This window comes from Pteronotus mesoamericanus, unplaced genomic scaffold (genome assembly GCF_021234165.1).
Source record: "Pteronotus mesoamericanus isolate MK-2021 breed Mesoamerican mustached bat unplaced genomic scaffold, CSHL_Meso_final scaffold_705, whole genome shotgun sequence".
Taxonomy (NCBI): domain Eukaryota; kingdom Metazoa; phylum Chordata; class Mammalia; order Chiroptera; family Mormoopidae; genus Pteronotus; species Pteronotus mesoamericanus.
Window position 1 is genome coordinate 16,409,613 of NW_026555326.1, and position 286,896 is coordinate 16,696,508.

The 286,896-nt window shown below is 43.8% G+C and overlaps 10 protein-coding genes, 1 non-coding gene and 1 pseudogene across 12 annotated transcripts; 2 read left to right on the top strand and 10 right to left on the bottom strand.

The window, feature by feature from the left end:
• Nucleotides 1-11,251: 11,251 nt before the first annotated feature.
• Nucleotides 11,252-15,664, bottom strand: MRPL9 (mitochondrial ribosomal protein L9). The gene is made up of 7 exons (XM_054563230.1): nt 15,482-15,664; nt 15,152-15,308; nt 14,554-14,678; nt 14,235-14,285; nt 13,095-13,196; nt 12,489-12,572; nt 11,252-12,360 (listed from the first exon to the last, which is right to left on the bottom strand). The coding sequence occupies exons 1-7, from the start codon at nt 15,629-15,631 to the stop codon at nt 12,226-12,228; spliced, it is 804 nt and encodes a 267-aa protein (XP_054419205.1). The 5' UTR covers nt 15,632-15,664; the 3' UTR covers nt 11,252-12,225.
• On the top strand, nt 15,298-21,115 carry OAZ3 (ornithine decarboxylase antizyme 3). The gene is given in 6 exon segments (XM_054563231.1): nt 15,298-15,325; nt 18,704-18,765; nt 18,767-18,841; nt 19,543-19,718; nt 20,188-20,273; nt 20,973-21,115. Coding segments are annotated over 6 exon segments (570 nt in total).
• A 1,997-nt stretch (nt 21,116-23,112) lies between these two features.
• On the bottom strand, nt 23,113-39,145 carry TDRKH (tudor and KH domain containing). Its single transcript, XM_054563232.1, has 14 exons — nt 39,098-39,145; nt 29,893-30,041; nt 29,024-29,130; nt 28,220-28,409; nt 27,359-27,498; nt 26,925-27,246; nt 25,923-26,083; nt 25,565-25,737; nt 25,036-25,100; nt 24,607-24,758; nt 24,061-24,162; nt 23,715-23,811; nt 23,438-23,527; nt 23,113-23,251 (listed from the first exon to the last, which is right to left on the bottom strand). Exons 2-13 carry the CDS (start codon nt 30,014-30,016, stop codon nt 23,475-23,477), a joined length of 1,686 nt encoding a protein of 561 aa, XP_054419207.1. The 5' UTR covers nt 30,017-30,041; nt 39,098-39,145; the 3' UTR covers nt 23,113-23,251; nt 23,438-23,474.
• Nucleotides 39,146-48,241: 9,096 nt separating this feature from the next.
• Nucleotides 48,242-53,414, bottom strand: LINGO4 (leucine rich repeat and Ig domain containing 4). The gene is made up of 2 exons (XM_054563227.1): nt 53,261-53,414; nt 48,242-50,806 (listed from the first exon to the last, which is right to left on the bottom strand). The coding sequence occupies exon 2, from the start codon at nt 50,717-50,719 to the stop codon at nt 48,935-48,937; it is 1,785 nt and encodes a 594-aa protein (XP_054419202.1). The 5' UTR covers nt 50,720-50,806; nt 53,261-53,414; the 3' UTR covers nt 48,242-48,934.
• A 1,753-nt stretch (nt 53,415-55,167) lies between these two features.
• On the bottom strand, nt 55,168-76,867 carry RORC (RAR related orphan receptor C). The gene is made up of 11 exons (XM_054563228.1): nt 76,767-76,867; nt 74,576-74,605; nt 63,727-63,812; nt 63,298-63,439; nt 61,578-62,090; nt 61,229-61,350; nt 60,180-60,312; nt 59,907-60,014; nt 59,635-59,745; nt 58,358-58,467; nt 55,168-55,477 (listed from the first exon to the last, which is right to left on the bottom strand). The coding sequence occupies exons 1-11, from the start codon at nt 76,804-76,806 to the stop codon at nt 55,316-55,318; spliced, it is 1,557 nt and encodes a 518-aa protein (XP_054419203.1). The 5' UTR covers nt 76,807-76,867; the 3' UTR covers nt 55,168-55,315.
• Nucleotides 76,868-81,901: 5,034 nt separating this feature from the next.
• On the bottom strand, nt 81,902-83,008 carry C2CD4D (C2 calcium dependent domain containing 4D). Its single transcript, XM_054563086.1, has one exon. It carries the CDS (start codon nt 83,006-83,008, stop codon nt 81,950-81,952), a length of 1,059 nt encoding a protein of 352 aa, XP_054419061.1. The 3' UTR covers nt 81,902-81,949.
• A 7,324-nt stretch (nt 83,009-90,332) lies between these two features.
• On the bottom strand, nt 90,333-97,757 carry THEM5 (thioesterase superfamily member 5). The gene is made up of 6 exons (XM_054562884.1): nt 97,535-97,757; nt 96,239-96,440; nt 95,021-95,159; nt 91,210-91,320; nt 90,825-90,949; nt 90,333-90,508 (listed from the first exon to the last, which is right to left on the bottom strand). The coding sequence occupies exons 1-6, from the start codon at nt 97,655-97,657 to the stop codon at nt 90,474-90,476; spliced, it is 735 nt and encodes a 244-aa protein (XP_054418859.1). The 5' UTR covers nt 97,658-97,757; the 3' UTR covers nt 90,333-90,473.
• Nucleotides 97,758-112,919: 15,162 nt separating this feature from the next.
• On the bottom strand, nt 112,920-157,490 carry THEM4 (thioesterase superfamily member 4). 2 transcript variants are annotated; one of them, XM_054563251.1, is made up of 6 exons: nt 157,203-157,490; nt 129,946-130,126; nt 123,362-123,536; nt 122,706-122,816; nt 115,520-115,644; nt 112,920-113,381 (listed from the first exon to the last, which is right to left on the bottom strand). In XM_054563251.1, exons 1-6 carry the CDS (start codon nt 157,299-157,301, stop codon nt 113,344-113,346), a joined length of 729 nt encoding a protein of 242 aa, XP_054419226.1. In that variant the 5' UTR covers nt 157,302-157,490; the 3' UTR covers nt 112,920-113,343. The 2 variants fall into 2 exon arrangements, with proteins under 2 accessions (XP_054419226.1, XP_054419227.1); XM_054563252.1 differs by lacking the exons at nt 112,920-113,381; nt 115,520-115,644 and adding an exon at nt 118,434-118,851.
• LOC129062046 (peroxiredoxin-1-like) lies at nt 139,812-140,918 on the top strand (annotated as a pseudogene).
• Nucleotides 157,491-221,260: 63,770 nt separating the features above from the next.
• S100A10 (S100 calcium binding protein A10) lies at nt 221,261-231,109 on the bottom strand. The gene is made up of 3 exons (XM_054563085.1): nt 231,024-231,109; nt 224,548-224,690; nt 221,261-221,669 (listed from the first exon to the last, which is right to left on the bottom strand). Exons 2-3 carry the CDS (start codon nt 224,677-224,679, stop codon nt 221,508-221,510), a joined length of 294 nt encoding a protein of 97 aa, XP_054419060.1. The 5' UTR covers nt 224,680-224,690; nt 231,024-231,109; the 3' UTR covers nt 221,261-221,507.
• A 22,865-nt stretch (nt 231,110-253,974) lies between these two features.
• S100A11 (S100 calcium binding protein A11) lies at nt 253,975-259,256 on the bottom strand. Its single transcript, XM_054563438.1, has 3 exons — nt 259,187-259,256; nt 255,782-255,934; nt 253,975-254,287 (listed from the first exon to the last, which is right to left on the bottom strand). The coding sequence occupies exons 1-3, from the start codon at nt 259,187-259,189 to the stop codon at nt 254,135-254,137; spliced, it is 309 nt and encodes a 102-aa protein (XP_054419413.1). The 5' UTR covers nt 259,190-259,256; the 3' UTR covers nt 253,975-254,134.
• Nucleotides 259,257-285,479: 26,223 nt separating this feature from the next.
• Nucleotides 285,480-285,643, bottom strand: LOC129062475 (U1 spliceosomal RNA). The gene has a single exon (XR_008528271.1). It is a non-coding gene; the product is annotated as a U1 spliceosomal RNA (small nuclear RNA).
• Between the last annotated feature and the right edge of the window lie 1,253 nt (nt 285,644-286,896).

Consider the following 286,896-nt stretch of genomic DNA (forward strand, 5'->3'; position numbering starts at 1 on the left):
TTAGCCATTCTTTGAGAGTATGTCTACCTGTGACAATTTTTAGTTTTTCTTTGTCTGACAGTGTCTTATTTTCCCCTTCATTCCTGAAGGATATTTTTTTCTGGGTATAGGATTCTGGGGATGATAATTCCTTTCTTCCAGCGCTTGAAAATAGTCCACCACTTCCTTCTTGCCTCCATGGTTTCTAATGAGAAATCTATTATTATTTGAATATTTTTCCCCTTAGAGGTGTCATTTTTCTCTAGCTGCTTTCAGGGTTTTTTGTCTTTAAATTTTAAAAGTGTAATTATGATGTATCTTGGTATGAGTTTCTTTGGGTTTATCTTGTTTGGGTTTGCTTAGTTTCTTGAATCAGTATGTTTATGTTGCAACAAATTTAGGAAGTTTACAACTATTTTCCCTTTGTGTGACTTTTCAGCCCTGCCTTATTTCTCCTCTCCTGGGATACTGACGACAGGAATGTTAGATCTTTTTTTTTTACTTTCTTACAGGTCCCTGAGGCCCCATTTATCTTTTTTTTTTTTTTTTTCAGGCTATTTTCTCTTTGTTCAGATTGGGTGATTTCAAGTTCAGCTTCTTGATTCTTTTCTCTGTCCTCTTCATTCTGTTTCTGAGTCCATCCCCTGAACTTTTCACTTTGGTTATTGTATTTTATAGTTCTAACATTTCCATTTGGTTCTCCTTTATATCTTCTATATCTTTGTTGAGACTTTCCATTTCTTTGCTAAAACTATTTTTTAAAAATATTTTATGTATTTATTTTTAGGCAGATGAGAAGGGAGGGAGATAGAGAGGAAGAGAAACATCAATGTGTGGTTGACTCTTGTATGCCCCCAACTGAGGATCTGGCCCACAACGCAGGCATGTGTCCTGACCATGAACCAGATCAGCAACCTTTTGGTTCACAGGCAGATGCTCGATCCACTGAGCCACACCAGCCAGTGCTGAAATTTTCTACTTTTTTCCATTTGTCTCAAGCATGTTCATAATTGCTTGATGAAGCATTTTTATCATGGCTACTTTAAAATCTCTGTCAGATAGTTCTAATATCCTCATCATCTCAGTATTTGCATCTATTGTCTTTTAAAAATTCATTTTGAGGCCCTCCCAGTTCTTGGTATAATATTGTAAAAAAGTGGGACATGAACATTTTTGTATTATGTTTGAGACTAAGTCTTAATTTAAAACTTCTGTTTTAACTAATTTTCTTGGACACTGCTTTGGCATGGGAGCGGAAGGGAACTTCATTGCTGCCAAGATGAAAGTGGAACTTCAGATGTTCTACTTCACCTCTACTGACACCTAAGGTAAGTTGAGCTCCTCTTTCCTGCTGGTGGGGCATGAATTCCTGCTCCCCCTGTGTCTCCACTAATACTACACTGGATATGACCTCATTATTGCTGGGTAATGGTGAAAGTCCTAACTCTACACTAGGTCTCCTCTGATACTTCCTGGTGGAAAGGCAGATAGGAGTAGATGCCCAGGTTCCCCACTGACACCATAGTCTTTAAGTGATACCATGGAAAGGAAGGAGGGCTCATTACTGGCTAGGGGGAGGGAATGAAAATCATAGTTCCCTACTTTGTGTTCTGTGACTCCAACTCTGGCAGGGATGTTGGGGTGATTTCTTATAACCTTATGAGGGTGGAAGTCTAGGTTCTACATTTAGACTGGGCATGGATGGGGGTTAGGGCCACAGTATTGTCTGTAATTTTTGGTGAGAGTAGAATAATTGCCTAGAAATTTTCTGTCTCACTGGGCTGCCCTTTTCCTTTGGCTACTAGGTGTAAACTTCTGTTGGGGTTTTGTTTTGGTCTGTGCCCCACTGGCACATCCAGGTTGCTGGTTTCTTCAGCTCTAAGTCTGGGATAAATGAGGCAAAACAAAACAAACAAAACACAAACACAGGAAACAGTCTAACAGTGTTACTCCTTGGCTCCTGAGATTCCTAGCCAGCCTTTCTTCTTTCCACCTTTCAAAGTCTTTTATTTGTTTTACATGATTTCCTGTGTTTGGAGTTGTCCCAGGAACGGTAAAAGTACACCTACTCCATCTTCCCAAAACCAGAAGTTCTATCAGTGTACTTTTTGTTTAGTACAGAGTGGGCAAAAGTATGTTTACAGTTGTAAGCAAAACACAGAGTTTATTCTTGTATTATTATTGATAATTGTATTATTCTCATATGAACAATTGTAAACCTACTTTTGCCCCACCCTGTATTTGTATTTTCCATCTCTAGCTATTCCATTTCGATCTTTCGTATGTTCCACTTCTCTTGTTGTATTTTTGTTGACTTTACATTCTTTTTAAACATATTTTATTGATTATGCTATTACAGTAGTCCCAATTTTTCCCCTTGCCCCCATCCACCGAGCACCCCTCATTCCTTCAGGCAACTACCACACCACTGTCCATGTCCTTAGGTCATACATATAGAAGTTCTTTGGCTACTCCATTTCTTATACTGTACTACATCCCCATGGCTTTCCTGTAACTACCTTTTTGTACTTCTTAGTTCCCTTGCTTCTTCACCCATTCCCGCCACAGCCCTTCTCATCTGGCAACCATCAAAGTGTTCTCTGTATCCATGATTCTGTCTCTATTCTTGTTTGCTTAGTTTGTTTTTTAGATTCAATTGTTGATAGATATGTATTTATTGCCATTTTATTAATAGTTTTGATCTTTTTCTTAAATAAGTCCCTTTAGCATTTCGTATCATAATGGTCTGGTAATGATGAACTTCTTTAGTTTCTTCTTTTCTGGGAAGCTCTTTATCTGCCTTTTGATTCTAAATGATAGCTTTGCTGGGTGACCAATCCTGGCTGTAGGTCCAGGCTTTTCATCACTTTGAATATTTCTTGCCAATCCCTTCTAGCCTGCAAAGTTTCTTTTGAGCAATCAGCTGACAGTCTTATGGGAACTCCCTTGTAGGTAACTAACTGCTTTTCCTTCACTGCTTTTAAGATTCCATCTTTATCTTTAACCTTTGGCATTTTAATTATAATGTGTCTTGGAGAGGGTCTCTTTGGGTCTGTCTTGTTTGGGACTCTCTGTGCTTCCTGGACTTGCATGTCTATTTCCTTCACCAAATTAGGGAATTTTACTTTCATTATTTTTTCAAATAGATTTCTGATTTTTTGCTCTTTCTTTTTTCCTTTTGGCACCCCTATGATGTGAATGTTGGAACCTGAAGTTGTCCCAGAGGCTGCTTATACTATCCTCATTTATTTTTATTTTTTCTCTTCTGTTGTCCTGATTGGTTGTTCCTTGCTTCCTTATGTTCCGAATCATTGATTTGAGTCTCAGCTTCATCCACTATACTGTTGTTTCCATGTAAATTGTTCTTTATTTTAGTGTATCTTTTATTTCTGACTGGGTCTTTTTTATACTGTTGAGGTTATCACTAAGTTTCTTGAGCCTCTCTATAACCAGTGTTTTGAAGTCTGCATCCAATAGATTGCTTATTTCCATTTTGCTTAGTTTTGTTCCTGAAGTTTTGACCTGTTCTTTCATTTGGGCCATGTTTCTTTGTCTCCTCATTTTGGCAGGCTCCCTGTGTTTGTTCCTATGCATTAGGCAGAGCTGCTATGACTCACTGTCTTGACAGTGTGTCCTAATGTAGTAGGTGTCCTGTAGGGTCCAATGGCACAGCCTCCCCTATCACCAAAGCTGGGAACTTGAGGTGCGCTCTTCATGTGGGCTGAGTACACCCTCTTTTTGTAGTTGACCCTCGACTGCTGTTTGCAGGTCATTGAGAGATTACCCAGGCCAGTCAGCTGTGAGGACTGGCTGTGTCCACTGACCACCAACCTCCACCCTCTGTGGAGGATCAGCTGTGCAGGGGCAGGGTAGTGGTTCTCCAACATGGTCTGCAGCTATCCCCCCAGGTGTGCAGGCTCTGGGGTTTCCCGGGTGGTGTGGGCCAAGGTCAGCCCTGACCTGTGTTCTATCCAGGGGCACCCAGCATGAGCTGTAAAGCAATCTGAGATGGTTGCTACTTGTGCTGGGCTTGGAGATTCTCAGACATAGCCAAGCTGTGAACCTGGCTGGCTGCTGCTAGTGCTGGGCCTGGGCCCACTTTGCAAGAGGTACAAGGGCTGGGGGCTCTCTGAGGCCAACTGTTGCTTGTTTGATAGAATTTAGGAAGTTGTGAAGCATGAGCCAAGACCAGCCATTCATATGGAAAAGTCACGTTTTACAGCTCGAGTGGGCCTGTAAGTTGGGTGGGACAGAGTTTCAGGTTACTTCCAAGGTGGGACAAACAGTGTTAGCCAGGTTGATGGAGTCTCACAGATAACACCAGACTGCCAGCTCTGTGGGCTCAGAAAAGGGACAATAGCTTCTACCTTTCTGTTTGGGAGAAAGCTGTCCCCAGCTTTCATCTTGATGTCAGACACTTTAGTTCCTTCCTGTATGCCATTGGTGCCTTTCAAGTTGTAACCCCAATGTTGGAGCTCAGAGGGAGTGAATCTGAGCAAGTGTGAGTGGGGGTTCTTTAAGAGGAACTGCTTGCAACTCCAGAGGTTTCTTCCACTGACTCAATTCCCACTGGACTCTAGAAGTTTCTTCCACTGACTCAACTGCCCAGCCCACGGTGTTTTGCAGAACCTGCAGAACCCTGGACTGGGCAGCCTGGTATGGGGCTGCAATTCCTCATTGCCCAGATATCCCTCCCGTTTCCATCCACACATTTGGATGTGACACCAGCCCATTCTGTGTCTCCGCCCATCCTACGTGTGGATGGATGTGGTTTCTTTAATTCTGTAGTTTTCCAACTTCCATTCAACTTGATTTCTGATGGTTCTGAGTGATGGTTCCATTGTTTAGTTGTAATTTGATGTGGTTGTAGGAGGCAAGCAGTGTTTACCTATGTTGCTTTCTTGACTGGAAATCTACATTTTTTTTTTTAAAGGCAGAATCGTATGGTTTTATGAACACAAATACAGTGTGTACACAATCTGTTTATTAAATCTTTTTCTCTGTACGGCCTGGCATTGGGGTTGATGACTCTGATGGCCAGCTGGGCTGCCCTGTCCACAATGGTTTTGTGGTTCTTTGAGGAGACATTGTGAGCAATCTCAGCTCAGTAAGATTTGTTGCACATTAGCAACACTTTAAGCTCCTTGACAATGTGGACCAGGAACTTCTCAAAGTCACTGGGCAGCATGTGCTTTGCTTTCTTGTTGTTCCCATAACCAATGTTGGGTTATTAAGATGTGGACCTTGAATCTTCTACTTACCCTATTGTAGATGCCACTGGGTTTCTGCCTGTTCCACTTAATTTTGACATATTGGTCTGACTGGTGCTGGATGAACTTCTTTTCTTGGTCGTCTTTTTGACAATTTCACGAGGGGTCTGAGGGCAGCCATGGTTCTGAGTAGGAGATGGCTGCCATTTCTGAAGGCAGCACTGAAAAAGAGCTGCCTTTATATTCTTAAGTATATTGAGTGTATTTATAGCTCTTTTGATGTCCTGTCTACTAATTATACCACTGATATCATTTCTGGGACTGTTTCTCTTGGTTTTAGTTAATATTTTCCTTAATTTTTTTTTTTGTATATTTGATTGGCTATCAGACATTAGGAATTTTATGTTGTTCAGTGATGGATTTTGTTATATTTCTTTAATGAATGTTGGACTTGGTTCTGGCATACTTGGTATCAGTTAGATCCTTTTGAGACTTGCTTTAAAGCTTTGCACAATGGGTCCACAGTAGCCTGTATTCTAATGTCCACTACTACTGAGTTCTTTTGAGGACTCTACCTGATACTCCATGTATTATAAGATCTATCCACACTGGCTGTCAGTAAAACAAACAAAACATTCCCAATATTCTTGTGTGAGCTGTGGGAATTGTTTGGTCCACCGCTTTCTGCTGGTTTTATCCCTGCTAGTGTCATGGAGTTTCATCTCATGCATATAAAGATCAGTATTCAGCCAAAGATTTGAGGGGACCTCTCTTCAGATCTTCGAAGCTCTTTCTACTGTTGTACTTTCAATTTCTAGCCAATTTACCCTCCACAAACTCTAATCTCTGTCTTCTCCACACATTGAGACTGCTGGCTTTATTTGGGTTTCCTCCTATGCACTGCTCCCTACTGCACAGTGCAGGAAACTACAAGGCAGTAAACTGAGGCAATCATATAGCTCACCACATTTCCCTTTTCTCAGTTAATAAAGTTCTGCACTTCCTGCTTTCGAACATCTGTAACATCCCTTTTACAATTTTGTCTGATTTTTATAGTTGTTTATAGTAAGAGTAATTGATTATATCACAATATAATCTGTAGCTGTGATTCATTAGGTGGAAGCGGAAGTCTTCTCTAACCAGATTTTTTTTTTTAAGCTAGAAACAACAGAGGAGGAGGGTTAGGTCTGAAGGACAAAGGATCCTGATACCATGACAAGTGTATAGGTAGTAATTCCCCAGTCCTATTCAATGGGGACTTATGATAATTAATTTGCATAATATACATTGCAGAAAGAATAATATTCTCCCTGACTGGCATGGCTCAGTGGATTGAGCACCAGCCTGTGATCTCAAGTCACCAGTCTGATTCCCAATCAGGACACATGCCTGGGTTGTGGGCCAGCTGGGGCCATGCAAGAGGCAACCAGTTGATGGATCTCTCACACATCGATGTTTCTCTCTTTTTCTCCTCCCCTTCTCTAAAACATAAATGAAATCATATATTTGGAAGAACCCAAAATACTAATTCAAAAGAACATAAGCACCCCTATGTTCACTGCAGCATTGTTTACAATCACCAAGATATGGAAGCAGCCCAAGCGTCCCTAAGGAGATGAGTGGATAAAACAACTATGGGACATTTACACAATGGAATACTACTTGGCCATTAAAAAAAGAAAAAGAATGTTTTACCCTTTTCAACAGTATGATGGACCTGGAGAACATTATGCTAAGTGAAATCAGCCAGTCGGAGAAAGACAAATACCATATGATTTCACTCGTATGTGCAATCTAATGAACAGACTGTACTAACAAACAAAACAGAGACAGACCCATAGATGGAGAGCAGATGACAGCTAAGAGGGGGCAGGGGGTGGAGGGACTGAGCAAAAAGGATAAAGGACTCGTGGACATGGACAACAGTGTGGTGATTGTGGGGGGTATGGGCATAAACGGAACTAAATGGTAATGAAAAAAATACCATTAAAATTTTTTTAAAAAACAAAAAATAAATAAAATCTTAAGAAAAAAGTAATATTCAACCATTTCAAGAACTGTTGGATACAGGGTCTTATATGACATTAATGCTCACTGATCTGAAGCATCATCGTGGCCCCCTGTTAGAGTGGCAGTGTATGGGGGCTAGGTAACACATGTATTCTAGGCCCAGATGTGGCTCTCAATGGGTCTGCTGGGTTCACAGATCCACATAGTGGTCATTTCACTGGGTACTTAATGGGTAATTGAAATGGACATATTTGATATTTGGCAGAACTACATTAACCACGATAGGTTAAGAGATATCATACTGAGGAAGGCCAACATGATGCTCTTGAAACTGCCTCCACCATCTCATGCTAAGATAATAAATAAAAATATGAAATTAGTGGCCCTTTGAAACCTAAAGGATACAGAGATGGTGGTCCCCACCATAGCACCATTTAAGTCACCACTGGCCTCTACAAAAATCAGACAGTTCCTGGAAAATGACAGCGGATTATGGCAATCTCAATCAACATGTAGTTTCAATTGTATCTGCTGTGCCAACTGTGGTATCTTCGCTAGAGCAGATTAATGAAGCCTCAGTTACATAGTCAGCAGCCACTAATCTGAGCACTATAGAAAGAATCATAAAAAATTTGCTTTCACTATTGAGATAAACAATAATATATATTTACAGTCTTGTGCCTGGACCATGTAAACTCTCCCACCCTCTATCACAATATAATCTGAAGCAACTTGGATCATCTGGACTTCACATAAAATATCCCATTACTATATTAATAAAATCATTCTAATGGCACAGGATGAGCAAGAATGAAAAGTACATTGGAGGCCTTGGCAGGATAGACATTTTTCAAATGACAGTACATAAACTCTGCAAATATTTAGTGAAGTTTTTAGAGGTCCAATGGTCTGGACTATGCCATGGCATTTCCTCCAAAGTAAAGAGGAAATTTCATATCTCATTACTAAGGGAAGACAATGCTTGGTAAACCTCTTTGGGGTCTGTAAATATACAGATAGCATATTCCACACTTGGGAATACACATATATTGGGGACACAAAAGACTGCCAACTTTGAGTGGGACCCAAACCAAGTAAAGGCTCTGCAGCAGGTCCAGATTGTGGTACAAATGGCACACCTACTCTGTCAAGGTGTCAGTAATGGAAAGTATGCCACATGCTGTTTATGACAAGCATTAATAGGAAGTCACACTTAGACCCCAATGGTTCTAGAACTAGGCCATGCCACCTGAAAGAGTATTCTACATTTCAAAAGATTGCAGATGTCATGCTACTTTGCCCTAGTTGAGACAAAGTGCTTGCCTATGGGACATAAAGTGATCAGGTAGCCAGAAATGCCTATTATAACCTGGGTTTTGTCAGACCCACAGGTCATAAGCTTGGACGGATGGGTCCCTCGGCAGTCCTTCATAAGATGAAAATGATACATATAGAATTGGGCACAAGCAGAGCTGGAAGACAAAAGCAAGGTGCACAAGCAGGTGGCCAGACCACCCCCACCCCACTCCCCCGTCACCCACCACTCTTGCCCCAATGCTTCTTCAGTTCACCTCTATCTCCACATGGAGCAGAGGGAATCCCTTATCAGATGACAAGAAGGAAAAAGGAAAGGCTGGGCTTGGTTAATGCTGTGGATTCTCATAAAGTAGAAGTAAGCTGAAAATAGACTGTGGAGGTACTATGGCCCCACTTTGAAGTGGCCCTGAAATAGTGAGAGGAAATCTTCCCAATGAGTAGAGCTTCAGGCAGCACACCTGCCTGAAGAAAGAATACAGACTCGGGGGCAATGGTGAATGGCTTTGCTAGTTGTTCAGGAGCCTGTTGGAAGAAAAACTGGGAGGCTCAAGACAAGGAAGTTTGAGGAAAAGGTATTTATCTAGGGATGGGTACAAAGTGTGATGATCTTTATACTGCATGTTAATGCCCACCAGAGAACATCTACCACAGAAGACACCAACTATCAAGTACACTGAATGACTTAACGAGTTGATATTAGCCAGTCTCTGTCATTAGCGCCTGAAAGACGGGAAAACAGGTGTATGAATGGAGGAGCCCTGGTGAAAGCCATGCGTGAGCCTGGCATGAAGGATTCAGTAAGGTTGACCTAGCTGCAGCTGCTGTTAATGTCCAACTTGCCAGCAATAGAGACAAACACTAAGCCCCCGATGTCACTACTTCCTCAAAGAAACCATCTAGCCACTTGGTGGTTGATTATATTGAACCCCTGCCACCCTGGAAGAGGCAGTGTTCCATCTTAACTGGAAGTGATGTATATTAGGGGTATGAGTTGGCCTTTGCTGTCTGCCAAGGGCTTACAGAATATTTGATCCATTAGCATGAGATCTTGTATAACATTGCATTGGACCACAAGACCCACATTATGTCAAGGAGGTACGGCACTGGGTACATAACCATGGGATCCACTGGTAGAGTGATGAACAGCCAGTTGAAGCCACAGCTGAGGTACCACCTTGATGATACCCTGTAAAGATGAGGAGCCATGCTCCTGGATGCAGTATATGCCCTGGATCAACAGCCATCCTAAAGTGCTATGTTCCTAAGCAAAATATACGGGTCTGCGAGACAAGTGGACGTAAGTGTAGTCCCCCATTACCACCAGTCCAAGTGACCCAGTTGAGGAAACTGCCTCCTATCCCAAGTCTGGGGTCTGAGGATTTAGAAGTCCTAACTCCCAGGTGGGAAATATCTCCACCAATAGACACACCCAGATTCTCACTACACTTTAAGCTATGGCTGCCACCTGATTACTTCAGATCACTACCAAGACAACAAGGAGGTAAAGAAAGAAATGACTATCTTGGCAGAACTGACCATAAAAATCAGGAGGTAGAGCTGCTGTTATACAATGCGGACAGGGAAGGATAATATTTGAGATCCACACCATCCACACAGGCATGTATTGCTTCTCCTTTGCCTAACTTTGATGATAAATGGACAAGTATAGTCATATCCTGAGAAAGGTCTGATGACTGGCTACCTTATCAGGTAACCCATTTGGACCAGCAGAAGTACAAGCTGAGGGGTTGTGGGTAGGAATCTGGAATGGGTAGTTTAGGAGGGAGAGAAGTACCAATTGTAGACTTAAGCTACAACAGAGGAGACTGTCTGTGGTGTGTCTCAGACCTTTGTCTTTTAAGTTTTTCCAGAAAATGAGGCCAATCAGAATCCTTAAGGGATCATTCTAGAACTTATAAAGCAAATAGATCTGAATAGTGCAAGATGTGAACTGAGGTGGAGACTATGGTGTGCTGCCCAGAAACCTCCCTTCAGGACTGGAGCAGTCATTTCCCAAGCTGCTGAAAATACTGACAGTTCTCATCTGACGTCCCCTCTGGGAAATGCCTTTGCCTGAAGTCAGTCTCCTCACGCTGTCATGCCCCTTTCCTAGTCAATGTGGGGTATATTGGTCTGGCCCCTTCTTTCGACAGGATACACATTTCTGCAGAGCCACTCTAGTTTGACCTTGTGGGACTGACTGAAATCTTTGTTGAGACTGTATCAGCTCACCTTTTCCCTCTACCGAATCCTGCTTCCTTCATTCCCACACAGGTGCTGATCCAGAAAATTCCCAGTAAACTTCCTGTATGCAAATCTCCAACTCAAGTCTATTTCACCAGGAACTCTCCATATGGCAAATATTTAAGTACTCTGAGATTAGTTGTGTGGAATGTTGTGCCTGTTGCTCAATTTCAGAGAGCTTCATGATGGTGATGGTGGTGGTGTGGAAAGATGCTGTTAAATGGGCTTTCCATTTCAATGACAGTAGGGACGGGGAACATAGAAATGGCAAATTTCATACAATACCAGTGCCAGACTTGAATTAAGGAATGCTGGCAAGTATGAGGCTGGGTATATTTATCAGTGCAACTACTGATGACAGACCTCTCATCAGCCAGGATGGTCTCATATGGATGAAAGTGAATGAAAGTGCTTAACTGTCTGGGAGTGGTAGTTTAACTCAAATAGTTTGACAAAAACCAAGCTCTTTAGGCTCTGATAAGGACAGCAAGAGTCAATGTCCCAACTTTATCCTTCCTGAATTACATGACCCCTCATTTCTTTGGAGGGACTCTAGCATGTTCATTTGTCAACATTTGGGTATTTTTCCCACTAGTGGACCTCAAACTTATGCAGAACCACTTCCCTCATCTCTTATCAAGGTGTCTATTCCATAATTACCTGATAACCAGCCCCCATCTTAACTTTGGTCTGGAAACCAAGGTTATTTTCTTTTACAAAATCTTACTAGCTGGTTCAAGAAAACAAAACAGAAGTTTCAAGTTTTTTTCATCCCAGCTTCATTTTCCCCAGCAATTACTGTTTGGCCTTAATTCCGATTGCCTTAGAAAAGTAGAATCCATTGTGCTTACTCACATTGATGACTTTATCAATATACCTAATGAGAGCAAGTTTTAAGAGCAAAGACATTATAGCTTGTTGAGTAATTTGCCCATAACAACTTGGGATGTAACCTGCAAATGTATTCTCTTCTTCCTTCCTTTTTAGCAGCAAACTCCAGCGGCTCAAGAGGACATCTCATGTGGATGCCCTGTTCCCAGTCTACTCAAGCACAGTAAACACCTAAAAAGAACACAACCTCTTTATTTCTTCTTGAGACATAAATGTTCGTTCAGTTTGGATGATGAGGATGAGCCAAGTACTAAAGATAATAGCTGGCTCTTCCATTTGTTTCAGTGAATTCCAATGGAGAAAGAAGAAATAGAATCTAGACTGTTTTGGTCTATTAATATTCAGCTTATCAAATCTATGGCTTGGTACTTCTTGAGCAGGACTACGCCAACAAGGCTGGATGTGATAACAGTCGAAGATTAAGATGGCAAGATGAAGAATTTAACACGAATACACAGTTTTGTCCAATGTCCCCATCTGCCCTCTAAAATTCAGTATTTGGTCAGAGCTGGCCCTCTTTGCTCCATTGTGCCTCAGATTCTGCTTTGCTGCTTTTGAGGAAGAGTAGGTAGGTTCATATCGTCTGGGAGCTGGTGGAAGCCATTCCGTTAGCAGCTTGCTGGGCTAACCAGTGCTTATATCTCTTGGTCTTGGGCCTCTCAAAGTTCACCACAGACATTGGAACCCTGACAGTGTCAAGCCCATTTACCTGTACATAAAAGAACATGAAGGCCCAGAGATCAGCTGGGCAGATAGGAGCTAACAGCACCCAATCCCAGCTTTTCACCCTGCTTTTTTCACCCAGCCAGAAAAAAGGGGTAGTATGTGAACACTGACCGTCACCTCGCACCAGTACTCGCCCCACCGTGTGATGGGTTCTTCTGGTAACTTTAATGCATGTGGCGCTACCACAACACCAAGCTGGAAAATAAATCATAGAAAAAGGAGCTGTTTATATGTCTGCCACTCTAGGCAACCTCATAAAGAGGGTTCTAGAATTTCCTGTACAGAGATGAATAAAACTGAAGAGTCTATCCTGGCCGATCCCACAGGAGTTTCTCTGCCACAGATAGTGGAGAGACCTCCACAGAGAGTGGCAGAGTATCTGTGGCAGAGAAACTCAGCCCTAATTTCTCAGAAAGGGAGGTGGATTCACAATGAGAAAAAGGGTTAGAGACCAAAATTACTTCATTCACAAAAGAAAAATTCTCCAGTGAGCCATATTTCCTCAGGTTTTCCCTAGCTGGAGAGGAAATAAATGATACCATGTTTTCTTATTTTTCTTTCTATGTGACCACCCTTAGTTCTTAGCCATCCCCCGCCCCACACCCCTGCAAACCAACCAAGAACACGTTCCCTAACTCCAGCTGGACTCACACCTGTTCCTAACAAAGGGAGGTAGCTTCCACCTTCAGGAATACAGTACTATATGGGAATACTCACATTTTTGAGAAAGTGGCGGGCAACTATTTCAGGGTTTAGCTCCCACTTGACATTGTTCTTCATCCCCACCTCCAGGTGACAGCTTCTCAGAAATTTCACTGTCTGAATTATGAACAGTGGATATGTTAAGAGTTGGAATCATGTTAGCAAGAGGCACAAGGTCTGAGAGCTCAGGAAAAGGGCACAATTTCTGCCTCACAGCCAAGACAGGTGGGAAAATGCATGGAAAAGAGAGAGGACATTCTTATTTCAAGGCTGATATTGTGAAAAAATATTTTCGTAACACTTTGGAGGAGAATGTCCCCTATATTAAGATGTTGCTAAGTCAAGGAGAAACAGGCCATGTTTCCACGTCAATGGGGGCCACTGGTATATCTCAGAATGGAATGGCTTTCGTAGGCTGTTTTAACCCAATACTTTTGGCCTTTTAATTCTACCCCTACCCTGTTAATGATTCTTCCATGCTTACAGAATGAGGTATAAATTGACTAGCTGAGGATTCAAGATGTTTTGTAAATCCTGCCCCAATCCCCTTTCCAGCCATACATTCCCTATTATACTATACAAGGTCTTTGCTTTAGCTAGACTAGTCTACTTTCTACGTTAAAGCATGCTTTAACTATCTTCTTATACTTTTTTCCCCCTTAAGAATACCTTTTACACCCTTCTGGCCTAACCAAACCCTACTAACCCCACAAGGTCTAATTCAAGCCCATCTGGGAAAAAGCCCTCTCTAAATCACCCTGGAAAAAAGCCCTCTCTAAATCACCCTAATCCATTCTGGTCCATGTCACTCTTATAATTTACCATCTTGAGTTTATTAATCACTTTTACATGTGTTTACATTCTTTCCAACTTGTCTGTAAATATTCCTGAGGCAGAGCCTTCATCTCACACTCTTTCATGGGTCCCCTGGTGCCCAGGCTGGGACCTCACACAGTAAGCTAGGGCACTTCACGCAACTGGTCAGGATTTCCCAGGAGGTTTCAATACTAGTCATGGTGGCCACAACTCTTCCCCTTTTCTCTACCCTTGTGCCTGCAATCAAGAGACTTCAGGGAAATCAAAGAACCTCTCAGGAAGAGGTTGGACACTCCTGTAGATATCCAATAAATAAAGACTTTCTATGTTTGTACTCACCGCCTCACCTGCCTTTGTCTGGATGTTTTCTAATTTTCCTTCTTGTCTTAGCTAGAAAAGAAAGTTAAGGATGGAAACAAAAAACAAAAAAAAAAAAAAAAGAAAGAAAGAAAGAAAAGAAAAAAAGAGAAAGAACAAAAGGAAAAAAAGGTGAGTCCATACTAAATAATAATAAACTATTAATATGCTAGGCATAGATCGGTTTTCTAAATTCCTGTTCTAGTTCCCACTTCATTTTCAAATTAAATATAAAAAGGACTGAAGTTGCTAGAGGAAATCTTAAGGTTTTATTCCTCCCTCTGCTTTTCTTTGAGCTCACCAATTTCTCCTCTTCAAACAACTTCTTGTTTTCAGGGGATGCATATACAGCCAGACCTTGAGGAAGCAGTCGATTACGGCCCACAGATTTCGTCACTGAAACCAGGTCACCCCGAACTCCAAGCTCTGCCAAAGTGAACAGAGACACTGGGTCAGAACTAGCTAAGAGTCACTGATTAAGGAGAAGATGATCAAAGATAGCGGCTCCTCTCATTCTCTCAGTTCGTATTCTTCCTAGAAGAAATGTTGATATTCACTAGGAACAACGTTTAAGAGACTTCTAATTAGTTTCTTGAGGGCATGACTTAGACACTTAATATTCCCGGTACCAAGTGAAGCGTTGTCCTATCACAGGATTTCAGTATCTGTGGCACGTAGTCCTCTCCGGCACACGCACTTAATGATGTTCCTGCACTCCTAATTTTCCATGCAGGAGGCCAATATCACAATCACAGTACTTTGTATGGCTTTCTCTTCTCAAATACAGAGCTAATCTTTTCCACAAAGTAGGAAAGGGCAACAAACAGCTGAGGGGGCAGGAAAGAGTTGATGCTAAGCAGAACCAGCCTGAGATAGAAGTACCTGTGCCCGGGCCTTACCCTCCACCGACTGCGTGAGGATGAGTTCCAGGTTCTCTTTGGGCCGGTGTTTCGTGTCCTCCACCAGCTTGTAGACGCGATGTCGCCGGTGCAGACGCGGCTTTCGTCCCTCCCCGGCCAGCGGCACCTTCCACCAGCGCTCCACGATGACCGTGCTCTGGCGGCCGGAGAGCGAGGGTGAGCGAGTCTTCACGCAGAGGCCCTTGACCCCCCACCGTCCGCCCCTCCAGGAGAGCCCGCTACGTCTAAGCACGCCCCCAGAAACGAGACTCAGGGCGTAAAGGGCCCCAACTAGAGTCAAGGTTTCCGGCACCCAGACCTGGCCCTCACCCGACAGTGAGAGAGGGTGAAGCTGCGCTCCAGGCCGGGGGTCCCCACTTCGAGTAGCGGCCGGAGCAGCACCCGGACTCCTCCTCGCACAAGTCGCTCAGCGGCCGCCCGCAGGAGAGCCCGGCCCGGGACTGCAATAGGGGCCGCCATGTTCCCGGGCGTGGAGGGGACCTGATTGCGGCCGGCGCCGGCGCAGGGAAGGCCCCCGCCAGGTGCCCGCGGCGCGCCTGAGGCGGCGCAGCCGCGTCCTGGCGGAGCCGAAGGGAAGGCGCAGCGTGGTTGGGTTGCGGCTTCTCTACCTCCCCGGGGACGGGAGGCCAGAGATCCGAGTTGATGCTCCGCGATTCAGCGTTTTTCTCCCTTCTGTTTCTTTTCGGGGGAGGGACGCCCGTTGCACTGACACATAATGGAATGATGTTAGGTGGACTGACACGGAGAAGATATTGCCTCCCTGTTGTCTTTGCCCTGTGTAGTTCTCTGAAGTCGCTTCCAATTCTGACAGTTGATAAACTGGATATCAAGAGAAGAGGGCTGCTGCTCTTACATTTTCTTACTTCATATCTATCTAAGGTGGTGAAAGGATGAATTCCTCTTGAAAACTATGACAACCCATGAATCATCTCTTAATCTTTACAACTGCGGTATTTAAGATAATATTTAAATCTAAGTCAGGGAGAGAAGCCATAGAAAAAGGAAACTATGGAGGGGCTCAGTACTAGAGAGAAAATCCGATAAATGGAATCAATGGGGTCTGTTTGGCAGAGGAAATTATGGAAAGATGCTCTGTGCATCATATTATTTGACCCATAAATGGCCTTTGACCCGTTGTCCCTCCTCAATATACTTTCTTTACTTCCCTTCCGGGACACCAGTTTTATTTTTGTTTTCTTTCTACTAAACCAGCTTTCTCCAGTCACCTTTGCTGATTTCACCTTTTCTCCCTTAGAATGCCCCCAGGACTCAGTGTTTGGATCTTTACTCTTCTCATTATATACACTCCTGACAATCTCGTTCAGCTTCATGGGTTAAAGTACTATTAATCTGCCAATGACTTCCAAATTTCTATCTTGATCCTAGACTTCTAAACTCCGGACTCGAATATCCAACTGCTTATTTGTCCTCTTGCCCCTACGTGTCTAATGGACTATTCAAAGTTAACATGCTCCAAACTAAACCAATTTCTATCTCCAGACCCCAAACTCCCTGGAGACTTTCCCATCTCAGTTGATGGAAGCTGTTCTTTCAGTTCTTGGGCTTAACTTCTTTCATACGCCAGGAAATCCTGTGGGTTCTGCTTTTAAACTGTTTAGTGTCTTACCACTTCCCATCACCTTTAATGCTTCACCCTGGAATAAGATACTAACTACCCTTTGCCTGGATTACTGCAATTGTCTTCCTGACAATTCTCCCTTTAATGCTCTACAGTTTCTATCAGTCAGAATCTTTTTAAGAATGAGACAGATGATGTCGCTCTTCCAGCCAAAACTTTGGAAAGACATCCTCCTTTACTTAAACAAGTCCATATGATGGTCTGTAAGGCCATATATGATCTGGTCTGATAGCTCTCTGACCTCACCTCCCTCTCCTCTCCTACAGCTCACGCTGCTCTGCCGACAGTGGTCTTGCTGTTTCTTGAAAACAAGTTACATTTCCTCCTTAGGGTTTTTGCGCTGGTTGTTGTGTAGACATGGATGGAATGCTCTTATGCCTTCCTCACCTCCTTCAACTCTGATTGTCGCCTTTTCAGTGAGGCCTACTTGGATCACTCAGTTGCAGTACTTGGATTACTGCAACTTGCCCCATCCCATTTACACTCCTGATTCTCCTTTATCCTGCTCTATTTTTCTTCATAGAATAATATCTTCTAACATATTATTTTCTTACCCTTATCATTTAGGTTTGTTTTCTCACTGTTAGAAGTTACGTTCCATGGGGCAGGGATCTTTGTTTACTGATGTAACCCAGGCACCTAGAAGAGTGCCTGACTCATAGCAGGCCCTCAATATTTGTTGACTGGATGAAGGAATATGCACAGGTCTCAAACTGGTGGCCCCAGAACCAAGTTTTACTCACAATATTACTTAAAAAAAAATCTTTTGAGTTTTTTAACTCAACTTTAAAAATTGGGGAAATTTACCACAAAAATCTTTCCAGTTTCTGTAGAAAAATCATACACTCTGGTACCACACAGTCTGCATTCCTGCATGGCAACTGGATGGATGGAACTGAGTTGTGTTGGCTTGAGAAAGGGTGTAAGCTTTCCATTTGGCTACAGCCCTACCCAGCGGCTCCACTAATTTCCTTTAGCTGGCAGGACCCCTGGAGAGAGTTTGAAATTCCTACTCTACAAGGCAATTAGAAAATTTAAATATGTGTTGCACCCTTGGGTTGTTAAAGGTAGGAGTGATAATGAAAATACTGAATGGATAGGAGCCAGGAACCAACCAATCAGGTCAGACCCTGGACACTAACCTGTTGGTTGCAGAAATTTAGGGGAAGTGGTGCTTGTGTGTGTGTGTTGTGGGGAGGCTGCGTGGGCACAACAAATGCTCAGGCAGGGCTGTTCACCACTGGCCCAGTTATGAAGTGCATACTTGGCTAAAGGGGAAGGGCCAGTTAGGGGAGCAGCTGAGTCCTGAGATGACATCAGGGCTGATTCCTTGTCTATGTCATAGTGCCCACCAGGTCACAATGGCACCAGGTTGCCTAAACCTTTGTCACCCATCTCTGAACCTCACTTTGCCACAGGGGGCACTGAACTGAGAAACTGCCTTCTAACAGGTGCCGCCCCTCTTTCTACTCCCTTTCTTATATCAAGAGGGGAAAAACACGGAACTACCTCTATCCAATCTGGTCACCATACGCCTATTATCTCTACTGTTACAAGTACCGGATCACCCTCCGGGAGAAAATGCTGCCTTGTTACAAAAGGTACTTGTTTTCATCTCTACTTGTAGTTGCTTATGTAGACTGTAAGGAAAAATAAGAGATTTTGAAATAACTTCTCAAGTGGCAAGAGATGATAATAGCAAAATAGGGTGAAAGGCTGGCATGGGAATTAAGAATTTTTCCCACTGGCTGGCTTGGGAAAATGGAAACAGACTGGTCTAGGGAAGATAAAGAAGATAATGCCAGAGCCTGGTCCTGTGTTCCTGGAAGTTCTGACCCTTTTTCTATCTCAGACTTAGAGATAAACTAATTTGGACCTCTTTTTCCCAACCAGCATCATTTATAAGGAACGGGAGGACTTGACACTCCGGCCCCGTTCCTGTCTTCAGTGCTCCTGAGTCCCCAGTAGGCCCCCAGATGGGCAGAAGCACCGACCAGGGTGACCTTGACCAGCTTAAAGAATTGTATTCAGTAAGTGCCTGGCAGTCCCATGCCTGCTGTAATGATACCTTGTACACTAGCTAGTTGGAAAAATAAAGCATAGAAAGAGCAAGATGAGACGTCAAAGCTCATGTGTAAAAGCTACTTGCTTTACAGATAAGGATAGCAGAAATGGGAACAAAGAACAGACTGTAATAAAAGACTTTTAGGACATAAGGCTGTTCAGATGCTAACTTGGACTAGAACCCAAAACTCCTGCACTTGCCTTTGTATCATTTTGCAGTAACATGCTTGTGTGTGACCTTTGCATTTTAGATGAGAAATGGGAGAATTGAGAGTAAACTCATATGATAGAAAAAAGTGGAAGAGTATTATTGAGACAGTAAACAGATGGCACAGTTTTATCTAAATAAGCTCTCTGATGTAAATGTCAGTTTCTAAAGGGATAGTGCACCCTGAGGTGAGGTTAGCAGGCAGTAATCTTGCATTGGCCTCTGAATCCAGATTTCAGATGTTTGCTACTGAGAACTCCATGACAGAGAGGGAGTTCGGTCCTAGGGCTAAGGGATATATATTGTTGAATAAGACCTTGGCTTCAATTCTCCCAGGCTCTCCATCAGCCTCCTCTCCTTGCTTCCCAAGATACCCAGATAGGTCTGAGATCTGGTACGTGAGCACTAGCTGCACATAAAAGCAGGAGACTGTTGCTCTCATTTGTACTCCTTTTCCAGGCTGGGAACTTGACGGTGCTGGCTACTGACCCCCTGCCCCACCAGGACCCTGTGCAGTTAGACTTCCATTTCCGCCTCACCCCTCAGACCTCTGCCCATTGGCACGGCCTTCTCTGTGACCATCGACTCTTCCTGGATATCCCATATCGGGCCTTGGATCAAGGGAACCAGGAAAGGTGACAGCCTGCATGGGAGAGTGGTGAGGGAAGAGTTGGGGTTTCACTCTTTTATCGTATCATCAGGTACTGGGTATGCTGCTAAGGGCTGATTCAGGAGGGGGATAGCATCAAACCACTGAACTGGCATGCAGACAGGCCTGTGAGCCAGCCTGGATTTGGGGCTCAAGGGGTAATAGCCCATAGAGGGTTGCTAAATTCAGAGTCAGAAACAGAGAAGTGAGGATCCATAAACAGTTGAATAGGACATAGTTTCCAGTTGTTGACTTTACAGAGTGGTCCCTTCTCCCCAGATGCCATCCAGTCTCATAGTATGCAACCCCTCTGGTTTCAGAGAAAAACCTATCAAAACTAGTTTAGCAACTTTCATTTCATGGCTTGGGTAGCAAAAACTGATGAATAAGATTTCTTTCAGATTCTGAGTTTGCTAAACATTTCATTAACCAAGATTTTTCTCCCTGGCTCCTAGTTTGACTGCCACACTGGAGTACGTGGAGGAAAAAACCAATGTGGATTCCGTGTTTGTAAACTTCCAAAACAACCGGAATGACAGGGGTGAGGATCTGCTGTCCTTGGCCCTGCGTGCTGAAGCAGCTAATAGTGACTTTTGCTTTTTAAAAAATCCTCTTCTCCCAAACTCTTTAAAAAAAAGCATGCTTCAAACATTTCAGGTTACCCCTGTTCAAGTTACAACTGGACAAGTTACATTAGGAAGTCCCTGCAGCTAGATTTCAGAAGCCAGACTAAAATAGCACTAGTGAAATTACAGAATCCATTCAAGGGATTTGGCTGGTAGGACAGAAAGGATATCATGTATTAAACACCAAGAGTATGAAAGTGTTGGGCATAATGCCCATAAGGCCAGGACAGGAATATATTTAACTATATGCTTGGAGCACATGCTACAATCTCGTCCCTCAAGGACTTGATACCCTGTTGGATGTAAGACAAAGGATAGTGAAGAGTGTACACCACCATCATTGTTAGGCACTTCATAAACATCTTAATTTTAAATTCTATGAAGGTTCTATAGTCCCCATTTTACAAATGGGAAGAAGTTCAGAAGGATTAATTCATAGGATGTCATAAAGCAAAGCAAACATTAAAGCCAAGGTTAGTCTTATCCCAATGCCTGCACTACACTGCTCTCCCCACAGCAATTCCCTAATGGAAAAACCGAATCAGGGGGTGGGGGAGTGGGGGAGAATAGTGGTATGAGTTTCTGAATGTCTAATTTGTTCTCTTCTTTCACAGGTGCTCTACTACGGGCCTTCAGCTACATGGGCTTTGAGTTGGTCAGACCAGGTCACCCTGCCCTCCCTCCCTGGGACAATGCCATCTTTATGGTGTATCCCCTTGAAAGGGACTTGGACCACCTACCCAGTGACCCTCCCTGAACATGCTTATTCCTACTCTGTGAGGGGCTGGGGGCCTTGATAAATGGGACCCAGGATGTGATTTGGGACACCTTCTTCTATCCTAGGAATAAAGGGTAGTGCAATCCTCGTGTTCACTGTTTCTTGGGGGGAAGGTAGGATCGACTGCAGTGGAACATGGGCCCACCGTAGGAGAAACGTTTAATGGCTGATCTTTTCCATTGGTAAAGGAACCCAAGGATTTTAGGCTCCTTTTACTTTTCCCTCACCCCAAACTCATTTCCCCATTTATTCTAACCATTTACTGAGCACCTGCCAGGAGCAAGAACCAAGCCTATTGGGAGACTTTCATTTATGTTTTTCAGTTCAAATTGGAGACAAGTGCTAATTCCTTCTCTTTGGATGTGGAGATCAGAGAAGGCACATGGGTCCCCCAGGTTTGACTCAGGGGTTTCAACAGAGAAAATAACAAGTAGGAAGCATAGAGGAGGGCATTCCAGACAGCAGGAAACATACAAGGTTGTGTTGGAAGAATAAGGAACCCATCAGAATGGGATATAAACAGACAAGATTTAAAGGCCACATTAAAGGAACAAACTTTTATACATAGTAGTAGCAAACTGCAGCTAGGAATGAGACACCACTCCTTTTCCACAGCAAGAAGCCTTATGAACGATTTACAATAGTGGTTCTTCTCTACTTAACAGTAAAAGCTCAGGAGCTGAGGAAAGTGGAGGTTAAGTGACCTCAAGACCTTGCTGTAGAGTGGCTCCAACTGCAGGGCCAAGCCATGAAAGGTCAATGGCAGCTCTTCACTGATTTTTTTTCTAAAACTGCTCATCAGAGCTGCTCCTTCATGGGAACATGTCTGCTAACAGGCACTGAGATTTTTCTGAGAAAATAAATTTTAAAAATTGTCGCAATGGGAATGTAGAGTTGCCATGTATATGGATAGACCTAGATCACTCATTCCTACATTTTTAGAAAAGGTATTTTTACGTGCTAATTTCACGTTTTCCAGTTTACTTTGCTGATCCTTTAAAAAAAAAAAGTTCACTTACCATTATTCTACTACCCATACTACATTTATATTTACTTTGAAACACCTCTACAGTTTTCACTGGATCCTCACAATACTGTTAGGAGTGGAGAGAGGCTGTTGAGAAATAGGCTCCCTAAATTTCAGAGGTCTATTTCTAGACCTAGGTTTCTACAATCCTAATCCAGGCCTTTTCTTCCAAACTTAGGTGGGGTCTTGTTTACACAACCCAAACCTAAGTTGTTCCTGGTAACTTTAGGGAAATACCTGGGAGGAGCACTTGTTCACAAATGGGTCCCTCTATGTGAGGTGTTCACAATTTACACCAGATTTAGGTTCAGAAGACACCCATAGGCCTGCTTCCACCTTGTGATTCAACCTCTATTTAGTTTTAGAGAATTTTTTGAGAACTTTATTCAGCAAAGAATCTCTCAAATGCTTTAAACAACTATACAAGTGCTCTCTCTTTGGTGGGGGGCGGGGAGTATGTGTATATTTTATAGATGTTATACTAGCAATTTAGAATATTTCCTGAGATGCCTCTTCCCTTGCTTATATTTTAACCAAAGTGTACAGGAAAATAGATGGAACACTGTTTTCAAAAAACCCTTCTCCAATAGCATCAGCAATTAAGGATGAGAGACAGCATTCTCTTCCCTACTTTCTGAGGCTTTTTAATAAAAATATGCTGATTTTTGCCTTTGTTTCCTGACTCAACTGCAGTCTTTGAGTTCATCACTCAAAAACTTTCCTTAACCAGCATCACCTGAGAAGGTGAGTCAAAAGTGTGCAGAATCATCACTTCCGATGACCAAATCCTGGCTGCTTCCCAGCCTCAAAAAGGACAAAGCCTAGCAGGAGTATGCATTCAGACTGGCTGAGGGGAACAAGCCAGATGTTGAGCAGCCTGGACATAATGCAGCAGTATTCAAACACTGGAAGAGACGTTGGTGTGGGACGGAGTTGGAACATGTGTCTGTCTCCCTCTACCCCACACTCTTTCTGATCATCCCATGGAAGGAGAAAATGCATTTAGTCCACAGCAAGCCCGATTGTGAAATAAAGGAAGAACTGCACAGATCTCTTTATCATAGGCTCCTCTCTCCAGGCACCAAATCCTGTCAAAAAAAAAGGACACAAAAAGCTTGAAAGGGCTCAATCTGAGAGCAAGTTAAGCTACAGAAAAGCAGCTGCAGAAAAGTACTATTTAGATAGTCTATGGGGGAAGAAAGAGTATAGCAAGGCCCCTATTGTCACCCTCATTCCTTTCCCAGTTGCTACAGGCAGATGATAGTTCCACTCACACAGCAAAGCAGATGGCTGAGGCAGCTGCAGCAGCCTTCAGATTAGGTAGTCATCTTCAAGATTATCATCACCAGACATAGAGGCAGCTTCTACACAGCAGAAATGAGGAGAGAGTTAGACATTGCCCTAATCTATCAGGCGTTGCCACTGAAGCTCAGGGATGCTCAATGACCACCTTGGTTAAGAGGCAAGCCTTAACAAGCTCCCTAGTTTGGAGAGATTGATCGAGAAATGGTAATTTCCAAAGATGCTTTAGGGAAGAAAGGCTGTTTGTACCTGATAAGCTGAGGCAAGACAGGGTATTTGCCATCTCTCCAGAGCTTTTCTTGGTCTCAGTGAGCAGGCTGCTGAGAGAAACATCTGTTTCTGTGGCCTGAGAGGATGTAAACAAGAGAAAAAGAAATGTATTGGCTGGTGGGAAGGAAAAAGCCACTCTGTCATTTTGCTCCCAGGATCTGGTTTAGGCAGTTGAGTTTGGTTGCTGAGAGGGACACAGTGCCTCCTTTTATACGCCAGAAAAGCTCTCTACAAAATGTCAGGCATGTCTAGAAGCTCTCATGTTTCTTAAGGTCTGAGATTTGCCCCAAAGAGACACTCTCAGTAACTGCAATAGCTCACTCACCGCATCATGCAACACGTCTTGGACAGTTCTGTTTTCTTCCATGTCTTCAGGAAGCTCAACTGCATATCCTTTACGAACTAATTCTAACCCAATATCAAGTTTCTGAGGAGAAAAATGAAAAGGGAATGATCTCTCTGTAAGGAAGGGCATATCTGAGGAAACAGGGCGGAAGAGCGAGGATTGATATTTGAAAGACATTCCTTTGGTGAGATGGTAAGCAGGATCTTACGAATTAGGAGTATCATCAGATAGAGTTTCTGGGAAAGAAAAAGTAAACGAGCCCTGGCTGGTGTGGCTCAGTGGATTGAGTCTCAGCCTGCGAACCAAAGGGTCACTGGTTCGATTCCCAGTCAGGGCACATGCCTGGGTTGCGGGCCAGGTCCCCAGTAAGGGGTGCTCAAGAGGCAACCACACATTGATCTTTCTCTCTCTCTACCTTCCTTTCCCTCTCTAAAAATAAATAAAATCTAAAAAGAAAAGAAAAAGTAAATGAGGCTATAAATACACTAAAGAGCCAGTAAGCAATGAGTTGAACCTCAATCTTACCTTCCCATTGCTAGTATCATATAAATAGATCTTGGGCCAAGTTGAGATACCAGTCTGGACATAGCTAGAGATCTTGGCCACCAGAGGCTTCCAGTCAGCACAGTGAGTAAGTCTGTCAAACTCATCCAAAGCTTCCTCTTCCCATTGTTCACCTGGCAAAAGATTGTTGGGAGAGCCTAAGAAGGGGACAGTGCTGATGGGGGTGGGATTATACCCTAGAGTGAATCAAACTACCTCTTTCCATTCCAGAAGGCACCTATGTCTGACTGCTAGGCAAGTTTCTGGCTGTTGATTCCTGGTGCTGGTGAGGAAAAGACAACTGAGCCCCTTGAACTCAAAAAGCCTTGGAAATGTGAGAACTCCTCCCATGTGTTGTATTAAAGTTATTCTATTTGGAGACAAGGTTAATAGGTGTTGTGACCAATTTACCTGAGGGGGCGATCCGTGCCAGACTACACTCTATTGCTTGAAATGGAAGGCTTAGAAAGTCACTCCTAAAGTGAAAGAAATTGAAATTAGACTCCTAGTGCCAGAAGGGCCTTCTTATACTCCTTGCTTCCAGATAGCACTAACTCAGTGGGGGAAGATAATCTGCTGTGTAAATAGGTTCTCCCAAATTCCCCTAGTGATGAGTACAAACAGCTAGCTCAACACCCTGTGGCCAGGGTTGAGTCAACAGTTGGCACTTCTGCCCCAGCCAGTGTGGCTCAGATGGCTGGGCATTGTCTCATGAACCAAAAGGTCGCCAGTTCAATTCCTGGTCAGGGCACACACCTGGATTGCAGGTTCAGTCCCCTGGCGTGTGTATGGAAGGCAAGTGATTGGTGTTTCTCTCTCACAATGATGTTTCTCACTCTCTCTTTCTCCCTCCCTACCCCTCTCTCTAAAATCAAAAATAAAATATATTTTTTAAAAAGTTGGCACTCCAGCCTGATTTTACCCTGGCCCCAACACTGACCTGAGTGCCCTGAGGTCCCTCAGTGGGCAATCCCCATTATCTCCAAAATCAACAAAGTAGAGGTCCAAGTTCCCATTCTCTAAGGTGCCAAGGACCCGGGCTCGATACCAGGAACCATTTGTAGATAAAGGTGCTGCTACGATGTCTCCTATATGCACAGTCAAGTCTTCGGGCTACACATGAGGATAAGGGGTCAGGAGGGGGTAGAATTAGAAAGGGGTAGGCTAAAAAATAAACAGGCAATATCAGAAAGAAGAACGAACGAGTAGTTGATCCACAGGAAAGGAAGAGAATATACCACAATGAAAAGGATATGCCCCTTTTCATCACATCCAGCCCTGTCCCTGTGGCACCTCACCAGACTATTCTCATAGTGCTGGGTCATTTCATTGACAAGCTTATCCAACTGCAGGCTTCGAGAGCCAATGATTTGAATCCAGAAGTGGTTAGGATGTTCAGAAGCAGAGACATAGACTTCCAGGAACTCATCAGCATGGAAACTGAAGTCAGGACTGGGGACTAAACACAGGGAAAAGCAAGTTAAGCTGCAAAATTATCACCATATAATATGGTAACCATATCAGAATCATCCCTGGTTGGAATAAGGGGACTGCATCAGGGGGTGAGAGGTACAAATACTAAGTGGCTATTACCATTTTAAAAGTGGCTGGAGGAACGACTGGATGAACCACACTGAAGAAAGGCACTGTATGTTCTGTACCTTCCTATGTAATTGAGTAATAAGAGAGTTTACATTCTTAGTCATCTGCCACATATTCAAATCAGTAACCAAATACAGTGACGGTAAATCCTCCATGTGCTAGCTGCAGCATGGACCAGTGAAGACATGTGGACTTATATGGGCTTGTCCAGATTTCATTCTTCCACACTGATTGATTTTGTGACCCTGGACAAGTCTGTGAACCTCTCAGGGGCCCTGGTTTCCCCTGTGCATCCCATACCTATGTATGAAAAAAAAAAAAGCTCACAGCCTTTTAATTCTTTGTGAATGGTGATGACTTTTAAAAACAATGAGACATACAAAAAAAATTGGGCTGTTTAATAAGTATGTTAGGAGAAAGAATATAATGTAAATTAATTATTTGATATTATTACTCATAGTCTAGTTTCCTGTGAACTAGCATAGTTCCATATTGTTCTCCATCATTAGCAGGTTTGTATTCAGGAAAATATTATCTTTAGTACTAATCGAAGTAAAATATTACCAGAAAGGTGTGTCTGTGATGAAAACTTACTAGTCGAGAAAATAGAAATTATTTTTTATTGCTTCCTGTTTGGGTTATCTAAGCTAGTATTTCTATCTTTCATTTAGCTACAGGTTCCCCTCTGTGTTACGTACTTTCAAACACGGACATCTCTGGACTGCTCTGGGTTCCAGACTTCTGAAAGCTGTCACCATTAGGTTTCTCCCAGGAACCTTCTTCTGGCTCTACAGCAACCATGTCACCACCTCCTTTGCAGGGAGCAACTGCCAGTGGTGAAGCCTGTTCCATGCTAGTACCAAAGTTTTTCCATAAAGCTGGCTCTCCAGCTGCACCTGACTCTCTCACTTCCTCTCTTCTTACACTGATTGGCTGCTTGCGTGGGACTCTGGTTTCTGCAGAATGAGTAATTCTCTTCCGAAGTTCTTCATCTTCTGAAACTTTCTCTAGTATCAGATGCTGTGGAAAATAAGAAAAGGGATGATAGCTATGTGGCCAGATATTTTGACCCAGGATGGAATAAAGGGTTCTTTTCACTCTTAGATATGATGCAAGTCTATCAGCTACTTGCCTTGGCTGCTGCCACTTCCTTCTGTGTTCCTGAGATTTTTATAAGTCTTGATAGTAGTAATGTCCCCTCTGATTCTTTGTCACAGGTAATTTTGGCTCCAGAAGCCTTGCAGATAGAACGAATCGTCTCTCCACCTCTCCCTACATTGAACAATACATAAAATCCTGTCCTTCCATCCTAGCCAACTTTAACTGCTAGAGAAATCACTATTTCGTATAATGCTAGAAGAGAGTCAGTTCCCATTTTCAAACTGAACAGAATGCAAAATATTGAATGGAAAGCAGGAGCTACTGAAATCCCTACTGTAAGAAGGGTAATTCTGGATGATTTGCTCTATCCATTTTATTTAAGCTCTAACATTAGCTAGGCCGACTTCTTCATATCATTTCCATTTTCTGACCACTCAGCATACTTTACATCCCCTTCATTAGAAGAGATCCTACAAGGTGTGGTATGTGAACCATTGACCCAAGAACAGGACATTTCTCTGTCTCTAACAGCAGCGTAAGGAATGCTCTAGGGAAAAGCACGGCAGGTGCTCTCTAGAGCACTATCTTGAAAGATTTGGGAAAACATGAGTATCCTCAGAGTCCCTTTAAAAATCTATTATGAGGTCAGTACCTTTACTTGAACCCTTTTGGAACCTATTTGTAAAGTTCAGATCATACAACTTAAAGCAATGGGTTTGCTTCACCAACAGCTCTGTAAAAACTTAAAGCTCTGGTCTCCATGCCTCTTTTTTTTTTTTTCCCTTCAGCAAGGTGAAGGGGAAGTAGGCCAGGAAAAACCCTTGTGAAGGTGTGAAAGGAAGGGAAAGGTAAGGAAAAAAAAGAAACAGCAGAGGAAGCTGTCCAGTGGTACCTATGATTCTGCCCACAGATCTCTGGGGAACTGAGAGCTGCTCAGACACTGGAGCATTCTCTGTCAGGATCTGATGGATTGCTGCTTTGGCTTTGCACACCTGAACAGGAAAACCACTGATAAGCAGCACCCGCTCATCGCCTACATCCTCCGTGTCCACATCAATCCGAGCACCTGTCTGTTTCCGCAGCTGCAGAAAAAAGGATATATAGCAATATGCTCTGGAAGAGCTCCCTTTTAGCTAAGGACACCCTAAACCTAACCGTGGAGGTAGATGGAATTGGACACAATTATCAGCAAAATCAGGATGTTATAAGCAGTCTCATGAGTACTTATGGAAGGAGATTAGTGACAAAGGTAATCCCTAATTGCAGTTAATTTAAAATAGTTTCTCTTTGTGTTTAGAATCCTCTTTCTTCCTAATTTTATTTGGATTGGAGAATCAAGTATTTTGTTTTCTTGACACCCCACCTGAACAACAGAAGATGGTAAGAAGAATCAGGCAGCAATTCAATATTTAATGTCAATTAATGAGAATTTGTTAATTCCATAGCAGAAAGGAATGGTTCAAGCTATACCAAATTAAGGTGCATGTGATCAAAAAATCCCCATTTCAAGCTAAGTCATCTATTCTCTAGGGAGCAGAAGTACGCATTTCTAGAACATAAAAAGCATATTAGTTAAAAAGTTCCTATATATTTTTTTTAAATATACATAGTGTAGGTGGGTTTTATGGGATTGGGGACAGAGAATGAAAAGTAGAACCAATTTCTGAGAAAGCAGATTGCTGGCTTACGCACTTACCTGTTTAATATTGGCTCCTTGCCGCCCAATGATCAGCTTCACAGCCTCCTGGGGCACTCGCATCTCTATCTCAATGTCATCCTCCCCAACAAACGTCAGCCGCTCTTCTGCACAGATCATGGCTCATCAAATTAGACTTAGGTAACATGTAAAGCTAATACCAGCCCTCCCCTGAATCTAGCGGTCACAGAGACACTGATCCAAGAGATAAACTGAGGATCTAACCACAATAACTAGGAGAAGTAGCATCTGAGTGGGAATTAGATCCCCAAAGACCAGAAAATGAGCATTCTTTGTGGGATACTGTTTCAGATGCTAAAGTGGGAAAAGCATTTGGCTCTGCAACCAAGTGGTGTTGGATTTTAGGCAAACTATTTCTCTTGGAGAAGAATGAAAGGCTAGAAGCTGCTTGAAGCAGTCCATTAGGCTCAGAACTTGTCCTGTTTATATGTAAATCATTTCTTTAGGTCCTCCACTCTAGGTTCAGCCTCTGGGGAAAATCAAACCCAGCAGTTGGCCTTCTCCTAACAACTAAATAGGAGGAGCATAAAAAAAGATACGAATAGCATGGATATTTTAAAAAAGAAAAGGAACCCATTGCGGTGCGCATGCTGCTGAAGGAAATGGAGCAACAGAACTATAAAATGAATTCTTCATTTCATAGAAATGATAGTTTCATATAAATAATGATAGCTTCACATTAAGAATATAGAGAAGAAGAAACTAGTTTCCATCAAAGAACCCTCACAGAAAGCAAGTTACATCCCAACAAATGATCCCTGGTCTGGCAAGACAGTTTTCATTTCAGTTTAACAAAGCTGGAACATAGTCTGAACATTTCCATATGTGCCGCTGTGGGATTCACATACCTCTGCTTTCCCTGTATCTGCGGTATAGGATATAGGCAACCATTGCACTGGCTGGGATCCCGAGGCCCAGTGCTATTTTCTGAATAGTGGACAAATTTGTCCAAGAAGTCCGTTCAGTGGACATTTTCTGTTGTACTCTGACTTACATCCTGAAATAAGCAAATGAGGAAAAGAAGGAATTTTCATTCAATTCCTTTATGACTGGCAGAGAGACATGGGGACATATTACATTATTATTAAATAGAATACTACTGCCTACTTTCCCATTTTAAGAGTTTGATCAGTCTCAAAATCTGTATCATGTAAAAGGTCTCAGGGTATTTTTTTTAAAAATTAGCTAAGGGACACATACACATACAGTTAAATAGAGGCATACTTCATTACCCCGCCCCCCAAGTAGAACTGCACATTGATCAGTTTTCAAAGGCAAAGAAACAAAACACTATTAAATGAATATTTTAAAATATATATTTAGGTTTTTAATATAACCTAATGTGTTATATATATAACCTTATATATAACCTTTGTGAACCCTTTGGTTCACAAGCTGGCACTCAATCCACTGAGCTGCACCAGCCAGAGCACACCTATTTTTTACTTCTTAATACCCTCACCTCTTCACCCGTCCCTCCACACCTCCCTCCGATCTGGCAACCACCAATATGCTCTCTGTATCCATGAGTCTGTCTCTGTTCTGCTTATTTGCTTAGTTTATTTTTTTAGATTCAATTGTTGATAGATATGTATTTATTGCCATTTTGATGTTCAGAGTTTTGATCTTTTTCTTAAATAAGTCCCTTTAACATGTCATATAATAATGGTTTGGTGGTGATGAATTCCTTTAGTTTTTCCTTGTCTGGGAAGCTCTTTATCTACCCTTCTATTCTAAACGATATCTTTGCTGGGTAGAGCAATCTTGGTTGTAGGTCCCTGCTTTTCATGACTTGGAACAGTTCTTGCCAGTCCTCTAGCCTGCAAAGTTTCTTTTGACAAATTGGCTGAAAGTCTTATTGGAACCTCCCCGTTGGTAACTAACTGCTTTTCTCTTGCTGCTTTTAAGATTCTCTCTTTACCTTTAACCTCTGGCATTTTAATTATGATGTGTTTCAGAGTGGGCCTCTTTGGGTCCATCTTGTTTGGGACCCTCTTGTGCTTCCTGGAGTTGCGTGCCTGTTTCCTTCACCAAATTAGGGAAGTTTTCTTTCATTCTTTTTTCAAATGAGTTTTCAATTTCTTGCTCTTTCTCTTCTCCTCCTGGCATCCCTATGATGAGTGTTGGATGCTTGAAGTTGTCCTAGAGGCTGCCTACACTATCCTCGTTTTGTTTTGTTTTATTCGTTTTACCTCTTGCTGTTCTGATCGAATGTTTTTTTCTTCCTTATATTCTGAATCATTAACTTGATTCTTGGCTCCATCCACTCCACTGTTGGGTCCCTGTAAGTTGTTCTTTATTTCAATTAATGTATCCTTCATTTCTGACTGGACCTTTTCTATGCTCTTGAGCTCCTCACTAAGTTCCCTGAGCATCGTTATAGCCAGCGTTTTGAAGTCTGCATCTGACAGAATGCTTATCTCTCTTTCATTTAGCTCTCTTTAAGGAGTTTTAATCTGTTCTTTCATTTGGGCCATGTTTCTTTGTCTCATCATTTTGAGGGTCTCCAGTGTTTGTTTCTATGTATTAGGTAGAGCTGCTATGACTCCCTGTCTTGGTATTGTGGCCTAATGTGGTAGGTGTCCTATAGGGTCCGCTGGCACAGCCTCCCCTATCATCCAAGCTGGGCACTCAAGGTGCACCCTTTGTGTGGGCTGAGTACACGCTCCTCTTGTAGTTGAGCCTTAATTGCTGTTGGCAGATCAATGGGAAAGATTTACCCCGATCAGTCAGCTGCAAGGACTGGCTGTGTCCACTCACCACCAACCAATCTCCACCACCATGATCAGCAGTGCAGGGGCAGGGTGGTGGTGCTCTGACATGGTCTGTAGCTCTCCATTGGGTGCGCACACTCTGGGGTTTCCTGGGTGGTGAAGGTCAAGGTCAGCCCCCACCTCTGTTTTGCCCTGGGCCACCCTGCCTGAGCTATAAAGCAACCTGAGATCGCTGCTACTTGTGCTGGCCTTGGAGATTCTTAGGCAAAGCCAAGCTATGAATCTAGGCTGGTTGCTGCTACTGCCAGGCCTGGGGCCACTTACCAAGAGCTACAAAGGGTGGAGGGCTCACTGAATGCGGCTGTTACTTGTTTGATAAGATTTAGGAAGTTGTGAAGCATGAGCCAAGACCACCAGTCAAATGGAATAGTCAGGTTACATTTTGGGTGGGCCTTTAAGTCAGGTGGGATTGAGTCTCAGGGGATTTCCAGGGTGGAGCAAACAGTATTAGCCAGATTGATGGAGTCTCAGATATGACACCATCCTGTTGGCTCTGTGACTCTCTAGGGGGAGGGCCCATAAAAAGGACGCTGGCCTCTCCTCACCTTTTTGTCTGGGGGAAAGCTGTCCTCCAGCTCCTGCCTTGATTCTAGACACTTCAGTTCCTCCCTATATGCCACCCGTGCCTTTCAAGCTGCTACCCCAGCGCCGGAGCTGGGAGAGAGTAAGTCCATGTATGGATTTTTTTTTTTGGAATGAGAATTCATGAGTTTATTGAGTAGGGATGGAGAATAAAGGTTAGAGTCCAAAATCCTTCCCCAATGGGACCTTGGACACTTCATGAGTTTGAGATTCTGGAAGAGGATGAAGTGGTTAGCAATCATAGGTAATGTGCATTTTATCTTTGGAAACTGGATAGTACTTGGGGCTCCTGGAGATACCAGTATTCTCTCTTCTGTACCCCAAATAACAACTTCTTCTACTTTTTCAGTAATAGAATTATCCCGGGTCATTAGGTGTCCAACTGTTGGAAGAACTCTTGACTTTTCCCTTTCCTCATACCACCCAACTTCACAGTGTTTCTTGTTAGTTTCTTTCTTTCCATTCCCATTAAGACCATTTGACCTGGTGTATTAGTCGAGTTTCTTCTCTTGTGAGTTAAAGAAATTCAACTTCAGTTAGTTTAAAAGCAAAAACCAGGAATGTATTGAATCATGTATCTGAGAAGTCGGTGGAAGCAGTTAGCTTCAGACATGTCTAAATCCAGGGGTCAGATGATTGTTCAGGATGCCACCTCTCTTGCCATCTTCCTAATTTTAAAACAGACCACAGCTCCGACCTCTGATTCACAGCTCCTTGTAGCACCAGAGAAGACTATCATTGCACACATGTGACCTCCTGTATCAGTCCCTGTTGGGGGAGGAATACAAGACTCTGACAGGCCTGGACTAGGTAGCATGCTTATTTTTGTGGCCATCATATAGGCAGGTGATATAATCACAGAAAAAAACTCCACAAGGAGAGGAGGATGTATTACCAGGATGAGATGAGGAAGTGGTGCTAGATAATAACAATAGAAAGGTTTCCTGCCATTGCCTCCTTCCTCCCTGGGCCAGGTGCAGTGGCAGGCCCTTTACCTACATGAGGCAGGACATACAGGGGAAATAAGAATGTGTTGTGGGATCAGATTGTTTTGGTTTGAATCATGTATGGATTCTTTAAGGGGAACTGCTTGGGACTCCAGAACTTTTTTCCACTGATTCAATTCCCACTGGTTTTTGCAACCAGGAGTTATGAGGACTTATCTTCCTGGCACTGGAACCCTGGGCTGGCATGCCTGGTGTGGTTTGGGACTCCTCGCTCCTGAGGTATACCTCCCGAAATTTTATCTACCACATGTGGATGTGGGACCAGTCCACTCCATGTCTCTGCTCCTTCTGGCAGTCTGGATGGATGTGGTCTCTTCAATTCTGTAGTTGTCAGACTTCCGTTTAGCTTGATTTCTGACAGTTCTGAGTGATGGTTGTCTTATATTTTAATTGTAATTGTGATGTGGTTGTTCATGTTTACCTATGCTGCCATCTTGATCAGGAGTCCTCCATTCAGTTTATTTTCAACATAACATTAAAAAATGAATGTCAAATAACATTATTCATCTGCTCAAAACCTTCCAGTGGCTTCCCACTCACTATGATTAGAAGCCAAGGTCATGATAATGACTGGCGAGGTCTTCATTTTGATTATCTCCCCATTAGGAGGTAAACCCCACAGGGGCAGGAGTAGGTTGTTTGTTTGTTTTTTCTTTCTTTTTCTCCTCCTTCCTTAGTGCTTAGCAATCAGTAGCCACTCAACCATTTGCTGAGCTCTGACTGGGTTGGTGAGTGTAATTTGATACACCAAGGTTGTGGGTCCAATGGCACATACAAGAATCAACCAATGGATGCATAAATAAGTGAAACAACAAATTGATGTTTCTCGCTCTCAAATCAATCAATAAAACTAAAAAATAAATTTGTGTTGAATGAATAAATGTCCTCTTCTTTAGCAACTTTGTTGCCTGCATATAGTCTCATTAATGGGATAAAAGTTCTCTGTAATCAGATCTCTGCCTACCATTATATTCTAATTCCATCTGTACTAGAGGAATATCATGTGCTCTCTTATGTATCCTTGCTCTGTACATGTGTCACTTCTGTCTTCCTAATCTTACTCCATAGCCCATCTGGTACCCCTGGCAAAATCCTATTCCTTCTTTAAGTCTCAGCTCTACCACTACCACTTCTTCTGCAGTTTCTGGGGTTTCCCTTAGCTAATGTCAGGTAAGTTTCTCCTTAGCTCAATGGTTTATCTGTTGTCTCTAGACCACTGGCTTTGCCAGTGCAGTTCGACCACATTTATTAAGTATATGTGCTAGATGCTACTGTGACACTTAAGTTCACAAAGATGAAAATACATATATGTATTGAGTAGATACTATGCCACCAGGCATTTCACATATATTACTTTATTCGATCTTCACACAATCCTGTAAAATAGGAAGTGTTAATTCCAGTTTTGCAGAAGAGTACACATGATTAAAGAGCTCACCTGACCTCCTATCCAGAGTCTGGGTTATTATTTCCATATTAAAAACCTTTTAAAGTGACTCTGGAAGCATCTCCATCCCTCCTTTTAAACTATAAGTGAAACAGTTCCTGGTATCTTTATTTCTTAATTTTGGTCAATGTATTCAATTAAAAATAAATAAATACTTTTGGAAAACACTGTAGGTGGTAAAAAACCCCCAACAAAACACTAAATTAAAGACAGTGTCTATTTCTGGATATTACAATTGAGTAGGAAAAAAACACAGTGTGGCTTTTAACAAGATTTGATTTAAAATGAGAGAGAAAATGTAACTGATGCTACAATTTGCTTCCAGGTACAAAAATTCAATCCACATAATTATGATTTCCAAGAAAAAAAAAAGGTTGTATCCTAATAAGTCCAAAAACATATTCATTAATAAAGGACCTACTTAGGAATAAAACTTTGTTTCTATATGGACCTTTCCTTAAAGTCTCCCAGAAAGAGTGATGAGAAAAAGGAGACATCCTAGCACAGAAATCTCATTCTGAGGAGCACATAAAAATCACATAAGGAGGCCGCAGGTCAATTACTTACTACTGTCAGTCAGAGGACCCAGTTTTGCATTTGGCCTCAGAGAGCTTTACTGACCAGCAGAAATGAATTAAAGTTGTCAGAAGACTACCAGAAGTTTCCCAAATCTATTTTTTCTAGTCAATAGTTTTAACCAAATTTAACCCACTCTCCTGCCCAACTCATGGTGTAACAAGAAAAACAAAACCTCCTTTTATCACCTTGGTGAGGGACTCTTTTCAAGTGTCTTGTTATTCTAGGCAATCAGTTTACTTGGTCAGTAGATCCAGTATACTATATCATTTTTAGAGGCTGAAATCTACCTGAGAAAATGTGGCTGCTCTGCCTCCTCTCCTGCCACCTTTTAGTGGGTAGGAAGAAAAAGGTTGAGCTATTTGTTTGAGATATGAGGTTTCTTCCCTACTTGGATAAAAATCAATTACCATACTCTTTCCTCCCCTCCCCCAACTATGCTGCAAATAAAACCTTTCAACACTTTCTATGAAAGTTTGGGTGGTATCACGTAAACATCTTTTTATATATTGGGTTGGCTAAAAAGTCTGTATGGTTTTTCCATAAAATAAAAGACACATTTTTCATTTTCACCAATAATTTTATTAATTTGCATATTTTGAGTATGTTGGCTATCTCTCACTATTGGCTTCTAGTGGATAGAAGCCAGGGGTGCTGATAAACATCTTCCAATGAATGCATAAGAGAGTCCCACGGAAAATAAGTATTTGGCCAAAATGTCAAGAGTACCAAGAAACTTCGCAAACCACTTTTGACATGTTCGATCATTTCCATATACTGCACAAACCTTTTTTTTGCATTTCAGTTGTATTTTTACCATTCTTGAATAAAGCATAATACACAGAAAATGTTGTGTATTTTCTTCCATCTTCAGTATTAAAACGGCTGCACAAAAATTCACCAATTTTGATAATTTTTTAAAAATGCCCACTGGTATGAGAGCTGTCACAATACAATCTAACAAAATTGTTTTGAATTAAGTTAAAAAGAACTAAGCAGTACTAAAGCCATTGTATGGAAAAAACTAAACAAACTTTTTGGCCAACGCAATACCAAAGGAAACAAGCTCAGTTTCATAAAGGAGATTTTTTGCTTAAATAATTCTTCAGCCAAAAGAATTGCTAGTTTCCTATATTAAAAGATGGCTTATTCTGGGTCTCCAGAAAAAATTTTAGTTCTTTTATCTACTGGTTACTTCATATATTTTCTCATATGGTCCCTAAAGTACAAAGCTTGTCTTCACTATTAATGTGCCCCAGTTAAACAGTGTTATTAGCTCTCAGTTGTGGGCTGAGCATGCTGGGGACAGAGAGAGGAATAAGAACTGCCCTGAAATACTCAGCCTAGTATGAAAGATCAACACCAAAACAACTAATTACATGGTAATGCAAAGACTATAAATTTTTGGTTAAGCAACAACTGTTGGTTAATGCAACAGCTGGGAGGAGCTAGAACTTAAAAGGTTTATTTCTTAGATGGTAGATAGGTAACAACCACCCCATTAAAATGCAAGTCATTTATCTTGTGCATTCAAACCAGTAAATATATGGTGTCCATTGTGTGCTTGGCCCTGGGGATACAACAGCTCAGAGAGACTTGGTAGCTAGCTGCCTTTATTAAGCTTCCTGTCAAGCAGGGAAGGTCTTATCTTGACAGCAATAGACTGTAGATGTCAAAAGTTTGAGTAAACTGAAAGAAATCTAGCACTGGAAACAAGAGCAGTAACTCATCTGAACTCTGGTGGTGTCTGTCTTTAACACCACCTTTCCGGCCATTATTCATGCTTATAGGACACACAAATCATAGTATTTCAGAACTGAAAGGGACCACTGAGATGATATGATTTCACTAATAATGGTGCAACTGGGGAAACTGAAGGCCAAGGAAATCGAGAAATTTCCCTTAGGATATACGGCTAATCAGTCATTTCCACACAACGTGGTGTGCAATGTAGTTTGAAGACCAGTCTCTAATGGCACCTCTTTAAGGAGACTCATGGAACTAAAAGCATTGTGTTTTTTTCCCCCCAGTTCAGAAACTATCAGGATCAAGACAAAATGATATCTGATATTCCTCTGGCTCTGCCTCAGTTCTGACACTTATACTACATTAGGTGTCATTGTTATGGGTTTCCATAGTACTCCAAATATCCCTTCAGAACACGTGCATTGCTTGAAATTTTTGATTAAGGGCTGTGTCTATAGTGAAAAATGAACTGAAGGCAGCAACAATGGGGGTAAGAGACTAATTCAGAAGCTAGTGCAGGTGTCAGTGACACAGATGGAGAAAAGTAGATGGATTAAGCAAGTTTTAATAGGTAGAATACATAAGACTTAGCAATTGATTTATGGGAATGTTACAGCATGAGCCAAGAAGCTGGCTACCAGTTTCCGATTTGAACACCTAGTAGATGGTGGCATTTGAGGGAGAGAATATTGATGATTTTGGTGGTAGTGGGGGGGGTATGTGTTAGAAAGATGAATATCTGTGACAAGAATACATTTTTTGGGTGACTTCTATTTGAACCAAAAGCTAAATTTTATCAACTCTTTTTTGGATATTACAAGTAAAGTTTTTGCTAATTAAGTTATCAGCTGATGTCTCAAAGAATGAGTATCTACTTGATTGATCTACTTGATTTGCAGATAAAAGAAACAAAAGTGGGAGATAATGTGATGGAAATAGGGATAACTGTACAACTGTATAACTATGCTGGCTTGTATTTGATTTTATTACTTGAAATTGAATACGAAGAGCAGATCAGAATTTAAGACCATAGTTCCTAGGGGAAGCTGGGTAAAGAGGAGACATGTGGATCATCTCAAGGGGAGACATGTAGCTAGATGATGGTTTTTAATAAAGGCTACCTTCAAAGTTTCCTGACATTTATATTAAACAGCTGCTAACAACTCTCTGATATGAATATCTAAGGCTTACTTTCATATTATCATTTCAAAAACATAAAAGTCAAGTCACATTGTGAGTTTCAGTGCTCTCATTCCAGTTTACTTCCTAATCACCAGAACCCACAAAGTACCTAAAACGTGGCAACAGGCTTGTTGAATTGAAGTACCTCATTCAATCTCCTCACCCTCGCTACCTCTACTTTTAAAACGGTAAGTGAAAAAGCCTCTATCCATTTCTCTCAAGCTGAGAAAAGAACCCATAAAAATGTAACTTTGGCCAAGAGTCTTCAGCCAAACCCACTATGATATCTGCATTAAGGAGCAAGGAGGGAAACTGGAGAAATAAATACTCCACGCTGCCCGCCCCCTGCCATTATTATTCTGACTGCAGTCATTCTATTTGAGATAATCAAAGAAAAAGCTGGGCATAATAAAAAGCAAGTTGATAAACTGATGGTGGATCTCAAAAAGGGCCAATCCATGGAAAAGCCCGAACTGGCAAACCCTCTTGTACCGGGTCGCTGTAGCTTACCCCTGGGTCAGAGCATCTCCTCTGGATCCAGTTACGTCTCCAGGGGATAAAGCTGTCCCCGGCAGCGCCTCACCACCCGGCGCTCTCTCGGCATGGCCGCCCCTCTTTCGGGGCCCTCGGAGACCTCCCTTCCTCAGTTCTACATACATTTTCAGCTCCTTGTTGCCAGGGACGCCCCAAGCCAGGCTCTTCCATACCCGAAACGTCCGCTCCCGCTACCCGACCTTACCGGTCCTCGAGTCGTCCGTCGCGCCGTCCGCCTCACACCTCAACCCAGCTGCCGTCACCTCCTCCCACTCACACGCCAGCTCGCAGCCCCGCGGACTTCGCTTCAGCCGCCACTTCCCCGCCTCCGCGGCCCGCCCGCACCAATCAACGCCCGGCTGGCAGCCCGACCAATCGCATTCCCCGCCACAATCAATCCCTCCGCGAGCGGCCCCTGTGGACGGGAGGCTGAGTGCTGATACCCAATCACCCTGATGGATTCAAAGCCGGCCCACCAGATCAGCCAATGGAGCCCAGCGAAAGCAGATTGTGTTAATCGAAGAGTGCACCTGCTGAGAATTAAACAGCCAATTAGAGGCTTCATGGAGTTCTCCCTGCCCACCTCTAAACCAATTACCGTGGAGACTTCCATCTCTTAAACCTTGGGGAAAACTCTGCGGGTCGGTGCTGTGATGGAGGTGCGAGAGAGGGGCTTGAACCACTCGTGCGTGTCAAAATTAGTACGTTTGTACAAAGCCAGTGTCACCCCACAACCCAGTGACCATTGGGAAAAAAGTCTGTTGGGCCGTGTTCCACTACTTGTTTGATCTGCTTTTGTTTTGCCTCGATCGGTCCCCATACCGTGACAGAGGATCAGGAGATATGAAAAACTTTTGGGGGGGATGAGGGTGGGGGCGGTAAAATAAGCTTCATAGCGATGAAGAGAAGGTCAAGGTGAAGGAGCTGCGCAGCAGAGAGCCAGGGCCTGCTATTCCTCGGCCTAGGAAGGAATAGACGATAAGGACGGTGACCACAGGAAAGGACCCGAGTTCTGAGCGCCCCGTGGTAAGGGAGCCGCGGGCCTGCCCTTCCCTGAGCATAAAGAGAAACGGGTCCGGCGACAGGCGCCGGGGGCCGCTTCTGTAGGGGAAGAGAAAGGGGGTTGTTTTCTGAAAGCGGCGGTTTGCTTTGGAAGGGTGCGTTCCAGACGCCGTCTGTCCTGGAACGTTAGGGACGGTTGGGCCTGGCCTCGGCCTCGGCGCAGCGGGTAGTACAGCGAGCGGGCCCCGGCCCCCTCCCCGACCCCGTGCGCTGCGCTGCGCTAAGGGCTCAGCCTGGGGACCAGGGATTGGGTGCTCCCACCAGCTTCTATCACAATTCTGGCGCATGATAAACAGTGAACGTTGAATGAATGCACGATTCTATCTTTAGTCAGCTAGATAGATGACTTTTGTACTCAGTTTTTCGTTTTGTATTAATTTAAAATATGTGTGTGTGTGTTTTGAAGAACACGTGCACATTCTACAAAATTCAAAAGGGAAAAATTGCTTATTACACAGAATGTCTTATTTCCCTCAGAAGTAACCAATATTATCAGATTTTTGTGACTTTTCACAAGATATTCTATAGTAAACATGCATATATATTTTTAAGCAGTTGATAATAAACTTTTCTACAGTTTCTTTTCTTATATAGTTCAGATGTCTTGCCAGAACAGTGCATATATATCTGCCTCATAGTAAGTTTCACAGTAAGCCTTAGGGATATACTGATATATTTAGCCACACTTTTCCATTATATTGATACCCAAGTATATTTCATACGGATATGACTCTTGCATATCCGTATAATAAGTACTTAGGACTGCAAATACCAGGTCAGAGCATTGTGTGTGTTCTTGCTGTTGTTTTTTATTTGGATACATGCAATTTTGCAAATTCCCTCTTCCTACAATGATTTTTCTCATTTTCATTCCCCCAGCAGTGTTTGAAAGGATTTTGGTAAGTATAGATGGTATTGCCAAATTGCCTTCCATGGAAGTTTTACTAATTTTCTCTCCCATCAACGTGCTTATACAGTGTGTTATCAAACTTTCTGATTTTTGACAATCTGATAGTGTAAATGGTATCTCATCGTAATTTTAATTTCTCTTATTATAAAAGTTGAGCATCTTTTAATATGTATAAGTGGCAATTGTATTTTATTTTTCTGTAAATTCTGTTCATATACTTTATTCATATGTTAGTATTTTATCTTTGCATAAGTTACAAATATATTTTTCTTTTCCCAGTTTGTCCTATGTGTTTTTACTTTGTTTATGGTGACTTTTTGCTATGCAATTTTTTTTATTTTTATGTAGTTGAATTTGTCATCATTTTCTTTGATAACTGCTGGGTTTCATATCCTATTTAGAAAAGCCTCCTATTACCTAAGATTATTTTAATATTATTCTATGTTTTCTTCATAAATACTTTCATAGTGTCTTTTTGTTTAAAATTGTTTTCTTCATAAATACTTTCACAGTGTCTTTTTAAAATTGTTTTCTTCATAAATACTTTCATAGTGTCTTTTTGTATGTCTTAATATTAGATTCACCTGGAATTTATTTTGGTGTAAAGGTGTGAGATAGAAAAATCTAACTTTATTTAGTTTTACTTGACCCTGCTTCTTGAATGACCCATAGTTCCTCCATTGTTTTTGAATGCTACTTTTATAAAACGCAAATAGCCATATGTATTTTGGTCTATTTTGGGGTTTTTCATGTCCATTGATCTCTTCATCCATATTCTATACAGTCAAACCTTGGTTCTCCAATGTCTTGGTTCTCAAACAATTTGGCTCCCAGACAATTCAGTTCTCCACCAAGTTGTTCACCAAAAAAAAAAAAAAAAAAAAAAAAAAAGGTATCGATTACCTGACAGCCCTTTCATGCTGATACCTGTATAATTAATCATGCATCTGTCCGGCAACAAAGGAGATTCGGTTTTCGAGCAAATAGCTTCTTGAACTGTTTTGTGGAACGAATTAAGTTTGAGAACCGAGGTTCCACTGTATCGTACTGTTTTAAAAAGTTGATATATATTAGGTATTATTTACCATAACTTAAAAATTCATACACAATATACATATAGAAAAGTGCATAAATTAAAAATGTACATCTCGATGAATTTTCAAAGATGGAATACATTTGTGTAACCAATGCCCAGATTAAGAAACAGAACATTACAGCATGCCTGAAGTCACCCTTGTGTCCCTTCCCAGTTACTACTATTCCTCTCAAGGGTAGCCACTCTACTGACTCCTAATAGCAGAAACTAGTTTTTCCTCTTTTTGTTTTTTTTATATGAAGAGAATCATATATTATGTATTCTTTGTGTTTGGCTCCTTTTGTGCAACATTATTTGTATGCGATTCAGCCATATTGTTGTGTGTAGTTTTAGTCCATTCATTCTCATTACTCTGTAGTAGTATATTGTGGGAATATAATACAATTTATGTTTCAGTGTACTGTTAACGCTATTTTGATTAGAACACAAATTTGTAGATTACCTAAGGGAGAACTATCGTATAGAATATTCCTATATACATGTTTAAGTTATTGATGTCCCATCATTAGTGTCTTAAAGTTTTTGTCATATAGAATTTACATATTTCTTAAGATTTTTCCTAAGTTCTTGAGTGCCTTAATTGCTCTAGCTATTTTTCTCTTTAAAAAAGTAAAAGAGTAGTTCAGACCCAAGGAAGAATGTCTACTGTTGCTATAAAAAGTACAGACCTACTTTATGGGCCTATCATCTTCCAGCTCCAATGGGAGGTGGTAGGCAGTAAAGAGGAAATGAAATGGAAGTCCAAAAAGAGGGATTAAAAATTAAACCCTCTTTTTAAAGAGGGTTTTCCTTAAAGAGGAGGAATTTCTTAATCAGAGTAGTATAAAGCAGGTATAATCAGTTTTCCTGGGAATTTTTTGAAGGAAGGTTAACTTCTAATAATTGGTTGTGTAGGGAAGTTGGGGAGTAAGAGGGATAACTTTAGGTAAGATGATTCCAAACTTTCAGTCTCTGTGTATTTGGGCTTTGTCATCTAATTCCCCCTCTAAGAGCCCAAATCAGGATTGAAAGATTGAGCTGTGAAAGGCTGGCATTGGGTGAATTATAATTTTTAAATATTCATCTCCAGTGTCGAAGAGTCCACTCTCTTCCCTTGAAGGGTTTTTTGAACAGAGTACAGGAGACAGGAGGTGAAACTAGTTAACAACGTCTGGCTTGCCTAGAGAGTTCAGTGGACAGGTGTTTCCACTCAACAAGCCAAACTGTGAAAGCACACTTTAGCTAGAGGGCTGGGCAGTGAGGAGTTCTCAAAACACAGTAGCCTGGTTCCAGAGCCTTGACTGATCAGAGTTTCCTTCTTGGACAACATGCAAACAGTCTGTTCAAGTGATAATCAGTTGTCTGAGTTTTTGGAAAACAGAACACTCCCTTTGCCCATTATAACCATCACCCTTTTCTGCCCCCTTATTCAAGGCTCTTCACCAGAAACCAGCAACTGGAAGAGTGGGCCATAGCATCAGAAATTATGCTGGTGCTACTCTTCAGTCTTTAGATCAGATTGATGAGTTGTGGCAAGTGTCCTAGGAGAGAGACACTCTCCTCAGCCTTTCCAGCCACCACCATCCAGCTGTCTTCCTACTTAATTCCCCTTACAGAGGAGTCTGGAAGAGCAGGACTCAGCAATCCTTGATCTCAGTGCTCTCCAGCCTGAATCACCACCACAGTCACTTCTTCTTCTTCTTTTTTTTCTTAATCCTCATCTGAGGACATTTTTTCCTTGCTTTTTTAGAGAGAGAGGAAGGGAGAGAAAGAAACATTGGTGTGAGAGAGAAGCATTGGTTTGTTGCCAGGACTAGGAATCATACATGCCCCGACTGGGGACTGGACCCACAACCTAGGTATGTGCTCTGACTGCGAATCAAATTTGCACCTTTCAGTTTACTAGATGATGCTCCCACCAACTGAGCCACACGAGCCAGAGCCACACTCCTTTTTAGAGCATAAGTTCCACCCAAAGTTGTCTGCCTCTCTCTGAAAGATGAGTGCTGGTGGGAGAAGGGGGACAGGGGGGTGAGAAGCTGGAGGGAACAGTGTTTTCTTACAGGGTCCATCCTACCATATGCTCTTACCTGTGCTAGTATTTCCTTCACACCGTAGTCCTCCCCAGCCTTTTCTCCTTGCATCTAATGGATCTTGGGGAGCACAGGCAGCCTAAGACCTCAGCTTTTCCCCTGCTACCTGAGGCTTCTCACAGCAGAGGCTCTTTACCTGCATTCTGTGGGATCTGTGATGGCTTCAGGATGACTGTGGACAATGTATAAACATTTTTGTTCATAGCTTGCACTAGGTATTCTCAGAGGGGTCCCTGATTCGAAAAAAGTTGACAGTCATTACCTTTCAGGCTTCTCATCCCTTGAATCAGGGACCCACACAGCAAAGGAAATTGAGAAATGAAAATATGTCAGGGATCAGCATGGGGAGTGCTGAAATGCTGTCAGAGTATCTTTGGATCCCAACTTCTCTCAGCTTAGCTGACACCATGTCTGAAAGGGAAGGGGGAGGGTTGATGGAGGGTGGATGGAATGACCTCAGGAAGTTTCGGTCCAGCAAGGGTAGGCAGAAGATGGGCAGAGTCAAATTCCCCTCAAATCTGAAATAGCTCACATTGTTCACCATATGAGAAATTCCTGAGCAGTCTCTGAGTAACCTAAGAGGTTGCTGAGGTTAGAACCCAGAAAAGGACCTAGGAAATCTGAAACCTCTGGGGTTTTTTGGTGTTTTTGTTTTTGTTTTTAATCCTTACCTGAGGACATTTTTTTCCATTGCTTTTTAGTGAGAGAGGAAAGGGAAAGGGAGAGAGAGAAACATCAATTGGTTGCCCCCACACACCTGGCTGGACAGGGGATCCAACCCCCTGGACCAGGGATCTAACCCGCAACCTAGGTATGTGCCCCCACCAGGAATTGAACTCACAACCTTTCAGTTACAGGTTGATGCTCCAACCAACTGAGCCACACTGGCCAGGCCTGAAACCTGTGTTTTTAATTATGAGAGCCTCTGCTAGCAGCCAGGCATTTCAGTTCAGTCCATCTGATCCCTGAAATGTCTGCTTCCTGCTGGTCCCTGGGACAGAGGCAGCAAGGACATTGTGTGAGAGGGAACTGAGAAAGAGTAAAAACCAACCAACACTCAGCTTCCTCAATCAGTTACGTTAGAGTTACTGAAGGAAGGTGAGGATTAACAACTGACTCCAGTCTCCCTAAAATAGTTGTTCTGGGCTAGTGGGGTAGGAGGTGACCCCTGGATTTTATGTTGCTCACAGGTCGGGTCCTGCACCTGAGAGGCCATGGGGAAGGGGTTATAGGAACATGCAATGACAAAACAGTATTCCAGTATGGCAGAGGCTTTTGACTTTTTAGGCAGCCTTGAGTTCAAATGCAGCTCCCTTACTAACTAGCCCTGTGTACTCCAGCAAGGTACTTAATTTATTTGACTGTTAGTTCTATCAGCCAGGATGCCCTATTTTATAGGATTGATGTGAGGGTTAAGGAAGAAAATAAAGATAAAGCTGCTGACATAGAATAGGCCCTCAATAAGTGTTATTTTTCTCCGGTTTCCATCCCTGTCTCACCCCTGGGAGAGCTCCATTGCCCCAAAGATGCAGACCATAACATCCCTGCACGTGCACACAGCCACACCTGTCCCTGGTTGAATTCACGCACTTGATACACACACACCAGCCTGGACAGTTGCACCTGAGCTAAGAGCAGCCTTCCCAGACAGGTGCCATGAGGACTAGCTTGCTGATTGTACAAGCTGTGGAAGTGCTCATCTGAGTAATGTTGCTTCATTAACCATCTCTGGAGAAGCTGTGTAAGGGGAATAAGGGGTGGCAGTGCGGCGTAACTCCACAGGCATTTTCCCTGGCTTGAATGTGCTTCTTGAGGGATAGTTTGCCCATCTGCACCAAGGAGGTCCTAGTCTATGCCCAGAGTTGTGTCTGGAGCTGTGCTGTCCAATACAGTAACCACTGGCCAGTCACATGTGGCTATTGAGCACTTGAAAGATGGCTAGTACAGCTGAGGAGTGGACTTTTAAATTTTTCATTATAATTAATGTAAATGTGAAAACCAATCCTTGATTTAGTTATTGGAAAACTAAATCAGGAGGGTGGTCCGCCTAAGCAAGATGGAGACTGCAGAAAGGAGGGGTGAGTCAGCACCGGATCCCCGCCGGCCGGTGCCGCATTCTCAGTCCTCTCCCCGGAGCCTCCTTCCCCAGTCTCTCAGGTGGCTCCAGCCCACTCTGCCCCAGCCTCCACCAGAGCCCAAGGTTATGGAACACAAGAAGTTGTAAAAGAATGCCCTGGCTGGTGTGACTCAGTGATTGAGCTCAGACCTGCAAACCAAAGGGTTTCATTCCCAGTTTCATTCCCAGTATAGGGCACAGGCCTGGGTGGCAGACCAGGTCCCGAGCAGGAACTCGCGAAATGCAACCACACATTGCTATCTCTCCCTCTCTTTTTCCCTCTCACCCCTTCTCTAAAAATAAATAAATAAAATCTTAAAGAAAAAAAAGAAAACTTTTAATATATTTCGAACAGCTTGAATGTGTGAATCAAGTCTTTCAGCAGTGAATTAGGAAACCTAAATACCAATCAGATATTTTCTGGTGAAAATTTAGTGGGCAAATTGGAACGTGCTGTAAGTGTAAAAATGCACAGTAAATTTCAAAGACCTAATACGACAAAACAATGTAAAATATTTCATTACTAATTTTTATATTGCTATGTTAAAATGATAATAGTGTGGGTACATTGGGTTAAATTAAATAAAACATATAGTAATAAAATTAATTATACCTGTTCCTTTTTGCCTTTTTAATGTGATATTAGAAAATTTGAACTTACAGATGTGACTTGCATTCTATTTGTATTGGGCAGCGCTGCCCTGGAGACTCTGGGGCTCAGGCGGCAGCATCTCCTGCTCCAGACACACACCATCTGTGTCATCTGTTCCCTGCCGCCTCAGGGGGCTTCTCAGAGATTTCTCTGAACAGCAGTGCAGCTTCCGCCCTTTTCTGCATTGCAGAGTAGACAACTAGAGTGAGAAACACTAGCACCCCCAAGTCCCAACCTTATAAGCTGCTGGTGGAGAATTTGGAAAGGAAAGAGAGGGCTGTGCCCCCACCAGGGAAGCCTTTCTGATGTCTCATAAACTGGAGAGGGAGGTGGCTGGGATACTAAGAATTGTCTGTGCCTGGTGTGGGGAGGGTTGGACGCTCGGGGATATTAATTTCCCAAGATTATTGACACTCCAGCCTCAATCTTTAAACCCAGGGTTCTCACATTCACCTCTGCCCTACTGAGAAGCTAGCCTGGTGGTTAAGTCCCGCTGTGACCTCCTGGTGCCGGCTCCTCTCACTTGTTAGGGACAGTAATGAATAGTCTCTTCAGAGCAAGTAGAGCAGCAGGAATTAGTTAGGAGGTCATGATGCTTGCAGATTGTTGGTTAAGGATGGGCGGGGGCTTTCGAGGGTGGGCCTGCAGAGAAGATCTCCGGGGCTGTGCAGCTCTCCACTGTGCCCCTCCTCCACCCTCCTTTCCTTCCCCTTCACTCCTCCCCTTCTGATGATGCCGAGGCTGCTATCCCTTGAGTTTTCGGCATCTCTACTTTTTCTGGCTCTGCTTTGTCCTCTATTTGAAGCGTACTCGGAGGCAGTCAGCCTCCCCTCTTCCCACCCCGCCTCTGCATCAGAGGTCTCCATCAGACAGTGACCTCTCTCCAGAGAGAGCTTCCTGCTGGGGCTGCATTAAACAAGGGAGCTGGGGGAAGGGTAGTGGAAGTGAACTAGGAGGCATTCCCGCTGCCATCTCTTGCTTCTAATTTTCACTAAAGCTCTCAGTGCCCCTCCTCCCCTTTTCCTCCAAGCCAAGTCCTGCTGTGTTCTGGGTCTCTCTCCTCTGACAAGGGCAGATTCTTGCTTTTGTTAGTCATTTTCTATGAGTTTTCCTCTTGCCTTCCCTCAAGGGCAGTAGGGATCTGTGACATGGGAATGATAGGGCGATCCCAACAAGAATGAGAAAGGAGGGATGGAGCTGGGTGTCCTGGGTTGGAATTTCTGCAGAGGAATCCCTTGGGAGGTGGACTATTGCTCCTCCAACCCTAGAGACTGAGAGTATGGGAAAGGGGTGGAACCTGAAATGGGCCAGGTGTGCTGCTCTCTGCAGACCTGGCTCATCAACTTTTGCATAAACCCGTATTCCTGGATTCAGGCAAGGCTATTGGGATACATGCTCAATGGGCAGGCAGAAAGGGTAGGAAGGGGGAGATCTGACAACAATAAGGGGCATGAAAAGTCTGAAGTAAAGAAAAACTCCAGAAATCCATGTAGTTTGGGCTGCTACGGTCATGGCCTTTGGGCAGCAGGTTTAATGATACAACAGAGGCAGGTGGTAGAGGCTCATGCGGACACAGTGCCAGTGTGTAGTCTGTCTGCCCCCATTCCACATTCATACCCTCTTCTCCTGAGCCTGAGGTCCTCGACCCTAGTTCCTTGTGCCTAGAGAAGGGGACAGAGCAGGAAGAGAGGGACACTACCTGACTGAAGAGCAAAGATTCCAAGAAGCAAGTGGCACTTCCCTCTGAAATAATCTTATAGCTGTGGTTGGCAGTTGGTATTCGTTATTAAAGCGTATAAGTGTGTGTAAAGGAAGCCTGGTGGTTAGACTAGCAGGCTGGAGCCTTGGTTATATTTTCTGCTTTGTGTATGGTGGGGTGAAGGCTGGGCTGACTATAAGGTCTCTATCTCCAGCTCCCTGGGACCCTCAGGGAAGAGGTAACCATGTTATCCTCAAACTGCAAATGCATGAGGCAGACCCTATCAGGAGGTGTCATAGCTGTGAGCACAGTGCAGGTAGGAGGTGTGGGAGGCCTATGCTGCTTGGGATGGGGTTCCCAACCAAGTGACCTTGGTTCCCTTCTTTTTTGGTATCTGAAGCTGGCTTGGCTGGGTCCCCAGTATGAAAGTCAAGGTCAGAAGAGCTTGGCTGTGACCCGGTTACCCCCAGAGTTCTTATCCCCAGAGGGCCGGGGTGCCACAAAGTCAAAGGTCACGTGATGCTTGACCCGTCCTTTGCCCTTGCTCCAGAGGGCAATGAGCCCAAAGCAGAGGGTCACAGAGGTGAGGAAGGGGAGGAAGCCAACCGCCAGCACCATAGCTACACCTCTGCTGTCCAGGAAGAAAGGCCCTGGGACCCCTGGCATGGTGATGTTGTGGTCAAAGAGAGTGCCATTTGGGGCCTCAACTTGGATTACTTCCAGCCAGGTCCTCAGGGAGTCATTCCCAGCAACATTGCTGACCACACAGACATAGGCCCCCCTATCCCGTAGCTGCACTGAACGGATCTCCAACGTCCCATCCTCTAGCACCCTTACTCTCCCAGCTCTTCCCAGCCACGCTCCCGGAGGCCTCATCCAAGAGACAGTGGGGGCTGGGTCTCCATCCCCAGAGCAGGAGAAAACAGCACGTCCCCCCTCCTCTGCGATGACCCATCGTGGCCCAGACTTTTGGATTAGGGCTGGTTGGCAAGTGAAGTGCCCTGGAGGTAGGATGTCTGAGAAGTCCCTCAGGCTCTTGCCTCGGACATGCTGAGGGCCAGCACAGGCAGGGGGGGACGTGCCGAAGTCCAGGTGGCGGCGGAGCCGCAGCAGCCACAGGAGGCGGCAGTCACAGGTCAGGGGGTTTCCAGACAGCCTCAGGGTGACCAATTTATCTGGAGAAGGGAAGGCCGTTTCCTCGAGTGTCTGAAGGGCGTTGTCCGCCACATCTAGGAGGTGGAAGGCAGTCAAGCCATGGAAGGCATGGGCAGCAATGGAGGTGAGGCAGGCACCTGACAGCCGAAGCTCCTGGAGTCGCACCAGGGGACTGAGCCTTCGGGCTGGAATGGCCGAGATGGGGTTCTGAGATAGATCCAGGACCCTGAGGAAGCTCAGATGGTGCAGTGCCTGGAAAGGCACGGAGCTCAGATTGCAGCGAGTGATGGCCAGGCTGCTAAGATTGAGTCCAGCCAGGCTCCCAGGCTCCAGGGCCTCCAGAGCTGGCCAGTGATGGATCTCCAGCTCCTTTAGCTGCCCCAACCCCCGGAGTGCCCCCGCCGGCAGCCTCCCAATATCTAGTTCTCGAAGCCTTAGGGCCACTAGTTCTGGGAGCCGGGCCAGGGCCAGGCCAGGCACTGTGCTGAGGTTGCAACGCTCCAGGGTGAGGGTGCTCAGCTTGGCCAGTCCTGCAAAGGCCCCTGGAGCCACAAACACCAGGTGGTTGTCCCCAACCTCCAGCTGCTGGAGGCTGCCCAGCTCCCCAAATGCTCCGTCAAGGAAGAGGACAATCTGGTTAAGGCGGAGGTCCAGCAAGGTAAGAGAAGACAGGCCTGAGAAGACCCCAGGCCCCATGATTCGCAGCCGATTGCCCTGCAGTCTGAGGGTGACGAGGCTTTGTAGGCCATGGAAGGCCCCCGGCTCCAGGGTGGACAGCTGGTTGTAGCTGAGGTCCAGTTCCTGGAGCAGGCTCAGGCGGGAGAGCATCCCCTGCTGAAGCGCCCACAGGCGGTTCCCACTCAGGTCCAGGAGCTCAGTGTCCAGCGGGAGTCCCCCAGGCACAGCCTCCAGCCTCCGGTGGGCACAGAGCACTGCCCGGGGCTGAGACGTACAGTCACAGACAGTAGGGCAGCCGCCACTGCTCCCTCCGGGCAGGAGGAGCAAGAAAAGGAGAGGGGGCCATGGGGGCCAGGCTTGCTTTGGAGCTACTGTGGCTGCAGCCATTCCCTCTTCAGTCCTGGAACAGATGATGACATGGACCTTTTTGGCAAGTGGCTTCAGATGATGGTGACCATGGACTCCCCTGGGCCTCTTTAGAGCAGAGAGAGAGAGAGAGAGAGAGAAGGAGAGAGATAAAGAGAGAGCGAGAGAGAGCGAGCGAGCTACCCATCTCAGCACTGCTGGGAAGTAGAGCACAGACCAGGAGGAATTCTGGTGTGTACCTCCCTGGGGCCTCCTGGGGCTTTTCTTTGGGGAATCTCTACTTTCCTTTCCTCTGGGCTCTGGGTGCCTGTAGGTCAAATGATACTAGCTCATAGAACTGCAGTCAAGCCTGATTTCTGCGAGGAGGCTTTGTGGGCCTGGGACCAGGATGGGAAGCCACAGGACATAACTTTGAGTCTCCCTGTAATGGGTTTTCTCCTGTATCTGTGAGATCCAGAAATGCTTCGGGTCCCTTCTCCCAGATACCTGCTTTCCTCTCTCCTCTCATGTTATCAACCTGTACCTTTGTCAAAGGCTCAGGGGGATCATAGCCTTGGATCCTGAATGGAGAGGAGCCTCATCTTGAGTCAGTCTCCCAAGGCTGGGAACCCTGCAGGCCTCAGCCCCTCCATCCCCTCTTACTGCTTCTCTGCCTCCTCCGGTCTGGCACAGATCCCAAGGCCCTAGACTAGCAAGATCCAATCTCCCCAGGATGCCTGTGTGGATGACAGCCAAGTGGCACATGAGCTGTGGCCCAGGACACAGGGGCCATTTGAACCCCTCACAAGAACCTCAAGGGCAACCCCTCCTCCCCGACAGATGATGTTGGGGGATGTGAGGGACCCGAGAGATGCTCAAGTTTGGAGCTTTGTCACTTGGTCCTCAGACTTAAACTTCTCTTATGTCTCTCCTTTGTGGTGTTTCATTCAAGTCCAGTGTGTGAATGAATGTGAGGGAAGTCTCTTGTCCCTTTTGGCATTGGCTGCCTGAGCAATGTACAAGAGACAGATTGTGAGCTAGGGAGGCACAGACAAGTACGGAGAGACAGCACATGATCGGACATGGTGGGTGGGGAGCCAGGCAGCCCTTGGCTGGCACAGCAAATCTCTGGACACAGGCTGTGTGCACAGCCTGTTCACTTAAAGTGGGTTTCTGGGTGCCGGGGGCCTGGACAAAATCAGGAAGACTGACTACAATGACCACTGGACACTGACTGAGGTGACAGAGGAGAAAGAAGGTGGTGAGACCCCATGACTCATCCTGTTCAGTGCCAACAGGGACCCCCAGGGAGGGGAGGGTTTGAAATTGGCAAGGGATGGCCAAATGGAGGCAGGATGCCCGGGTTTCTTTCTAGCCGCAGATCCCAATCCCCTTTGGGCTTTCAGGCTTCAGGCTTTCTGGGCCCTAGCAGGGTCAGCTTTCTACTACATGCCACATTTTCTTCCACATGGAACTTAGGTGGGGCAGTTTAAGAGATGGCATTTCTTCTCATTTCCTTCCTACTCTATGTCCTTCCCTAGGGTTGTTGTGGCGGCTATCCTATAGCTACTTCAGAGGCTGTAGGAATTGGGAAACTGAAGAAAGAGGCCAAAACAGCAGAGGGATGGAGGACACTATTCTGAGGCTTGAGAGAGAAAGGCATGGGGCAGGCAAAGGCTGCTGGCCGGCCTCCTCTCGTCCCTATCCCAACCTAACAGGTACCTCTGGCAGGCTAAAAGTTCTCTGGGGAGACAAATGCCCCCGCCTCCCTCATTCTCCCTGTGCCTGTTCTGGGAAGTCCACCTGACAGCTAGCCCTTTATCACCACTGTTGCAGTTCCTGTTCATCCTTTTTGCTCTGCATTCAACAAAAGTGCAGTGAAGCATGTAGCCCAGCTTCCCTCCTTCCCACTGCTGCGACTTCCCTCTTAGCTCCTAAAGCCTGCTGGGCCAGGGGCTGGGGGATCTGGGGCCAACCCCTTTTCTTTATATATAAGGTGGCTAATTTAATCACAAACTTCCCTTGCCAGTCTCCATGGCTACAGGACTGGCTTCCGGCCACTTTGCAGGAAGAAATAGGTGTCAGAATCACTTCTCTCTCTCTCTCTCTCTCCCCTTAAATGGGCTGGGGTCTGGGGCACCATCCCCTCAAGGAATAGGGTGCTTTTTTGGTCTATGTTGCAGTGCAGCGACTCATTTGAACCTGGATATCCTCTTTAAAGCAGACCTGATTGAGGCATGGGGACCTGTGTGGGGAGGGGGCTCTTGGAGGAAAGATTTCTGGAATATTCACACTGATTTTTGGGCCAGAAGACCCTTCTCAGAGTTAGAGGGAGCACTGGGGAGACAAAGAGAGGTCTCCTCGGAGTCCGTACCCCTGGCGGGTGGGGGGCGGGGGCACTTGGGACATCTTAGTTTTCCCATCAAAGTCCCGTGGAGCCAAGATCAATGGTTGGCTGGGGGTGGGGTGGGGGTGGGGCCACAAATTCTCTAGCCTTGACAGGCACACAGGTCTGGTCTTTTCCCGGAGAATGTTAGGAAGAAGGGCAATTACAGCACTGGGACCGGAGGTGGGGGCACTTACCGGCGAGGCTGGAGGGCTGCATCAAGTTGGGCGCTGCATCTGTCCAGGGCTGGGGGCCGTCCCGTTCGAGCTGCACCTTGGCCCACACCGCCCCAGGAGCTCACTCCACTGCCCCCTGCCCGCCTGCCCTGCCCGCCCGCTGCTTCTGTTGCTGCTGCATCCGCTGCTGCCAAGATCGAGGTAGAAAAAGAGCCAGAAAGCGTTTCTCCTTTTTTTCCTCTCTCTCTTTTTAAACCAGGCGAGAATGAGTCTGCAGCAACCCTGTTGGTGCAAAATAAATAAATAAAGCAACCAGGGAGGGCTGCAGCAAGCACCACTGGAGGATGGCGAGTGAGGGGGTGAGGGCACCGAGGCCGGCTCTGGAGCCCCCAGGGGTTGGGGTCGGGCAGTAGAGGCAGCTGGGCAGCTCCAAAGGGTCCCTTGGACATCCTGACTGCCTTCTGGGGAGCTCCGGGGCCAAGCACCTTAGGGCTGTCTTTCAGTCTCCCAGATGCAGGGTGATTCTGTGCAACCTCTCAATGTAAATGTCCCTTGTGGGTACCGCTTGTGGGGAAAGTCTTCGGCCCAGAACATCCCCTGTGGAGATGAGTTTGTGGCTCCTTCCGTGGGGGTTCTGAGAACCTGCTCCCAAGCTTCAGTGAGGGATGATGAAGTAGGGGCTCGAGTCCTTATGGACATTAGTGGGTGTCTGGGCTGAAACTGGGTCCCCACATAGCAACAAGACTGCAGAGCAGTGTGTAGGTAATCGTATTTAAGGTTCCCCTGACATACACACCTCTTGCCTTTAAAATTATTTTATAAAGAATGGCACAAGTTGGGGTTTATGTTTACCCAACTCACCCCTCCCCTGCCAGGAAAACCCCTTCCCAGGACCTGCTGTTAACCCCTCAGCGGAGGTCTCACAGCTCTTTTTAAAGCCAAAAGGAGGGCTTCCTCCTCCCTGCTGGTGTGGTGGTTCCCAACGCTGAATGGCAGAGCTGCATCTGCTTCCCTTCTCCTTAAGCAGAGCAGGGCCCACACAGGCCTCCGGGGTTCTGTCCTTGGCCTTCCAACCGATCAGTTTCCAGCCACCTCTGCTTCTCTTGGACTTTCTTGTGACAAGAGACAGCTGGGCTGGGATAGAGTTTGGAGCACCCCAGGTCTCGGGCTGTTGGGTGGGGCACCATGGAAATGTTCTAGGGGTTGGCACTCTTCCTGAAACTCCTCTGAGTCGTGACCTCGAGGAAGAGATGGTGTCTGATCAAATGTGTCTATAGAGCTGCATGAGTGCAGGTTGAGTGTGTGTGTCACCTGTATGTGGGTATATGTCACTGATCAGATCTGTGCTAACCCCTAATGTCTATTTTTAAAGTGCACATAAGAGGTTTGAGTTCTAACCCTCTCTGTCTGTGATGCTCTCGGCCTTCATTGTACACTATCCTGTACCCAAACCCCTTTAAAAAATAACCCCAGCCCCTCACTGTCCATGTACGCAGGTTTTTTTTTTTAAGACCCCAGGAAAAGGGCAGTGTGCCCAACCATTTCCTTGCTGAGCTGGGAGGAAGGGGAAAGGCAGAAAATCTAAAGATCCAGATTCAAGTTCCCTACAGGTCCTTCTGGGCTCCGGCCACCAGTCTCTGAGCTTGATGCCTCTCCCTCCGCTGAAGCGCACAGGAAAATGCAATGAGGTATTTCAAAGGCCTATTCTTGGCTTCTGAGCCCAGAGTTGAGTTTCATTCCTTCAGGGTGTCCTGGATCCCCTGTTGTCCTGAGGACACCTTGGTCCTCCTAGAGGTCCTGTTCCACCCGCCTCCAGAAGCTGGGGTGAGGGGCATGGGAGAGAGGACACAACGAAGCTGAGGATGGAGATGCTGTTTCTCCATCCCTGCCCTCTGGTTCTGGCCCACTGCCAGGCAGGCCCCTGGGCAGAAAACCAGTCTCAGCACTTGCTCAGTCCCACAGAACAGACAGGGCCACCCTCCAGGGGGCACAGGAAAGTAAAAGGTTGAGGGTGGGAAGGGATCAAGAGAGGTGGTCCAGCAGGCTCTAGGGAAGGGAAAGGAGTCCCCTTCCAGGTCACTCGGGCAGCCCCTCAGGTGAGTCGATTTCAGTGCTGAAGAGTTCCTTGTAGAGTGGGGGGAAAGCAGCTTGGACCACGACGGGGTGGAGATGCTGGAAGTTTTGCAGCTTTTCCATATGCTGGCTGCACAGGCTCCGAAGCTTCCCCTTGGGTGGCAGCTGGAGATGGGTTAATGGGGAAGGAGAGTCAGTACTTCAGGGCTTGCCCCATAGCAACAAAGTCCTCTCATCCTTTCTGGCCTAGAGTAACCCTCCTTGCTTTCTCTCTATGCACTTGGCACTTGTGGAACACCCAGACCCCGACCCCACTGGTAAGGGTAGGTATGTGTTCAGGAAAGTGGAGGCAAGGATATGCTCATGTGGGCCAGGTTCGTGTTTTATCGGTGAAACCCCCAATTATATTCCTGCTACTCTTAAAAGAAACCCTTTTAAAGCCTTTAATTCACAATTTATGCTCTTATAATAGTGAAATTCTGTGACTCTCTGGTTTACATATTGTCACATGACTCTTTGCCTTTGTTGATGCCATTCCCTTCACCTGGAATGCCTTTCTAATTCTTTGCTTGACTAATTCTTACTTTCAATTGTTATCTCCTATGGGAATGTTTCTCTAACTAGCCCCTCATCCCCCCAGGTTAAAGGTCCTTCTCTGTATAGCACGTAAATCCCATTTTAGAAAAATGATCCAATTTATCTGTCTTCTTACCCCAGGTTTAAGGTCCTTGGGTAGGGTCTTTCTCTCTCTCTCTCTCTCTCTCTCTCTCTCTCTCTCTACTCCCTCTCCTGACTCCACCTCCCTTTCCAAAAATGCTCAATAACTTTGAACCAAATAGTTTCTAAGCAGGTACCCAGTACTGCCAGGACCCAGTGGGAGGGGGAATGAAAAATATCCAGAGACCCATGAGGAGACAGAGAGGGAGACCTCGCTGGAGAAAGGCTGAGAAAGACATTGATCTACTGCAGTTTCCTCTGTAAGCAAGTGAGGCTTAAAAATACCTCTCACAGCTACCACCACCCCTTCTACCCATCTTAGTTTCCCAGGAAAGGGGCAGCCAAGGAAGAGTTTGAGTTCATCGTCTTTTCATTTATGCTGCTTTACATTGAGTTTGTCTGGGCTTTTGCAATAGCTTCATTCATTCATTCATTCATTCAGTTAGTCAGTCAACACATAGTTGTTAAGAACTTATTTAGGCACTGGGAAGGGCAGCAGTGATACATCAGTGAATAAAATAAAATATCTACCTTTATTAAATGTATATTCTAGTGAAGGATCCAGAAAATGAACAAGTATATAATGTATCAGAGAATGTCTTTAAAGAACAATAAAGCAGAATGAGGGGCTTTTTGTAAGAGGTGGTCTGGGAAAACCTTTCAGGATGAAGAGATGGAGCAAGCCATTTAGAAAACTCAGAGAAGAACCTGCCAGCAGCTGGAACAGCAGGTGCAAAATCCCCGATATACAACTGTGTGTGATGTGTTCCGGGAATAGCAAGGAGGCCAGTGGACTGGGCAGTTGAGAGGGCAGTGGAAGGAAATGAGGTGGGGAGAGAAGTCCGGAGTCCTATCATGAGGCCAGTAGGCCATGACACAGACCCTAGATTTGATTCCCGGCGGGATGGGCACCTTAGGAGGACTGAGAACAGTGCTGTGTGGCTGGCATAGGACAGACAAGGGTGGAGCAGGGGCCCAGTTAGGAGGTCTCACTAATAGTCTAAGTGAAAACTGATAGCTGGGACGGGGGGAGGGGGCATGTGTGTGGTGACAGTGGGAGGTGATTATTCTGAAGGTGGATCTAAGCAGGTTTCCTTCTCAACTGCTCTCCCAAGTTCCAGCCTTTCCCCCTCCTAATCTGCCCTCCCAGACCTGAATTCTTTAGGGCAGAGACTGTTGTTCAAGTCATTGCTGTATCCTCAGCACCGGGCACTGTGCCTGGCACATAGCAAGTGCTCGTAGCTTGAATACTTACATAAGTGGTTCCTTTACACTGGTTTCAAATTAAATTGCCTAAATAATAGCTCTGATGATATCATCCCTCTAGCCCTTGGGGCTCGCCATTGCCTAGAAATAAAGCCTTTACTCTTTAATATGTCATTTAAAGTCCTTTCTGATTTGCTCCCTGACCTAATTTTCAAGCTTGTCTTCTGCTACTTTCCTGCCTCCTTCAATCTATTCTGATCTTACACTTTAGTCAAAATGTACCATGAACTATATTCTCCATACAGGCATTATTTTGTCTCCTTTTTTTTTTTGTTCATATTGTTCTCTAAACTTGAAATACCTGCCCTACTCCCATGAATGTCTGTTAAAATCTTACCTTTTTCATGGCCTAGTTTAAATGCCACCTTCTCCAGGAAGCATTTATGGTTGACTTCTTTTACTCCCAAATTATTTTTAATCCTGTTCTGTGCTCTTTTAACATTTCTCCAATATTTCTCATCAAAGTACTGTATCGGGGGTATAGAGATATGGTAGAAACAGCACGGAGATTAAATCTTATGTTTACCACTTACCAATCGTGTGAACTTGGATAAGTCATTTAAGTTTCCTTTACCCTACAGGAGGATATTAATACCTGCCCTATTGACCGAGCTGCCCTGAGGATGAGGATGCACATTTGCAACAGCACTTTGTTAATTGCATTATTATTATATCACACATTAGCTTCTACTCTATGTTAGAGCTCTAGGTGCATGAGCCTTTTCTTCACAGCAGATAGAAAACTTGTGGTGGGGATAAGGACACATCTCTGTATCTTTCCATTCCACAGTGCCTTGTACAAGCAGGTGCTGGGTAAGTGTTGGCTATATTAAACCGAATTGCTCCCTGGAGGTCCCTTCCAATTCCAGGCTCTCTAACTTTCCAGCTTTACGCAGCACATAGAAGTGACTGCCTGTTCCCTTATTTCCTGTGCTAGTACAATCTCTCTAATGCGTTATGGCAGACGCTCCTCTGTACCCTCCGACCCTAGGCTGCACAAGGCCTGATGTCACAGCTCTGGCGCTGGGCCTGGCCTCTTCTACCCCCAGGGACTGGTCCTACCTCTGCCAGGATGCCTTGGCGATGAGTCTTGCAGAGATGATGGTGAAAGGCCAGCTCCAGATTGGATTGAAGCTGTTCTACTTTCCTTTTCTCTTGGAGCCCTGGCCGACCTGAAAGAGGGGATGGGACCATAGTGAGAACAAGAAAAACCATGGACATTAGCTTCCACCAAGAGTGCACCATTTTGGACATCTGTGCTAGATAAGGTCTTTCAGCTGAGTGTCTATGCGTGTGTGTGTGTTGACTTGATGACGGTTAGCTCCGGGGCCTTGGGCTTGGCTAGCTGTCCACAAGGAACACTGCGGAGAGGGATGAAAGGGATGAGAACATCCAATCTGCCCCTTCCAAGCTGTCTTCTCTGGTCCCTGGATACTTCACGTAGTCCATCCAATGCTAGCCACTAGGATTCTGCCATGGGGGAAAAAAGATTGGAAGAGAGCCCCCTGTCCCCTGGCCAAGGATGACGTCAGATAGATGATGGCCTTCGTGAAGCCACCTAGGCCAGCATGAGGACTGCCGCATCAGTCTGTGGTTAACTCAACAGACAAACTACCTTTTGCCCTGGGTCTGTAAAAGAGCCAGAAGTCATTTTTTAAATTTATATTTCCAGTTTAAGGAATATTTTTAGGTCTCTACTCATTGACAGAGCCAGAGGACTGATAACTCTGGTCTGCAAACTCAGGATAGTTGCTCAACCCACTTCCCCAGGTTCTCTGAACACTTAACATGCCGCCAGCCAGCCCACTCCCTTCTAGCGGAGTGGGTGTCCTGAGTCCTGCCATGGCGGCGTACAGACTTAAAGTTAGTCCACACAGAGCAGTGATTCTCAAGTTTGGTGGCACAGTATGGTCACCTGTGGGAGGCTGTTAAAAATGTGGGTGCTCTGACTGCACCCCAGATTAATAACCTTGGAATCTCCGGGAGGTGGAGCCAGGCAGCAATGCTTTTTAAAGCTCCCCAGGTGAACCCGACGTGCGCCACAGTGGCATGACTGGCTTGGATGCGCACACAGACTCATTTCTCTTGGGGAAGTGGCTCACTTCCCCTCATCCTCACACCACTCCACTTCTCCAGCTCTGCCTGTGCTGCCCTTTCTCCTCTCAGGCGCCTCTGAATCTTCATTTTAACTCATTTGACAGCAATTTTGGCCTTTAATGGCCTCACATGCTCCTTAAAGCCTTTTCCCTGATTTAACCATATCCAAAGGTCCAGGCTCTTCAATAATTGTCACACCCCTACTAGCTGAATGTCCCTTACCCTAGCCCTGCGACACTCACCAGCATTGATGAGGACCAGGGCTGTGTAGAGGGCAATCTCATCCTCAGAAAAGCGCAAGGCACTCAGGGAGCGCGAGAAGTCAAAGATGGAGCTGATGAGCTCACTGCAGCCTGAGAGGAAATGAAAGAGTGAGCAAGCTGGGTGAGACCGTGGTGCCCAAGGACGCCCACCCTCTTGGTGTTTGGAGCAGAGGGGCCAATCTGCCCAGAAAAGAGGGTGCCTTTGAAGCTTTGGACCCATCCGACTCCTCTCATTTCCATCCGACTCTCACCCAAGGCTCGGAAGAGCTCCACGCCACCGTATTTGCCTTCGAAAAACACCGTGTGGTTGTCGGCGTTGTAGGCCCGGCACATCCTCACCAGCACCACTTCCATTGCTCCTGCGAGTGGGGAGGAAAGGCGCAGGTGCAGCGTCACAAGAAGTCAGGCATCCATCTCTGTTGCCCTCAGTGTCCTGGTTCCTTAACCACCTCCCTCCGCTCAGCCCGGCCCCATTCCATACTCTGTGCCCCTTCCCTCCAGGCCTGCCCACCCTCCCTGGGCACCTGCTTTGAGTAGCACAATCTGGTCATTCTGGCAGAGCTCCATAAAGCCCGAGAGCCTCTTGGCGAACTCCACCACGTACTGAATGGCCTCGGTGAGACGGTGGGCACAGCGTTCCCACATCTCCCACATGGACTGCAGGGAAGGAGGAGGTCCCACTGTAGCCCTCTTTCTGACCCGGTGACTGCTCCAAGCCCCTGGGAGCCCAGACTGACAAATTACAGGGGGAAGGTTTTGAACTCTCTCATTCCCTGACATGGCTGGCCATTTTAGCCTATCGTTAGCACAGACGCACACTCAGGGGCAATTCTCATCATTAGGTCACACTTACTAAGCACCCACCAGCCGCTGGCACTGAGTGAGCGGTTGCGGGAGAATAAAAAAAAAAAGTCTAAGATACGGTTTTCCCTCAATTTGCATCTTATTGAAACAAAAAGAACAAACTGACCCCCTCCCCCAAAGGACACACCTAAAGACTTTAATAACCTAGAGAAGTAACAGTTCAGTGCCAAGGGAGTGTTTTTAGAGCAGGTGGTATTGTCAGAGTGCGATAGAGAGACAATGTAAGCTTTGGAGCCCACGGATCTGAAATTGCCTTTGGCTCCACCACTTTGTGACCTGGAATGACCCTGTTAACCAGTCCGAGCTCAGTTTCCCAGTCTGTTAAAATTAGAAACACATGCCAGCCTCATAGGTTGGTTGTCATAAGGGTCAAGGATAATGTAAAAAAGCATTTAGCCCAGTACCCGGCGAAGAAGGGGTGTTCATTCAACAAATGGTAATCAGGGCTCTGACCGTTGGTTGACAGAGGAAGAAGGAGAGTGCACCAAGCTGGGGTGATGGAGACCAAGTAAAATATTACTAGGCAGGGACTCAGGGAAAGCTCTCATCTACCTGCTTGGGTGTACGCAGCCCCCCACTTTGAAGTGTGCGCACGTTTGTGTCTATCTGTGATACCCAGGCTCGCTCCAGCCCACAGAGTGTGCAGGTGGCCATCTCTGGACTCCTCAGTGGTTGGATGTCCTCCCTCCAGGAAAGTGCCTGGCCTCACCTTCCTTTGATAGCCAGCCACTTCCTCCCGGGAGAAGAGGTTGGAGCGCTGCTGTAGCAGGTCCTCCAGCCGCAGCTGACACGTCTCTCGGTAGGACTTGCACACATTCTGCACCAAGTGCTCTGGGGCCAGAGGAGAAGACATGCTCCATCTCAGCCAGCTCCTACCCTACGCATGTTAAAGGCACCCCTCTGCCTGACCTGCCCTTGCTTTGCCTCCTCCCAGTCCCTTCTCCAAGACCCCTCAACTCCCTTGGCTCATGTTTGGTTTACATGGGGTGCCTACTAGGCCCTGTCTCTTGGAAGCCCCCCTCATCTTCCCCACCCCTGCTGCCTCCTCAGCTGCTCACCAATCTCTGTCAGGGACGCATACGGCGCCTCTGGGGTGCTGTGGAAACTGGGACTGTAGTAGCTGTCCGGGCCATGTCCTGGTTCCCCCAGCCCAGGATGCCTGGGGTCCTCAAAATGAAGGCCATATCTGTCAGAGGTCAGCTGGCTGCCTGTGCTATAGAAGCTCTCTCTGCCCTCAGCCTTGCCCCGCTCAGGGCTGTATTCGAGATGGTACGAGGCCCCGTTGAGCCTGGCCTTGGCCAAACTGTTGGAGTAGGAAGGCCTGGGGCCTGGAGCTCTCAGGAGGCCTGGGGGGCAGGCAGAGGCCTCCGGCAGGTCAGGTGAGGAGCCCAGGGGCAGCTGCCCATCTGGGAGCCCCAAGGTGCAGGAGAGGGGGTCTGCCCCTCGGCCCCCTGCAGGAGGGGTCCTGGCCACTTGCTCCCGTTGTTGCTGTTGCTGCTGCTGTAGTTGTTTCTGCACCTCAGCGTGTAGGCTGTCCCTTTGCTTCTTGGACATGCGGCCAAACTTGACAGCTGAAAGAGGTTGGGGATCAGGAGTCTTTCAGGCAGGAGGACAGGTACTGGGCAGAGTCAACAGGTGTTTTGATTATTGCGGGATTAACCTGCTGCTCCCTGAATAGCTGACCCTGAGCAGAACTTTTCAGGTCTTGCCTGAGAACTTCCCTTCAGGGGACTTTTGTTCAAGAACCACCGCCCCCCTCCTGTTTGCTTCAGGGCTCCATCCAACCCAGACATTTTGGTCTCCTGAGCAAACTCTCCTAGCTTGAAACCAGCTTCTGAATGTGGCAGAATTTAAGCAATGAGTCTAGACTTAGAATTCTGGCCTCCTCATATTGGGGCTGGGGGTGGTCGAGTAGGGGGCCTCAAGCTGTATTGGGGTCACCTCGCCTTTCTAGGAGGGTCGGAGGAAGAGGAGAGCTGAGAACACAGGTCTCCCTGTGGTCAGGTCTGCAGGCTCCCTGGTGACCTAGATACTCACCACAGCCCAACCCAGGCTCCGCGGCTTGTTTCTGAACATCCTCTTCTGCTCTCTCTTTCCTGCCTTTTCACTCCCCCCCACCCCTCCCAGGTGTGGGGGCACAGCCCCTCGCCCCGCCTGCCCCTTGCACCCCTGTGTGTTTCCTTTCACTTTGTTATTTTGGGCGCTGAAAAGTGCTGACAGACTCCTTCTGGCTCCTCATCACCTCATGCCTCCCCCAGCCCCGCCTTGGGTTCCCTCTGTGGTGGGGGTGGGGGTGGGGTGGGGGTGGGGGCCTGAGGAGGCGGTGGGTGAGAGAGGGGGAGAACGGCACCAGGAACAGCAAGCCTCCCCGTCCTCACGGCTGCTGGGTTCTCAGGCTGCCACTGCTCTCAGCGCTGTGTTCAAGGATGGGGTGTGGGGCTAAGGAGGAAGATGGGCTAGAGCGATGGGCCAGGAGGGAAAGAGGTAGAACCTGGATTGTTCTGGACCAGGGGGGAGTGGAGTGAGGCGAATCCATCCCAAGGAGGGGAAAATGAGGACTTGGGGACCTTGGGGAAAGGAGGGTTGTTTGAGAAGAGCCTAAAGTTGGGGATTGTGAAGAGCTTTGATGAGGGTGGCCTGCCCACCCCCATGTTGGCCAGTGGAAGAGACGGCCTGTCAGGGAGAGACAAAGAGTAGACCTCCAGAAGGCGTTTGTACAGGCCAGGCTGCCCCCCAAGGCTGCAGGGAAAGTTCAGGGGGCTGCCCGCTTGGCCTCACCATCTCGGGACATGCCCAGTGCGAGGCATTTCTTCAGGCGGCAGTGCTGGCATCGGTTTCGACTAGTGCGATCGATGGGGCAGTTCTGCTGCCGGGTGCAGGAGTAGGTCACGTTACAATGCTGGCTCCGGCGGAAGAAACCCTGGGGAAGGCAGGTGGACACCCAGCTGCTGATGCTGGCCAGGCCCAGCTCACAAGCTCTGGCCCTGGCTTTACCAGATCCTACGATCAGTTTTCTCTCCTCCCTTTTCTTAGCATGATTGCAATTTGCCCTGCAATCACTTCCCCAACTTAAGACCAGGCCCCACTGTATTCAGTCCCTTCCAGGCAAGGTGCCACCCTAGCTGCCTCAGCAGCCCATCCCTGGAGTCAAGGGCTGCCAACCCCCTCTCCTCATCTCTGGGAGGCTGTGTACAGATGTGTGCTCACCTTGCACCCCTCACAGGTAATAACCCCGTAATGGATCCCAGATGACTTGTCCCCACAGATTTTGCAAGGAATCACTTCAATTTGTGCTGAAAAAGAAAGAGCAGGAGGTTAGCTCAGGAGACTTTTCTAGACCCTGCCCCACGTTCCTGGGCTGTTGATACAGGGGCATGGTGTTTCCCTAACCCACCCAGCTCCAGCTTGCCGTTCCCCTCTTGCGACATGGAAGAAGCAAAGGGTCTGTGGAGGCTGTTTTTTGTTTTGTGGGGAGGCTGGGAGTTGTACCAGCTCTGGAGGGGCAAAGAAAGCAGGTGCAGAGAGGCCACCTGCTCCGCCCTTCAAGTTGAAAAGCTCCAGTTGCCTCCCTCCCGCCTGGAGACCTAGGAGTCCTTACTGCTTCGAAACACCTGCTTCCCGCCCAGGGGGCTTCCTCTGTGCCACCCTCCCCCACTGGGGCTGGGCTCCCATGGGCAGAGTGTGGGCCATGGCGGGAAGATGCAGTCAACCAGGCAGGGGCCCCCAGGGGTCAGGTAGAGAGGCCAGCCATCCTCAGCCGGGCAGCGGAGGCTCAGGGAGGGACAGGGTCCACAGGGTGGCGCCTCCAGAGGGTAGGGAGAAGACCGGGTGGAGTGGGGCTAAACAAGCCAGCTCTGCTAGATGCTCAAGAGCCAGGGAAAGAATCAAATGGGGCTCCGAGGCTCCTGGCCCTCTGAGCAGAGAAAGGGTGGCCCTGTGTGTACTGGCACATTAGAGTACGTATACTTATGTGCGCATGAGGACCTCTGTGTCCAACTATACACACAGAAATCATGAATGTGTGTATGTTAACCACTACCTGGGACTTGAGACCATCTCTTTCAACCTTTACCATGTTCACACAGCTAGTTTGCCCCAGAGCTGGGTCTACGCCCCAATTTCCCTGAGCTTTCCATTATGCTGTTCTGTGTACATGGTTTTTGGGGTGCACATATCACCAGGCATGTTTGACTGTGTGTGCGTACATGTGAAAGGTACATGTGCTTTGTGAGCTAATGGGCAAGTCTGCTAGAGCCAACCTGCACGTGTTTGTATTCGTGTGTTAGTGTTTCTTCACTGGGCAATAGGCCCCCCTCCTGCCCACTGAGCTCATTGTAAGCCGTGCCTGCCCTGCTCCCTTCACTGGCGTTTGCCTCTAGTTCGCCCTGTCCCTGTCAATGCCTGCAGCTCTCTTCTGAGTTTCAGCGACCAGCAGCTGGCCTTCTTCCAGCCCATCTTTGAAGGAGAGCAGCACAGATGTGGGACTCCTGCTACTTCAGGTGTTTTTGTCACTCCTAAGGGCATCTGGGTCTCTTCTCTGCCATCGCTGACCTGCTGCCTCCCCTCTGAGGGGGAGGCCTGGGGCAGAGCAGGCCAGAAAAGTGATCTAGAACCAAGGCCTCTTCTCATGTCTGACATGTCTCCCACTCATCTTCCCCCCGAGGTTCAGAGGAAGAGGCAGCTTGCCTGTGGGGCAAATCCACCTTCCTGTGAGCTCCCTTCTGGCCCAGACCTAGACCCTGACCACATGCAGGGCCTCCTGCATGAGGTGGGAGGGTGGCCATGGCTTGCCCACCACTCCCTGAAATATTGTTTCCATCATCCTCAAACCCTCATCCCCTCAGGCCAGCCCTCAGGTGAGTCAGAGTAAGCGGCCGCCGCTGCAAGGGGAACAGGGCAGATGGGTGTCTGAAACCCTCCATTAGGACTCGATTCCCCAGCCCCCCAGCCCAGCCTGCCTGCCTAACACCCACACAGAAAGCCCTGATCATCCAGGACGACCGGAAGTGAGCTTTTCAGGTTCTTTCCAGTAAATTAAAAGCAGACTGGAGTGCACGGAGGGGAAGAGAGAACATTCGAGTACTTGAAAAGGGGCAGAAAATGTAGGGGCACCTGCACATCCAGTCGCTTAGATTCTCTAGGCCTCAGTTCCCTTGTTGGTAAAATCAGGATAAAAATACCATTGCCTGTCCATGGGGTGACTGCAGGTAGTACAGTTAAATGATACCTCCTGCAGAAAGCAATGTGCGTGCCAGTTACCGCTGAGCTGCGCTGAGGGTGAAGAAAGCCTGGGAGCTTCTGAGATGGTGGACATTGTCGCACCCCATCCAGTCTGCCCTTCCTCCACACCTCCCCCCAGCACTGTGGTATCTCTCTCCTCAGTGGACCTAAGCCGAGAGAGGGGAGAAACCAACGTGGGTCACCCAAAAAAGTAAGCGGGAGGGAGATTAGGCCAAGCCACAGTGGGAACTCGGGCTCCAGCCCAGCCGTCAACCACAGGCCTCCCTGCCTGTTCCCTTCTCCCAGAGCCACATCCGTGTGCGTGTGTGTGCTGACCACATGGGTGACCCAGACACATGTCCCTGCCCCACGCCTGACCTGCTGCTGGTCCTGGTCCTAGGAACCTAACAACAGTGTCAACAAGACCTCGCCCTTCTCATGGGACGATGTGGTCAGACACAGGCCCCCTTCACAATACCGCGCTGGGGGGATTTTGGAGTTTGGACCCTGGCCACCAGGCCAGCCACTCCCCCATGCCCTCAACTGTAGTCCAAGGCAGAGGTGCCCAGTGAGACAGGCACAGAGTCAGAGGGTCCAAGCTAGAGGGTCAGGTTAATTGAGACTTAGACCCAGAGATGGAGAGATGGCCAAAGAAACACAGAAAACCCACTCACGTCCTGGCCCTGTCAGCACTATCAGGCCCTTTTGTCCTTCTTCTCCCTCCTTCTCCTGCCACTGGTGTCCCCTTTGAGGCCATGCACCCAAAACCTCAAAGAGAAAGTCCCAGTGTGCATGAGTGTGACCGTGGAGGAGGGGAGGGCAGAGAATGGGAAGGGGGCTGGCAGAGGGGGCAGTGCGGGCAGCAGGAATCGAAAAACATCTCGGATACCTCACCTTCTGAACCTGCCCCTGAGCCACTGCCCTGAAGCAGCAGGTGCTGGGAACTCAGATTGGGGAGGGGGAGCTGAGTAATCACAGGATTACTCAAACTGTTGCCCGGGAGCCTGGCCTGCCAGGAACTTGCCATCTAAATGCTTGACAGTGCCAGGAACTAGAATCAAGCAAAGGTCAGGAACCTCTAGGCCAGCCCTGCACCTCGACTCCCACAGCAGCCCTCCCCTGTCTGTGCCCTGCCCGCACTGCTGCTTTGGGAAGGTCTGTGTGCCTCCCTGTCATTCTCTTCCAGGGCCCATCAAAGGAACCCCTTCCGTTCCAAGGAGAGAGAAATGCCCATACGTGCACGTTATCTCCTAAAATCATCTAGCGACTGGATGACTCCAGCCGTTTTTGTCTCAAGCAAGATTGCCTAGGGATCTTGTTAAAATGCGGGTCCTGACTCGGGAGGCTTTGGGGGTGGAGGGGGCGCCTAGATTCTGCGTTGGAACAAGCTCCCGGTTGGTACCCAAGCTTGCTGGGCGTTAGCCTACACTTTTGAGTAGCAAGAGTTTCCTCCCTCTTCCTGGTATTGTGCAAGGCTGCTCCCACCAGGAGATGAGGGTGGTAATGGTGGTCTCTTCCCCAGCTCATGCTGGTATCTCCTCCATCATCCAGTGTGACCTCTAACAACTACGAAAATAAAATGCAATCTCTTGGATTGCTTCAGACACTGAAGGATCAACAGGGAGCTTCCTACGGGCACCTCCTCTGTGGGGAAATACCAGTAGAGACAAAGTACTCTGTGCTCCCCTCCCTCCAACCTCCTCTAATCTCACCCTTTTCACAGCTGCGAGATTCATTGATAACGCTCTTTGAATACATCCAGAGCTGGTCCTGCGCCACCCTGTGAAGCCAGCCCTGGGCCCCGTCCAGGTGCCCGATACCACAGAGAGGAAGTGGTAGGCGCAAAGAGGGGGCTGCAACCCTGAGGGATCTCTCCCCTCAAACCCCGGAACCACCCCCAGGCCTGGTGGAGAATGGATACAGAGGAACCTGGGGTCCTCATCTCCTCTTCGTGCCCTGTCCCTCTGGGCTTTCCCTGTCTCCTTTTCTCCAATGGAGGTTGATTAAGGAGAAGAAATAACAACAGGCATGAGTGTTGGCTGAATTCTAGCTCTGTGCCAGGTTTGTACACATATTTCATTTAATGATCACAACAATCCTGTAAAGTAGGTACTACTTGTATTGTCCCCATTTTACAGATGAGATAACAGTCCAGGAGTGATTAAATGGCTTGATGTAGCCAGAAGTGGCAGATCTGGCATTTGAAGTCAGGTCTCTCTAACTTGAGAGCCAGTGTCCGCAACAGTGTAGCTATATACCTTACAAGGATGAGCTGCCCAAATGCACTGAGGAGAATGGGACAGTGAGGGGTAGGGGGTGGGTGACATACTGGCTGCAGGGGAAAGTGCAAAGTGAGGGAAGGGTCTAGGAACAGAATTCAGGGAGGACACCCATGGAACTAAGGCCAGGACTTATGTCTAGTGTAAAGATCCAGAGAGAAAATATTCCCTCTGTCCCAGCTCTTCCTCTGTGGTGTCAGCCTCCTTCCGCCTTTACCCATTTCTCAGGGGCAGGCTTCTAAGGTCCAGGTGGAACAGTTCGCCCATTCCAGCAGGGCTCCTGATCTGGGACTCCTCTGAAGACCACAGCTCCTTTGGGGTGTGGACTGGCTTTCACACATCTCAGTAGACCTCTCTGCAGAAATGAATGAACGTGTCTCTTTTCTTAGCTTAGGCGCCCACCCTTCTCCCTGAGGCCCAGACTCGCAGTCCCTTTCCCCACGGAGACCACAGCTGGTCCACTGTGTGCCCCAGCCTGTCGCCAGCCTCCCTCCTTTCTCAGCTCTCAGTTCCCGCAGCTTCTGCAAAGCTGGAAACCACGGGTGGTGGGTACCACCACAGGGGAGAAGGAGGGGGAGGGGTGGGTGTGGGTCAGGAGAAAAGCAGTTCTACCTGGTGAGCACGCCTCCCAGCCCATGGCGAGAACTTTCTGCTGATACACCCAGATCCCGGGGCTGAGAAAGTAACAAAGCTAAAACTCAGGTGGGCGAGGGAGAGTCTGGGGTTTTGAAAAGCCACGAAAGACAACCAGCCACCTGAAACCCCCTCCTTGTGCCCCCGCCACCCCCGCAGTCTGGGACAGGAGAAAAGAGGGGAAACAAAAGAATAGAGTGAAAACAACCAGTGAATGGGGGGAGGGCATGAATCACCAGGAGGAAGGGCTGAGGAGTGGGAGCCCAGACAGTCTCACTCAGCCCCTTTCCCTGCCTCCAGGGCTGCGGCTCCTTTCCAGAGGCCTCAGCTGCTTCACGAGGCCTTGGGGACTCAAAAGACCCTGGCTCCGGCCCTGAGGCCCTGCCTGGGTACCATCCGTCTCCCAAAATACATCTCCGTCCTTTCTGAGCCCAAAGCCCCGGGAAGGGGCAGTGTCGCAGCAGCAGAAGGAACAGACTAGCCATGGAGGACAGGAGGAGCCTGGTGCGGACTGGCTTTCCAGGGCCGCCTTTCTTGGAGAGCTCTGCAGCAGGGGAAAGTCCCTGTTCCCTGTTTGAGTCAGGGGCGCAGAGGCAGGGCAGGGGGAGGGAGCAGCCGGGAGGGGTGGCCATGCCAAACACCCACATCTCATTGTGATGGGATAGGCTGGGGAGCCCTGGGCTGGCCGTGGGGTGATGGGGAATGTTTGGGAGCCTTCTTAGGAATGGGAGAGAGAAAAAGGGGAAGGTGCAGGAGTGATGCAAGAAAGGAGGGGCCCTTCATAAAGTCCTCAGCTGGTCCTGGTGCTCAGGGTGACATCTGTGGCACCCTGGGAAGTGGATGTCTTTTTGGCCCATGCTCCTCATTAGTATGACCAGACCTGGGAAAGATCAGGTACAGCGGAGACAGGCAGGCACCTGTACCCCTCATCCGCCCACCTCCCATCCAGGCTTCAGGCCAGGGCCTATGCCTATTGGCTCCACACTGGCCATGGCTTGAGTGAGATGACTGGGCCACCCTCCTGGCTGGCTGGGGACTTTCTGACTCATGGACATTTCCTGTCAACTTGGGAGCAGGGAGCCTGTATCATCCTTCCAAAAACTCTGTAAAATCCGGGCCTCCTACTTTTCACCTTCCTAGACCCCATCGGTCCTCAGCCTCTCCCCTCTCCAGCCAGAATGCTGCCTGCCGCCTCTCGCCCTGAGTCTGTGCGCCTTGTCTTCTGCACTCCAGTTTTTTTCTGGGCTTCACACCGCAGTGTTTTGGCTCTCCTGGTTTTTCTCCATTTAGATCTCCATCAGGACTTCGCTCTCTCCCATGTGTTATATTAATCTCTGTCCTTTGAGTTGGGCCTCTGTATATCTATTTCTCAGACTGTTTCTGCTCCTTGGTCTTCGGGTGTATCACAATCCCAGGTTCCCAGTGCCCCAACTTGCCCCAGCGGTCGTCTGAGGGCATGGTGGTGCTGGCACTCAAGGGGGGACAGTCAGATAAGATGGGGCTGTGAGATACCCAGAGACATCTAAGTGAGAAGGACCAGTGGCACAGAGACCAGCTGTGTGGGGGGATATCACGTAGAGGTGCCCCGGTGTCTCCCCCACCCAGTCCTGGGGACTCCTGCTCTCTTGCCAGACACTAAAGCACACCCAGTCATCGGTTCCTAGGGCGGATTTGCTGATTTGAGACTATTTCTGGGAAGATAGGTCTGCTAACCTTTGCTGGTAATGGGAATGGTCTAGAAAGGAAACTGACACTCCCAGGCGCCCTTCTTCCTGTGAAAGTTTTTGGCTCTTCTCACCCCTCCTGGCCCACCCCACTCATACACCTGCCCTGGAGTCTCCATCCCAAGCGTGTAAGTGGGGCTCTCCTCTTTGCTTTCCTCCTCTCTGTCTGCTCTCTGGGAAAGCCGAGTGTCCTTCACTACCCTTGGGGTGCCTAACTTGGGAACCAGGGCTCTCTCCTTGGTCCTGGCCCCTCAGAACCGGGAGCCTCTCCAAAATTAGTTTTGGTTTTAAACTCAGCTTCCTTATCTTGCAGATGAGGAGACTGTGGCCCAATGACTTGCCTAAGACTACATGGCTAGTCGGTGACAGAGGTGGCATCAGAACCTGGTCTTTAGACTCTCGGCCCATGGGTCTCTCCAGGTCCCAAGATGGCCTCTCTTCTGTGCCTTGTGGGAAGACCCCAGATTGAGGCTGGGGCTGCCTCAGGGTTTAGTCCACAGGGGCACGGGGCTTTCCTTCTTCTCCTTCACCCAGTGCCCTGAGAGGCTCTCTGACTGCTCATACCTGAACATGGGGGCTGGCAGATCGACCCACCCTTGCTCTGCTAGAAGGCACAGGGACCCCAGGTATCTGCCCACCAGCTGTTGCCCATGGCTCCAAGCCAGGAAGGGAGTGAAGCTGAAAGCTCTCAGCTTCCACCTCCACTGTCTGATCCCTCTCATCAGATACGTGATTGAACCTGGGGACACACACTCTCACGGCACCCTGGCTGGATTCCACTTTGTCCTCATGTCCCTGGGCTGGGCAGAAAGCATGGTGGCTTTGAGGTCTGGATGCTGGGCTTCTGACCCCTTCTGCCAACTCACCTCACCTGACGCTCACCGTCCTGCTGCTCCAGGGCACAGCAACTCCTCTGGCCTCCTTTCCACCCCACTCACGGCTCATAGGCAGGTTGAAGGCACAAAGGGCAACACCGCAGTGGGAGCCGGGAGAGTGCGTTCAGGGAGCCTGCTAATCATCAGCCTCCATCTACTACAGCTGTGTGATCTGGAGTGAAGCACTTGGCCTCTCTGGGTCTCAGTCTCTCTCTAAAGTGAGGGGGGCAGGGCACCTCAGGTACTCTTGAAGATCCTTTCCAGCGCTCATGACAAAGAAGTCCCTTTACTGTCGCTGCCCTAAGAGAACTAACTGCCTGGGGAGCCAGACTCCCCAACTACTCCACCAATCTCCCAACAGACCTTGGCCTTGGCCGGGACACACCCTGCCCGGGGAGAGCACTCAGCTTTGCTCACTTTGTTCCCAAGACACCCCTCCTTTCCAGAAGGCCTGGGGATGACTATGGGATCCAGGCTTCCCCCGCTCCCAGGGAGCCCCATTCACTTACTTCTCATGGCTGAACTGCGGCCTTTGCCACCTGGGCTCACTGTCCTTCTCAGCAGGGGGTGGTCCAGAGATGGGGCGCAGCTGGCAGCAGGGTTGGGGGGCGAGGCCTCTCAGCAGAGCCTCAGCTTGTAGCTCTGCACCCAGCTCTCCCCCTATGCTTCTGGGCAGGGGGGTTTAAGCTAGCACCACACAGGTGGCCAAGTGACAACCCCCCCAACCCTGCCACCCCCCACCCCTCCCTGGGGTGCAGCGGGTAGGATGACAGGCGCCCCATGTGGCCAATCTGGGCCTGGAGCAGGGTGTGAGGGGCGGGGCAGCCAATCACAGGGGGCGTTGGAAAATTCCAAAACCACATGCGACAGCCACACGCGGTAAAAGCTGTTTCCACCTGACAGGGTAGCTCTGGCTGGGGAGCCAGAATGGAGCCCACACGAGCCTGGGGCCAGTTTTCTACTCCCCCTCCCTTTGAGGACCCCCAATCCTGACCCTCTTTGCCAGGTGACTCCAGGGACAGGGATGTTTCTAGAGGTAAGTCACAGGATGACTGCCTGGGGTAGTGGCGTGTCCCACCTGAGACCCTGTGGCCTGCCAACAGCCGTGCCCACTGAGGCGCAGCCTGGGAGGCTGCCCCCCACTCACCATGCTCGCACCCTCCCTACAGACATGATGTGTGCCCAGGGCTGGGGAATACATTTTAACAGTAGCAGTGATAATCAGATGAATGCCCGCTCTCTGCAGGAGGGGTTAGTCCCTGAGAAACTTCCTCAGGAGCAAAACTGTTGAAATGAGAATGATGATAATGATAACGATGATACTTACTATGTGCCAGAAATGATTTTTAATGTTTTATGTGGATTATATAATCCTCATAAAATACTTTATGAGGTAAGTACTATTATTCCCAGATAATAAAAGATGAGGAAAGTGAGACATAGAGAGGGTAAGTAACTTGCCCCAGGTCACACAGCTAGTAAGTGGTAAAGTCAGGATTCAAATTCAGGCAGTTTGGCCCCAGATCCCACTTGAGAAATGGGATGGTGTCTCTGGTTCAATTCTGCTCTTGCGGGTGTCTCAGCTTGGGAGGGCTCCTTGTGTGGGAGTCTCTGCATAGAGTGTTTTGGCCTGGGGTTTTTCTGAGGGGCCAATCAACTTTAGAGGCCCTCTCAGCCTCATATCTGCTATATGGGGTGCTTCAGCCCGGGGGGTTCCCTCCTCAGGGCTCCTCAGTGATCTGGCGGCCCCTTCTGGGTTTCTCCCTTCTTGGGGTTGTCTCAATTTGGAGCCCATTTTTCAGGGAGTCTCCGCCTGGAGGAGGTGTCAACTTTTCCTGGCTTCTCTCCATCAAATCCCCTAAGAGGTCTCTGATATCGCCAAAACTCCAGTAGCCCCTCAGCCTGGTACAGGCCTTTCCCTGCTGGCCTTCCTCTGCTTTCAGGACCTGGCGGTGGATCTGGTGAAGGGCTGCCAGCCTGGGTGTTCGGGGGGATACTCATGGGGTGAGGGTTGCACGGGGCCAGTGGGTAGGGAAGACCAGAAGGGGGTGTGGCCCTGGCCGAGGTTTCTGTGGTAAGGGGTAAAGGGTAGGAATGGAGTTTAGCCTCTTCCAGTTCTAACTGCTCCAAAACTCCCCCTTCACCCCCCACCCACATATGGTCCCTAGCTCCCCTCCCCCGAGCTCACACGTCACTCCTTGACCCGTTTTCCTCCCAGGGCCCTGCTCAGCATTTCCGTGGGGCCCTGTGGCTAGGGGCAGGCGAGGCACTGATCAGGATTGTGCTGAGCAAAGCAAGCCCCCACCCAGGAGGATGTAGCATCCTGGACGGCCCCAGCCCCTGTCTGTCCAGCCCAGGCAGAGTGCGACGCTGCTGCCCTCCGTGGTTCTTCTGCCTGGAACAGGGAAGTTCTAGGCAGTTTGGCAGCAGAAGGGGCGGGAGCGAGCCCTCAGGAGAAACTGGTAGGCCATTCAAGGGAGGGCCAGGGAGGTAGTGTCTCCTGCCCCAGAGTTGTCCTCATCAAGTCAGGGACCCCTGCTCATGGAGGCTTTCCCCTGAGTGTCCTCCAGCTGTTAAGGGTGCGCATGGCTCTGATGGGATATAAGCTATGGGACTGAGGTAGAAGTGGGTACATTTTCCAGGGGAGCAGCTTCTCCCACAAACCAGGAGGATAGATCTGATGTGTTGAGAGGTCCCCAGAGAGGATGCTTACTCTCAGGTATCCATTGGGAAGTCCTTCCTGAGCTCTAGCCCCTTCTCACATGCTGTTGCCTCAGTCTTCCAGGGCCCAGGGTGTCCCTTTCGGTTCCGTTTTCTACCGAGAGGAAGGCTTTCCTGCTCTCCAGCCCTGCACAGCCTGGCTCCAGGTTTGTTCACACCTCAGTATGCGTTAACCACAGAGATGAACACCAAACCTGGCTCCGCTGCCTCAAAGCCTGGTGCAGCCACCCTGCCTCCCTGCCCTAACCCCCTCCCTCTCCTGTGTCTCTGTCCAGCATCTCTCCCGCCTTTTCCCACAGCTCCCTTTTAATTGGTCTCCTCGTTTCTTTGCCATGTTCCCTCTCTTCAGGCTTCTTCCTTATCTCCTCCCATTGCCCTGATCCTGAGGTTCCTTTACCCTTCCCCCTCCTTTCCTCATCTCCCCATCTCCCCATCTCCCCTGCTTTTGCGGGCCCCACCTCTCTTCAGGCTGGGCCACCCCTGCATGGCTCCTCCAACTCTGCGTCGTCTGCATACCTTTATGAGAACCTCCCACAGCCCTTGCTGGATTCTGTGCCATCTCTCCACACCCCAACACCAGTCCTTTCCCCAGTCGTCTACTCACAGGTGTGGGTCTTCCTTGCAGCCAGCAGCTCTGTGAAGAGAAGAGAGGGGTCAGGGCCAGCAGTTTCAGACCACAGGAACCGAGAGGCACTCCCCCCACTCACAGGCCCCCGTGCCCACCCCACTCCTTCCCAGTGGAACCTGGCGTCTGACGAGAAGGTGAGACCATCCTGCACAGCACTTCCTCTTCTTCCCTCTCTGCCTTCCAGTCATACCGGCCCCCTCCCAGGTCCCCAGGAGTACCGACTCTGGGACTGCCCAAGCTGGTCCTTCTGTCCGGAATGCCTTTCCCTCACACCCCTCAGTCTAGCCAGCTCCCCCTCAGCCCTCACGTCTCCCACTCCATCTCCTCCGTGGAGGAGCTGTGCATGCCCCTCTCCCTGCCCTGGTGCGTACACACTCAGCACCTTGCGGTTGATTTCCTGGCACTTGCTGCATCACCTAACTGATAGAATTGTGTCATTACCCGTGAACTGGGGCTTTTCTGCTAGACGGTAAGCCCTATGGGGAGGCAGGGATTGTGTTCACCCTGTTCTTCCCAGAGCCTTCCACAGGCCTGGAGGGTTAGAGGTACATAGTCAGTATTCTGCAGCCAGTGGTAAATCTCTGTGGGCATTAAACCTCGCAGTTGTTTATTTGTGCCTGAAAGCACCTGGGAATCCCAGAGGTGTGGGGGTTGAGAGTAGCTTGGCGAAGACGTTTGGAGGAAGAGGACCGGAGAGCTGCAAGGACAGAGCCCACTCTGCCTTCCACAGGCCCTGGCTCCTCCACACGCCAGGCTGCGCAGGAAGGACTCCCTTCCCACCCGCTGTGCGGCATCTGTCCGGGCGCGCCGGAAGCAGGGAGCGCAGCCAGGTTGATTTGGGGTGAGCAGGGAGGCAGAGACCTCCAGAGGGCCTGCTGCTGAGGGGAAAGCCTTAGCTAGAGCATCACTGAGGGTGTCCACTCACTGGGTTAGCACTTATTAAATACCTACCAAAGGAGCCTCTGAAGGTGCTTCCCCTCCAGGCCTGGCCCGTTTCCTGCATCCACACAGCAGCCCCTCACAGGGTACTGGCCAGTCTTTTGTCCCAGAAAACCCTGCAGCCCTTCCTTAGGCGCCCTATAGTTTCCCTAACCTCTAAATGTGCTCTTCTGTTATTTTCCTCCTTCTGCTGTCCAATCCTGGACACCGCCCTCCCCCAGGCCCCCCACGGTCCCTCTGGCAGGCTTCCCCCGCTGGGTCGAGTGGACTCGAAGGCCTGGCCTCTGCTGGGGTGGGGGTGGGAGCGGTCCCATCCGGCCCCTCCCGCCTACCCCGCTGATCCTGCCTAGCCCCACCCAGCTTCCTCTCTGACGTGGCGCCTTGGCACTGCTCTCTGGCCTCCAGTCTTGCACCTCAGAGCGGTCCTGGGGTGGGGGTGCCACCCTGCATGCCTGGCAGTGGCGTTCTTCCTCCACCAGGGGGCCCGGGAGCTGGGCAGCCTGGCACAGGGTTTCTCCCCAGTGCTCATAGCTGACCAAGCATGTGGCGGAGGGATCTGCTCTAAGAGGGTCTCTGAGACCGCTGGAGCGGCCAAGGACTACCTGACTGTGTCCCGCACCTCTCTGGGCTAGATACCCCACACTCTCTGCAGAAATGAAACCCCGCGCCCCCACACCAGTGGGCATGGGCAACGTTCTTCCTCCCCCCAGCCATGCCTGTCATCCTCATAGGCGGGACAGGTTTCTTCACTGGTGAATGAGCAGAACTGCAGTGGCCACCTTTCCAGCCGTTGCTCCCCGGTCCTAGACAGCGGAGCCAGTACAGCAGTGTCCCAACTGCTCCCAGGGGGGCGCTGACACTTGGGGGGCCTGCCCACACTCTAATCCTACTTTCCATCTAGCTTCCCTGCCTATGCCCCTGTCTCCTCTGCACACCCTACTTGTCTCCTCCTTCCCCACGTCTCCCTTTCTTTTCCCTCCATGTATTTCCCATCCCCCCTCCCCGTTTCTCATTTCTCCTCCTCTGTCACGTCCCCAGCCCTTCCTTCCGCTTCTATCAAGACTTGTCCTGTCTTACCTGTCTGCGTTCCCCTGACAATCCATTTCACTTCTTCTCTCTTCTCTTGTTCCTCCTCCCTTCCTCACTTCTTGACCAGTCCCATCTCTCCCTCCCCTCTAAACCTCCCAGCAGCCCCTTGCACCTGCCTGCAGGGTGTAGGGCCTCTTACCCCTCGTGGCTCGGTGGTGTCTCTGTGGGGCCCTGTCCATGGGGCAACTCCCTGGGTGCCGTCCTTGCTGCCCTGGCTGCCCAGGAGGGCAGGGAGCAGGGCCCAAGGGAGGGGGAGGGCGGAGGCAGGGAGCACCTGGCCCGTCAGCAGGCAGGGGAAAGGAGTGGCTGGCAGAGCGACCTGGCACCAGGAGGGGACAAGGGGAGGGACCAAAGGAATAGACTTTGGAGCCTCGAGGAACAACAGGACAGGTGAAGGGAAGGGAAGGGGACTAGCATTTACTGATTACCTACTGTGTGCTAGGCCCTTTGCCATGCACTTTATGTAAATGCATGATTTTCTTCAATCCTCACAACACCCACCAAGAGGCAAACATAATTATTCCAGATTTACCCATAAGCTAAGTGATGCTCAAAGGTATTAACGACTTACACACTTGCAAAAGGACAATGAGTGGTTGAGCCCCATTTTGAACTCAGGTCTTTATGAGTTCAAAATCACATGCTTTCTCCCTGATAGATGACAGGAGATAGGAATATGGGAGGGAAAGGTGAGTGTATCTGGGAGGGATTGTGCCTCTTCTCCAGGATGAGATCAGACATCCCAGTGGTCCCTTGGTTCCTTGAGGCCTCTGCCAGCTTAGCCCCATTCCCTCACTGCCCTTCCTTAGAATTCCCTGACTCCTTGATGCCTCTGCGTTCTCCTGGACTGTTGGGGCCTGGGGCCAGCCTGGGGGAGTGTGTGCAGGCAGAGGAACGAGGGCAGGGGAGTGGAGAAGAGAGGTGCTGCACTTCACTGGATGGGGGGAGAAGATTCCCCCAGGCTGAGCGGGCCCACACTGGGGCCTGCACCGAAGAAGGACCTGTGGAGGGGGAGGGCGCAGGATGAGGCCACGGCAACTCCCGAGTGCCACTGCTCTCCTGCACAGCCTTGGCCCAGAGTTTGATTAGCTGGGCCTGGCTCTCCTCCTCACCCACCGGGCCAGCTGGCTGGGGGCCAGCCTGCAGTGGGGAGGCTCCCTGGCACCTCCTCCTGCTTTCCCTCCCAGCCGGTAAACAGCAGAGCAAGAGCCGGCCACGCCACAGCCTCGTGACCTTCCCACTCCCCCCGACCTGGTGCACGTGGCACCTGGCATGGAGAGGGCAGGCAGCTGTCCCTTCCCTCTGGGCCCTCCCATCTTGCCACCATCTACTCCTGCCCGGCCCTGGAGCTTCACACGCTGCTGCCATCAGCAGCTCTGTTCCTGGGTAGCTCCCGGAGTCTCCCAATGGCTGCACATTGAGGGACAAAGGTTAGAAGTAGAGGAGGACTTTCCAGCGGCCCAAATGGTTGACAAAGGAGATGGGGAGTGAGGAAGAGTGGGGTGGAAACTTTTGGGGACCGTCTCATATGGAGACTCTGAGGGTGTGTGTTTGTACGTCTGAGCTTCTGACTATCCTCGTGTCCTTTTGGTAAATGTGTGGCCCACGCATCTGTGCGCACTTCTCTGCACAGAACAGGATGTTGGTCTGTTTTGGGGCTCTGTCCTTGGGCAGGCTTGAAATAAGAAGCAAAGCTCTCCAAAATACCACCCCACCCAGCACCCTCTGACAGAGGAGTAGAGCTAGCAGAAGGCAGGGGGACAGGGTGCTGGGCCATGCCGACCTGCTCTCCCTTCCCTTTGGGGACTGGATTTGCTTCCACTCAGTATTCTCTGTCTCTCTCTGCAGCCTTTCCCCATCTATGGCTCTTCTGTTTTCTGTGCTCTCCAACTCTTCTTTCTCTTTTCCTCTTTAAGCCCCTCTTCCTCTGTGACTCTGGGTCCTAGGCCCTTCCTGACCTCCCAGTCATGGACACAGAGTGAGACCATGCAGGGTGCCTGGGGATGGGCACTGGGCTGTGGCACCGTGCCAAGGGAGCCCTGCCTGCCCCAGATACCACAGGTATGGCGGCCTCTCCCAGCTGTGCCACTTCGTACCACTGTGTGGGATGGGGAGGAAGTGAGGGGGTGGGGCAGGGGGTTGGAAGACAGGGTCCCAGCCTCTAGGCCTAGGTGAGTCACATGCTTCTTAGATATTCTCCTGTCTACCCCTTTTCTTCCCTAAGCATGGATGACTCAGGCTCTTTCTCCCCAGGGCAAGAAGGCACCTTGGTCATCCTTTTGGGAAGTTCCCCCTCATGCCTAACCTTCCTCTGTTCTGCTCCAATCACAGCCCCTTTTCTGCATGAATCAGTCCTTTCAAAGCAGGGTGTTTCCTTTTCAAATACATTTTTGTATTCTTATGCAAGGAGGAGGCTGATAGGGATCGAGAGAATCATTTTACCCCCCACGTGCCCAAGTTCCTTTATCAGCCTGGGGCATCTCAAAGCAGGGGGCAGGCAGCCGGGAGGGGGTGGAGGGTGGTGGTGGTGGCTTGGAACTGGGGAGCAGTCACCAACTTGTCTTTCCCTTCCTCCCCACCCCCTAAACCACAGAAACCACTTAGAGTTCAGTGCAAGCCTGTCCTTCTAGGGAGGGCCTGGGGCTGTGAAGGGGAAACATATGTGGGTCCTGGACAGCCTGCGTGCCATATTGCCCCAGTGTCATCCTTGGAGGGCCACCCCCTCTGGGAAGCCTCATCCTGTGATTAGGGACCAGCTTTCTTTGGGTCCTCTCTGGGAGGTCCATGCCTGGGGAGACCTCAACCTGCTGGAGTGACTCAAGGAGGGGGCAGTACCCTCTTCCCCCTCATCCATTAGAAAAGGACAACTCTCTCTCCATGAACATCTATAGATCTACAGCTTCCACTCCTCCCCCTTCCTGTCACAAAGGCCACTGTGGGTGGAGGGAACACCTGGAGTTTGACCCTGTCTCCTGGCCCTGAACCTCAAGAAGGGTTGAAAAGCAGGAGCTCTAATTTGGGAGCCAAAAGGCTTGGATAAGAATGTGTCCTGCCACTTACCACTTACTAGTCTTCAATTACAAAAGGGGTCTGACTGATGTTTGTGAAAGTGCTTGTACTTGGAGGCCAGCACATTCTATGCACAGGAGGTGTTCTAAGGACCTTATCGGCCCCAGGCGTTATCTGTGGCGTCAGCTAGCCAGGAAGTTCCTCCAGGAACACTGTGGCCCCCATCACAGGGGGCAGTTCACAGCTGTGAATACTGAGTGAAGTGCTCCTTAACGGGGCGGACTGGAGTTCTACCTCACAGCCTCCTCTGGGTGGCGGGGGTGAGGGGTTGGGTGGGGTCTGGGGTGGAGCTACTGTCCTCAATCTTCCCTGCAGCCAGGCTGATCCCTGGGTAGGTTTACGGCCCCTCTCCGATTTAGCTCCTCAGTAAAATGGGTATACACCTACCTCACATAGTGTGTGTGGCAATTAGCTGGGGTAACACAGGTGAAATACAGGACCTGACACAAAGTACTTGGTCCCTTCTCCCCCCTATTCCTATAATCTTCCCTTCATCTCTTTATCTGACTCCCCTTTCCTATGCTTTTTTTCCCTTCATTTTTCTCTATAACATATCACCTAGTCACGTTGCTTTTACATCTAACTTATTTATTTTGTATCTTGTCTGATCCCCACATCTGATTGGATCACTGCTGTATCCCATGCCTGCTATTTTGTAGGCCCTCCTTAAGTATTTGTTGGAGAAATGCACGAACAAAGGATAAATGACTTCAACATTTCTTTCCAGCTATTTTCAAATGCTTGTTACAGAAAGATTTGGGCCTGAAGTAGAGGGAAGTACCAGAGATAGAGTTAGACTGAGGGGTGGCCTTCATAGACTGAAATGGTTGGAAGGAGGGGACCACTTTCAGAGTGACCAGGTGGGGAGGCAGCAGCTGGCACTGAGGGATAGTATAGTAAAGTGACCAAGAGCACAGACTCTGGAGTCAGACTCCAGACTCCGGGCTGGAATCCTAATTCTACTCCTCACTAGCTAAGTCCAAGGTCACATTGAACCCAGTAGCACTTAGCCCTCATGCCGGTTGCTGGGAGGAATAAATGACAAGTTGTTAAAGCAGTAGTTCTTTGCCTAGTGATAATCTTGTTGGTCAATGCTACCACCTGGTGGACACTTGGAGCAAGCCCTGTCCCTGGCCTAGTGGCCTAGTGGCCTAGGGCTAGGGTGCAAGAACATAATCACAGGAAGTAGAAGGAACTACGGGGCTGTTTGAATGGAGAGGTGTGTACCTTGTATTGGCATTACACACGCTGAGGTTTATCACGATCCAGCAGGCTCAGCCCAAATTCAGGGCCCTGTGGAAAATGAGAACGGGCCCAAGGGAGAGGGCCAAAGAAGCTGGGTTGGCCCGGTGCCTCCCTCCTTCCCTTCTACCCTCCTCCAAGCCTGGACTGAGCCAAGAGGAACCAGATCCAAGGAAGGTAGAAAGACAGAAGGTCACTGCTGACGTCAGAGACATCCAGGTGGGAGGTAAACACAACCTGACCTGCATTCGTTCATCCATCTTGCACACCCTCGGCTGGGGCGCCCTTTTCTGGCCATCCCCCAGCTCTTGCACTCCCATAGGATCCCCTCCGCTCCCAAGATCTCAGTTCCTGGGCCGTCATATCTTGGTCATTCAGCACCCAAGTGCTGCTCTGGCTCTGGCTTTGTTCCCCAAGGTGGCACAGGTGTGGCAGGGACAGAAAAGAGACAGGACACCTAAAGGCGCTCCCAAGACACAGACAGTTTCATCTTTCTTCAGGACAGATGTGGCTTGTGTAGGGAGGTGGATGGCTGAGAGGGCATTGATGTCCCCTGTGTGGCCCTGGGGAGCCCTCCTGGGAAAGTGGCTTAGGTTGGTTTTAGTCACAGAACTTTTTCTGGAGTGACTCAGTGATCCGAGGGCCTCCTGAAAGGGTGGGGGCCTTGTTGGACAGGGCTCTAGGTCCTCTCCAGCTGAGATCTACTGAAAGTAGTGTCAGGGTCTCTTGGGGAATGGAGCCCAGGACTCTGCATGTTTAACAAGCTACCTCAGGGTTTCTGATGTCTGGTTATTCGGATGCCTATTCAGGCCATCTGAATGAGCTCCTTCCATACCTGTATGGCCACAGGCAGAGGGAGGAGAATGGGATGCAGACTTGAGAGTTTGTAGGGAGCAAAAAGTGGAGACATCTCACTAGAGACAAACAGAACTATATTAGCAAAATATAAATATGTGCCAGGCAGATGTAAGGAATGGGAACTGCAGAGCCTGAGGAAGAGACAGTCTCGGTCTACAGGCTGAAATGCGCAGGTGCCAGGGAGGCCCCTGGACCTAGCCCCCCACCCAAGGGGGGCAGCAGGGCAATAAGGGGCGTCTCACACTCCCCCAGGAGCACATCCCTGCGCAACCCTGCGCCCCTTTCCAGCACCTTGGCCCTCAGACTGCGGGCGGCCAGGTCTGGCGGGCCGAGCCCGTCGAAGAAGAAGTCCTCGTTGAAGATGGGGTTGGTGCTGCATCTGACCACGCGGCTCCGCTGGCCCCGCGGCCGGACGCGCGGCCGCAGCCCTAGCACCACGAAGCAGCCGCCGCCGCTCCCGGGGCCGGCCCGCGAGCGGGGCAGACCCTCGGCGCTGACAAGGCGCAGCCGCAGTTGACCGGGCCCGGCCTGGTACTCGGCGGAGAGCCGCAGCTGCCCGCCGCGGGGCCCGAGGCGCAGCACGCTCTCCTTGGTCGGCCGCAGCTGGCAGCACAAGAAGTCCAGGTGGAAGAGCGGCGGCGGGGGTGGTTCCGCGCGGCGCGGCGTGTACGGGCTGGTGTCGGCCGAGCTCGCCTCCTCCGGGGACAGCGAGTGAGGCCTGGGCAGCCGGGCCTGGCCGGGGCCAGGCCGCGGAGAGCCGAAGGGCGACGATTCCGCCGACGAGGCCGTGTCGCTGTCGGGGGCCCAGCAGAGGCGCAGGTCCGGGGCGGAGACGTGCAGCCGGTCCCGCGCCGGGAGAAGGCTCTCAGCGGAGGCGGGCTGCGGCGAGTGGAACAGGGACTCGCGCCGGCGCGTGTGCGGGCTTTCCGGCAGGAAGGCCCAGCCTTCGCGCCCTGCCAGGTGAGGCAGCGAGCAGGCCACCCGGAGGCCGCGCCCGCCCGCCTCGCGCCCAGGTTGGGGTTCGGCGCCGCCGGAGTCCGGGAGCCGAGGTGGGATGAAGAATTGCGGGATGCGATCGGGGGTGAGGACGTTGGGGCAAGGGCGTGCGGTCGGGCCCGGGACGCGGCGTTTACGGAACAGGCTGCAGGGCGCCCACCGGGCCCCGGACTCCGCGGTCCCCACCCTGTAGCCAGCTTTCTCCAACAGCCACATGCGGTGGATGGTGGTGATGAAAGTGCGAACTCCGAGAGGCCGGAAGGTTCCCAATGCAGGATCTCAGTGGAGGTCAGGGGAGTTGGCTGGGCGAGGAGAGGAGTCCGAGGTGGGTGGGTGGATGATGCTGGAAAGTGCAGCTGGCCGTCCGCCGCCACGACCTCTCCCGGGGCCCACGGGGCGCACGGGCTCCTATTTGAACAGGAAAATCCAAGGGCGGCCAAGTCTGGGGGCTCGGGGAGAAATGGAGGGAGCCGGGGTCTAGACACATTTTCAGATGCAGGCCTCGGGACTTCGGAGTACACACTCTGTCACTGGTACTAAAGATGTCACCCACTTTAGGGTTAGAAAGCCCAACACACTCGCTAGAGTTCTAGATTCCAGTTAGGAGACTAGAGTAACACCTGCTTATCAAAAGTATGTCGTCACAAACAGGGACCCAGGTCCTGAACCCCGTTCATATACACATTCACCCTGAAGAGATACGGAGGCCCTTGGTCGGCTCACCCACCTCTCCCCCGCCCATTCCTTAGATTCGGGGTTTCCTCCAAGGTCTACTCTGGAGCCCCTTGGACCCTTCCCCCTGTCTCCCCTGCTCCCCTGGCCCTGGCTGGTATTCCCTGTCCCTCCGCCAGCTTCTCCAGGCTGAGCCATCCTTCAGCCGCAGCACCCCCCCCCCCACCCCCCAATCTGCCTCCTCCTCCTCCTCCCTCGCCTTCCCGAGTCGCTCCAGGCCAGGAGGAGACTCGCTGCACACTTAGTTGCTCCCCTGTTGCTGCCTTAGTTGCTGTGCACCCAGGGCATCCAGGGCCCATCCAAGGAGACACACCCTCCAGGGACACAATCCTACCTGCCCTGAGCCCTGAAGGTGCCGCTGCCGGCCTCTTAGCCCCACGGCAACCAGAGTCTGCGGGGCTGGACCGGCAGCCAGGCCGACCCTCCCACTCTCCACTCCTTTCTCCCTAGAAAACCACCGAGCACAAAGGCAGCATTGATTCTCTGCCACCCCCAACGGGCTCCGAGAGGCTACTGCTACCTTGAGCTCGCCTCACCGCCCCCCTCCCCCCACCCCGCGCCGCACCCCTGCGTGCCCGCTGTGCCGGCAGTCTGCCCGGGAGTCTGAGTCCACGCGGGCTCGGTCGGGCTCCCAGAGTGCAGGCCTCACCTTTGGGCCGCCGCTGGGTCTTGGCCTGTGGTCCGGAGGCGTTCAGAGCACGAGGGAGCAGCTTCCTCTCTAGCCTGCTCCCCTAGGCCAGTCTTTCTGGGAGGAGCTGGCAGGGGCCTCCGCTGCCTACGTACGACCTCTTTTCCTGGATAAACACCGCTCTGTCTCTGTGGCCATCAGCCCGGCCTTCTTAACTCCTTCCTCCAGCCAGGTTTCTAGCCAGGTTTCTAGCAGCATGCCAGCCCTGTGCTCCCGCCTCCTCTGCTGGGCCCGGCCTCCTCGGGAGCTGGAAAGAGGGCTTCAGTGAAGAGGGAGGTGGCCATCAATGTGCAGTGGCCTCCAACTCTCTCTGCTGCGCTGGCCCCACCCAGCCCTCCTAGGTGAAGCCCACAGCCATGGCCACACAAATCACATCTTCTGCAAAACTCTCCTTGCTGGAATCCCACCTTGGCCCCCATTGTCCAGTTCTGGAGCCATCTCAATAGCTTGCAGACAGAGTGACTTGCAGCGGCTAGTTCTCTGAATTACACTGGCCTAAGGAAAAGTGACCAGGCTGATGATTTCTGGACATAGAGACACTAAAGAAAGAGCTGGTTCTGTCAGTAGTCTGGGTAAAGCTTGTCTACAACATGCGCCCTCCGCTTCTTTTAGCACGAGGACGTTAAACTGTAAACATGGAAGATGTCCCCCCTTCTTTCCCCTCCCCTCCCCAAAGGCAGAGCCTAGGAAGTGCAGGCCACTGCTGACAATGAGACAGACCATCCACTGCGGGCCAGGCATACCCACCGTCCTGTAGTCTCTCAAAGGCTTCAAGCTCATTTCCTCTTTAGGACCCTTGCATAGGCTCTCTCCTCTTCTCAGACCCCTACCCCTTTGTCCTTTAGACCTGGAGGCCCTCTCTGACTCCCTGCCATCTAAATTAGGAGCTGCTGTCATAGTTTCACAGCACCCCATACTGTCCCTTTATGGCATCGATCACATTTTTTCCTGTGATTTATGTATGTGATTATTTAATATCTTACTAGACTGTAAGCATCACGAGGACAGTGCTTAGAACAAGGCAGTGTTCAGTTAGGATTTGTTGACTGAATTAATGATATTAAGTAGATTTGTACTTGAACCACTCCTTTCCTCCATTCATTGTGCTAGGTGCTGGGGATAGATAGAATGGAGAAGAGTCTACGGGAAGAGACAGTAAATGTGCAAACAACAAAGATTGTGAAATGCAGGAAATAAATAAGATCATTATTTTGACTTGTGATACTTGAGGGTTTTGAGGGAGCAAGTATTGCTTTTGTGGAGATTCATGGTGACCCTCCAGGCCCTCCATTCCTGTGGCTACTGTCTCAGCTTGGCCCTGGTGTCATGTTGGGGGCTGGCGGTCTTTGTGCAGTGCTGCAGCCAAGAACTGATGGCTTTGGCATTAGTCAGACAGGCTGAGCACCTGGGCTCTGTGACAAACTAGCTGTGCTATGTGACCTCTGGTAGGTAACTTCATCTCTCTGGGATCCACCTCACCCACCTGGAAAATGGAGAAAATATACCTGACTCTCAGAGCTGGCATGAGGATTGCATGAGATCACACGGGCATCAGTTAGGCTGACTTCCGGTTAAGTACAAGAACACAGAAACCCCAACTCAGTCTGACCTGACAATAAGGACGTTTTTGACTTCTATAATAAATCTAGAGGTAGGGTAGGATTCAGGGGAGTTTACTTCTGTGCGATCATTCATCCATTCATTCATCCATAGGTCTTTACTACCTTCTACATGCCAGGCACTATGCTGGACTCTGGAGACATGGCAGTGAGAAAACAGATAAATCTCATGGCCAGGTGAGTTTATACTTTCATGGGGGAAAGAAAGACAACAGACAAAAATCATTTATTGGGGAGAAATCAGTGTTGCTGAGAAAATTAAAGTAGAGAAGCCTCATAGGGTCAGGAGAGTACACAGTTTTCAATAGAGTGGTCAGGGCGGCCATCTTGTGAATACAACGTTTCAGTAGTGAAAAGAAGGAAGCAAGGAGGAGAATTGAGGGTAAAGCATCCTATGCAGAAAAGTTGCAAATGCAAAGGCCCTGAGGCAGAAGCAGGCCTGGAGTGTTGGAGGAGGCAAAGAGGCCAGCGTAGGTGGAATAGAATGAGTGAGGGGAAGAAGAGGTCAGACTCTGTTGGAGCTTGTAACCACTGTAACAATTTCAGCTTTTATCTGCGGTGAGCTGAGGTGTGAAGTGACGATGTGTGTTAGAAGCATTGCTCTGGTGGCTGTGTTGAGAATAGAATGAAGGGGGAGAAGGAGGTAAGTAAGGAGATCAGATAGACTTTTGAAATCTTATTTGCATGAGATGACTGGGGCATAGATAGGGTTGTAGTAGTTAGTTTCTGGATAGAGTCTAAAGATTAAGTCAATAGGATTTCCTTATCCCTATCTAAAGAGAAAGAATGATCCAAGGATTTTGGCCTGAGCAACTGGAAGCATGGAGTCGCCATTTACTGATATGGGGAAGTATTAAGAGCTCAGTTTTGGATTTATTAAATTTGAGATGCCTGTTAGACATCTAACTAGAGATGTTGAGTATACAGTTGGATATACAAATCTGGAGCTCAGAGGAAAGATCCAGACTGGAAGTATAAATGTGGGTACAAAGAGAAATGTAGATGGAATTTAAAGCCATGAAACTTGAAGTATAGGTAGCAAAGAGAAAGGATCCAGGCTGAACCCTGGGTGCTCCAACATTTAGAGGTGGAGAGGATGAGGAACCAGCTGTGTGAGATGCTGTGGCAAGTCTGGTAAGATGAGGCCTGAGAACTGACCATAGGATTTAGCAATGTAAAGTCATTGGTGACTTTGACAGGAGCAGTTTCGGTGGAGTGGTAGAGGCAAAAGGCAGGTATGAGCAAGGGAGAGACCAACGACCCTGCTCCTGAGCAAGAGTGGCCCTGAGCAAGAGTATGAGCAAGGGAGAGAGCAACGACCACTCTCTTGAAGAGTCTGCTGAAAGAGAAGAGAGAATTAGGGTAGTGACCAGAGGGGGAAGTACAGTCAAGGGAGAATTTTTTGAATGACAGAAATAATGGTATGTTTGTTATGCAGATGGGAAAGACCAAATCAAAAGGGAGAAGCTGATAATGCAGAAGAGAGAAAGGAGAATTTTGGGAGCACTATTCCTGAGCAGGAAAGAAGAAATATGTGTCACGCATAAGACACAGATCTTGCCTGCTGTGTGAACAGTTCACCGACAGTTACAAGAGAGAAGGTAGAATAAATGGGTGGAGATTGTAGGTAGAGAGATACAGTGATGGAAGCATGTTTTCTCTGGATGCTTCTAATTTCTCAGTGAAACCGGAAGCAAGGTCATCAGCGGAGAGAAGGTGGTGCTAGGGGTTTGAGGAGAGAGGACCAGGAATAAAACAACCACCTAGTAGAGCAGGATGTGAGTGGTGTAGGGAACTGCAGGATGCCTGCTGGCCAGTATCTCAGTCCCACTTGAGGATGGTGATCATGACTTTAAAGTGAGGCTGGACAGCGTGGTAGTGTTTTTCTCCAGCTGGGTTCAGCTGCACAAGCGTACAGGGGGAAATGGGCAGAGATTTGGATTTAGCCAAGACTGTGCTCGATCTCTGACAGTTTACTTTCCTGCTCCCTCTTTCCTTTCAGTTCTTTCTCTTGGTGGATATTAACTTAATTAAATTAAGGGTGCATACGAGAGTGCTCACCCCCTGGGCTGTACAGCAATGGGATTGAGAACCGGCCAGAGATAGTGCGCAGCCTGGCTGTATTAGTCAGGGTCCAATCAGGAATTTAGCACTTGCCAGGGGGCTCGACAGAGGGAGTTTAACACAGGGAACTTGTTACAGAGGTGTTAGAAGAGCTAAAAAAAAAAAAAAAACACACAAAAAAACAAATAGAATAGTGAGGGCTGATTAGCAGGATCTGTAACCATGGAGACACAGCCACTACCTGAGTTGCCTCCAAAAGCAAAGAGGAGAGATATCTCGACTTCTCCCTACTTCCCACCTTCCAATCTCTGGTAAAACTACTCTAGGCCTTGACATCTTCCTGGATATCACCTCTACCTACTGGCTTTGATGGAATCCTGTCTGTCCTTGGGGAAGATGCTGTTTCCCACCCCTGTCCTCCACAGGCACCACTGTTTTCACGGACTTATTCACCATGCCCCTCTCGCCAGCTGGCTCACGCCTTCCTTTTGCCCTAGCCTGATGCCACCCCGGTACCCGTTTTCCACCAGCAGCTGAGCCTTCAGCGTGCTCGCCCACATGCGCTTTGTCAATTTGCTTTCCTGATCCTCACAGTGACTTACTCAATTCATTGTCCTTCGTCTATAACTTTCCCCTCTTTGATGGTCTTGCCTCCTATTTCACTGAGGAAGTCCAGGCACTCTTGGATGAATCCCCTCAACTTCCCAAACTGTTCTGCCCCCCTCCCCTGCCCACTCCTTCCTTTTTGCCTTAGAATCATGCTCATGCTCTCCCATGAGACTCCTGTCTCCAAAGTGCTCTTGCTCCATCTCTAAGACCAGATGGCTGTTCTGTTGGACGACACCTCTCTCTCCCCTAGAGTTTCAGCCTCTCTCCACTGGCTCCTCCCAAAGCAATTTATAAATATACCCAAACCTTTTCCTTTAAATAACATTTCAACAACAAAATTCCTAGAAAGAATAATCTAGTTTCCCTTTGTCATTCCCACTCATTTTTTTAATCCACTGTAATCTCGATTTTGCTTCTACTTCCTAGCAAAGGATACTACCACCTTCTTCATGGCTGAATCCCAAGGCCTCTTTTTACCTTTCATCTGCTTGCCTTCTCTTAGCATTTGACACGGCTGAGCTCACCCTTGTAAGGACTGTCACTCCTGTTCTGTTTTGGTTTCCTTAGTGGGTCTTTGGTCCTCTGCCCCAACCTTAAGCCTTAGTGTGACCAGTGGTTCTATCTCTGACCCTTTCACCGTCCTTCCTTCCTCTCTCCTCTTCTCACTGTCTCTCCCCTCTCGTCCTCCTCACTTTCACTCTGCATAATCCACTCCCAGGAGTTCCATGTCAGTTTTCATACTGATGACTTACAAATGAAATTAGTCACTTAACGATGTTGAGCTCCAAATCACAATTTCCAGGTTCCTGCTGGTGCTCGTCACGTGATGAAAGGTCCATGGACACTTCAAGCTCAATGCATGTGAAACTGAACTCATTACTTCCGCTCACCTCAAACCTGCTCCTTTATATTCCCAATATGCCACCTGGAACCACCAGGCCAGAAACTGGGAGTCACTCTTGAAGGCTCCCCTTCACAGATCCACTGTCTACAAGTAGTGGTGAAGTCCTGCACTCTATTGTTTGTAACACTTTCTGTATCTTTCATCTTCATGGCTCTGGGCCCCACCAGGTCCTTACTCTCTAGTTTGGAGCCCTGCAGGGATCTCCTAACAAGAGCCCCCACCCTTAGTCTTGCTGACCTCTTACTGCCACCAGGGTCATCTTTCTAAAAAAACAAAACAAAATACCAAAACTTTATGTCATTCTCTAGTTCAAACTCTGTTAAGGCTCCCTGTTGTCTATAAGATAAAGTTCAAACACCACAGCAGGGCTTATGAAACATTTCGTGACCTGCCTCTGTCCCTGCCCCTGTCCCCTGCCCCCTTCCCCTTACGTAAATTCCTGTCCCACTCAACCCCTTGCTATTTTCCAAGATCACTGTGCTCTTTCACTCTTCTGTGCCTTTGCTCTTACTATTCCCTCTTCCTGGAGTATCCCCGGTCCGCTGCCTTCCTAGAGAACACCGCTTAACTTTTGAGACTCAGTTTAAGAATAGCTTCCTCTAGAAAGCCATTTTTGATCACTTTCATGGAGTAAAATTGACCTCTTTTCCTCGTGTCTGCACTGCACCCATGATAGGAGCCAGGGTGGAGGGGGGAACTGATGGGGCATCCTGTGCACTCAGCTCCTGGCCCACAGTTGTGTATCCCAAGACCAGGGGGCCTCTCTTTTCATTGCTGTGAGCTCAGTGCCTCACTTCGCGCCTGTGCCTGGCAGGGGCTCAGTGACTCTCTTCCGTTGGCGCTGCCTGGGAAGGTGGGTGTGTGGGAGGCCCTGGAAGGACTTTGATTTCCAACCACAGAAGGGTCTTGGGCTGAGAATGGGGCTGTGAAACTTTATTTGCTCATAGGAAAGGGCCCCCTCCCTCACCTCCTCAGTGGCTTCCCTGGGGAGCCCTCCCTGTCCTGCAGTGGGTCCCAGGCAGGCAGCACAGTCAGGGGTAGGCTCTTCTGAAGGCAGAGTGTCTGTTACTCCTGTTCCAGCTGCAGCTGAAGGAAAACACCTGCAAGAAAAGGGCAACACCGGGCGGCGGGGATGAGGACAGAGATGGCAGGAGGTTGGTGTGGCACCCTGAGCATTCGCATTCAGTTCCCCAGCACCTGGATCCTGTCCTGTGGTACAAGTTGGGCAACTCACACATAGGAAAAAAAAAATCCTAGTTGATCTTTCCTCTCACTTTGCCCTTTCTACAGCAGGCACCCAATCCCGGGTTGAAAAGCTGGACCCCAGCTCGGGACTGGATCTTTAGTATTCTGTCCTCCATTTGTTCTGGGGCTGGTGGTGGCAGGACAGGGCCTGGGGCTGAAGGACCTCTTTACCTGAGGACTTGGCATAGATTGTCTTCTGGTCTCTGCTCTGGGTGATGCAAGACATGTAAAGCTTCTGGTCCTCAATCTTTTCCACGTCAATGTTTAGTACAGCCAGAGAGCCCACGGGGATCAAGCTGAGGGAGGAGGTGGCTTAGCGCATCCTTTACATGAAGCCCTGGCCCTCATCCCTTCTCCCCATTCGTCCCCCATCATTCTCCTCATGCCATACTCCCTCAAGGACTTAAGTGGCTCTGGGCACAGAGCCTGCCTGCCAGCTTCCAGAACTGGGGAAGAGAGACAGGCAGGGCTCCTGTACCCCAACTGCCCGGGACAGCTAGCCCCCATGATGAAAAGGGCCATGACTTTGGCCAACACCATGAGGATCTGTACTTACTTTTTGAACCTGATGTTGAGGCTTAGTGTGAACAGCCCTTCTCCAGCCAGGTAGGCAGTTTTAGAAAAGGTCTCGTCCATCATGGCTGCCAGGGACCCTCCGTGGGCAAACCTGGGGTAGGGGCAGGGAGCAAGGCCAGCCTGCAGTGCTGGGCAGACGGGGTTCCCTGGGCCCCCCGCACCCCCCGCCCACCCTGAGGTAGAACCACCCTGCCTCTGCCTTTCCCAGGACAAGAAAGGAAACAGAGCTGGATCCCATCTAATCAAATCAGTCAAAATCAACTGTTGCTTCAGCATGTGTTAGTGACCAGTGGTATAATTATTTTATTTCACCAGGAAAAAAGTTTTTTTTCCCCTGATAGAGTTAATAGGAACACATTTTTCTGATTCATCACCTAATTGCTGGCATCCATTGCCAGAATTTGAGAGGTGCACTTACACAATGGATGGAAAAGCCCCTAGACTTTTTTGGCTTAGTGTCTGAGGAATGGGCCAGCCCCACCTTCCCAGCCACTAGGGCCAGTGCTGAGCCCACATTTAAAAAGTATGTATGTATGTATGTATGTATGTATGTATTAATTTATTTTTTAGAGACAGGGGAAGGGAGAGAGAAAAGAGGGAGAGAAACATCCATGTGAGAGAGAAACATCAAAACATCGATCCGATTGGTTGCCTCTCTTACATGCCCCCAAATTGGACCAGTGACCTTTTGATTGTTGGGAAGATGCCAAATCAACTGAGCCATGCTGGCCAGGGCCTGAGCCCATGTTTTCAAGACAGGTAACTGTGAAAGCTAGCTTATGACCCAAACTTACGACATAGAGTGCCGATAAGACGGACTCCTGAGCAGCGCTGCCTGGGGAAGCCCAGGGCCCCCTCAGCAGGACGCGGCCCCCATCTGCTTTATTTAAAGTGTGGAAAGCTCTCGTTCTCTGTGGAAGCCGGCCTTTATGCCAGTGCTACTTCATTGTTGGTTACGTTGGGGAACACGGAAAGGCACCCGACTTTAGAATGCAGGTAACACAAAACAGATTTGAGTTTCTGATGTTCGAAAGCACAATTCCAATTTTCCAATGACTGGGTCACCTGTTCTGGCTGTACCACATGGGTTACCCGTCTGCTCCCCTCAGCAGCAGCCTTGCCATGGAGCCACACCCACCTGGTGTGACTCCTGTTTGATCTGGAGCAAGTTGCTAAACCTTTCTGAGCCCTAGTTTTCCACTATGAATTGTAGGAAAAAAAATTTTATTAGAATAGTTGAGATAATGTTTTCAAACCTCATATGCACTTCTAGTCACTTCCCTCCCCACACTGCTTGAAAGGGGAAGAAAGGAGTTCGTGTCAAAGAGCATAAACCTGCTGCTCTTCCCTCGCTGTCCTCACTGGCCAGGAGGGACCATCAGCAAGTGCCTCGATTCTGTGGGATAACTCTTGGCCGGCCAGTAACCTCCCTCTCCTCATTGCCTATGGGCTGGGTGAGTACTTGTGAGACAATAGAAAACTTATAGATTGGTCTCTGCCCCAGTTCCTGGCACAGAGCTCCTGAAACCCATGTAATTTCCAGGTGGATAGGAATCTCTTGTTAGACAGGTGGCTCCTGGATGGAGCCGGCCACCAGAAAGATCAAGCCATGATTAGAAGCTTGGAATTTTCTGCCCTGCCCCCACCCTAATTTTCTTGAGAAGGGAGAAGGACTGGAAATGGAGTTAATGATGAATCATGTCTACATGATGAAGCCTCCACAGACTCCCGAAAGTACGGAGTTCAGAGGGATTCCAGGTTGGCAAACACATTCACCCCAATTCCACCAAGACAGAAGCTCCTGTGCTCAGGACCCTCTCAGACCTTACCCCACACATCTCTTCATTTGGATGTTCACCCGTATCCTTATCAAATCCTTTAATAAACTGGTAAGCGTGTTTCCCTGAGTTCTCTCAGTCACTCTAGCAAATCACTTGAACCCGAGGAAGGGTTGTGGTAACTTCAGATTTGTAGCCAAATCAGAAGTTGTGAGTAACCTGGGGACCTACTACTTGTGATTGGCGCCTGAAGGGAGGGCTGTCTTTTGGGACTGAGGCCTTAACCTGCGGGATATGACACTCTTTCCAGGTAGATGGTATTGGAATTGAATTAAATTGTAGGACACCTTGCTGGTGTCCCAGAGTATTGCTTGGTGTGGGGAAAAACCTCCACATATTTGGTGACTAGAAGTGTTATAAGTGGAGTGTTCTGTGTGAGTAGCACAGGAGACGCACAGGAAAGAAAGACATAGCAGGGAAGAACTGGGCTTTTCCCTGCGCAGGAGGTAGATTGAACTGGGTTTTTCTAATTCAGTAGTAACCTTGTCTCTGGACCCCCTCAGTACACTGACCTCAGCGTGGGATGGTCCTCCTCTGCTTCTCCTGCCCCACCTCCACGAGCTTCTACATAAAAGCCAGCCACACGTCACCCCGACCCCTCCTCGTTGAGGTTTTCCTCTTCAGAAGGGAGGGGATCCCGGACCTGGGCAGGGCTCTGACTTCGTGCTGTGGGGTCTGCATGTGCTAGTGTGGAAATCAGTGTCTCCATGGGAGGTGCCTTTGGGACGCCGTGGTGACCAAGGGCTGCAGTCTGAATCCGCCAGCTGTGGAGGGCTGACATCTACTAAACTCTCTGAATTCTTTTTAACTACAGTTGGGTCCTTCTCAGGCCATGGGACCCTGAAGCTCCTTCTTATCCCCTCCTTTCTCTCTCTCTCCCTTGCAGGAATTCCATCACCCCCAACAACCTCCAGTGACTGTCCAAAGCAGGATCAGGGATGGAGGAGAATATAGAAAATTACGGACTGGGTAGTTCACTGGCAAGAGGCTCAGGGACAGCCTGGTTTAAAAAATATGTATGTATATTTTAAATCCTTACCCAAGAATATGTTTATTGATTTGAGAGAGAGAGAGACAGAGATAGAGAGAGACATCGATGTGAGAGTGAAACATCAACCCATAGCCTCCTGTACAAACCCTGACCAAGGGCTGAACATGCAAACCTGATACGTGCCCTGACCGGGAATTGAATCCAGAACCTTTTGGTACATGAAACAATGCTCCAACCGAGCCACTCGGCCAAGGTCAGCCTGATTATCCTTGTGGATGTATTTATGTCCAGAGTGAGTTCTTCCCTGGCTCTCCTCCAAGTTTGGAGGCAGCAGAGTACAGTAGAGAAAGCAGTGGACCTGGAGCCCCACTTCCTGGACTAGAGTCCTGAATCTGACCTTGATTGCATTGTGCTACCTTGGGCAAGTTACCTTACCTCTGTGTGCCTCAGTTTTCCCGTGGGTAAAACATGAAGTGTGGATAGATGGTGCGTGATAACTCTATTGTGCTTTATGGTTGATGAGCACGTAGGCCCATGCTATACCTATCAGCCACTCTGGTAGGTAGGTATTATTGCCCCAGGTTTTAGGTTAGGAGAGACTGAAAGCCAGAGGTTATATTGCTTGCTTGGGGTTACAAAGCCAGCAGCTGCAGAGCAGGACTGGGGGGCCTGGCCCCTCATTCCAGATCTTGTCCTCTTCGAAGTTCACCATACCCCTCTCAAAGTGGCCTCTAAAACCCCTTCTTACTGGAAAATCCCCACACTTGGTATGGAGGCTCTCCCTTATCTGCACAATGGGACTGGACTAAATGACGCGAATGTCCTTCCAGTCCAGCGTGCCCCCCACCCAGCTCCTTAGGGAGAGGTACGGTCCCCAGGGCCTGGTGTGCGCCTGACCCGCCTGCGGAGCCGAGCCTAGGAGCAGCCAAGGACGTCCACCTCGGCCCTGTCTGTAGTCTTACCCTGGAGCCCCCTCCAAGTAGGGGCCTGGTTGGAAAAGACAGACGGACTTCTTCTCTGATGGGTGAAAAAAGATGACATACTCGTAGCCTTGTCCTTCCACCAGGATGCACCTGGTGAAGATGCGCCAGTCGCTTTTGTCTGGGGAGAGAGAGGCAGTGTAGCAGCTGGAGAAGGGAGTGCATAAGGGCAAGGGGCTGGCGCAAGATGGAGTGACATGGGGTTGAGGCCTGAGGTCCCAAGGCCTGAGTCATTCAGCACCATGGGGTTGAGGCCTGAGTCAGGTACAGGGTCAAGGAGAGAGCCAGAGGACACTCAGGCTCCACACTCAGGAGTCTTCAAGCAGAGACCAGAGGCGCAGCCATGTCCCCAGGGAGCCCTTGGTCTGGAGGGAGAAACACTCGGGAAGTTCCCTGGCTAGGGGTGGGCATAGGGTCAGGGTCAGGTCAAGACTTTAACAGGCTCTAAACACTGAAAATTAAAAATGCAACTCATGTAATTCATGTATAATAATTCAAAATAACAACAATACTAAACAGCAAAATAAGTGCAGGAAAGGTCACCAAAATTCTGATTTTTTCCCCAAGACAACTATAACTATATCCTTTTTGGATCGATACCAACTTGTTTTTAAAATTATTTTGGTGCCCCTGCTTTGTTTGTGCCATAAATCTAAGGGTAGTCTGTGTACTGTACCATCCATTCATTACTGGGCAAGAAAGACATAAACATGAATGAGAAAGACAAGAAAACATGCACGCACCCAGGCACATGCACAGGTACAAGCAGAAAGATGGAGGTGGAAAGCTCTGTCAGTCAGATCGGGGCGTATTTCAGGAGAGCCGGTCTGGGCCCAGCAGAGCATGGATCGTGGGCCAGGCCTGCGGCGGACACGGGGCCAGAGCCTGTGGGTTAGGGGAGAAGGATCTGGTATGAGGCCGTAGGGCAGAGGGCTGAGCTGGCAGCTCTCCTGTGCGGCCCCTAGGGCGAGCTCTTTTCAGATGGGAGGAGGGGACCCAGAGAACCAGAGAATCCTCTTATGCACCTGGCGGGGGCTGCAGCGTGAGGGGTGGAGTTAGCCAAAAGAACTTCTGGTTGAGAGATGGGAGCTTGTGAGTTTCCTTCCCCAGCGTCTTTGAACACAGGGAAAGGGGCTGGCTGAACTGGTCCTGGTGGGCTGGGGCAGCTGTGCTGGTGAACCCTCTCAGGCCAGGCCTTACCCGAGGTAACTGCTAACCCGGATGGGAGCTTGAGCCCCTGGATGTGATCTCTGTTGGACTTGAAGGAGGGCAGTTTGATCCAGCCATCAGCCTTAGTCTTCTCCAGATATTCCTGGTACAGGCTCAGCATGTCCGGACACCAGCTGGCATTGGGAAGGGCATAATCTTTGAAATCTGTCTTCTCTGGGCAGAATCTTGAGACCTGGGTAAGAAAAATCAGGGAGATTAGACTAGTGTGCTCTTGCATTCTTGGGTTCCTTAATTCTGTCCACTAGTGTTCACCTGAGGGAAATGACCCACCTTCCTTGCAGAGGGTTTGCATAACTGGGCAAGGAGACCCTAAAGCAAGGGAAGGGAAGAAGTAAACAAAGTAAGGAAAGAAAAGGAATTGGGGTTGACAATTAGGGGCATGCTGCTTGTGGTTTATCCTGTTTTAAAACCCGTGAGCTGCCCTAGCTAGTGTGGCTCAGTGGATTGAGCGCTGGCCTGTGAACCAAAGGGTTGCTGGTTCGATTCCCGATGTTGGACACATGCCTGGGGTTGCAGACCATGTCCTCAGTAGGTGCAAGATGCAACCACACATTGATGTTTCTCTTCCTCTCTCCCTCCGTTCTCTATTAAAAAAACAAAAAACCCTGTGAGCTGTTAAAGAACCTGTGAGCTGCTCTTTGAGGCTGTGAATTGCCAGTATTAGCTCCACTGTAGAGATAGGGAAACTGAGGAAGTGTGTGAGAGCTGATGGTCAGACTAGAGCCCTTTCTGAGAGACTCTCTTCCTTAAGGGGCTGACCACAGCTGGTGAGGACCATGGTTACCACGTCTCACCCCAGAACTACCCCAGCTCTGTCCGGAGCTGTGGGCCTGCTCCGCCAGAGTGGCTCCTTTGAAATATGTTTTGAGTGTCTAGGTGGCGTGGTACAACCTGTGGGACGAGGGGGTTCCCTATGGCACCAAATGCTTATGCACCAATCACAGCTGTGGGCAGCGAGCCAGGGGCCTGCCAAGATCCGCACAGGGTCCTCCCTCGGGGATGCCGCAGCTCAGCTGCAGCAGGAGGAGAGCGATTCACTGGGTGGCTACACAGAATTCAGACCAGGAAGACAGTGTTCTTGTGGTCTTAGTTTTGGCTCTAGGATACTTGGTATCCCAAGAGCATCTTCCCTTTGCCAAATCAAATAGCTCCCCAACACCTGTCCACCTGCCCTGGCCACAGTCTAGGGAGAGAAGACTTGGGGCGCTCCTTATGCCCTAGGCCCCCAGGAGAAGGGCTGTCCATCGCGCTGAGCTGGGAACTCACCAGGGAGTCTGTGGAGGATCCAAATGCTGAGGCAGGGCTGAGTCTGGGCAGGATGGGGGCGGCACCAGGAAGGGCTCTGTGGTGGCTCAGTCTTGCTGCCCCTTGGAGTCCTCTTCTTATCATGGCTGAGCACTAGGATCCGGTCAGCAGGGCTGCTGGCTGACTCTTGAGGAAGGAGCAGGTGAGAGCCCTTTTCAGCTGCACCGTGGGGCCGTTGCAGCCAGCTCCCAGACAGGCCTCTCTCCTTTCTGTCACAAAGCTTTCATCAGCAACCTTTTACTGCAGGTGATCAGACAAGACCAGATTGGTTTGAGAAACACCCATAGGTGCTTGGAGCCTTAGCCCCACCCAGGGCTTGGGGAGGGGCAGATGCTGCTTGGGCATGAACGCATACCAGGGCTGGCTCGAGTCCAGAAAGAAGTATTTGTTAAAGACGCAAAAAAATGTACAGAGAAATAGTATAGGGTACATGGAGGCTTGGAGAGTTGCCCTGGAGTTTTGGGGGGAGAGCCCAAGAGAATTCACAGAAAGATAAAGGAGGGCTGACTCTTGACTGTAGGGTGTCAGTGGCGTGTCTGTGTATGTTAGTGTGTGCTCTGAAACCTTTGTCATCATTCTGGGACTTGGAAAACCAACACAGAGCCCTTAGGCACCCCCTTCTTTTATCCCAGGCAAGGGGTAGCACAGGGAAGCCCCTACCTGCTGGTCCCCAGCAGGGGTAGGTGGGGAGGGGAAGGACTTGGAGGGGAGGACAGAAAATCCTGTGGGAAAAAGCAGCTTAGCAAGGGCATGCTGGCGCTTCGGGAGCTCTGGGGTGGGCGCGGGGCCGGGGGAGGGGATGCTGGTGGCAGAAAGTGCTGGGGGTGGGTGGGGAGCGGGGAGATGGGCAGTGGAAACCTTGTCACGGCTAAGCCTGGAAAACAGGTGGGTTTGAGTTGGGAGGCAGGCAGTGCTCAGCCAGCGTCTGCTTGGTTGTGGACATTTTTGGTGGTGTTTATTCTTTGGAGTTAAAGCTGCCAGTTTTCAATTAGAAGTCCCAGTTTCTAGTTCACTAGAATAAAGCATATTCTAAAGGTCAGAACTGTGTGAATGTTGAATTATAAGAATAATTATAATTATTGTGAAATAATACAAAATATACTAGTCTTTGCCCCTCGTTCATGGCATAGAACTCCTAAATCGCTTAGAATTTCCTGGGTAATAGGAGTGTCTTTTGTTCTAATGAGAGGACTCTGGGTTGGGAGGGGCTCCTGGATGAAGCTGGTCGCCACAAAGACCAAGCCATGATCAGAAACTCGGAATTTCTAGTTTCACTTCCTGGGCTTCAGGAAGGGGAGAGGGACTGAAGACTGAGTTAATGATTGGTCATGTCTCTGTGATGAAGCCTCCACAAAATCCCAAAAGTATGGGGTTTGCAGAGCTTCCAGGTACGCAAACCGCAGCTTCTTGGAGACAGAAGCACCTGTGCTCGGGAACCTCCCACAGCACAGCCTAGGTACCTCTTCACCTGGATGTCCATCTGTATCCTTTATTGTAACCTTTATTATATAATAAACTGGTAAACAGGTGTGTTTCCCTGAGTTCTGGGAGCTGTTCTAGCAAATGACTGGATCCAAGGAGGGGGATGGGAGGAACCTCTGCTTTGTAGCCAAGTCAGACAGATGACGGAGAATCACTTGGTGTGGGGGAATAACCCCACATCTGCTGTCAGAAGTGTTGTGTGGAGAGTGAAGAAGAAACACAGAGAATTTTTCTTATAGATGCCCTCCCACTTCAGTTGTTTCACAATTTTTGGAAAATCAACTTTCAAATATTTACATCATCATAATTATGTACATTTTGCCTTGGGCCTTAGCGCATGTTATAGTTATATTTCCTTTCTTGTGTAACTCTTATTTTCTTTGAGTTGATAATTACCAAGGTGTGGCTGGATACTGTGGCCTGGGAAAATACAGGGGAATTGAAGGAGTTGACCGGTGGTTGAGACAATCAATCAACCATCATCTCCCAGGTTGGGAGGGAAGACAGTCTAAGAGAGAGAAAGGAAAAGAAATGAAGATCTGGCCAGATGTGTGATATTTAAGAGTGGACATAATGTGTCCAAGAGTATGGCCAATTGAAGGTAATTAAAAAAGATATCTGAGGAGAACATTGATAGTGTTGGCAAAACCATGGTGAGGCCCTGAGTTTGGGGGGCTGGAGTAGAATGGAAGAGGCTGGCTAGGGCCATCTTGAAAAAGAAACACTAGAACTGTGGAGAAAGCACTCCTTTTCCCCTTTCTGATTCTTTTCCCACGGTTTCACAGATCTTGTGGATTATTCCTGCAACAGTGTGCCATTTCTAGATGTGGACTGGGAGGCCCGGTGTCCAGAAAGGTGGGAAAGTGCTGGCTAGTGCCTTGAGTGGCTTCTGTGGCATGAGCTTTGGCCCCAGCCTTTCTTATTCTGTGAATTCAGCTTAGAGAGATCAAAGACAACCAGGTCGGAGAAAAGAAAGTGTCTCCCCAGATCTGGACTCTCTGGAAAAACATTTAGAAAAGCGGGGGCGGGGCAAAGGGGGGCAGCCTTGTTGCCTGCCTGGTCCATTTCCAGTTTGGGATCCGTGGGGCAATGTTGAGTTTGGGGGCTTCTCTTACTGAGATATTACTTATCTCCAGAATCACATCCTGGATCTGACCTGCCAGGTGGTGCACAGGAGAACCAGCAGTGATGTGCTGGTAAATGACTAACAACCAACTCTTGGCAGGGCGGAAGCTCTAGTTGGTAGCATTTGACAATTTCTGCAGTGTAAACATTCCCAGAGTGGCTGATTTCAAGCTACCAATATGAAGCCACTGACCCTCACTGTGAAGTTGGGAAGAGATGTGCACAATTGGCTGCTGCAAGCTGGTAGGAACCTGCTCTGGCACATTACTGAACTAGAAATGTCTTTGGCATGGAGAGAAGCAACAGGAGTAACCAAGGCCTTGGTAGGTTCGGCAACACTTCTTGGTCCCAGGCCCTTTCTTCCTTTTATCAGGCTCCCAAATCTGAAGTCATGCCCGCTTCTTTCCTTAGAGTTTCCTTTCCTCACGAGGCTGAATATGCTGTAGCACTTGGTCTTCTCAGATTGTTCTGGACATGTGGTGGAGCTCCCCTGAGGTGGGCTGGCCTCCCTGCTGTGGTGGTGGGATTCCCAGCACTTCAAGGTGGTTCTGCTGGGATGGTCCCCGTCTGGAAGGAGATTCCACAGTGGCCCTCCCTAGATGTTACTGTTATTTTGTCCTCTCTGAACTCGATCCCTCTGGAAAGCTGGCCCTGGGGGCTCACCCAGGTGATTGCTGGAGGGCTCCCTGGCTGCCCATTTGCCTCTCAGTCCATGGCTGACCACTAGACTCTGCTCAGGCTGGGCCTGCCCTCAGGGAAACTTGGTTTCTTGATATTGTGAGCTAAGGTCAGTGGTCGGCTGGGCAGGGGCAGAGTGTGAGGGGCAAACTGGGGGCATGCAGAGCTGGCGGCCCTGGCTCGGTCTCACTCAGGAGCTGCCACGATGGAGGGTAGGCCCAGTGCCAGCTTCTCTAATTTTTCAAGAAAAGCCAGCACAAATCCAGACTTCTATGTGAACATTCTAACTTTTAGATGTTGCAACAGCTCTATAAAAAATATCACATGAACAAAGCAAACATCTCCGACTGGAGCTTGTCCTGCAGGCTGCTGATTGTGCCACGCGGTTCTAAGCTCATTCCTGGACCTGCCCTCCCATCACTCTTCCTGAGTCTGTTGCTTGTCTGCCCAGATCTAGTCTCTCTGCTCCCAGATCAGCTGTCTTTTCCTGGTTCCCTCTGGGAGGGACCTTCCTGAGATTCAATTTATAAACTCAATGCCCACAGTGGGCCCTTTGGAAAGGAATGTAACTCTCACGTGTTGAAGCCGATGAATCAGTCGGCCCTATGCCGCCTCAGGGTTTTGCTTCATCCAGTTTCTAAGGTTTTGGGTCTTGCTCGCATATGGGAAGTATTGATGGGGATGCTCGGGAAGGGCAGACACTGAGCCTCAGACTGTTACCAACAGGGGAAAAGGCTGTCTTCACCAAGCCTGGGGCACAGCGTGGAGGTAAAAAGTGTGGTCGCTAAGTGGTCTGCTCAGACGGGCCCTGGGTGGCTGGACTGGCGGCACGCCCGGCTGTGAGGGCAGGGCTGTGGCGGAGGACCGTATGTGGAGGGAGCTGGGAGCTGATGAGCAGATGCTGGCTCCAGGTGCCACTGCCAGGTGTGATCACTGGGCTGATGCACAGGGACAGAGAATGTGCCAGGAGCGAGGGGAACCTGAGATGCTCCCGGACATGGGAGAGCCGCTACCACAGCTCAGCTGGAACTGAGTTCTTATTTGTGAACCCCCAAGGGGCAGAGGCAGGACCTCTAAGCTCAGAAAGTGACAAATCCTGAATGGTGTGTGTGCGCACACTCAGGGTGGGGCTCATAGGCCCTGGCCAGGCCTGAAATCCCCTTTTCCTCAAACCCAGACAATCGTTTAAGAGGTGGTTTTTCCAAACCAGTGGGAAGGCCACATGATGCCACTGGCACATCTGCTTTACCAGTGTTGGGTACAAAGTAAGGTCGCATTCCTTTAAAAAGCATATTGAATGACTAATACCTGCCCCATGATATCCTGAGCCTCTTTTCCCCTGGAAACTCTGAAATGGGGGTGTCACTAACTGTTAAATCACCTTGGGGACAAAGCTTACCAACCCTCCAAGTAGGGTGATGGAGACCCAGCTGCTGCTGGGTGCCCGGAGCCCCTGTCCCCTTTCCTCAGGGCCAGGGGCATCCTGGGGGTGGAGTGTGTGTCCACACAGGATAATCAGATGGTACAGAGCCAAGTTCTGTGGCCCTGATGGGGCATCACCACTCCTGCAGGTGAGTTACAGGAGGGGCTCTGGCGCGGTGAGGGCCTGTGACGGCAAGTCCTCCTCAGGCTGAAGGAGGCGCCACCAGGCCTTGAGAGCAGGTGGAGGAAGATGCTCTTTTGGTGATTCACCTCACAAGTGGCTCCTTGGAGGAGCCTGAACCCTGTCCCTCCTGGAGGAGCCACCCAGGGCTCTCCCACCTTCAGCCCCCAAGCTAGGAGCCCTCTCCTTTTTGGGGCAATTTCTCGCTGTAGCTACCCTTCTCTACCTCCTGTCTCCCCAGCCAGTCCTCAGACCTCCACTTAGTGGCGTGGGGGAGGCCACTTTACTTCTCCAAATTCTTCTCATCTTTTCCAAGAGTTACCAGAGCCCCAAACGCAGGCCAGAAAGGTTAGCATCTGAAAAACCGGTTCTTCCTCCCCTGGGGCTGGTAGGGCTCTATCGTCATACCTCTGGGGGATGTGGGGGCAACATTCCATTCTTCCAGGGCCCTGGCAAGATCAAGGTTGGGAGAGGCAACCGATTGATGTTTCTCTCTCTCTCGCATCAATGTTTCTCTCCCTCTTTTTTCATCCCTTCCCCTCTCTCTAAAAATAAATAAAACCTTTAAAGAAGTTTCATGTTAAACTGCCTGACCATGGATTCCTTCCTGGAAGCTGAGCTGTTCAGGAGTGTCTGGCTCTGGGGCTCTGCCTTGGGCTCTGTGAGGACAGAGAAAGAATCCATTGGGAAGGCCCTTCTTCCCTGAGGCTGTGGCTCCTGGCCTTCAGCAGGGAGGGGAGTTTGGGAGATGTGCTCTCCTTTGAGGGGAAGGCCTGTCCATGGCTGGGCACTGGGCACATGGCATTGCCACTGTGCCTTGGTGGCCTTGTCAGCAAAGAACAGCACTGTAGCTCCTCTGGTGCAGAGTTTGTTGGTGCAGAGAAAGTCTGGCTCCCTCCATGGTATCCTCTGTTAGTCTGAGCTGGCCTGGCCCCTGGACACTGTGGACCCTAGTGTTGGGTGTTTGTTTTGTTTTTTTTTTTGAATATTTTATTTATTTTTTAGAGAGAGAGGAAGGGAGGAAGAAAGAGAGGGAGAGAAACATTGATCAGGTGCCTTTTGCATGGAACCTGGCCTGCAACCCAGGGCATGTGCTTTGACCAGGAATTGAAATGGGGACCTTTCAGCTGGTACCCCACTGAGCCACACCAGCCAGAGCTTCAGTGCCTTTTTTTTAAAGAAAAACTTTTATTAAAAAAATTTTTTTTTTTTAATTTACTGATTTTAGAGACAGACATTGATTTTTTTTGTTGCATGGATGGTTATTGTATGTGCCCTGAGAAGGGATCAAACCTGCAACCTTGGTGGTCAGGGCAACGCTCTAATCAAGAGTCACCCGGCCAGGGCTGACCCCAGTGCTTTACTCCCTGCCCCCACCTCAGCCAGCTGCGGCTCCAGAGTTACCTGGCTCTTTTAATGCATGCACAGGTGCATGTGTGCACACACAATGTACAAGGCATGCATTCACAAACATGCTACTCATGGCCACACAGTCATATTTGCATGTGCACACACATGCCACACAGACAAATGCTATACTCATACCCAGATGTGGGTATACACACTCAGAAACACACACATGCATATATACAACACACACATGCATGAATACTCATATATATGTATATACAGTGTAAACACAGGTGCACTCACATACTCTCATAAACATATACAGATATGGGCACACACACAAATACATACAGAGACACAGATGGATATGCTCATACAGGCATGGCATAAGTACACTATTCACACATATACATGCTTACACCAAATCACGTAAATACCACACATGCACACACAGGTTTACATATCATGATACTGAGAGTTATTATTAAGCATTACTCATCATAGTTTAAGGTGTTGCTTCTCTTTAAGTATTCCCTCAAAGTGTCACAATGTAAGCAGTTATTTGTTACTTTTTAGGCAAAGTAGGAACTTGAAAGTAGGCTTTGATAAGAACAGGGACAACCTTGCGTCTGAGAGGATGGAAGTGAAATTTCCCTGGATGCGCACTTTTGCCAGGTACCCTCTCCCTGAAAGGGCATAGCTGGACCACTCTGATTTCTCCATAGGTGAAGCCCCACAGAACTCTCAGACTGAGTCTGGAGGTGGCTCCAGGGGTCTTTGGTCCAAGTTCTTCATTTTATAGAGAAGGAAACTCAAGTTCAGTCAAGGCTCATTAGTAATATTTATAAAATATACCTCAATCTGTTCACTTCCCTCACCTCTCATCCACATGCAAAATCCCAGGGAAAGACTCTACTTAGGTATGTGCCCCCTCCTTGGACCAGTGCCTGTGGTCAACAGGATGAGGAGCTATGATTGACTAAGGCTGGTCCAGTGCCTGCCTTGGGGCCGGGGGTGTGACTGGCAGTCCCCCTCCCCCACTAGAATCACGGGAAACCTGAAAGGGCTGCCAGCATAGTTCTGTTACCAGAAGACGGGAGGAAGGGACCGTGCACAGACAAAAACAACTGATGTCCATGACTGTATCGTAGCAATAGCCCAGCGGTGTCTGTTCCAGAGATGAGACAAAGAGGTCAGTCATAAGGGGGAGGGGCGGCTGAGGAGGCAGGTTCCAGTGAGATCATGTTCTGGGAGAGAAGGGATGAAATGGAGGCAAAATAAAAGAAAAGAGGAGTAAAAGTGGCATTCTCTGCCTCATGTCTTTGTTTATTTTTAGAGAGAGGGAAAGGGAAGGAGGAAGAGAGGGAGAGAAACATCAATGTGTGGTTCCCTCTCACGTGCCCCCTACTGGGGACCTGACCCGCAACCCAGGCACGTGCGCTAACTGGGAATTGAACCAGCGACCCTTTGATTTGCAGGCCGGCACTCAATCCACTGAGCCACGCCAGCCAAGGCTGCTATACATCTTTGAAGCACTACAGTTCACAGTTGTTTGTCCAGAGTTCTTCAGAAACTTGGGGAAGTTTGTGGGCATGTGACTAATGGACTGAGACTTGGGTGACTTTATGGAAGCATTTTTTTCTCCATATTTTAAATTTGGGCAGGGTGGATATTATTCCTGAATCTTGTTGCCAGTACTTTGCCTTTTGTCACATTTATCCATACCTGCAGGGTGAATTTATTTTCTTAAGAACAGTAAGTTACTTCAGAGGGAATCAACAGCCCCAGTATTGTCTCCTTACTTAGAAAATTTGTTACATTTGTATTCCTGACATAGCTGATGTATAATCAGAGACAATTAGCTACAGCTCTATTACATGCACCTATGCCCTTTAGTAAGGCAAATATGTTTACACAATGCCTGGAAAATTGTAATTTTAAGTAATAGCTATTACTTTTTCATAATACTTGTACTGCAGTAGGTATGAACCGCTCTAGAGAAGGCTTATGGGTGAATTCAGCTTCATTTCACTCATAAAAGGATACAGCCTCATCATAACCAGCATCTGCATGTCATCTCTAATACTGCTTCTCCTCTGAGGCAACTGAAGACACCACTTGCTGAGGCGTGCTTTCAAATCCATCACCCACCTGTTCACTAAGAAGATTCTTTAAGGTCAGTGCAGATCACTGCCTCCTGGAGGTTGACAGTCCTCAGCTCTCGGCCCTCTTCTTCCCTCTCCCCTTCCGCACTTGGCCAGATGGCCATGTTCTGGAAGCGCAAGGCTGGGGGCATGGAAGGGCTTTAGGAGGTGGTGAGTGAGCTGCCACAGCTCAGGGCTGGCCACATGTTCCCAGGGGTATTGCTGGTACAAGGTCCATGTGCCCTACTCTGCAAAGACCAATATTCAAATCGTCAGAGTTTGGCATAAGAGAAGGTTTATTGATCAAGCAGTCACCACCTTGAGAAGATGGGGGACCTTTGGGCTTCCTCAAACCCATCTTAAGAGAGCTCAGAATTCAGGCCTGTTTTAGGTCAAGGGAAGAGAGAATGGGCAAGGCAAGAGGTATGTGACATCTAGGCGCCAACAGGGATCCAGGGAAGAGCTCAAAATCTCTAAATCTCTTTGTTCCCTGGTCTGTTGATCCCTGCTGATCTGAGACTGGTCTTCAGGCTCCTGCAAAACTTGGATAAACAATCATTATTTTGTACAATTGCCCCACCCCCTAGGGAGAAGTACCCCCTGGCAAGGGCTGTTCTTGCAAAAACTCAAGCCTCAAGCAGAATTCCTCTAATAATTAGCATATTTATGTCAGGAGCTACATTAGCATGAAGGCAAGGGAAAAACTGCAGGCTAGAATTAAGATAGAGTCAGAGAGAGTGAGCCTTTCACTGTTACAGGGGAAGTCCTCTGGGGACACTCATTTTCACTAATGTCATCTGTCATTGTGCACAGAGCATTCAGAGTGTGAATACTAGTCTAAAGAACATGTCCCAACTGTGACAGGTGAGCTGCAAAAGCCAACCCCGGCTAGGCAGGTGAGTCATATCTTATCCGGCCCCAGGGTTGCTGCTCCTCCTGTCCTTCAGGAAGTCCAAGCAGCCAGGAGCCACCCAGGACTCCGAGGGCACTCCCCATTCCCAACGTGGAAAACACCAAGGCGGGGGACGCTGAGGGACCCTGTCACTGTGGCTGGTGATCTGCTATCTGCAGAGGACCCTTAGTTCACTGTGGCAACTAAGACATGTTCCCCACTGACCCTGCCTTTCTTCCAGTTACTATGGCCACACAGGCACACCCTTGGTTCCATGATGAAAGCCACCATTACTTTCTGGTGGATGCGGACGAGAAGAGGAAGCTCCTTTCCCAAGAGTGAGGCTCACCTCTGGGGGCTCCTGCGAGGTGGGCCGGGGCTCCCACTGCCATGGTGCTCAACAGACGCAGTTCTTCAGCTGTGGTCACACACACGGCCACCCTGGGCATGCAGATTCCATCACCCAAAAGTTTGAAAGGGGCCAATTTTGGAGTCTGGCCAACTTATGGCCCCGACTCCACAAAGCCCTCCCCCTTCCTACTCTTGCCCACTGTTCCCGTCTCTGTCTGCCCTCCTCCTTCCCACTGCACCTCCACTGTGCTACCTGGGGACTTCCAGACAAGGTTCTAAAACTTTGATTCATAGAATGACCCCAGGATCCTATGCAAATAATCACCCTCCTCACTGACTCTCTTAGGTCCCACAAATCGGTATCTGAGGGGGGCGGTTGTATGAAGGGGTGGAAAAAGGGTGATTTAGTTCTACCTGTCCCTCTGCAGGTCTGACAAGATTCCACTGCTAGAGACAGCAAGGTGGGCAATACATAAACCAGAACTGGCTACTTTTCTTGGAAAAACGCTTTCCTGTAATAACTAACCTGACACTTCTCTGTTGATTCTATGTCGAGCTCATCTCCTATTGGCTTATGAGTTCCTTGACTATAGTGCTGTTTATTTAATATATAGGCTCCACACACTTAACACATTGCTGTAACTTGTAGGCTCAAAAGTGTGCCAATATGGCTCCCGACCAATGTGGGCAAAGAGAAGAGTGACAATTATAGAAAACATGCATTTTACATTCATTGACTCACATAACCCCCATGGCAGTCCTAGGAAATAAGGGCTAATATTACCTCCATTTCACAAATGAGGAAATGGGGGCACTCAGAGGCTACCTAACTTGCCCAGAGTCAGAACATGGACAGGAGCTGAACACAGGGCATCTAGCTCCGAAACACAGGCTCTGACTTCCTTTCACTGAGACAAACCATGGGCTGTCAGAGGACTGCCCCCTTCAGGCAGCCTGGGCAGATGAGGAGTTACCAGAGGAAGGACCTATAGCTACCAAGCTCTTCTATCAGTCCGACACTATAATCATGAATTAAGTGTTTCCTTAGATGAGTACACAGCCCAGTCCTGGTCAACAGAAGGCAAGTTTCAGAGAGTTTTGTCTTCTCAATTAGGGCAAGGGTGTCCTAGTCAGATCACTTCTCTCCCTGGGGATATGTCACATACGGACTGTACACCTCATCTGCGCTGTACCAAGTGCTGTATGTGGGCTTCCTCTTTTATGCACCACATCCCCATGAAGTATTCACTATTTTAAAAAATTCAGTTTTGCCCTGACCGGTGTGGTTCAGTAGGTTGGGTGTCATCCCGCAAACCAAAAGGTCGCTTCAATTCTCCATCATGGCACATGCCTGAGTTGCGGGCCAGCCCTCGACTGGGGGGTATGTGAGAGGCAACTGATGTTTTTCTCCCACACTGATGTTTCTCTCCCTTTCTCTCTCTCTAAAAAAATACATACATACATAACCAAAAAAAAAAAAAAAAAAAAAAAAGGATCCCTTGACTGTAATAGTTGTGATCCAAGAACATTTAAAATATATTTTTTATTCTATCAAAGTAATTTCCTGCACAGAATTTAGAATCAAGCCTTGTGGAAGCAAAATTTATTATAAAAAACAGTGTATACCCTCTACCCTACTCCATTTCCACTTCTACAGACTCGCCACTTTGAATAGCTGTTTCATTTTAAAAACTTAAAAGTACTTTTTGATTTTTCAGTGTTAGGTTTGTACTTGACAAAGTACTTTGGTTTCATTTTCCATACTAACATTTGCATATTTTATTTTGAATTAGAACCTATGAAACTTCAAGATATGCATATGCTATATTTTTAATAGGAGCTTTGTAAGATATTGTGTTTTAGTGATTAAGTGTTGGGATTTCTATTACATTAAATTTTCTCTTAAGAAACAAAATTAAAAAAAACTCAGTACTGGCATTGGGAGCCACAATCCTGGTTTATTTTTTAAAAATCATGAGTCCTTGGTCTTCCATGCTATGATTTATTTGTTGCCAGTTTTTTAACCCCTGAAGGCTTTGTTTCAACAGTACTCTCAGGCTTTTATCGCAAATAAATACACTGTACACTGAGGAAAATTCATTCACTCCTAGTATCAGTCTAATAATTAGGCTTGCGAGCCTATTACATAAAAATCATCAAGTACTACCTCTGTCCCCTCTCCCCGCACTGTAGCATTATGTAGTTTGGGGTCATCCCGGCTACTCTCACTTACACTACTTAATCCCCTTCATTAGTTATTTATTCCTGCATTACCTCAAATTTTAGCAACACCATTTCTGAGGGTCAAGAATCTTGGAGTATGTTAATTGGGTGTTTTTGGTTCAGGGTTTCCCAGGAAATTGCAGTCCAACTGGTGGCCAGGGTTGCTTTCTCTGAAGGCTAAACTGGGGCTGGAAACTTCAGTTCCTCAACACATGGGCCTCTCCATAGGGATGCTCTTCACATGGGTTTCTTCAAATTGGATGATGAGGTGGAGGAAAAGAGATGAGAGAAGAAAGAAGTCTTGTATCTTGAAACTTTGCTGAATTAGTTTATTAGCTCGTTTTTCTGATGGATTCTTTGGGGTTATCTATATGCAGAATCATGTTATCTGCAAATACTTCTTCCATTCCAATTTGGATGTCTTTCTTTTTCTTGCTCAATTTCTGTCTAGGACTTCTAGTATTACGCTGAAAAGCAGTAGTAAAAGTGAATGTTTTTTTCCTGATTTCAGGGGGATGGCTTTTAGTTTTTTACCTTTGAGTGTGATATTGGCTTTGGGTTTTCTAGATGCCTTTTATTATGTCAAGAAAGTTCTTATTCTTATTTTAAGTGTTTCTGTCATGAAAGAGTATTGGATTTTGTCAGTGCCTTTTCTGCACCCATTCAGATGATTATATGGTTTTCTTTCTTTGCTCTATTAATGCAGTGTATTATATTGATTAATTTCCTTATGTCAAACTACTCTTGTATTTCTGGAATAAATCCCACCTGGCCACAATGTGTAATCTTTTAAATGTGCTGTTTGATTCAGTTTGCTAGTATCTTGTTGAGGATTTTTGGTCTTTAGTTTTTTTCCTTCCTTGTGGTATCTTTGTCTGCAGCCCACTTAATTTTAAATCCATAGTTAAGATGAGGAATAAGCTAATCCTGTAATCCTGAGCTTGTAATAGTAGTGCCAGACCAAAAAAGACTATTTTCTTTTTTAAAAATATTTTATTTATTTGGGGGGGGGGGCGAGGAGAGAGGGAGAGAAATATCAACTGGTTGTATCTTGCAGACCAGGAACTGAATTAGTGACCTTTTGGTTCATGGGCTGACATTTAATCCACTGAGCCATACTAGCCAAGGCACAAATTTTCAACCTTCCAGAGACATAAAATGCATGACTTACTTTTGGTGACTTAAATTTGAAAGAGACTGCCTTATTTTCTCTACCATAGAGAATGTTGTATACTTGGCACTGAAAAATATATATTTGGCTAGGGTTCTATGATGGCTGGTTATTAGGTAGAACAGTAACTTGGCTGCTGGGATAGAGAAAAGGTCAGGATCCCAAGAAGGTAATGGGTTGGGAAATATAGGAAGATGAGGGACACAAGCTTCCTTAATACAGGACAAATGTTTTCTTGACTTTTTTTTTGGTTTCATTCTGCTTTCCCATTAGAGAGAAAAGATAATCTTATTTTTCATTATTTTTTAAATTCCTCCAACAACGTATTTCTACATGACTATCTTCTTATTATGCTTCTTAGAAATTTAGAAACCTGAGGTTAAGACAAAAACTCACTGCCTAGTTTGTACTGATAGTTCAAAGATACTTTAACACTGAATAATATCAATTTCTAATCTTTTTTAAAAAAAGATTTTTAGTTTTTAGAGGGGATGGGAGGGAGAAAGCTGTTGCCTCTTGTATGTGCCCCGTCCGGAGACATGTACCCTGACTGGGAATTGAACCAGTGACCTTTTAGCTTTGTGGGACAATGCTCAGCCAACTGAGCTGCACCGGTCAGGGCAATTCCTGACCTTCATTGAAAATGTTACTTACCACTCTTAAAGAGGAGATAATGGGTAATGAGGAATAGCTCTATGGTTTTCAGAGCAAACTAGTGACAGTGTGGAGCAGGCAACAATTCTGATTGCACCTCCTGCCTTCTTTCTGATGCTTTAGCCACCTTTTGCCAAATTTACTTATCAAAATACAATCTGATGAAGGCAAGAATGCAAGGGCTTGATGAAGCTTAAGAACAGTATGCTGCAAAGCGGAGAAACCATTTGACCTTACTAGAAACTCCTGCTTTTCTCTCAGTTGGGCTTGTGCAGTCTCATTCATATGCTGCAATGTACCCTGGACATGATCAAACCAGTGTGGGAATTAAAACTAGAAGTGGATATAAAGGGAGGTGTGAGCACACTCAATAGAAAGAAAAACTAACTGGTCATTTGGCAGTCTTTCAGTTAGGTTCTTCCGTCTTGAATGTAGCTCTGATGTGCTTTAGTTGTTTTGTAAACCTGTTCAGATTCACTAAATGATTAAAGTACCTTCACTGTCTAAATTCCTACTTGTTAGGTGAAACTAGATAGCAATGCTGGGCTCACTACTTAGGCTCCACATATTTAAACATGCCTAGTGTCCATGAAAAGCAAGCTGTTAAGAGTTGTCATAGGAGCACACTATCTCTGTAATTTCAGGATTAAATAGAAGGAAGACAGGGAAGAAAGGGTGGTTGTTGCTGTGAGCGCAGGCAGCTCCCTAGCACTTCCCCAAGCTCTATCAGGATCTCAGGAAGAGGAAACTGCCAACCTCCCCTCTGTAGTGGCTGGTCTGCTGGGGCCTTTCTTCTTTTCTTTCTTTCTTTTTTATAAGCAAAAGTTTATTTAGAAAGTCACAGAGGTAGAAGAAGTGAGCCACAGAAGACATGGATTTAGGAAACAAGTTACAGCAAAAGAAGGGCTCTTGGAGCTTAGGAGAAAGAGCAATATGTGCCTCGCAAGATGAAAAAGGAAGGAGAGGTTAGGGTGTACTGGGGATGGGGGGAGGGGGAAGGGAGAAACACAATGTGAGAGAGAAACACTGATTGGTTGCTTTTGGTATGAACCTGACTAGGGACTGAACCTGCAACATAGGTATGTGCCCTGATCGGAAATTGAACTGCAACCTTTTGATTCATGGGATGTGCTCCAACCAAATGAGCCACCCAGCCAGGGCTCCCCCACAAATCCTTATATTGAAACCCTAATGTCTAATGTGATGGTATGAACACATGGGGCCTTTGGGAGATGCTTAAGTAATGAGGATGAAGCCCTCATGAATGGGATTAGTGCCTTTTAAAAGAGGATCCAGAGAGATCCCTAGCCTCTTCCCCAATGTGAGGACACAGTGAGAAGGCGCCCACTACGAACCTGAAAGCAAGCCCTCACCAAGGTGACCATATTGGTGTTTTGATCTTGGACTTTCCAGCCTCCAGAGCCATGAGCAATAAATTTCTGTTGTTTATAAACTACTCAGCCTGTGGTATTTTGTTTTGGCAGCTTGAATAGATTAAGATACATAGGAAACAATCCAGCTCCTTCCAATGACGATAAACTACGCTGTTGGGAAGACACAACTGCATAGCCTATGTTAAAAATAGCAGAGTGGTTTAACCCCTCGAATCTGAGAAATGAACTGAGGTATCAATTCCTATAGGCTAGTTGTGTTTCCTACTGCAGTCAAAAAGATTTGTCAGGATAAAGTTAGCTTTATAATTTATTAATCATGAATGCATACGTGTACACATCACACACACATGCATATACACAGCCACATATTTGTTCTTTCCTTTGGTTTTCTGGCATGTCCAAGTTTGCAGATAACACCTTAGGGAGCCCATTCAAATTTCAGGAAAATGACTTATCTTGAGGACACACAAAGAATTGCTGATACTCTCACAGGAAGTGTCCCTATGTTACAAACTTTACAAGGTAGAAATAGAGTTCCTGGAGTTGTATTCAGAAGACTGTTCAGGAAGGCAGTAATAGCAGGTTTCACCCTACGGGGGGAGGCTCAACAACAGGCGAGTAGAGCAGGACTGGGGCCACATCTTCTTCTGGAGGAACGACAGCCTTATGCAGGCGAGTGAAAATCACCAGAGGCTCTTTCATCTCAAGGATCTTTTTTAGGATCCAGCTTTATAAATAAGCCTAAATGAACAAGAAAAACAAAAAAACCTGAAGGTAAGTCAACTGACTTCAACCTGATGGGACTTCTCTAAATAGAAATATATGTTCTAAGAAAGGCACTTAAATTCATATTTGTAACTTCTTTCATTTTTCAGCCAAATTGAGAATCAACTTTTGACTGTCTCAATACTGTATTATCTTCCCTAGGTAACCAGATCTTCTACTACTTGGTCATTTCATGGTTCATTACCATTTCCATTAGAGATAGTCAGGGAAGTGAAAGTAAGTAAAATTACAACTGAGCCATCTGGCTCCCTTTATGATACTGAAAGGTTTGGTGAGATAGGAAGTATAAACCAGAGCCTGGAATGGAGTTTTTAAATTTATGTATTCCTATTATTCATAATATTTTTCCTGCTTATTTCATCTATTATTCCAGCAAACAGCTGGTACTTAGGGGGAAAAATGAATTTCTTAAACAAGACACAAAAAGCATTAACTGTAAAGGAAAAATTTAATTAATGTGACTATATTAACATTAAAAACTTTTGTTCATAAAAAAGATACTTCTTAAAGAAAATAAAAGACAACTCATACACTAAAAGAAGATATGTGCAGTTTATGTATCCAACAAAAAGATTAGTTTAATATAAAATAATAATAAACCAACCTACCTGGTTCCCTTCCCAGTGGAAGCCAATATTAATGTGTGTGACTTTCCTAAAATAGTCTGTGCAATACAAATATATACAGATATTTCTGTTCCCTCCCCCCCATTTCTTTCCTTTTCATTTGGAAATAATTTCAAGCTTACAGAAAAACTGTGAGACTAGTACAAAGAACCACTGGAGAGTAACTTGCCAAAATTTGTACAAAGTGACAATATACAAAATTCCTCAATACAACATTATTTGCAAAAGCAAAAGACTGGGAAAACACACATGTCCACCATCTCCAATGCCAGCCCACGCCACAGGGTTCATTCTCATTTTTTCTCTTCCCATACCTGGAACCTGCTTCCCCATCATGACTGCCAACTCATACTGATGCCACCCTCTCCCCCTGGGCTCGACACCCATGCCACACTCTGTGAGGAAGTCTTGCTTACCCTACTTGGGCTCTGACACCCTTCACTGGGCCACTTCCTGTGTGGACACCCTCGGTGCTCCACTCAGGCTCTAACATATCATGCCATTGCAGCCACCTCTCCCTTTGGCCGCCCCCTCACACTAAGCCTACCACGCCTGACTCTACATGACTTTTGAATAAATTATTCAGGAAGGAAGGAAGGAAGGAAGGGGTGAAAGGGAAAGAGGAAGAAAAGGGGAAGAGAATTAGAACTTCTTTTTCTACACTAATGATAACAACTGTATATTGTATTTTTCATTCAATATACAGGGTCTAGCAGAAGTAACGCCTGCTTGAGTGTGGTTGGGAGGGTAACAATATGGGTGTAATAGTTTTAATTTGAACATTTCATCTAAAATCTCGTATGGTGTGCTTGAGTGTAACATTGTCATGTTACAGAGTTACATGCTTATGATTCTGTAATAAAACAGGGGCGTTATTTGTGCTGGACCCTATATATTAATGAGAGCTCCATATCATGCATGAAGAGTTTCCTTATTCTTATTTATGGCACCACAACATTCCACAGTACTGTTTACGGCCTGCATAACATAGTCTATGGACAAACTAGTCTTTTTAACCCATCTCCTATATATGGATACATGTGTTTTGCCAATCTTTTGTTATTCTAAGTAATCGTTGCATGAGTAACACCATTACTGGGACCCTCGAGTAACCACATATGCTATAATTCTGTACGCATTATTACACTTGTGGGATTAAGTCCTGGAAATGGGTCAACGGGTCCATGACTTGGTAATTTTGATAAATACTGTCAAATAGCTCCCTACCAGCATGTATAAGGAATACCTTTAATTTATTCTTTAAATGACAGAGAATTAAACATTTCTGGGCACGTGTGACTTATAAAACCAAAGCAAAACAAATAAACAAAAAACACCACTACCATCACAACAAAAGACCTGGAAAAACACAAACAAAATAACAAAATCTCAACAAATCCCCCAAAGCAAAAGAAAACACAAACCAATCTAAACCAAACCAAAATAAGGGGAGTGGCGGCTTCTTACTTGTTGCCTCTGTGTACAGGGTATTCTCATCAATACTTCGAACATCACAGGAAATAAACAGTTTCCTTCCTTCAACCTTATCAAGTTGGCTATTTATCACAACAACAGAACAAAGTGGCACAGGTCTGCAGAAGGAAAAAAAGGAATAAATCAGTTTTTATCAGATTTACGTAACATTGAGAGATGATCAAGTGCATGACAAGGGGTAGCAACTTATGATACTTGGGTTCAGAAGGTGCTAACTGTCATAAATAAAAGGGTGACACCAGCAGCCACTCACACTCCCTTCCTCCCAAGCACCACTACTTTCAGGTGTCTCTTGGGCATCCAGCCGCTGAATGCCCTGCTGGGTTAGGTTCAAAGGATCCCCAGGGATTCCAGCTTTGTGATGGCACAGGCTGTCCCAGCTGCTGATCTGGAGCAAAGTCTGAAGGGGGCTAAAATCCTTTAAAGAAATGAAAACAGGACCATGGGATGGTCCCAGTTAGCTTCTCTCATTTCCCCTGTCATAATCAAAATTTCTCACCCAATCCCTTTAAAGTAACTTTCACTAGAAAGGCACCTAATGACAACAAATTGTTGGTAACAGCTTAATGTGCTAAGCTAGTGCTGTCCAACAGAACTTTATATGATGACAGAAATGTTCTATATCTAAGCTGTCCAATATAGTAGCCACAGGTGACTGAACATTCGAAATGTGACTATTGTGAATAAGGAACAGAATCTTTAATTTATTTAATTTTAATTAATTTATATTTAAATTTAAATAGCTGTATGTGACTGGTAGCTACAGTCACCTTTGTGAATCCTCAAGATATAGTACCATAAAGAAAAAGACATTCCTGCCCTGGCCAGGTAGCTCAGTTGGTTAGAGCGCTGTGTATCAAGATTGCAGGTTTGGTCCCTGGTCAGGGCGTATATTAAGTATCAACCAATAAATGCATAAATAAGTGGAACAACACAATGATGTTTCTCTCTCTCTTTCTTAAATCAATAAATTAAAAAAAAGATATTCCTTTAAAGGTGAAATACAGTCAGCAGAACAACATAGACCAGGGAGATGTGTTTTGTGTTCCTACAGTACCGCTATGTGGATGAAGGAGCTACTCCAGGTGGAAAGGAAGTTGTCACTGTGATTACCCCTTTGTTCACTCTTCCCTACCATTTGCTTTTCCTGAACCTCTTGATGGAACAACCTGGCTTTATTCTTTTCTTGGGCCAGTTAAAGATTTACTAAGACTCCCAGGGACGTTAGGTGTTCTTGTCTGCCCAAATCTCCCTTTTCTACTAACATTACTTCCTTCCTTTTTCCATGTCTTACCCCTCACCTCATTCTGCCATTCATACACACTGATAATCTCTGTTCTTTGGGGAATCACCCCCATTCTTAACTCATGGAGATTGACTAGAGTTGCCGGCTGAATCCCATCATCCCCGTACACAGTGAATGGTTATGGGGGGTAGACACAGGCCAAAACGGCCCATCCTGGAACTTGCACTGGAGCCCTTGTGACTGGGTTCTTTATCTGCTGAGGCTTGGTAGATACAAGCCTGACTGGTGGCCATTATGGCACTATATTAGGAAAGGTACTTGGGGATAAAGCAGACCCAGAGGAAAGTGTGACTGAGACACTAATGGCATCACTGAACACCTGCACACAGCCACACCTGTCTTCTCAACCACACAAGCCAACAGGTTCTTTCCTGTACTTACGCTAGTGTGGGTTAAGAGTTCTATCTCTTGCATTGGAAAGAGTCCGTGATTAATGCAAGACTAAGAGAAAGGATCTCAGAAAATACAAAACAATATAACCACTATATTCATAAAGTATAATTTTGTAAATGCAAGTAATATTTAGGCCCAAATGAGTTTGGATGGCATAGGAAACAGGCTTCAAATAATTTTCCTTCATTCAATTTTGCTACATAACTTACTAAGGCAGTATTAGAGGCAGGAAAGAGATAAGAGAGATAAAAGCAAAATTTAAAAATAAAAGGGAAAACACACATATACAATAGACAGGCTTAACAAATCCAAAAGATGGCTCTTTGAAAAGACTAATAATCCCTGGCAAGATAAATCAAGAAAAACGAGAGAGCAGAAATAAATACCATTAAGACCAAAAGGTCACAACTACAGATTTAGCTAAGATCACAAAATGAGAATACCGTGAATAATTTCATGTCAATGCATTTTAAAACTTAGATGAAATGAAAAAATGTGCAGAAATATATGATATCAAAATTGGGAAAAAAAAGATTAGGAAGACTGAATAGTTGAATAAAGAAGATACTAAGGCCCTAAAAGAATAGGGAAAGATCCCTGGTCTGTGAATCATTTCAGGGTTAAGTCTCTCACTGACCAGAATACCACCCAAGATTGAATGTAAACAAAAAGAGTCTACTGACTTAAGTAAGTAAAATGTTGGGATTGTAACAGTAGCTAGTGTTTCTTAACAAATTTACTACAGATTTTTTTGTAAACAAATTCCCTTAGTTTTGACTTCTAATTTAATGTAGCCCTAGAATTTAGTCTGTAAGATTCCAATTCTTTAAAATTTATTGAGATTTGATTTATGGACCACTACATGATCAATTTTTGTAAATGCTCCATGTGTGCTTGGGAAGAAAGTATATTCTCCAATTACTGGATATAGGGTCCTATATTTGTCCAATAAATTATACTTGTTATCTCATGGTGTTTAAATTTTCTCTTTTAAAAATTTTTTTTGGTCTACTTTTCTATCACTGAGAACAGTGTGTTGAGATCTTCCACTATGAAAGTGAATTAGTCAATTTCCCCCTGGATTCTACTAGTTTTGTTTATATACTTTGAAGTTATTTTACTAGGTACATACTGATTTAGAATTGTTATTATCTGCTATTGAATGGAATCTTTTATTATGAAGTAGCCTTCTCTATATCCCTAATATAACTTTTTAAAACAATTTATTATATTTTTCTGATATCCCAGCCCTTTTCTTGTTCACTTTTTCCTGATATATTTTTCTTCCCTTTTGTCTCATATAACTATAAACTATATAAATATATAATAAACTATATGTTTATAAACTATTTAAACTGTTTATAGCTTTTCATATTTTATCTTTTTTTGAAATAAATTTTATAATCTCTTTCTTTGAATTAACAGTTTGGTTCATTTATTATGTTTAGTGCAATTACTGATTTATTTAGACTTTTTTCTTATTTTTGCATTCCATTTGACTTTTTTCTCTTTCTTGCATCTTTAAAAATGGAATTTTATTTTATTTACCTTCTTTTTACTTTTCTACTGGTTTAGGCTTTAGTTATTCATTCATTCATCCTCTCCACTGAAAAATACAAAGATGTTCAACATTAGTTATGTTCACCTCCTCTCAAACAACATGCTATTTTTGTCCAGTACTTTATCTGTCCTTTTTTAACTTCCAAGAATTTAGAAATTATTATTACTTATATGTAGACTGTTTAGAGTTGTGTTATCTACTTGTTTACTGATGTATTTGCTCACTATTCTGTCTTTTCATCCTTCTGCCTGATAGAATTACTCTCCTTCTTTCTACAGTAAGGAAATTGAAAATTTCCTTTCTTTAAAAAAATATTTTTTTCAGAGAGAGGGGAAGGGAGGGAGAAAGAGAAGGGAAGAAACATCAATGTGTGGTTGCCTCTCACGTGTCCCCTACCGGGGACCTGGCCCACAACCCAGGCATGTGCCCTGACTGGGAATCAAACCCTTTGGTTCGTAAGCTGGTGCTCAATCCACTGAGCCATACCAGCCAGGGTTTCTGTGGAACATTCTTTAGAAATTCTCTAGGTATTGTTCTGTTGTTTGTAAGCTTTCTCCATTTTGTTGAAATAAAAATGCCTTTATTTTGCCCATAGTTTTAAACTTTAGTTTTGCTGAAAGCATGATTCTGAGGCAGGATAGTAAGAAGCTAGGCAAATTCTAATGGGGAAACTGAGACAAGATAATTAAACAAGGCCAAACAATTTGAACAATTTACAGTCAACTAGTGAATCATGAGACCTTATCTTCCCTAACCAAGGACACTTGAGAGCAAATAGTTTATACCTCTCCTCTCTAACCAGACAATAAATAGCTTAAATCATCCTGGTTGGGGAGATAGAGAGCAGAGACTCAATTAATGTCATTTATGCCAGCCAAACCCAAGGATGAATGAAATCAGAGGAACAAATAACAAGAACCTGATTAGAGCCAGAATAATCCAACATAAAAGTGAAACAGTAAAGCAGACCAAAGAATAACCCCAAACTTGCCTGTATGTTCATTTAGATGCATCAGCATATTAAAAATGCCAGGGCCAGTGTGGCTCACTTGTTTGGAACATCATCCCATAACCAAAAGGTTGCTGGTTCGATTCCTGGTCAGGGCACATATGATCCCCAGCCCAGGCACGTATTGGAGGCAACCAATTAATGTTTCTCTCTTAAATCAGTGAAAAAATGTCCTCCAATGAGGATAAGCAAAACAAAGCAAAGCAAAACAAAAAAAACGGCACCTGGAAAGTTGATGAATATTGTGCTGAAACCCTGCCCTAAGATTCTCTCCCACAGAAGAGAGATTAAACCCTGAAGACAGACTACCAGCATGGGCGTGCTCTTGAGCACACCCATGCCCTTTCCTGGGCATGAACTTTTTACTTCCTCCTAAACTCTATGGGTCCCCATGAGACCTGCAATCAGGGGAGCAGTGGGCAGTGGCAGCTTGTCCCAGGCTTACCCCTTGATCCTGTCTCCAAGGTCTCACTTTTCTTTGGCTTTCCAGTGAGCTAAAAGCAGACCTGCTTCGGCTCTCTTCTTTCCTATAGTGTTTCTAGCAAGACAAAACTGGGCACTGCCTAAGCTCTATCCTGTTTCTTTTTCTACCCTAAGTCCTTCCTTTGTTTCACTGTCCTCAGCTTTAATAAGCATACTCTCAAAATCACTTACTTAGATTTGTATTGTGAAATTTTTCTTGCATGAAGTCAGGAACCCATACACTACAGGCCAGCCTGAGGCAGACCCAATCCAGGCCAGGTCCCTGTCTGGTGACATTTCTAGGTTACATGTGTCTTTCAGGACTCTTAAGATATGTAATTATCTTCTGGCTTCCACTATTGCTATTGAGAGGCTTGCTGCCCAGGTGATAGTTCCCTCTTGTTTCTAAGAAACAAGACTGCTCTGTTACAAGTACCCTTTTATCTCTGACTATTTTTAAGATCTCTTTGTCTTCAGTATTCCTTAATTTCTCTGTAATACATCTAGGTATGAATTTATTTTGATTTATCTTGGCTTGATTATGTTGTGCTTCCTGTATCTGTGGACTCATGTTTTTCTTGGGTTCAAGAATATGCTCATCCATTCTCTCTCCAAATACTGGATATCACTTCCACGCTCTCCACTATCTTCTAGGACTCTGAATAGAGCACATTTGAACTTCTCATTTGTCCTCTGGAGCTAAACTTCTATTTTATATTTTTCATCTCTTTATTTTGTGCTGGATTCAGGGTAATTTCTTCAGTTCTCTATTTCTGTTCATTTTCAGCTGTGTTTAAGTAGCCCTATCCACTGAGGGGTGCTTGTTTTTAAAAAATTGCATTTTCACTTCTAGAAGTTTTAGGTTCTGTGGCAAATCTGCTTAATAATTTTTTTATATTTTCTTATTGCTTTCTCTTTTTGTGATTTCATCTTTTCTTTTATATTGTATATCTGATTATCATGCTATTTTAAGTCCCTGAGGATCTGTTATTCATGGTTTCTGCTGATTCTCACTTATAAGTGGTTTATTTCCTTGTGAATTTGGCACAGGGTTTAGTTGTTATGAAAGGGGAATGTCCTCTGGAATTTCTTCTCTGGCCATGTTGCATGAAGAAGTCTAATCCAGAGCTTCCCAACCAATATGCCATGGGTTATAGAAATGCTGAGATATTGATTTTTCATCTGGCTAGCTACCACTAATCATTAGCTGATTTGTTTATTTATCTTAATGTGCCAAGTACAAAGATATAAATCAATATACTAAAGTCAATGTATGAAAAGCCCACAGCCAACATCACCACACTCATGGGAGAATGAAATCTTTTCCTCTAAGATGAGGAACACGGCAAGTATGCCCACTTTTGCTTCTTCTATTCAACTTATTACTGTAAGTCCTAGCTAGAGCCATTAGGCAAGAAAAAAAAGAAATGCATCCAAATTGAAAAGGAAGAAGTACATTACTTCTGTTCACAGGTGACATGGTCTTATATGTAGAAAACCCCAAATCTGCCACAAAAAGCTATTGGAACTAGTAAATGAATTCAACAAAGTTGCAGGATATAAAATCAACACATAAAAATTAGCTGCACTCCTATACACTAATAACAAACAATCCAAAAAGGAAATTAAAAAATGATTTCACTTATAATAGCATCAAAAATACCTAGGAATAAACAACCAAGGAGGCCCAAAACTTATACATTGAAAACCACAAAACATTGCTGAAAGAAATTAAAGAAGATACAGATAAGAGGAAAGACATCCTGTGTTTATGAATTAAAAGTTAATATTGTTAAGATGTCAACATTAACCAAAGTGATCTATAGCAGTCAGGTCATCCTGCCTACCATGAGAACACACGTGTAACAATCTAATATTTTTCTGATCATTAGCATTATTCTCTATTAATAGGAATCAAGGATCTTTGTTGCTATTCCTTGAGTTAGCACAGATGTGCCTTGTTGTTGCTAGAAGTAAAAGTAATGATAACAACAAGAATAATAAGCTGCCAACACTTACTGAGTACTTGTTATGTGGCCAGATACTGTCTCAGGTGTTTACATGGATTGATTCATTTACTGCTCACAATGAGAAGTACCTGGAAATTTATGGTATCTAAGATAGGATTTTCCTAAGACTTATCCTATGACTAATGTGTGAGAGATATAAAGTCTCTCTCCAGCTCCCTTGCTGGTGGTAAGGGCAATTCTGAGGCATAAGTTTCATTTTAGACTTCCATGTATGATCAGGCTGAAGCTCCCCTTTGCAGGACTCTGAAAGCTCAATCTTGGTTGGCTTCTTCCCCTGCTCTGCTAGTTTCCTCTAGGAGCTTCCTTAATAATTACTTGCACACAAATCTTTGTCTCAGAGTCTGTTGCTAGGGAACCTGACCTGATACCTAAGAAGGAAAGAATACTCATGAATTTACCTTTTAAAATTGATGCTGAGATTGGCAGTCATGACAACTCCTTCAGCAATTATCGCAGACATACCAACAGTAGCGTCAATCATGGTTGCAATAGCACCTCCGTGAATGAATCTAGTTACAATAGGAGGGAAAGAGAAATGTTTTCGAGACATGTGAAAAGAGAGAAAAATTATCCAAGCATCTCCATATACTGTAATTTGCTATGTCTATGTTCAGTGTACTAAATGTCAAATATCCATGCCCCCAACTTTAATAGTATAGTATTTGTAGTAAAACAGAACTTAATGGTAATCAGATCACAAGCAAAAAGCTAAAATATCATTTACAAAATTTATATTTTTAGTAAACTAACTATACACATCATTGCTTAAAAATTAGGAAATGCAGATAAACAGAAGGAAAAGAAAAGTAAATGAAAAAAAAATAAGGCCATCTAGTGACAAACCACTGTTAACACGTCAATGATATTCACCCAAATTATGCTCTATTGCCTTGTGTCCTATGCTTTTTTGACAATAATTTACTATAAACACCTTTCCAGGTCAATAAATACACCTACATTACCATTTTAATGCTTTCAATCTATTCTATCAATACATGGGGATACTGCAAGATAACAATCTTTCAGACCCACGTTTCCAGGCTATCATTCTTACCCAGGAATTCCTTGCAGGTAAGGGCCTCCTTCAAACAAGCAAACTGTTCTTTTCTCAGCATTGTTATAGAACATCACATATTCGAAGCCCAGTCCATCCTCAAAGCTTTCTGTGAAGACCTGGGCCTGTGACAGTTTTTCTTTGTCTATAAACTTTGAGGCTTTAGGGAGATAACCTGGGTGGGCATATGAGAAACAGGTATGAGAAAGATGTCATGACAGAGTTAAATATCTGTGTCCCGCTAGAATAACAGGTCAATAGATGACTGAGTATAATGTCAACCAAGTATAAAACTGAAGGGAGCCCTGACCAGCGTGGCTCAGTTGGTTGGGCATCACCCAACAAGGAAAAGGTTCCTGGTTCGATTCCTGGTCAGGGCACATTGCCTGTGTTGCAGGTTTGGTTCCCCATTTGGGGTGTAGAGAAGGCAACTGATCCATGTTTCTCACATTGATGTTTCTCTCCTTCTCTTTCTCCCTCCCCTTTTCCCCATCTCTAAAAATAAATAAATAAAATCTTAAAAAAACAACTGAAGGGGATGGGGGGGGGCTTCAAAGAAACAGAATGTAAGATCTTTGCCCATATGGAATTAACAGCCTAACTGGGGACAAAGTAAACATAAATGCAATAAAAACAAAGAACTTACTCACACATGGCAATTAGGAAATACAGTACATAAATGCAAAGGATATACTGAATAAAATACTAAGGTGTACACAGAAGTCCTTCATGGAATAAATGTGGTTTAAATGAGATTTAAAAATGAATAATGTAACAGTAGGGAGGTTTTCCTTGCAGAAATGAGTTTAGTTTGAGCAGAAGTTATCCTAGTGGATCAGAAACCAGTTTAGTTCAGCCTCCTATTCCATGTGATTATGACTCTAAGTTCCCAAACTTGGGGTTAGAACCATTAGGGTTCATCAAATCAAATTACTGAGTCATAATCAGGCTTTAAAAAGAAACGTAATGCTTCACGTATATCCTGGGGAAGGACTAGTACACTTGTTTGTATGTAATTTTTCAATTAGACAACTGTGCACAAGTTGTTATGTATTAGGTTATGAGTCAAAATGCAGGTCATTTCAAAATAAAGACTGAAAACTACTGCTGTAAATAAAGGGCATATTCGTCCTTTCATCTCTATTTCAAGATTTAACTCCTAAAAATCTTAGCTTTCTTTAATAGCTCATTATGATTTGCCATGCATAACATTATCTAAGTTTCTTTCATTGCTACTGAACTGACATTTACTGACTTGGAAAAAAATGAGATGAGAGGATCTGGGAGAAGTGCGGAAAAGGTCAAGAAGGGTGACTTTTATTTAGGTCACGAGCATCCTGTGCAGTAGACACCCCATCTTTTAGAATTTATATGCTCAACAACGGGAATAAATATATATTCTATGTTCCCTAACAGTTGTTGAGAAGGTTAATGATTTAGAGATTCAATGAAACTTAAAACTGAGACTCAGTATCATCGTATAGTAAAAAGAACCTTGTCCTGGGAGTTGGACCTAGAACTTGCTTGTTTCTTCATACTTTATCCACACAGTAAGGAAATAAACCTAAATGACTTCTAAGATCTCTTCTAACTCTGACATCCCAGAATTTTAGGATAAGATAAGCACTGGACCTTTCTAAGGAGTTCGAAAATTCTGGTACAGATTACTGAACCTTGGGGTTATCTCATAAAAATGAGAAAAATAAAGCTGGTGGGGTAAGTTTGTAAGAAACGCAGACTCTTAGGCTCTACCCTGACCTACTGAAGCACAACTTGAATTTTAACAAGGTTCCCAGGTGCTTCAAGTTTGTTTTAAAATCTGAGAGGCATTGGTATTTTAAGACATGGGATAACACTGAAGGTAGCAGAGGAGTAACATGATTAGATTTGCATTTTGGCTTACTCTGTCAATTGGATGAAAGGAGGGATTTGGCGGGGCATAGAAAGATGAATGAGAAGACCACTGAAACACTATAAAATCACAGTCACCAAAGTTATCTGCTAGCTGGGGTCATTTTCTCCAGCAATGCTCAGCTACATGAGGACCTGTGCAAAAGAGATGGCAGATAGTTACATTCACCCAGGGCCCCAGGGCTGGGGTTTTCCTAGAAAAGTAGACTAGAGAGGTTAAGATAGAAGAGGGTTATGGGAACAATGAGAAAGTAGAGGACTCAGTGAACTGAAGGTTTTAACGAGGTCAAAGAATTGTTTCTGTGGTGCTCTTCAACAAATAAGGTAGAAGGAAAAAGGTGTGGTCAGAAAACAGGATGTCTAAATGTGTGGATTTGGAGATTGTGCACTTTCTGAAGATGACAAGGCTCAAGATGTCCTTAGGAGTGTGTAGCTGGGGTTGGGTGAAAACATTCATAGTTGATGGGGAAACAAATGAACTGCAAAGCCATGGTGTAGATGCTGGAGTTGCTGGGGATGGCGAATGGAATTGGAGGAGAGAAAAATGGTTAGCCAGTTGCTGAAATACTCGACATACGAGGGAGAGGTTGGTAGACGACAGCAAGGAGGGGAAGAAGAGGATGATAAAGTCAGATGGAATGAAACTCAAAGAAATGGGGCTTTTCTCAAAGTGGAAGTAGTGGTTTGAAAGCAAGTGTGGGGAGCAAAGGGGACCTCAATCTCTTCCCTGTTATGAAAAGGTCAAGTTTCAGGCCTGAGAGGCTGAGTAGGTTGGATGAGTTGTTGAGCTGAAGAAACATGTGGGAACAAAACCCTGGGAATCACTGACATTTAGGGAGCAGGTAGAGAGAAAGAGGTAAGACTGGTCAGAGAGGTTATGAAAGCCAAGAGAAAAAGTTTCAAGGAGAATGAAATCAACAGCTAGGGCTGAATAATGTCCACCAAACTTGGCACTTAGGTCACTAGTGGCTTCACTGAAGACATTTCTGTAGAGCTGTTAGGGTGGAAGCCAGACTGCCCTAGGCTAAGGACATTTAAGTAATGATATGGTAAATAGTTAGAATGGAATTGTAATATAGATTATTATTTTTTTCTGCTTCATTTGTAAAATAGAGTAATTTTTATTTTTCTCCACTGGAGGGTCTACTTGTATAAAGAAACAAACTCCACCATTTTTTCTTGGCTAAGGTAGTTTTGTTTTATTTTTAAAGATTTTACTTATTTATTTTTAGAGACAGGGGAATGGAGGGAGAAAGAGAGGGAAGAGAAACACTGATGAGAGAGAGAAACATCGTATGCACCCCAACCAGGACCAAACCTGTAACCCAAGAATGTGCCTGACCAGGAATTGAACTAGCAACCTTTCACTTTTTGGAACAAAGCTCAACCAACTGAGCTACACTGGTCAGTAGTTTGGTTAAGGTAGTTTTATTTTTGTTTCATTTATTCCTTCAGCAAATATTCAAGTACTGTACCATGAAGAAACAAAGGCAAGTAATGGTAAAATAACTTGTCCAGGATCACAAAGCTTTAAATTATGGAACCAGAATTTGAACCCACACACTAAATCTCAACCATTAAATTAGGAAGTTGCCAGCTTTTGGATGGCCTTTAATGACATGAGAATGAATGAGATTACCAATGGAGTATGGAGAAAGAGGACTAAGGCCTGAGACACAGGGTACCCTAATATTAACAGTGTGAGGATAAGGAGGAATCAGCCAAAGAAGCTGAAAAGGAGGGACCAGTGAAATAGGAGAATGCAGTGTCCTGGAGGCCAAGTTCAAGGAGAAGGGAGTCATCAACTTTGCCAAAAGTTGAGAGGTCACTGATTAGCAACATAGAAGGTCACCGGTACCCTCAGCAAGAGTAGTTTTTTTCATTTTTAAAATTTATTTATTTATAGAGAGAGGGGAAGGGAGAAAGAGTGGGAGAGAAACACCAATGTGTGGTTGCCTCTTGCGCACCCCCTACTGGGGACCTGGCCTGCAACCCAGGTGTGTGCCCTGACTAGGAATCAAACTGGCAACCCTTTGGTTTGCAGGCTGGTGCTCAATCCACTGAGCCACATCAGCCATGGCAGCAAGAGTAGTTTTGATGAAGTGGTAAGAGAGAGTCTGATTGGAGTGGGTTCAAGAGAGACTGGGAAAAGAGAAATGCATTTGTGGCACATCTGTATGTTGATAAGAGATATCTATCAGAAAGGGACATCCTTAAGTAGGCCAAAGGTAGGAATACAGTGCACAATTGTATGCTTAGCCTCTCTTAAGAGTATGGACAGTTCATTCAAAACAGGAAAAAGCACAGCATCAGGACATCTGCAGAGAGGAGGATTAAATAAGGCAATGGAAGACTGGGAGTTCTATTCTTTTATTTTTTCTCTTACTGAAACAGAAGGCAAGATCAGCTCAGAATGAGGCTTCACGAAAAGGTAAGAAATAGTCAGCTAGGAGAGCAGGAGAGGAAATAGATGAGAGAAAAATGAAATGATTGTCAGGTATCATTAAGGGCCTACTTGAGTTCATTTTTTATAAAACCATCACAATTCCTAAACTACTTCTTAAAGATATGTTTGGATTTAAAGGTAATGAGTAACTTAAGAAATACCTGTATAAACTTCATGAGGTCCGAGACCCTATTTGTGTAACTCAGGTCAGTTTCAGGAATACAATGCTTGGCATAGCACAGATGCTCAACAGACAGTTGTGCTAAATCAATAAATACTAGATGTTGCAAATAAGTAATCTAAAAGGTCTTTACAAGCTGAGTCTAAAATGAAGAGATAGGCCTGACTGGTGTGGCTCAGTGGGTTGGGCATTTTCCTGCAAAATGAAAGGTCGCTGGCTCGACTACCAGCCAGGGCACAGTCTAGGTTGCAGTCCGAGACTCTGACTGGGGATGTGTGAGAGGCAACTGATTGATGTTTATCTCATGCATTGATGTTTCTCTCCCTTTCTCTGTCCTTCCCCATTCTCTAAAAATAAAATCTTTAAAAAATATAAAATTATATATATTCATTCTTCTCTATTTGTAAGGATGTCTCCCTTCCAGTACCAGAAAGAGAAGGATAACTCTAAATAAGAAGAACCTTATCAATGGAGAAAACACCTATTTAAATCTGCCTAACAAACCTTACCCTTGTTTCCCTGCTTTTCCTGCTAACCTCCCCACAACGACCCCTCCCCATACCTTTCTTTTGTCATTAGCTCAAGGGGGTATTTAAACTGATGTCTTAGGCAACCTTGGGGAGTTACTATTCCCTGGGTATTTTCCCAAGCACATATAAAGTATACACGTTAAACTTCTGAGTTTTGTTGTTGGTGTTGTTCTTGTTTGTTTTAGCAAAACAATGGGAGGAAGGAAGGTGGTTCACTATTCCTCTCAATTTCTATCCCAAGGATCTGGCACCATATTTTAGAGACTAAAAAGTTCTTCTTAAAAAAAAAAAAAAAAAAAATTAGGTGCATTTATTTTTCCACAGCAGCCATCTGACATGCTTTGTGTTTTACTTATTTAATGGTTTGTCTCCGAACACTAGAATATCTTCTCCATGAGGGCAGTTTATTTAGGTAAGGAAAAGAGCCTCCTACACAGGTATCCTGGTATGTTTCTTCCCTTCCTTTTTCTCTCTTCTTTCTACAAATATTTATAAGGCACTTCCTATGTTCTGCGTACTGTTCTAAGCACTGGAGATACAGTAAAAATAAAACATGGACCTTACTCCCTAGCGGTGAGAGACAAATCATTAAAGAAAACGCAAATGCACCTTAATGACTGCATGTTACTAGGTGAAAGAAAACAATCTGAAAATGATTCCAACTATAAGGCATTCTGGAAAAGGTAAAACTATGGAGACAAAAAGATCAATGGTTTTCAAGGGTTCAGAGGGAAGGAGGGAGGAATGAACAAGAGAAGCACAGAGCATTTTTAGGGCAGTGATACTATTCAGTATGGTACTTTTATGGTAGGTATATGTCATCATACATTTGTCAAAACCCACAGAAGTACAACTTAAAGAGTGAACCCTAATGTAAAGTATGAACTTCAGTTAATAATAATAAATCAATACTGGCTCATCAATAACAAATGTATTACACTAATGCAAGGTGTTAATAATAGGGAAAGCTAGGGTAGAACTCTGTATTTTCTGTTCATTATTCTGTATACCTGAAACTGCTAAAAAAAAAAGTCTTAATTAAAAAGATAACACATAAAGAAGAACAGGAAGTATAATGTGTGTGCACTGGAGGTACAGTAGGTTGCCTTGGGAGTCAGGAGTCTGGGTGATGGGGCGGTGACCTAAGTGTCCTAAACTTCTTAGGGTGGCAGAGCTATACATTGAGGTAAATGGTAAAACGAGATTACTGATGACAGCCTTAAGACAGAGAAGCGATGGGGCTGTGGGGGGTGTGGAGGCTCTCTGGAGTTTTGTTAACTCCTGCTAATGGTGATGAGGATGCCTCAGTGGGAGGCAGTCTTATTCTCAGCAAAAAGCTTTATATGTCCCCACAATACACAAAATTCATTGAGATTTCTGGCTTATAAAACTAGAGAATACAGAAACCCCTGCACTATACTCTTTCCTTTTTTCAAGTGGTAACTAGTGCTTCAATCTGTTCTTGGTTTTATATTTGATATTTAAATATTCTTTATGGGAGAGTCACTGTTCCTACCACAAAAAAAGGTTGTGAGGTCATGACTACTTTGAGCTGCTTTATAGAGAGGCAAAGGTATCCAGGAGCCATCTTCACATTTCTTCTTGAACTGGGCAAAGAGGCGTCTCATGTCCTTGCTCCAGCAGGATTTGGGGAGAGAATGTTCCTCAGAAAAGAGTTCCTCAAAAGACATTGAGCTCTAAAAGACAGAGAGGAAAAAAAGCAGAGTAAGGGGAGGTGCATCCTTTATCACAACATATTCTATTTTTTCAGACTATTTTGCTGCTTTTCCTCTACCCAGAAACTTGTCATTTTGGAATGGAAGCAAAATTCAAGGATTATCTGCTCCAACCAACCTCCTTGGGAAAAACAGGAGACTGAGAGTGTGAAATGATTTGCTCAATGTCACCCAACTAGCTATTAGCAGCGTTAGCATTAAGCCCAGGTCTGGTGGACTCTCCTTGCCCCGCAAACTTAATCAAGCGCAGGTGAGCCAGGCACTGGAGACAGAGTGATAAAGGATAGACATTTTCCTCCATGTAAAAAGTGCTACCAGTGGCGTATGCACAGGAAGTCAGAGCACAGGGGAGAGGCATCCATCTCAGACTGGGGTTCAGGTAGGGTTTCTCTGATTTGAATCTTGATTAAACAAGGGGAAATTAGGCAGCTAGAAAGAGCATTGTAGGCAAATAAACAGTGTGCAAAAACAAGAAGGCATGAAACAGTTTTGACAGCTGTATTACAGCTTTATGAAATTAAATACTAATTATTATCTCCATTTTACAAATGATGAAACTAAGGCCCGCAAGAAGCTCAGTGTTGTTTTGCTGCAGAGGGAGGAACAGATAGCTGCAGAGATGTAGGCTAGGGCCTGTGAGAAGCCTTCTCGCTAAGCTAACTAGTGTGAATTGCGTCTGAAGTACTCTGAAGAATTTTAGACAAGGAGAGACATGATCACATCTGGCCATGATATGAGTCAGTAGGAGTGACCAAGACTAGATTGGAGGGCCATGTTTGGAGGCTTTGGGGTAGCCCAGGTAAAAAATTACAAGTGCACAAAGCAGAACTAGATGACTATTTACATAAAAAGAGTGAGGGAAGAAGAAAAACACAAGAGCCAATCCCAGGTTTCTGAAATGTGCAATAGAGTGAGTGACAGGGCCAAATACTGAGAAAGAATATGAAGAGGAACAGGAGGTCAGGAGGACAAGTGCTTGGTCACAGTAACAGCAGGTTCCACCCATCCAATTTCTCTACCACACTGAGCATAGCTACCACTGCCATGCCCTGGCAGCAGGGAACAGTTCAAGGGCCCTGGAGGAGCAGGGCGAAGTGAGTGCCCAAAGGCACCACAAAGGAAAATAGGTCCTTTTGACTTCTGCAGAAATTTTCAGACATTTCTGATCACAGAAGCTATCAACTTCGTAGTGTTCTATTTCCAGCTGTAACAGTGCAGCTAGGCCCCCACAAAGAGGATTTGTAAAGGGGCCCAGAGCTTGGGGAGTCCAAGGAAGATATAAGATATGCTCCCACCCCACCCACAGTGGGCTGCCATGGGGGATGGGAGGCAGGGAGCAGGGCCAGTGAGTTACTTTGTGTATCAGTAACAGGCCAGCTTCAAACCTGACATGGAGCAGGGCCATTAAGTTATTTTGCATGTCAGTAACAGCAGGATAGCTTCAAACCTCATATGCAAAGATGTTTATTTTGCAAATCAACAAGGCTAACCAGGAAGGTTTGTGTAACTTAAACCCAGAAAGTAACTGGGCAGGTGGTTCCTCTGGTTACAGCACATGTGCAGGAGAGCTCAGAGATGGTTTGCTCCACGCTTGGAGGGAACAATGGGAAGACCATGCGGGAAGGAAAGGGGAGAAAGGACTCATGCTAGTGGGCCATGAGAAGGTGCCACGTGGTTCTGAATTAAGAACTGGGGATCGCAGCAATGCAGTGGATGGTGCTGGAAACAGCGAGAGGCCTGCCTAGCTGATCTCTGGACTTCTGTTTTTTTTCTTCTTCAGGATGGTACCCCTGACTGGCCTGGCCGGTCAAGAAGGGGAAGGCAGGACTGTGTGCTGGTAGGTGTTTTAAAGGGATTTTGAGATTTAACAGTGACATTTAGCCATTATTAAAAACCTGTATAACTTTTGAATAAATCTTTTCTTTTCACCAAACTCTGCCATTGAAAGTCATAATTTTTAAGGGCGGCAGAGAAAAGACCTAGAACAGAGGGACCCCAGGAAAGGGGGGTGTTGTTCTGGTAACGGCATCTGGGGCTCCCCTCTCAATGGTCCACATTTGGTAACAAAGCCCCCCTTATCAATTCATTCAGATTCAAGGTACCTACAACACTTGGAATGCACCCTGAAGTCCTAACATGGAGATGTGCTTACTGTGATAGGTTACCAGCTATTCAGACTTCTGCTGACACTTCAGATAGTTACAATCCTGACTCGGTGGGAGCCTGTCTCAAGAACCCTATGGAAATAGAAACTTCCTGACTGAACAAAAGAAAGTCTTAACTTGGTGAGGGAAAATGTGAGTAAGGCAGAGAACAGGCTACTTTCCTATAGCCCAGGACTTGTACCTTTATTTTTTCCTTATGGTTTTGTATTGGCTCATCCCTTTAGAACTCAACTCAGAAAATTTGGAAGAGAAAAAACAACAACAAAAAACTAACCCATTATCTCTCCGTCTTACTATACCAATAGTAAAATTTTGATATATTTCCTCCAAGTTTTTTGAAATGTAATTTTTCTTAAATACTTTTAATCTCTAAGAAATATAATTTTTCTTTTTGCTTCACCACTTAAAATTATTTAGTATTCTCTTTTTCATGTTCCTCTCAATTATGGTCATTTTCAACATCAGAAATATAGTCCTTTAACTTAATGTACTATAATTTATTTAACCATTTAGTTGGACATTTGCTTCCAATATTTTGCTGCTTTAAATAAAAATGTTCATCAAAATATTTAAATATGGCTTTTTCTCTATTTTGGATTATTTCCTTAGATTCAGGTTTCATTTTGCAACTTTTTAAGTACATGATTTCTGGAAGTAATTTAACAGACATGGTTAGTCACAAAATAATATGTATTGACCAATCCTAGTCAAATGAGAGGCTTTGGAGTTAAGAATTTGGGTCATCTCCTCCACAGGTCTCATCTTAGACAACTCTAGGATCGATCAGTTCTAGTATCATTTATGGACCACTGCAACAGAAATAATTGAAGACTTTTAGGAATTAGAATTACTTCTTTGACTGTGGGCTCTCCTACCTGATTTTAACGTTGAATGTCTGGTATTCAGCTAAATGCAACAAATGTTTTTTAGCTCTACTATGTGCCCTGGTTCTGTGCCAGGAACAGGTAACACAAAGGGAGAAGACTTAGGCCCCCGCTTCAAGTGCTTGTAGCCTTTGAGTGTGAAAAATGCTAAAACAGAAGTAGATATAGGCACAGAAAGAGTGACCTTCAGGAAAAACTTCAAAATGAGCAGTGATTTCTAAAGGATACTATATTTTGTGGTGTATATAATATGCACTTTTTGCCCAAGATTTTTTAGTGTAAAACAAGGGTGCGCAATTATACATAATAGTACTAATTCTGTATCTATATAACTGTTTTAACATATAAGCATAAATAAAAAACCTAAAAAGTATAACTCTGGAAAGCAATAATGATATCCATATGCAAAATAATACCCTGGAATATGATAATTGGTTTTGTTTATCAATATAAATAAATTAAAAATTGGATTAAAAAATTAAAACAAAAGATTTTTCTCCTGAAAGTTTGGGCCAAAAACATGAGTGCGCACTATACAAGGGAGCACATTATACACAGCAAAATACTGTAAAAAGTTCACTAAGGAGAGAATGAAATGACTACTCCAAGCACATACATAGAAAGATGAAATAACCAAATGACATGTTGGGGAACTGCTAGGATTTCAATTTCAGGAAGTAAGGTGCAGAGAGAATAGCAGCCAGATGTGGATGGGGAAAGAAGGAGCATCACACTGCAAAGGCTCTCTGGCATTAACCAAGGGCTTAGATTTCATTTTCTAGGTCAATGTCTCCAAAGGTCAATATGAAAGATGATTTTAGCACAAGGATGATATACGTATTTTAAAATGTTTATTATAAAAGGATGTAAATAATGTATCGCACTTGTGATTTCACAAATGTTGTCACTTAGGATGAAGCTAATTAAAGAAAGGGAGTTTTTAAAGAATCATGAAGGTGGAACTTGAGTGATAAAATAGTTTTTTCCCATTATATGGAGACTTAAGGAGTATTACGCAAAGCAGTACCATAAACTTGTAATTGCAGCTCAAAATGATCCTATCATATTGAACAAGATTCTGAATTGCTTTACTGAGAGAAAGACCAAAACTGCAAGTCATGCAGCCAAAGCATGGGCAGAGGAGAAAACTTTGACCTCCAGCTACACCTGGAACCAAAGTTTTGCTCCCCACCCTGCCACAGAACTGAAGAACAAGGATATAATGAAAATCTGAACACTTGGAACCCTTTTAGAAGCAAGGGGTCCATTGTCCAGAAAGATCCAGGGTTGATGCCCCTTTACCATAAATGGTCAAGTTTCAAGGTCCTCCAATTAAAACTTGTCCCACCTGCACTTCTACATACCTATTCCCCTACCCCTTAAAAACCCTAAACCTAGTCCAGTGAGCAAGATGGATGTGAGGCACTATTAGGTCTCCTATCTTCTCGGTTGGCACCTTTGCAATCTATAAACCTTTCCTTACTCCAAACTCTGACACTTTAATTTTGGCCTTTTAAACTGTGGGGCACACTTGGGTTTGCTAACAATCTGGCAAGTCAGCCACAAGCTGATGCCCATGGCAGGCCAGCCCAGCCCGGCTGGGGTTCCCCTCTGTGAGTCCTGAGCTGGGGCCAAAGGCCGACAACTTGTTTAGAATGAGGAAATGTCTTTGGACTTTAATCTACAGTTTGTTTTATTTCTGGGGCAGGTTGCTCTGGTGTGAGCAGTTGGTAATCCTTCCTCTCTAGCTGGGCTCTCTTTCCCTTCGGACAAAGCCACCTGCATTTCGAATTTAGTAGGGGGTCTCTGTCTGAGGGTAGGATCAAGATTGTTGTACTCTACCCACTTATCTCTTTGTTTTTGGTAGACCATGTTAAGTGTGTTTGTTGTGCCTCTAAATCTATGTCTATATTTTGAAAATTTGAGTTTATAACTAAGAGAGTAAGAAATTCCAGTTCGGTTCCTTGGGATAGCCCATTGAGATGAATCCTTTAGAAATGGACTGCCATTAGGACATGATTTACAAGCAATGTGAGGTCATGGTGCAGCTAGGAGGAATCTAAGAAGGGGCCAGTGTTGCCAGAATCTAAGCAAAATAGGGAAAGAGAACATGATATGTTATTAACTCAAACTATCTCTCCCCTGCACCACCACTGCCTCCTTATGAGGAGATGGATGGTCTCTTGGCTGCCTGCCCAAGAAGAGTGTGAACGCTAGCAGCTGACCCTGAGTAGCCACTGAGACCGGTTTTTATTTAGGTTCAGCTGCTGGGAGCCTCCTTCTCCTGATAGTGCTCCAGGCTCCCTTGACACCAATTTTTTTTTTTTTTTTTTTACTTTTAAGAGAAGAAACAGCCTCTGGTTACCTGAGGTTTGGATAGGAGAGCACTCAATATTTTGTCTTGTTTGTGTGTTATTTGTGTGTTAATCTTATTTTGTGTGTACTTTGTTTATTAGCTTGGAAGTAAGAAGTAAATGGCACCTGAGAGTTCTTTCCCTCCCCCATCTTCTTCATCTCCAGATCTGTGGCAGCCACCATCCTTTGTGCATTCTCCCTCCCAGCACCATCTTCCTCTAGGAAAATCTGCCACTTTAAATTCAGGTGTTCTGAGGCTGATCTTTTTATTTTCTGAATTTTTCACCTTTATTGTGCACACTTGTTTTCCATTTTCTGTTGTTTGTGTTTGTCAACAGTTCACATTAAGGGGCACCCTTGAAATAGAGGATATCAGGCCTTTCAAATACAATGTAATACATTCTTTGATTAATCATAATTAACTTTAAAAGGGGTTTAAAGGAATTCTTACAGCATGCAAACCTTTGGTCATCTAAGCAAAATCTTAGTCGATCTTACCAGAAACATACTTTGGTTCCAGTTTTTCCTCTGAGTTTGGCATTGTACCTAGGTCACAAAAGCTAGTATTTTAAAATGAAAGCTATGTAATCTATATGCTTATCTGTGCATTTATGTATGTCTATATATTCTAGATATAGCATATTTCTACTGCTGAATGGTACTGCTAATTTGTAATGTTAAACTGGCTTCAACAAACAAGCACTTACATGATAATTCTCAAAAATATAATAGAAACTAACCCAAATGCTTTTCAGAATCACTGGATTTGAGAAAATATTCTACATTTAAGCAGGTTTTGGGTTTGGTTTGATTAAATAAGTATATCTTTAGAATCATCAGCATTATGAAATATTTTTATTCCATCTGGGTTTATTAGTCAAATAAGTTCATATTACCTGTTGCAAAACTTGTTACCAAGAAAAATAACTTCGCATGATAAAAATTTTCATAAGTAATCTGCCCGGGCTGGTCTGGCTCAGTGGACTGAGTCTTAGCCTGAGAACTGAGGGTTCGCCAATTTGATTCCAAGTCAAGGTGCACGCCTGGGTTGTGGGGCTAGATACCCCACTGGGGCCATGCAGGAGGCAACCGATCGATGTGTCTCTCAGATATCGGTGTTTCTCTCCCTCTTTTTCTCCCTCCCTTCCCTGCTCTCTAAAAATAAATAAAATCTTTAAAAAAATTATAAAAATTTTTCGTGAGTAATCTAAACTTAATTGCTAGGAGCAAGTAAATTAAATGTAAGTAGTACAAGATGTTTCTTTTTGGTTAACTCTTTAGCAATAATTGTATTGTATATGTGTACTTAAAAATGGTTTTCTAAATCTCTTTGGTAACTAGAAACTTTCAAGTTTGTTAGCTAAATTAGATGATGGATATTCATGGAATATCTAAGTCATTACCAAATAAGAATGCTGATTGCTTACTTTTTAGCCGTAGTTAGAAACTCAAGTTTCTAAGGGTTAAGAATTTCAATTAATATGGATAAAATATCTTTTCAGTAAAGAAGATATAAGTGTGAAGGTACACTTATTTTTTGAGGGAAAGTAATTTTGTCCTGAAGTAAGGCTGGTTTTCACAAAATGGGAAAGAAAGAGGGAAATCAGAACAAAACCTAAATGTAAAAAGGAAAATTTCCACAAAGGGAGGTTTGTGGAAAAGAAATCCTAAGAATGTAAATTTTACATGAGGCCAAGGTGAATAAGATTGAAATAAATTTAATCAAGTAAATTTAAATATCTAAAGTAAGCTGATACAAAATTAGAATTAGGTTTTCTCTCTCTGCTAAAAAAAGACTATTGGTCTGCTACTGACACTGTAAAAAAGTTTTCTGCCTAGAAAGCAGATTCTGTGTTTTATCAAAATAATTTTGTTTTATAGTGTCTTAATCAGGTACTTGATTACATAAGAAAACTGAATATCAATAGTAGGAACTAAATTTTGCTAAAAATTATATAAACTTCTGTTTTGTCTTTAAAATATTTTGTCACTTTGATTAAATGGATAATTAAATATTACTTCATAACAACTTATGATCTTATTTAGTCAAGTGTTCAAAACTTTGGGTATTTTTTGACAAACTTCCCAGGGTTCAGGTTTTAAAAGGAGACATTTCTTACCTGGAAATGGCTTTGGGTTATCCCAGTGGGCCCCTGGAATGCCTCAAAGATTTGTTCTCTCTTTATAAAATAAACTTTAAACTAAGTAGGCCTATGTAATATATTAAAATTACATGGGAAACTTTGTAAAAGAAAATATGTTGTATTTGTATGCATATATTTATTACATTATTTTTTCCATTACCATTTATCCCCCTATACCCTCTTTCATCTCCACCCACCCCCTCCTTCCTGTATATGCATATATTCTTATTAGTAAGATGAGTTTCTGGAGATTAAAATCTCCAGGAGTCTAAAATGTCCTAATATACTATTTTCATTTGTAGTATCTCTTTGGTATCTTAAAATGTTATGTTACAGAGAAAAGCAAATTTCTTTATCAATTGCATTACAATAAGATCTATAACCATGCCATTTGCCGTTTTTTGTCATTTACAGACAGTCGTTATTTTACACTGAAACTTTTGCAAATATGTTTCATCTTCAGAAAGATCCATGAAGAGGACTCTAACATTCTAAAATACTGGTCTCTGAGAATAAACTTTCAGATCATACCTTTAAAATGGATAAAGAATTACAGAACTCTAAAAAGTAATAGCATTCATGAAATCCTGGCAAGTAATCAAAATAAACAATAATTTATTATACAGGACTCAGTGAACTGAGGATAATTATAATACTTATGACTTTTTATTTAAAATATTGTTGATTTAAAAAACTCTTTTCACTGGGTTCAAGATGGCAGCAGAGTAGGTAGAAGCTACATTAACCTCCTCCTAAGGACCAAACTGGAGTTACAACTAAATTATAGAAATCATCCTGAATAACCAACTGAACACTAGCTGGAAAGAAGCCTTATAACCAATGACTTCTGGAAGAAACCACATCACCACAATGCAATTGGTAGGATGTGTGAAGGCACAAAAGGGCTGGCTGGGCTTCCACAGGTGGCAGCCAAAGTTCTGGAAGGACAGTTCAGTGGATGGGGAGGGTTCCTCCTGAGAAGTGTGGGGTCTAAACCCCAAGCTGGGCTCCCCAGCTTAGAGCACTAAAACTGGGAAAGTAACCCATATAACACCTGGCTGTGAAAACCAGCAGGATTTCTATCTGCCAGAAAGAGATGGCTAGAGACACAGAGGGCCCCTTAAGAAGCAAACACACAAAATTTCATTTGCAGCAACTTACCCTGGGCCCAGCAGAGGGAGGGCAGAAAAGACTAGTGCCATATGAGGAGAGTCTGGGGTTGGTGGCTCTGGAAACGGAGCTGAAGGGTCAGCGTAGGATCCCTGTCCTCAGTCATTTCCCATACTGCAGAAGCTGTCTTTCTCGGGCAGAGCACTTCCCTCCATACAGTATGAACCTGGGGGGAAGCAACAGCCCCACCCAAAGGAATCCCTCTCACCCCATCTAGTGGAGCTTCCAGTTGCTGAGGAGTACAGCTGGAGGCACTTTCAGGGATTAAGCCTAACAGAAAGCCTGAAGGTGAAGACAGATCTCTGAAAGCTTTGAGGCTTTAGCTGACCCTCCCCTGGGCCTGGGTACTGGTAAAAGCCAGCCTTGGTGCACAGGTTGGTTCTTTCTGCACACACCCAGGCCCAGCAGAGGGAGCCACAAGCTGTGGATCACCGATAGCTACAATCAGGTTGCCCAGGGCCAGTCACAGGCAACATCTGACATAGGTCTGACCCAGGGTCTTTGCATATCTACCTAATACAGAGAAACAAACACAAATATGCAGCTAAAATGGGATGACAAAGAAACAGACCTGAAATGAAAGAACAAGAGTATTCTCCAGAAGAAGAGCAAATGAAATGGTGGCAAGCAATTTATCAGATATAGAGTTCAAAGTAATGATTATAAGGATGCTCAACAGCATGACAAAAGTCATAGAAACCATAAAAAAGAACCAGTCAGAAATAAAGAATGCAATAGATGAAATAATATAATACACTGGAAAGAATAAACAGTAGGTTAGATGAACCAGAGGACTGAATTAGCGATTTGGAAGACAAGGTAAACAAAAAACAAAAAACAAAAAAACAAACAAAAACACCCAGGCAGAGCAGCAAAAAGAAAAAAGAATTTAAAAAATTAGGAGAGTTTAAGGGACCTTTGGGGCAACATGAAGCATAACAACGCCAGCATTATGGGATACTGGAAGGAGAAGGGAGTAAGCAAGGGCTTGAGAACCTATTTGAAGAAATAATGACCAAAAACTTCCCTAACGTGGTAAAGGAGAAAGACGTAAGTCCAGGAAGCACAGACAAGATGGACCCAAATGGGCCCACACCTAGACACATCATAGGATTAAAATGGCAAAGCTTAAAGACAGCACATCTTAAAAGCTGCAAGAGAAAGCAGTTTGTTACCTATGATGGAGCTCCCATAAGACTGTCACACAATTTCTGAACATAAGCATTTCAGGCCAGAAGGGATTGGTATGAAATATTCAAGATGATGAAAAGCAAGGACCTACAACCTAGCCTACTATCCCCAACAAGGCTATCATTTAAAATTGAAGGAGAAATAAAGAGCTTCTCAGACAAGAAAAAGCTAAAGGAATTTGTTACCACCAAACCAATATTGCAACAAATGTTAAAGGGCTTACTTTAAGAATAAGTTTGTGAGTCTTCAGGAAATGTTAAAATTGGGCACCATGCCCCTAACTTCAAAGCTACAGCTGTTATGCCAGATGGTCAGTTCAAACATATCAGCCTATCTGACTAGAGGAAAATATGTGGTAGTGTTCTTTTTATCCTCTTGACTTTATCTTTGTGTGCCCCAAGGAGATCACTGCTTTCAGTGATAGTGTGGAAGAATTTATGAAACTCAACTGCCAAGCGATTGGTGCTTCTGTGGACTCTCACTTGTCACCTGCATAGATTAACGCACCCTGGAAACAAGGAGGACTGGGATCCTTGAACGTTCACTTCGTGTTAGACCCCAGGTGCACCACTGCTCAGGACTATGGGATCTTAAAGGCTGATGAAGGCATCTTATTCAGAGGCCTGTTTATCATTGATGGAAATGGTATCCTTTGCCAGATCACCATAAACGATGTACCTATTGGCCGATCTGTGGAAGAGGCTCTGAGACTCATTCAGGTTTTCTGGTTCACTGACAAACATCGGGAAGTGTGCTCAGCTGGCTGGAAACCTGGCAGTGATACCATCGGACCTGATGTCAAGAAGAGCAAAGAATATTTCTCTAAGCAGAAGTGAGCACTAAACCATTGTAGGGTCATGGCAGCAGTGTGCAGCCATGAGAACAAAACCCCTCTTTTACTATTGTCATGCTTAAAACACAAAATCTTATATTTAGGTCAGATGTGGTATGGGACAGGACAGGCCTTTTCTGCAGGGTTTGGGAAGTCAGCCTTTCTTTTTTCTGGAGGAAATGGCCTGAACTTATGGAGCAGGCCAACTGATGTGTACAGTAGTGGGGCATCACCTTTTATCTTTTGTAATCTATTAAACTTGAACTGAGAAAAAAAAGAAGAAGAAAAAAAACCCCGAGGAAAATTGTTAAAAAATAAAATGGCAATAAATATGTATCTATCAATAATCACTTTAAATGTAAATGGCTTAAATGCTCCAATCAAAAGACACAGGTAAGAAAACAAGACCCATATATATGCTGTCTTCAAGAGACCCACCTCAGAATGAAAGATACACACAGACTAAAAGTAAAGGGACGGAGAAAGATATTTCAAGCAAATGGAAAGGGAAAAAAAGCTGGGGTAGCAATACCCACATCTAACAAAATAGACTTTAAAATAGAGTCTATAGTAGGAGACAAAGAAGGGCACTACATAATGTTAAAGGGAACAATCCAATAAGAGAATATAACCCTAGTAAACATTTATGCAGCCAACGTAGGAGCACCTAAATATGTAAAGCAAATCTTGATGGACATAAAAGGAGACTGACAAAATTACACTCATAGTAGCGGATTTTAACAGCCCATTGACTTCAATGGGTAGATCTTTCAGAAAGAAAATCAACAAGGAGACAGCTGCTTTAAATAACTAGATAAATAATAAATAAATACTAGATAAAATGGGTTTAATTAATATCTTCAGAGCCTTTCAACCCAAAGGAGCAGAATATACATTCTTTTCAAGTGCACATGGAACACATGGAATATTTTCTAGGATAGACCACATGTTAGAACACAAAACAAGTCTTATTAAATTTAAGAAGACTGAAATCATATCAAGCATCTCCTCTAACCACAATGCTATGAAACTAGAAATCAATTGCAAGAAAACTGAAAAAATGCACAAAAGATATGGAAACTAAATAACATGTTATTAAACAATGAATGAGTCAACAATGAGATCAAGAAAGGAATCAAAAGATACCTTGAAACAAATGAAAATGACAACACAACCCAAAACCTGTGGAACACAGAGAAAGCAGTCCTAAGAGGGAAATTCATAGCATTACAGGACTACCTTAAGAAATAAGAAAAAGTTCAAATAAACAATCTAACTTTACACTTAAAGGAACTTGAAAAAGAACAATAAAGTCCAAAATGGGGAGAATAGAGGAAATAATCAAGATTAGAGTGGAAATAAATGACATAGAAACTAAAACAAACAATCCAGAAGATCAATGAACCCAAGAGCTGTTTTTTTTTTTTTAAGATAAACAAGGTTGATAAACTTTTAACAGACTCATCAAGAAAGAGAACCCAAATAAATAAAAAATCAGAAATGAAAGTAACTGACACCAAAGAAATAATTGTAAGAAAATTTTTAAAAATTTTTTCTCTTCTCCCCTTTATTTCTCTCTAACCCCCACCCCCCCACCTTAGTTCACATCCATGGGTTGTACACAGAAGTTCTTTGGCTTCTCCATTTCCAGTACTACTCTTAACCTACCCCCCCCCATTTCTATTTTGTACCTACTGTTTATGCTTCTTATTCTCTGTACCTTTTCTCACATTCTCCCCACTCCCCACCTCTGATCTCCATTTCTGCGATTCTGTTCCTGTTGTAGTTGTTTGCTTAGTTTGTTTTTGGTTTTAGGTTCAGTTGTTGGTAGCTGTGAGTTTGTTATCATTTTACTGTTCATAGTTTCTGATCTTCATCTTTTTCTTAGATAAGTACCTTTAACATTTCATATAATATGGGCTTGGTGATGACAAACTCCTGTAACTTTACCTTATCTGGGAAGCACTTTATCTGCCCCTGCCCTTACATTCTAAATGATAGCTTTGCTGGATAGAGTAATCTTGGATGTAGGTCCTTGTCTTTCATGACTTTGAATACTTCTTTCTAGTCCCTTCTTGCCTGCAAGGTTTCTTTTGAGAAATCAGCTGATAGTCTTATGGGAACTCCTTTGTAGGTAACTATCTCCTTTTCTCTTGCTGCTTTTAAGATTCTCTCCTTATCTTTCATCTTGGGTAATGCAATTATGATGTGTTTTGGTGTATTTCCTTGGGTCCAACTTCTTTGGGACTCTCTGAGCTTCCTGGGTTTCCTGGAAGTCAATTTCCTTCGCCAGATTGGGAAAGTTCTCCTTCATTATTTGTTCAAATAAGTTTTTAATTTCTTGCTCTTCTTCTTCTCCTCCTTCTGGCACCTCTGTGATTTGGATGTTGAAATGTTTAAAGTTGTCCCAGAAGTTCCTATGCCTCTCCTCATTCTTCTGAATTCTGGTTTCTTCATTTTGTTCTGGTTGAATGTTTATCTCTTCCTTCTGCTCCCAATCATTGATTTGAGTCCTGATTTCTTTCCCTTTACTGTTGGTGCCCTGTAACTTTTTCTTTATTTCACTTTGCGTAGCCTTTGCTTTTTCCTTCATTTTGCAACCTACTCAACCAATTCAGTGAGCATCCAGATTACCAGTGTTTTGAACTGTGCATCTGATAGGTTGGCTATCTATTCATTGCTTAGTTCTATTTTTGGAGTTTTGATCTGTTCTTTCATTTGGGCCATATTTCTTTGCTTTAGCACACCTGTTACGTTGTTGGATTGTAAGAAAATATTGCAAACAACTATATGCTAAATAACTGGACAATTTGAAAGAAATAGATAAATTCCTAGAAACATACAGTCTTCCTGAAAAAAATAATCCAGGAAGAATCAGAGAATCTGAATAGACAGATTACATTTAGTGAAATTGCAGCAGTAATCAAAAAGCTCCCAACAAACAAAAGCCCTGGACCAGATGGCTTCACAGGTGAAAATATCAAACATTCTGAGAAGAATTAACACCTCTCCTTTTCGAACTTTTCCAAAAAATTCAAGAGGAGGGAAGACTCTCAAGCTCATTTTATGAGGCCAGCATTGTCCTAATTCTAAAACTAGATAAAGACACTACAAAAAAAAGAAAGTCATAGGCCAATATCCTATAGGCTAAAATCATCACCAAAATATTAGCAAACTGAACACAGAATACATCAAAAAGATCAAGTGAGACTTACTCTGGGGATGCAAGTTTGGTACAACATTCACCAATCAATAAATGTGAAACACCTCATAAACAAAATGAAGGCTAAACCACACAATCATATCAATAGATGGAGAAAAAGTAATTGATAAAATCCAGCACCCATTTATGATAAAAACTGCCAGCAAAGTGCCTAAACATAATAAAGGCCATATATGACAAACCCACTGCCAGAATCATATGCAACAGGCAAATACTACAAGCTTTCCCCTTAAGATTGGGAACAAGACAAGGATGTCCGCTTTTGCCTCTCTTATTCAACATAGTACTGGAAAGCCTACCCACAGCAATCAGACAAGAAGAAGAAATAAAAGGCATTCAAATTGGAAAGGAAAAAGTAAAACCATCATTATTTGTAGATGACATGATACTGTACATAGAGAACGCTAAAGATTCCACCAAAACACCACTAGAACTGGTAAATGAATTCAGTAAAGTAGCAAGATAAAAAATTAGTATCCAGAAATCAGGTGCATTTTTATATGCCAATAATAAACTCACAGAAAGGGAAAAATAAGAAAACTGAAAACGATCCTGTTCACAATTTATTCCTACAATAAAATATCCATGAATAAACTTAACCAAAGATGTAAAAGACCTATACTTGCAAAATATAAGACACTGAAAAAAGAAACTAAAGAAGATACAAGTAAGTGGAAACACATACCATGTTCATGGATAGGAAGAATTAACATTATTAAAATGTCCACACTACCCAAAACATTCTATAGATTTAACACAATTCCTACCAATATACCAATGGTGTATTTCACAGAACTAGAACAAACATTTCAAAAATTTATATGGAACCACAAAAGACTCCAAATAGCAACAGCAATCTTGAGAAAGAAGAACAAAGTTAGAGGAATCACACTACCTAACATTAAACTATACTGTAAGTCCACCGTAACCAAAACAGCAAAGTACTGGCATAAAAACAGACACATAGATCAATGGAACAGAATAGAAAGCCCAGAAATAACCCCATATCTTTATAGTCAATTAATATTTGACAGAGGAAGCAAAACATACAAGGGGCTAAATATAGTTTATTCAATAAACGGTGATGGGAAAATTGGAGATACATGCAGAAAAATGAAACTACATCACCTTCATAGGTCACAAATTAAATTAATAAATTTAAATTAAAAATGGATTAAAGACTTAAATGTCATAATTGAAACCATAAATATCCTGGATAAAAACACGGGGAGTAAGATCTTGGACACTGCTCAGAGCAATTTTTTTTCTGATGTATCTCCTCAGGCAAGGGAAACAAAAGAGAAAAAAAATAAACAAATGAAACTACATCAAGCTAAGGAGTTTTGTGGGGTTTTTTTTTTTTTACCATTTTAATCAGTTTTTTTGTCATTAGATTTTATTTTTTTAATTTATAAATCATGTTTATTCTATTACAGTTTCAATTTTTCCCCTTTTACCCCCCTCCACCCATCCCACCTCCACCCCCCACTCCCACAGTCAATTCCCATTTTGTTGTCCATGTCCATGGGTCATTCATACATGTTCCTTGTCTAGTCCCTTCCCCTTCTTTCCACCATTGTCCTCTTTCCTCTTCCCCTCTGGTCACTTTCAGTCTGCTCCATGTTTCCGTGCCTGTGGTTTATTTTGTTCATTAGTTTATTTTGTTGAATAGAGTCCACTTATAGGTGAGATCATATGGTAATTGTCTTTCATCAACTGGCTTATTTCATTTAACTTAATATTCTCCACTTCCATCCATGTTGTTGCAAAAGGCAGGAGTTCCATCTCTCTTTCTTTCTTAAATGCAGATTGATTTTATTAATTTTTTTAAATGTCAAAGTTAATTATAAAATATTAAAAAAAATTGAAAACCATTATAAAGTCTCAGCAATTAAACCAACATGACACCAGCATAGAAATAATCAAGTAGATCGATTAAATATAATGAACATTCTAGAGACAAATGTATATATCTGATTAATGTATGTATGATTAAGTTGATATTTCAAATCAATGGGTAAAATAAGGCTTATTCAACAAATAAGGTGCATGGACCACTATTACTGGAAATAAAACAAGTATAGAGCCTTATTTCACACAGTACACAAGAAATATTCAGGTGAGTTAAAAATCAATATGTAGAATCTAAGGAGTTTTAGAAGAAAATAGAACTAATATTTTTCATGACCTGAAGTAAAATATTCAACCCCAGAAGCTATAAAATAAATATTGACAAACTAAGGATTTTTTGTTCAGCAAAGGGACCATCAACAAAATAAAAAGACAACCCACTGAATGGGAGAACATATTCATCACTACATCAGAGAAGGGGTTAATATCCAAAATTTATAAAGAACTTACAAACCTCAACACTGAAAAAACCAAACAATTCAATTAAAAAATGGGCAAAGGACTTGAATAGACACTTCTCCAAAGAGAACATACCGATAGCCAATAGACATATGAAAAGATGCTCAAGGTCACTAATCAGAGAAATGTAAATTAAAACCACAATGAGGCATCACCTCATACCTGTCAGAATGACTATCAATACATCAACAAACAAGTGCTGGTGAGGATGTGGAGAAAGGGGAACCCTTTTGCTCTGTTAGTGGGAATGCAGATTGGTATAGCCACTGTGGAAAGCAGTATGTACCTGCATTAGGACCCAGCAATTCCACCTCTGGCAATTAATCCAAAGAAACCCAAAACACTAATTTTAAAGAATACAAGCACGTCTATGTTCATGGCAGCATTATTTACAAGAGCCAAGATCTGGAAGGAACCCAAGTGTCCATTATTAAATGAATGGATAACACAACTATGGTACATTTACACAATACAATACTACTTGGCCATAAAAATCTACTGAACAAACTGAACTAACAAGCAAAATAGAGACAGACTCATAGACGGAGATAAGGCTGGCAGGTCTGGTGTGGGGGGCAGGTTGTGGGATGAGAAACTGAGCATAAAAATAGAAACGGACTCATGGACATGGACAACAGTGTGGTGATTGCTGGGGGCGGGTGGTGCACGAGGGAGTGGGTGGAGGCGGAAGAGGGTGTAAGGGGGATAAAAAAAAATAAACTGTTAAAAAATCTTTTGTTTTTCTTGCCCTGGCTGGTGTGGCTCAGTGGAATGAGTGCTGGCCTCTGAACAGAGGGGTCGCTGGCTTGATTACCAGTTTGGGCATGTGCCTGAATTGCGGGCCAGGTCTCCGGTGGGGGTGTGTGAGAAACAGCGACACATTGCTGTTTTTCTCCCTCTTTTTCTCCCTCCCTTCCCCTCTCTCTAAAAATAAATGAATAAAATCTTTAAGAAAATCTTTAGTTTTTCAGATACTACCTATGACTAAAAGCAATTTGGTAAATTACACATTTGTAAGCAGAACTGAAACATTTATTTTTTTCTACTTGATCCTTCCAGAATCAAAAAAAAAAAAAAGGACTCTGAATGAGTATTTGTATGGCAATGTGATTATTTGCATAAGTTTAATAAAAACCCTTCGGGAAAATAGCCTGGTACCTTGCTTACATGGTTCACAGCAGTCTTTCCAGGTAAGGAATAAAGATTGCTCCCTGGGAAATGCAAAGAACCACCTCAGGCTACATTGAGGACCTCAAGAGGAGAGGAATTCATTCAAATCTATAAGTATTACGGGTGAAGTTTAATGGCAAGTATGTGACTTGACTTCTTTAGCCTTGAGAGGCTATTTAAAGTTCAATCTGTAGATTCCTTATGGAAAATTTTAGCAAAGCAGATTTAAAAGTGCTTATATGGTTAATTACTATCTTGCTGGACTTACACAAATAATGAGGTCCATTTTATTGAAATTAGACTTATTTTGCAGGTAAATTAGTACTAATTTGGCTACCTTTGGTAAATATGGGGGTGATTTTAGAGAGAAAATTATGTTTTGATAAGAACTATAATATGCCTTTATGGATATTAGAAATATTCTAGTGCTGTTCATTGCTTTTTGAGTTTTATTTTCTACTTACAAACTAGTCTGGATCCTGAATTCTTCTAGTTTTCTCCAATAATTGCCTATGACTATTTAAACATGTTTCCAATTTTTCTCCCATCCTTTGACTTGAAATCTTTGAGAATCCAACGTGCCCTTTTCCTGAACTCTGCAATTACAAACTGCAGCTAGATAATGCTATAAATTTCAGAGAAATTGCCACAACAGCTTATGCGTAAACAATCTCAGTGACTGATGCTATGTAAGCCAGTTTGCCTGAGCATCTGATAACATCATTAGAGACATTTCAAACTACAAAGGATGCTTTCAGCCATACTTTAAAACTCTCTCAGCTGAGTCTTATAAACTCAGAAACACGTTTATAATGTGCTCTGATTATTAACCTTGTTTTTCTTTTCAAAAATATATCTTATCAAATACTGATATATGGAATTTAATCTGTATAGTCAGCAGTTTGTTGTACAGTCAGCCGGCTTGATATGTTGCATTTATATAAACACTTTTGCAGAAGTTGAAACTCACCTAGATAAAATTACATAGGAAGCCACGTAACTCCAAAGAGCCTCTGACAAAGAACCAAAGTTTGGCCTCCTCCATGATCATTTTAGTTGGCTTCCCAAAGGTATCGGATCCTTCTTCTGATCTGGGTTACAGACCTAAATACTGTATGCACACAATAGCTAAGCCTTCCTTTGGATGGCAGAACTTTGAATAGGAATCCTGTCTCTTTTACTTACTGCAAGTAAATAAAACTACCTTGTGAAAACCATGTCTTGTTCTTGAATAGAGAACCCCAAGCAGCCAACCCCTTGAGTTTGGTAACAATTAGTGACTCCATATCAGATTCCCTTAAAAAGATTCCCTCTCAGCCTAGTATAGACGCTTGGTGAAGTAGTCAACAGAAGCAGCTTGTGTGGGGCTTATTTGCCTGTATCTCTGTTGGCTGGAGGGTGCATTCTATATGAGATTGCCACTTGGTGTTGACCACTAGAGTGGCTGCCTAGCCTGTCTCGACAGCTAAGTGGAGTGGCCATTTGAATGTTTCATTCAGCACTTCAAAAGGGTGGTGGGTAGGTCAGCCTCTATGGTTGCTTTCATTAGTGTTTCTATTCTCGTATTGGGTATAGTATTATCAGAAAGGTAGTTTCAGTTTTGGTGTGCACTGGGTTTTGTTTGGTTAAGACGGAACTGTCTCTGGGATGCTGGATTCAGGGTCCAACCTAGGTTTAACTCTAGAAGGTTGAGAAATGCCCATAGGGCAATTTAAGACATTTTTGGGTAATGATTTCCGGTATGGTTGTCTAACTCTGGAGGGTTGAGGAACATCTTCTGGCAGCCCAAGACATCCTCGGGTGACAATCTCTGGTCATCTGTCCTGCAGGAGTTGAATTTATTCTTTGTGTGTACATTTTCATTTGTCTTGTCTTTTTTGTAAATGTGTGTGTTGACAATGGGAAACTCATATTTGATCCCCAAAAGTAGAGATTAAGGGGTTTTATAAATTAAGAAATATAACAAATGGGTCAATGGTAGAAAAATGCCTGTCTTATCCAAGGCAGACTTGCTTTGGCTGGGAGTCTACCATGGATTTGGGAGGCACTGTTTTCTAAGTGCAGCTTTTTTGTTCCCTCAGGTTTCAGCATTTACTAATTACACATAAGCTTCTCCCCTGCAACCCTCACCCAGCTTCCACCCAAGGAGTGCACTTTCTGCCGCAACCCTAGCCGTGTGGAACTCATTATGGGAACAGGAATGGCACCCAGCAGTTCCCTGAACAACAAAGTTCTCATCAGACAGGCCACAACACTTTCACTACAGAGGACAAACAGGTAAGCTCAAGGTTTCCAGTGGAGGTGATAAGAGATATAAGAGAGGATCTCTTATCTAGAAGACAAGCAAGTCTGAGAGGCAAAGGTATAGATATGGGACTTGGGGACCAGTCTATGGCCAATGGTGTAAAAATATATAATTGGCGTTATATGGAAAGAATTACTGGCTTTATCTATGAGAGTTCTGAATAAGATTCCCACTGCTTTCCCTCTTCTTAAGGACAAGAAATTACATGACACATGTCTTCAAAGAGTCTCATTGATATAAAGAAATATTCTTTTAGCAGTTTTGATTTCAGAAATTTTACAAAGGTGTGGTAACACAGGCCAAATATCCTGTGTTACCAGGATATTTGTTTAGAAAAACAAAACAAAACAAAACAAAACAAAACGATTATCTGACTGGATTGTTGCCAAAAAAAGAGAGCAAAGTCTACTATGATTTTAAAATGCAGTTTGAATTAGCTTTACTTGACTTGCAAAATGAAGCAGGTAGGAACAACCATGTATATGTATTTTGAGTAACAGAGGTCAAAAGGCTGGGCTTCTTAGATATACAGTATGGGAGGAAGGTAGAAATGGCACAGGACAATGAACTGCTTTTAGAAAGATTTCAGAGTAGTCTTAGGAAGCAACTTACTGATTCCATGTTCATTTATCTGCAAGGATGGTTTTGAGATCACTGACTCTAGGCAGGTGCAGTCATGCATTCCCTTGCGTCAGTGCCAAGTCAAGTCCAAAAGACTTAGGAGATCTCAGCTTCTTTTCTGAGCAGAAGCCTATTAACTCCCCCTCTCTCCTCCAAAGCAAGAGCACTTTTTCTCTGCATCCACAGGCTGAAGTGCTTGTAAGCTGCGTGCTCTCCTTGGGGAGTGGCCCACACTCGGCCTGTGCACAGGCCCCTGTGGCTTTGGGAGTCTGATTGGCCAGTGGTACGGGTGGACCACGGCACTTGCTCTTCTCTGGAAGCAGCAAAGTGGAGCAGCCCAGTGTTTGGTCACAGTCAGAGGCAAAGGAAATTTAAGAACAGAATATTGCACTGCTAAGGTGTGAGCTGGAAGAGAGGCGCAGGGAGGAAACCGCACCACCCAGAATCTTTCTTTTAGCAAATTGGGTCTGAATTGTGGCACGCTACTCAAGTTGTTAAACCAGGAATCCTGGGCCTGACCTCTGCCTCTCAACAGTCCCACCTGTCTGGGATGGGGGTGGGGAGCAAGCCTTGGGGAGACCTTCTCAGACCATCTTCTCTAGCAGTCCAGAAGCCAGACGGCTGAGAGGAGTTGGGGACCTGTAATTGCAACAGCAGGCAATTTTGCTGGTGAGGGTGTCTAGGCCACAGAGAAGAGGTGAGGCAAGAAAATGCATGTGACTAGCCCTTTGTGACTCTCCTTACTTTTCCCTCCTGTTTCATTATAACTTGTGCCCATAGCTGTTTCCTGTACTTTCTTAGCTCAGAATCAGAACTTCACTCCTAATGTTTCCAAATTGGTAACGAGGTGGAGGAGCTGCAGTTTGTGAAAGATAGAAATTGAGCATTGTATAGACCCAAGGTGATCTGTTCATCTCAGAACTGACTGGGTTTAGGGGTCAGAGAGGTTGCAAGTGGGTGGTGCTTTCTCCCTGTGACATGAAGGGCTGTAGTCTCTAAACTGTAGCTGTGCAGTTGGCTAAGTAGGGAATGATATCTGACAGGATGTCTGATCACATCAGCCCTTGGCTATGTGGGCCTGAACAGCATGGCCTCATGTTTGGCCTTACCTTCCTCCTATGTATGTGTGTGCCCATGCGCACACACAGAGTTTATATTCCCTGGGAATTCCTCTCGTCTTCTCAGGGAGCTTTTCTGTGATGGACTGTCCCAAGAGAGTGGATGCAAAGGGTCATTATCAGGACTTCTCATGTGCTGTCCTCCCTCCCCAGGCCAAGGTGTCTTACAAAGTGTAGTTCTCCACTTGGCCACATGGCAAACATTACTGTGCTTGAGAAATCATGGATATTGTGTAGAACTGTCGTACCTGGTATCCCCGCCAACCTTCCCTCCCCAGGATTTCTGTGCTTTATCTACTGGGTGCACCCTTTCTGCACAGTGACTTCCTGCCCAGATCCTACCTGTCCTTCAAAGTCCTGGATAGACCACACAGCTCAGTAAGTGATTCCTGAATAAAAATCATGGTGTCCTGGATCATATGGGAGATGATTCGAATATGACAGCCTCTTCCCTATTCTCTCCCTTGCTGGCATCTTTGTCCTCAGGGCTGCTGTCATTCTGATCCATCTTGCTCATTAGATCTCCATCAGAGTGTGAATTTATGAGTAGCAGTATCTTGGTCCCCTTATTTCCTCCCTGCTTCTGTCTTGCCTCTTATGACACAAGTCTCATGTTAGAGTAGTGCTTTCTTTATGCACTCTTATTCTTATGAATCCCGAAACCTAGGGGACCCCAGGACTTTCATCATTGAGGCAGCCAGAGAATTTCCCTCCTCTAACTCAAAGACATACTTTATCCATGTTCTATAGGAAGCAGTTACAGAAGTATGATCCTTGTCCCCATTCCCTTAAGAATAAGGAATGAAAATACTCAGGGGGAATTGTTAGATGGGACAAAAGTGTCAAGTTCTGGGCTGTTCTTACTAAATGCTATTTTTGCTAAATGTTAAAATGTAGCATGATACTTTTCAGACCAGGTGTAAACAGGATGAGCTTGACAGAAACTCGACTGGGTAAACATAGCCAACTGCCAAGAAGACATTAACACATAATGACTAAATAGTGTATACAAGCAATATATAAACCTACCTTTGGGGAGACAGCTTTGAATAGAAATCCTTTATCTTTTATATGCAACCATGTCTTGATCTTGATTAGAGCACTCCAAGTGGTGAACCCCTTGAGTTCAGTAACATAAGTGGCCAAGATTCAAGGTACTTCGATTAAAACTTACCCCACCAGAATGCAGACTGGTGCAGCCACTGTGGAAAACAGTTTGGAATTTCCTCAAAAAACTAAAAACAGAGCTGCCTTTTGACCTAGCAATTCCACTGTTGGGGTTACACCCTAAGAATCCTGAAACACCAATTCAAAAGAAACTATGCACCCCAATGTTCAGCACAATAGCAGCACAATTTACAAGAGCAAATTGTTAGAAGCAACCTAAGTGCTCAACAGTAAATGAGTGGATCAAAAAACTATGGTATACTTACACAATGGAACACTATGCAGCAGAGAGAAAGAAAGGGCTAATACCCTTTGCGACAGCATGGATGGAACTGGAGAGCATTTATGCTAAGTGAAATAAACCAGGCTTGAAAGACAAATACCATATGATCTCACCTATAAGTGGAACCTAATCAACAAAACAAGCAAGGAAAATATAACCAGTAATATTGAAAGAAAAAGGAAACCGACAGTAACAAGAGGGGAGGAAAGAAAAGGAATAACGGGAGAGGAGGGAAAAGAAGAGGAAGGGTTGTCAAGGAACATGTATAAAGGACCCATGGACAAAGCTAAAGGGAGGAAGGTTTGGGGGTGGGAGGTGGGGGTGGGTGGGGTAGGGGAAGGTGGTGGTGGGAAAATGAAGACAACTGTACTTCAACAACAGTAAAAAAAAAAAAATGAAAAAAAGACAACATAAACAAAGTGAAAAGCTAAGCTATAAACTGGGAAAAGATTTTTGTACCATGTACAACTTACAAATCAATAAGGAAAGGGGCAGACAAACTAATAACAAAAGACATAAAGAAATTAAAAGAAAACCATTCTATGTGTTCATGGAATCAGGTTAAACGTTTATGCACAAATACAAAATGATTGTTTCTATTCAAAAAATAAACAAACAAAAAAACCCACCACACACAAAAAAATCCCAACTTGCCCCTCCAGTACTTTTGCATACCTGTTCCTCCAGCCCTTAAAAACTGTGTATCCTTAAAAGATACTGGTGGCTAACTGGACTCAAATTTTTAAAAATAGCCCAGCAACCATTTTTACAGTGGTCTCCCACGCAAACTGTGCCTCAGGGAGAAGTCTGCACTGAACTACCTGACTGCACTGAACTGCCTGCTTGCACTGTATTCCTGCCATCTGAGCCAGCTCCTGCAAAGGAGTTCCTGGAATTTTCAAATAGGACTGAGGCCTTTCCCCATCCAATCACCATCAACATCTTTGCCAACCAATCAGAGTGGTTCAATTCTGATCAATCAGGACAGTGCCTCTTGGACCATTCAAACTTCAAGGATTTGGAGTCCTCGTTTGCATGAAGATGGACCATTCAGGGATCAGGGGCAGGGATTTATGTCTATATAAATTAGCTCCCCTCTGGCTCTGGGAGAGCATTTTCCCTTTTCACAGAAGACTGTTTTCCCTGCCTGAGTTGAAACACTGAAAATGTCTCCCTGGAGCACAGTAAAGCAAACCAGCTCAGGAACAGCTATCTAGCTGGAGAGGGGCCTGGCCCCAGGGGTGCCTCAGAGCCATGCTCCATCACAGCTGAGCTTCACAGGTGTGCTGTATAACAGTTGAACTGTTTTGCACTGAATAGTTTACTTCTTACTGAATCCCAATTGGGGATTCCTGTTGGCCTTGAACTGGTGCCAACAATGATTGGTTGACAAAATCCTTAATTTAGTTCAATGAGCAAGGTGGATTTAAGGCACCATTAGGTCACCAATCTTCTTAGTTGGTACTTTCTTGATCAACAAACTTTCCTTACTCCAAAGTCTGACATTGTGAGTTTTGTCCTTTTGAAACAACAGGCACAGGAACTTAGGTTCTGTAAACAAACAGGTTTTATAAACGTCTCTGTGGTGTAACAGATGAATTGCAAGGTGAGAAGCAGTAGTTGGGAAACTAGTTAGAAGACTGTTGCAAAGGTGCAGGTGAGGTAAGGATTAGAAGCTTAACTAGTTAGAGATTAATGAAGAGATTTAAGAAATATTTGGGATATTGGGACCAAGGAGTGTGATAGCGGGGGAGGAGAAAGTAGAAAGTGTTTTTGGATGATTCCAGAATTGTGATTTTGAAGACTGCAGTGGATAGAAAGAAAAGAAAGAGGAAGTTTTGTTAGTGTTTCTGTGTGTGTCAGAAGGCAAGAAGGCAAAGAGTAGGAATGAAACTATTCATTTTAGTTTAGGGCATAATGAATTTAGGATCCCAGATGTTGCGAGAAATAAAAATAAGTTTCAGTTTGAGGAGATGAAATCTAAAAGATACTTGAAGTAATGGCACTTGTGAATTCAGAGCATGGACTGTATATTAGGGATAACTATTAGGGATAAAATCATTACCTTACCTTTTGTTGCCCTGAGTAGAGGAAAAGTTTTGTTTGATCTTTGGTTATATATTTTTCATGTGGAACTTGTTAAGTAAAGTTATGACTTTAAAAAATGTGCCTCCTTTTAAGAGTAAGTTACTGAGCCCTGACCAAGTAGCTCAGTTGGTTAGAGCATTCTCCCGACAGGCCAAGGTTGTGGGTTTGATCTCCCGTCAGGGCACAAACAAGAAGTAACCAATGACTGCATCAATAAGCGAACAACAAATCAATGTTTCTCTCTCTCTCCCCCTTCCTCTCTATATAACAATCAAAAAATAAAAATTTAAAAGGAGTAAACTACTGAACATAAAGAAACATAACTTATAAAGCCTGTAAATACTATTAAATACTCTCAACACAGATTACAAGGCACCAACATACAATTAAGGAAATGAATTTCTTTGTTATGAAATTAGTACAGGACAATTTCTTTTCCAATTTGCACTTTATTATTCTTGAAAAGAAAGCTACAATAGCTTCCAGTTCCTGTTCCATACAGAGCCGTTCCCTCCTATATGTTGCCTTATTATTTGGTTGGCCAAAAAGTCCATATCGTTTTTTTCCATAAAATAAATATTTTTCATTTTCACCAATAATTTTATTGATTTGCATATTTTGAGTATGTCAGCTCCTCCTGCTATTGGCTTCTAGTGGGTAGCAGCCAGGGGTGCTGCTAAACATCCTCCAATGCATAAGACAGCCCCACAGCAAAGAATTATTTGGCCAAAATGTCAACAGTACCAAGGAACTTCGCAAACCACTTTTGACACGTTTGATCAGTCACAACACCTTCACCATACACTGCACAAATCTTTTTTTGCATTTCAGTTGTGTTTTTACCTTTCTTGAAATAATAAAGCATAATATGCCAAAAATGTTGCATATCTTTTCTATCTTCAATATTAAATAGGCTGCACAAAAATTCACCAATTTTGATAAGTTTTTTAAAATGCACACTGAGCCCCAACTTGTGTTGTTCAGAGGATTGAGTGCTGGCCTGGGAACCAAAAGGTCATGGGTCTGTTTCTCAATCAGGGCACACGCCTGGGTTGTGAAACAGGTCCTTAGCTGGGGGCATGTGAGAGGCAACATCAATATGTCTCACACATTGTTTCTCTCCCTCTCTCTCTAAAAATAAATAAAACCTTAAAAAAATGCATGCTGATATAACAGCTTTCACGAGACAATTTAACAAAATTATTTTGAATGAAGTTAGAGACAACTAAGCACGCCTAGAGCCATGGTACGGAAAAATATAATGGACTTTTTGGCCAACCCAAGAGTTCATTATAAGCACATTGTACATAGTACAAATTTTGCGATTTTATCTCTTTCTTCCAAACAAAATTAATATTAATTGGATACAACAATGAAACAAAACCGTGATGTAAGGCAATATTTATTTACTACTAATACCAGGCACTGTTTTAAAACATTTATTTGCATTATCTCCTTTAAATCTTATAACAACCTTTAAAGCCAAGGAAACTGGATTAGAGAGGGTATGATTATCTGACAAGCAGAGAAAATTAAACCTGTGGAAGAGACAGCGCTGCTCTTCTCATATAGTGTCATGTAATGGTTATGAACCATCCTGCAGGGGTTCCGACCCAACCATACCCCGTGTTTTCTGTGACCTTGTTGGAATAACTTAACCTTTATTAATATCAGTAGCAGTGGCAGTCCAAGTAAGGACCACATACACAGCACGGCTTTGAAAGGGGAGTCATCTTCCTATATAATCACTCTTGGTTTACATTTTAGGACGGGTATATCCTTTACCCCTAATAACACTCATGCTTTTCCGAGCTGACGTTAATTTTTAATCTGAGATCAGCTTGCTGAGGTAAGGGATAAATAGTTTAACGTATTTAACTACCCCACGTGTGATCCTGACAGAAAATGTCGTTACAACGCCCACTCCCGCCGCTCCACCCGCGGAACTCACCCGCGCGGGTCCTGGCCTCCTCGCTGGCGGGGGCGCGCCGCCCCGCAGGCCGCGGAGGGCTCCGAGCGCGTACCGGCGCGCTGCGCAGCTCCACAGCATGACTCCGAGGGCTCGCGTGCGAGCCTGGACAGGGCCGAAAACACTGCCCGGACGGAGGTTGCTGCTAACTCACGCCCGGCCGCCCACTCCCATTTCTTTTCAATCCTTTGAGAGAAGGACGGAGCCTGACACGAAGGTCACGTGCTTGCGAGGGGCCAAGGGCAAGCAAGCGCGTGTAGGATCCGCCACCAAAGTGAGGCCTGAAGGGCCGGGCCCGCCCCGCCGCGCCGCGCCCCGCCCCGCCCCGCCGCGCCGCGCCCCGCCCCGCCGCGCCGCGCCCCGCCCCGCCCCGCCGCGCCGCGCCCCGCCCCGCCGCGCCGCGCCCCGCCCCGCCGCGCCGCGCCCCGCCCCGCCGCGCCGCGCCCCGCCCCGCCGCGCCCCGCCCCGCCCCGCCGCGCCCCGCCCCGCCCCGTCCCCCTGGGCTCTTGCGCCTGCGCACGGTGTGTGCATGGTCTGGTCTTCAGCGCTTGTGCACCACCTCCCAACACGCGCTCGGCGCTGTATTGTCCCCAGGCAGCCGTCCCTCCCAAACAAATCTCAAGGCCTTGGGGCGGTTAGAAGCGCACAAAGTGAGTTGTAGGAATAAAGTGTTTCCGTGTCGGCCACGGATAAGACCCTGAGATCGCTTTGGTATTGACTCTCAGCTTTCTGGGTGCAAACATTATTTATACTCTTAAAATGCTCCTTTGCCTATCTTCCCACGCCACAGCCCTTGTACGCACACCCTTAAAACTTTCGGCAGAGCTAAAAATCTTTCAGTCAGGCTTTTTCAAATAGAAACAGAAATCGTAAGAACATTTGAAGGGTGTGTCATCTCTGGCTTTGGAGACAGACCAGAATTGAAACTCTCTACCCACCCCTTAACATCTTGTACATACTCTTCAATTGCACCTGGCCTGTTTCCTGGTCTGTTTGTTGTGAAAACTAGTAAGAATGTACATCGAGTTTTACGATTGCCAGGACCTTCTCTTTCAGTAGGAATCATCGTTAGAAGTTACCTGGAGTTACACTATTTCCCTTAAAAAGAAGGTGCCCCCAGAAGCTAGCTTGTACACTCTAATGGGAGCAGATTGTTAACATTTCAAGAATTTGGTTATCCAATTCTTAAACACTGCCATTATTAAAATTTAAATTATGTAAATTTACAATTAAATAAATTCCATTAAGAATGAAGTGTGGGGGGAAGGGGCTCTGGTCCCACAGAGCCACTCTGGGTTGCCATGGATGGGGAAGTAAACCATACCAGACACAATTTCCCTGTCAGGAGAAGGGGCTGGCGATTCCCTCTAGTGGAGAATGACCTAAGCCCTTCCTTAGAAGTGGTTTTTATTGAGAAGAATATGTGCAGGGGTATACAGCATGCATACAAAGTCTATCAATCTACATCAAAAGACTATAGATAATAAATTAAAGAAATCAGAGGTTCGTCTTAAATGAAGGTCCGGCAGGCAAGTTGGCACCAATTGCTCATTAAGGCGCAGTTTTCGGGGCTCAGAAATTATTTCCTTGCTGTGAAGTAAAACACCTGGTTTTTCCTTATCAGGGCAGTGGGAAGCAGAGCAAGCTTCAGTGGACGCAATGTTTTCTTTTGCGGCGTTACAGTTCCCAGTGCCTCACAAAGTGGTCCCCAACATCAGTACTCATTAACTCAAGGGCATTCTTAGCAAAGTAAGTTTCATAGTGCATTTCTTTTTCATGACTAATTGTCCCTGGGAACCGCCCAATCCAGTTCAGGGCTCTACCTGCCTTGAGACTGTTTCACTGACCCGCCAGGCAGCTGGGCAGAGCAGCCAAGAGACAAGGAAACTTCTTTCAGATAGAATGAGGACTCTGGCCATAACAAAGCCGAGGAGTGAGGGTCTTTGCCCTTTTTTCATGTCCCCCAAGTCCTCCCTTGATGGCTCCCATGAGGCTGTGCCTGTTTTAGGTTGCCCCTTCCATCAAGGGGTCTTACCCATCATTGACTAACCAGCCATCCTCTGGGGCCAAGCAGGATGATGTGAGGTGCAGCCCCTGCCAGGGGAACAGGTTTTGTCCCCTTAGCAGCCTATTTTCCCGAGGCCTCCTTGCTCAGCTCCAGCCTTGGGGCCCTCTCGCCTGTCAGCAAGGCTACAGTTCCTGAAACCAGGCAGGACGGTTCCCAACAATGAAAGTATTAGATGCTGAAACTGTAGTTCCTAATGATTTTACTGTATTTTATAATCATCTGTGGTCTTGATTATTTGCCTATATCTCATTTTTATGGCGGGAATTCTAGGAACATTTCTTTCAATATCCACATTCAGTCATATTACGATGGTAGCTTGAAATCGACTGGATGGGAGTATTCACTCAGATGCTGCAAATGAGGGCCTTCCTCTCTATCCTTTTTATTAAACAACCAATATACTACAGTCGAAGTCGAGCCTGAGGTGAAGTTTTAAGGCTCTAGGGATTACTAGAATAATGGGTTACTAGAATGGCTTATCCCCAGCACATCATTACACAATATTTCCCCACCAATACCACTCACATAATAAAAGGGGGACCGGAAGTACTGTTTTCAGGAGTGATGTGTCAGAGATAAATAAACTTGGCCTTGGCTTGGATCTAAGTTCACAGAACCCCATTTTACCTTTTATGTGTGTGTGTTAGTATCTATGAAACTAACTTCCAATACTCTTTCTTCAAAGATTTTCCTTAATTCAGTTGTCTCTGCACCTGAATCAAAAATTGGTTATTCATATAGGTATATATCTATTTCTGAACTCTGTTCTGTACCATTGATCTAGTTGTCTTTCTTGATGCTTCCTTTGTAGCTTCTTGATTCCTGTAGTCTTGAATTTATTTTTAACTTTGTTCTTCTTTTTCAAAGTTGTTTTACCTATTCTAGATATTTTACACTTTCATATGGATTTTGGATTCAGCTTGTTAGTGTCTACAAAAAACCTGCTAGGATTTTGACTCAATATCTTAGTAAATGGAATCTTCTCATGAATGAGTTATACCTCTCCATTTATTTAAATATGCTGTGATTTCTGTCAGCAATGTTTTATAGAAAAGGTCTTTTACATCTTTTGGCATATTTCTCTCAAGTATTTCATGTGTATTAATGCTATTGCTATTAATGCTTTTGCTAATAAATGCTAATATTAGCTAATAAATGCTAATGCTATTTTTATTTCAATCTCTGATTGTTTATTGCTAGTATATAGAAATACAATGATTTTTTATACTATATGCATACCTTGTTTTATTGCATTTCCCTTTACTGAGTTTCAGAGATGTTGCATTTTTTACAAAATGAAGGCAAAACCCTCCACCAACAAAAAGTTTTTGACTTGCTTTATTGTTATACTCACTTTATTGTGGTGGTCTGGAATAAACCTACAATATATCCCAGGAATACCTATATTAGTTCTAGTAACTTTTTAATAGATTCCATAGATTTCCTATATACGTATTTGATTATATTATCTGTGAATAGTTTTACTTCTTCCTTTACAACCTGGACAGCTTTTGTTTCTTATTTTACCTTATTACACTGACTAGGCGCTCCAGTACAGTGTTGAATACTAGTGATGAAAGTGGACATTTTTCTGTCTTGTTGCTAATTTTATGGGGAAAGTATTCAGCCTTTTGTCATTAAATATAATGATAACTGTAGGGTTTTTGTAGGTGCTCTTTAACAGGTGGAGAAGTATCTTAGATTCCTAGTTTGCTAAGAGTTTTTGTTAGGAATGGATGTCGAATTTAGTCAAATGCTTTTTTACATCTATTGAGCTGATCATACATTTTTCTTTTAAAATTTGTTTAATATTGTAAATTACACTTTTTAATTTAATTTTTGTAATAGTTGATATACAATAGTATATTAGTTTCAGGTATATGTCATAGTATTTAGACATTTATGAGGGGGGACCCCCCAAAAAACTGTAATTATCTTCTGGCGGGCAGGCCCCTTGTAGTATAGGCTACCCTGCTTGGTGAGTGTTCTAGGAATCCATCTGTATCAGTGTATCAGCTGGTGTTGTGAGAGGCTACATTTGGCTTTAGTGAATTTTTTTTGAAGACTCTTTCAATGTGTTTGCCCATTTCATGATGCGTGATTTACAAGCACACCTGCCCACACCACTCTGAGTGTTCCGCAGTTTTTGACCAAAAACAGCATGACCCCCGTGCCCCACCCTCCCTATTCACCTGAGTGACTTTTTTTTTGTTTCCCCAGATGAAACAGTCCTCAAAGGGAAACATTTCGACAATGTGGAAGAGATGAAACAGAAAATGGCAGAACCACTAAAAAGCATCAAAATCGTCGAGTTCAAAAACTGTTTTGAGCAGTGGAAAAAAACAGCTCAATAGGTTTATTGCATTAAATGGAGAGTACTTTGAAGGTGACTGAAGTTTAAACATGTAAAAATAAACACTTTTTTTATAAATAAATGCCAGGGTTTTTTTTTGTCCCCCCTCATAGTTATGACAATACTATTGACTATTTTTATGATGGTGCATATGTACAATGAAATATTACTCAGCCATACAGAAGAATAAAATCTTGCCATTTCTGACAACATGGATGGACCTAAAGGGTAGTATGCTAAGTGAAATAAGTCTGACAGAGAAAGACAAATACTGTGTTATTTCACTTTTATGTGGAACCTAATTTATTTTTGAAAGTTAAACTGGCCTTGCTTACCTGGGATAAACTACATGAGGGATATATTTTCTCGTAATAACTTTTTCTGATTGTTAGTATAATAGGATATTAGGATAATGCTGGCCTGATAGAATTAGTGGGGAAGTATTCCCTGTGTTTCATTTTCTGGAAGAACTTGTGTAGAACTGGCATTTTTTCAACTGCCAGTGTCATTTATTTTTCCTAGAATCTGGATACAATTAACTGTGGCAAAACAGTGCTCAATAATATTTAAGCCTCATTTTAGATTCCTTAAATTTTCTCAGTATTTGTAAAGGTGAGAATTCACATTTCAGTAAAACTCGGAACTAAATTTGACATACCAATAAATTTACTCAATATTGTTGTAACTACAGAAAATTTTATATGCAGCAAACACATGGGCTTTAATATAACAGAATTGGCCTTTATAAACTAGCTTAAACATAAAGTTACTCTTCACTTATGTCCTAACCTATTTAGTGTTGCATCATCAGACCCCTCCCATAGCTTTTTACTATGTAAACAGGTGATTTCTCCCCTTAAGACAAGGTGAAGAAACTCCAAATTTCCAATGTTAACAGAATTACCAAATTCTAAAGTTTCAGCAGATGTAACACCAGAAATATGTTATGGGAAACTCTTACTTAAGCCTTTTACGTAAGTAGTTCTATAGGAAGTTACATTGTTGACCCCCAAAAATACAAGTTTCTCATTAAACTTTGTTTTAATGGGTCTCAAAATTCTGTGACAAATTTTTGGTCAAGTTGTTTCCATTAACAAGTTCTGGTTTTAAAAACTAATAACATGCAAACCCAAATGGTCCACAAAATGTTCTCTTTTCCTTCTGAAGCTTTTACCATGCATTGTAATCATTAACCAGTCTTTGTCTATTAAATGGCCAATTGTGATAAATAGTTCTGAGACTGTTCTTCCACCCCTGACTAAGATGGATGACAGGTATTGGGGATAATATCCCTTTAGCTTTCTGAGCTTTCTGGGTGGCTTGGTGACTTTGCCAGCTCCTGTTGCCTTCTGTCTATTTAATGCCAACCAACCTGTTGGATGAAACTTCTGGTAATGAGTGAGGTCAGCTGAACCAGATAAACAGCACTCTCTAAAGAATTCTGATTTAAGAAAGCTTATTTTTGCCTTGGTATGCCATGAATAATAAATGCACCATTCATAAATACTTAACAAAATGTTCAGTACAGACTTTATGGCTCCAACATGTGACTAAAGAAACAAATCCACTTCTGTAGTTGTGGCATTACTGTGAGCCATGGTGCCTTTACTATTATATGAAACCATTTAGGATTAGACACTAATCCAAATGCCTTAACAGACCTGAAAAAGAGAGCTACAATAGATTCATAGTGAAACTCTTCTTGTATGAATTGCTAAATCCCTGAGCAGGTAAATCTGAGTGAAGTCTTGAGAGCAAATGGGAGTTGGCCCAGCAAGTAAGGTAGGAGTAAACACGCAGGTGCAGGGTTTTCAAGAGTGGTTCTCCATGCCAAAGGAGAATGTGGAGTCACTTGCCAAGTTCAGGGAGCTACCAATTGTTTCTGTGGCGTTTGGGCATCGGTTAGGAGGGAGATGTAGGGAGAAATGAGGCTGGGAAAGCAGGCAGGGACTATTACCACCCATACTAATGTGCTTGGGGTTTACTATTTAGGCAGAGTGGAGCCACAGAAGGACTGTTAGCAAACAAGTAACATCTGATTTATATTTTATAAAGACCATGATGGAGGCTCTGTGGCAGCTGCATTGTAATTGGATACTCTGTCTGAGTTGGTGTCAGTGAAGGGATCCGATACCGGATGGGACATGGGGTATGGGAGAGAAGGAGTCACAATGCCATGCAGGTTTCCTGGCTTGTGTGGCGTGGTGGTGGTGGTGGTGGAAGGTACTCTTCAAAGTGGGAAAAAGGGGAAGTGTGTCTGGTGACAAAGGAAAGAAAAGTGAGTTCTGTCTTAGAGTATAATGAATTGGAGATACCAGTGGAGGGATCCAGGGGGCAAATAGAAAAGTCAGGAACTTGAGTGCAAGACCTGAAAAGTTCTTTGAAGGCAGGATGGGAAGAAGCTAGGCAAATTCCTGAGTAAGTGGAATGGGGAAACTGAGACAAGATAATTAAACAAGGCCAAACAATTTGAACAACTTACAGCCCACTAGTGAATTGCAAGACCTTATCTTCCCTAACCAAGGATACTTGAGAGCAAATGGTTTATACCTCTCTTTCCTAACCAGAAAATACATAGCTTAAATCACCCAATTAATGCCATTTGTGCCAGCTAAACCCAAGGATGGATGAAGTCAGGGGAACAAATAACAAAAACTGGATTAGAGCCAGACAGACCCAATATAATAGAAAAACAGTAAAGGGGACCAAAAAATAATTCCAGACTTTCCTATATGCTCATTTAGATGCATCAGCATATTAAAAATGCACCTGAAAGCTGATGAATAGTCTGCTGAAACCCTTCCCTAAGATTCTTGCCAGCAGAAGAGAGATAAAAACCTTGAAAACAGACTGCTGTGGGACCACTCTGGAGCACTCTCATGTCTCTTCTTGAGGCATGAACTTTTTTAGAACTTTTCACTTCTAAACTCTAAGAGTCCCCATCAGACTTGCAACCTAGGAGAACTGCGGGCAGTGGAGTTTGTCCTGGGCTTACCCCCTGATCCTATCTCCAAGACCCCCTTTTTTTCTGACTTCCCAGTGAGCTAACAGCAGTCTTGCCTTGTTCACTTCTTTCTTGCATTGTGTCCAGGGCGGCAAAGCAGAGCAGTGCCTAGGCTCTCTCCTGTTGCTTCTTCGACCCGAAGTCCTTTTTTTTCACTGTGCCCAATTTTAATAAAAGTACTCTTAAAATCACCTGGACTCGTATTGTGAAATGTTTCCTGCACAAAATCAAGAACCTACACACTACAGGCCGGCCCAAGGCAGACCCACTACAGGCCCAGTCCTTGTCCAGTGGCACTTTGATTTAACAACACAGAGCATGTCAGACTTCAACAAGTCCTGTTTAGGTGAAGCAAGGTTTGGGGCCAGACTTCAGAGGTGGGGGCAATGAGTAAGAGGGGGACCAATATGTAAAAACCAGAATAGACTGACTGCTCTTTTGAAACCTTACCATGAGAAGAGAGGGCAGCAGCTAGAGGTAAAGAAATAATTTTTTTAAAAAAAGGTTCTTTCCTTTATAGGGCTCCTTTTCTTTTTCTAATACAGAGAAAATATCAATTCTACATGCTAAGAAAATTCAAACCTCACAGAAGTTATAAAAATAAAACTAAAAATTGTCAGTTTGCTTTTTGACTAGGCTCCTGAGCTGTGGGCGTGGCATCTACCATGAAGTACTTTTGGCCACTTTTTGTTTAAACCTGCTCAAGTCTCTTACCTGAAACAACCACAATATGGATTGCAGAAAACCTCCTTCCTATAGCACTTAACCATTGCTACCTGCTCTGTTTCCAACACAAAGTTCTCAAAACCATCCTCTCCCCTACATTTTTCAACTCATGTATGGGCCTCAGATACTATTGAATTGCCATTCACAGCTGACAAGTTGAGCGGGTATTTGTCAAATTTCATCTTATTTAATCTCTTCACAACAGTTAACAGAATTGATCACTTTTGTTTATTGATCACTTCCTTTTCTCTCAGTTTTTTCAACACCAACTCATTCAAGCTTGATTCCTATGTGTCTGGAAATTTGCTTCTTTGTGGAATCATCTACTTTCTCACTAAATCTTAGGTCATCTGTGCTCTTTTCTTTTTATGTACTAGGATCTGCCAACCTTGTCTTAGTTACTCTTTATATTCTGGTAAAAAGCTTAGGTTCACATCAGACTCTGTTCTTTCTTTGTTGAGTGGCTGTTTCTTTTCAAACAACAACCAATTCTCCAAATCTCTGATACCAACTGGGCATTCTATAATTCAGTTATGACACTATCTGGTGTTAATATAGATCCCATGGGTTAAGGGCTCTAACTCATAAGACTGCACCCACTTCAGATGCCAGCTGCAAATGGGGAAGCCAGGCTAACTTCACTTCTGCCCATCTGATTATAAATTCAGGGCTTCTCATGATCCTCTCCTTGCACTCCCTCCATGCCCAGTTCAATAATTCACAGAACTCAGGAAAGCACATACTTATCATAACAATTTTGTTGTAAAGAATATAATTCAGGAAATGCCAAATGCAACAAAGGAGAGGGTGGGTGGATGGATGGAGGGGCGTTGGTGCAGAGCTTCACTCGAGCCACCCTTCAAGCAGCACATCAAGTCTATCAAACTTTGTCAGAGATGTTTACTGAAGTTTCATTATGCGGGCATACTTGAACGAATCATTGGCCACTGGTGACTGAACTCAATCTTTAACCCCTCTCCCCTCCGAGGTTAGGGGATAGACTGAAAGTTTTAACCCATTAATTGCATGATTGGTTCCCCAATCCTGAAGATATCTAGAAGCTCTGCTAGGAGTCACTTGACTAGCATAAACTCAGATACAGTTGAAAGGGGCTTGTTATGAATAACAAAAGACATCGTACCACTCAGGAAATTCCCTTTATGTCTGGGGTATTAGACTCTCATAATTCATTTTTTAATCTCGTTGGCTGTTTCTTCTCAGTCTCTTTTGAAGAAAGGCTCATCCTCCTTTACTAAGCCATTAAAGGTTGGGGATCTGTAAGATGTGTTTTGTTCATGCCTTCATTTATTTTTATTCGATAACATGTTTATAGAACACCTGCTACATATAAGGTTCTCTTTGAATTGCTGGGGATATAGCAGTGAACAAATTATACACAATTTTTTTTAAATGTCATTTATGGATATTGGATTCATTCCTCAAAAATTCTCCTCTATTGTTCTCCTTATAGAATGCTGGCCTGGTCTTTCTTAACATTGCTTTTGTTGAGTTCAGAGTTAGAAGGTGATCAGAACTAGAAAAATAATTAAGCAGAAAAGCAAATAGGGAGTACTAGAATGTGAGTTGTATTTCAACTTAAATAGGATAGTCAGGTAAGACCTCCCTAAAAAGATGACATTTGATCAAAGACTTGCTGAAAATGAGGCAGCTAGCCATCTTGTAACTGAAAATGCAGGTCCAGCTGCCTGTTGCCCTAAAAGCCAAATCCATGAGACACATGCTTGTGCAAAAGGAAAGAGGTTTATTCAGGTGCCACGGACTAGAAGCATGGTGGACTATCATCCCAAAGATCATTCCGCCTTCCCGCTCAGGCCCATTTCTTATAGGGATGGGGAGGAAAGGGCGTCCCCCCCCCCCCCGCCCCCGCCCCAGCCAATTATCTTGCTAGCTTTTGGCATGCTGGGTCCCTGTCCATTCATCTTTCTAGCTTTTGGTGAGCTCAGGGTAAGAACCTCCCTCTCTGCCATTTTAGCCAATGGCAAGACTCTGCAGGCTCCCTGACTATCTATGGTATCAGGGTCAGCTGGGTGGAGGGTCTGCAGGATCCATCAACAGGAAGCCTGGAGATGCCTCAGGCCTCAGCCTGCCTCCTGATGCTGGATTCATGGCCTGCACATGCAGGGGAGCTGGTTGGAGTCTATAGGCAGCCCAGATATTGGTGCTTCCATGTTCCTTGCACAGCAACCCCCACCCCCGAGATCCTGCCCCTCTGAAGTGGCCAGCAGGAATGCTCACCTTGCCCCCGGCTGCCTGAAGTCCAACTAACTGTCTGTGGTAACAATCTGAGTATCGTAGAAAATGAGAAGTGGGAGTATGCCTGGTTTTTCAAGGAACAGGAACGAGGCCATTGTGACTACAACGAAGTGAGTTAAGGAGAGAATAATATGGAAACAGTTAATGAAGACAAAATTACATAGAGTTTTGTAGGTCACTGTAAAGACTTTGGTTTTTTAATTTGAAAGAGATAGGGGCACCATTGGAGGTTTTTGAGTAGAACAGGGACATAATCTGACTTACATGAGCTAACTTAACAGTATTACTCTGGCTGTTAGGTAGAAAAGAGACTGAAGGAGACAGTTCTTCCCTCTTCTTCAAATTAATTTCTTCCCTATCCCATTTTGGAAAACAGTCGCCACTGTCCAAGCCAAGAAACCTGGATGGTGTCCTGACTCCCCCTTTTCCATGCCTCATAACCAGTCTATTAACACTAATCAGGAAACCAGTTAGGATAGTATTGCAGAAATCCAGGGGAACGAGCATGGTGTCTTGGACCAGGGTGGGAATGATGAAGATAGTGATTCTAGATATATTTTGAAGAAAAAAGTAACAGGATGCTGAAGAATTGCAAGTGGAGTGTGAGAGAAAGAAAAGAACCAGAATGATACCAAGGATTTTTGACCTGAACAACTGGAAGTGTGGAAGTGCCAACAACTGGGATGGGGCAGACAGTAAGATGAGCAGGTTTTAGGGGAGAAGATCAGGAATTCAGTTTTGGATGCATTGGGTTTGAGATCAACAAATAGGCTCATGGAATGAAATAGAGCACGTAGGCATATATGGACAGCTGATTTACAACCAAGGTGTCATTTCTGTATAGCAGGGAAAATATAATCTTTTTAATAAATGGTGCTGGATCTACTGGATAGCTAATGGACAAAAATGAACCCTGACCCTATTTAATGCCATGCACAAAAATCAATTTTAGATGGATTGTTGATGTAAACATGAAAGGTAAAACAATAAAACTTCTGGAAGATAACATGAAAGAAGATCTGCATGATCTTCGAATAGAAACACCATTTCTTAATAGTAAACAAAAATGACAACATAAAGGAAATATATTAATACATTAGTTAAGAACTTCTATTAATTAAAAGATATCAGTGACAGAGTGAATAGGTAAGCCTCAGAGTTGGAGAAGATATTATAAAAAACACTCACCTGACAAAGGACTTTAAGTATATAAAGCAGTCCTACATATATGAAGAAAAAAATTGAAGAAGATACAAATAAATAATAAAAGCATATACTGTGTTTATGGATAGGCAGAATTAACACCATTAAAATATCCATACTATGCAAAGCAATCTATAGAACATTGCAATTCCTATCAAAATACCAATGGTGTTTTTCACAGAAGTAGAACAAATAATTCAAAAATTTATATGGAACCATAAAGGACCCTGAAGAGCCATAGAGAAAGATGACCAAAGTTGGAGGTATCACACTACCTGATATCAAACTATACTACAATACAAGGCAAGAGTAATCAAAACAACAGAGTACTGCTATAAAAATAGATATATAGATCAATGGAACCAAATAGAAAGCTCAAAAATAAAACCATGCCTATACGGTCAACAAACACATGACAAAGGAGGCAAGAATATGTAATGGGGTAAAGACAGTATAGTCAATAAATGATGTTGGAAGATTGGACAGATGTATGCAAAAGATAAAACCAGGCAACCTTCCTTTTAAAAGAAATTTGATTATATTTTATTGTTTATGTCGTTATAGTTGTCCTAAATTTTCCCCCATTGTCCTCCTTCACCCAGTGCCCCCAACTCCCTAAGGCAATCCCTGCGCTGTTGCCCATGTCCATGGGTCCTGCATATAAGTTCTTTGCTACTCTAGTCCCTATGCTGTACTTTACATCCCCATGACTATTCGGTAACTACCAATTTATACTTCTTAATACCTTCACTTTTTTCACCCAACCTCCTGACCTCTCTCCCATCTGGCAACCATCCAAACATTCTCTGTATTTATGATTCTGTTTCTGTTCTGCTTGTTTGCTGTTTGTTCTTAGATTCAATTGTTGATATAGATGTATTTAGTGCTATTTTGTTTTTCATATTTTTGATCTTCATCTTTTTCTTAAAGATCTTTTGACATTTCATGTAATACTAGTTTGGTGGTGATGAACTCCTTGCACTTTTTCTTGTCGGGGAAGCTCTTTTCTGTCCTTGGATTCTAAATGGTAGCTTTGCTGGGTTGAGTAATCTTGGTTGTGTGCCCTTGCTTTTTCATCACTTTGAATATTTCTTGCCAGTCCCTTCTAGCCTGCAAAGTTTCTTTTGAGAAAGTAGCTGAGAGTCTTATGGGGACTCCCCTATAGGTAACTAACTGCTTTTCTCTTGCTGCTTTTTAAGATTCTCTCTTTATATTTAATCTTTGGCATTTTAATTATGATGGATCTTGGTGTGGGCATCTTTGGGTCCATCTTGTTTGGGATCCTCTGTGCTTGCTTGACTTGTATGTCTGTTTTCTTCACCAAATTAGGGAAGTTTTATTTATTTTTTCTAATAGATTTCCAATTTCTTGCTCTTTTTTTCTTCTTCTGTCACACTTATGATGTGAATGTTGGTATGCTTGAATTTGTCCCAGAGGCTTCTTACACTATTCTCATTTTTTTGGATTCATTTTTCTTCCTGCTGTTCTGATTGGTTGTTTTTTGGTTCCTTTTATTCCACAGCATTGATTTGATTCTAGGCTTCATCCATTCTACTCTTTTTCTGCCTGTAAATTGTTCTTTATTTCAATTAGTGTATCCTTTGTTTCTGACTGTTTCTTTTTTATGCTGTGGAGGTCCTCATTAAGTTCCTTTAGCCTCCTTTTTATCAGTGTTTCCAATTCTGCATCTGATAGATTGCTTATCTCCACTTTGTTTAGTTCTTTTTCTGGAGTTTTGATCTGTTTTTTCATTTGGGCCATGTTTCTTTGTGTCCTGATTTAGATAGCCTCCCTGTGTTTGTTTCTATGTATTAGATAGAGCTACAATGTCTCCATGCTTGATAGAGTGGGTTAATGTAGTCAGTGTCCTGTAGGGTCCAGTGGCACAGCTTCTCCTGTAACCCAAGCTAGGTACTCAAGGTGTGCCCACTCTATGGGTTGCATAGACTCTGTGCTTATTGTTGAGCCTTGATTGCCGCTGGCATATCCAAAGTCAGTCACCACCTGTGTTCTGTCTGGGGTCACACAGCATTAGCTGCAGAGTGACCTGCTGATGACTGCTACTTGTGCTGGGCTTGGAGGTGCCCAGGAGAGGCCAAGCTGTGAATCAAGGCTGGCTGCTGCTACAGCTGGGCTTGGGGCAACTTAGTGGAGGTATGGGGCTTGCTGAATCCAGATGCTGCTTGTTTAAGAGAATGTAGGAAATCTAAACGGTGGGCCAAGGCAAGCCATTCATATGGGAAAGCCACTGGGAATAGCTTGGGTAGTCCTGAAAGTTGGGTGGGACATGGCCTCAAGGAATCACCAGGGCAGGGCAAACAGTGTTAGCCAGGTCAATGGAGTCTCAGATATGACATCTGCTTGCTGGTTCTGTAAGGGGAGGGCTCAGAAAAGAAACAATGGCCTCTGCTGCCACCTCTGTTTAGGGGAAAGGTGCCCCCTGGCTCTTGCCCTGACGCCAGACAATTCATTTCCTGCTGGTATGTCTTTGATGCCTTTCAACCTGATGCCCCAGTGTTGGAACTCAGAGAGAAGTTCAATAAGTCTGTCTATTGGTCCTTTAAGAGGAACTGCCTGGGATTCCAACAGTTTCTGTCTTCTACAGCCTCAATCCCTGATGGTTTTTACAGCCAGAAGTTATGGACTTCTATCTTTCTGGCACTGGAAACCTGGGCTGGGGGGCCACATGTGGGACTGGTACCCCTCGCTCCTAAGATATCCCTCACAATTTTAACCCACATGGGTGTGAGACTAGCTCATTCTTCATCTCTGCCCCTCCTACCAGTCTCACTGTAGTCTCTTCTTTAATTCTGTAGCTGTAGGACTTGCATTCATCCCAGTTTCTGACAGTTATGAATGATGGTTTTATAGTGCATTTGTGATTTTGATGTCAGACCACCTTCTTACACCATATACAAAAATAAACCTAAAAATGGATTAAAGACTTAAATGTAAGACTTGAAACTATAAAACTCCTATAAGAAAACAGAGGCAGTAAAATCTCTGACATTTCTCTTAGCAATATTTTTTCTTATATATCTTCTTGGGCAAAGGAAACAAAAGAAAAATACAAACAAATGAAACTACATCAAACTAAAATATTTTGCACAGTAAAGAAAATCATCAACAAAATAAAAAGACAACTTACTAAATGGAAGAAGATATTTGCCAATGACACATCTGATAAGGGGTCAATATCCAGAATTTTTTTAAGAACTAATGTAACTCAACACCAAAAATCCCCCCAACAATCCAATTAAAAAGTGGGTAGAGGACCTGAATAGATACTTTTCCAACAAGGACATACAGATGGCCAATAGACATCACTAATTATCAGAGAAAGGCAAAATAAAATCACAATAGATATCACTTGACACTTGTCAGAATGGCTATCATCAATAAATTAACAAATAACAAGTGCTGACAAGGCAGTGGAGAAGACGGAACACACTGTTCATGAGAATACAGACTGGTGCAGCAACTGTGGAAAACAGTATAGAGGTTTCTCAAAAAACTAAAAATGGAACTGCCTTATAACTTAGCAATTCCACTCCTGGGTATACTTATATAGTTGTAGAAACCTAAAACACTAATTTGAAAGCATATATGCACCTCTATTGTTCATTGCAGTGTTATTCACAATAGCCAAGATGTGAAAGCAACCCTAATGCCCATCAATAGACAAGGGGCTAAAACAGTAGTGGTACATACATACATAGGAATATTACTTGGCCATAAAAAAGAATGAAATCTTACCATTTGTGACAACATGGATAGACCTAGTGGGTATTATGCTAAGTGAAATAAGTCATACAGAGAAAAGCAAATACCACATGATTTCATTTATATGTGGAATCTAAATAACAAAATAAACAAACAAACAAAATAGAAATAGAATCATAGATACAGAGAAAAAACAGTTGCCAGAGGGGAGGAGAGTTTGGGGATTGGGTGAAAAAGGTGAAAGGATTAAGAAGTGTGAATTGGTAGTTACAAAATAGTCACAGGGACGTAAAGTACAGCATAGGGACAGTCAATAACATTGTAATAACTATGTGTGGTGCCAGATGGGTCCTGGAAATATCAGGGGAACATTTTGTAAAGTATATGGTTGTCTAACTACTTTCTTTACACCTGAAACTAATAAAAAATAATGTTGAATGTAAACTATAATTGAAAATAAAATTTAAAAAATGCAAAAAAGTCCCACACATCAATAAGAAAAAGTCTATCAATACATCCACATGTAAAAACCACATAAGACTTGATCAGGCACACCAAAAAAAAAAAAAAAAAAAAAAAAAAAAAAAGGATCTGCAAATAGTCAATAAGCAAAGGAATGGTACTCAGTTATTAGGGAAATGCAAATTAACTAATACACGCCTATCAGAATAGCTACTAAAAAAACCCTGAGGATACCAAGGTTTGGTAAGGTTATGGAAGAACTGGAATTCTCACACTTTGTTAGAGTATAAATTGATAAAACCTCTTTGGAAAACTGGCAGTATTTACTAAGGTTGAACATGCACATTCCCTATGATCCAGGAATTCCACTCCAATGTATATATCCAACCAAAATGAGTGAAAGAGACAAGGAAGGAGTGTCCAGTAGAACAGAATGTTCATCTGTACTACTGTCCAGATAGAACAGATAAGCTGTGGCAAACTCATAACAGTTTTTTTTATTGCAATGATAAAAGATGGACCCTGCCTCACACAGCACCTGGTGACTCTCACAAACATAATATTGAGTGAACAAAGCAGGCATACAAGAGTAGATTTAAGATTTATTTAAATTACCTTCAAAAACAGGCAAAACCTATTTAAAATGATGGAAGCCACAATGGTATTACCTTTGGGGAGGGGTGATTTATAAGGAGAGGGCACAAGGGAAATTAGAAGGATGCTGGTATCATTCCAGTTCTTGAAATGGGTGGTGGTTATATGAGTATATGCTTTTGTATAAACCCATTGAGCTGCACTTAAATTTATATCATGCTTTTGATGTCTTTTGGTTCATTTTGAAATAATAGGTCACTGTTTTGATCTGTTTTGTGGGCATGTCTTTCTGACATACTTTTTTGTTTGTAAGGATGTTATTCTGTTCCTTACTTTGTTTTAAAATTATAACTTTGTGAGTATTCAACCTAAACCTTTTTTTGTTCCTCATTTTATGTGAGAGTAGTTTTCCTCAACTTCTAGAGGATGAAGCAAGAAAGCATTTCTAACTTGAACAGAGCTCCCTCTGCTGTTTTGGTGCAATGGTACAAACACGAAGCCTGCTTTCTGAGATTCCCTGATCTGTTCTCCCTGACTTTGATCAGATCCTTGCCACCTCTCTTGTCCGTGTCTCACTCATTTTTTTTTTCTCATTAAACTGTTTTAACGGGTCTCAAAATTCTGTGGCAGATTTTAGTCAAGTTGTTTCCATTAAAAAGTAATGATTTTAAAAACTGCCATACACCAAAAAACCCCAAATGGTCCACAAAACATTCTCCTTTCCTTCTGAAGGTTTTATGATGTGTTGTAATGATTAACCAGCCCTTTTACTATTAAACTTAAGTGGACAATTGAGATAAACAGTCAATTTTTATTTCACTCTCTGTACTTTCTCTCCAGCATGGGGCTCTGTCCTGGAAGGAAGCCCTGGGAGGTAAGTTTTCAGAGTTCATAGGAGCCACACTGCTCCAGCCCCTTCAGTCCTTATTGGGAGCCCCTTGCACCCACTTAACAGGACACACCAAATTCTCTGAAGCTTCAGCTGCGCCTTGAGACCCTCTTGCTGTTTTGGAGTGCTCCTGCTCTCTGCTCTGTTAGACGCTGCCCGCATTTCGTCCTTCTTCTCTCCATACAGGCTTTGTGACTGTTGATCTGTCCCTACTCGCCTTTATTTCAGGATTCATGGGGATACTTCATCATCTAGTTTTACTGTAAATGCCCATAGGTTTTGGTTTTGCTATCTAGTTGCTTGCCTATTTTTTAATGACAGGATTCAGAGAGACTGACAAACTGTGCTGCTGCCGCCGCTGCCTCCACCTTCCCAGGATCCCCTACACAACATATGTGTGTACTCTGCTTTATGCATGTTATATACATACATGTATACTTAAGTAGCCTTTATTTTTTTAGAGCAGTTTTAGGTTCACAGAAAAGTCAAGAAGAAAATACAGAGATCCCATATATACCCTCTCCTCCCAAACATTTCCCTATTCTTAACATCTTGCATTAGGGTGGTACATTTGTTACAACTGATAAACCATAGTGACACATTAAATAAAACCCATACTTTATATTAGGCTTCATTCTTTATGTTGTATGGTTTTTGACAAAAGTATTGTGTCATATATGTTATATTTCCATAAGAGAATGACCCTCTGCTTAGAAGCAGCTTACCCATTTCTGATAGAGACCTTAAGCCTTAGATTTACACGGGGGTTCTCATCAAGGGGATTCTACATAATGCAGTGAGTAACATCCTTACTGTAATAAGTCTCACGGGGCTCTATAGTGATGTCTTTCAATATAGGCTGACTGCATTTAAGTCCAGTGAAATTTGATGAGATGGAAGAGACTGAACAGGGCAGGTGAAACAATATAATATATACATATACAGCTTCCTGACAGTTTGGCCTAATCTGTAGAAAAATGTGCTGTGATTTACATATGCTTCAGGTAATCCTACAAGAAAATTTTGATAGATATTGAGAAGCAACAACAAAATTACAGATCTGTTTGCTTATTAGACATTCTTTCTCAAATGCATGCCTTTTTTGGGGGGGGCGGCTAGATAAACTAGCCAAAAAACTCCCTTAAAACGCAATTCTTCTCATATGTAATACATATGGGGTTTTAGGTTGTCATTACATATGAGAAGAATTGAGTTTTAAACATGGTTAGTCATTGACAATTATGACATCTTACCAGCTTCTGGGGAACACATTAGGGATAATGCCAGATTCCTCATGGCTTTTTTATTAACCCCCCTTTTGTGTCTTAGTGTGGAGTTATTTGAAGCTCTATGTTCCGTAAAATTTGTGGTTTTAATCCTTAAAATTAAATTGCAGTAACTCTGCCTTCCATTTTTTTCTTTAAAAAGTTTTCCTTTCGTTTCTTTTGAAATTACCTAATTGTATCACTGAGTACACACAAAAGGACCATCACAGTTTGTTTGCAATTTTGATAAATATGTTCTGACCAAATTGCACATTAACCTGAAGTAGACAAACCACTGTGTATCAGTTTCTTATTGCTGTTGTAATAAATTACCACTCACTTAATGGCTTAAAATAACACAAATGTTTTAGAGTTCTGGAGGTCAGAAGTTTGAAATGGGTCTCATGGGACGAAAACGGAGGTGACAACAGGCTGGAGGATTTATGGGAGTCTGCTGGAGTACATTTTCCAGCCTCTAGGGGGTGCCCTTATCCCTTCGCTTGGGGCTCCCACTTGGCAGCTGGCAGCCGTATTGCTCCAACCTCTCCGTCGTCTCAGCTCTTTATACTTCCCTCTTGCACATTTAAGAACTGTTGTAATTACATTGGACCCACCTAGGAATCCAGGATAATTTCATCACTTCAAGACCTCCCTAACTCACTCAAATCTGGCATAGTCCATTTTGCCATGTGAGGTTAAGCATATACATAGGGTCTGGGGATTAAGATGTGGGGATCTATGGGTGTCCATTGTTCTGCCTGCCACAAGTGTATATGGATACTTACCTATTTATTCTATTTACTTTTATCCTGGGTCTTCTGAATTCGTGGTCAGTAGGTAAAATTTTGGCTATTTTAAATATCCTTTGAGTAATTGGGAAGGTTTTTTGCATCTCTATTTCCTGATATAATTTTCCTTAGTAAGCAAATATATATCTCAAAACCTAATAGTTTGTACCTTTAATTGACGACTACTGTCTTACGTGAGGCTTAGAAGAACTTCAAAGCGTAGTCATTTGGGCCTTACACAGATTTAGATTGCTCTGTTATTTTAACCTTTTTGGTTTCCAATTTGGGTATAAAAGAGCTGACAGATATATACAATGAGACCTTGGAGACACTTTCCTCTTCTGTAAAAAGAGGGGTAAGATCCTCCGCTCCTCTTTCTCCAGTTCTAACATCCACAGCAGGCCTAAATGTACCTAGAGATAATGAAGCATGTTGAGTGATTCAAACTAGCTCAGAAATTACCACCAGGAATACACATTCTAGCTCTCCTTGACACCTGGACTGCCACGCTTGTTGCCATCAAATCCTATGGAATAGCAGAGGTGATAGACCTTGAATTGTTGCTTTTAAGTGGTACCGTGCAGGTGGTACTGCCAGGTGGATTGTATAGCAGACACACGGAGGAGCATCTAACGAGCACTATCTCTGTTCTCCCTTGTGGGGGGTTAGGGTTGGAGAAAGCAGGTCCCAAGGCAAAGAAATCTGTTGTGTGAAAAGCCTGTAGGTGAATGCTCTGCCACGTTTCTGGGGCTGCAAGAAAAAAGTGCCTTACTTCTAAGGGTCTTCCTGGAAAATGAAGTGTGAGTCACCAAGAGGACAGCACTTCTCACAAGGGAATTGGCAGCTACAGGAAACATGGGCTCCACCTATAGGATTTCTCATTCCAGTGCAGAAGCTGCGACTCGCCTCAATGGAGGAAAGGGGGAGGGTGGGGGGAGATAAAAAAAATAGGACTATTATAATAAGATTATTATGATTATTATTTACATTGCCTTGGTTTCTGGTATCATAAGAGAAACAGAGTTCTTAACACTATACTTTTCTTTTTGTAATAAAATAATAAAATCTGCCACCTACTGAGGAGCTACTTAGTACAGGATACTGAATGAGGCACTGTATACCCATATCTCTTTTAATTCTTGCAGCAGCCCTCTAAGGTCTGTTCTTAAATCTCCTTTTTAAAGGTGAGGAAACAGCTCCAACAGATTAGTGAGCTTTTCCAGGGTCACACAGCTGGTAAGTTATGGAGCAGGAATTCAAAGCCAAGTCTTTCTGATAAGGTTCATGTATTTTAACTAAATCACAGCAAACGACACTTCCAGTCTTTTACAAATCATGAAGAAATGCCTCATTTCATTAATATGGGGAATAGCAAAGCATAATCTCAAAATAATTCCCATTCATTTGTAAAATAAAGTAAAGAACTAAAAAAAATAATTCCCAGAATCATACACTTGTTTTAACTTGTAGTTGCTCTAGCTCATTGTTGGACCCAGGTTCCTATACAAAGGTTAAGAATGGTTTGATTAAGTCACATTAAAAAAAAAAAAAAAAAAAGAGCAAGTTGCCTCGAGAACCTGCAGGGGGCATAGAGGCCCATTGAACCTGCTCCTCATTAGTTTTTAGCACAATTCAGAAAGAAGCCAAAGGGCACTGTGGCAGGGATTTCACTCTCTATGGGAGAATGTGGGACGGGAATAAAACAAAGTGAAGTTTACAAGTGGGAAGAAGATATGCCTCACTTTCCTCTTGGCTGCTTTCCTACCATGTTTTTCTTTCTTAATTTTTTTTTTTTTTGTTTTAGTGTTGTCTTTAAACTTTATTCCTAAGTCTGTCCACCATAATTACATTTTGTTTCCTACATTAACTTAGCTTCTTTATTCCTTATAACCCACTCTCCTCCTTACTATTTTCCCCCTCCCTTTGGACTATTTTTCTCTTATTTTTAAGAACTTCAAATTTGTCTTAAAATGTACTCATTTAAAATTATCTCTATACATGTAAATTAAAGATAACATTGCAGCACTGATATTATAAAATAATTACTACTAAGAGGAGAGAGTGCTAGTAGGTACTTGTGTTTTTTGGAGAGGGGTAGGGGTAGGGGAGGGTACTGAATTAAAATTAAAAGGACTTGAACATAATAACAATACTTACACCTTAGTTTGGGGAAAAAAAGAAAGTTTAACAGATGATTTGAATTGAGATAAGTTGAGATTATGATTTCCTTTACTGCTTTAGAGAAACTTTTTTAGTGCTCTAACTTCACATGATGGCTTCTGGCAACCTAAAAAACTGTGTGAACGCGGGCAAACTCACACACATTCATATAAGGTAGTGAGCATTATATTTAGACTCATGTGTTCATAGACTGTTGAAGCAGAAGAGACCTCAGACAGCATCTAGTCACCCTCTTTCTCTTCCAAAGTGACTGAGAATCTCCTTGAGACCAAGGACGAAGATTTATTCTTTGACTCCATAAAGCCCAGCCCAGACCCTGGTCACTATCAGGTGTTCTGTAAGTATTTGTTATATGAATGAGAAAAGTTGAGGCCCAGAAAAATGACTGATTTAGACGAATCTTAAGAACTTCATTGAGCAAGTCTGTGTGGAGCCGGGCCTGGGCCTGGCATCCCTGACCTGTGTTTACTGTTCTTGCTCACCCATGTTGAGTCACGGAGGCCACGCCCTTCATCTGCCCATCAAAATTTAAACCCAGCTGCAGGCAGTGTGTGTGTGTGTGTGTGTGTGTGTGTTGAATTTTGTTCTTTTATCCATTTAATAATATTTTGTATTTTCATGTATAGTGGTTCTCTGTTGCTGCTTTAACCAATAACCACAAACTTAGCAGTTTAAACAACACAAACTGTTATCACACAGATCTGTAGATTAGAAGGCAAACCCAGGTCCCGCTGGGCCAGAATTCAGGTGTCAGGAGGGTTGTTTTCCTTTCTGGAGGCTCCGGGGGAGAATCTGCTTCTTTACCCTTTCCAGCTTCTTGAGATGGCTCCTTTCTTCTACCTTAAAGCCAGCGATGAGCCTCTCTGCGCCTTTCTTCCATAATCGCCTCTTCCCTCTAACTCTCATTCTTCTGCCTCTCTCTCTTTGACTTTTAAGGGCTCTTGTGACTACATTGGCATACCTGGATAATTCCTAGCTTAAGGTTGGCTGATTAGTAACTTGAATTCCATCTGTAACCTTAATTCCCCTTTCCCATGTTATCTAACATATTCATAGGTTCTGGGGACTAGGACATGAACATCTTTGGCAGGGGGTGGGTTATTCTATCATATTAAGTACCAATATTAACATATTAAACATCTATTTGACTAGTTAAAGAATTTGTTGTTTGCATAATCTGTAAGTCAATGAATTCCCTTTAAATGGTGGGCTCTGTGAGTATGGTTCTTTCATCACTTATGGTCCAAATCCCCTTTCAAAAAATTCTTTGTAATGCTGCTTTTGCTCTCTTGAAACAAAATTCATACATAATATAATATCTACACCCATAACTTAAAAAAATTTAATGTCCAAGCATTTTCCTCATGAAATGAAGGAGAAATATTTATTCCTCATGAAGGAGAAATAAAGGAAAAGTAATACATAACAAGACAATATCAATTCCAATATGTAATTGTTCAGGCATAGCTATCCTAGAAGACACAATGATGGAATAAGAATCTTGCAACCCCTGTGATTACAATAGTTATAGATACTGACTAGTACAGGTATGTTGGTGACTCAAATTGGCTGTTAGTCATCTAATTTTACAAAATGTGAAGAGTTCTTGAGAAGGTTCTGAACAACATGAGATTTAGTTTCACTTGATTTACATGATAGTTGAATTCCTAGAAAATTCAGTAATATTCAAGCTGTGCAAAAAATGCCCTGCATTTGTATATAAAATGGAAATAAGCTCCAGTTCAGATAAGCATAATGAAAATTTTTACCTACATGAAAACTAAGAATATATAAAGTTATGTAGGACGTGGGGCAGTTCACCAGCACACTGACCCATGGATTGTAGAGCATCTAGTGTCTAATCCTAACACTTACCTACCCACTGAGTGCTAGCAGTGCCAATCGTTGTGAAAACCAAAACCAAAACAAAACAAAAAAAACCCCCACACTTGTACATTTCCCAGACCCTTTCTAAAAGTTTTCATCTTCACTGAAAACCACTGATCAATCAGGTCAACATTTTAAAGTTACCTGTGATTTTCAATGGGAGAGATGATAATAACAAAGTTGACATTTGTTGAGTACTAATTAGGTGCTAGCTACTGTTCTAAATATTTAATCTATTTTGACTCAGTTCTTCCAGGGATGTAGGGCCCATTATCATCCCCAATGTATAGATGGGGAAATGGAAGCTTATCGAGGTTACACAACCCATCTAAGAAAATGTAGCTAGTAAACAAAAGAAATTGAAATTCAAACCGAGGCAGTCTGGTGCCAGAGCCCATTGGAGTAACCCACCACACCCCATATCAGAGTGTCCTAACCTAATCTGACTAAGCCTGCTGCTAGGGAAATGGATCAGGATCATCTGACTTCCTTTCTAGCTGCCCTGCCCCATTTCTCATTCACTCTCTCGCACACAATTTCTTTCCTGTGGCTCACTGGAAGAAATGATGATATCATAGCTTCTGCAGATCTGTGAACGATGTTACTCAGGACTGGTGAAAATGAGTCAGGGATCGTTCATTGGAAAGATCAGGTTTGTGTGTGTGTTGTATTTTCACTACCGATGTAGTAACTTGGTTACAGTTGCTTGGTAACTATATGCCATTCTAAAGAATTTTTAAAAAATTGACACTGGCTCTGGTAAAAGTCCATACAGATTTTTCTACCTGCTTTATAGTCTCTAGTTCTCACTACTATCATGGGAAAACAAAAATCCAATAGTCCTCCACGCTTTACCTTTTCCCTCCCTCCTCACTTATTTTTGGCATCGCTCACAACACTGTTTTTTTTTTTTGCCAAATATTGCAAGTTGAGACATTTGAATCCATTGCATGGAATTGCTTCATGGTGGCTCTTAAAATCCCTATTCTTGGATACTTACTGGCAGAAGTCTAATACTGGTATCCTTCACTAAAAAAGAATTAAGTAAATTTTATATTTTGAGTGGTTGACTTCTGACTACACTGAATTGGAATATGTCAGTACCCCTAGTCTGAGCGGTGAGCTCAATGGAATCCCAGGACAGTACAGTAAATATGTTGTTGGAGTCCTGCCTCTCGGCTAGAGTGCATGGCTGCCCCAGGACAAGTCCCCACAATGTTCTTGTTCTGTGACATTGAGTAAGTTACTCAAACTCTCCTAGGATCATTTTCTTCTCTGTAGACAGAGATAGCAGCAATATTAGTCCCTAACTCATTGTGTTGTTGTGGGGGATGAAATGAGATGATGGGTGTACAGCAACCAGGCCAGTGGGCAATGAAGGCAAATAACAACATGGACATGAACTTAATGTCATGAGTGCTCCGAGGTGACCAAACCTTTAAAGATCAGAAGCTATGAATTTGTGACCTGTGCTTATTTGGTCATCCATGCAGTTCTTTAAAAACATTTAGTTTGTAAATTATCAATTTGCCAACTTTAAAATCAGATTTCCTATAACAACCTCAGTTTCTGGCTTCTCCTGAAAATATGGGAATGTCTGAAAATCCCCTGCCCTCTTTCCTACATGGCAGCAATAGGCTGGAACTGAGCGAGGTAGGGTTGTCCCCACGGGCACTTTTTCTTCCTTTGCTTGTGATCTGCCAGCTCCAGGGCATTTGAGTTAGCTGCTGCCCCGGATGCAGCACATCTCACCCAGTGCCTGCACCTGGTAACAGCGTTGATCCATGTGTGTCCAGCCCTTCCTGTGTGGGAAACAAGGACCCGGTAAAGCCAAGGTACTGAAAGGTACATCATGACCGAACTCCTGTAACTGAACTGGAGTGTCAACGCTATCACCAGTTTTAGCAGTTTTAAGTCCGTTCTTCAGAAACATTTCAAGTTTGTGGCCAAGAGTGTGTTTACATGCCTGTCATATTGGGGCATTTAGTTGAAAATTCAAAAGGAAGTTCTTGGATCACGAAAACGGCTCAGGTCAAATAGCATTTCTATAGTTTGCCTTTTCCCTCTTCTAATACATCTAGACAAAGCCTAGTTTTGAAACACTGCAGGGTGCCTCATTGATCTCATTGGGGAAGGTCAGAGTGAGAATACTGGAGATTCTCCAAATACTCTTAAAACATAATTAATGCAAACCCTTGATTGAACAAAACAGTCCTGTCATAGAGTGGGAAATGAGAGAAGTGGCAGTAACCAAGGGGAATGTGGGGACTTTAGTCCCACGTTCTCCTCATAAGTACCTCCCACAAGGACCCCCTCCCAATTAAATATGCAACTAAATAAAATAATCTTTTTGGTTATCACAAATGAAGCTCTAAGACAAGTTTACGCATGCCCTCTCCCCCTCCCACACTGTTATACCGAGACCCTTCCTTCTTAGAAATTCCTGAGGGAATGCGAGGAGGTCGATGGCAGCCTGCACCCCTTTCTCTGAAGGGTGTTGTGAATTAAAACAGTAGAAATCAGGTCCCATTCCTCAGAGCTGGCCATCCCTGCATTAGTGGATAGCAAACAAACAAAGTGGCTTTATGGTTTGTTTTCTGAAATCCATCTGATCTCCTTTTGAACTTGATCCAAGTACTGGGTTGGGACTTTAACAAAGTGATTGTGCTTGACTATACCCTGTTAGGGATCGAACATTCTGATGAGGTCCCTTTGTCTGTAAATACTTTAGAAAAACTGAACAGTGCAAAATAGAGATGAATTATATAACGAAGGCTTTTTATATTGTGGTGTCCCCGTTAGCAGGCAAGCTGGCCTCCCAACACACCATATTTTAGCAGGCAAGCTGAGCTCACGTGGATACACTAAACTGAATGGCAAATTTTTACACCCAAGACTGAAATGTGTAGAAGGGGATGTCCCAGGAACTGTTACATGCACTTGGCGTTATTTAGTTTCTTAAATCCTCACAAGGACATGAAGAAGTGGGAACTATCACTAACCCCATTTATGAGTAAGGAAACTGAGGCACAGAGATGTAAAGTTACTTGCCCAGCCCCATAGTCAGTGGCAGAGGTGGGTATGAGTCCAGGCAGCTGAGCTGCAGGGCCCTCACTCTGACAGTAAGAGGAATTTCTGGCAATCACACTTTGCTGACTTCTCTGAGGCAGGTCCAACATGGGGATGAGCCTGGTACACTTGATTATTGTGGCACGATGGTTTGCATCACGACACAGCATAATGCTGCAAGCCCAGAGGAACCTCACTTTACCTCTTGTGACCCTAATCAGACCTAAGAAAATTGCTAGCCCACAATGACAGATGCTTAAATTACTTCAGTGCCTAAAACAGCGGTTTAATTTAATTATCAGTTTGCTTTTGCGTTTACGTTCAACCACACCTCCACGCTGAGCTGCGCACTAAATGAATGCGGTCACAGTCTCTTTTTTCGTCTCAAATCTCAAATAACGGCTCTGGACCCAGAGCTAATAGCTCTCCTGGGTTCAAGCAATTCAAGCAGCCTGGGGCATCCTGGCAAATGAGGACATTTTTTCATGTCATAAGGCTGTCCTGTATGTCCCTAATGGCCCTCTGTCAAGGACAGGGCCCGTGAATTGGGTTTCCAGTCATAGCAATGAATTCATGCTACTCCAACCCCAGCAGAACCCCCTTGTGATGACAGGTGGGATTTGGGGGATGCCTGGCCAAAGTGGGCAGAATCTGGGGCTGTGAAAGATGGTGAAACTGCCAGGTATGAGAAGGAATTTAGGGTGATTGGCACCAACCGCAGAACTTCCTCCATTTGTGAGCAGAGCATAATCATGCTAGAAGTTAAGTTTCTACTACACCACTTCTTCAGTTCTTGCTTACTTAGCAGTTAACGCTCAAATTAGAAATCCATCGTGTTTTAGTCTTGAAAGCCTTGATGTAATTTAACCTTAGTTGGCAAAAACAAACAAAAATCCCAACCAATCTACTTGTGAGGATCTTCCTCAGCTATCACCTGAGGTCATGTGATAGAGGTTAAGAGTGTGGGTCTTTGCAATCAGATTGCCTGAATTGGAACCCTGGCTCTGTGAGTTACAGTTGTGTAACCTTAAACTCTGTCTCAGTTTCTTCATCTGTAAAATGGGGATAATAATAAATGATACCGTGAGGATTAGAGGTTCCTCCTAGTCAGGCCTCAATATTTATCGTTCTCTTCGTTTTCCAGCACCCTCAGGTGGTTCAGTGTTGTTTGAAACTAAGTCACAGCAGAGACAAATACCGAATAGTAGTATTAACAGAAAGTTAATTATGTTATTTTTGGATCTCCCCTTTTTTTCTTTGCTCCTTGTACAGCTATGTGACAGCTTCACTATGTGCCAAGTGGTCTCTTCCTGTGATTAATGTTTCAAATTTATAACTAGTCAACAGACACCAGAAAAAAAATGCGGTAGTACTTAGTCTAACCACACCCAAGTGAGAGCAGATGCTAGGCTGTTGCCACGGTGATGGAGAGTATTTTGTAAAACACTTGGCTTAGGGGACAGAGGATGAGTCATACTCTGGGCTGGGTGGGGAGAGGGCAACTGCTTTCAATTAAAACCACCAGCCAGATCAATAGCTGAGCTGGGAGACACTCCTGGTTCCCTCAGTAAACCAGAGACCTCTCAGGTTTGGGTGTGGTTGTTCACTTGGTTCATTTGTCTTGTGGACATTTTCTCTTCTTTCCGTCCTCTGTGCAGGGGGAGCTGTAGATACCCGTATGCTCTTCCATATACATCAAGAAACTTCAAGCTTAGTTCTGAAAAAAATAAGATCTGCTTTCCTATGAATCATGATACAACTAAACCTAGCAAAACGCTTTTGTGAGCTGCTGCTTTTCCTATGCTTTGTCTCTTTACACATATTTATTGGACATATGTAGGACATGCTTAAACATAGGTCTCAGCATTTTGTTGCTAGTTGGGGTTAGGCACACGGGAGGACATTTTTCAGCTAGAAGTGTTTGAACCACTACAGGCATTGTAATTTCAGGATGGAAAGGCTGTACCAGATGTGACTCCTTTGGAATTTACTAGCTGATTGAAATCAGTAAAACTACATCAAGCAAGCTGAGAAGCAGGTTGCATGCTGTCTCCCGATAGGATGTGCCAGAAGCCTCAAGTCGTAATTGTGAATTAATTGTGCTCAATTGTCACTAACTGCCCATGGCATATTGAGCAGGAGCAGAATGTAGACATGCACTCTAGGAATGACATGCTAATAAAAGTCTACCTTTCAGCCACCTAATTAGGTCTTATTAAGCAGTTGTTCCCAAGGCACTTTGCTAGGCCTTAAGCAGGGAAACACTAAAAAACACAACCCTTGCCTTGTAAGAGTTTCTAATCTAGGTGAGAGAAGACAACAAACAAACTAACAAACAAAAACAAAAACCCAAATAGGAAACAACTAGCAAAATCTGATGCACAAGGTAATATTAAATGAATAGTACCAGCAATGGGCAATGCGTGTGTCGGGGAGGGAGAAACCACCACGGGCTACAGTGAAGGGAGGTGGGACTTAAAGGGTGGGTGGGAACAAGGGTAAAGACAAGAGCAACACAACAGTACAGGGGTCAGGTCTCGGCACTGAAACTTTGTCTGTGTAGGTGCATTAGGACAGGACAAGTGGGGGTCAAGATAAGACAATGGTGTGCAGTGCTCTCGGCACATCATTAGATGGTCAGTAGCACAGAGCCCAGTGATGAGGAGCCAAATAAAACCAGGAGGGCCATGTAGGATCCAAAGAGGGCTATTTAAAAATTCATGAGTAATGGCCCTCCCAAACCAGGAAAAGACAAGAATAATACAGAATACAGTCAACTCAAATCATGCAATAAATTACAAAAGTTTATAACGTAATCCTATCGGGCACGAAGAATCTGATGAATTGGCATTGACATCACAGTTACTTGGGAGCCAAATGGAAGGTCTCATTAATCAGAAAAAAAAAATACTACATCCACAGAGTCAGTTTTAAAATATTTAAATGCATTTAATTAATTTGTGAAAGTACCTCTTAAAAGCGATTACTGAGTTTTGTGTGATTGATACTAGAAATACTGGGTTTTCAAATTTAACTTTATACCAAATATTAATCTTAACAATCAAAGTATCTGCAAATAGTTTTTTCTGTGCAAAACCGCCACTTTGGAGAACACCAACAACGCATGTTGGTGTGGGGCAAGTTTCAGTGGCAGACCTCCAGGGGAGGAGAACCTCGGGTGCTGCTGGGAGGCTGAGCACAGTGTGGGGGTGTCCACGGTAGGCCAAAGGTGGTGCAGGCAGGCTGGTGGGGAGCACCAGGGAGGGGGCTGTCAACCATCGGGATTGCGTTTCCGTGAGGAACATTAGTCCCTGGAGGCATGGGGAGGAAAAGGAAACATTGGCAGCGTAGGCTCAGTGATGTCAGGTGCCAGAAATTCTAAGGGGCAGGAAGTTCTCTCTCACATGGTAAACAGGCACAGAGAGAAAGAGAACTTCTTTTAGGGAAGACTATGTGGAAATCCAATTAAATATTTTCCTTTTACTTTGCATCTAATAAAGCCTGTAGTAGTCAGAATGAAACTGGTATTGGTCTCTTTGTTACATTGGATGTTAATTATTAATCTGGACCTTTAAGTAGAATTTGGCCTGTGTTGGGAGTGGGCCAAAATTCAGAGGTCTGGTGTAAAGCACATTAGGATAGAAGAGCTTTTTAAAAAATAATAGTAATTTGGGCCCCACCCCAGGTCAGTTGAATCAGAATATCTGGGGGTGGGAGCCTGGTATCAGTGTTTTTTTAAGTTGTCCCCTGGGGATTCTATGCACATCCAGGGCTGGTAACCACCAATATGATGGAAACCAGGTCTTGAACTGGAAGCTGGAAGACCAGGTTTAGAGTCTCAGTTCTGACACAGCTCACTGTTTGTTCCAGGGAAGTCATATGAAGTTTCTGGGCATCTGCTGTCTTCACTAAATAAGACTGGACTAGATGATCTCAAGGTCCCAACTAGCTCTAACATTCTGTGAGTCAAGGGGAAGCTACCTTCTTCATTAGCTCAGATACTGATTTACTCACAACCACAGCCCAACCAGCCACTCATTCCAGAGGAATTTCACTGAGGAAAGGAGGTGCTAGCAGTCACTCCAGAGAGATAGGCAGGAACTTTCATAGCTGGGTCAGTAAAGTAAAGGAGAAAACAAACAAACAATGGCAACAACAAAAAGAGGCTCACGCCCCATGGCTTGCCTGTACGCTTGTTTCTAAAGTGAACTTTAACCCTGGTCTGGTAGCTCAGTTGGTTAGAGCATGACCCTGATACATCAAGCTTATGGGTTCAATCCCAGGTCAGGGCACTATGAATGCATGAATAAGTGGAACAACCAGTTGATGTTTCTCTCTCACTCAAATCGATCAAAAAAAAAAAAAAAAAAAGGAAAGTGAACTTGAACTCTCAATTGAAGCTTGTGTCTTGTATTAGTTTTCTGTTGCAGTAACAGATTACCACAGACTTGCAGGCTTAAACAACACATATATATTATCTTAAGGTTCCATGGGTCAGAAGTCTGACATGGGTGGTATCACAGGGCTAAAATCCAGGTGTCCACAGACTGTGTTCCTTTCTAGAGGCTCTAGGGGAGGGGCTATTTCCTTGCTCATTTGTGTTGTTGGCAGAATTTAGTTCCTTGCTGTTGTAGGACTCTGACTCTGATACTTTGGTGGCTGTCATCTGAGGGCTGTTCTAGAGACAGCCACTTTCCTTGACCAGTGACACCCTTCCTCCATCTTCAAAGCCAGCAAGGGTAGGTCGAGTCCCCCTTGAGGACCTACTAACCTCTCCTCTTCTCTCTAACCCAGCCAAGAGAGTTTCTCTGCTTTTAAGGACTAATGTGATAATATTGGGCTCACAAAGATAATCCAGGATAATCTTCCTATTTTAAGGTCCTTAACCTTAATCACATTTATAAAGCCTCTTGTGCCATATAAGACACCATTCACAGGTTTCAAAGATTAGGATGAGGACCTGAGGGGAAAAGGGGAAAGGAAGGCATGATTCTGCCTACCTTGTGCCTCTAGGCAATCTTTTTTTTTTTTTTTTAACAAGGTAAGAACACAGGAGTGGAGGTAGTGGTATAAGGTAGGTCTTAGGTATATCTTCAGGATCCCTGCATACTATCGACCCTGGTGGGGATGCACATATTTATCTGATATACATGGTTTCCCAGAGCAGGTAGAGGGGAATCCCAGACATTGAGAATGCTAGGTCTGACCTTTACTTCTGGTTCAGGGATGAGAAAATAGCATGTCTAATTCTATTAGCATGTATTCTGTGGGATCAGGCATCAATGGCTGAAAACACCCTCTCTTCTGGGCCAGAGTTTTTCATCTCCATCCAATGGGATTCTCTGCTTTTCTAGGGATCCTTCAGAAAGGAAGTTTGGCCCTGTTGGTTATGCTTAATTTGTTTCCAGCTCATCTTCAACAGTAACAACATTAGGCAATGGAATTCAGGGCATTAACAAAAGTGAATGAGAGGAGACACTATAGACTCAATAAAAATGAAAATAATTTCTATTTTTCAGATCGTCCACATACTTAGGATCTGAACTCCAGGTCAGATGGCTTTGTGCTCTTAATATAGGAATGACAATAATGTATTAATCCAATAAACATTTCTTGGGCACCCACTGCGTGCAAGACAGGACCAGTTCAAAGATGCCTGAGAGGAAGTGGCAGGGTGTTATCCTAATCAACAACAGTCATGGAGCCAACTCCATGTTCCTTTGAAAGGGCTGGCCTTGTTGATTTGGAGTTTGTGTACCTCCCACAATTGTTCAATGATAGACAGGAACCTGATTCTCCCTGGACTTATGTCCCTTTAGTCAATTAATTATTCATAAGATTGTTTCCACTTCCTAGCAGGAGGAAAAAAAAATACTGTCCTTTAACATTTTCTTTGCTTTCTTAGGCACAGCATTTTTTTTTTTTCTGACAGAGAAAGGAAACAGGTTTGTTTTGAAGAGGATGAAAGTATTGCATTCCCACTCTATGGCTGATCCTGATAAGCAGAATTTGGGAAATGTTGCTGGGGAAAAAAAGATTTTTTTTCTCATCTTCCATCTTCGATTTGAACAGACTTCCTTCATGGAGAGAAACATTTCAGTCCTGGGTATTGCTATGTGCTGGACTGGAAAGAACACAGACAAGAAAAATAACCTGGCCTGGATCCAAACCCTGTCACTTCTTGATTATGTCTTATTTTGGGGGTCACTTAATCTCTGAAATTTCAATTTCTATATGGGAGAATAAGTAATATCCACGTGTATCAGCCAGGGTTCTTAGTTTATAACAACAGAAACCAACTGCATATTTAACTGCACACTTAAGAATAAAGGATTTGCCCCAGCTGGTGTGGCTCAGTGGATTGAGTGCTGGCCTGCAAACCAAAGAGTCACTGGTTCAATTCCCAGTGAGGGCACATGCCTGGGTTGCGGACCAGATCCCTGGTTGGGGACATGTGAGAGGCAGCCACACATTGATGTTTCTCTCCCTCTCTCCCTCCTTTCCCCTCTCTCTAAAAACAAATAAATCTTTAAAAAAAAGAAAAAAGGATTTTACTGAAAGAGTATTGGATAACTCATCTTGAGAAAGGAAAATGCATGGGAACAAGGGCATCCAGGTAGCTCCCAGGACCACAAGGGAAGAATGTTATAAAGCTGGTCTGGCAGAGAGAGCAATGCCCTGTAGCTGGACATCGATGCTGCTGACATTAGACACTGGATGTTAGCTGGTGCCCTTGCCCCCTCTGCTCCCGGGAACTCAGGCTTGTTGCCCTCCTGCCCTGCTATCGATTCAGTGGATTCTCTGTAGCCTCTGCTTTTTAGCATGAATAACTTCCAATTCAGTGTGTCAGCTTGGAGAACTTAGGTCATCTGCTAGTCCCTAGCAGCAAAGGAGACTGGGAAAGCAAGTATTAGTGTTTCAGCTTTAATAGTGAGAGGTAGAGTCTTCTCATCCACCCAAAACTCCTAAGACTGGAAAATTTCTAAACATAGGAAGAGGATCCAAAAGCCAGATAGTCCCCATCCACCCTCCCGCCCCCCAAAACTACTACAGCCCACCCCCTGGGTGGCCCAACATTGACCTACCTCAATTTGTCTATGTTTGTGTTTCCAAAAGAAAAAATTTCTCTTACACAATCTACGGTCCCCATAATTTGTATAATGTAGATGCTCCTGCCCCCTCCCCAAGGGCGTGCATCAGCTTCACCAGTTACCGTGTTCATCTCCAAATCCAGGATCTCTAGATGGTGGCCCCTCCTTCAGGTCAGGTCCCATCTCAATGTTCTGTAATGTATAGTCTGAGTTGTAAATTTAATAATCACCAGCATCGTCCGTAGAAAACAGAGAAAGAAAAAAATTGGTTTAAGTATATATTTGCATATATGACATAGCAAAAATAAAATATGAATAGATACTATATTCCATATTTCTGCACTAGGTCACATGCAAGGCCAAAGTAAGTATTTTTTATTTCCCTCCTTCATTCTCCTCTCCACATCCTCTTATCTTGGCAGACTGACTTCCTTTATGCAGTAGCACGGCCCAAACCTCCACTCCGGGGCATCCAAGCCCTCGGCAGTCCTATCTGTGTCTCTTCATTCTGGCCATTGGACATGACAATACTAGGAGTTACTCCAAGGACCTCCTCTTTCCACCCTCAGGATGTGGCAACATCTCTATTTTCTCTGGATGTTCAAGATCAATTATTTCTGGCAACACTCTAATAAGAACAAAGCCCGTTTCCCCAGTAACATCAGGATCTGACCTTGTACTTGGCTCCACAGGGCAGGCTGAGGTCTACTCTGGTTAAGGCCCAGAGGCAACGAGTGTCAGTGTGGGCTGAGTGGGAGACGAACTGGCTTCCCCTTGCACGGTGCCTCCCTCGAGATGCAGGATCATCAGGGGCTGATCATCAGATGCTGAAGCAATTTCATGGGACAAGGAGGGACTGGCAGCTTTGGTTGATGAGGAAAACTCAGTGAGAGTTAGGATTTTCAATGCTCTGAGTGGGCAAAGTGCTACCGTATCTCCCAGTTCCAGTACTTGGGGTTAAATTCTTTCTGCTCAGTGCCCTAAATCTCACACAAAAGATTTTACAAAGCTGTGGATTGAACATATAATTTGGTCATCCACAGAATTAAATTTTGTTGCTTTTTGGCTATCTCAGTCTTGTAGTCCTCAGAGATGAGTTTTATGTTTAAGTTTTTAATATTTTTATGGTAAAATATCCATAGAGAATTTTATTATTATTACTATTATTTTTATCCTTACCTGAGGACATTTTTTTTCATTGCTTTTAGAGAGAGAGAGAGAGAGAGAGAGAGAGAGACATTGATTGGCTGCTTCCCACATGTGCCCCGACTAGGGGGTTGAACCCACAACCTGGGTATGTGCCCTGATTGGAATCAAACCTGCAAACTTTCAGTCTATAGAATCATGCTCCAACCAACTGAGCCACACTAGCCGGGGAGATAACTTTACTTACTTATTTATTTACTTTTAATCCTCACCCCAGGATATGTTCACCAGTTTTTTCTTTTTAGAGTGGGAGGGGGGATGAGAGAGAAACATTGGTTGCCTCCCATAGATGCCCCAAATGGGATCAAAGTGCAAGCTAGGTATGTGCCCTTGGGAATCAAATCTGTAAAATATTGGGGTACAGGATGATGCTTTAAGCAATTGAACCAGCTGGCCAGGGTAAAAACTCTATTTTTTAAGTTATATAAAGTTTTGAATTTTAGCCCATGTTGTGCAGGTGAAATGTAAGAACTTGAGCTCCTTATTTTCTGCCTTTATTCTGCCCGGGGACATTAGAAGAAGCCACTGCGCTCCACAGTCCTCGGGGCACGGCATTCCCCAGACCGTGACTGCTTTGTCCCTCAAATCTTCCCTTCAGTGGGTTCTTCCATGCAACCATAGGGAAGAATGGAATTAGCAGAGATTCTTCGTAGTTCCTGCTTCTCTGGGCACTAGCTTCTGATCCAGTTCCGGATCAGCCTATCCAATAAGTGGCCCAGGCCTCCTGCTTACTTCCTAGTTGTGAAGCCTTAGAAAGTGAGTACCTGGCTTTCCAGCCTTTTAAAGGGACACATGCAGCCTTCCAACCACACCCATAAAAGGAAATTCCTCAAACGTATGCAGGGATTTGAGATGCTGGGCAGCCTACAAACTGTCCAGGGTCTACTGCACTTCCTTATGAGGTATGAGGAAAATTAACAAAGATGAGATATATATATATATATACCTGACCTCTAACATAGTACCTGGTACATTTTATATCCCAATGCCATTTCCTACCATCATCCTACTTAATAACATCAACAGAACTGATTCAGGAAGGATGGGGCTCTGAATATGTAGTTAAACTTAAGCACTGAAATTATAATGTATGATTTAGATCAAAGTTTACTAGGTAGGCTAGGAAAGGTTATACTAAGACTTAGGCTTCTGATACTTAGAAAACTTCTATTTTGGATATAAATATTGACTTTTATTTTGTTCCTCAGTTGAATTTTTAAAAATTGTATTTTATTGATTATGCTATTACAGTTTTCATGATTTTCCCTTTGTTCCCCACCACCCAGCACCCTGCCCACTCCCTCAGGCAGTCCCCCCACCATTGTTCATGTCCATGGGTCACATATGTAAAGTCTTTGGCTTCTCCATTTTTGATACTGTACTTTACATCCCCATAGCTATTCTGTAAGTACCTATTTGTACTTCTTTTTTTTTTTAAAAAAAGTTTTTATTTACTTTTAGACAGAGGGGAAGGGAGGGAGAAAGAGAGGCAGAGAAAGATCAAAGTATGGTTGCCTCTCATGCACTCCATAGGAGGAACCTTGCCCGCAACCCAGGCATGTGCCCTAAATGAGAATTGAACTGGTGACCCTTTGATTCACAGTCCAGAGCTCAATCCACTGAACTGCACCAGCCAGGGCCCTCTTTGTACTTCTTAATTGCCTCACCTCTTCACCCATTCTCCATCTCTCTCTTCCCATCTGGCAACCTTCCCGTAACTAACTTCTTTTCTCTAGCTTTTAAGAGTCTCTCTTTATCTTTAATCTTTGGCCTTTTCATAATGATGTGTCTTGGAGTGGGCCTCTTGCATCCATCATAATTGGGATGCTCTGAGCTTCCTGGACTTGCATGTCTATTTTCTTCACCAAATTAGGGAAGTTTTCTTTCACTATTTTTTCAGATACACTTCCAATTTCCTGCTCTTTCTCTGCTCCTTCCGGCACCCCTGTGAGGCAAATGTTGCACTTCTTGAAGTTGTAATAGAGGCTGTTTATACTATCTTCAATTTTTGGATTCTTTTTTCTTCTTGTTGTTCTGCATGGTTGTTTTTGCTTCCTTATGTTCCAAATCATTGATTTGATTCTCGCCTTCATCCAGTCTACTGTTAATGTATCCTTCTTTTGTGACTGGGTCTTTATTGTGCTGCTGAGGTCCTCACGAAGTTCCTACGGCATCCTGATAACCAGTCTTTTGAACTGTGCGTCTAATAGACTGCTTATCTCCCTTTCGTTTACCTCTTTTTTCTAGAGTTTTGATCTGTTCTTTCATTTGGGCCATGTTTCTTTGTCTCCTCATTTCAGCAGCCTCCCTGTGTTTGTTTCTATGCATTAGGTAGAGCTGCTATGACTCACTGTCTTGACAGTGTGTCCTAATGTAGTAGATGTCCTGTGGGGTCCAGTGGCACAGCCTCTTTTTTCACCCAAGCTGGGTACTGGAGGTGTGCTCTTTGTGTGGGCTGAGTACACCATCCTCTTGCAGTTGAGCCTTGGTTGCTGTTGGCAGATCAATGGGAGGGATTTACCCAGGCCAGTCAGCTGCAAGGACTGCCTGTGACCACTGACCACCAAGCTCCCCCGTCCGTGGAGGATCAGCTGTGCAGGGGCAGGGTGGTGGAGCTCCAATGTGGTCTGTGGCTGTGCACTGGGTGCATTGGCCCCAGTGGAGGTTTCCCGGGTGGTGCAGGCCAAGGTCAGCCCCCACCTGTGTTTTGCCTGGGGCCACCATGGCTGAGCTATAAAGCAGTCTGAGATGGCTACTACTTGTGCTGGGCTTAGAGATTCCCAGGTGAAGCCAAGGTGTGTCTCTGATCTGGCTGCTGCTAGGGCTCACTGAAGCCAGCTGTTGCTTGTTTGATAGGATTTAGGAGCCAAGATGACCCATCCTAAGGAAAAGCAGCTTGGGTGGGCTCGTAAGTTGGGTGGGGTAGAACAGCTGCGGATCTCCAAGACGGGTCACGCAGCGTTAGCCAGGCTGATGGAGTTTCAGATATGGCACCAGCCTACCAGCTCTGTGTGTGGGGGCTCAACAAAGGGACAATGGCCTCTGCTCGTCCCGATGCCAGATACTTCAGTCTCTGCTTGTATCGCACTGGTGCCCTTCAAGCTGGCACCCCGGTGCTGAAGCTCATAGGGAGTGAGTCTGCGTAGGTGAGTCTGTGTGTGTGTTCCCCAAAGGAACGGCTTAGGGCTGCAGCAGCTTCTTCCACCGACTGAATCCCCACTGGTTTTCACAGCCAGAATTTGTGGGGACTCATCTTCCTGGCACTGAAATCCTGGGCTGTGAGGCCTCGTGTGGATCTGGGACTTGTTGCTCCCAAGATATGCCTTCCAGGTTTTTATCCACGTTGGTGTGGGGCCAGCCTGTTCCACATCCATGCCCCTCCTACCAGTCTGGATGGATGTGGTTTCTTCAACTGCATAGTTGTCAGACTTCCATTCGACTTGATTTCTGACATTCCTGGGTGATGGTTGTTCTATATTTTAGATGTAACTTTGATGTGGTTGTGCGAAGAGGTGAGCCATGTCTCTTTTTGTTGCCATCCTGACCAGAAGCCTAAATATTGACATTTTAATTGAGAAAAATAGCATGGGTATATGACTTTTTTTTCTTAAAAAGTTCTAGGGTAAAACCAGCTCATTATTTTTATCTGGTTAATGTTATTAAAAGGACATAAAAGGTTAAACAGAATTTGAATCCATCTTCATCCATAAAAGTTGTTCAGAGTGAGCATAAATTCTCTATTTTCATTGACATCTGGGTGTCTGAGTAATTTCTGCATGTTTGGTTGAAGCTTAGGAACATGTATAAGAGAATCAGCAGAATTGAGAAAATACTGCTTTGACAACCCAGCTGAATCTGAAATCAGAGTGAAGCTGTCATGAATTTTCTAGGCACAAGCTGCATTGAAATTGTAGGCCCCAGAGGCATGTTTATTGGCTTGGGAAATATTATCTTCATCTATTGCCTTCTATCAACAACAAAAGAATGTCACCACTCAAGATTCACTCTGCATGACTTGTGATTCGTTCACAAGTATATACATGCATTAATTAATTCATTAAACATTTATTGAGTTCCTAGTATGTACTGAATATTATGTTAGGCTCTGGAAACAAAGTGTTGAAAAGGCTTGGCCCCTGAATTTAAGATGTTAATAGTTTAATAGGTAAAATAGATGCATAAGGAAGTAATCGTAGTGGGGTATGGTAATTAATGTATACACAAAGAAGAGTGGTGGCTCAAAGAGGCTTCACAGAGGATGGGAGGCTTGAGTTGAATCTTGAAGGAGAACATAAGTGCTCCTCAGGAGCAGGGGAGAGGGCTTTTCAGAAAGAGGCATTGCATGTATGCAGGCATGAAGGCATGAAATAGCCTGAATCTTTGGAGAACTGAAGGTAGGAAGGATTATAGAGTGGGAGAAGGATGGGAGAAGAGACTGGAGGGGTAGGCTGAAGCCAGAGCTTGGTGCACCTTTGATACCCTGCTGAGTAATGTCCACTTCATCCTAATGGTGTCATTCTAAAGCACCATTGATGGGGCAGGTTTGAATTTAGAGCAATTACTCTAAAACAAACTGTATGATTAATTGGAAGTGCAGGCAAGGGTGAAACAGAGTGAAAATGGAGGCAGGGAGTCCGACAGGGCAGAGAAAATGGCAACGGTCCCTGTGAGAGAAGCTGGAAGCTGGCAATGCCCCTCTTTGACTCCATCTCTGTTCAATATGATGAAGGTATTGTAGCTGTACTAATAAGGAATCCCAATTCTTACCAGATCACTTCAGTTTCCTAAAATGAACGAATTCTTACGTGGGGTGGCAGAGGCAGCTAGCTGATTACTAAGATCTGTGTTCTCCTTTCGTGGTGTAGATGGTCAGGAAGCAGACGCCCAGCCAGGAGCTACAGTAGCAAGCCCTGACCTCACAGCCTGGTGGGGCCGTGCCACTAGGTCTCAGCAAGTAATGTAAATGGAAGGGCTGAAGTGGTGAAATATCAGATGTGAGCTCCTTCACACTCTCTGTCCTTCCTCCTTCCCTCCTCCCCCTGGCTGACCGGAAGTCCAAGTCACCACTTGAAGGAGAGCTGCCAGACCTGCTTGGACTTATTGTGCTGTCTGACTCTGATACAGCCTGTCTGTTCTGTTGCCAAATTATAGAAATCTATTAGACTTTGAGGACTTGTTGCTGAATGGTTAAGGTTCTAAACCAGTTTATAAATTATGAATTATTTTGACAGCGATGCTATCCATAGACCTCTGTAGTTTGTGTCCTATTTATTGAGAGCTAACTCCATGATTTCTGGAGTTGGAGGCTGGTCTACGCTGCGTTCCACAGAGTGACTCCAGTGGCAGCCAGAAAGAAGTTGAACCATATCATCTAATGCTGCTTCTCTGAACAGTCCTGCCCATTTGGCTAAGTTATACTGTAACTTGTTTTGAGCACCGTTTTTGTTCTTTTCTTTTCACTTCCACAGATATTTTTGACACGTATCATGTGCCAGTGTTTGTCATAAAGTTTTATCTTGTGCCTGGAACTGTGCTAGATGGTTCTGGTGAGCAAGTAGGAGATGGTCTCTGCCCTCCTGAAACTGAAGGGGTACTGATGGGAGCAGAGAATTAAAGAGCCTTTTACAAAAATAATGTAAGTGCTATCTTCAGGATGCCTTGAGAACAGATAGAAGGAGCACAAAACCTGAACTTGGGAGTTTAGGAAGGCTGCCAAGAGGAAGTGGCATTTGAGCAGATATATCAGAGTTGAATAGGAATTAGCCAGGTGAAGAGTAGGAGACGGTGTTCTAACAAGAGAAAGATGTATGTGCAGAGGCTTGGCGGCGAGAACGGAGGAGCTGAAAGAGGTTCTGTGCACCTTGATAACAGAGTGTGAATTGGAAAGTGGATAAGGCTAATGTTGGAAGAAGAAGCAAGGGTCCAACGATGAAGGGACTTGTAGACCATGTAAGGGGACTGCCTTAGGCTGGAGTTCAGCAGAAACTGAGACAAGGGTTTGGGTGGAAGCAGTTTATTTGGAAGGTGGTTCCAGAAAGCATGGTGAAGGAATGGGGAAGTGAAACAGAGTAGGGAAGAAAGCCCACAAAGGCTGCGCCAACCAGCAGGGCACTGCTCTGAGCAGCTGAAGCTCAGTGCTACCGGAGGCCCCGGAGAGACCACGTAGGACTAGCCTCTCAGTTATCACACTGACCTCAGGAATGAAGCACACTCATCCAGCACTCGTGTCCCTCGTTGGCTGAGGGTGCTACTGGCTCCTAAGAGAATGCTCTCAGGCAGACGGAGAGGCTGGGGAGCCATTGCATACACAGGAACGGTTCGTCAGTGATATCCAAGGGCAGGGGAAGCGCACTCACAGCATCCCACTGGTGTCTAAACTGTGTCTTAAACCTCACTTTGGCTGAATGGAGAGGATTGCTTGAAGTGAGGCAAGACTGAATTAGACAGACTAGTTAAGTTACTTTAATAAAATTTCCTTTCTGCTTAAATAAGGCCGAGTAAATTTTGTTTGAAACCAAGAACCTCAAAAAGGTCAGCTTTTTTAAATTGTGGGGTGGACTAGGGTGAGGAAGATGCTGAGTATAGTTGCTTTTTTTTTTTTTTTAAAGATTTTATTTATTTATTTTTAGAGAGAGAGAAGGGAGAGAGAGAGAGGGAAGCATTGATGTGCACATTGATAGGTTGCCTCTCACACACCCCCAGCTGCGGACCTGGCCTAACACCTAAGCACAGGCCCTGACTGGGAATTGAACCTTTTGGTTCACAGGCCAGTGCTCAACCAATTGAGCCACATCAGCCAGGGCTGATTTGCTAATATTTTGTTGAAGATTTTTATATCTATGTTCATGAGATATTGGCCTGTTGTTTTTTCTTTTGTAATGCCTTTTTCTAGTTTTGCATTAGGGTACTTCTGGTCTCATAAAATGAGTTAGGAGGTAACTGCATTTTTGCCGTGTATAATGTGCACCCATGTTTTTGGCCCAAACTTTCAGGGCAAAAAACTTTTGCTTTAATTTTTTAAATTCAGTTGTTTATTTATTGGTATTTAGATACTTGTGGGGTTTCTATTGCATTATAAAGGAGTTTTAGCATTTATTTTCGAACATATTATGGTACAAGAAATTTCATGTAACAAACAATCACAAAACATAAGAACAGATACAAGGCATTTCAGGCATGACCCATATATAATACACGTCCTTATTTTTCCCTCAAAAGTTTGGGCAAAAAAAATGTTCATTTTTCGTGTCAAAATACAATATCCTCTTTACTTCTATCTTCTGAAAGAGATTATTTACAATTGGTATAATTTCTTTCTTCAGTATTTGGTAGAATTCACCAGTGAATCCATCTGAATTTAGTGCTTTCTGTTTTAGGTTGTTAGTTATTGATTCAGTTCTTTAAAAAAACAGATACAGGCCTATTTAGATTATGTATCTCTTCTGTGAGTTTTGGCAGATTGTGTCTTTCAAGGAATTAGTTCATTTCATTGAGGTTATCAAATTTGGGGGAATAGAGTTGTTTATAATATTTCTTTATTATCCTTTTAACGTACATGGGATCTGTAGTGATGACCACTCTTTTAGTTTTGATATCAGTAATTTGTATTCTATCTCTTTTATTGATATTTTCAAGGAACTAGCTTTTTATTTCATTGACTTTCTTTCTTAAAAACTTTACAATTTTATATTACAGTTGATATTCAATATTGTTTTATATTAGTTTCAGGTGTACAGCATAGTGGTTAGACAATTATATACTTTACAAAGTGATCCGCCCAATAAATCAAGTATCCGACTGGCACCAAACATAGTTATTACAATATTAATGGCTATATTCCCTATGCTATACTATACATCTCTGTAATTATTTTGTAACTAACAACGTGTACTTCTTAATCCCTCACCTTTTCTACCCGGTGCCCCCATCCTCAATCCGCTCTGGCAACAATCAGTTTTTTCTCTGCATCTATGAGTCTGTTTTGATTTTGCTTGTTTGTTTATTTTGTTGTTTAGATTCCACATATAAATGAAACAATATAGTATTCCTTTTTCTCTGTCTGACATTTCACTTAGGATAATACTTTCCAGGTTCATCCATGTTGTTGCAAATGATGTTATTTTATTCTTTTTAATGTGACACAACTTTTTTTATCCACTGTCTATTGATGGGCACTTGAGTTGCTTCCATATTTGGCTATTGTAAATAATGCTGCAATGAACATAGGGGTGCATATATCCTTTTCAATTAGTGTTTTGGGTTTCTTCAAATAGATACCCAGAAGTGGAATTACTGATTTATAATGCAGTTCCATTTTTAATAGTTTGAGGAACCTCCATACTGTTTTCTACAGTGGCACCAATTACAATCCCACCAAGAGTACATGAGGATTCCCTTTTCTCCACATCCTCACCAACATTTGTTTGGTGATTTATTGATAGTAGCCATTCTGATAGGTGTTAGGTGATATCTCACTGTGGCTTTAATTTGCAGTTCTCTGATGGTTAGTAATGCTTAGAATCCTTTCACATGTCTATTGTCTATTGACATCTGTACATCCTCTTCAGAGGAGTGTCTGTTCATCTTCTCTTCCCATTTTTTAAATTGGATTGTTTGTTTTCTTGGTTTTGAGTTGTATAAGTTCTTTATAAATTTTAGATATTAACCTTTTATCAGATGTATCATTGGCAAATATCTTCTTTAATTCATCTGGATGTCTTTATGTTTTGTGGATGGTTTCCTTTGCTGTGCAAAAACTTTTTAGTTTAATGTAGACCCATTTGTTTATTTTTTTTCTTTTCTTTCCCTTGCCTGAGGAGATAAATCAGAAAAAATATTGCTAAGAGAAATGTCAAAGGTGTTGCTGCCTATGTTTTTTTCTATGAGTTTTATGGTTTGAAGTCTTACATTTAAGTCCTCAATCCATTTTGTGTTTATTCTTGTATATGGTTTAAGAAGGTGGTCTAATTTCATTTTTTTACATGAATCTGTCCAATTTTCCCAACACCATTTTATTGAATACTGTCTTTATCCCACAGTATGTTCTTGCCACCTTTGTCATATATTAATTGACAATATAGGCATGGGATTACTTCTGGGCTCTCTATTCTGTTCCATTGATCTATATGACTGTTTTTATGCCAGTACTATGTTGTTTTGATTACTGTAGGCTTGTAGTATAGTTTGATATCAGGTAGCTTGATTTCTCCAACTTTGGTCTTCTTTCTCAAGAGTGCTGTGGCTCTTTGGAGTCTTTTGTCGTTCCAAATACATTTTGGATTAGTTGTTCAAGTTCTGTGAAAAACACCGTTGGTATTTTGGCAAGAATTTTATTGAATCTATAGATTGCTTTGGATAGTATGGACATTTTAATGATGTTAATTCTTCCTATTCATGTATGTGTTATATGATGACTTTGATTCTTCTTCCATGTCTTATAATTTTCTTTTTTTGTGGCAATTCTTATTTATTTTATTTTATTTTTATTTTTAATCTGTATTTTACTGATTATGCTATACAGTTGTCTCATTTTTCCTCTCCTTTATTCCTCTCTGCCCTGCACCCCCCATCCCACCGGCATTCCCCCTCCCTCCTACCTTAGTTCATGTCCATGGGTTGTACATATATGTTCTTTGGCTTCTCCATTTCCTATATTATTCTTAACTTCACCCTTTCTATTTTGTACCTACCATTTATGCTTCTAATTCCCTGTATCTTTTCCCCCATTCTCCCCCCTCCCCATCTCTGATCTCCATTTTTACGATTTTGTTCCTGTTCTAGTTTGCTTAGTTTGTTTTTGTTTTTAGGTTTAGTTGTTGATAGTTGTGAGTTTGTTATCATTTTACTGTTCATAGTTTCTGATCTTCATCTTTTTCTTAGATAAGTCCCTTAAACATTTCATATAATATGGTCTTGGCGATGACAAACTCCTTTAACTTTACCTTATCTGGGAAGCACTTTATCTGCCCCTGTCCTACCTGCCCCAGCTTCCTAAATGATAGCTTTGCTGGATGGAGTCATCTTGGATGTAGGTCCTTGCCTTTCATGACTTTAAATACTTCTTTCCAGTCCCTTCTTGCCTGCAAGGTTTCTTTTGAGAAATCAGCTGATAGTCTTATGGGAACTCCTTTGTAGGTAACTGTCTCCTTTTCTCTTGCTGCTTTTAAGATTCCTTATCTGTAATCTTGAGTAATGTAATTATGATGTGCCTTGGTGTGTGCTTCCTTGGGCCCAACTTCTTTGGGACTCTCTGAGCTTCCTGGATCTCCTGGAAGTCTATTTTGTTCACCAGAATGGGGAAGTTCTCCTTCATTATTTGTTCAAATAAGTTTTCAATTTCTTGCTCTTCCTCTTCTCCTTCTAGCACCCCTATGATTCAGATGTTGGAACGTTTAAAGTTGTCCCAGAGGTTCCTAAGCCTCTCCTCATTTTTCTGAATTCTTGTTGCTTCTTTTCCAGTTGAATGTTTATCTCTTCCTTCTGCTCCAAATTGTTGATTTGAGTCCTGATTTCCTTCCCTTTACTGTTGGTTCCCTGTTTCTTTTCTTTGTTTCTTTGTTTCACTTTTGCATAGCATATTTTTATTTGTTTCACTTTGCATAGCCTTCATTTTTTCCTCCATTTTGCAACCATACTCAACCAATTCTGTGAGAATCCTGATTATTAGTGTTTTGAACTGTGCGTCTAATAGGTTGGCTATCTGTTCATTGCTTAGTTCTATTTTTGGAGCTTTGATCTGTTCTTTCATTTGGGCCATATTTCTTTGTCTCAGTGCATCTGTTACATTGGAAGGGGCAGAGGCTTAGGTATTCACCAGGGCGGGGCAACCCAAGTCTCTGCGTTGTGACATTGTCTGTGGGGGAAGGGTCCAAGAGGGAACAATGTTGCTTTCTCAAATCTCCGCTGGCTTTCAGTCACTTCCCCCACTACCCACAAGAAAATTGGGCCCTTTTGGTGCTGATTCTCAGGTAGGTAGGTTTATGTACATTCTAGGATCCTGTGGGTCTCTCCAATGAACTCTTCTGTGAGGCTGTGAGTTTCTCCCTCTGCTGCATCCTCCAGTTTTTTATAGCCAGAGGTTTTGAGGCTTTCTTTTCCTGCACTGGAACCCTGGGTTGCACAGTCTGTCTCACTACCCAGCTGTTCCTCCTGGTTTATCTGCATACAAATGTGGGACCACCCAGTCTGCTAGCTGCAGCCTTGCCGACCTGGTCCTCCAGCTGCAGCCTTGCCTTGCAGCCTCCTCCCCTTCTACCTGTCTGGATGAATGTTTCTTCTTTAACTCCTTGGTTGTCAGACTTCCATACAGTTCAATTTTCTGGCAGCCTGGTTATTTTTTGTTTTTAAATTTGTTGTTGTCCTTCTTTTGGTTGTGTGAGGAGGCAGAGTGTATCTACCTATGCCTCCATCTTGGCTGGAAGTCCAGTTCTTAATATTTTAAATGTCTTCATTAACTTTTGCTAAAATGTGCTCTCAGCTGCTTATTATTACCATAGACCAGGTACTTTGTTTTTGCCCCTCTACTTGCCTTTTTCTACTTTAGAGACTCTAATATAATTCATTCTGCCACTGCTGATGGTCCTGAGGTTTCATAGTTTTGTGGTGGACATGCTGGTTTTTTTCTCCCCTTTGTCTTATAATTTTCTGAGTATAGGTATTTCACCTCATTGATTAGATTTATTTTTGGCATCTTATTTTTTTGATGCAATTATACATGGAATTGTTTTCTTAGTTTTTCTTCTGATAATTCATTATTGGTGTATAAACATGCAACCAATATCTGAATATTTATTTTGTATTCTGCTATTTTACTAGTTTTTGGGCAGAATTTTTAGAGTTCTCTAATACAGTATCATGCCATCTGCAAATAAGGCCAGTTTTACGTCTTTCTTTCCAATTTGAATGCCTTTCATTTTTTTCTTGTCTGATTGTTGTGAGTAGGACTTCCAATACTATGTTGAATAACAGTGATGAAAGTGAAAATCCCTCTCTTATTCCTGACCTTAAGGAAAACGCTTTTAGCTTTTCCCCATTGAGTATAATGTTAGCTGCACATTATTCATATATGGTCTTTATTATGTTAACACACTGTTCTCTCTATTCCCACTCTGCTGATAGTCTTTATCATAAATGAGTGATGAATTTTGTCAAATGGTTTTTCTTCACCTATTGATATGATCATATGATTTTTATCCTTTATTTTGTTTATATGTGAGGTTTATATGTCATAATGTGGCATATCACATTAATGGATTTGCAGATAGAGAGCTAACCTTTCATCCCAGGAGTAAATCCCACTCAGCTGTGGTATATGTTCTTTGTAATGTATTGCTGAATTCAGATTGCTAATATCTTATTGAAAATTTTCGCATCTATGTTTATCAGGGATATTACCTATACTTTTCTTTCTTTGTAATGTTTTTGTCAGATTTCTGAATCAGGATAATGCTGATCTTAAAAAATAAGCACAAGAGCATTCCCTCCTCTTTAATTTTTTGGAATAGCTTGAGAAGAATAGGTGTTAATTTTTCTTGGAATGTTTGGCAAAATTCACCTGTGAATCCATTCACTCCAGGACTTTTGTTTTTTGGGAATTTTTAAATTACTAGCTTGATTTTTCTGTTGTTGTTGTAATTGGTATTTTCCGATTTTGTTTTTCTTCTTGGTTCAGTCTTGGAAGAATTTATCTATTCCTTCCAGATTGTCCAATTTGTTGGCATATAGTTGCTTATAGTATTTTTTTTTATAATCTTTTGTATTTCTGGGGTGTCAGTTGTCATTTATCCTCCTTCACTTTTGATTTTATTTATTAGGGTCTTCTATCTGGATGAGTCTGGATAAAGTTTTATTAATCTTGCATATCTTTTAGAAAACCAGCTCTTGGTTTCATTGATCTTTTGTATTGTTCTATTAAACTCTATTTTGTTCATTTCCACTCTGATCTTTATTATTTGCTTCCTCGTACTCATTTTGGGCTTTGTTTATTGTTCTTTTCCTAGTTCCTTTAGATGCAAGATTAGACTGTTTATTTGAGATTTTTTGTGTTTTTTAAAAAAGATTTTATTTATTTATTTTTAGAGAGGAGAAGGGAGGGAGAAAGAGAGGAAGAGAAACATCAATGTGTGGTTGCCTCTCAAGCACCCCTTACTGGGGACCTGGCCCACAACCCCGGCATGTACCCTGACTGAGAATCTAACCAGCAATGCTTTGGTTTACAGGCCGGTGCTCAATCCACTGAGCCATACCAACCAGGGATTTTCTTGTTTCTTTATATTGGCCTATATCCCTATGAATTTCTCTCTTAGGACTCCTTTTGCTGTGTCCCACAAATTTTTGGATTGTTGTGTTTTCATTTTCATTTGTCTCAAAATACCTTTTGATTTCTTCCTTGATCTTGTTGTTAACCCATTACTTGTTTAGTAACATGTTATTTAGCCTCTGAGTGTGAGGTTTTCAAATTCTTTTTTCTAGTAATTGATTTCTATTTTTATATCATTGTGGTCAAAGAAGATGCTTGATATGATTTCGATCTTCTTAAATTTACTGAGACATGTTTTGTGTCCTAACATGGGGTCTATCCTGGAAAGTGTTCCATGTGCACTTGAAAAAAAATGTATGTTCTGCTCCTTTGGGATGAAATGCTCTAAAAATATCGATTAAATCCATTTGGTCTGATGTTTCATTTAAAGCTGCTGTTTCTTTGTAGATTTTCTGTCTGGAAGATCTACCCAGTGATGTCAGTAGGATGTTAAAGTTCCCTTTTATGGCTGTATTTTTGTTGATCTTTCCTTTTATGTCCATGAATATTTGCTTTATCTATTTTGGTGCTCCTATGTTGGGTGCATAAATGTTCACAAGGGTCATAGCCTCTTGTTGAATATCCCTTTATCATTATGTAATGTTCTTTGTCTCAATATAGCCTTTGCTTTAAAGTCTACTTCATCTTATACTAGTATTGCTACCCCAGCTTTTTTTTTCTTTTTTATTTGCCTGAATTATTTTTTCCATACCTTTTACATTTAGTCTCTGTGTGCCTTTCAATCTTAAGTGGGTCTCCTGTAGACAGCATATATCTATATCCATTCTTATCTATTCAGCTATCCTATGTCTTTTGATTAGAGAATTTATTTCCATTTAAAATGATTATTGGTAGGTATGTAGTTATTGCCATTTTATTATTCATACTTATGTTACTTTCCATCCCCTTCTTCTTAAAGAAGTCCTTTGAACGTTCTTTGTACAATAGAACTGGTTTTGTGGTGATTAACTTCTTCAGGTTTTTCTTGTCTGGGAAGCTCTTTATTTTTCCTTCAATTTAAAATGATAGTCTTGTTGGGTAGAGTAATCTTGGTTGTAGGTCCCTTGCTTTTCATCACTTTGAATATTTCATGGCAATCTCTTCTGGCCTGAAAAGTTTCTGTTGAGAAATCAGCTCACAGTCTAATGGGAGCTCCCTTGTGGGTAACTGTCTTTCTCTTTCTGCTTTTAAGATTCTGTCTTTGTCTTTAACCTTTGCCATTTTAATTATAGTGTGTCTTGGTGTGGGCCTCTTTGAGTTGATCTTGTTTCAAACTCTCTGCATTTCCTGGACTTTGTGTGTCTTTTTTCTTTACCAGGTTAGGGAAGTTTTTTGTTTCTTCAAATAAGTTCTCAACCCCTTGCTTTCTATCGTCCTCTTCTAGTAGCTCTGTGATGTGGATGTTGTTATGCTTGATGTTGCCCCAGAAGTGGGTTGTGTTTTCTGCATTCTGTTATTGATCTCTGATTTGGGGGGCAGCAGTTTGCCCTGTGACCTCACTTCTTTAACAAATCTAACATAACAACAGTTGTTGATTTTTTTAGTTTGTTCAGCTCTTTACTTGTGGTTAGGATGGAGTGGTGACTTCTAAGCTTTTTACATGTCAGACCAGAAACCTATGCTTGTAGTTTTATGTTGAGGTTTGAGAGGCCTGTAGAACATGCAAGTGAGGTTGTTTTTATATTGATGGTGATTAAAGTGTGGGGTGTATGTGGAAAGTGATATTACAGAAGGATAGAGTTAATGTGGGGAAAGCAGAGGGCCTAGGTAATATCCTTGAGAAAGATCAACATTTAAGGGACAAGAAGAGATCCCTACAAGGGAGAACAAGAATAAACCTGAGAGGAAGGAGGAAAATCAGAAGAATGAGAACTCATGGAACCCAAGGGAAGAATATTTTAAAAGAGGGACTAGCCAACAAAAATGAGTCCTGCTGAAAGGTCCAATAAATTAAGAGCTAAAATTTGTCTATTGGAGATAGATTTTCGGTAGTTTGGGTGAAAACATTGTTAATGGAAATATATGGGCATAATATAGATCAGAAAGAATTGAGGAAGAGGAGGTAAGAAAGTGGAGATAGCAGGTGAAAATTAATTTTTTCAAGAAGTGTTTGGGGTCTGAATTTGATGGTATTTTTTTTCTTCTAATAGGAAGACTTGGGCAATATAAATGTTGATAGGAATGAGTGGAATGAACTAGTAGAGAGAATGACAGACTAAAGATATATTGGGTTGGCCAAAAAGTTTGTTTGGATTTTTCTGTAAGATGGCTCTGGTAGCACTTTGTTGTCTTTAACTTTATTCAAAACAGTTTTGTTAGATAGTATCATGACAGCTGTCATATCAACATGCATTTAAAAAAAACTTATCAAAATTGGTGAATTTTTGTGTAGCCATTTTTAATATTGAAGACAGAAGAAAATAAGCAACATTTTCAGCATATTATTGTTTATTATTTCAAGAAGGGTAAAAACACAACTGAAATGCAAAAAAGAAAAATTTGTGTAGTGTATGGATGGAGAAGGTAATGTGGCTGATCAAACATGTCAAAAGTGTTTTGTGAAGTTTTGTGCTGGAGATTTCTTACTGGATGATGCTCCATGGTTGGGTAGACCAGTTGAAGTTGATAGAGATCAAATTGAGGCATTAATTGAGGACGGTCAATGTTCTACCATGTGGGAGATAGCCAACACACTCAAAATATCCAAATCAATACAGTTATTGGTGAAAATGAAAAATTTGCCTTTTATTTTATGGAAAAAAACTAAACAGACTATTTGGTCAACCCACTAGAAGAGAGAAGATGACTGGAAGAGTGAAATCTCTTATAAGTCAGGGAGGAGATGAGAACCAGAGCACAGGATGAGGGATTAACCTTGTAAGGGGAAGAGGGATGTACAATCCATTTTAATAGGAGAAAAGCAGAAAAGAATTAATGTAGGTTTTATATTACATCATTTAATCCTTAAAAAAGTCTCTGGGGCTGAATGATGTTTTCCCTAAATTTCAAGTGACATGAAGGAGGCCCAGAACAGTTAAGTAAAACTTGCTCACATTCACAAAAGAGAACCCAGGAAATACCCAACCCCAAGGTTGCTTTGAACCTCAGCTGTAATGGTTGTTTGCCTGCAATATTTTAAAAGCTTAAGCTTCCCATAGAAAGTGCCCTTAAAGTGACTGAAATGTGGTTGTGTCCTTGTTTTATGACTTGGTAAGCCAGATGGAAAGAGCTTCTATTGAAAGAAACAAATGGTGCCATTTGGTAGAGATCTAGTGAGAGAGGTTGCCCTTAATTAATGTACGATCAACTTAGTACCAAAGGTCTGACTTTTCTTCCTGGGCAAGACCGTACTGGAATAAACAACCTTGCTTCTGTCTTTGTGTGTGACTGAGAAGCACCAACATGCATATTTTATATTATTGTCTCCTTATGCCTTCATGCAATACTGCCACATGGATAATTGGGCCTGTGTGACAAATGAGAAAACTGAGGCTCCAAGAGGTCAAGTACCTTGCCCAAGTCCACAGAGTAGGGGCTGAAATAAGAATTAAACCTTAGTCTTTCACACTCCAAAGCTCTTGCTCTTTCAACAAAGCATTGCTTCACGTAGCTTAGAGGTAGGGAGGAACCTGTTGGTTGGAAGATGAATTATGAGGCTTTGTAATATCCCTGGACATGTAACCTACCAGGATTTTGTTTTTCTCCTTTCAACTTCCTAAACTTAAACTGATAAAGAGTCATAGGACTATTAATAGTCAATATTTCCATAGTGCCAACTGTATACAAGCATTATTCTAGATACTGTAGATACAGTAACAATCCTGGAGCAACCTTATGAGGTAGGTTCTATTACTGTCTCCATTTACACAGGAGAAAACAGGCACTGGGTGCCTGAGTAATTTGCTTAAGATCATACAACCTGTCAGTAGCAAAGTCAGAATTTGAACCCAAAATGTCTGGTTCCTAAGTCTGGGCTCTTAAACAACATGTGGGGACTCTTGATCTCTGATGAGGAGAATTTGATTTTGTGCCTTCTTTCCTAACTATTCAATTTAGTTATTTGACTATTGGCACAGACTTTTGAGTCAGGCCCAGATATGACTCCCAGCTCTATCACTTAAAAAGCTGTGTGACCTTGGATTAATTACTTAACCTCTCAGCAGCTCAGTTTCTTCATGTGTAATACGGGGACAATAAGGATACAGTACTCAACTCAAAGAGTAGCTGTGAGGACTAAATGAGATAAAGCACATTAAGAGCTCAGCAGAATGCCTGGCCAATAGAAAAATGGGCATTAGGTGTTATCTATCCTTATCAGTAGGTCCTAAAGTTGACAATGACAGGCAGAATTTGAGCACAGGGTTGCTTGACTCCAGACCCCAACATGAACTGCTATACCAACTACCTTCCTAGCATCCACACCACAGTGCTCAGCAAGCCCTTCCTCCAGACTTCTGTGATCTTGTTAATGGACCTCAAAATCTCTGTCCACTCAAGCAGCTCCTTTGATTCCTCCTTCCTCTTGGCTCGCTGTGATGAGTGGTTAGTTGTGAGAAGGCTAGTGGAGCAGGGATAAGAAGCCAAAACCTGATCCATGACGTGTAAGTGGAGGCCACAGGCATGGCCAAGGTCACACACCTGACCCATAGGGTTGCCAAAAGATCCCAGCGGGAATGTACAAAATCTATGAGCTAATAGATCAGAGTCAGGAATTGCTTTAGGCAAATCCTTGTATACAATGATTCATTGCTGTTAAGCTTCTTTTGGAAGTCTGCCAGCCCAGGCCCAGGGGTCAAGCTTGCATAGATTTTGAAGTTGCCTCTAATACTTCACATTTTCCACCATTTTTAATCAGTCACTAAGTCCTGTTATATTAAAAAAAATTTTTTTTGTGTCCTGCCCCTTGATCTGTGACCTGATAATGTCTGGTGGGAGTGCTGTTCCCCAGGAGGCTGCAGTCGTATAGAAAGGTCTAGATTTTTCCCGGTGGTCTGAAAAACATAGATTAGGGAGACTGTGTTAAGGAGAGGAGTCAGGATTGTTAGCTTGTGAACTGCAGGTGTGCTTTAAGTCCTAATGGTGAAGTAGGGCCATAAATAAGCACAAACAAAGCCTGTAGGAAAACCAAGAGCAAAGAGATCAGACATGGGAGGGAGGACGGGAGCTGCTTTGAGAACAAGAGCCCAGAGGGTAGGGATAAATGGTGAGAGTCTGAGAGCAGAAGGAATGTGAGAGCGCTGGGAACTTGCCATGTGTGGAGAGGGTGAGCCTGACTGCCTAACGCAGGCTTCTCCAATGGGTCCTCCAAAGTGCTGCTCATAGCACAGGAAAGTGACCAGTTTGTGTGTGTGTGTGTGTACTGGTGGGGGAAGGTGTCTAAAAGTGCAGCCAAAAGGAATACCTGGTAGGAGGGAATTTTCTTTAGGTCCTATGTTTTATGCTGGAGATCTGTTTGTTTTAACATGAAACAGTTTTAAACAACACCATCAAGTAAAGTGGATACTCTGGAAAAGTGCTCCCTATGTATGCTGTAACTTAAGTAAACTCTGTCACTGCCCATCACCCCGAAATGCCTAGTCACAGTGTGAGAAGCAGAGGCTTAAGGGACACTTGAGGTGAGATATTTTGCATCTACCTCATGCTTACATTCCTGCCTCTACCACTCTAGTTCAAAGCTCAGCTTCTCATACATGGGTTATTGCAATATGCACTTAATATCCTTAAAAAACCATGTTAAGATGTAATTATTAAAACAATACATGTTTACTGAAAATAGAAAAGTTTAAATAGATATTTAAAAAGTAATGAATTCTTTTTTAAAGTTTTATTTATTTTTAAATGTCTTTACATGGATTCAAAATTTAAAGATATAAAAGGACACATAGATTTTCCCCTTCCCATTTCCTGTTCCCCTAGCCATCCTGTTTCTTCTGGGAAGCATCCAGTTTTACCAGTTTCTTGTATATTTAAATAATTATGCACATATTTTCTCCACTATCATTTCCCCACAAATAGTAGTTTAATAAACATAGTTACAGACACATATACACAATTCTGTACTTTATTTTTCACTTTAACATTGGGGTTTGGAGATTATTACAAATCAGCACATTGAAATCTTCCTGTTTTTCATAACTGCCCAGTGAGCAGTAGACTTTTTTAAAAATCCTCGCCTGATGATATGTTTACTGATTTTAAGAGCAGGGGACGGGGTGCAGGGAGAGAGACAGAGAGGGAGAAAACAACACTTGGGATGTGAGAGAGAAACATTGATTGGTTGCCTCCCATATGGACCCCAGCTGGGGATGGAACTGACAACCTAGGTACGTGCCCTGAGCGGGAATCCAATCTGCAACCTTTTCTGTGCATGGGGAGGACACTCCAACTGAAGGACCCATCTGGCCAGGGCTAGACCCTTAATCGATCGTTTCTCCTATGTCTGCCATTTTATGTCAGATTATTTGTGCTGAACTGTCAGCCTGTGCTCAAACACCTTGCTCAAACCTACCTGGGCCCCCGCCCCGCCATTCACTATGAGGACGTCCACACCCATCCCCCACCTGACAGCATGGTCGGCCCTACCAGGCCAGGCTTCTCACTGCTCCTCCACTAGCTCTGCTCATTCTTGCCTTTTCCATGTTTTCTCTGCATTCCTCTCCACTCCTCCCACCCTGCTCTGTCCCAAATGGATCTTCCTTTCTGTCCTTTTCTGCCCAAATCTTCCTCCATGAAATCCCCAACCCTCAGAGCTAACACCAGCATTTACTGCACACCACCCATGCCATTTCTTTACCTTACACTGTCGTGCATTGTTGCTTTGACATGCATAGCTCTTGTTCCACCAGACTAAACTTTGTACAGGCCAGCGACTACATTTTCTGTGTCATTTACTGCTTCTTGTGACACTTTAAATCTCACAGTTGAAAGAAAATTTCAATATTTGTAAAATTTGTAAGAATGCCAAGAAACCTGGTTCTGTGCACTGACTCATCCAGAATGGGGTAGGACAGAGACCAAAGCTGAATCATCTCCCTCCTCCCTGGGAAACCAGGCTGGAGGCTAAGTGCTGTAAGTGCTCATCAGAGCCTCGTGGATGTGCCAAAGAGAGGCTGAAAGGAACAGGCTGAGCCTTTGCAGGAAGAACTTGCAGTGCAGGGGCTGCTCATTGATCAGTTGTTTTGGGTAACATGACAAATAGGACTTTTACATTGAGCAGTATAAGTTCTGTGTCCAGAGAGCTAATTGAGATTACTTTTCCCTTTTTGGTCAATCGTATCAAAAAGATGATGCAACAATATTAAAGAAAATGTTAATAACATCACCATTTTTACTTTTACATAACCCCTTCCAGATTTTGCCCACTTTCACGCATTTAAAAAAATATAAGGTAGCTGCAGTTTGGGAGAACATGCCGTTATGCAGATAAGTGGTAGTCCTGGTAGGAAACGAGAATTGGTGTTCCATGGAGCCATCTTTCTCACCTAGACCCTGCGGCCCTATCATCTTGATTCTCTCCCTCTCTGGTTTTGGCATGACTTGCCAGAGGTCGGCATTTTTTTCTTTCTCCCCTGTCCTCAGTGCTCTTAGGAAGATAAATATGAATCCCCACCCTCCTTTATCCTATGTAAACCAGAATGTGATTGTAATGTGAGTGGTGGAGGAAAGTGAGTAGAACATTCCTAAGAACATATTTACTGTCAATTAACTTCGTTTAGATAAGATGGTTATCCCTGTTTCCCCAAAAAGCAGAAACGACCAAAACCTTAGATTTGCAGAGTATTTTATCTGGTGACCTCACCACCCACACTTCACATACTACTTGCTATTTCCAGTTATTGTTCACTATCACCTCCTGCCGTTCCTCTCCTACCTACACGCACTTTTTCATGTGAACACACTCCACTCTGGCCTACTGGACTACACATGCCCTCCAGACACTCTGTGTCCTGGAATTCCTTTGTGGCATCATTACCATGTCTGGCAAAGCGGCACAGGCTTGGTTAAACCTTAGATGGTTTAGATTCAAATTCTATGTGTCCCACTTATTAGCTCTGTACCTCAGTCAAATCTCCTGTAAAGTGGGACCAGTAATAGTACTCACTTCCTAGGTTGTCGAGAGGAGCACATGAGTTAATACCTGTGAAGCACTAGAACAGAATCTGGAATGTTTAAGAATTTAATGAATATTAGCTATTATCTGAATTTCTACTAATCTTCAAAACCAGACCTCTACCTCTTACCTAAAATCTCATCTGACTTGTCTTGCCCAGCCCACAATGGCCTCTTATTCTTTTGTAAGTATAACATATTTGATACTTAATTTACTAAAATAACACCTTGAGACAGCAGCAGAATAGAAGGAAAGAAACAATACTGGAGTTCAAATCTTGACATTGTTATATGCTGTGGTACTTTGAGGGAGTTACTTTTGAGGCTTAGTTTTGATCATTTGTAAAGTGCATATTATTTTATTAGCTTAACAGGGTTATCATGAAGGCTAAATAAGCTAATGTTTAAGAAGTATTTCATACAGTTCTTGAACCATGGTAGACCCTCAACAGATATGCAAACTCTTTTTTCTATATATATCTAATTATATTTTATTGATTATGCTATTACAGTTGTCCTGATTTTTTCCCCTTTTGCCCCCCACTCACCCCAGCACTGCCTATTCCCTCAGGCAATCTCCCCAACATTGTTCATGTTCATGGGCCATGCATATAAGGTTTTTGGCTACTCCATTTCCTATACTGTAATTACATTCCCATGGCTATTCTGTAACTACTTATTTGTACTTCTTAATCCCCTCACCTCTTCACCCATACTCCCCCTCTCTCCTCTCATCTGGCAACCTTTCCCTAATTAACTTCTTTTCATTCGCTTTTAAGAGTCTCTCTTTATCTTTAATCTTTGGCCTTTTGATAATGATGTGTCTTGGAGTGGACCTCTTGCATCCATCATAATTGGGATGCTCTGAGCTTCCTGGACTTGCATGTCTATTTTCTTCACCAAATTAGGGAAGTTTTCTTTCATTATTTTTTCAGATACACTTCCAATTTCCTGCTCTTTCTCTGCTCCTTCCAGCACCCCTGTGAGGCAAATGTTGCACTTCTTGAAGTTGTAATAGAGGCTGTTTATACTATCTTCAATTTTTGGATTCTTTTTTCTTCTTGTTGTTCTGCATGGTTGTTTTTGCTTCCTTATGTTCCAAATCATTGATTTGATTCTCGCCTTCATCCAGTCTACTGTTGTTTCCCTGGAACTTGTTCTTTATTTCAATTAGTGTATCCTTCCTTTGTGACTGGGTCTTTATTATGCTGCTGAGGTCCTCACAAAGTTCCTACGGCATCCTGATAACCAGTCTTTTGAACTGTGCATCTAATAGATTGCTTATCTCCCTTTCGTTTAGCTCTTTTTCTAGAGTTTTGATCTGTTCTTTCATTTGGGCCATGTTTCTTTGTCTCCTCATTTCAGCAGCCTCCCTGTGTTTGTTTCTATGCATTAGGTAGAGCTGCTATGACTCACTGTCTTGACAGTGTGTCCTAATGTAGTAGATGTCCTGTGGGGTCCAGTGGCACAGCCTCTTTTTTCACCCAAGCTGGGTACTGGAGGTGTGCTCTTTGTGTGGGCTGAGTACACCATCCTCTTGCAGTTGAGCCTTGGTTGCTGTTGGCAGATCAATGGGAGGGATTTACCCAGGCCAGTCAGCTGCAAGGACTGCCTGTGACCTCTGACCACCAAGCTCCCCCGTCCGTGGAGGATCAGCTGTGCAGGGGCAGGGTGGTGGAGCTCCAATGTGGTCTGTGGCTGTGCACTGGGTGCATTGGCCCCAGTGGAGGTTTCCCGGGTGGTGCAGGCCAAGGTCAGCCCCCACCTGTGTTTTGCCTGGGGCCACCATGGCTGAGCTATAAAGCAGTCTGAGATGGCTGCTACTTGTGCTGGGCTTAGAGATTCCCAGGTGAAGCCAAGGTGTGTCTCTGATCTGGCTGCTGCTAGGGCTCACTGAAGCCAGCTGTTGCTTGTTTGATAGGATTTAGGAGCCAAGATGACCCATCCTAAGGAAAAGCAGCTTGGGTGGGCTCGTAAGTTGGGTGGGGTAGAACAGCTGCGGATCTCCAAGACGGGTCACGCAGCGTTAGCCAGGCTGATGGAGTTTCAGATATGGCACCAGCCTACCAGCTCTGTGTGTGGGGGCTCAACAAAGGGACAATGGCCTCTGCTCGTCCCGATGCCAGATACTTCAGTCTCTGCTTGTATCGCACTGGTGCCCTTCAAGCTGGCACCCCGGTGCTGAAGCTCATAGGGAGTGAGTCTGCGTAGGTGAGTCTGTGTGTGTGTTCCCCAAAGGAACGGCTTAGGGCTGCAGCAGCCTCTTCCACCGACTGAATCCCCACTGGTTTTCACAGCCAGAATTTGTGGGGACTCATCTTCCTGGCACTGAAATCCTGGGCTGTGAGGCCTTGTGTGGATCTGGGACTTGTTGCTCCCGAGATATGCCTTCTAGATTTTTATCCACGTTGGTGTGGGGCCAGCCTGTTCCACATCCATGCCCCTCCTACCAGTCTGGATGGATGTGGTTTCTTCAACTGCATAGTTGTCAGACTTCCATTCAACTTGATTTCTGACATTCCTGGGTGATGGTTGTTCTATATTTTAGATGTAATTTTGATGTGGTTGTGCGAAGAGGTGAGCCATGTCTGCTTATGTTGCCATCTTGACTAGAAGCACAGTATGCACAGTCTTTTAAAAAATATTATTTGAGTTTTGTTTTCCAAAATGTAAAAGTAAAATTATTGTAAAAAATTTAGATAGCACAACAGTATATAGCAAGTAAAATTAGAACATCTTTTTGGAGAGAACAATTTCTCCAAACCCCTATCTTGGAAACTAAAACACAAGTGGATATATTTCCTTTAGTTTTTCTGTGTGTGTTTGCAGACACACATATTTTTAAAAAATTTTCAATCTGCTTTACTTTACAGATTTCTCATCTTATTTAATATTCTTCAAAGTCATGGTTTTCACGAGTTATATAGTGTCCCATGTACATCTATATTTAACCATAACACTATTGCTGGACATTGAAGTTGTTTTCAGGTTTTAGCTATTCTAAAGAATGCTGCATCAATCCTGAGAAAAAGAACAAAGCTGGAGGTATCACACTTACTGACCTCAAACTACACTACAAAGCTACCATCATCAAAACATTATGGTATTGTCAGAAAAACTAACACAGAGACCAATGGAACAGAATTGAAAGCTCAGAAATAAACCCACACATATATAGGCTACTAATTTTTGACAAAGGAACCAAAAACATACCATGGAGAAAGGAAAGTGCCTTCAATAAATGGCGTTAGGAAAACCGGAAAGCTTCATGCAGAGGAATGAAACTGGACTGCTATTTGACAGCATACACAAAAATGAATTCAAAATGGATTAAAGACTTGAATATAAGACCTGAAACAAAGGTACATAGCAGAAAACATAGACAGTAAACGTATGGACCTTGGTCTCAGAGAGGTATTTGATGCCAAAGGCAAGGGAAGTAAAGCAAAACTAAAAGAATGGGACATCAAATTAAAAGTTTCCACACTGCAAAAGAATCCATTAACAAAACAAAAAGACAATCAATCAAATGGAAGATGATATTTTCCCCGGGTAAGGGGCTAAGATCCAAAATACATAAAGAACTCATACAATTCAACAACAAAAAACCCAAACAATCCAATTAAAAGTGGGCATAAGACCTGAAGAGACATTTTTCCAGGGAAGAATACAGGTGGTCAACAAATGTATGAAAAGATGCTCAACATCACTAGTTATAAGGGAAATGCAAATCAAAACCATAATGAAATATCATTTCATATCTGTTAGAATAGCTATTATTAATAAGACAAGAAAATAAGTGTTGAAGAGGATATGGAGAAAAGGGAACCCCAGTATACTGCTTATTAGAATGTAAATTGATGTAGCCACTGTGAAAAACAGCATGGACTTTCCTCAAAAAAATTAAGAATAGAGCTACCATATGACCCAGCAATTCCTCTTCTGGGTATCTACCCAAGAAAATTGAAAACACTTATTTGTAAAGATATGTGTACCCCTATGCTCATTGCAGCATTATTTTCAATAGCCAAGACATAGAAACAACCTAAGCATCTTTGATGAATGATTTGATAAAGAAGACATGACACACATATACAATGGAATACTATTCAGCCATTAAAAAGATAAAATATTGTCATTTGCAAGATGGATGGATCTTGAGAGTATTCTGCTAAGTAAAATAAATCAGAAAAGGACAAGAATCATATGATTTCACTCATATGTGGGATATAAAACAAAAAGTAACAAATGAAAAATTTGGCCCCCCCCACAAAAAAAAACAAACAAGACTTGTAGAAAGAGATGACAGAATCTTGGTTACAAGAAGGGAAGAGGGTGGAGGGAACACCAAGGGGGTAAAGGGAGCCAAATATATGTTGATGAAGGGAGACTAGACTTCAGATGGTGAGCACACAGGGCACAGAGATGTTGTATTATGAAGTTGTACATGTGAAATTTATAAAATGTTATTAACTAATGTTACCCCAATAAGTTTAATTTTAAAAAAATTAATTTAAAAAAGGTTTCTGCATGAAATATCTGTGTACAGTAGTACTCCCTCATCTCCAGTTTTGCTTTCTGAATTTTCAGTTACTCAGGTCAACTGAGGTCTGAAAATATTAAGTGGAAGAGTCTGGAAATAAATAATTCATAAGTTTGAAATTCAGGGCTGTCCTGAATAGTGTGATGAAATATCATGGAGTCCCATTCAGTCCCACCCTGGATGTGAGTAATTCCTTGGTCCAGCACGTGCGCGCTGTGGACGCTCCACCCTGTGGTCACTTAGCATCCATCCTGGCAGTGCTTTTGGTCCGGTCGCCCTTCTTTTACTTCATAATGGCCCCAAAGCCATTCACATAACTTTTTTTACAGTATATTATTATAATTATTCTATTTTATTAATAGCTCTTGTTGTTAATCTCTAACTGTGCCTAATTTATAAATTAAACTTTATTATAGGCAGTAATGTATAGGAAAAAACATTGTGTATATTGGGTTTAGTACTATCTGTGGTTTCGGCATCCATTGGCGGTCTTGGAACATATCCCCTATGGATGGGGGGAATCTATTCTATATGAATCTTTGTAACTGTCTTTGATTCCTTTTTTAAGATGGATTCCTAGGAATTGATATACCCTAGTTAAAGAAAACACATTAGGATCCTGGTCCATATCACCAAGTTTGCCTCATCCAAAGGTTGTATAAATTATATTTCTATTAATACTGATCAAGGTTGTCCATCACATCTCACACTTGCCAGTGTTCTGATGTGTTATTTAACTTTTTGTTTGTTTTATCTGGTATCTTTCAAACAGATTATTATCTCCTTAAGCAGGTACTGTGGGCATCTGCATGTTTATATCCACCACAGAATTTTGCTTGGTGTCACTCATATAATAACCCTTATAAATATTTGCTAAATGAATGGCTTTCTATTCATTATTATCCCTTTGGAGTTAAGAATTGGAGAAAGTACTTGCACAATGACTTTCAAATTGGTTGAGAGAGGTGTATATACTTGCTCATGTTCAAGGGATTTGGACAAGGGAATGAGTCCAAGAGAGAAAAATGAGGTGTTTTTTAGGGTGAGCTCTGTCTGCAGCATGTTTGAGACTGACTTTCTGCACTACTATCCATTTTCCCTTCGTAACTGGGTGTGGAGAGGGGTGGGATCTGTTTTCACAACTCAACCATGTAGCAGAATGAGTGGAATTTTCCAGATGGTTACTCTTGATGGCTGTTGGCATAATTACAGCTTTGCCTTCTGGGAGCCGTCAGGCCGCAGCCCCTGAAGCCTAGACGGCCGTTTCAGCAGGTCACACTGTGGGATCTGTGCGTTCTTGCGGGCATGGAGAGCCACGTAGGGTTTCAAACCATAAATACCATTTTTATTTATTTGTACTATCTCTCTGCCAAATGCTTTCAGCAGGGGCTAAAGTGAGGAAGGTGTATTACTCTCCCCACCCCCTCCCAGCCTTCACACACACACACACACACACACACACACACACACACACACACACGCCTCAAATGATGTGTGACCAGATGATTCCCTGGCATTGGGCACCTTTCTAAATGCCAGAGTCTGGAGTCATCTTCTGGGAATAACACATTGCTTTAGAATTTCTTCTAATCTGCACACCCACTGTGAGGGTGAATTGACGCTTCTCCTCCCCTGCCTCCAGAGCCCTCTCTGGGGCAGTGCTTTTTGTTTTCAGGTAAAGAGGCTTGGAGTGTGAAAGCTTGTTATGGATCTGGGGGCATGTGAGCCCCCGATATCTCCGTGTTACAATGACCCCTGCCCATGTAAGTTGAATGCCACTTTTATCATGCCCAGTGAACACAGCTGTCCCAGCAGGCAGATGGCGTCAACCGAAGGGGTGCGTCTGGGCTGATCCACATGCTCATGGACAGAGGTGGTTTGCCTTATTGCGATGGGCCAGTTTGCTGCCTATTCCCCGTAGCTGTCAGAGGTTATCTTTTACAGCCTCCTTCCTTAGAGATCAGTGTCTCTAACCCTCAAGTTGGAAGGCTTCTCTTAGAACCAGCCATCATCACTGTGGCAGATAGGGTGGATCAGCATGCCAACTCTTAGTGTGCAGAAGTTGGAAAAATGTAAAACTTTATTTCCCAGACTCCCTTGCAGTTAGGGTTTTGATATAACTGGATTCTACCAATTAGATTCACTTTTTTGTGACTTGGATGTGGGAGCCAAATCTTGTGTGGAAAGAGGCAGGGAAATGGGTATCTGTACTCGCTGGCATGGACTGTGCCGTGGGCTGTATGGTTCTGGAGTGGCCAGCTATAGCAATGGTTTCCCAGTTTCCTGAGCCAAGCAGCTCCCTTGACAGCCCAGTGGCATGGATTTGGGGGTCAATCCCTCCTTCCTTTAGTGTCTTGTAATAAATACCTCTCCTTTATGAACTTGCTAACCCCACAGGCTGCAAAGCTAGTTGTTTTACCTTGTTCATTTGATGGTTGAGACAAAATTAAATGGTTGGAATTTTACCTTTGATCTTAATTTTATTGGATTTATTTTCCCCAAAGCTAGTTTTGGACTATCCTGTTCCCTTTTATGTTTTTCCTTGTGATGATCGATGACCTTATGTTGGATTTTCCCCAGAATTATGTTGATACGTCCAAACATGAAAATAGATGTTTCCATCTTCATTAACCTATTTAAACAATTTCATGTGCTAATTCATACATCCTCTCTCTATAAAGAGCATTGTATTATTAATAGGCACATAATGCATATTTGCTAAAGCTTGTAAACAGGCACAGAAAAGGCTGGGGGAAGTTTGCTATTTATCAAGACATCAGCCCTAGCACTTCAACAAAAAGCACTACCCAGGATGCAAGTCATGCTCGTGTTTCCTGGCATTTCATAATTCAATGTTATTGTGATAGTTATTGAGGTATCACACTAGACTCTTTGTTTTTTCAGTTGCCTTATGGACTCGTTTTTACCCTAGAGTTTGCTGAAACTTTGCTCTGAAAAATAGATTCAGACATCTCAGGCGTGTAAAGCGCTGGTTGGACAGGCACTGATTTAACTGCGCAAGACTCTGCTCAGTAATTATAAAATTAGAATATATTCTCGAGTGCCTTCTCTTCATCTTTGGAGTATTGGTCCTTTGGCTAGACATAGCTTTAAGGGCAGATCACTTAGAGAAGTCAGACTCCGAGCCCCGGTGGAGAGTGTGCTCCCATTTTGTTGGTTCTGTGGCAAGAGCTTTGCCTTGCGCTGGCTGCCTAAGGGCATTCAGGCCTTGTTCCGTTCTGTGTTGTTTGAAATGAAGCAGGGTAGTAGGCATTTCTGAAGAAGTAACAAACATTTTCCGTCTCAAATTACGAACTAAAAAAGAAATGTGTTTATTGAGGGCAAGAGGATGCAAGCAATATAAAAATCAAAAGCTTATCTGGCTTTAATTGGCTTTTCTTTCTCTTGTCAAACGGGTGGGATTTTATTTGTACATTTTCTAAGGGACCCAATCTGCTCATGAAATCGTTATACAGGGGGAGGCTGTGGGGCAGAGATTCCTTAAGTGACCCTTGGGAGAACTCTTTATCAGGGGTGAAGTAGCAGCTCAGCTGCCTACTTCTTTCCCTTCTGCTTCATGTGTACTACAAAATAGTCATTGCACGCGATGGTGAGCCCCGCAATAAGCGAAAAGAAGCTCTGGAAGCCCACTCGGCCATCTCGGCATTGGTCCAGGTCTTTCATTATTTTGTCTACGGCCAGAGGGTCTTTTTGATTCTGAAAAAAAAGAACAAAGGCAAGAAATATCAGTAAGTGGTCTCGATGACTAGCTTCTTTGATTTGTACTGCTGGTAACCATGTATATAATCTCTTAATTATCTGAATTCTTGTTTCAGGTTGTAAGTGATCTTTGGAGGTCATCTAAATGGATTTTGTTGCCCTGAAGGGAACATTTTAGTAAATTGATACTTATTTTAAACTAGGAAAGAGGTTTCCATGGCATTTTTTTCATCTAATTATAGGGACCTCAGAAATGGCCTATTCTGTGCTGGAGAAGGTACACCCAGGCCCCTAATTCTCAATCTACTGCTCTTGCCAATTGGAACAAACACGGCCTTCTGACCTGCTCTGCTTCCAGTTTAACTCTTCCTACAGCTTTTAAAATCACAAGATGCTGCCTAAGAACCACTTGAAACTCCTCATTTACTAGTTTAAACTTACATTCTCTTAACAGGTTTTTACTCTTGATAGTCAAATCCTTTAAATGTGAAAGTCTTAGAAGGTTGTTTAGGGAGTAAGGTTCAGATCACTGTCCTGTGGATTTTAAGAGACACTAATGATGTCACGGGGTGTGTTAGGTTTGGGGAGGATTGGTAGGTTGCCCTCATTTCTCTTCATTTCTTGGCATGGGTGGGGGCCAGCTAGCGTGGCTTCATTTCATATTAGCTATGTAACCATGAGTAAGTCACACTTCGTGAGCCTTCATGTATCAACTGTGAATGGAAGAGGCTGGATTAGAAAGGCTCTAGTGTCACTTCCATTCTTAATGAAGTGGTAAATCTATGCCATCCTATACTCTTTGCTGGATTCTTTCAAAAGGGATATGCGTGATGGAGTCATAAACTCCCCATGACTCTCAATGTCTGCTATGAATGCATGGAACCAAGATAGACAGGGATGATCCTTTTTGGCTTTTTCTTTCCTCTTGCCTCTATGGTGACTGGCCTGATCAGTCCTTTTTGTAGTGATGATGGTTGGATGTGGGAAAGCGTGGTCTCTCCCGTCAGACAGAGAGGGAAATCTGGCCTTTCAGAGGTGTAAAAGGGCTCAGGTGAAGTATTTGTGAATTCCATTGATTATATAGATGAGAAGATACTGACACCCAGTGTCTCAAGCGTGCTGGATGTTTACGAATTGCACTAAAAAATCCCTTAAGATAAAGCAGCAGGATTTCCTATACAAGGACTGAAAACTTCTACCCTAAGCAAACAACTAAAACTTGCTCTATGTAGCCACCTCTGTCTTTGGTGGGTTTCAGTTAATTCTGACCTCACCCCCAGCTTCCTGGCTGTGGTCAGAAGGAGTAAAATTTGGATGACAGAAGGAGTCAACTTTAGAAACAAAATGCTCCGTTAATGCAACAAGAGTGGGTGTGCCTGGAATTATGACCCCACGCCTGGAATAAATTACACTGCTGTGTTCAGTGCTCTGTGCATACACCCCTTATGTTTCTCATGCCAGAAAGCCTTTAGGGAGGAAGGGTCTGTATCTCATGTGATATTCACCCCAGATTCTAACTTATGCAACAACATGACTAATCAGTATTTAGTGTACTGAGAATGCCTTTGTTCATGTGATAGGCAGGCTTACAATAAACTTATTTTGTCCTTGCGTTTTATGGTTGCCTTGAAGAATCACAAAGTGAAAATGACCTTGGAGATAATTATATCCAGTCCTCTCATTTTACAGAGGAGAGAACTGAGGCCCTACAATCTAAGAAAACCTGCCCAGTGTTAACTAACTCCAGGTCTGGGGCCATATCATAGAACTGTACAAAAACAGTGTAACAGTATATTCTAACTCACTCTGGGATAACACTATAGTAACTGCAGCTCTGAGAGACCAGTGAGGCTATTCTGTTTATTTAACTGGTATCGACACGTGAATCATAGAGTACTACAAAACCCTGTGCTTACTGAGTCATGAGTCAGAGGCTGGACTAACGTGGCACTGCCCAAGCAGATGACGGAGGCAGGACCCAGCCGTTTACCATCATCTCCCTGCACCCTGTAGAGGCTAATGCATTATTCTGTACCTTGTACAGTAGCGATCCTTTCAAGTGACTCCAGTGGTGACAGGGAAAGAAGGACTTGCGTTTCCATCTAATATTTTGTCAAGCAATGCTTCACCTTCAGGGAAATGCCAACAACCATCTCCTGAAGGCCTAGGGCGTGAAAGGACAACTGCGCCTCGCAGCTTAATGCCCTGAGTGATGTATTTGAGCTGATGGCAGAGTCCTCTTCCAGTCTTCACAATCCCTCAGTTTGATAAAAGCTGAGGCATAAACTCAAGTGTGGCTGCTATGTTCTCAAAGCATTTTCAACATGAAAAGCAATTATTTCTGGAGCAACGGTCGGCTCTCATTTGGCAGGTGTTTGATACCATTTCTTTAGAGTCGAAAAAAATTTTAAAAAGCCTTTATCTGAAGAGATTTAGGAAGAGAGATTCAAGTTGCTCAAAGTGAGTGTGACCTGAATGTGGCACCTCTAGTGCCAGGTTTATGGACCCAAGGGCAACCAGGCAGCTTTGTTGGTGACTCTTGTGAAAGGCCTTTCCTGCAACTCAGTGTCAAGGGGTGTAGATGATTCCAGATGGACTCTAACAAACACTTCGTAATATAGTTATTTGTGTGTTGTCTTATTTCACCTCCCAATTGCAAGCTCCTTGAGGGCAGGGGCTGTGTCTTTGTTACCTTCTGTTTCCTCTATAGTATCTTAAGAACAGTAGATACTCAATAATGTTTAATAAATAAATGAATGAAAACGCCTTTCTAGTAGTGACATTGACAAGGAAGGGATGAAAAGAAGGGAAAGGAACCAGGGCCAAGAAGCATTGACTATCATGTCTGAGTCTTTCTGAGCCTTTCAAGACTTACTTCCAAAAATCCAGGGAACTCCTTTTCCATGAGTACTCTCAGGTCCTCCTTTGTTAAGTAGCCTTTATCCCCAGCAAATTTGTGAAATGTGAACATCATGGTTTCCATGGCGTGTTCCATTTGAGATGGCATTTTGGTGAGGTCTGTTGAAACATCAAATTAAAGGATATAAAGAAACAAAATTTACATTACCTTTTAAGCTACATGTTTTGCCAGTCTTTTGAGAATAATTGGAAGGAGGGTCATTAGCTCATTCGATTCTTTCCAGCTGCAAAATTCAATGATTTGAAGAACCAATTTGCCCCTGGTTTTGGGCCTCCTGCTGATGGAAATAGGCACCAGAGGTATCAGTGCCCTGAATGAGAAATTATCTAGTTGTCTGCTAATTCCACATAAATCACCTAAAAAAAATAAATAAAACCTCTAATCATTTGGAAAATCGAGATCAGTATCTGTCTTTTTTAACTGACAAAGCACCTATTGAAAGAACATGTGTCTCATCATTTCTCTTGGCGTTGGTAAATGAGACTCTCAGATATGGTGGAACACCAACCACCCACACAGTCAAGCCTGGTGACTATGAAAATTTCAGCCTCCAAGCATAACTGGCTAACCTGGTTCAGTCTAATTCTAGGGTTTAGAAATCTGCTTACAAATAAATTTTGTCTGCTGGGTATGTGTTGTTTATTAAAGATTTGAACTTGCTAGTGATTGCAACAAAGACATTTATTTGTATCTTTCGTAGTAAAATACAGTTGTCCGACCTGGATAAAAGCTACCCCAAAGCTCATTATCTAGTTCCTTGAGATGGAAGAAATAACAGTATATCCTAACTCCTTTGGGGACCTGATGTATTTTGGACAGCAAGGATAGAAGAGTTCCTGCCACAGTCTGAGGTGCAGTGGGAGAGCAAGAGCTTTTTATCAGGAAGAGTTGAAAGGAGAGGAAACTTGTCAGAATACATACAGGTATAATGATCTGAGGGTGTATGTCTCATCAGGACCCAGTGCTTAGTAGTTGACAGAAGCTCAATGGATGTTGGCTTAATTGGAAGGAATGCTTTAGCCAGAATAGAGCAGCTTTGGCTAATATCACCTAAAATCACTCGTGGATAGGAAACAGGTGAATTTGAATGGAGACTGTAACATACCATTCCCTAAAACAACAACAACAAACAAAACACAGAAGTTTTTGAGCACAGGTTGAAGGAGAGGCTAGCACCTTCCCCTGCGAGAGAGTGCCAGCAGGAACCTGAGATACGCTCTCAGTCTGGCTTCTGCCGCTGACAGGTGCGTTTCCAACACAGATCCTTCAGTGCCATCTTTTACAGAGGAGACGGTGGAGTTGGTGAGCCTGAGGATTGGGCAATTACACTTCAGAATAGTAAACTCTGCCCCTTAATCCCCACAAAAGTACAGGAACCAGCATGCCAAAGAATGTGTTACTCTAGAGAGTGCTGTAAACCAGAATCAGACATGATTCATCTGGAAGGCAGTTCCCGGGGAGAGAGCAGCAAATTAATGCTCAAGGTCCACTGTGAGATGAACTCCAGGGGATGCAAACACACCCTTTCCCCGCTTCCTAAACTGTCAGGTCTGGCTCACCACCATCTCCCATGTGAGTTCAGATGGCAGTTGGCTTAGATGGAGTCAGTCTTGCCTAGATTAGTTCTGGAAGGCGAGCAGTTTAAGAGAACTCAACTGAGTGTCACCCATGGGAGAAGGGTGTGGGATCCCACCCCAGTTCTGAAATAACTCAGGATCGGTCTAAACAGAGGTTTAAAAATACCTGTGCCCAGGCTCTCAGAACAGCAGAGTACTTCACGACAAATTCCCAAGGACCCCAGAAATTACAACTGGCTGTGGGACACCTAGGTCACTTTCTCCACAGGGCGAAGCAGAAGGAAACTGCTCTGAGAAGTCAGAGTAAGGACTCCAAAAATAGGGAACCAGGGTAATTTAAGAACTTCTACGAAAAACAGGTTGTAAGCTGAGGAAATTTTGGCCACCCATGAACATCTTCTTCAGGAGAATGAGCCCAGTCTTCCCTTAGTCAGCGCCCAGGCCTCAGGCCACTCCAATCCCTCCCTGTCCTTGTCCATGTTCACCATGAAGTGACAGAGCTTTGCTCTCTGAAGCCACATCCCTGCCCCACTGGATCCCCCTTCCTCTCCTGTTTCATTCAGCAAACTGGTCATGAATACAGCAGCCAGCTGACTCTCTATGTGTCTTATATTTGCAATAAAAATGCAGAACAGGGGCTAACCAGGAGATGTAAGGTTGGGAAGATAAAAATAGCTTTGAAAACCAGATGAGATGCCCACTGTCTCCTCAGTAACCTGGGCCCCAGAGGGCACTGACCAGGACTACTAGCCAGTTAACTCTGTTTGGAAGGAGGAGCCAGCGCACTGGTTTTACAGTAAGATAAGGGGAGAATGTTATGGTTAATACTGTTCCCCTGGTAGTGGATGAATCATGTTGCTCTTCTCCAAGAGTGGCAGTTGCCCCACTGAGCCCGTGCTGCCAGCCCTCCCGTCTTGGGCAGGGCTGATCATAGCGCTGACAGTTGGTTGCTAAAGCAGCAGTTCAGGGACTTGAACCTGGGGCTTCCATCCCCCTACCTGCCCCACACGCTCCACACCAGAATGGGGGTGCGACTCTAGCTTCTAGTTTGGCTACACTTTTCACTGGAGGGCCTTGGGCCTGGGGCTGAGAGACAGCAGGGCCCTCTCTGTGCCCCAGACAACCCATTCCTGCACCTGAAACACTCAATCCATTTACGTATGTGTTCACCTGTCTGTCCCTCTACCTGGGAAGAGCTGTGCATTATTCTGTTCTATCCAAGAAACAATAATTAAATGTTTGCTAAATGACTGAATGAATGATTCAAACAAGCTTCTTGGCAGGTGTGGTCACCCAGGTCTGGGCTAAAAACCGGGTAGCTCAAGCTCAGCAGGACAGGGGAGCAGGGAAGGGCCAGAGAGGGGCCGCCTGTGAATGAACAGTGGAGCACAGAGGAGAGCACATTCCATGAGCAGAGGAAAAATATGTGTCCTGCTAAACAGGTCTGGTCAGAGCCTGATGTGACTTCTTTCTCTTCTCTGGCGTTTTTTCCCGTTTGGGGGATGGGGGGGTGTGGTGTGTGTGCGTGTGTGCGCGCGCGCCCTTTGGTCCGTCCCATTTTCTGCCTCAGGCTTCTCAGGCTCTGCTCTCTCACTGTGAGCTCCACAGGATATGTAAGCTCATTGTTTACTCATTTTTTAATTGACTTTTTAAATATTGATGTCTGTACATCTCCTGTTTTCCTGGGTAATAAACAGGTCTTAAGAGTGGAGGCTCAGAAGTCCACAGTCTTTCTCAGTGCAGTTTTCTCTACAGAAGAGAGTTTTGGACTCCACGAATGTAGCCACAGTGGTTATATTCTCAGATCTCCTGCCCTTTGCATGTCCTGGTCATGTGTCACAGACACTTCATAGTGCTTGTCTTTGGGAGTTCACCAGCTAATGGCATCATACTATTTAATAATATGTCATAGTATTGTGTTTGTTTCTTTCTCCACTAGATTGCGGGCTCCTTGAGCAGGGTACCCACAGTTAGGCCCTCCCCCATTAGAGCCTGCTTGAGAATCGGCTAAGAGTGAAATTGATAATAATGTCAATGTTGATCCTCTTAGGAGTAGCAGGGAAGCAGGAGGCCTCCTTACAAAAGTGCCTGCTCCTGAGCAATCTCAAATGTTTGCTCTGGAACCATGCCCAGATTTAGGCCATAATTTTAAAGAGGACCCTTCTAAAGAGCAAGAAGTTTGATTTACGTTGCTCATCCATACCGTAGTTTTCTACAGCCCACCCAGAAAATAATTGGCAGGGTGTCAGTAAAAACAAACATCTGTTATTAAAATGTGTTTGAGGTTTCCTTCCTTTTGCTTCAGAGATTTTGAAGACAAAAAAAAAATTTTTTTTTTTTGAAAATTAAACCCAGAAGGCATTCTTGAACTTAATCTCCAAAGGAAATTAAGAAAAAAATGGTTTGAGGCAATGGATCTGGATCCAGGCTGTCTCTCCTACCTTTCACCAAACATAAAAAAAGTGGGCAACCAAGGAAAAGCCCCAAGTGCAATTCAGCAGGAAGAAAAAATGCAGAAGCCTTCTCTACCCTAACAGTGTACATCTACCCTCCCTTGAAGAATTATGAGGCATCAGCCTGAATTAGCAAACAATAGCCATTGTGACAACTGTTATTAAATTCCTTGGCGGGCTGGGTGGTAGTTATTTAGTGAAGGGCTAGGAAGTATATTGTTAAAAATAAGTAAATTAATTTTCTTTGCTTTTGATGTGATATTCCTAAATTGTTGAGTCCCCAGGAATAATCCTAAAACTTCCTTCAGTTCAACTTTCCCAGCACTCTTGAGTGCTAATTTATACATTATAACCCTGAAAGGATTCCACTGTTTTCCCCAACTTTAAAAGACTGGGCTGTAGCCAAGGGCATACCAAGTGGGTAGTGGTCTAAAAAAGTCACATTTTTGGAACTGTCAGTGGAAAGCAGAGAGGCACCCAGTCTCAGCTCCACCCAGGCCGAGGCCCGATTTCACTGGGGCTGCTGCTTGAGAGGCTGGCTGGAAGCCAGACACAGGAGGAAAAGGGCCCATCTGATGTGGTACGCAGGAAACATCAGGGAAGAGCACCCGTCACCTAGAAGTCAGGGGACTTTGTGCCCAGTGGACTCTAATAAAATGTGAGAAACTGAAATAAGAAACTCCAAACAGTGTATCAAGCACCACGATGAAGGTAGCTTTAGGCTCTCAAGGAAGGTATCTAGTGTTTAGAAGAGATGACTAAATAGAAACTGGACAGGAACCTGCAGGGGCAGGGCTGAGGAGGAAATTTCAAATGAGTTATATGAACTCATTCCTCACATTATCTTTTGCAATTTGCTGAAATATGTTGGAGGCAAAGATCACTGATAGGGTGTTTCCTGAGCCAGGCCTCACCTGACGCTCGGGATATAAAAATCCACCGCTGCAGGTTGAAACTCAAGCTGCACGGGGGCATGGGGCAGGGATCTGCAGCAACTGCAAACCTCTTAACGGGAAAAGCTGCCTTCCCAGCAAGCTGAGGCAGCCTGCCAGCAGGCGTGAGGCAGATAAGCCAGCAGGAGTCTCAAGATGGCCTTGCCAGCCTAATTGCCGCCTTCACCCACAGTCAGTCAAGACACCTTCTCTCCTGAAGATTGCTGGCCAGTCCTAGAGTGACTCACTTCCTCTTGGAAAATGTCCTCTAAGATGGCACAGTTCCCCTTCTCCTTCAGGGAGTGTTCAGTCTAAACCACCTGCAGAGAGTAGCCAGACCATCAGGGCCACACCCACATGGTCTCACAGCTGAGTCACAGCCCTCCACTAGGAGAATCCCAGAGCCCTTTGTGCTAACCACGCCCTGCAGAATGCTCCCAGCTCCCCACGGAGGGGAGGGGGGTGGGTGGGCTTAATGTATTCCAGAGTCTGGGCTAAAGCAGTACAGGGGCTGGCCCCTAGCCCTCTGCATTCCTCACCACCTCCAGCCAACAAGGCAGACAAGGCCCTTTCAGATAGGTGGGGCCCAGCTGAGGCTGGAGAGTGCAGTATCAGGGCTAGAGGAAGGGCCATTCCTTTGGCCAAACTCTAGTGAGACCAGGTGCCCAACACATCTCTCTCTCTCATTGCACTGGGCCAGACTGATCTGGGTTGGAAGGTCCTTCATCAAGCTTGTTCTTCCCCTATTTCTTTTTAGTTCCACTTGTTTAATTACAGTACCAAGAGGGGAACTCTTTCAGTAGATAAATCACTTAATATAATAGTTCCCCCTCCCCCACCTCCCTGCAAAACTGCTTTATAAAGAAATCAAACAGACCTCCCTCCCTCAGAGGTAAGAACCTTCTGGTCCAGCAGACAAACAACAGGAAACCCAACCTGAAGCATCTGGGCCAGGAACTGAGTGTCCTTTAGGAAGGGTATCCGCCAGCTGCCAAGGCGCCCAGCCCTCCCCGGCAGACCCCGACCCTACCCAAGCCCGCTCTGGCTGTCCAGCTGGGAGGAGGCTACGAACAGCTGGACAGAGGTCAGCATGCGGCTGAAGCCCACAAAGAAACAGGCCGTCAGGACAGGGGGCCAGACGCTGGGGTTCCGGTAACTGGGGAGACTAATTGAAAAGTAGGCAAGTGGAAATAAACAGAAAGGGAGGAGAGATCCGACCCTGGGGCACCAACACCTAAGTCTTGTAATAAGGGACAAGGGACCACTCTTCTGGTCCACGAGGACCTGGGGAGGGGTCGCGCCAGGACGCTGCTAGCCCCACTGGGTGTGGTCTGAGCGCGGATACTCCCCCACCCCCGGTGCTTGGACGCCCTCCGAAGCCTGGCCGGTGGGCCAGAGCAGCCGATGAGGGGCTTTCCCTGGCTCCGGTTTGGGGTAGGGGGCAGCCGGGAACGACGGGCGGAACTCACCTTAGCCGGAGGCGCGGCAGGATCGCTAGGCTGGCTGGGACGTGTGGCCAGTGAGCGGAGCTCTGAGGACTGTGCGCCTTGGTGGGGGGGAGGAGGGGCGGGAGGAGCCTGGGCGGGTGTCGGGCCTCAGCTCACCCCACCCCTTCTCCTCCCGCCTCTTCCTGCCCTCCCCAACCCACCCCACCCCCTGCAGGCGCCACTCACACCCTCCTCGCAATGAGGGCGCGGAGGGACCTCACTCCTGCGCTCCACTGGATCTCCCAGTGACATGATTATTGTAAACTTCTCGTCCTACACGAATACTCGTGAACATTTAAGGACACCCCCACCCTCGGCCGTGCCTTTCCTCTCGGGTTTGGTTTTAGAGAGTGAGTGAGTGAGGAAATCAAAGAATCCAGCGGTTCTGCGGGTGGGGCACGCTGGCCCAGAACCAGAAGTGAGCGGCTCTTGGGTAACCTACAGGTCTAGGAATTATTTTCTAGATGACATGGCAGGGAGGGGCACGTGGAGCCCCAAGAGCCAGGCCCTAGAAAGTCCTTCCCTAGCGTCTTAGCTCCTGCGCCCCGCTGCTCCGTGAGCAGTTTGGGGAGCCGAGTTTATCCCTCACCCCGCTCCAGGCTGCTTCGCTTCACTGGGGTGGGTGGGTAGGGAGGGTGCTCTGGGGCTCGTCAGCTCCACAGGACTTTGTTAAAAGGGACTTATTCCTTTTAGTCTATGTGGCTTCACTGGGTCCGTAGTTCAGCTACAGTTGTAGTTGATACTGTTAAAACCTACCTTTCAAAGCCTCCTTTTTGTCCTGCAATTGGCCTATTGGGTCCTCAACGGCCTTTAGAAGAAATTTCTTCCAGAAATTTAGAGGAAGAACAAAGTGTTTCCTAGCGGGTAAGTATACCTCCATTTATTTTAATTGTGGTTTAGGGTTAAATGCAAACTACTAGCAGCTGTTTGTGGAAAAGGGCCCAGTCTCAAGTCTTGGGTTTTCCTTTGTTCCCTAGGAACGTCCTGGGAGGCATGAGTGATCCTAAAGGAATGAGCAGACTCAGGGAATCCTTGAGCGCTGCTATGCGACTAACCTTGGCTCTTGCCAGGAAAACCCCACTTGGATTACTGCTCTCATTCCTGCCGGGTTCCTGCAACAGTGGTGCTGACTGTTCTGGGGATCAGTGCTTCAAAATCTTCCATATGCTTCCAAGTTCTTCCCAGGCCCCAGCCTACCATTGTGAGTGGAGAAAATCCTGGATTTCTTTAGTTTCAGGGAAGATACACTTGGATTTAGAATAAGAACACCCATACTCCTCATTTGACTTCTTCATTTGATTCACAAACCTTTTGAATGCTTAGTGTGTATGCTGGTTCCTGGGGGTTCAGAGATGAGTCCGTCTCTCTCCTCAAAGAGCTTCAAGTCTTGGTGAAACCTGAAAAGTCAGTGTTTGTGCTGCCTGTCACTACCAAAACCATTAAGTAGAAACAAGGATTGAATCCTTATGGGCACTTCATTCAGATGCTGGCGATCCGGGAAGAGAGCAGGTTTTATACCCTAAAAACCATTTTAACGTCCCATCTCAGGAAAAAGTGGGTAAGGGGTTTGGTATTCAGGGAATGATGTTAATCAGTTAGAAGCTGCAGTCCCTTGATTTCCCTAGCATCCTGTCATCTGCTGACCAGCAACCCTTTTTGTGTACATCTGCTGGATGTTCTCTCCCTGGAGCACAATGGCTCAGATACCATCTCGATTCCCTTGTGGTCCTCCTGGGTCACAAAGGTTGAATTGCTCGCAGGCCTCCTGGATCAGGGTAGGTCCAGTCATACATTCCAGTTCCTGAAACAATGGCTTTCTACATGCATTAATCAATAAACCTATTAACTATAACTAAAGCTAAAAGTGTTTAACTCTTGAGTTCCCCCATCATTGGAAGGTAGATAAACAATTAAAATCCATGAGTTCAGTGAATGGTAAAGAACACTATAGGAAACTGATAAGGCTGAGGAGGAGCCTCTAAATCCGCTTGGAGCGGTCACAGAACAATTTCCTGGAAAAGGCAAATTTGATAGATGGTTTAAAAATAACAATACCATTAATCATGACTTTTAAACCTGATTGTAAAAAGAGTTACATTCTTATTGTAGGTTTGGATAATATAGCAAAGTATAAGAAAGAACATAAAATTATTTGTAAATGCACGAACCAAAGGTAAATACTTTCATGTATGTCCTTATAGTCTTTTTATGCATATATAATATATAAATTTACATAATTTGGGGATTTAAGGGGATTTTTGAAACAAAATGACGACAGGAGACATTCTTGAATTTGATCCCTAAAGGGAATTCAGAAAAGTGTGTTGAAACAAAGGAACTGGATTGAGACTGTCTCTCTCACTTTCACCAAACATAAAACTTGCCCACTGAAAAAGTGAGCAACAAAGGAAAAGTTCCAGGTGCAACCCAACAGGAATGTTATGGGAGAGAACTGGCCTTGCCAAGCTGGAGGAGAAAGACAAGAGCAAGGGTGGCGAGGGCAGGGCTAGTCTCAGTTGATAGAGCACGTTGCTAGGAAATGAAGACTCTAGTGTTGGGGCAGGGTGGGAGGTGCTGATCTCTTTCACAGGGTGCTGTGGGGAAAATCTCAAAGAGTCCTCACGAACTTTCAGTGTTCATAGTATAAATGTCCCCTTGCCAATGTTGCTTCTCCACATGTTACCATAAGCCCCCTGTGGGATCCCTTAGCCGCTGGACTGCAGTCTGCTTATCAACAACAGATGAAGATAATAACATCTTGGCATGACTTGCTTCATTCTTATAGCAACACAACCTTTTTTGGTCTTTACCATAAACAAGTAGATTAAAACAACTTCACCTAAGCCATAAACAAGTGGATTTAAAACCATATTAAACCAGTACACAACAGCACTGGCAGGTCTATAAAGCTCCAAGTACCTGACATGCCTGTGATCTCTCTCCAGGAGAAGGGGTCCCAGGCAGTTGTTTCTCCAGAGAGTAGTTAGGCCTTGTAAATCACGTGCATACAGTGGAGCTAGCTCTGTTTCCTTGGTGACAGCTTATTGGACTAGGGACCTGTACCTGAGCCAGAGCTACCCTGGGAGGCTGGGGGGCTGGGATCCTGGAGCGGGGCATGACCTGGCAAACGCATACGGATTCTTAGTTTCTTCATGTGTATTACGTTGTGCCCTGCACCACACAGAAAATATGTGCAGTCTAGCTCAACCAGTCAGTCTGCCCAGGCTTTGTGCTAACGTGTGAATCACAGCTGTAGCAAAAGGTAGCTTTCTTCAACATTCAGGACCCCCAGCAGGGAGTCACAGTGGTCCTCCGTGGCACTTCAGTTGAGAGCCCCCAAGTTATAGTTGCCGGATAAGGCTTTGGCTGGCAAAACAAAACAAAAATCAAAGCAACACAGTCCCCAAGTGTGGCTTTACCTGTACACCCCAAATAGGAAAATATAGTTTATTAAACATTTTTATTACCATTTTTTAATGTTTAGGTTATTACCATTTTTTACTGTCACAGATAATAATCAGATTTAAAAAGATTACTTTTGAATAAACATCTTTGCCCACATGTTTATTTTCTTAGGATAGATTCCTGTTGGGAACTATCATTTTGTTTGTTTGTTCATGTGGATCTTAGAGGACAAGTGGGGGTGAGCCATATTCTGTAGGGCACAGGAGGGAAAAGTGTGTGCCAGAGCATGGAATTGTGGGGCAGCGTGTCTACTCAGGAATTGCCCCAGTTCTGCTTGCAGAGAGAGCAGAGTCCCTTGGGGTCTTGGAAGGGGATGAGCCTAAGAGGAGGTGCCTTTCCTGGGGCACCTGGATTCTCTGCCAAGGAGCTTGGAGCTCGTTTCTGAAGGTAACAAGGAGCCACTGAAGCATGTTAAAGAGGGGATGAGTGACTCTTTCACTTACCAGCTGTGTGGCTCCAGGCAGATCATCTCCCCACTGTGAACCTGAGTCTCTTTATGGATGAAATAGGGATAGATACCAACTTCTGGGGCAATGGGAAGAAGGAATCAGCTAACAACCATCAAGGTACCCTGCACGCACACTCCCAGCAGGCCGCAGGTTACAGATAGAGGATTCCGCCGCTGTGTGATCCCTCACTGCCAAAATCCTTGAGGAGGCACAGCAAGGTCTCTGGTGTGTGATTTGTGGGTAAGCACCTTTGAGCAGACTTCACTCTAGGGAACCAGAGGGCTCCATGGAGGCTAGGCTGGGCTGGCTAAATTACCGCTTGGAACTGCAGAAGTTGAAGGACTGCAGTCTTTTTCAGTTTTTTTTTAAAGCATTAGAACTCTTAGCTTGGGGTTGGAGACCACCTGCTTTCTTCTACAGGTGAGCTGCAAGCTGCAAATTCTAATGATTATAATCTATCAAATACTTATTGAGTGCCGACTATCACCCAGCATGTTCTGGTACTGTGCAAGTGAAGGCAGAAAAATAAAACCTGATGGGAAAAACAAGGGTCTCAATGAGAGAAGAATTGAAGGGAAAGAGGAAAAAGTCAAGGAAGACTACACAGAGGAGGGTATATTTAAACCCAGACTTAGAAGAAGAGGAGGAACTAGAGTTGCAAGGAAAGGAGGAGCTAGGAGGAAGCTTTCCTAGTGGAGGGGAAAGCGAGTGCTGGGAGGGGCCTGGTCTGAGAGGGGAATTGCAAAACCACCAGCAGGCCTGCGGCCGGTGAGCACAGGGGAAGGTGGCGTGAGGTGAGGCTGGACAGGCAGTACACTACATTACGTAGTGCCTAAGAGCACAGGCTTGGGAAAGGAGCCTGTTTTCTCTGCCGTGTCACCTAACCTTTCCAAACCTCAGTTGTCTCATCTGGAAAATGTACCTGCCTCGCAAGGATGTTGTGAATATAAATGAGAAAATGGATGTAAATACTTAGCAGAGTGCCTGGCACATAATGAGTGCCCCTCACTTTAAGTATAATAATTAATAAGTGGGGACTGGATTGGAGTCAGACAGGCCTGTGTTGAATCCTGGCTCTGCTGCATGATTGCTTTGCACCATGGGCAGGTAAGTCTCTGCTTCTTCTGTGTCCTCTCCCCTAAAGTGGGTTTCAAATGCTTATCCTGTGGGTCAGTTTATTGTGGCAATTATATGAAATAGTTTATGTGGAGCCATTCTGAAGATTGGCGCCAACCCCACAAGGTGTTTTAATTATTTTAAAGTGTTTCCCTAAATATGTTCAGTCTTTTAGTAAACACTCAAAAAAGAGACAAGCAAAACCTTAATGAAAACCGTCATAAGTTGGTGGGTCTGTCTGTGTTATGGGTTGGAGTGGTTGACAATGCAAAACCTGGGAATTTCAGCTCTCTGCTTCCATTTTCTGCTCATAAGGAACCCTGATTTCCCAGGTCTCTTCTAAGGATGAAGAAAACAAGATCCTGTCTCTTGAGATAAGTAATTAGGCCAGAAGAGAACACCAGATTGTCTGAAGCCCAGGAAGCTTGGTGTTGGGGAAGTACCCTGCATGCGGCACCTGCCCACCGAGGGCTGTGGTCTGGCAGTCTCATGCGCAGTTCCCTTTTCTTCATTAAAACTTGAGAACAAGTGGTGTTCCAGGCAGAAATTCTGTGGGCTGCATAAAAGGGAAAGTTATTTAAGCCATGGATACTCTATGTTTATTGATATTGGAATGTGGCTGGGCAGGGCTCAGACCCACAGAAATGAGACTCCATGGAGTCCATGACTCAAACTCCTTGTGAAATGCTGGCTGCTTGGTTTGAATTGATTCCTCCACAATGTTAGCCAGCAGCGAGCTCAGAGGTTTCCTGGCAGTCCTGCTTCTGGGCTGGAAGCTGCTGTGAGGTGCTTTGTACAGAGGGGAGAGGGTGTGTCCTTACTTCCTAGCTAATGCTGTGGGTCCCTCTGGTGGCTGCAGAGTGAGTAGCTCTGCAGAGGGGTTTCCTTTCTCCTGAGTGGCCCTGGCAGGGTAAGGAGCGGGAAGTCTTGTCTGGAAACCCACGGAATGAATATGGGGCTGGAAAGTTTACCCAGCTGGCGTGAGAACGAGACTGTGACTTAGGATGGCACTTTGCCCCCTTTGCTCATGCCTTTGATGGCATTTCTCAGGACTTGAGCTGTGGGAGTAGCAATCCTCTGCGTACAGGATGACAAGGAAGGAAGGAAGGAAGGAAGGAAGGAAGGAAGGAAGGAAGGAAGGAGGGAGGGAGGAAGGAAAGAAAAAAGAGAAAGAAAGAAAGAGAAAGAAAGAAATGAAGATGTTAGGCTGAAGTAGTGTTTGATGCTATATAGATCAAACCTTAATTAGGACATAGGTTTTAACCAGTTTTATTGGTTGGGTTTTAAGTGAATTCATTCCAACAGTTTTGAGCACAGATATCTGAAAGCCAAAGTGCCTGGCTATTGGAGGATGAACTTGCTGGTAATCATCAGGGTTCTCTTTGAGGCCTGTATTATTCATACGTAAGAATGAAAATGTACTCCAACTCTCACTTATTAAAAATTAACACCATAACTGTATAGTTTACAAAGCCTGTCTCCTATGTTATCTTCTTTGTTCTGTATAATTACCCCAAGAAGTATTTTTGATTGATTAGTGTTATGACGGTAATAATAGTTTATTGTCTCACAAAAGACTTGTTAGATTCTGAATCTGTTTTCAGCCTAACTGAGGGCTTAAGGACAGCCCTATTAGAATCCAGATAAGTCTAGTCTCCAAACTTTTTCCTTGCCACCACTCTCTCTGTCTTTCTTTGGGTAGATAGAGCAGGACAGCTGCTTAGGAGAAGAACCAAATCTAGGCAGGAACATGAGGCATGTTCACAGATGCTTCTGATGGCAGGTGGTGCATGGCCAGTGCTGCACAGGTGCAGATAGTAAGACCGTAGGAATTCAGAACAGCAGGCTCCATTGGGCCGGGACTCTTAAGTACAGCTGCATGGGAGATACCAAGTGAGTCTTGAAGGTTGGGTCAGATCTAAGAACTGGTGAGGTGCGTGGAACTGGCGCTGAGAGGAGGACAACCCGCGAGAGGAGCAACAGGAATAAAAATGCAGAGGGCCGAGTGTGCAGAGCGCATTTGGAGGAACAGCAGATGCAGCTAGAAAAAGGGTTTCAGTGAGAGATAAGGGCTAGTTGATTTATGCCTTTGAATTCCAGGCTACTGATTTAAGTTGTGGACCTGACTAAGCCACAGAAGTTTGAACCACCAAGGATTGGAGGTGGGAGAAAACATGGGCCAGCAGATGGAGGGGGCGAGACGGGCGATGACGCTGTCCTGAACTGGAACGAAGGTGGTCGGAGTGGACAGGGTGGTACAGATCTGAGGGAAATCTGCAGGAAGAATCCTCAGGGCTCCAATACTGAGCTGCAGGGCAGGAGGGAGAGGAAGGAGCACAGCTGCCGGCAATTACCAGCTGGGGCACCTGGAACATTGTGGCGCTTGCCAACCGCCGGCAGAAGACACTGTTCTGGGCAGGAGGTGCTGAACAGGCTGCCAGAGGGATTGCTAGGTGGAACTGACCTGCTCTGGGATTAGGTCATTGTTTGTCCCACCCCCGGCACGATGACCTGCAAGGGACAGAACATAGACACTGGCTCTGCCAGTTGTCACAGCTTCATTGAGTGATTCCCTGTCTCTCCCAGCACATGCTTTGTGGTCAGGCTGGGATCCTGGCAGGATACGGGGCTCCAGCAGTTTTCCCCAGCCAGGCTCAGCCATCTAGTGATGAGAGCATCCGACTGGGATTTGGGAAGCTGCGTGGCACTGCTGGGCTGGCTGCATCAGGAAATGCAAAGATGAAGACATGTTCCTGTGCTTGAGGAATCCGCACTCCAGGTAAGGCGTCAGGCTGTGACAGAAGGGAGGCCAGAACCGCCCCTCCCCTAGATCAGGCAGCCTCTCTTGGCACCTCATGGTCCATGTTACAGGGTATAGACACAGCCTGTGCACTTGCTTGTCTCCCTCAGTGCCTGCCATTCCTTGGGGACAGAGATTTATCTTGAAATTGAGGGGAAGCAGAGTTTTACTCCAAAATATGCCTTTTGAGGTACTGATTATTTTAAGCTGGTTATTTTTAAGAAAAGAAAGGCTCAGGGAAAACCTTTAAGGTAGCTGTCATCATAGATAATTATAGTTTAATATAAACTAGAGTGTGATAGACTGGGAGGAACCTAGCAAGGCCTGTTTAATCAAAGTCCTCTCTGTGTCCCTTGTTAAAGACCGCTCAGCAAACATCTGTTTATCAAACATTTACTTTCCATCTCCATGTGAATTGCCTTTCTGCCCTTCGAAGTCTTAAACTCCCTCCCTTTTCCTTCCTTCAAGATGGCATAGAAGCCTTAACTGTCCCATCTGTCCTTGGGTCTCATAGTCTTACGAAACTCCCATTGTACATAAATAATAAATTTGGTTATTTTCTCTCATTAATCTGTCTCATGTCAATTTTATTATTAGACCAGCCAGAAAAAACTTAGAAAGGTAGAAGGAAAATTATTTTCTACCTGACGGTGTGTTATGTATTTTGAGCAGAATACAGTGAATGTTGGCTCTCGATGGATGTTGGCAGGAAGTACAAATCACTGGTCAACACAGGTTGCTGAAAAGACTAATCCTGGCCCAGAATGGCATGTACTAAGTTTAAGAATCCTGCTGGGGATCTGAGATGGGGAAGGGTGACTTGGTGGAAATGCCCATCTCGGCCTGAGCATGCTCAGGTTCTCTTTTGGAAAATGTAACTTAAAATCTATTGTTAAGTCCAGCAAATAAACGAATTAAAGCTCTCCATATTTTAAAAGACATTTGAACTTTTCGTCATAACCTGTTCTTAAAAGGCAACAGTAGATAAGGGTTACAGTAGATGCATAGCTATGCGTGTCGTAAAGGTTACGTGACAGAAATCTTCCTTTATTGAAAAAACTGTCCATCTACTTGACTTAACACATAGCATTTTTTTCCCCTTCTTAGTAGTATTTAATGGAGCAGTGAGGTAGAGAGGATTAGAAAGTAGGTGTTCAAGTTCACGTTCTCCCTTTCATTAGCTTTGTGATTTAGTGCAAGTCCCCTAACCTCTCTGAACCTGTTTCTTCATCTTTAAAGTGAGGAAAATAGTAGAGCAATATTTAGAAAACCTGTCACATTTGAAAAGTCACTTTTGTACATTCATTCAGATACTTACTGAGGGCCAGCTTCATGTTTGACACTGTCTAAATGCTGTGGTTACCGAAATAAAGACATATTCTCACAGACAAGGAAAAGCTAAAAGAGTTCATCACCATCACACCAGTATTATAAGCAATGTTAAAAGAACTTCTTTAAGAAGAAAAAATAGACAAAAATATGAATAATAAAATGACAATAACTACATATATATCAACAATAACTTTAAATATAAATGGGTTAAATGCTCCAATCAAAAGACACAGGGTGGATGAATGGATAACAAAACAAGACCCTTACATGTGCTGTTTACAAGAGACTCATTTTGCATAGTAAGACACACACAGACAAAGTAAAGGGATGGAAAAGTATATTATGTGAAAATAGAAATGAAAAAAAGCTAGGGTAGCAATACTTATACCAGACAACATAGACTTAAAAAAAAAAGGCTGTAACAAGAGACAAAGAAGGGCCCAGCAAGTCTACTTATAGGTACTTATCTGAAGAAATCCAAACCACTAATTAGAGAAGACATATGGAACCTATATGTTCATTGCAGCATTATTTACAATAACCAAGATATGGAAGCAACCTTAAGTGTCTATTGATGGATGAATGGATAAAGAAGTAGTACATATATACAATGGAATATGACTAAGCCATAAAAAAGAATTAAAGCTTGTCATGTGCAACAACATGGATGGACATAGCGAGTATTATGGTTAGTGAAATAAATCAGACAAAAACAAATATGTGATTTCACTTATACGCGGAATCTAAAAAACAAAATAAATGAACAAACAAAATAGAAATGAACTCACAGATACAGAGAACATTTTGATTGTTCCCAGATGGGAGGGGGGTTGAGGGGATGGATATAAAAGGGAAGGGGATCAAGAAGTACACATTGGAAGTTACAAAATAGTCATAGGGATGTAAACTATAGCATAGGGAATATAATCAATAATATTGCAATAATTATTTATGATGTCAGATGGGTACTAGATTTATTGGGATGCTTTACCTTGTAAGTTATGTAAATGTCTAATCACTATGTTGAACACCTGAAACTAATATAATATTGTTTATCAACTGTAATTGAAAAATAAAATTATTAAAAAAGAAATAAAGATGTAGTTTCTGCTTTCGAGAACCCCAGCCTAGTAGAACAAGCAGACAAAACAAACAAACAAACAAACAAACAACCCAACAACCCAACATGTACAGGTGAAAAGCACTGTGTCCAGGGTGCCTGTGTCTGTTGTTGGACTGCAGAGCAGAGGGCAGACATGGGGGGTGCGGGGAGGCTTCTTGCAGGGGGAGCCACCTGAGGCTAATCTGAAGGGTAACAGCTGGTGAGGAGGGCCAGGGAGTGAGGGAGAGGGGGAGAGGGATCCAGAGAACTACAGACAGTTTGGAAGGTTTTGTGGGAACATAGTGTGTTTGGAGGTTGCAGGAGATCAGGATGTGGAATCCACGAAGGGCCAGATCACAAAGAATCTCCAGTACTGAGTGAAGAAATCTGAACTTTATTTTGAATACTGCAAGGACTGTTGCAAGTTTAGCACTTTCAAATGCATTTCTGATTATAAAAGTATTCTTTATCCATTGATAGAAAAATAGAAAAAATCCAAACACTTAAAGATAAAAGAGCATCCAGAGATAACCATTGTTCATATTTTGATAAATATACTTGGTGAAGGTATATGTACATATTTGCTAGATTCTGGCAGTGTGGTTCATGGACCACCATCAGTGCCTGTTAAATTTTTTAGGCGTGAAAATATTATCATTTTATTTTAAAAGAAGAGTCCATATCATTTAGAGACCTATACTGAAATACTTACAGATAAAATATGTTAAATGGGATTTAATTCAAAACAATCCAGTGTTGGGGTATAAATGAAATAAGATAGTACCCATGAGTCAGATTATACTGTTCTCTACTTCTGTAGAAATTTTCCATGATAAAAACAAAAAAGTTACAGGAGATAATCACAATCACTTGTGTCTAGCATTCTCTTTTAAGGGCATTTTCACACTAATCATGTCCCTGTAACATTATAAAAACCCAGTAAGAAGATAGGGTAGTTACAATTATCTCCGTTTTCCAGCTAAGGAAGAAGGGACTCAGAACTTGCCTGAGACCACACAGCAGGTGTGTCGTTGATCGAGGATCAGAATCTAGGCTTTCTAAGATCAAGGGAGAAGACAGTACGGTGTGTGGGAACCCAGGAAGGAGATGATTTCAGGGGACTTGCGGGCAGTCTGCTGTTGGCAGGGCTGTGTGTGAATCAAGGACTCCGAAGGTGGTGACCAGGTTATTGGATTTGGTAATATGGTAAGGACTTGTTTGACCCTGGGAAAGCAATTTTAGCTATAGGGAAGAGGAGCTGAGGAGGTTTAGTAGTGAGAAAATGTGGGGAGAGTGAGAGAGCATTGATGAAGCAACCTCTGCTGCCCAGCTGATGTTAACTTACACCTTACTCATTTTTCACATTTGGGTTTCTTCCTCTGCCAGTTAATCTCTTTATGGGCTGGATTTATTACAAAGTTCCTGAGTCCTTGTCTTTGTTTTGCACTCTTACCCAGTGACTCTGAAGATCATGTTTAATAATAATGTTGCAACTAAGCCGCTGGGAGGATAAAATATGAGTCTGGTGACAGGAACATTTCTCTCTGCTTCTGTTGCGTTCTCAGCGGAGAGAGGTAGGGCCAGGGTGGGGATTACCGTCGTTTCTCACTGCCTGTCCTCTCAGGGTGCTCGAGTTAATCAGAACCCAGTTCCCAGCCAGTGCAGACTTGCCCCTCCCTCCTGGAGTTTTCTTTTTTGACTGTGGTCATCCAAGAATGCCTTTCGTAATGACTGGGGAGATTTAGGAGAGTAGGGAGAGCAGAGAAACAAAGCATGAATTATCACAGTTGCTGCATAGGTGCGGTCCTCTCCATCTCTGTCAGAATTCCCAACACACCTTTCACCAGGTTCATAGACAGTACAATGGGGTCATTGTGAGGTGGGTGGGGGAGGTGAGTCAAAAGGTCTTCTAGAGGTGCAGGTTCTCCACTGGAGCTGGGCCCAGGGCTGTTAGTGGAATGACTAGCTTCACGGGCCTTTGTATAGAGGAGCGGTCAAAAGTAACTTTACAGTTGTGAATCCAAGAAACACAGAGTAGACTATAAGAAGGTGTAAATAATGAAGACCGGCAGTTTGACCATTTTTTATGGGATTATACCTAAGCGTGCTGTGCCCCTGTGACATTCTTCTGAGTTAATAGAGCTATTGTAATAATCATAACTGCATGTCTTTTTCCGTATGAATAACTGTAAACCTATTTTGCCCACCTCCTATATTAACATGGCTATATATTTCATTTATAGATTTTCTATTTTCCTCTTTTACTCTCTTTATGTGCTCCAGTTCTTGTTTTATGTATCCTGTGTCTTGCTTTATTTATTTGAACATTTTAAAGATAGATTAAAGTCTATTCCCAATTGCTCTCTCCTGTTACTTGGGTGCAAAGCCTCTCATCTGTTGCATATGCTCATAGTTCCTGTGTGCAGTGTAATGTTTGTCTGTGGGCCCATTTTAGCAGGATTAATCTTCTGTGCAAATCCTCCATATGGCCAGATAAGGTGATTTGCATTTCCCTAGAGTTTTATGGAGCACTTTTTAGATAATTTCTTACCCTGGGGTTTTGGTACCAGGAAGCAGTGTGTGAGCCCCATGTCCTTAGGAACCACAAGCTCAGTGCTCCGATTTGTATCAGATGACTTTGTCCCATGCCCTCCCCTGCCCGTGATCATTCTGAGTCTTGTCTGGGATGGTGAACTGAACTTCCCAGATTTCATCACTGACAAAGCAACTCTTTAGCTGAGTTCAGTCCCCGTTCTCCACTATAATCCAGGGTCACATGGCCTCAACTTTGGCATACTGTTACAGCTGTGAGTTCCCTTTTTGCTTTCAGTGTCTGGGTATTTCTCTTTCTGCCTTTGAACTGATTAAGTATTTAAACGCTTTTTTGGGGGTAGGTGTTCCATTTTATCCAGCAGTGGGAAAGGGGGTTTGCTATATCTACTCCCTCCCTGATCTTGACAGATGTACTAGCATCATGGCCCAAATCTTTATTGAAAGAGGTGGGTCTTTGCTTGATTTTTTTTTAGTAACCATCCCCCCAAAAAACAAAAAACCTACAATGGGTTGAAAAATAAGGACAACTGTAATAGTGTAAACAATAAAAAATAAAGTTAAAAAAAGGGAAAAAATGGGCATTGGATTGAGCAATGATTTCTTGGATATGATGCCAAAACCACAGGCAATAAAAACATAGATAAATCAGACTTCATCAAAATTAAAAACTTTTGTGCATCAAAGGACACTATCAATAGAGTGAAAAGGCAACCCAGAGAGTGGGAGAAAATTTTGCAAATCATGTATCTGGTAAGTGATTAATATCTAGAATATAAAGAATTCCAACAACTCAATAACAAAAAAACAAATAACCTAATTTAAAGATGGGCAGTCACCAAATTGTATACATAGATTATGTATAGTTTTTTATATATGTATTATACCTTGATATAGCTGGAAAACAATGGGCAAAGCTCTTAAATAGATATTTTTCCAATGAAGATATACAAATGGCCAATAAATACATGAAAAAATGCTCAACATCACTAATTATTAGGGAAATACAAATCAGAAGAACAACGAGATACTATTTCATGTCCACTAGGATGACTATTATCCAAAAACCAAAAACAAAAAACCCCAGAAAATAACAACTGTTGATGAGGATATGAAGAAATGGAACCCTTGTACATTGCTGGTGAGAATGTGAAAGGATACAGCTGTTGTAGAAAATGATAAGGCGCTTCTTAAAAAATTAAACATAGAATGTCCATATGATTTGGCAATTCCAATTCTGGGTGTATATCAAAAGAATTGAAAGCAGATATTTTGTACACCCATGTTCATAGCAGAGTTATTCACAGTAACCAAAATGTGGAGGCGATTCGAGTGTCCATTGATGGATGGATAGACAAGCAAAATGTGGTGTACACATGCAATGGAATATTAGCCTTAAAAAGAAAGGAAATTCTGACACATGCTTACAGCAGCTGTCAAATTCACAGAGACAGAAAGTAGATGTGATTCCTGGGAATGGCAGAAGGGTGAAATGAGGAGTGTTTCATTTTGCTTTTTTTTTTGTGTGTGTGGCCTTCCTCTGTGTTTGGCCTGAGAATATACAGGATTTGAAACTTTTTAAAATCTAGTTGTCAGTGTTCAACAATTAATATCTGTGATCGCAAAGTGTTTGTATTTTCTTAGGGAACTTTAAATACAACAACATGAAATTATTAATATTTTTAAAAACTTAAAGGTTTCCTTTGAGATGTATAAGGTTTTACCTAGATTTCACACCAAAAATTTGCAGAATTTTTATCTGCCAGGTAAAGGTCAAGAAAATCTAAAAGAACCCCTCTATTCCAAAGTGGAAACAAAAGAATTTTCATGTTTTGGCTTTGCCTCTACTAAAATACATAGAAAATGTAGGAATTAAGGGAGGGATGACATTATATAGTTCATTTATATAAAACTTAAAGTCCCAATTTACAAAGATATTTTGTCTATTGTAGGCATTCTACAAGAAGGATAGGGTGCTGTTCTATACCCATGATATTTCTAACTTCTTTGAGAGCCATAATGAAATTCTTTTTTTATATGAAACTTTTTTTATTGTTTATGCTATTAAGTTGTCCCAATTTTCCCTCCTTTGCCTCTCCCCCACCCCCCGCTTCCATAGTTGTTCCCCATATTGTTGGCCATGTCCATGGGTCCTTCATATATGTTCTTTGATTAATCCCTTCAACTTCTTTCAAACAATCCCCACGCCCCTCCCACCTCCCCTCTTATAGCTGTCATTTTATTTCATGATTCTATGCCCCTGGTTCTATTTTGCTGATTAGTTTATTTTGTTCATTAGATTCTTATAAGTGAGTTCATATGGTATTTGTCTTTCACCAACTGGCTTATTTCACTTAGCATAATAGTCTCCAGTTCTATCCACACTGTCACAAGAGATAGGAATTCCTTCTTTTTTCTTCCTCATGGTATTCTGTTGTGTAAATGTACCACCGTTTTTTAATTCACTGATTGACTGATAGGCACTTAGGCTGTTTCCAAATCCTGGCTATTATAAATAGCACTGCTATGAACATAGTGGTGTATAAATTCTTTTGAATTGGTGTTTTGGGATTCTTTGGATATATTTCCAGCAGTAGAATTGCTGGATCAAAAGACAATTCCATTTTTAATTTTTGAGGGAATTCCACACTGTTTTCCACCGTGGCTGGATACCGAGTTTCAGTCAGGGAAGATGGAAAAGTTCTAGGGATGGATAGTGGTGATTGTACAACAGTGTGAATCTACTTAATGCTTCTGGAGTATGTACTTACAAATGGTTACAATGTTAAATTTTATTTAACCACAATAAAAAATTTTTTCAATAAATGAAGAATATATGAGGTCTGCCTGGAAAAAGTCCAGCCAAGGAGAATGGACTGGAATGTGCATGTGTGAACAATGACAACTTCACTGTTCTAGTTAGTGCGGGCAGTAGATGCTGTTGAGTGAGCATGTGTACCATGTGAATGTCTCATTCAAAATGACTGAGCGAGTAGAGCAATGAATCTGCATCAAATTTTGCATTAAGCTTGAACATTCCTCCGTGGAAACCATTTGGATGATTCAGGAGGCCTCAGCTATGTGTGACTGGTGATCATCACAACAACATACCCAGTCATGCATCATGTTTTATGCATAATTTTTTTGTGAAACATCAAGTCACCCAGGTGACTCAGCCCTCCTGCTACCTAGATTTGGTGCCCTGAGACTTCTGGCTTTTCCAAAAACTAAAATCACTTTGAAAGGAGAGAGTTTTCAGACCATCGATGAGGTTCAGGAAAATACGATGAGGCAGCTGATGGTGATTGGAAGAACTATATGAAGTCCCAAGGTGACTACTTTGAAGGGGACTGAGGCATCATTGTCCTAGGTACAATGTTTCTTGTGTTTTGTATCTTCTTCAGTAAATGTCTCTATTTCTCATACAACACGGCTGGATACCTTCTGGACAAACCTTGTATACTAAAAAAAAAGTCTACCTGCATTAGTGTTGGCACTTTATTCTCTGCAGCAGGAGTAGCTATGTGGTAGGGAAACACTGATCTCACCTTTCTTCAATGAGCTGGATATTCTCTTTGCTCCTCCAGATCCACTTCTTCCTCCTCTTCCCCTCTCCCACTCCCCCATCTTCTTTCCTCCATGTTTCTTCCTTTGGTTGGCCTTATTATTTGGGAATTTGGAAACACTTGAAAGATGAACTTCCCTGCAGAATCTTAAATATTCTTCATATGCCACAGGGCCTATGTAGTCAGTGAGCCCCTCAACTGGAAAGAGAAGACAAGCAGTTAATTTGCTTTGTTGAACCTGGAGTTTAAATAGCTTTTATTTTCATATTCACTGAACTTCTTAAGGAAGAACGAACTGGGTCCTCCTTATTATGAGAAAGAGTTCTTGGTGATTTTTTCTGTCCCCAATTTCCTCTGGAGCCAGACCAGCATGTGGAAGGGGAAACAGAGCCAGGAATGATTCCAACCCCCATCCATTTCCTGCACTTCCAGAAGCATCCCATATTGACTCAGGGAGAGAGGGAGGAAATTTTTCTTTATTCCTTACAATCTTGGCCCGCTAAAACACATCAAGGCAGAGACGTTGGCTATTCCTTCACCTTTAAGGGGTGGCAAGGGACCTTTCCTTTTTCTCAAACAAACAAACAAACAAAAAAAGGCTATTGATTCTGGGTTTTCCTAAGGGAGAAAGAACAAACTTACAGAGAGTAGGAGAGAAATCAGAGGCAGCCAAAGTCTCATTGAAAGGAACTAGGATTGGCTTATTGGTACAGGGTTGAAAGGTTGAATAAGCCACAACAATAAAAACTTCTTTCTACTTCATACTGAGTCTCGTTGCTCATGACCCACCAAGAAGCTCGATGATACCTGTCTATTTGCTTTTGTTAATAGCCAGACATGAGCAAGAGATCCCAAACTGGGAGGCAAAGACCAAACAAAGGATGATCATGTAAAAGAATAGCAGTACTTGGTAGTGGTTGACAGCACGCGCCAGTCCAGCCACAGCAATGAGAAGAAGGAAGACTCCCACAGCAATGACTCCTTCAGTGACATGGATACTGGACACCAGACCCCAAGCAGCCACTCCAATGAGCAACTAGCCTGCCCTCTTTAGCTTTATCCATCACTGAAGTTCACAGGAAGGCGGGGTGGGCCATTGTGCCCACAGCCCCACTTTCATTTCCCCAGCCCCCAAAACAAACCCTTGAATCACCAGAGATCCACTTTCTATGCTTCTTTGCCCTGCTCAGCCTTCCAGTTGTGTTGGCCAATGGGAAACACTTACAGAAGATCAAAAGGTGGGTAGAGAGAAAAATTGGTATTTATTCCCCTGGTCCCCTTCTACCCCCTGAGGTCTGATAGTGGCTACATTTCTATACCCAAGACCACAGCTTCTGTGAGGAACCCCTCTCCCTTGTCTATGGCTCTTGCTGGCTTCCAGTAACTGCTTCCTTGCTTTGCCCAGTAAGGCCTAGCCCTGCTAACAGTGTCCCAATTTTGCTAGCCCCTGGTGCTCTGCCATCTCTTTGTTGTTTCTGTTATCCCTGTTCAAACCTTTGTAATAGCATTTTTTTCCCCCAATAAAAGTTGGATTTTAAGAATGCAAAGACTCAAAGAGCTATAATAGCCTCTTTATTAAGCTTTCTTCATTGACCATGCTGAGTGTGCCTGTGTTTCCTGTGGGGGCCCTGACTGATATACACAGTGCCTCAAGTCTGACTTTAGAGTGTTATCTATTTTTTTTCAGACCTACTATATGCCAGGCACCACATTAGGTACTAGTGATACAATGATACACTTAACTAGGTCCCTGTCCTTGATTTCAAAGTCAAGCTGCAGAAGATAAGTAAAAACACCATTATAATACAGTGATTACAGTGATAAGTGCTATGATAGAGGGAAGAACAGAGTGCAGTGGAAGCATCGAATAAGATCATTAAAACTAGACTTGGTGGTGGGGACAATAGGGGAAGGGAAGTCTGTAGGGAAGACTTCCTGGGGGAGCTGACACTTGTGCTGCTTTATAGGATCAGTAGGAAGAGTGAGATAGGGAGCAAAGGGCTTTCAGGGCAACAGGAAGAGCTTATGAAGGCACAGAGGTGCAAGACTTAGCTATCAGTTCAGGGGTATTTGGCTAGAGGAGGAGGCAGTCAAGGAGAGTGGGAAATGAGGCTGGAGAGTGGGGCAGGGAAAAGACCACCAAGGCCCTTGACTGCCCCAAGGCTGGTGTAGATTCCATTCTGCAGGTTAAGAGCAGCCAATGCCCGGTTTTAACTATGGGAGTGACACCATCAATATTGCCTTTAAAAAATCCATTGTTACAGGTGCAGAAAGGAGTGAAAGAGGCCAAATTGGGGACAGGGAGAAGAGTCAGAGAGCTGATTGCAAAATGGTAGAGGCTGTCTTTTCTGAAGGGTAGGGTCTGGTAGTTGGCTGGTTAAAAGAAAAAATCCATTGAAATGGGTATTCATAAAAATGATAATAATATTTCAAATATTTACTTTAACTTAAAACATGAACATTTACCAATATTTTGCTATACTACCCTTCTTGAATAAACCACATTTATAACGACTTTAGTTCTTTTTTTTTTAATTGGAGAATTTAAAGGTACTTGTGAGGATGTTCAGGGCTTCATCTGAATGCTTAATAATTTTTTCTCCCCATATCTGGCATGTGGCATTCAAGTTCTTGCAGACTACTGTACAAAAAGCATAATCTTATTGATACAGGGTTGAAAGGTTGAATGAGCTACAACAATCAAAACTTCTTTCCACTTCTGTGAAAGATGCTTCTAGATATTTATGAGTTTTCCCCCATTTGTTTACAGTTACCTCAGCTACACTTACATAAACTACGGTGACCTTCAGTAAATTTCTCTAATCAAGTCTTTAAAAAGAATTCAATTGGTTTTCATAAAGACAAGAACTATCTTTCTGTACTCATTTTATTGGCATATAGACTACTTAATTAAATTGCAGGTTACAAGAACAAGTGCAACTCATACAAACAGGTTTGGGAGCAACCACAAATACATGCTTAGTGAACACATGTTTCCACTGATGGAGTAACAACAGAGTTCTCCCTTTGCCTTGGGCATTTGTGGTTCTATGGCATTTTTTAATAGAAGAAATGGAGAGATGGTTAAGTGGGTCTGTTAAAAAGAGTCTGAAATAAAGCAATAAGAGTGGAGGGGAGGGGATGAATATGCAGATAAAACCTAAGAGATAAAACCCAAGAAACGGATTTTGGATGTGGTTGGGAGGGAGAAGTCTAAGATTATCCCCTGGTTCCTGGTTTACACAGTTGGGTGGATGGTGGTGCAATTCACTGAAATCAGGAACAAAACAGAGCTCTGCTCTGGGAGAAAGGTATAGAGTTCAGTTTAAAACATGTTGTGTTTGAGGTGTGTGTTACTTGTGTATGTTTGTTTCCTGTTTTTGAAGCATCCATTTCTCATGCCTGATCCTCTCTTCCCAACCCTTGGTTCTCATAGTTTGGGTAAGGGTCCACCCAAGATCTGAGAGTCCTACATAAAGCAATGTGCTGCATACCTTCAGACCCATTGATTGGCCTGGGGTGGTCACATGATTTAAGCTTGTCCAAACAGAGGAGATCTCAGTATTTTTTTGGGAATTCTGGGAAAAGCAATTGCTTTCCCTCCCTCTCAGTAGATTCTAATCTGAGAGGTTGTAGCCTAAAAGTGCTGATAGCCATCCTAAGGTCACAGCAAAGGACCTGAGAATGGAACCAACATTGAAGAAGCAGAGCCAAAGGATTTAGAGAAAGACACCGGCTCCTAAAGCTGTGCTAAAGCTAAAGCTGTCTTTACTCTTCAGCTACATGAGTCAATAAATTCCTGCTTTACTTACAACAATGTAAATGCATTTTTTTTTAAATCACCAACAGCAAGAAGAATCCTTGCTGTGGGACAGCCAGGTAGAGATGTTAAGTAGATAAGTTGAGAATTTTAGAGAGAATTGGGCTGGGGAATATAGAAATGTAAGTTACGAGCATACAGATCAAAGCCATGAGTTTGGAGAAGTTGACCCAGAGAAAATGCATAGCATATAGACAGCCAATTAGTGTAAGTGCTATGGAAGGGGAGGTACAGGGCATGATAGCACAAGGAAGGGATGCCTCATCCCCACTAAGGAGTTTAGCAAGGTTTCCTGGGGTACAAGCCATCTGGGCTGAGACAGAAGGGTAAGTGGGAATGTACATTATGGTGAGAGTGGGTGAATCCTCTGGGCAGAGAGCTCAGGCCAGGAGGTGAGAGAAGCCCAGTGTGTTGAGGGAACTAAGCAAGCTCAGTACGGCTGGCACATAGAGGGTGGATGTGTGAGGGAAGGGGCAGAGAAAGGGAAGTCAGATGAGATGGGGAGCAACGTGGGAGTGTATCGTGCCTGACTTTACATGCCCAGGGCACTGGGGATCCCGTTGAAGGGCTTTACACTAGAGAGCAACCAGATCAGAGGCTTCAGGAAGGAGAAAGGACCGGAGAGGGCAATGCCAGAGGAGTGGGGCCCGTTAGGAAGCTACTTCAGTGCCAGATGAGAGGCAGTGATGACCTGGGTCAAGGGAAGGCTGGGGGTGGACTCAGGGATATATGCGTGGAGAATCAGATGAACTAGGGGATTTGATTGCATGTGAGGAGAAGGAAAAGGAGTCAGTGCTGATTTTCATGTCTCTGGACGGGGCAACTAGGGGGATGGAGGTGCCATTTCCTAAGATGCGAAACGGCAGAGGGCGGGGGGCAGGCTGCGGAGCTGGGAGGATGGCAGGTTCAGTTTGGGATACGATGAACCGGAGAATGCGAGCTTCTTGATGACAAGATGTTCTCCGCCTTACTGATTCACCAAGGCCTGGCACACAGAACAGTATCTTACACATGAAAAGTAAATATTTGTCCACACATGAAAGATAGCTGCATCATTATATGTGGAAAAACCTAGGAGGCAGCTCTGAAGCTCAGGAAGAACTGGGTTGAGGAGATAGATATGAGCGGTCCTTGGTCTCTAGCAATAAATGAAGACATAGGAGTGGATGAGGTTCACAAAGAGAATATGAGGCATGAGGAGGATGTGTACTGTATGCTAAGTGGAGGAGCATCAGCTTCAGAAGGCAGTCACTGATGTGGTTCAGCAGCCCTGCTCTCTGTCCCTGTCAGCTATCCTTTAATGAGACTCCTTTCTCTTCTGCCCCTTCTCACCAGCTGAGGGCACCTTCCCAGTCCCTTGTCTATCTCTGCTTCTCAAACCAGGCCTTCTACCCAGACTGCAATTGTAGATGCTCACTGGACATTGCCAACTGGACTTTGTGATGGCACTTCAAATACGACACACATTCATTGAGCTCATCATCTCCTAAGTCAATGTCTCCTCTTGATGACTCTCTAACACTCACCTTGCATATAGGAGGCACCACAGTTGTTGAATTGAATCTTGAATTAAAAGCTTGGTAATGATTGGGTCTTCTTACCAAAACTTGAGGATGCCACCATGAAAGTAAAGATTTCCCAGTTAGATCGCCGAGCATGGTGTCTTAAAACAAGGGCCAGTGATTTCATGGTAGATTAGCAAATGGGCCTGTCACCTTAGGGTGCCTGCTGTTTTTCCAGCTCTTCCCTGGCTGGGTTCTTTGGGATACCACTTTTTAGTAATAATGATTTCTCTATAGGATGCACCAGCAAGGCAATGATATGGAAACTTCCACTGACTAGATTTTCAACCGCCCTCTGCCTCTACCGTATTGTGAATGAATCAAGGAACTCATCAGAGGGGTAGCTACAACTCCACTTGAAGAATTTGGGGACTCGCTAGTCTAAGGCATTAGCCTGTATTCGGGAATTTCAAAGTGGTTCCCCACTCCCCTCCAAAACCAAACAAACAAAAATTAGCATCAGAAAAAATGGTCTGATTCATTCTAATTTGTGAAGGGAGGAAATGTGAGCCAGAGAGATTTTTACTAAGAAGTTAAAAAACTCACAGATGGGTAAGGAATCTACAAGTTCTCTGGAGTTTTCTCGGTATTGCTTAGGGATGCACGTCATTCCTCTAAACATGCTTCTCTCTTTCTCTCATCTGTTTTCTTTAACCCTGGATCAGCCTACTCACCTATCTAGGCTCTTTCCTTGCAGCTTTGCCAGAGGGTTTGAAAATTAGTGTTGATATTAGCCCACAGCCAAACATTGATTTTGACAAGTCTTCTTCCTATTCCCACTCCTGCTCGGCTCAGGACCTTTGCCCTTGCTGTTCGTTCTTTTGAAATGCCCTCCTGTTTTTATGAATGTTTGCTCCTTCTTATCCTTCAGATTACAGCACAAATGTCATCTCAGAAGACTGTCCTGCCCCCAACCCCGGTTTAATGTGTTAACAAACCACCTCGAAATTTTTTCTTCATAGGATTTATCATCCTCCCAAGCCCTTTGTTTGCTTATTCATTCACTATTTTCCCCCTGCCCATTGGAAAGTAAGCTCAGTGAAGGTGGGACCTTGTCTGTCTTGCTGACTGTATCCCCAGAGCCTATGTCAGTGCCTGAGGTAGGGGCGAACAGATACATCCCTCCCAGTCTTCTACCTCCCTTGCATAAGTTTACTGACTCTCCAGTGTGTTTAAAAAAAAAAAAAAAGTTTTATTATTACCAGCAGGAGGGACATACATGGGGTAGTAGTTGCACTGAGCTTGGGATAGATGTGGTCCGTGAGGGGATGGTGATGATCGGGAAGCCGGAAGGAAAGGGGGTAGGTCTGGAGGCCAGCGCCGAGGGCTCCTCAGCGGCACTTCTGGGAACGGCTAAAGGACTCATGGCAAGCTACTGCCAGTCCGCCAATGAGATTAAGAAATTCTTGGAAATCTAGCTGCCCATCACTGTTCGTGTCCAATTTCTTCATCATGCGGTCAAGGACACCGGGGTCCTTCTGGTTCTGCAAAGGTAGTAATAACAACAATGAAGTGATAATATTAACAGTACCTTTACATTGTACTTTCTGAAATGCTTTCAGATACGTTGCAACATTTTATCCTCATAGAACATGAGGTATGGGGTAGGGATTCTAGTATTCCTACTACCTAAACACAGAAGCAGACTAAAAGAGGTGAAGCTCAGACTGGAAGCCAGATTTTCTGGCTCCTAGTCCAGGGTTCTTAATGTGACAATCAGGGATTATTCGATTTTACAAAAACAACACAACACTTTTTTCAACTCTTGCATGCAATTCCAGTATATAAACTATTGGGTTGGCCAAAAAGTCTGTCACATTTTTCCTGTACCATGGCTCTAGTAGTGCTTAGTCGTCTTTAACTTCATTTGAAACAATTTTGTTACACTGTATTGACAGCTCTCATATCAGTGTGCCCTAAAAAAATAAAACCTATAAAAATTGGTGAATTTATGTGCAGCCATTTTAATATTGAAGATGGAAGAAAATATGCACCACTTTTGTCATATTATGCTTTATTATTTCAAGGAAGGTAAAAATGCAACTGAAATGCAAAAAAAAAAAAAAGATTTGTGCAGTATATGGAGAAGGTTCTGTGACTAATCAAATGTATCAAAAGTGGTTTGTGAAGTTTGTTAGAACTACTGACATTTTGGCCAAATATATCTTTGCTGTGGGGCTGTCTTATGCATTGGAAGATGTTTAGTAGCACCCCTGGCCTCTAACTCTTAGAAGTCAAAAGTGTGAGTTAGCCGACACACTCAAAATATCCAAATCAATAAAGTTATTGGTGAAATGAAAAATGTCTTTTATTTTATGGGAAAAAGTAAACGGACTTTTTTTGGCCAACCCAATACATAAAAGTAGAGTGATTTGAAGTAAAAACAGGTTGCAGGCCCTATCAGCCTCATCCTCCACTCACCCAAGCCCCCAGCATATATACACTTATAGCCACTGGTTAATTATGGCTACTTAAATTAATTAACTTAGAAAGTCAATAGGCATATGTGGCCAGTGGCTACCATATCAGGTAGTGCAGATATAAAACATGTTTTCTATCATTGCATAAAGTCTATTGGCCATCCCTAGAGGCTTTGGGGTAGAGGGATAAAATGAGAACACTCTTCCATTACGCCACTTACTATTTTGCAATTTCTTTTCCCTAAATGAGTAGGGAAGTTATCCCTAAGTCAGGTAATTTGATAACTTTGATCTTTAAAACACATCTTATTCAAAGAAAAGGAGGAGAACCATTTACCAGTGGTTCAGAGCTTCCTTGTGAGGCCTGGGAGCTCAGCCTATGTTGTTACTTGGAGTCCTGGCTTGGAGTGAAAGAAAAGGAGGCAGGAGAGTGTGGGGGCGGGGGTTAGCTTCTGGCCCTTCATTCCTAGCCATTCTGCCAGTTTTGTTTCATGCTCTGGGCAGTTTGGAGCTGGGTGGGGACAGGGGGCTGGTAGTGGTAAGGGCTAGGACCAGTACCTTTGTGAAGGCAGCCAGTTCTGTATTCATGAAGGTTAGGAACTCAGTCTTGGACAGTGTAGAGCAGTTAGCATCCTTTCCAGCATACCTCCGGAAAACAGCAATCAGAGACTCGATGCACCGCTCGGTCTCTGTAGGGCTGGATACTTTTGCCTTTGGAGAAAAAAAAATTCAAGGCTGAGACAAGAGCAACATATCAAGGCCTTGATGCTAGAGAACACTCCAGAGAATCTTTTCTCTTCATTTTGGGTCAAAGCAGTTTCCTAAGCCTGGGTCATTTTTTAGGGGTGTAAGGTGCCTAAGACATGCACAGAAAGTCACATTTTGTGAGCTTCCTCCCCACATCCCGTCACCTATATTCCATGGGAAACATAGAATAAGCCTGGAGCCTGTGGCTACGTTTGATGAGAATGAGGGTGACAGGGCCACTGATATCTTTAGAACGAGCAGGAAATACGTATTACTAAACATCGGCCAGTCCATGTCCACACCGAGCATTGGCTAAAGATGTCAAAATTTCCTGTTTTCCAAGAGTATACAGAGTGTAATGAATGAAATGGCAGTTCTTTTTAAAGAAAATACTGAATTCCTGGAACTCATGCATTTTCTAGAAGAAAACTAAAAGCATAGCTATTATTGTGTATGGGGTGGGAGATTTGAGAATTTTTTTGATGTTCAAAACCAGCTTTCATATTTGAAAATTAGCAGCTCTGTATTTTACATGTGAGGAAATAGAAGCATGAGAAGGGAATGGACACAGCTATCCCCAGAATCCCCGCCTCCAAGTCCCTTTCTGCAGTCCTCAGCCTTTGCTTCTTCTACTTCTAGATGCCACGAATTCCCACAGGAATGGCTGGTCGAACCTCTCTGGTCATTTCAAACCACGAAGATTGATATGGGGACTCTCAGGTTGCTGTTCACACAGCTCCCGTGGCTTATAGAGAGCCGAACCACGCCTGTGGCTGCTGCAGAAGGAGCAGGAGGTTCAAATCCCATGCTGGGCTCTGCTTTTCCTTCATCAGAAATCTTCAAGTAAATTCTCTCCTGATGAGTGTGCCCCTCGGGGCCCCAGAAAGGAGGAACTGCTGTTCTCCCCCTGGTGGATAAGAGCAGCAACTGCGGACTATCTGGAAAACGTGCCGGGCCACACCCTTCCTGAGGCTTTCCCCCCAGGCCATTAACAATGGGCTACTTTCCGACGGTCACTTTGCAATTTAGCACTTACTATTCATTTGTTCTTGAGCTGTAGCCCGTACTTCCTGGAATCCAGAGCTGGAGGCTTTCAGGCCCCATAATTAACATCCTGAGGATTGATGGAAGCCCTGAGGCTGCAGGCCTGAAGGCCTCCTTCCCTCCCTCCTTTCTGTAGGCTCTTCCCCTCTCTCGTCTCTCCAGGAGCTTTACCAGCCTGCCGGGTGCCTCCTACCCAATACATCTTGGGGAATCTATAAAGCCCTTCCGAAGGTGGGTTCTAAAGAACTCTTTCAGAGGTGGATTCTTTCCCAACAGTCACATTGTTGGAACGTTTTCTTAAAGAAAACTGTTGGTAGGTTTCAGGGTTTGGGGGAGAAACAAAATAGCGTTGCTTAGAAACATATGTGTTTGCACAACAGCTGTTCTTATCAGGACTAAAATCTCACTGTTTTACTAATGTGTCAGATGACAGGAACAAGATTGGCTAGGAGGGCACACCAGATAGCGTAGAAGTTTCCAGACTAAGGATCAAGGCTTTGTGACCTTTTCATAGACCTAAAGAAGCTGCCTCTGCCTCTTTTCCTTGGGGAATTCAGATTGCCTTGCTTTTCCCATTTCAAAATGGCCTTCTGCTTTACTTTTTTCTCCTTAACATCTCTGCATTTCTCCCCAGAGGTAATTTTCCAGAGCAAAAGAAAGAAACACAATTATTAGACTACTGAAATGAATTGCAAAATTTGTAGAGCTGAGGGGTCTTTAGAGATAGTTCCCAAGGAGGGAGGCCCAGAGAGAGGGAGACCCAGGGACAGGAAAGCTTTGCTCAAGGTGCGGCAGTGGCTGAAGGGGAGGAGAACTTATTCTCTGGCTTGGAGGCCAGCGCTCCCCTCACCTCACTTCACCCTCAGAATTGTATTTGGTGGGAACCAATGACAGGAAGGAGACACAGGGCTAGTGGACAGTGTGAAAGAATTTTAAAAATGTCCACTAAACACTCAACATTTTAGAAAAGAAAAAGGAACGTGGAAAAGAAGTAATGCTTGAAAAAGACTCAGGTATTGCAGTTCTCATTAACCAATATCACCTTTTCCCTCCAAGGACCGTGGCACCCACCCTCCTCCTCCAGGACCATGCCAGGTTCATCATGTGACAACGACTCTCCCGTTTTGCATGGAAAGAGGAGGAAAAGATGAGGTGGGATACAGACTGAGACACTAGAGCAAGGGTTGGCAAAAGGGCCAGATGGTACATATTTGAGGCCAGTGTGGTCCATAATGACTTGTCACTCTGCTTTCCTAGCGGGCCAGCAACCACAGACAACTCATAAACGAATGGGTATGGACATACGCCAATAAAAGTTGGTGTGGACGCTGAAGATTGATTTTCATGTAATTCTTACGTGTCACAAAGTATTATTCTTCCTTTGATTTTCTTTCCACCATTTAAAAATGCAAAATCCAATGGTAGCGAACAGAAACCAAACTTGGTCCCTGGGCGGAAGTTTTGCTGACTCCCTTCACCAAAGAGGGGGCAGATTTTGGAGGTGGCTTCATCGAAGAGTTAGAGAATTCAAAGTGGGGATGGCAGGAGCTAAGAGGGGAAAACAGGTAGTGCCGGGAGCGCCCGAAAAGGCCGCGAGTGGAAAGGCAAGGCTGTGAGGAAGGGCGTGGCTGGGCCGGGCGCCTCCCACGTTCCTGGCGGACTCGGCTTCCGTCTCCGTCTTGGCCGCTGGCCGCTAGCTTACTGAAACTTTGATTTTCCGGGGGCTCAGACGGCCGTTCAGAAATGTGCCCTTTCTGGTCCCCAGGAAGAGCTGGTGCCGCTCACAGAATTCCACCCCCGTCTGCAGCTGGTCTCCCGGCTCCGGGACCCAGCGGCGCCGGCCCCCAGCACAAGCGGGACCCCCGCCCCCGCCGAGCGGACCGGGGGCCTCCCCCGCGGAGCTCACCCGGCACTTCCGCGTCCGCAGCCCGAGCCCTCATCTTTGCCCGGTAAACAAAGAACCTCCCGTGGCCGTGGCCACGCCTGGGCTGTTACTCCTGTAGAGCGTTAGGGCTCTTTCCTTCTGTCCTCTCTTCTCAGTTCCCTCCCACGGATTGGTTTTTCCTGCTCTGTTTACTGCCACGTGATGGGAATCAAAGTTAAAACCTGGTGGAAAGTAGGCTGTAGCTTTTTCTTTTGGTTTCAGAGGAAGAAATAAGAGGTCAGGCTTACCATGTCGGAGTAGAGCGAGGCGCTGAGGCTGTGAGAGGGAAGCGGCGCGGCGAGCTTTGGGCGGCGGCGGCGGCGGGCGGGCCGAGGCTATTGCCTGTCCCCGCCCGGCCCCCGCCCGTGCTCTCTTGTCCCCGCCCGCGCGGCTCCCTCCTGACTCACTCCTCCGACCCCCTCCTCCGCTTCCCCGCCGCGCAGATCAGGACTTGTCAGCCAAACACAGAGCCTCACTTAAAACTCACAGGAAACCCATCAGAGCCTTAAAAAGTGTCTCTTCCCTTGACCTGTGAACCTTGAAGATTTTTGACTTTTTTTGAATTACAAGTTTTACCCAGCTGTCTGCGGGAAGTCTGGCCACATCGTGAGTGGGTCTTTTCCTTGTATGAGTTCATTCAGGTTGGAGACGCAGAAAGATAGCATTTAAAAACATGCAACATGGGCTGTGGGCCACAATCGCAGAGTAGAAGTTCCCTTGAAGCCAGAGATATGTGTTCCTTTGCACTGAAGATAGTTACTAGAGTGGTGATTTGTGCCAGGTGGAGCACCTTGGTCTTAAACTTCTCTCTAAACCGACAACTGTTAAACAACAACAAAACCCCAAACTACTTAAAAAATTGACCCATGAGAGTAGAGTACTGTCTGCGTACAGTTGGCAACGGAGTTGGAGTTGTATTAAGAATCAGAAGCTCTGGGTTCTAATCCTGAGTCTGTTATTTCATTGCAGTATTTTTGGTAAAACCCCTGCCCTGAACCATTTCCTTATTTATAAAAGTAGGTGATGTTGCCTTTCCTATTTTGTAAGATTATGACTGTCAAATAAAATGATGGCTTTGAGAGGGCTTCAAACACTGTGAAGCAGAGAGAGCGGGCTGCAGGGCATCATGTAAACTGATTCCTTTCTTGCAGGCTCAGCTGGTCACTTGGGAGCCAGCCTTCAGCTCTGCTCAATTACTCCAGACCCACATTCTCAGTTGTTCCTGTCCACTTGAAAAATCCCACCTGAGTCTCTGACTCAGTAATTAAGATATAACTTGCTTCCTTAAACCCACTTCTCTCCCTTCTTACATGTCTCTAATGGTGCTGCCATTCTTCCAGTCTCTCAGCTTGAGGACTTGGAGCCAAGTTTTGGTTCTAAATCCCTTTCTTACCCCGAATCTTAATATAGTGCCATGTACTATCAGCTTTAGTGTTACACTCTGTCTTGTCTTTGCCTCTCATATTTTCTATTTCCAACCAGGGTTCTATACCATAGTTTAGATCTTCATTTTCTCTTTCCTCCAGTTTCTAACTGGTCTGCTGCCCTCCAATCTGTTACATTAACTGTTAAAAACACATTAAACTCTGATCAATTGCCTACTTAAAACAAAACAAAGCAAAACAAAACAAAACAGAAGAACTAAACAAAATGGTTCCCCAAGGACTTTTATCCTCACCCAAGAACATTTTGTTTTAGCATTTACATTAGAGAGAGAGAAAGGGAGAGAAACATTGATGTGAGTGAGAGAGAAACAGTGAACCGGGATTGAACCCACAGCCTACATATGTGCTCTGACTGGGGATCAAACCCACAACCTTTTGTTGTATGGGACGAGGCTCTGACTAACTGAGTCACCTGGCCAGGGTCCCAATGCCCATTCTGTTAAATCCAAACTTCTTAGCCTCATCTGGCTTTGAAAAAACTCTTAACCTTAATTAATAAATGAATAATTTATTCATTCAACAGATTTTTTTTTGAAACCTTCTGTGTGCCAAACCTAGTGCTAGATATGAGAGATACAAAGACGAATGTAATATAATGCCTATCTTTGAGGTAGTCTTTGGATAGACTTTAGAGTTCTGGTGGTTTAGAGGATTTTCCCTGGATGGTTGCTGGGATCCACAAATGCGTAAAGTTACACGTAAAAATTTTGCATAGGAGAATTTTTTTTTTTCTGGAGAAAGGTCCATAGCTTTAATCTATGATAAAAAATACTTAAGAATCATTTGTCTAAATTAGTCCCAACCTGAATCAGGGGACCTCCCATACCATAATCCTCTTTTAAGGAAAACACTTCCCTTATAGCCTCTGCTAAAGGACCGGCCCAGTTGGTGACATTTTGCATGATTTGACCCTGTGCTCACTGTCACAGCTGATTTAACTGAGATTAGCTGTGGACTCAAGGACTGCCAACCCACAGAGTGGACCGTAGCGGATGTCTCATGATATGACATGGAAAGATGACCTGGGGCCAGTCAGCTTCTTGTTCTTGGGCAACTGAAATTATAAACACAAAGAAAATTAGGCATTTGGGAGAGCTGAAGCTGAACATATGCAGAGAGAGAATCATGAGGTCATGGCGAATCCAAACTACAGAAGCAGACACCATGAATATGGAGAAGCCACGACGTTTGGAAAGAATGCATGGGATAGAGGGAAAAAATAAACCAACGGCTGTCTGGAATAAAAGAAGTAGCTACTTGGGTATTAGCTGAGTTGTACAGATGGTGAAGCACTGGGATAAAGAGCATGCAGTCCAAATTTACCAGCTTTCTTGTTCTCCCGGAACCTTGTTACTTAGTTTTCCTAGTTTTCTGTAAGACATTTATTCCTTTAATAATTCCTCTGCCCCATGAGGTAGCTTGAATGAAACAAACAAACAAACAAACAAAAAACCAAACCCCCCCCCCCCAAAAAAAGAAAAAAGAGCTAAATCAAGTAAGTATGATTTGTTGAGAACCAGGTTGGGGGTCAGCCCTTCTACTTAGGCCTGCCTGTGGCCTGTGATAACTCCCCAGGGTCATGCTAAAATGGGGTCATTACGCAATTAGGTTCTCGGTCAGAGGAGGGAGAGTTCAGAGGAGAGAGCAGGCAAAGGGAGATTTGACCAAGGAGGTAAACAATGCATTGGACTGAAAGGCTAAAGCAGGCCGGAAGCTGAGGATGAAAGGGCTGATTAACTGGTAGCAAGAGACAGAAATGAGGTACAGATAAATAAAGGGCTATTTGGAAATAAATGTGAGGACCTTCACAGTGCAGGGTAATTTTTAGATGCAACCTGAGCTCTGTGCAGCATTGGGTAGGTTATTACATGGTCACAATAGAATGTGATGAGCATAACAACAGGGATGTGACCAAGATACGATGGCAATATTGGGAAAGAAATGATTGGTTCACTCGGGGGGAGCAGCACAGAGAAAATGAAACTTCGGTTTGTTACTGAAGGATGAATTAGAATTCACCAAGTGGATGGGACGGCGTAAAGCAAGGCGAAGTCAGGCAGTGCAGCACAGTGTGACGCAGACTCTGGAACTAGAGTGTGGGGCTCAAATTCAGTGCTGCAATGTATTACCTGTATGAGCTCCAGCAAGTCATTTATCTGCTCTGTGCCTCAGTTTCCTCATCTATGAAGTGGAGAGAATAGTAGTACTTACTTCATATGGTTGTGGTGTGGATTAAGACATAATTCGTGTGAAATGCTTAGAATTTAGAGCAGTGTCTTCAGAGGATGCCCTATATAATGGCTTGTGCAAAAGTAAGGAGGGATGAAGCATATGTGTATTCTCAGTACTTGCAGTTGGCTTGGTAAGTCCTGGCTTTTGGGTATGCGGTGATGGGAAATGTGAGGCAGAATTATGGGATATGAACCCAGAGAGAGAAGAATCGGAGCTAGATTGTACCATGAAGGTCATCTATCAAGAACCACTGAAGATTTTGAAGCAGGAGGGTGACATGATCCACTCCATCTTTTGAGAAGTGTAGCAGATGTACTAGAGAGGAGAGAGACTAGAGGCAAGGAACCTATTAGGATATTGTTGCAATAACCAAGGTGAGATGGCCTTGTCAGGATGGGGAGAGGAAGTTGCCAAGTACTGGGAAGGCAAAAACAATTGAACTTGGCCTCTGCTTGGATATGAGGGGTTTGGAAGAGTGATGAGATCACCTTAGGAGAGAATAAGAGTGAAAACAGTCACATTTATTTACAGTTCTTCAAATTTTTCTTATCTCAGAGCTGTTGCACCTCGTTCTGATCTGTCTGTAGTAGTCTTTTTCATTCTTCTGCTCATCTGCCTTAGTCAGCTTGGGTTGCCATAACTGAATACCACAGCCTGGGTGGCTTAAACAATAAGAATTTATTTTCTTACTGTTCTGGAGGCTGGATGCCCAAGATCAAGGTACTAGCTAATTCAGTTATTGGTGAGAGCTCTCTTCCTGGCTTGCAGATGGCTGCTTTCTTGCTGTGTCTTCACATTTAGCCACAGTTACCTCCTAAACACCCTGTCTCCAGATGCAGTCACATTAAGGCCTAGGACTTTAGCATATGGATTTTGGGAGGATGGGAGAGACACAGTTAAGTCCACAGCATCATCTTTCACACAACCTAGGAACTATCGTCCTAAGCATTCCTAGTTCCCTAAGACTAGGCTAGGTATCTATGCAAAAACAGCCTGACCCTGCTATCCTTAGAAAGGCCTGCTCACAAGATTGGTCTTTGACTGGCACCTGGGAGGTTTCCTACCGTGCTCTCACTGTGCCTCAAACTGTGACCAAGAGTGGCTCACTGTTTCTTAACTGTATGAACAATGTGGTCTATGTAGTATAACTACTTTCCTGCTGAGAGTGGAATTTTGGTACCTGCTAGACAGGGTATGCCTATGTGATCAGCCTCCAATAGAAATCTTGGGCACTGAGTCTCTAATGAGGTTCCCTGGTTGCCAGAACTTCACATGTATTGTCAAATTTTGATACTGGACAAATTCAGCATCTCCTGTGTCCAAGTTATAGTATGTTCTCCCATACCCCCTTATATCATAATTCTTACCATACTTTACTGTCATTTCCTGTTTTACTTATTTGTCTTCTTCACTATACTACAGGCTGCTTGAAGGAAGAGCCAGTAGCCTGCACACTACAGTGTTCCCCACATTCAGTACTCACAGTAAGCAATTACCTAAGGAGGGGCCTCCATGTGTGCGGAGCTGTCCTACGCAGCAGGCCTACTGTGGTTAACAAGGCAGGTGAAGTCTCTGGTCTGATGGTGCTCAACCAAGCTTTTGTGAATAAATGAACATTTAAAGAACAAGGAAGAAGATGATCCAGCAAAAAAGAAATGAGAAAAATGATCTGGGAAGAAAGAGGAGACCCCAAACTGTCTCTGATGTCGTGAAGTCCATGGAAGAAGGACTTCTAGGGTGGAAGGAGTGGTCAGCAAGGCGAAAAGCTTCAGAGAAACAGAGTATGATAAAGCCTGAGATGTGGCCACTGGATTTGGAAGTTATGACTTTGGACGCATTTGCCAGAGCAGTTTTGGTATAGTGGTAGGGAGAAAGGCAAATGGCAGTGGATTGAGGAATGAATAGGAGGCAAAGAGTGGGGCAGGGAGTACAAATTACTCATCTGAGAAAGCTGACTCTGAAGGAAGGAGAGAAGAGTGGCAGCCAGAGGATCAAGAACCAAGGGAGGATTTAAAAGCATACAGGGGAGCCTTGAGTAGGTTCACAGGCTGTGGAGAAGGAGTTACCAGAATAAGAAGGCAAACGTGCAGGGTTGAAAGGATACAAATGCTAACGCAAGGTCCCAGAGAGGCTAAGGTGGATGGAATTATTCCACAGAGGTGCAAAATGGGGAAACCATGAGCAAGGCTGCAGGTAGTCCACCGGTTTGGGAGGCCTGCAGAGGGGCATCCTACCTGATAGCCCTGTATGAGGCAGGAGGAGAAGACATCTGTGACAGTGGCCAAAGGCCACCTGAGGAGCTTCGCAATGGTCACAGAAGGAGGGAGATAGGGGAGCTGACTCAGAATGGCTGAATGATATAACAGTTTAGGAAGCTATAATTTTGCAGTGACTCTAACCCTCAGGATTGTATGATTGCGTGGCTGCATGGCTTTCTCCAGGTGTGCTCAAAAGTTTAGTCATTGAACCCAAGAGAGAGGGTTGTGGAATAGATTTAGGGTTAGGGTTTTGCCAGACGCAGGTAACAGAGGGTGAGGCAGTGTGTGGTGTGGATGAGAAAATAATCCAGTTGACTGAGCATCGAGTACAGGACCAAAAAGGAAGGAGCAAGGACGCAGAAGGTGGGCAGGCACAGAGTCTCCGTGGAATCCAAGAACAAGTTAAGCAGGGAAGAAATATGGAGGAAGCTGGGGATGTAAAAAAGCTGGGTATAATATCATCTTTCAGTGAGTTTAATATTTTATAAATAGAGGCCTCATGAATGATGGCAAAATCCAAGCATGGCTACGGGCATTGCACTGATTCCAGCTTCAGTGGAGTGGGCATGAAGGTGTCAAGAAGCTCTGAGGGTGGGGTTCGGGGTGGGTCACCCACATCAATGCTGAATCCACCCAGGACGATGTGAGGAGGCAGAGTGCAATTCGAGTATGTGAAGCAGGTTATCATGTCTGAAGTGAAACTGGTATGTGACACTGATAAGTTAGGGCAGAGGGTCTCAAGTGTCACCTGCCACTTTTCTTTATGTACTTTATGCTTTAACTAAATAGAATCACTGATTATCACCAAAAAAATCTTCTGTACTTCCTCCTGTATGTGCCACTGCTCAAGCTTTTGTTTTTGAAACATCCGTAATACAGTTTCCACTGATGAAATTTTATGGCTTCCTCAGTGAAACTCCTCCTTCATGAAGCTTTCTTGATTTCCATCATCCATCCTTTATCCTCCCATAATATTGTTAAAAAGATTTTATTTATTTATTTTTAGAGAGAAGAGAAGGGAAGGAGAGAGAGAGGGAGAGAAACATCGATGTGAGAGAGAAACATCGGATCGGCTGCCTCTCGTGGGGACTGAACCTACAACCAGGCATGTGCCTGGACTGGGAATCAAACCAGAGACCTTTAGCTTTGTGGAACAATGCCCAAACAAATGTGCCACCTTGGTCAGGGCCTCCCATAATATTTTGTAAAAATTTTTTTTGTAGGGGGGAGGTTTTTAATATTCTGCTATACTTTAAAGGTATTTATGTTAATAGATGTTTTATCTTTTCTAATAGCACGTGAATTCCTTGAAATTATGGATCTGTCTTGTTCATCTTTGTGTCTTTCACAGCAATTTGCACATATTAATACCAAATGAATGTTTGTGGGATCGAACAGATAACACAATTTCAGAGTAGGGGTTGTATCTGCTTAATTCTAGAGGATTTAACATTCATGACTTATTGTTAAATAATTTGTTCTAAGAATTGTTTGACTCTGTGTGTGTTTTTTTTAATTCATTTTTTTAGAGAAAGAAAGAGAAACATTGATTTGTTGTTCCACTTATTTATGCATTTATTGGTTCATTCTTGTATGTGGATTTCAAGATATTTCTGTTAGGGGTTTTAAATTTATACTCATTAAATTATTCAACAGGTATTTATTGAGTACCAGATACTGTGCCGGGGTTTGAAGATACAAACATTAAAAAGTCACGGTTCCTGTCTTTGAGGGTCCCCAAATCCAATTTGATCAATAAAACAGGAAAACAGTTTCGCCTTGCAGATACTGAGCCATCTGCATCAGAAGGTGCTCACCCAGTCTTTAGGGTGAGGCTCTTTCCATTTAAGTCCTGGGCTAGAAGCTTTACCTCCTGAAGATAGTAGCTGTAAGGGGAGATTTCTCTCTGTAGGTTTCTCTCATAATCTACAGATTTTTCCCAGAGCATTGAGGCCACATCTGCAATGTTCAGGAGTGACTCCGCCATCTCTGAGGCCACCGTAGTGTAAAGGGAAATGCTGGACAAGGAATTGGGAAGCCTGAGTTTGAGTTCCAGTCCTCTCTTTTACCAGATGAGCTGTTTCCTAATTCTGAGCTTCTGTTTTTTCAAATGTAAAATGGGGATAATAATTAAGGAGATAATAAATATAAAAGACCTCTTTAAGTGGTGAGGTGTTCCACTAACGTTAATTACTACTTACAGTATTGCTGTGTGGATGAAATGAAAGTGCGCTTTGTAAATTGTACTCTGCGGTTGTTGGGCATCATTCATGTTACCCCTCCATGTCCTTTCCTCCTCTCACTGTCCTAATTGCTGGTCTTCATTATTTCCCTCACTTTTGAGATGGCATCTTCAGAGCAGCCAGTGTCCCTGTGTAAGCAGGTGCGGGGTAACTGTTTGCTTTCCTTCATTGTCTGCCCACATTTAGTTTCTTTATATTCTTCTAGACATCTTTCATGCCAATGGTTGGAAACCAGTAGAGTCCTCAAATAGCTGGTTTTAGGTCTTCAACTGTTGTTAGGCAGAGTTGAGAAATTTTCTCTTTCCCAATGAGCCACAGGAAATTGTCACATGCACATTACATTTCTACTCCAAAAAGGCCACACAACATGAGATCCACGTCTAATCCCTTGTGATCTGAATGTGTCAACAAAATATTCTGAGTGGACCTGTATTGCTTAATCTTTGTCAAAACTCTTCACCTTGGAATTCCAGGTCCTTTATGGTATAATCCCAGCTGCTTTTTTCATTATTTCTCTTCATTCACTATTAACTTTGGTCAAGTGGAACTTTTCACTGTCAGCCTGTAGGCAGGGTTGATCTAATAGTCAATTCTCAATGGAAAGGCCACACTAGTTGTGAAAATATTAAAAATTATTCTCTACCAGTTGCTAAATGGCTTCTCTTCTTGCCTGAAGTCTGAATACCACCCACCTGAAGCTCCAGCCACTGCTGTGCCTCCCCTGGGCCATGAAATTCCCATGACCAGGTAACTTAAAAGTTAATGCATGGCGTGGTGAGGGTCTCTCTCTAGGACTTGCTACAGCTCTGCAGCCTGGCCACTGTTCTGATTGGTTAGTGCTAGGTCACATTTTGAATGTCTTCCAGCCTTTAGGAGCCTCACAATGTCTCACCTATTGGTTTTTATTCTTTGGTTTTGATCCCCTCCTTTCATCCAGAATGTTTTTCCATCTTTTCATACCCACATTCTATTTATGTGAGGGCCCAGCTAAAAAAGAACCATTTCCATGAAACTTTCACTCAACTCTTCCAAATAAAAGCGATCTGTCTCATCATGGATCTACCACAGCCCTTTATCTGCACTGTTCTTGTGGCATGTGTTACAACCTATCCTGACTTACAGCTACTTAAGTATGTGCCATTTTTCCCTGTTAGAATGTCAGCTCCTTGAGGACCGAATCTGGTGTAATACCTTTTGGTTGGTGGCACCACCCACCTCCTAGAGAGCATTCAAAGTCATTTCTCCTTACTTATACTCTGGGTCTAGGATAAGAATATGCTGTGTAAGTAGTAGGCACGAGGACTTCCATGTAACAAATTAAGAATTTAAAGGTTCTTATGGTCTGTGTCGTGGTCTTTTTTGATGGCTTGACATTTTTGTTCAGTAAGACTTCTTCCTAGCTCCCATACTCCAACCCTACAGCTCTTAGGAGGCCTAGGAATATGCAGGTTAGCTCACCTGCGTTCCTCAGCTTTAGGAAGAAATTGTAAGAGTTAGGGTGCTTTTGGGTGAAGGCAATAAGAAGCTGACTCAAGATGGTGTGAGTAATCATGAAATTATTAATTATAATTATAACAGGAGGCCCCGAGGCAGGAGAGGCTCCTGGCTGATTGATGCAGCAGCTTAGTGATGTCATCAGGGATGAGGTTCTTCTGTCTTTGTACCCTGTGGTCCATGTTACCATTGTGACTGTAGCTCTTAGCTACATATATCCAGAGCATACATCTCCTTGTTCATATTCGGTGGGGGAGGCTTGCTTCTCTTTCCTAGAAACCCTGATCAGGCTTCTCTTAAACTTCACTGCCCAAAATGGTTTAGGTCTACCTATTCCTGAAACAACTGCTGGCCAAAAGAGTAGGATTGTCTACATTAGCTGAGACAAATAGTTTGAGGTAGAATGGGTACGGGGGAGCTGGGGTAGGTTGTGTTTTCCAAAAATGATGACAACAATATCTGTCCTCTCACATCCTCTTCTTATAATGTCACCTTCACACTCCTCCCATCAAGACATGGGATCTATGTTTCCTCCCCTTAAATCTGGGTGCGTTCGTGACTACTTTGAAAGTGATGTTATATGATTCTGAGACTTGATGCTAAAAGGTGATATGGAATCTACGTTGTTCTCTTTTGGGGTACTCACTCAATGAGCCCAGCCACTATGCTGTATGGAAGCCCAAGCTACCTGGGCAGACCCATGTGCAGAGGAACCAATAGCCAGCACTAGCCAGCACCAAATGGCTAGCTCATGAGTGAGCTCTCTTGGAAGTGGACCCTCAAGCCTCAAACTGGCTCAGCTGACACCAGGTGAAGCAGAGGGAAGCTGTTTTCTAAGCCTCTGAGTTTTAGAGTAGTTTGTTATGCGGCAATAGATATCTAGAACCAGAGCCCACTATGGAAAAAATTGTGTTCCTCCAGAGCTTTCTGTTGTGTCTTATTCTTTCTTGTCATTGGACTGGTTAGATATCGAGGGCAAGGCCCAAGGTGAAGACCTTGAGGGAAGATTTGAAGTCTAAAAGGAATTTTACTGTTGTAAACTCATTCACTAAGGTAGGGAATTCTGTGGGATTTGGGAGTTCAAGCTTTATACTAATCAGGGATTTTGCATATCTCCCTCCAGAAGTTGTAGTGAAAGATGGCTGGTTGTGATTTGGGCGTTTGAGGTCGCAGGCAAATAATTATGACTAATGTCAACTCCTTTTGCATTTGAAGTGTGGCCCACAGTGGAAGGAAGGAGTGAACCTTGTTAAGGCATCATTTTCTCAGAAGGGCTTCTTACCTGTTTTAACTATTCTGGGAACCGGGATCCTAACTGGCTGTCAAAAGGGTTAACTCAACTCAAGTCAATATTCTCCAAAGGATTTTAAACGAAGAAGCAAAAGACCGAATTCATACTTTAGAATAATTTATGTATAGTTTTAAAAAAATTATTAGCTCTATTATAAATATATATGTAATATTGTAATAATACATGGTATGATTTTGATGGTAAGAAAGTTTGTCTCCTTAGGGACCTGAGTAAATTCCTTCAGTAGGTGTGGCTGAAGGAATTGCTGCTACCTTGATCCTCTACTTTGTCATCTTGGGTTTGCTTACATTCCCGACTTTTATGTACCTGCTCTTAGCTGGGCTGCCTCTTCGCAGGACTCAGATCGGTCAGTTCGGGCTATTCAGCACTCTTACAGCTTATGCAGAGAATTTGCACCACATCAGGCCCTCAGAGCAAGGGAGCTATTTCACAGTCTTGCATGTGAGAAAGAGCTAGTTGGATATTTTGCTTTTATATGAGCAGGAAAGTCACATTTGTTTCACCAAATATGCCTATTTGTGTGTACAAAATCAGCCTGAAGACCTGGTATTTGCGAACACACTCAGTGTATATTTACCAAAATGTCATGAATGAATCACTCTTCATTCCTTTTCCTTATTTAGCCTGAAGTTGGTTTTCAGATCCACAAATGCAGGCCCAAATGTATGTAACCTGTCCTGTCCCATAGCCAAAAAAGATCACACTGACCTGTGGTGAATAATGGCCACATTTTCCCAGGTGAACCACAAAGGAAGGGACTGTGCCATGGGCTCTTATCACAGTGTTTACTTATTCAAAACAGTGTTCTCTGTAGGAATTTCCACTAACCCCCCATAAAACAAAACAATATTATTGTAGCAGTAACTCCTGCTGTTAGCAAAATAGTGAATTGTATAATGTAATCAGCTTTGGGAAGGAAAGAGATATTTTTAATGGGCACTTCCAGGTCAGAAATCCTCTGAGCCTGACAACTTCCTGAGGTGTGGTATGCTTGAAGCCTGTCTCCAATTCCTTAAATTTCAGACTTCGAGCACTATCTTTGCCAACTAATTTGTGGCTGCAGATTTGAATGTTTCTGAAATGTAGAAGGTTTCCTCTCTGCTGACTGCCTTTTGCAAAGTACCTGCTGAGGTGGCCTGTTCCTGGAATTGGCTTTCATTTCTCTGCACATCCTTTGCCCTGCAACCTGGTGACAATTGGGCATATGTGGAAAATCTGAGCCCTTCCCAGGAAGAGAACAACTTCCAGATTCCACAGGAGAAAATCTCTCCTCTCCCCTCTTCTCGCCTCCACTGATCAAATGTGGAGGTGACTTTGGTTGTTTTTTGAATTATAAGACCAGATATCCCTGGGGCTTTCATCCCTCTGAGTTTTTATTATTTCAAGGTTTCTGTTATTTGGGCTACTGAAACACTCTCCGTAAGTATTTGTTGGGTGAATGAATGATTTTTAAATGGTTGGAATCTTGGAGCTGATTCCACCTGAGATAAAGAAGCTGAAGTCCAGAGGTGATGTAGGGCATGGTGAGGAACAGAGGCAGGCTGAGAACTAGATTTCTTGGCTTTACTGCAAATACTTGTTCATCTCAAGAGCAGCAGAGCAGCCCTTTCTTTCTAAGAGCTTTCGTGTCAGCCTCCCCTGCCCTTGCCCCATCCAGTAGAGCTGACCACTGTGTCCACAGTACCCTGCACCAGTGTCTTTGACTGTGTCGGGTAGTTATTTATTTGCACGTACATCTCTTCCTGCAGATGCTGCAAGCTTCTTGAAGAAAGGCCATACCTGAGTTTTTAAAAAATCAGTAACTCATAGCAGTTTTGACTTTCAATCTGTGAAACTCCCATGACAGTAAATTTCAATCTTTCAGTTCTTCCTGTCTATGATCATACCTGTCAAATCAAGTGCTTCAACACTTTATAATTAAGTGTTGTCTTAGACATTGTAGATATGTCTATATATGTGCATTTACTTTTTTTCTATATATTTTTAAAAATTTATTTGAGAGAGAGAGAGAGAGAAACATCGAGTTGTTATTCCACTTACTAGTCTATTCATCCGTTGATTGTTGTATGTGCCCTGACCAGGGATCAAACCCACAGCCTTGGAGTATTGGTATGACACCCTAACCAGCTGAGCTACTCAGCCTGGGCTTATTATTTTTTCCCTTTAAATTATTATTAAAAAAGCAATACTCATTATTAAAAAATTTCAAATATGCTGAAGGGTTTAAAGTGAAAAGAAAAAGCTTCCCATTTCCCCTAGACTCACTGCCCTCTGTCCTGTTTCTTGTGGTGTTTTCGGTAGTCCTTGTGTTTGATTTACATATATGATATGGAGTCACACCGTACACACTCATTCACCACTTGCTTTGTTTTCATGTAATGATCTTTTTTGGACATCTTTTCATATCAGTGCCATATTTTCCTCTTCTTTTTAATGACTACGCATTATTCTACATATCACATGTTGTATCTGTGTTATACATTGGTGGGAACATTAATAGTGAGCTTCTACTGAAAGACAACTAGACAGTTTTTTTTTTCCTAAGAAATGTTCTCAAAGTCCTGCACAGGTACAGGCATTATCTAAGGAGAAACTCCTGGAAGTAGAATCAAACATTTCCAGACTATGAACATTTACAATTTTTACAGATGTTGCAAAATTATCCCTCAAGGGTTAATAGTTTTAATTAAAAATGTTCAATTACAATAGGCATTCAATATTGTATTAGTTTTAGGTATACAGCATAATGGTTAGACACACATAACTTACAAAGTGATCTCCCCCATGTCTTGCATCTACCTGACACCTTATAATTATTACAATACTATTGACTATGTTTCCTAAGAGTTACTAGTTTTTGACAGAAAATAAGTCACTTAGGTCTGCGAATCGGCAAGTTCGCCAAGACACAAAACACTGAATGGACACAAAGGAGTTAAATACTGTGGTTCATTCTTGTGCTTCCGTGTAGATTCGCAGGCGTTTCTGCAGTCTGTTGCCCTCTAACGTTGCTTTGGCTCTGGCTGCTTTCTTTAGTGGAGCTTTCCCCGCGTCCCAGCCCAGCCCAGCCCAGGAACTCCCCTCCCTCCACTTCGAAATTTCCCTCTGTTGCTTAGTCACCCCTTGCCAACAAACCCAGCCAGTCCTTCGAACAGGAATTACCTGTTTCTCAACCTCCTGTTGCTGGAACGCTGCGGTTTCCCAGTTACTGCCCAGAGGGTGGCCCCTCCTTGTGATATCGTGGGTGCTTTTTAAAGGAAGAGAGGAAAGCAAATGCTCTCTGAAGGCAAGACAGGTTGAATTTTAAGGGGACAAATTTAAAACACAAAAGAAAGCAAGTTTAAGAGGCTCACAATGTAGGGATGGGAATATTATTTAGTGAGTAAATATATGTGGCTTGTGTCAGTTCAACACACCAAGGCACACAGTGGGTGTGGGTGGGAAGTGGGGCGTTGGGCATGAATACGGCGGTGCCTGCCTGGGCCTCCTGTTCCCATCCTGTGTGTCAGGAGTAGAGAGGAACCCCTCTGGATGTCTATCTCCGGGTTTTATTTCCTATGGAGATAGACCCTGTTCCTCTCCTCTAAGTCAGGCTAGTTAGCAATAGATCTAGCCGCAGACAGGAAATTGTAGTGGTTTTAGTGGTCCCAGTGGAAAAAATTACATTTGCTCCTGTAGGATTTGGGGCCTGGAGCAGGGTAGAAGCTCAAAACCACTACCCAGGAAGTGACTCAGCGACAAGCAATGTCTGAGTTTATCTCGAAGGAGGGCTTATGGGCGGGTCTGAGGGTGGATCCCTGAGTAGAGCCGCTAAGGGCTCACAGGAGCGAGCTGGGTGGGGTGGTGGGTGGTGGGAGGTGAAGGATGGAGGATAGGGTGGTGGGGGGCTGGGAGTGGGGTGGGGTAGGGGTAGCGTGAGGTGGTAGGGAGGGAGTGGAGTGGGCTGGTAGGCTGGTGGGATGGGAGTGGTAGGGTGGGGTAGGGTGGTGAGGGTCCTGGTGGATTGGGGGTGTAGGCTCCAGGCTCCAGTTGATTTCCAACCTAAGACACCTCAGTAGCCAAAACTCTGATTTAGAGAGAGAGCACCACCTGTTGTCATAGATATTTGGAGACTATGAAAATGCCAGGAAGCCTTGCCCCAGAAGCTGCAGAGAGAAGTGCTGTCATGGTATCTCATTCCCCCCCCCTTCATTGCCCACAACCCCAGAAGGAAGCCCTGAGACTTCAAATATTGGGAGGGCAGCAGGGGCTGGAGTTGCTGCAGGTGCAGAGCTGGTGGGGGAAGGGTGGGGCAGACACACTGTTGCAACTGTTCAGGGCCCAACAGGTTCATGGGATTTGTGCACACGGAAGAATATTCACGGAGCCATTGGGATGTCTGACATGCCTTTTTTTCAAGGGTGGACGATCCGCACATGCTGCAAACTGTGTGTCACACTGCATGTCACCTGTCCCCTCTGCGTGGTGCCCAGTGTAGGCCCTTGCATTCCCCTTCCCTGTCTATGTCTGTGCCCCCAGTGAGAAACCTCTACTTTCTTACGAACTAGAAGGGGTGAAGCTGGCTACAGACCAAATTGCTAGGTAACAAAGCTTGAGCTGCGCATGCGAGCCCACTTCACGTTATGGGAACCATTTATCGGACCCAGATTCAAGGCTGTGAGAACACTGCTTTCTCAGAACCTTCAAGGTTGTGAGAAACTGCTTCCCTTCAGTTACCCAGACACCTGGGTGAAGAAGCCAGACTGCCTCCACTTACCCTATACACACCTTGTTTATTTTATAGGCACAACGAATTTATTTCAGGTTTCTCAACTAATGAAGAACTTGTGGAATTACAGGAATCATATGAGGCCTTAAACCCTCAGTATACCAGGAAAAATAATCATTTGCATTTACCTTTTGGGTCCAATGCACCCTTTTTAATCTGTCTATTATCTATCTCTCTATCTATCCATCTACCTACTTGTGTATCTTTGAATCATTTTATAATTTATAAAAGTGACAAATAGAAATCTTACCATTTATGACAGTATGTATGGACCTAGAGGGTATTGTGCTAAGTGAATTAAGTCAGTCAGAGGAAGACAAATACCATATGATTTTACTTATATCTAAACAACAAAATAAATGAACAAACAAAATAAAGAACAGACTGATAGTTGACAGAAGGGAGGGGGGTGGGGGACTGGTTGAAAAGGTGAAGGGATTAAGAAGTGAGAATTGGTAGTTACAAAATAGTCACGGGAATGTAAAGTACAGTATAGGGAATATAATCAATAATATTGTAATAGCTATACATGGTGCCAGGTGGGTACTAGAAATTTTGGGAGGAATATTTTGTAAAGTATATGATTGTCTAACTAATATGTTGTATGCCTAAAACTAATACAAAATAATATTGACTGTAAATTGTAATTGAAAAATAAAATTTAAAAAGAATAAAGAAATAGAAAAAGGTTATTAGAAATTATAATAAGAGTTTAGCTATAGGAAACTCAAATTTTTTTTTCTGTATCATCATGGATTTGATGATACACACACATATTTGCTTATTTCTTTGTATATATATAAGTATATATGTGTGTGTATACTCACATACGTATACGTGTGTTCTTTGTTTCATCTATCTATCCTACAGAAGCCCCAAATCCTACAGAAGCAAACATAATTTTTTCCACTGGAACCATCAAAACCACTACAGTTTTGCAAAACATTTCCACTTTTAAATTTATAAACACCAAATGATCAATCCAATGAACGTTTTTATTTCTACGTCATCTGTTTCTTTCTGATTACTTTGTTGCACACACCTGTCTTCAACATTTTTCCACCTATAAACTGTACCAAGTAAAATTTTGTGCATAAACATTATAAGAGATGAAAGGATAAGGTCACATCTCTTTTATCAAAATGGGGTGATTCAGGTTCATGCAAAAGACTGTGATGCAGTTCTTCCTGCTGAATAACTAACTGTCTGAGATTACCACATTTTTCTTTCTTTTATTTTATAAAGATTTTAATTTTTATTTATTTCTGGAGAGAGGGGAAGGGAGGGAGTAAGAGAAGGAGAGAAACATCAACGTGTGGTTGCCTCTCACACGGCCCCAACTGGGGACCTGGCCTGCAGCCCAGGCCTGTGGCCTGACTGGGAATTGAACCAGCGACCGTTTGGTTCACAGTCTGGCGCTCAATCCACTGAGCCACATCAGCCAGGGGAAATGCACATTTAATATAGTGTACTCCCTGCCCACCAACAAAAATGTTTTTTAATCAATGGTGTTTCTTATAACTCAGTGGCTTTAGAATAAAAGTAATGTAGTAGGAACACCACCTAGCCGTAAGCGGGGATGCCCAATATTTTGGTGTCCTTGGGCCACACTGGAAGAAGAGTTGTCTTGGGCCACACATTAAATACACAAACACTATTGAAAACTGATGAGCAAAACAAAAACAAAAAAACAAATAAAAACCAACAAAAAACAAAACGGTTTTAAGTAAATTTATGATTTTGTGTTGGGCGGCATTCATAGCCATCTTGGGTGGTGGGTTGAACACCCCTGCAAGGATCTGGGTTTCAACACTGTGCAGCATTTTCTGCCCTACAACCTCAGTTACCGAGGAACATGAGAGGGGTAGGCTCTTTCATCCATTTGAAACTTCAAGAAGGAAAGCAGAATGTACCCTCTCACTGTCAGTGCAGGGCCAGGACAGTGGAGTCCTTTCCCCCTCCCTGCTGCCTAAAGACAGATCTACTCGGAACAGTGCAATCAGTCACCACAAGGTGGCGAACAAAGCCCCAGCCATGAAGTTCTGAGACTCACATACCTCCAGGACGCAGATTTTTCTAGATGGTCCCTTCATGAGCAGCTGACCAGCTGTACTGGGGGTGAAGACACAGACTCTGTGGAGCATCTGGAGGAGAGTGTGATCACAGATATGGGGACAGGTTAGAATCCATTCATAAAGGTAACTATCTATTGAATGAATGCCTGTAATCGCCTAGATGTAGGGTGTGGGGGTAGAGAATAAGACAGAGGTAGAGTTTGTGGTCAGTGGAGTTAGCGTAACTAGTGTAGTCTATGGAGACAGAAGGGTCATTTGGAGTTCCTGTGGACTTAATTCATAGGTTGAAGTCCTAGCCCTCAGCAATGCAGGATGTGACCATGTTTGGAGATGGGCCCTTTGAAGAGGTATGATATTGTGATTTATAATAAAGAAAGAAGAAAAAATGGTATGCTGAGGTTGCTAAGATCTATGGTAAGAACGAATCTTCTATCATGAAACTGTGAAGAAGGAAAAAGAAGTTAGTGTTAGTTTTCGCTGTCACACCTCAAACTGCAAAAGTTACAGCCACAACAGCCCTGGCTAGTGTGGCTCAGTGGGTTTGGCATCCTCCCACAAACAAAAAGGTCCCCTGTTGAAGTCCCAGTCAGGTCACATGACTGGGTTGCTGGCCAGGTCCCTGTCTGGGGGTGTGCAAGAGGCAGCCAATCAATGTTTTTCTCACACATTGATGTTTTTTTCCCTTATTCTTTCTCTTTTCCCCTGTCTGTAAAAATAAATAAATAAAATCCTTTAAAAATATACAGCCACAGTTTGTGATATGTGCATAGTTAAGATGGAAAAGCCATTAGATTTGTGGGTGGAAGACATCACAGAAAATGTGTTCCAGTTGACAGCAATATGTTGCATCAGAAAGCACTGAGTCTATATGAAACCTTCAGCAAGGGATCCTGTAACTAGTGATACCCAGCAATTTACTGCAAGTAAGAAATGGTTACATTTCGGTATGAGAGAGCAGAAAACCATATTCACATAACTTTTATTACAGTATATTGTTATTATTCTGTTTTATTTTTATTGTCGTTAATCTCATACCGTGCCTAATATATAAATGAAACTTTATTATAGGTATGTATGTATAGGAAAAAACATAGTGTATATATGTAAGGTTTGGTACTATTCATGGTCATCCATGACCATGGGATCCACTTGGGATCTATCCACAATGAATAAAGGGGGAATACTGTATATACAAATCTATGTATATTATATTCCATTATATATTACATATGTATACACAGTTTCATATATTTATGTTATGGTATCATATATATTGCATATCCATTATATACACATATTTACTGGGATATATATATTATGGTACACATGTTATAGTATGTTGTATATAAATTATGTCATGGTATCTTGAATAATGATCATTTTGCCTCTTCCTGTCTAACTCATGTGCTTAATTTCTTCCTTTTCTGCACTCCCTGACTGGTACAAACACCTTGCTCTTATGTACTTCCTCAAACAGGCTTTCTCTTACCCTCTTTCCCAACGAATTTTGATGTTCTTGTTTTTCTATTTTAGGGCATCTGCTCTTTTCCTTCATAGATCTTCTCCTTTGTGATTTAGTGGTAACCACCACTAGGTTCTAAGCTGCAGAACTGTTCCTTCCCTTCCTCTGTAGCCTGTGCATTGCCATTGCCCATTGCACAGCAGGTGTTTCATAAATACCTGTCGAATGAAAGGGCTTTTCTAAGTTTAATGGCATGCTATGATGTCAGCTGTTGATTTTAGATAAATTTTCCTTTTATTATTTTAAATTAAAAAAAAATAACATCGATTAAGTAAAATCTCCATCTCGATAGAGATGATCACACAGGTTTTCTCCTCTGCCAAGTTCTAGGATGAGCTGAATGAATGGATGAAGCATACAAGATGGTGTGTATCATTCTTTCGTTATATCCACATGAAAAGAAAAGCTGCTCTTGGCTAGTGTTTTGTTCTGGGGTTTTCATTTATATTTATATATTGAGCTGGTTTATAGTTTTTATTTGGGGGGATTGGGAATTTGATGTTGGGGTGATCCTATCTTTGAAAAAATTATAAAGCTTTCTTTATATTTGTATTCTCTGATATGATTTAAATAGCATAGGAATTATTTGTTCCATGGATGTTTGAAGATACTCACCTATGAAACAGTGTGGTCTAAAGCTTTTGAGAAGGCACCTATTTGACAGCCTTCTCAATATTTTCTACGGTTATACCTTTTTCAAAATCAGTTTCCTAGGAAAATCATCCACCTTTTTTCTAGACTTTACTTTCCCTCCCTTCCTCCTTTCTTTCCCTCTTTCTTTCTTTTTCTAAGGATAAAGTTGCTACAACTGTCATCTTCTGTATTTGTAGCCAAGTATTTTTGCTTTCAACATATGTATATTGCTTTTTTTCCTTTCCTAATTATTTTAATGATTTACCAAATATCTTGGATTCTTCATTTATCAATTACTTGGCTATTCTATAGTCATGAATTTCTACTTATATCTTTATATTCTCCTTCTTCCTGCTTTTCCTAAGTCTGTTTTGTGTCTTAATTTTTTAAGTCATTAAATTGAATACCTAGTTTATGTCTTTTTTATTCTTATTAAGTAAATAAATTGGCTTCAAGAACCAAATTTTAATATTTGGTGCCTTTTTATTATTATTTAAAATGTTGCCCTGGCTGGTGTGACTCAATGGATTGAGTGCCAGCCTGTAAACCAAAGGGTCACTGGTTCAATTTCCAGTCAGGGCACATGTGGGCCAGGTCCCCAGCAGGGGGCGCATGAGAGGCGACCACACATTGATGCTTCTCTCCCCTTCTTATTCCCCTTCTGTCTGAAAATAAATAAAGGCTAAAAAAAAATTATAATTTTAATTGCAGGTTTGCTTTCCTTATTAACCTGAATTATTTAAAGAAATGCTTTAAAAATTCCAAATATTTTTAATGTTTATTTATTATCAATTTCTAGTTTTATAGAAATCATCAAAGATTTTTGCATTTTTAACTGTTAGCTTTTATAAATCTTTCATGCGTGCTTAAAAAAACAAGTGTATAGACTTCATATATACCTATTAGATCAAAACATTGTTTTTTATGTTGAATTGTATTGATCTGACCTTAATATTATGGTCTTTGCTTTATTTGCTTTCATTTACACAATCCATTTTGTCCCTCCTTTAACTTTTAAACTGAGTAGATTTTTTATAGATGTCACTTTCATGGTAGCAGGTAGCAGGATTTGTTTTTGCTTTTTTGGACTCCAATAGGTAAATAGGAGTATTAATTTGGACATTATTGAATGAATTGATGAAAAATATATTATCTGAGTGAAAAATAAACCCGGTCGTAGAGACTGACTATGTTTCATCTCAGTTTTCAACCTGAAAGTGATCAATTTTTAAAATGTAGAAGAAAACCAAGAAAAGATTAATGCTTTCTGATTATTTTGTTAATTTTTACAAGGTTTATAATTTGAATATGTAGGTGCGTCAGATAAAGTTTGAGAGTTATGATTCATTAATGTTAAAATCATAGGGTTATTGGAGGATGTTATGCAACATTTAGTTCTTCTTTCTACTATAATCCATTCCTAAAAAATGTTAAGAGTCCCAGTGACCAAAAGTTGAGGAATTTTACCCATTATAGATTAGAGCTAGATGTATAAGGTTTATGGAGGGGTAAAAAACCCCAAGAATGCCTAAATCAACCACTTAGACAATTGGGGAGGTAGAATTTCTTGGAGCATCTGGAAGGGACTTCACAACTCATCCTCAGAGGAGCTAAGCTCATCTGGGACCCCATGTTTGTGTTTGATAGATTTCCAGACGTAGTAGGGTTTGTCCTGCTGGTCATCGACACAATCTTCTCATCTTTCTTCCTTCTGGATCCCAAATTGGGGAGTAGCCATAGCTTCTTCCACTCCTACAATCCTTAAATATCCCCAAACTTGTGTAAGTGAATCTATTTCTTGTATTTCCTGTTTTAGATGAGTTATGTAGGCAATAGCATAACCAGTTACTTTTCTGTTCGGGAAAAAAGTATACCTCACAGGTAATTGGCTCAATTTTTCTAGTGGTTGCTGATCTCTGAGGATCTAAACACACAAATTCAAATTTTTCCTGCCTGGGAAAATGCTTTTGATCTTGCTTCTTTGGCAGCTGCTCCTAGAGATAAGCCTCTTCTAGAGTTTCTCTTGTTGTTGCTAAGATGACTCTCATCCTTTACTGAAGATAATCTTTGCTCTCTAGCCTCCAGTCTCCCATCATTCCTGGATTCTAGTCTCAAATCTGTCCCTTGTTTTCTCCCATCATTCCTGCCTGGGTTGTGGGCTCAGGACTCTCAGTTGGCTTCTCTCATCATCCTTTGATGAAGGAATCTGGCCTCTACGTTGTAATCTTTCATATTGTCTTAGAGCTGGTCTCTGCTCCCTAACTTGACTTCTCCCATTGTTTCTGGGTTCTGGTCTCATGTCTCTTACTTGGTGACCCCATCATGGTTGGATTCTACACTCAGGTATATTTCTCGGTATCTTTTATCATTTCTGGTTTGTGGACTCAGATCTTTTTTTTTTGTTTGTTTTTGTTTTTTTTGTTTATTCTATCTTCCCTTGATCTGGGGATCTGCTGTCTTTGTTGGAATTCTTCACATTGTTTTGAAGCTGGTCTCTGCTCTCTTACTTGGCTTCTCCCAACATCCATTGATGCTAAAGTTTTGTCTCCTACTTGGTTTTTCTCATCTTCTGTTGGAGCTAATTTCTGCTCCCAAATTTGGTATCTCCTATCATTCCTGGGTTTGGGGCTCAGGTCTCTCATTTGATGTCTTCCATCATCTCTTGCTGCTGCAGTTTGGTCATTATGTTGGAGTCTTTCATATTTTCTTGGAGCTGATCTCTGACCCCTAACTTGGTTTCTCCTATTATTCATGTTTTCTGGACCTAGGTCTTTCTTTTCTTATTACCCATCATTTATAGGTTCTGAGTGCTACTGCCTAGCTTGGTATCTCCCATTATTTCCGGTCTCTGGGCTCAGATTTCTCATATGCTGTTTTTCATCTGTTGTTGGCCTCTCTTCTTAGATCTCCTAGATCTGACGTGTTTGTAATGCCAGATATTTATTTGCCTTTGGAAATTTGTGAAATTTGGCATTTTTCATTCATTTTTTTATTTCTAGTGATGATGCCCTTCTATGATCTCCTAAGAGAAGAGGGCAGAAACTGAACTGCCCTCCTAAGCTCTGTTCCAGGAAGGAACTGCATAGAAGTTATCTGGAGTGAAGATATTGTGGCTTCTTCTTCCACATCTAAAGTGTCTCCTGTGGACAGTGCTGATGGGAGGGCTCCAGAGGGACGGCTATACAGCACTATCTGGCCCAGGAAGTAAAGAGCAGGTCTAGAGAAACATCTGCATTACATTATCTTTCTTTGTACTGTTACGATAGGTGTCACATTGTATATTAACTGCCTGTTTCTTATCTGACTCTTTTGGAGACTGTTCGGTGCAGGCCAGGACCATTTCATATATTTTATATTTCCCTAGTGCCTAGAATATAGTAGAAGTTCAATAAATGTTTGGTAAATGGCGATATAAACAAATGAACAATTCCTAGTTTGAGTGACTTGTTGGATTAGGTCTGTAGTTCCCAAACTTTGCTGTGCTTTAGAATAACCAGAGGGGCCTTTAAAGAAATAAAGACTCCAGGCCCCACCTACAGAAGTAGTGACTCATAGGTCTGTGGGACCCTGGACTCTGCATTTAAAAAGCACCTGGTTGATTTTGATGCAACTTCAAGGACCACTGGCCACCTGACCTCTGAGGTCCTTTGTAGTTAGAAGATTTTGCAATGACAATAGTAATGAATTATCTGATTCAATAAGCATTTGTTAACTCTTTTGTGTAAGTGGTGTGTGTGTTTTGGAATAAGAGATGAATAAGAAACAGTTCCCTTCCTCAAGGAATTCAACGCCTGGAGGAGGAGATACAGAGTCATCTCAGTACGGTTCACTAGTGGACACCTAGCAGTGGTTGGAGACTAACTAACTCAGGAGCAGTTCTTCTGATGCCACCTTTCTTGAAGATGATAGAGAATTATTCTGAAAATTAGCTTTTCAGCAAAGTTCACTAGGATTTTACTCCTTTCATTCTAACAGAACATGCCATTTTGGAAATGTCATAGAATTCTCCAGAAAGGCAAAATTAAAACAGCACAATCTAATTGTCTACATAACAGTACCAACAAAGAGAAACACTTATAAAAGCAGAAATAGAATTTTTTGTCTTGAAAGACTTACCTAAGTTGCCAAGAAAATGGGGGACTTGGGCCAAGAGCACATGGAATACAGGGTTTGGGAATCCCAGTGCTTATACAGGGGTTTTAACTGTGCTCTTTAGCCAGACATTTTTTGCAGACAATGCCCTTGGTGTATAATGACTGATTCACTGCGAATCAAACCTCATTCCACCTGCTTTTTCTTCAGTGGGCTTTTCATCTCAGCATTTCATCAAAGGCCATTCCTATTCTGCATTTTCTCTGTCTATTCAGCCTTGTCCTTGGGGGAGAGCTACACCTCACACCCACCTACGGCCTTAGCACCACTACCAGAGTGTGTTGACAGCGTGCCGAGTGCTCTCAAAGAAAACCCTGTGAACTGGAGTGGCCTCAAGCTGAACGTAAAACATGTGGATTCCTAATCTGAGCGATTTCAGTCCTGAATGAAGTCTCTTGCTCAGTTTGCAAATGCCCACTTCATTTGGATACATTGGGTTGAAGCACCCAATTGCATTAGATGCTTGCTCTCATACGATCAGGAACACAAATGTGGGGATACGATGGTGGCCCTGCTCCGTATTCAGGGGGCGCCAGCATGGGCTGAAATGTGTTCTGGCTACTGAAGCCAGAGCAGGGAGGACCGAGTCCCCAGCTCTCACACCACCCAGTCCACATGACCCTGGAGGAGCTGGTTGCCTTGTGTGTCTAAAGGGCAGACACCCATGAATGGCCATTAGTTGCTTTTGTTGGGATGATTAATAACAGTAATACAAATAATTATAATTGTTGCTTTGCAACCTTTCTTTTGAAAGGAATGGCACCTGTGTAAATGCCTCGGTTAGTCAGTCTTTGGCAGGCGCTGGGTTTTGTGGGATCGCAGGGCTGTTGCTGCTGACACGTCTGCTCTGCTGACCTTCTCTTTTGAGTTTGGCTTATTTAATTCCTGGGATCAACTTGCTTTTCTCCTTTCTCATTTTCTTATTGTCTCTGTTCCATCTTTCTTTTTGTCTTTCCCTTCTTTCAACATTTTTCTTTCTGTTTCTCAGTGTCCCTTTCTTTGCGTGCCCTTTCTTACCTCTGTCTCTTTCACCTTCCCATTCCCACTCCATTTATTCCAGAACAGCTGAACTTTCTGTTCTCCATTCTCCGGCATATCTGAACTCCCCATTAATTTCAGTTTTCTCTTTCATCTTCTTGATTAAAAAAATGTATTATTTTCTATCCAGGTAAATAAAAGCAAAGCACATTGAGAACTGATGTGTCCAGTTCTAGCTCTCAGAAGGGAGGATGACATTTACTGAGAGCCACTCCACTTGCCCCAGGAGACAGAGGGCCTGCCATTGGGCAGCAGGGAAGCTGAGCATCAATTTCATGCCAGGGCCCGTGCCTTCCCACCGTACTACCCACAGTGACTCAATGGGGGAGAACATTTTCTGACCAAAATCCATGGCCAAATGGTGTAAGAATGACTTGCTTGAGACAGCCCGCCGGTGATATGGCCGTGGCCCCTTGGCCTAGAGGTCCGTCTGTGGCACTGCCTGTGAGAAGCTCCTTGCAACGTTCACAGTCATGGTACAGATGGCAGGAGAACACCAGGTCCTTTCACAGTGTCAGGTCCCTTGTGGAGAAGCTCAGTGATCAGGAGAGCCACTGCTGGGGTGGCTACCCCAGTGCCCATTCTGACTCTACCTGCTGTGCAACCTTAGACAACTTACGAAATCTCTCTGAGCCTCAGCGGCAAGATCAGGTGGTCATCACTTCCTGGGTGTGTCACTGGGATACTGTGCAGCTCAAGGAAACTCTGTATTGTGGTGTGTTTTCAGATTATCTGAGGAAATCTCTGTACAAATCCCAGTTATTATGTTCGTTATGAGGTTCAAAGTGATTAACCATGAAACATTTTTTTCCATCTACATGAAGCTTCTTTAAATACACTTAGGCCAGTCATTACAGAAATTTAAGCCTTTCCATGCACACATTTATAATTATGAATGAACTGGGGTGTGAGGTGGACTCCCAGATCCCTGATGCATTCTTGCTCAGCTCAGTCAAACTTTCATTGATCAGAAAATGGAAAAAATAAACAAAACCCAGAAAACTCTTGTTCTTCGTGTCTTGTAACAAGATAATAAACCCAGTGACTAAAGAATAGTTACATTTAATTGAGTTTCCTTATGTATGAAGACCTACTTCTGAAACTATGATTGTTAAGGATTTTAAATAAGACCCAAATCAGTATAGGGTGTGATTTCCTTTTTCGTGGTTCAAATACATTGATGTAATTGTAGATTTCAAAGTAATTTTATTTACACACAAATAATTATAAAATTTTGGTTCTTGAAAAATTTTAAAAAGTGCAGATAAAATCTAAGATGACTCCCTTTTGTCTCTTCACAGCGGTAATAAGCATTATCAATTTGGTGTTTTTCTTTCAGATTTTTTGTCTGCCCTTCCATTTTTTTTTTTAGGGGAGAGCGCAAACGCAGTCCCCTACTACCACAAATTATGCAGTCGAGTTTCCCACATTTGGGGAAATTGCAGGGGTCAGCACATCCAGAGTGCAATGGATAAGCCTCGCCCTGGGAAAACCACCTTCGTGATCATGGTATCGCCCCTGCCAGGTAAGTATTGCCTTTTCATTTTTTATAGGTCTTTACATAGTGCCCCCTCTGGCTTAGCCTTGACTCCCGAATCTGATTGTATGCTTCTTGGACCAGAAACCATATACCTTCTACTTGATCTGGCTGACTCCACTGCTCTCCACATTACTCCCAAGCCTGAAGAAGGGGGATGGTGAAGAACAGGTAACTAAAGACTTGTTGTTTGAGAGGAACAGTTGTATAACATGTTATTCAAACAGAGTTAGTAACATGGCTAGGAAGTGTTTCAGGTTCTGAGTTTCAAAACCACCTCACCCTACCCAGTGGAAACCAGAACACTCTATGGATTTTTGACAATATCTGGAACTTTGAGCTTGAAACCAAGAGACAAACATTTATTCACGTTCTCTTCAAAGAATTGAAACATTGCTGAGGAAAGAGTCTTTCTGGTGTCTCTGCATCTGCCTCATGCCTCACTGTGTTTCTGGGATGTTCTCATGAGCTGCTTTTCCAGAAGCAGATGTCAGAGAAGACTCCCATCCTTTCAGTTTCAGTAGTGTCTAGTCAGGCACCCTCAGCATCGGCTCTGAAACGTTCTTCACTGTCTCCTTCAGTGGTTTACAGAAAGCAGGGAAAATGTTTGTGATGTTTCCTGGAGGTTTCTAGAACAGACTTAAAGTTCTTGTGACCCTAATAGCTCCTTCAGGCAGCACGTGCCCCCAGGCAACATGGAAGCATTCTATCATTTCATGAAACCATTCTATTGGTTTCTATTCTATTTTCTTTCTACTTTTTTCCCTCTTTCCTCAAAATGGTGCCTGGGGTAGGGCCCATATTTGGTCTCCATGACAGGGACAGTGCTTGGGTTGCTACCTGCCCAAGTGCTTTCTGAAAAGCCCTGAGAAATAACATTTATTTATGGCTGGGTTTTTTTTTTTGTTTTTGTTTTTGTTTTGAGACTCTACCATAGGCCCTGCCTCATCATTTAGGCTTCTCTCATGTTTGCCCCTATCTGGAATGTCTCTGACTTTATACTCTAGGCTCTCAGGGCACCATGCCCTTCCTGTGCTCCTCCCTGCATCCAAGCCTTCGGTCGTGGTGTTCCCTTTATCTTGAGAGGAACCAGTCGAGTTTCCTCCTAGCGGAGCTCTGTTTTCCTGAAGAGGCCTTCCCTGGTCGTTGACTGAGTCTGCACTGCCTCTGGCCTCATCTTCTACTGTGCCTGTCATTACTTGTTCCCACCACACCCCTCCCCTTGTTGTTCCTTGAACATGCTAGACAT

Excerpts from the sequence above, each read along its gene's own strand:
- MRPL9 (XM_054563230.1), bottom strand. The coding sequence starts at position 15,631 with ATGGCGGCCCCTATTGCAGTCCCGGGCCGGGCTCTCCTGCGGGCGGCC. Across the intron at positions 13,197-14,234 it reads AGACAAAGGCAGGTGAGGCG|ACAGTGAAATTTCTGAGAAG; the intron begins GTGAGTACAAAC and ends TTCATAATTCAG. Across the intron at positions 12,361-12,488 it reads AGTACTGGTGCGAGGTGACG|GTAAATGGGCTTGACACTGT; the intron begins GTCAGTGTTCAC and ends TTTTATGTACAG.
- TDRKH (XM_054563232.1), bottom strand. The coding sequence starts at position 30,016 with ATGTCCACTGAACGGACTTCTTGGACAAATTTGTCCACTATTCAGAAA. Across the intron at positions 27,247-27,358 it reads AGGAAGTGGCAGCAGCCAAG|CATCTGATACTAGAGAAAGT; the intron begins GCAAGTAGCTGA and ends TATTTTCCACAG. Across the intron at positions 24,759-25,035 it reads GGCACGGATCGCCCCCTCAG|GTGAACAATGGGAAGAGGAA; the intron begins GTAAATTGGTCA and ends ATCTTTTGCCAG.
- LINGO4 (XM_054563227.1), bottom strand. The coding sequence starts at position 50,719 with ATGGCTGCAGCCACAGTAGCTCCAAAGCAAGCCTGGCCCCCATGGCCC.
- RORC (XM_054563228.1), bottom strand. The coding sequence starts at position 76,806 with ATGGACAGGGCCCCACAGAGACACCACCGAGCCACGAGGG. Across the intron at positions 60,313-61,228 it reads TGGCTGGCTATCAAAGGAAG|TCCATGTGGGAGATGTGGGA; the intron begins GTGAGGCCAGGC and ends CCTTCCCTGCAG. Across the intron at positions 55,478-58,357 it reads GCCAAGGCATCCTGGCAGAG|CTGCCACCCAAGGGGAAGCT; the intron begins GTAGGACCAGTC and ends ACCCATCTCCAG.
- C2CD4D (XM_054563086.1), bottom strand. The coding sequence starts at position 83,008 with ATGTGGCTGTTGGAGAAAGCTGGCTACAGGGTGGGGACCGCGGAGTCC.
- THEM5 (XM_054562884.1), bottom strand. The coding sequence starts at position 97,657 with ATGATAAGAAGAGGACTCCAAGGGGCAGCAAGACTGAGCCACCACAGA. Across the intron at positions 90,950-91,209 it reads CTCAACATCAGGTTCAAAAA|CTTGATCCCCGTGGGCTCTC; the intron begins GTAAGTACAGAT and ends CTCCTCCCTCAG. Across the intron at positions 90,509-90,824 it reads AATCTATGCCAAGTCCTCAG|GTGTTTTCCTTCAGCTGCAG; the intron begins GTAAAGAGGTCC and ends CTTTTCTTGCAG.
- THEM4 (XM_054563251.1), bottom strand. The coding sequence starts at position 157,301 with ATGCTGTGGAGCTGCGCAGCGCGCCGGTACGCGCTCGGAGCCCTCCGC. Across the intron at positions 122,817-123,361 it reads TACCTGCAAGGAATTCCTGG|ATTCATTCACGGAGGTGCTA; the intron begins GTAAGAATGATA and ends TATTGTAACTAG. Across the intron at positions 113,382-115,519 it reads CCTGTACACAGAGGCAACAA|GCTTATTTATAAAGCTGGAT; the intron begins GTAAGAAGCCGC and ends TTGTTCATTTAG.
- S100A10 (XM_054563085.1), bottom strand. The coding sequence starts at position 224,679 with ATGCCATCTCAAATGGAACACGCCATGGAAACCATGATGTTCACATTT. Across the intron at positions 221,670-224,547 it reads AGTTCCCTGGATTTTTGGAA|AATCAAAAAGACCCTCTGGC; the intron begins GTAAGTCTTGAA and ends CTTTTTTTTCAG.
- S100A11 (XM_054563438.1), bottom strand. Across the intron at positions 254,288-255,781 it reads AACTGGCTGCCTTCACAAAG|AACCAGAAGGACCCCGGTGT; the intron begins GTACTGGTCCTA and ends CTACCTTTGCAG.